General features: G+C 43.4%; 2 protein-coding genes and 1 long non-coding RNA gene across 8 annotated transcripts; 2 read left to right on the top strand and 1 right to left on the bottom strand.

Annotated features, from left to right (window-relative positions):
• The first annotated feature begins 14,030 nt into the window (after positions 1-14,030).
• ERGIC2 (ERGIC and golgi 2) lies at positions 14,031-61,208 on the top strand. Of its 5 annotated transcripts, XR_006275561.1 has the most exons (17): positions 14,031-14,372; positions 24,413-24,460; positions 25,164-25,212; positions 25,999-26,144; positions 28,889-28,997; positions 31,005-31,051; positions 32,617-32,687; positions 36,870-36,910; positions 38,012-38,113; positions 39,673-39,768; positions 42,392-42,447; positions 43,556-43,654; positions 45,049-45,146; positions 49,571-49,733; positions 51,853-51,932; positions 52,343-54,480; positions 57,824-61,208. XR_006275561.1 is itself a non-coding variant. In XM_038400036.2 (16 exons), exons 4-16 carry the CDS (start codon positions 26,039-26,041, stop codon positions 52,406-52,408), a joined length of 1,134 nt encoding a protein of 377 aa, XP_038255964.1. In that variant the 5' UTR covers positions 14,031-14,372; positions 24,413-24,460; positions 25,164-25,212; positions 25,999-26,038; the 3' UTR covers positions 52,409-56,333. The 5 variants fall into 5 exon arrangements, 3 of the variants coding, with proteins under 3 accessions (XP_038255964.1, XP_043352712.1, XP_043352705.1); XM_038400036.2 differs by lacking the exon at positions 57,824-61,208 and having other exon boundaries at positions 52,343-56,333; XM_043496770.1 differs by lacking the exon at positions 52,343-54,480 and having other exon boundaries at positions 14,161-14,372.
• A 37,142-nt stretch (positions 61,209-98,350) lies between these two features.
• Positions 98,351-231,983, bottom strand: LRRK2 (leucine rich repeat kinase 2). The gene is given in 52 exon segments (XM_038415017.2): positions 98,351-100,063; positions 100,777-100,848; positions 110,425-110,633; positions 112,179-112,331; positions 113,537-113,721; positions 116,406-116,478; positions 116,774-116,967; positions 118,772-118,966; positions 119,907-120,007; positions 122,601-122,771; positions 124,622-124,782; positions 126,698-126,888; positions 127,091-127,191; positions 127,549-127,695; positions 129,771-129,962; positions 130,119-130,265; positions 131,850-132,004; positions 133,763-133,950; positions 134,824-134,912; positions 142,128-142,329; positions 145,770-145,988; positions 147,345-147,472; positions 148,745-148,974; positions 149,487-149,668; positions 150,574-150,760; positions 153,380-153,473; positions 154,622-154,770; positions 155,782-156,032; positions 157,376-157,596; positions 158,168-158,237; positions 158,811-158,929; positions 161,253-161,441; positions 161,696-161,954; positions 162,628-162,798; positions 162,892-163,020; positions 165,226-165,365; positions 165,507-165,651; positions 168,610-168,743; positions 171,470-171,594; positions 182,492-182,621; positions 187,823-187,929; positions 188,582-188,661; positions 190,059-190,180; positions 191,382-191,501; positions 197,122-197,253; positions 201,355-201,489; positions 203,502-203,636; positions 205,678-205,766; positions 216,321-216,427; positions 231,393-231,478; positions 231,576-231,762; positions 231,764-231,983. Coding segments are annotated over 52 exon segments (7,764 nt in total). The 5' UTR covers positions 231,908-231,983; the 3' UTR covers positions 98,351-99,941.
• A 1,513-nt stretch (positions 231,984-233,496) lies between these two features.
• Positions 233,497-287,893, top strand: LOC122456597. 2 transcript variants are annotated; one of them, XR_006275559.1, is made up of 4 exons: positions 233,497-234,816; positions 274,333-274,491; positions 285,935-286,083; positions 287,386-287,893. It is a non-coding gene; the product is annotated as an uncharacterized LOC122456597 (long non-coding RNA). The 2 variants fall into 2 exon arrangements; XR_006275560.1 differs by lacking the exon at positions 233,497-234,816 and adding an exon at positions 274,065-274,149.
• The last annotated feature ends 465 nt before the right edge of the window (positions 287,894-288,358 follow it).

Raw genomic sequence — 288,358 nt, 5'->3', positions numbered from 1 at the left:
AGTAGATCTCTTTTTCAAAGTGGGTGAAAACTTTTAAGGGAAAAGCTAACACAACTTCTGCCACTGATAAGGCACTGGTTAAAGAGTTGTTCTCTCTCTAGAGGCTCCCAGAAAAAATAAAATCTAGTCAAAGAACCCACATATTAAACATATGGTTTCTTAGGTTTGTTTATAATTGTTAGACATTCAGCAACAATTCCACATCCCATACTACCCAAAGTTGTCTAGGATGGTAGAATAAAGAAAATGTATAAAAGTTTTACCATGCAAATTAAATAAAGTTGTACCAGGGAAAAGATCTGTCCCCACAGGTGTCAAGTAGTCCTACAAAAGCCAAAGATGAATTCCAAATTGTGGTTGGGCTGCTTCTCCTAATCAGCAGTCTCAATAGAGTGATCACCAGTCAGGGCCTGGCTAAAACATTTGTTTTGGGCCTGAAGCTGGGCAAAAATTTACATGCTCTGTATATAGAACCAGAAGCCCTCATTGAAAGGAGTAATCAAGATGCAACTTTTAGAACTAATATTCAGTTTCACATCACTCAAAATCAACAGATGGAACCTGATGCAATGGTGACAGTCACATCAGACGAAAACTGTTTATATATGACATCATAGGGAACTTTAATAACCAAACTATGGGACAATGTTCCCTTTTTGGATGGAATCAATTAAACTTCTTTAACAATGTATAATGCTCCCATGCCTATGTCTTGCCTGTATTGAATAAATAATCAATTGGATAAAGGTAAACAAAAACAATTGTGCTAAGGTGGTGGTTAAAGAAATATGTCTTAAATATAAAAACAACAAGGAATCCGGTGGCACCTTAAAGACTAACAGATTTATTTGGGCACAAGCTGTCATGGGTAAAAAACCAGTTCTTCAGTTATCACAACTTTAATAGACTTACACTGGAAAAAAAAAGATAAACAGTTATTAAATTGGTATAATTGAGGAAGGTCTCTTAAAGAGAAACAAAAGAATTGAGATATCTTGCCATATGCAATCAATTATCCCTAAGTATTATAAGGAAATAGGCGTTTGTGACAGCACATCCCAACCATAAGCCATGTTGTATAAATGAAAACTATATTGTGTTTAAATTCTTGCATGTGTCATTCATTACTTCACTGCCGGTGTTTGACCCTAATATAGATCTATTTAATTAGCTATGGTCTCCACAATGTAAGATTTAAGTATGAAAAATACAGGAAATCATTTTACTGATCTTATTCTTACCATTATGTAGACATATTTTTCTATTATTTCGATTACGTTTGTCTGTATTAACTAAAGTTTCTATGTGTGCTTCACCAAATTTAATCTTATAAATCAAATTCCAAGTAGAACCTGGAACAGAACCTGTTATCTGACCAGTATGTTGAACCCTAATAAATAATCAGTAGTAACTGTAATAATTAATCAGACCACAAAGGAGGGAAAACCATTGTCTTAGATGATTTGTAGGTGCAATTTATGTATATGCAACTTCAAAGGAACTTTTGGAAACAATAGTTATTGATGCCAAACTGTTTATTCAAGGAAACATAGTTTCATAGAATATTGAATAAAACTATAGTTGTCTAATATGTATTGGAGGCCACAATGTTCCTAAGTGCTCCCGTGTAAATATCTTTGTTTAAATGCTAACTGCTAAATGCTAACATAATGGCTTCATGTTAACTGTTTATTCAATTACAGAAGTACTTCTGCAAAACTGACTGTAAAGTCAAAAGAAACAAATGTTATTATTGACTATTGATATTCTGTCTACGAAGACAGACACATATTAGTCTAGCAGTGATGGTTTAGGATTCACAATACAACAACTGTAATTAAAACAGGGATTCAGATCAGTTACCTACTTACCCCATGTCCTATAATTAGCCAATAAAAATCTATTGTGAATTAAAGGGACAACTTCAAATTAGCTATTTCACTATTAAATCTCAGATGCAAACTAACAATCAGTAATTTACAAATCATTTACAAGTTACAACCTCATTTGGTTTAGACAAAGCATTGTCCCTTGTCACCTGCACCGATCCCCTTGAATCATCACCATCACTCTTTGTCCCAGCTTGAACACCCCCCCATCCAACCAGGCCAAACTCACCATGATCAGGGTGTTCACTGAGATGTGTGCTTGCCAAGGGTCAGTGAGAAACTGATTGGTATGTTACAAGAGGTGTATTTACTTTTATTGTAATGTTTCAATGCTGTAACTGAACTAACAATCATGCTTCTGTGTATTGTTTCTTGTGCTTCTAGAGACCAAAGCACAGCAAGGAGGACATGCTTCGGGCAGTGATTGAATCCCCTGAGAAAGAAAAAAAGAGAATGTAGGGAGTGGAGAGAAATGGAAAGGTGAGGCAGAAAGGAGAATCAGGAGCTCATACAAAAGGCTCATGAGTGGATGATAAAAGTCATGGAGATGAAAACAGAGATGCTGAAGTTCCTAATCATGCTACCGTCAGAATAGATGTGTGCTCACCCTCCCCAGCAGCCGATACAGAACTGTGTTCCATGCCCTCCCCAAACTCCTCCTCTCCTCCTACCCATTTCTTGCAAATTCCTGGAACATCTCGATACCCTGTTCACTCCACCCCTTCAGACAGCTTCCAAAATGATAGCTGGACTTATGGGCAGCTGTGAGAGCCTACACTGGCCTGCACTGCTATCTCCCTTTCCACCAAGCCTTTTGTGTGTGTTTATTGATGTTTGATAAAAACAAACTCTCTGAAAGATAACCAGTTTTTATTTGTGTCCTACAAATTGTGATTGCAGCTGCTAGTAAAACATATACATGCAGTTTAATCATTTGCTAACTGCAAATCCCACTGAGGAATCATCACAATTGTTAGGCAAACAAACAAAATTCAAATTAATGAAGCATGGTAGATTGCTGTCTAGAAATACACGACTGGTTCTCATTCTCAAAATGTTGCCTCAAAGTCTCCCTGGTTCGAATTGCCCCCCACTGTGCCCCTCTAATAGCCCTGGTATCAGGCTGCTCAAAATCAGCAGCCAAGTGATCTGCCTCAGCACTCCACCCCATGCAAACTTTTCACTCTTTGCTTCACAAAGATGATGCATCATGCAGCAGGCAGTTATGACCAATGGAATGTTTTCCTCACTTAGATCCAACCTGCCATAAAGGCATCACCAGTATGTTTTTAATCTACCAAATGCACAGTCCATGGTCATTCTGCACCTATTCAGCTTATTGTAGAAGTGCTCCTTGTGGCTGACTAGGTTTCCAGTGTAAGGCTTCATGAGCCATGGGAGTAAGGGGTACGCTGGGTCTTCCATGATCATTATGGGCATTTCAACATCCTCCACTGTGATCTTGGTCTGGAAAGAAAGTCTCTGCTCGCAGCTCTCTGTACAGGCCAGCGTTCCTGAAGATTTGTGCGTCATGCACCTTCCCAGACCATCCTGCACTGATTCATAGATTCATAGATACTAAGGTCAGAAGGGACCATTCTGATCATCTAGTCCGACCTCCTGCACAGCGCAGGCCACAGAATCTCACCCACCCACTCCTATGAAAAACCTCACCCATGTCTGAGCTATTGAAGTCCTTAAATCATGGTTCAAATACTTCAAGGAGCAGAGAAGCCTCCCTCAAGTCAACCATGCCCCATACTACAGAGGAAGGCGAAAAACCTCCAGGGCCTCTCCAATCTGCCCTGGAGGAAAATTCCTTCCCGACCCCAAATATGGCAATCAGCTAAACCCTGAGCATATGGGCAAGATTCACCAGCCAGATACCCAGGAAAGAATTTTCTATAGTAACTCAGATCCCATCCATCTAATATCCCATCTCAGGGGATTTGGCCTATTTACCCTGAATATTTAAAGATCAATTACTTACCAAAATCCCATTATCCCATCATACCATCTCCTCCATAAACTTATCGAGTAGAATCTTAAAGCCAGATAGATCTTTTGCCCCCACTGCTTCCCTTGGAAGGCTATTCCAAAACTTCACTCCTCTGATGGTTAAAAACCTTCGTCTGATTTCAAGTCTAAACTTCCTGGTGGCCAGTTTATACCCATTTGTTCTTGTGTCCACATTGGTGCTGAGCTGAAATAATTCCTCTCCCTCTCCTGTATTTATCCCTCTGATATATTTATAGAGAGCAATCATATCTCCCCTCAACCTTCTTTTAGTTAGGCTAAACAAGCCAAGCTCCTTAAGTCTCCTTTCATAAGACAAGTTTTCCATTCCTCGGATCATCCTAGTAGCCCTTCTCTGTACCTGCTCCAGTTTGAATTCATCCTTTTTAAACATGGGAGACCAGAATTGCACACAGTATTCTAGGTGAGGTCTCACCAGTGCCTTGTATAACGGTACTAAAACCTCTTTATCCCTACTGGAAATGCCTCTCCTGATGCATCCCAAAACCGCATTAGCTTTTTTCACAGCCATATCACATTGGCAGCTCATAGTCATCCTATGATCAACCAATACTCCAAGGTCCTTCTCCTCTTCCGTTATTTCTAATTGATGCGTCCTCAACTTATAGCTAAAATTCTTGTTATTAATCCCTAAATGCATAACCTTACACTTCTCACTATTAAATTTCATCCTATTACTATTACTCCAGTTTACAAGGTAATTCACTGATGTCAGTGAATTGCTCATGATGATCAACAAGTGCCTGCAATACCATGGAGAAGCACCCCTTTCTATTGAGGTACTCTGTTGCAAGATGGTCTGGGGCCAAAATTGGAATATGTGTTCCATCTATTGCCCCACTGCAATTAGGGAATTCCATTTCCACAAAGCCATCCGCTATTTCACACACATTGCCAAGAATCACAGTCCTTTGTAGCAGAATCTGATTAATAGTCCTGCACACTTGCATTAACGCAGCCCTCACAGGCAACTTCCTGACTCCAAACTGATTAGCGACCAACCAGTAGCAGTCTGGAATCACCAACTTCCACACTGCGATCGCCACACACTTCTCCACTAAGAGGTATCTTTGTGCATCAGGGCTGGGGCAAACTCTGCACACAGTTCCAGGAAGGTGGCTTTAATGGGAGGCAAGTATCATAGACCAGGGGAGGCTGTGCCCAGGGCTGGCTTAACATGTGGCGAACTGAGGCAGCTGCCTTAGGTGCCACACTGGTTGGGGGTGAGGGCGCCAGTAGGACCTAGAGTGTAGAAAATTGTGTCTGCTGCTGGTGCATATGTATTCTCTCTGCTCTAGATGCACAGAGATGGTGCAGTGCTGTGCTGGAGGAAGGAGGGCACAAGAGACATAACAGGCAGGCAGGAGAAAAGGTGAGAGGGAATAACAGAAAGCAGCAGGAGGTACAGGGAGAGAGAGGGGGAGGAGCCTCTTATGTACCTCTCTAGCATCCCCTGGACTGATTAACACCAGCTTCTCAGGGAGCTTCCTGTTTCCTGCTGCTTCCCTGAACCCACTTGAGCAGAACAGGCCATCAACTGAAATAGTAGGAGCCAGTTAGGCCCTTAAAACGCTGATATCTTTCCTCACTCATGCACTGCTACCAGCCTGCTTATTTGTCCCCTTCAATTGAGTGTTGAGAGCCACTATAGCTGGCACAGAGCAGCAGTCATGAGTGAAAGAAGAAAACGCCCCTCTGGGGCAGCATTCGGAAAAAGAAAGCAAGCAAAGGAAGCTTTTCTATCTAAGCAGGAAGGAGCTCTCCCGATAGACATAGACACAAATGTTCACAGTGAGCCTTCCGGTTCCAGTGAGGATGTGAGTGGTGAGGAGATGCCTGATTTTCCAGTTAGTCAGAGTGCAGGTGAACTGGCAGCTATAGCAGCATCCATATCTCCATCTCAAATGGATGTAACCATGCACATTCCTGAAGAAAAGTGTAGATCAGAGAAGAGTGTGGTGGAGGCGCAAGAAACAGCTGCTGCTGAGTTTAGTTCCTTAAGTCTAGATGATCCAGGACTGTGGACCCACTTGAGCAGTAGCCTGACGGACTTCCTTGTACTACATTGGCCACAGCAAGTGAAAAACTTCATGTTCCCCAAACACAATGAAAATAGAAGTTTCCATCCATCACATTACTGGCATGAAATCCCCAATGGTGACAAAGTGGAGAGACCATGGCTTATGTACTCAAAAACACAGAATGCTGCATACTGTTTTTATTGCCAGGTTTCAGAGTAGCAGCCGTGTTAGTCTGTATTCGCAAAAAGAAAAGGAATACTTGTGGCACCTTAGAGACTAACAAATTTATTTGAGCATAAGCTTTCGTGAATTGGAATTAATTTGCAAACTGGATACAATTAACTTAGGCTTGAATAGAGACTGGGAGTGGATGAGTCATTACACAAAGTAAAACTATTTCCCCATGTTATTTCTCCTCCCCACCCCACCCCCCACTGTTCCTCAGACGTTCTTGTTAACTGCTGGAAATGGCCCACCTTGCTTGTCACCATGAAAGGTTTTCCTCCTTCTCCCCCCCCCACTCCTGCTGGTGATGGCTCATCTTAAGTGATCACTCTCCTTACAGTGTGTATGATAAAATCCATTGTTTCATGTTCTCTGTGTGTGTATATAAATCTCCCCACTGTATTTTCCACCAAATGCATCTGATGAAGTGAGCTGTAGCTCACGAAAGCTTATGCTCAAATAAATTTGTTAGTCTCTAAGGTGCTACAAGTACGCCTTTTCTTTTTGTTTTTATTGCAAACTCTTCCAGTCTAATGTTCCAGCCACATTGGGTTCCACAGGAACAAAGGACTGGAAAAATCTGGCTAGAAATCTGTCATGCCATGAGAAGGCAGCAAATCACCAGAGAGCATTCCATACATGGAAAGAACTTGAGATGAGACTAAGGTTAAAGGTCACCATAGATGATTAGCATCAAGAGAAGATTGCATCAGAGTCTTTTTACTGGCAAAATGTTCTGAAAAGGCTCATTGCCATTGTGAGAATGCTTGCTACCCAAAGCCTAGCACTGCGTGGCACTTCAGATCAGCTGTATGTGCCAAACAATGGAAATTTCATTAAAATTGTGGAGCTGATGGCTGAGTTTGATGCTGTACTCAAGGAGCATCTAAGAAGAATCACCTCCCAAGAAATGTACACACACCACTACCTTGGAAAAACAATTCAAAATGAGATCATACAGTTACTGGCAACAAAAGTCAAACAGACGATTGTGGCAGATCTGAAGTCAGCAAGATATTACTCTGTTATTCTGAACTGCACACTGACATCAGCCATACAGAACAAATGATTTTAATGGTGCATTTTGTGACAACAACAGAACCTAGTGAAAATGTCTCTGCAATGGTGACTGTCAGAGCATTTTATAGAATTTATTGACATTGATGATACTACAGGAGCTGGTATGACAAATTTGCTTCTTAAAAAGCTGGAAGATATGGGAATTGCGATAGCTGACATGAGAGGTCAGGGCTATGATAATGGTGCCAACATGAGAGGAAAGAACAGAGGAGTGCAGACACGGATCCAAGAGTTAAACCCTCAAGTTTTTTTTGTCCCATGCAGTTCTCATTCATTGAACTTGTTGGTCAGTTATGCAGCATCAGCTTCTAGTGAGGCTAGTAATTTTTTTAATGTAATTCAAAGCATCTATATATTTTCTCTGCCTCAACTCATCAATGGCAAATTTTGCAGCAACATCTGGGAACATCCTCTCTGACACTGAAACCACTGAGTGCCACATGATGGGAAAGTTGAGTGGAGGCAATAAAGCCTATCAAACACCAAATTGGGAAGATAGATGATGCCATAGTTGCCATTGTGGAGGATAATGCTATGACAGGAACTGTTCATGGGAGAAAAGTGGCAGAGGGAAATGGAATCACCAGAAACATACATAACTTCAAATTTCTGTGTGGCTTAGTGTTGTGGCATGACATACCATTTGAAATAAATGTTGTAAGCAAGAGACTCCAAGGTGTTGACCTTGAGATATCTGGAGCAATGGAACAACTGGACGAAGCAAAGTCATACCTACAGTCTTACCGGTCAGATGAGGAATTTCAAAAAGTTCTGAAGAGCGCACAGAAGTTGGCAAAGGAACTTCACACTGAAGCTATTTTCCCACCCATTCAAGAATACAAGAGTCACCGAAGAAGAAGACATTTTGATTATGAGGCACGGGATAATCCCATAAGAGACCCCAAACAACAATTCAAAATTGAATTCTTTAACCAGGTGCTAGATTGTGCAATACAGTCAGTTGAAGAATGTTTCATGCAATTCAAGAAACACAGCTGTATATTTGGGATGTTTTGTGATATTCCAAAACTCCTCACTATATCTGAAGAAGACCTACACCAGCAATGCAGGGCACTAGAGACAGTGTTGACACATGATGACATGCACGATATTGATGTGAGTGATGTAGATGATGAACTGAAAGCCCTTTCAAGATACATTTCAGCAGGATCAACTCTAAAGGTTGTTCTGGAATATATGTGCACATTTGGAAGATTGGACAAATGACCAGGGAAGAGTATAAAAATATTGCTCAGGCATGCAGGAGTGAAATCAGCAAGGCCAAATCACACTTGGAGTTGCAGCTAGCAAGAGATGTTAAGAGTAACAAGAAGGGTTTCTTTAGGTATGTTAGCAGCAAGAAGAAAGTCAAGGAAAGCGTGGGCCCCGTACTAAATGAGGGAGGCAACCTCGTGATAGAGGATGTGGAAAAAGCAAATGTACTCAAAGCTTTTTTTGCCTCTGTCTTCATGAACAAGGTCAGCTCCCAGACTACTCCACTGGGCAGCACAGCATGGGAAGGAGGTGACCAGCCCTCTGTGGAGAAAGAAGTGGTTCGGGACTATTTAGAAAAGCTGGAAGAGCACAAGTCCATGGGGCCGGATGCACTACATCTGAGAGTGCTACAGAAGTTGGCGAATGTGATTGCAGAGCCAATGGCCATTATCTTTGAAAACTCATGGCGATCCAGGGAGGTCTCGGACGACTGGAAAAAGGCTAATATAGTGCCCATCTTTAAAAAAGGGAAGAAGGAGGATCCAGAGAGCTATAGGCCAATCAGTCTCACCTCAGTCCCTGGAAAAATCATGGAGCAGGTCCTCAAGGAATCAATTCTGAAGCACTTAGAGGAGAGGAAAGTGATCAGGAACAGCCAGCATGGATTCACCAAGGGCAAGTCATGCCTGACTAATCTAATTGCCTTCTATGACGAGATAACTGGCTCTGTGGATGAGGGGAAAGCAGTGGACGTGTTATTCTTTGACTTAGCAAAGCTTTTGACATGGTCTCCCACAGTATTCTTGCCAGCAAGTTAAAGAAGTATGGGCTGGATGAATGGACTATAAGGTGGACAGAAAGCTGGCTAGATCGTCGGGCTCAATGGGTAGTGTTCAATGGCTCCTTGTCTAGTTGGCAGCCAGTATCAAGTGGAGTGCCCCAAAAGTCAGTCCTGGGGCAGGTTTTGTTCAATATCTTCATTAATGATCTGGAGGATGGTATGGATTGCCCCCTCAGCAAGTTTGCAGATGACACTAAACTGGGAGGAGAGGTAGATATGCTGAAGGATAGGGATAGGATACAGAGGGCCCTAGACAAATTAGAGGATTGGGCCAAAAGAAATCTAATGAGGTTCAACAAGGACAAGTGCAGAGTCCTGCACTTAGGACGGAAGAATCCCATGAACCACTACAGAGTAGGGACCGAATGGCTAGGCTGCAGTTCTACAGAAAAGAACCTAGGGGTTACAGTGGACGAGAAGCTGGACATGAGTCAACAGTGTGCCCTTGTTGCCAAGAAGGCCAATGACATTTTGGGATGTATAAGTAGGGGCATTGCCAGCAGATCAAGGGACATGATCATTCCCCTCTATTCGACATTGGTGAGGCCTCATCTGAAGTACTGTGTCCAGTTTTGGGCCCCATGCTACAAGAAGGATGTGAAAAAATTGGAAAATGTCCAGCAGAGGGCAACAAACATGATTAGGGGACTGGAACATATGACTTATGAGGAGAGGCTGAGGGAACTAGGATTGTTTAGTCTGCGGAAGAGAAGAATGAGGGGGGATTTGATAGCTGCTTTCAACTATCTGAAAGGGGGTTCCAAAGAGGATGGAGCTAGACTGTTCTCAGTGGCAGTTGATGACAGAATGAGGAGTAATGGTCTCAAGTTGCAGTGAGAGAGGTTTTGGTTGGATATTAGGAAAAACTTTTTCACTAGGAGGGTGGTGAAGCACTGGAATGCGTTACCTAGGGAAGTGGTGGAATCTCCTTCCTGTGAGGTTTTTAAGGTCAGGCTTGACAAAGCCCTGGCTGGGATGATGTAGTTGGGGATTGGTCCTGCTTTGAGCCGGGGGTTGAACTAGATGACCTCCTGAGGTCCATTCCAACCCTGATATTCTATGATTCTATTATAAGATGACCACCCTTTTTCCAAATGCTTTTCTTGCTCTGCGCATACTTCTAACACTTCCTTTAACAGTTGCTAGTGGAGAACGCAGCTTCTCCAAACTGAAGTTAATAAAAACACATCTACACTCCACAATGACACATGAGAGGCTGGTCAGTCTTGCAACCATCTCAATAGAGCATAAACTGGCCCAGACTGTGGACCTTCAGCAGGAAGCAGTTCATATCTTTACAACCAAGAAGGCACGGAAAGCATCACTTTGATTATTCAAACAGATAAAAATGCCAGTGTTTACCATGCAGACAAGAAAAGTTACATTTGCTGTTCAGGCGTTTGAAAGTTAAGTTTTAGAGTAGCAGCCATGTTAGTCTGTATCCACAAAAAGAAAAGGAGTCCTTGTGGCACCTTAGAGACTCACAAAGTTATTTGAGCATAAGCTTTTGTAAGCTACTGCTCACTTCATTGGATGCATGCAGTGGAAAATACAGTGGGGAGATTTTATATACACAGAGAACATGAAACAATGGGTGTTACCATACACACTGTAACAAGAGTGATCAGGTAAGGTGAGCTATTACCCGCAGGAGAGAAAAAAAAAACGCATCCTCAAGGATCTACAACCTATCCGGAAGGATGACTCATCACTCTCACAGATCTTGGGAGACAGGCCAGTCCTTGCTTACAGACAGCCCCCCAACCTGAAGCAAATACTCACACAGCAACCACACACCAAACAACAAAAACACTAACTCAGGAACCTATCCTTGCAACAAAGCCCATTGCCAATTGTGTCCACATTCAGGGAACACCATCATAGAGCCTAATCACATCAGCCACACCATCAGGGGCTCGTCCACCTGCACATCTACCAATGTGATATATGCTATCATGTGCCAGTAATGCCCCTTTGCCATGTACATTGGCCAAACTGGACAGTCTCTACATAAAAGAATAAATGGACACAAATCAGACGTCAAGAATTATAACATTCAAAAACCAGTTGGAGAACACTTCAATCTCTCTGGTCATTCGATTACAGACCTAAAAGTGGCAATTCTTCAATAAAAAAATTTCAAAAACGGTCTCCAATGAGACTGCTGAATTGGAATTAATTTGCAAACTGGACATCATTAAATTAGGCTTGAATAAAGACACAAGTAAAGTAAAGTAAAGTAAAGTAAAGTCTTGAGTAAAGACACAAAGTAAAACTATTTCCCCATATTTATGTCCCCACCCCTCACTGTTCCTCACACGTTCTTGTCAACTGCTGGAAATGACCCACCTTGATTATCACTACAGAAGGGTTTGGTTTTTTTTCCCCTCTCTCCTTCTGGTAATAGCTCACCTTACCTGATCACTCTCGTTACAGTGTGTATGGTAACACCCATTGTTTCATGTTCTCTGTGTATATAAAATCTCCCCATTGTATTTTCCACTGCATGCATCCAATGAAGTGAGCTGTAGCTCATGAAAGCTTATGCTCCAATAAATTTGTTAGTCTCTAAGGTGCCACAAGTACTCCTTTTCTTTTTGTGAAAGTTAAGTATTACTTAAAATTTTTGAACAAGGCATTTTAAGTTGTTAGTTCTCCTTCATTGGGATAGGTAGCAGAGCAGTACCATGAGAGGAGTAGAACAGGAAGAAGGCAGAATTGAGACCTTTCAAATTTTTGGCCCAAGCGAGGGGGCATGGTGGCATCATTTGAGCTCCCCGCCTCAGGTGCCAAAATGTTGTGGACCGGCCTTGGCTGTTCCTCCCCAAACAGCCTGGCGTGGCTCCACCCACACTCCTCCCCCAGGCCCTTTCCCACATTGCAGTTCCTTCCTGCTCTTCCATAGTAACCCAGGTTGGCTGCGGCTAGGGTGGGCTGGCATTGGTGTTCCACCAGGACTCAGGGCAGATGGTGCTGGGGCCACGCTGCCCACCTGGCACTTGGGGCACTGAGACCATGCTGCCCGCAGCTCTGGGGCTGGTGGCACTCCAGGGCTGGAGTTGGGGGCCCGCCCAGAGCTCTGGGGTCCTCTGGGCCCCTGCAGGGGAGGGAGGGCAGAAGGGGAGGGTGAGGAGCAGGGCCTTGGGCAGAAGGGAAGGGGCCAGGGGCTAGCCTCCCCAGTGGCTGGTTCACCATAGGGTGGCTTTCCACATCCAAAAGTTCTGCAGCCACTGCTTGTCATCCCAGACTTGCATAACACCGAGATCCATTCATTCAGTGCTCGTTTCCCGAGTGCAAAAGCGACGGTCCACTATGTGCAGCTGCTCCATAAATGCCATAAGTAATCTGGTGTTTCCTTCCATGGCACACAACAGGACAGACAACTCTGAATCCTGTTCAGATTGGGAGCTCATGACATACTGCATGACCATCTGCGATGTGTTAATGACAACAGTAGAGAGCAGTGCAGAATCCATCCTTTCACACGGTGATGGAGAGTGCACAGTACACATGGGCCATTGAAAAAATGCCACAAAACACAGTCGGAAGCCCACAGAGTTCTGGGATGGAAAACAATGCATCATGGGACATTGAGCCTGCCCCATAACGTCCTGTGATCCACTCTGCCTTCCCAGAAGTCCTACCTGCAGAAGGTGGAGAGTAGTATCATGGGTTAGCTACTCACAGTGCACTGCTCTCTCTGTTGATATTAGAGCACCAATTGTGGACACGCTTTGCAGAAAGAGGAAGCGTTGTGCAAACATGCAATAGTGATGTTATTATGACACTTTTCGAAAAGTCTGTAGTGTAGACCAGTGGTTCTCAAAGCCAGTCCGCTGCATGTTCAGGGAAAGCCCCTGGTGGGCTGGGCTGATTTGTTTACCAACCGTGTCCGCAGGTTCGGCCGATCGTGGCTCCCGCTGGCTGTGGTTCACCGCTCCAGGCCAATGGGGGCTGAGGGAAGCCAAGTGGGCTGAGGGATGTGCTGGCTGCCATTCCCGCAGCCCCCATTGGCCTGGAGCAGCGAACCGCGGCCAGTGGGAGCCGCGATCGGCCGATACCTGTGGATGCGGCAGGTAAACAAACTGGCCTGGCCCGCCAGGGGCTTTCCCTGAACATGCGGCAGCCCGGCTTTGAGAACCACTGGTGTAAACAAGGCCACACTGTCTCTACGGTTCACATGGGTCACCTTTTCAAGCTTTTCTCTGCAACCATGGCTAAAAACTCAATTGAAAGCTGAGATTCTCACTGAACTGTCGAAGTCTGGGGCTTTAAGAAAAGCACCAAACAGCACAAGACTCATAGCGCAAGACTCACAATAAAATCATGAGTGCTGTGTTAGCAACACTGGATCCCTCACCCCTGCAATGCCGTCGGGCAGGCAGTTGAGAGGAGGTGGCTAGCCCCAGTTTTCCCTCACTAGCAGCAGCCCAGTCGGGAGGGAGCGGTTTTGGGGGACAGGAGCAGATGGCAGGATGCTGCATCACCAAGGCTCATGCTCTTATCAAGAGTTTCATGCTATTGGGTGATTTCCTTTAGCCCCCAGCTCCGGGAGTCCTGGGATTTTGTAAGAATCGCAGCTCCTTTAAAAAAAAAAAAAACAAAACCAAAAGCTGTTTCCAGTCTTTGGAGTGTGGGGGGGGGAGCCTGGAAACGCGACCCCCCCAGAGGCTCTGTTAAGCCAGCAGACAAGGAGCGGAAGCTGCTACTGTCAATCGGATCAATCGCGGCATTTGAGCGGCTGGATCCCGACGCAGGAGCAGCGGGCGGGTCCCGCCACCCGGCCGGGCCGCGTGCCTAGGGTGGGTCGTGAAGGGAGAAGGAAACGCCCCGGCTAGAAGCGAGGAGGAAAACCATAGAGCGCGGCCTCAGCGGAGTGCTAGACAGGCACATTCTCGGGCCCTTCCAGCCGGCCCGTCTCGGTGCTTGCTAGGCGTAAGGCACGCGCGGCCTTCTCATTGGCCCGGAAGACACCCGCTCCGGACCTGGAGACGCAGGCACGGGGCTGCCGGAGTCGAGCGTCGGGAAGAGCTCACCGCTGCCCGGTCACTGGCCGGCCGGGAGGTAGGCGCCTGTCCCCGTTCCCAGCCGCTCTGCCCCTCAGCTCCGCCGGTGTCCCCGCCCTGAGCCCCCTCCCCGCGTATCCTTCACCCCCTCCCGTCCCCGCGGATCCTCCACCCCGCGCCCCCTCCCCTCGGATCCTCCACCCCGCGCCCCCTCCCCGCGGATCCTCCGCCTCCTCCCCTCGCCTCCTCCCCGCGGATCCCCCATCCCCGCACCCCTCCTTACCCCGAGCCCCCTCCCCCTGTACTCTTGCTCACCCTGAGCCCCCTTTCGACATATCCCTCAACTCCCTCCCCACCCTGAGTCCCCTCCCCATGTATCCTTCTAAACCCATATCCCTACTCACTATGATCCCCCCCATGTATCTCCTAAATCCCATACCCCCTCTCCCTCTCCCCACCCGTATCCCTCCCCACCCTGAACCCTCTCCCCTGTACCCTTCCAAACCCATATCCCTTTTCACTCTGAGCCCCCCCCACATATCCTCCAAACCACCATAACCCTGAGCTCTCTCCCTATGTATCCCCATACCCCTCCTCACCCTGAGGCCCCTCCCCACCCGGAGCCCCCTCCCCACATATCCCTAAATGCTGTAACCTTCCCCATCCTCACATATTCCCAAACCCTGTATCCTCACCCTGAGTCCCCTCCCCACTTTTCCCCCAAACCCTGTATTGCTCCCCACCCTGAGCCCCCTCTCCATGTATCCCCAAATCCCCATATTGCTCCCAGCTCTGAGTCCTCTCCCTATCCACCAAGCTGCATACCCCTCCTCACCCTGAGCCCCTGTCCCTTGCATCTCCCTACCCCCAATCCCTCCACACCCTGAATCCCCTTTGCCAAGCCCCCTTCCCATGTATCTCCCAAATCCCCTTCACTACGCCTCATTCTGAGCCTACACCCATGTATACCCCAAACCCAAGTCCCTGAGCCCCTTGCCCTTGCATCCTCTTGCCCCATGGATCCCTCATCCTGAGCCCTGTGTCCCTGCCTCTCTTCCTGAAACTCCTGTATCCCCAACACATCGTGTCTCCTCTTCTCACCCTGAGCCCCATATATCCCTGACATTTCCATTTCCCTGCTTCTGTCTTCCCCACAACATGCCTTTTCCCTCACCCTATATATCCTGCTGTCTCCCATATCCCTTTCTCAGCCCCTCTCACTCCCTCCACCTGTAACTTTCCTCTCCCTTTCTCAACTCCTTGCTCCTATCTCTTTCTCCAAAGATCCCCTTCTTAGCCCTGGCTAGCTCCCTTCCCCCATATGTTCTTCTTGACCCTAGCTTCCCCCCCTTTTCCTCCCCCACATCAGATTATATCTCCTGCACACCCCTTCACCTCATTTTTTCTCCTCCCCCATCTTCTTATCACCCCCATCCTTCTCCTCCCCCTCTTTCATCCTCCTACTTGTTCCTCTACGCATTCCCTTCATCCCTCCCTTCATCCCCGTCTTACCATCTCCCATTTTTCTTGTCTCCTTGCCCCCCCCCCCCCGGCATAATGAGTGTTTGTGGCTCTTGTAGTTCCCCTTTTACCAAGAATAATAATCCTAAACACATCTTGCTTGCCCCTTCTCACTGACAATCTCAAAGTGCCTCGCTAACATTAATGAATTGAGCCCCATATCACTGTCTGCTGCTATTGTAATAGTTTTTGGGGTTAAATTCAGTGGTAGTTGCGTGGCTTGCCAGAATTTGAATTTGCTGTTATGCATTCCACCTACAGTTTTCAGATTTGTTCCTAATGTCAAGTGCATAATATTTTCATTTAAAAGAAAAGTATGAAGAGAAGTCTCCAAATTTGTTTCATAATTCGATCACTTTGTTCATCCCCCATGTGCCTGTTTCGTTCCCTTTGATATCTTCAGCATAGTTGCAATATTCCAGGCTGTGCACGCTCACATACATGTGAATGTACATACCTATTACTGGGCTAAACTGCATAATAACATCCTAGTTCTCAGAAATTGTTTTCTCTGTCCCGTTTCTTTTGTGACTTGCTTAAAATCTACAGATTTGAGACCTTGTAGGTGACTTCCCTCCCCCCTCCCACATACCAGGGGCTGCACAAATCACTGATGGCTTTTTTTTTTAAAAAAGCAAGACTGTTACTTTCTTGTTTAGATGAGTTAATCCTATTCTCAAATTGTGGTATAGGTTCTGTTAAATATTGTAGTTTACTAAATCTGTGTAGAAAGAAGACAGTAGGGAAGGGCCAGTTCTTTTCCTTTGAGCATAATAAACCTCTGACATGTTTCAGTCTTTGCCAGGTGGATTTCATCTTTCTTCTCCATTCCCTTTATCTAATGATGAAGGTAACTTGGCAGTTGCTGATTAGCTGGTGAAGGTAATTCGGCAGTTGCTGATAGGCTGCAGTCTCTTTGAGGTGTGTTTGAAAGAGCACAGATTTAAGATGCATTATGGTTAGTGTGTATGCTGAGTTATGCAACTGAATGTTATTACAGTTAAAGTGTTTTCACTGTTTTATCTTGGTTTCAGAAAAATAATCTTACTGCAATATTTTGTTTCCATAAAATTTTATGGAGATGGCTGTGTCTTAAAAAAAAAAAAAAAAAAACCTGTGGTTTTGCTAGTGATGCATAGCATCAAGCAATCTGGCAGATCCAGATCCTTGGTGATGTAAAGCCAACCACTGTATCTCTCTGACTATTGTTCCATCTAGCCCGCATTGTAGGGAACATTTCAGGGGGCAAAGGGAGTTGGGCCAAGATAATCTCTGGCTGCAGAATGGCACCTTATGGCATTGGCTGCTGGACATAAGAGCCTTAAGAATGCTGTAACTTGCACTGGGAGCCAGCTGGCTCCAGGATAAGGAGAATGCAAGTCACATGAAGTCATATTTGCCCCAGTCTTGTGGCTACTGTAGCCGATGTTGCTCTTTTTTCCTATGGTCTCTGTTTTGTGTGTGAATTCAGTTAATCATTGTCCAAATAGCACCAGGGTCACCAAATCGTCACCAAAATGCCCAAGACAGACTGACCAGTATTCAATGAGAACTTAATTGTGTTCCTGTTTGGGTCCCCCTTCACAAATCAGCTTTTTCCAGAGCCCTGAAAGACTGGAGCTACTCCCCTTTTCCACGGATTTGTTTTCTGTTCCTTCTAATTTTTAGTTCTCTTTCTGAAATTTAAATATCTTATTTAATACCAAGAGGAATTGCTTTTCAAACTTTACTCACTTTGGCGCTCACATTGAGGTTCCCTTGTCTGATGAACTTGCTCTGCCCTCTAAAATATTGGAAATGGGAGTAACTCTGTATTCATATTTTATATCATAGCTTGTCTTTTCCCACATATTTATCAGGTTTCCTTAGGCCTTGGGTTCAGGGTTGCATAGAATTTTTCAGTCTCTTTTTTCTGCTCTGTAAATGTTGGATATTTGGTAGAATGATCTCAAGTTTCAATCCTTTTGAAAGGGAGGTGATGCAGTTCTAGAATTTTTCTCTGAGGCAGTATTGATAATAACAAAACGGTTAGTACTGATCAAAATATATCCCTGCAAAGAATGTGTCCGTTAGTCATCTTAGTTCCCGGCAAGCAACTTTATGCCTGAAGATTATGAGATGCTCAGTTCCCCTTGGATAATGTCATAAGAATGGCCATACTGGGTCAGACTAACGGTCCATCTAGCCCAGTATCTGTCTTCTGGAGTTCCCAATGCCAGATGCTTCAGAGGCAATGAATAGAACAGGGTAACTGATCAAGTGATCCATTCCCTGTTGTCCAGTCCCAACTTTTGGCAGTGAGAAGTTTAGAGACACCCAGAGCATGGGATTGCATCCCTGATCATCTTGGCTAATAGCCATTGATACACCTATCCTCCATGAACTAATCTCATTTTTGTTTGAACCCAGTTATACTTTTGGCCTCCACAGCATCCCCTGGCAATGAGTTCCATAGGCTGTCTGTGCATTGTGTGAAGAAGTACTTCCTTATGTTTGTTTTAAACTGGCTGCCTATTAATTTTTTCCTTTTTTGAAATAGGGAGACCAGAACTGCATGCAGTATTCAAAGTGTGGGTGTACCATGGATTTATATAGAGTCTTATTACTGTTTAATTTAATTTATCAGTTTGTTCCCAAATCTCCTTTACTGACATCTCAATCTGGGAGAGTTCCTCAGATCTGCCATTTTAAAAGAATGGGTCAGGTGTGGGAATTTCTCTCATCCTCTGCAGTGATGACCGATGAAAAGAGTTCATTTAGCTTTTCCGCAATGGCCTTGTCTTCCTTCAGGGTTCCTTTAGCGCCTTGACTGTGTGGTGTCCCCACTGATTGTTTGGCACACTTCTGATGTATGTAAACAAAAATTTTTTTGCTGTTAGTTTTTGTGTCTTTTGCTAGTTGCTCTTTAAATTCTTTTTTGGACTGCCTAATTATACTTTTTTACTTAACTTGCCAGAGTTTATGCTCCTTTCTATTTTTCTCAGTAGGATTTGACTTCCAGTTTTTAAAGGATATCGTTTTGTCTCTAACTGCTTCTTTTACTCTATTGTTTAGCCCTGCTAGCATTGTTTTGGTCCTCTTACTGTTTTTTGGTTTTAAGTTGGAGTATACATATAGTTTGAGCCTCTATTATGGTGTTTTTAAATGGTGTCCATGCAGCTTTTAGGCATTTCACTCTTGTGACTATTCCTCTAATTTCCATTTAACTAGCCTCCTCATTTTTGTATACTTTCTTATTTTAAGTTAAATGAGTATCTACAAATTTTATCTCTTCATCCTGTCCTGAGGTGGCATGTTCCTAGTCAATATTGGGATAGTTGTAAGCCCCCCTTATTATTAGGTTTTATGTTTTGTAGCCTCTCTAATCTTCCTGAGCATTTCAGTCACCATCACCATCCTGGTCAAAAGAAAAGGAGTACTTGTGGCACCTTAGAGACTAAGGTCAGGTGTTCGGTAGTATATTCCTATTGCTATACTCTTTTATTATTCAAGCGTGGAATTTCCATCCATAGTGATGCTATGATACTGTTTGATTAATTGAAGACTTTTATTATTTTTGACGGTATGCTTTCTTTTTTTCCATATTATGCCACTCCCCCACCAACATAAGCTACTCTGTCATTCCTATATGTTTTGTACCCTGGTATTGCTGTGTTCCATTGATTGTCCTTGTTCCACCAACTTTCTGGGATGTGCATTATATCAGTATACTCATTTAATACCAGGCACTCAAGTTCACCCATCTTAGATTTCATGCATTTGTATACAAGCACTTATAAAATGTGTCACTATTTAGTTGTCTCCCTTCATGTGATGTAATTGAATGGGACTCTTTTTCATTTGACTGTCTCTTCAGCTCCTATCTGAACTCTATCAACTTCTATCCTCTCCTCTTTACTAAGATATAGAGTATACCTGTTAGTAAATCCTCCCTTAAGGAATATGTTTGTCTGAACTGTGTGCTTCTCTACATCTGTTGGCTTTCCCCCAACTCTTAGTTTTAAAATGCCTCTATGACCTTTTTATTTTTACATGCTAGTAATCTGGCTAGTACATCCTTCCTGTCTAAGCTTCTCCTTTCTCAAAAGGTTCTCCAGTTCCTAATAAACCTAAATCCTTCCTCTGAACGTGATCATCTCATCCACACATTGAGATCCTTCAGTTCTGCCTGTCTGACTGGCACTGTGCATAGCATTGCAACCATTTCAAAAAATGCCACTAGGGAGGTCCTGGACTTAAATCTCCTACCTAGCTGCCTACATTTGGCCTCTAGGGCCTCTTTCCTACCTTCCTCTGTGTCATTGGTACTTAAATGTACCACAACCATCACTTAAATGTGCCTCCTCCCCAGTACTGCACATACATCCGTCTAGATGTCTCGAGAGGTCTGCAACCTTTGCACCCGGCAGGCAATTCATCATGTAGTTCTCCCAGTCATCACAAACACAACTAACTCTCTGTATTTTAATAGTCAAATCCCTGATTATTATTGTCTCTTCCTAATAACAGGGATCCCCTCCCCTGGAGAGGTATCCTCAGTGCGAGAAAATACCATAACATAATCTGAAACTGTGGGATCATTTCCCTCTGCTCTAGCCTGATGTTTTCCTTCCCCAAGACTTTCATCCTCTTCAAAGCACAGTGGCTGTTGGACTGGGTGTTAGACTGCTCTAATGTGGCCCAGAAGGTCTTATTTGTGTACCTCTGTTTCTCTTTGCTCCTTCAGTTCAGCCTCTCTTGTCTCAAGCCCATACTTATCTCCAAGGGGAATGGAGCTGCTTGCACCAAATGCACACATGCCACCTGCCCACACTCAGGTATATCATACATGCTGCATTCAGTCCACTCTGCTGCTGCACTTCTGCCTGCATTATTTTTACTCTTGCAGATTGTGGTTTTTCGTGTTTGTTTTTTTTGAGGGGGCATTTATTACTCTAAGTTTATCATGTAATAAACATTCTATCTAGCTTTCATGCTCCCTCTCTAAACTCCTTGTCAAAACTGCCCTGCTCGTTGCTCCTGTTCACTAGCTCCTCTAGTTGCATAGGAGCTGGCTGTCAGTGTCTGTGTTCTACAGCTAGGCACTTTGTGCCAGGTACTGTACACCTCTCCCAAAATGTCTACACCCTTTGAAATCTATTGACCAATTTACTTTTTCCTTTCAAAACTGAAATCAGTATGGGTGTCTTCTGCAGTGTTTAAGGGCCTGATTCTCTACTCATACTATAGAGTAATCAGTGGAGTAATAGTGGTGTAAATGAGAAGGAAAATCCAGCCCTACCATTCTGATTTGGTAGCATCACAGATGCAAATGACTACACAAAGTACAAGGCAGGGGAGAGACTCAAGCCCTGAAAGTGAGAAGGGAATATTCCAAGATTAAAATGACCAATTGGAAACATTTACCAGTGCTTTGTTCAGTCTTGTTTTAAATGCATTTGGCTTCCATCCTTTTCCTTTGAAGGCTATTGCTCATTGTATCAGTTCTTATCCTTAGCAAATTTCTTCTGATATTCAGTCTACATTTTCCTTTTGATTAATGCATCCCACCCTTTTTGATATTGCTGTAACAGCAGTCTTAGGCCCTGGTCTTGGAAAACTTGTGCACACACAGGAGAAGTCCCATATGAATTGCAGTTAAGTATGTGCATAGACCTTTGCAGAACTGAGGTCTTAAAGATAAACTGCAAATCCTTTAAAAAAGTTTTAATGTCCTTTATGCTCTTTTATGTTGTATAAAGACTGCTTAAATCAGTGGTTCTCAACCCACAGCCTGCAGTCCACTTGCGGCCCAATCAGCACACAGCTGCGACCCATGTGACATCCTCATGGCCATACAGTATATATATTGTGTGGATGTGGCCCACGTAACCCACAGAGAGGTGCATATGTGGTCCAGAATGGTAAATAGGTTGAGAACCACTGGCTTAAATTCTTCAGATTCCTCTGGCCACCCCTCTTTTCCCTCCTGGAAGTATCAGATCCTCTCTTCCCAGTGTGGGGCCTTCTGTGCAGCAATTTTTGTTTGTGTCGAAGCACTGTAAAGCTGTAGAAATATCTGTAGTGCTAGCACAGAGAAATCATAATAATTCCACTGTGTTCAGTGCTCTCCGTGCTTGTATCCCTGGGGAAGGACTTGCCCAGTAATTTTTATTGGAACCAATAAAGTTCTCTCCAAATAGCATAGTTCAGGAAAAAGAACAGTGCATCTTTTCATATACATCGTTAATGGTTTTTATTAGGACTGTCAATTAGTCAGTTAACTCACACGATTAACTCAAAAAAATCGTGATTAATCACATTGTTAAACAATAGAATACCAATTAAAATGTATTAAATATTTGTGTATTTTTCTAAATTTCCAAATGTATTGATTTCTGTTACACAGAATACAAAGTGTACAGTGCTCACTATATTTTTATTTTTGATTACAAATATTTGCACTGTAAAAATGAAAGACAAAAGAAATAGTATTTTTCAGTTCACCTCATACAAGTACTGTAGTGCAGTCTCTTTATTATGGAAGTGTAACTTACAAATATAGGTTTTTTTTGTTTGTTACATAACTGCACTCAAAAACAACCTAATGTAAAACTTTAGAGCCTACAAGTCCACTCAGTCCTACTTATTCAGCCAATTGCTAAGACAAACAAGTTTGTTTACATTTACAGGAGATAATGCTGCCCACTTCTTGTTTACAATGTCACCTGAAAGTGAGAATAGGCATTCGCATGGCACTTTTGTAGCTGGTGTTGCAAGGTATTTACGTGCCAGATATGCTAAACATTCGTATGCCCCTTCAGGCTTTGGCCACCATTCCAGAAAACATGCTTCCATGCTGATGATGCTCGTAAATAAATAAATAATAATTAAAAAATAGTGTGTTAATTAAATTTGTGATTGAACTCGTTGTGGGAGAATTGTATGACTCCTATTCTGTTTTACCTGCACACATCCTGCCATATATTTCATGTTATAGCAGTCTTGGATGATGACTCAGCACATGTTTGTTTTAAGAACACTTTCACAGCAGATTTGACAAAATGCAAAGAAGGTACCAATGTGAGATTTCTAAAAATAGCTACAGTACTCGACCCAGGGTTTAAGAATCTAAAGTGCCTTCCAAAATCTGATTGGGATGGAGTGTGGAGCATTGCTTTTAGAAGTCTTAAAAGAGCAACACTCCGATGCAGAAACTACAGAACCCGAACCACCAAAAAAATGAAAACCAATCTTGTGCTGGTGGCATCTGACTCAGATGATGTAAACGAACATACGTTGGTCCACTCTGCTTTGGATTGTTTTTGAGCAAAACCCGTCAACAGCATGGACACATGTCCCCTGGAGTAGTGGTTGAAGCATGAAGGGACATATTTACGTGCCAGATGCACTAAAGATTCATATCATGAGATGCCAGGTACAACAGTGCCATGTAAATGCCTGTTCCCACTTTCAGGTGACGTAAACAGGAAGCGGGCAGCATTATCTCCTGCAAATTGTAACCAAAGTTGTTTGTCTGAGCGATTGGCTGAAGTAGGACTGTGTGGACTTGTAGGTTCTAAAGTTTTACATTACTTTATTTTTGAATGCAGTTACTTTTTTGTGTACAATTCTACATTTGTAAGTTCAGCTTTCATGATAGAGATTGCACTACAGTACTTGTATTACATGAATTGACAAATACTTTGTTTTTTACTGTGAAAATATTTGTAATCAAAAATATAAAGTGAGCACTATACACTTTGTATTTTGTGTTGTAATTGAAATCGATGTATTTGAAAATGTAGAAAACATCAAAAAATATTTAAATAAATGGTATTCTATTATTAAGAGCATGATTAATGGTGCGATTTAATTTTTTTAATTGCTTGACAGCCCTACTTTTTATTCTTCCATAGTTGTAATAATGACTAGTTAGCAAGGAATTCATTCACAGTATCTCCCACCTTTATTTGCACTCACTAGAAAAATGTCTTTTATAGTAAAGGAGGTAGTCACAACTTGTATTAAGTTGTAATTAGCTAAAATTATAATACTGAATAGTTTTCTTCCCCTGCCCCCCCCCCCCCCACACACACACCAGCATTGCCCACTCCAGCCTCTTTTCTCTATCTCCACCTCTTCTACTTGTTCTACTCCCACCCTTGTCTCCAACCTGGATCGATTTCTCTCACGCTCACACACCATTGCCCACTCTAGCCTCTTTCTCTTCTTGCTCCGCTCCCATCCCTGGCTTCAACCTGGATTATCAAATTTCTGGGCATTTTTGAAAGTAGATCCACATTGCAACTCAGGCAAAAGGCACAGTAAGGGCAGCAGCTTCATTGGGGCTTCACTTGCCTTAATGGTCATATGCATTGTACATGCACATGCCCATTAGACAATAGTAGGAGGGTGAGCATGTGTGGAAGCAAAAAGGGCATGTTTGGAGGCTGGGCAGATTCTCTCAGCGCTGAAGATTGTCATGCACATGTGAACTTTGTAATTTCAAGATTTTTATGGGCATGGATGCATTGCTGATAAATGAAATAGCCACACAGATTATGACTTGTTTGGGATTCCTTCTTTTTGTTTTAGAACCTCGCTTCAAAATACCTAAGAACATCAAGAGAGACAAAAGTCAAAGTAAGACAACCTATCTGCTGATCTTTTTTGGATACTGATGCAAAACTATAAATATCTGTGGCGTTTAAAATATTGTGTGTTAGATTCTCTGATATGTAATATGTTCTTCTTCAGCACTCCCCACCAACTGCTTCATCCATTGTCCCATTCCAGCACCACTCCCACCCTACTTAATTCCCCTTTACACCTGACTTTCCCTAACAATCCCCTTGTCTTCCACTCATCTTCACTCTCCTGATCTGCTCCAGCCTCTCCTCCTTCCCCTCTTCTCTTCCCACTTACTTGTTGGCATCCTCATCTTTCTGGCCTGCAAACCCTCTCACACCACTGACCTGTTTCAGCCATCCTTCCTCCACTCTCAACCTGCATAAATTATGCTATAGGCATTTAAGGAAAACTCAGAACAAGGGAGGTTTCAGAGTAGCAGCCGTGTTACTCTGTATTCGCAAAAAGAAAAGGAGTACTTGTGGCACCTTAGAGACTAACAAATTTATTAAAGCTTATGCTCTAATAAATTTGTTAGTCTCTAAGGTGCCACAAGTACTCTTTTTCTTTTTTCAGAACAAGGGAGAGAGTCAGGGCAGCAGCTTTATTTTCCCAGTGGGCATATGCACATAATTTGCTTATGACTTTTGGGGCAGTCTTAGGAGTCTGGACATGTACAGGTTAACAGGTTACTTTGGATTCTGTTCTTTCTTTTTAGTACGTCACTCCACCTTACCTAAGAACAGCAAGACAGTCATCCGGACAAGGTAAGACAACTCGTGTGCTGCGGGTTTGTGTGAGTTAATTCAAAAGCATAGGCATGTGGGAAGTTGATTGATTGTGACCTGTGTTAGAATTTGGTGTGCAATTTTCAAGCATGTGTCATGTGCAGTGAAAACAAATGGCTTTACTTCTGTGAGCACAAAAAGATGTGCCTGTATGAGTATCCAGAATATACAAGTTTAAAAAAAAAAAAGGCTTATTTTGACTTCCTTCAAGGAACTTTTGTCGGTGAACAATTTTTAGTTGCACATTGGTCTGTGAATGAATTTTACACTATGAATTATTCTGCTTTTTCACTAGTAGTGATCCAAATTATTGACAGGATGATTCTTTCTTAAGCATACAGTACAAATCTGCCTTAGCTGAACATGGGGGCGCTATGAGCAGTGTGGAATCCTTCTGAGTCCTATGTAGCATGTGAGACATTCTCCGTTAGTTAAGGCACTGGCTTCATTCGCTGTCAGAGGTTTGGCTTTAGTACATTTAACTTAGAACTGACTTTAATCTTAATTAACTGCAATATCTGTCAATAATGATGATCATTTAGTTGTGTAAAATGGAAAGAATATATTGTAATGAATGTTGAATGCGTTACGTTGCATCTTTCATCAAAAGATTTCCAAGTGTAAATTATTCACTGATTGTTAAGATCATCTAGGCTGACCCCCTGCATAACGCAGACCATAGAATTTATTCCTATAATCAGTCAGTTTTAGGGCTGAAGCTGGATTGTTGGTGTCTCTAATTGGAACAAGTTATTCTCAATATAGAGTGAATATATGAAGGAGGAAGTGGGGGAATCTGCTGAAGATGAGGCGACTGAATCGGAAGAAGACCCTGAATTTGATGAAAGAGTTGGATGCCTTTCCAAAGGTTCCTGAGAGCTATGTGGAGACTTCAACAAGTGGTGGAACAGGTAAGCCTTACTGAGACACTGGTGATGCCTGGCCTGATTAATGTGGTGAGTCTCTTTAGCACATTTTGGTAGTAAATATTTCAGTTGAGGGAAGACATGAGTTTACAAATGTGGATTTAAAAGACCTATATGGTGCCGTAGCTAATCCCTTTCAGATGATGGCTCAATTTGTTTCTCCTGCTGTTGGACAAAATGTATGAACCTGTCACGTGGGAAATTCTGTCCAGTAGTTAAGAATCAAGCAGATGTAAGGGGTATATATGCACCTATGATATAAATTAACAAAATGAGCTTTAGAGAGAGTTATGAATTTACCTCCCCCCCCAACATACTGTACATACTTTCTAAATGGAATAGAATTGAAGTGTACTGTAGCTACACTAAAATAAGACTGTCTATTGTGTCCCTCCTTCCAAAGCCTGCACTTGTGGAGTCCCACAAGGATTGGTCTTTTCCCCTATCCTGTTCAACATCTATACAAAGCCATGACAATGTGAAACAGCATGGACTGAAATACCAGCGATACACAAGTGATATCCAGCTCTATATCACTTTAACATCAGATGCAAAAAGAATAATCTTCCCTAACTATTCTCTTTGGAAGACTGAGGCAATGTTAGCAGGGTGAGGGAAGCACTCAGTAATTCTGTAATACCCCCTCCACTGAAGGTATTTGTGCAGACTACAGCCTCCGTGTTCACCTGGGCTCCTCTCATTTCTATCTATAGGTGTCAGACCAGACCAAAGTCATGGTTCTAACTGGCGATGCACAGCATGTGTCACAAATGAACCTCAGACATCTTTACTGTATTTCTGTGTGTATTCATAATAGCATGACTTTATGCATAATTTCACAGTCACAATGAGGAGATATGCAATGCACATCTTGGATTAGAAATTGACCGTTAATCCAGTTTTTGGTACTTTCTAATGTGTTCTTTTGCTCAGTCAAACACAAAGTGGGCTGAGTTTTGTGCATCTCTAATTATTACAAAAAGAAGCTGGCAGCCTTGTTACTGGATTGATATGCACAAGTGACTTCCACAGGTTACCTCTTCTTCTTGAATGAGTGGTGCATATTATTTCTCTTATTTGTTTTTCTTGGCTGAGACTAAAAGCATAAATCTGTGATATGAAAGCCCAGGTTGTATAAGCCTGATTGGTACCAAGGCATTTCGTGCCCCCTAGGCATTTCTTGTCCAGTCTTAACCATTTTAAGTTAGAGAAAGGTATGTGGGGTCTGCCACAGTTCAGGGCAACTGCACCTATATTCCCCCTCCATCCACTCTAGGCTCCCAGCTCTTCAGCTGTCACGCACTTTAGCAGACAGCTGCATCCATCTCCCTGCAGATTGTGGTTTTTCCAGGCTGCACAGTTCCCTGCCTACTGTGTGGTATTCCCAGCAAGCCAGACTGCCTAAACAGGCCAGCATCTGCACTTTGTTTGTTTTCTCTCTGGAGGCTATATGAATAGCGTAAATGCCAGAAGTTGTATGTTACCACCCAGCTTTTTTTAAGCAAACTCATTTATTCTTAAGGGAAAAGCATTACAGGGAAAACATTATAAATATTAAAGAACCTACACACATTCTATAAAGCTTACTAGAGGTCACCCAACTCTGACCTCAGGCTCCAGTAGGTATCAGCCTTTCCACGAGGATTGGGGCCTTGCCTGGGGCAGAAGGTCCTGTCCATTTGCTGGCCCAGTAAGGAGGTTTTGAGTCCATTTAAACTCAGACTATTTATCCAAAAGTCTCTTCTTTGTCTGTTTTTCAGGGGAGAATCCAGTTTTAACTAGTATATGTGAGCTTCCAAGGAGCTGGTGCATTGCTGTGGGGGTTGCAACCTTGCTGATTTGCCTTAATCACCACCAACTGCGTTTAGTTCCTGGAAGAGTTGTGCATGGAGTAGAACACAATCATATATAAACCATTCACTTAAAATAATGGACCTAAAGCTACTTAAACTTAATTCAATAAGGTCTCCCAAAGGTATACAGGAAATGATCATATCTGTTACAGGGTAATGCTGCAAACATCAGGGTTTACTTTTTATTCAGGCTATTTTAACTAAAGGAAATCTTCTGTGTGAATACCGAAAATCCCAATGGGCTCTGTGTTTAGTACCCTGTGCTATCATTGTGATAGAGCTGGATTTGATTTTCAGGCCCTGTGCATGGTGATGGATATATTGTACACACAATATGCTTAGCCTTTGAGCCTAGGGCAGAGCACCTGGATACCATGATGATGGGGCACTTCTATAAATAAGTAGCTGGGAAGCTCATCTTGCTCTGTGGTTATCTTTGTATTTGAGAAAGGATCAGCAATGATGGACTTAAGCCCATCCAGCATCCCTTATTCATGGAAAGTTACTCTGTGTCATCCTTGAAGTGGAGGGATAAAATTTTTATGGACTCTATGAAATGTTCTCTGAGGACACAGCCCATCATACCCAAAATATATTTTTGGATGGGGACTTTCAGTATTTTTGTTCTTCCTATGTAAATGAGAAAATTGTACAGTTATGATGTGTTTTCTAAGAGAATTTTTGTACTTATGGCTTATTTGTGATAAATATAGTCAAGACCTGAACTCAATAAATTCAGTTATCTGCACAAAAATGCCTTCCTTAAGTATTAAATTCTTTGTATTGTTTTTTTTTTTTTGTAAACACCAGCAGTAAATAACATTTTCTCCATTTCGCCATTTCACCAGCTGATCCTTTTTCTTTTTGATTTCTCAGTTTCTTTAATAGCATTTACAGCTATGGCTTTATTAACCATACTGGAGTTTATGGTGTATCGAGACACCTGGATGAAATATGAATATGAAGTAGACAAGGATTTTACTAGGTAACTTTTATTCCTTAGAATTTCTTTTAAATTTAAGTTGTCTGCATTTCATCAGCTCTTCTGAAAAAGAATGGATTTAAAATATTCTTACCACTCATAAGCAACTACAGTTTGAAATTAAAATGGAAACAGGTGATTTACTTTTTGTTTTGTTGTTTAATATGCTGGGGCCAGGTTCAGTAAGAAAAAGAAACACATCTGCCTTCCATGAAGAGGGAAGAGACTTGCTTTCAATCCAGCAACATTTTGGATGTAGTCTCAGCCAAATCTAATCCTTAAACCCAAGGTTCTGTTCTGGCACTCTTTCAGCATTTTTGTCAGTATGCTTCTTGTTTTGCTTCTGAGTGCAGTTCAGAGTGTTGAAGATTAATTTTAAAGCAATTAGCTATCGACGACCAAGCTATCTGAAGGTTGCCTGTCATCTTACTACATGTCATGACAACCGAGGTTGGCTGGAGATACTCTTGCTGTCAGTTCCATGTGCTTGCCTGATTTTTCTGAGGTGCTACGTGCTCACAACTCCACTTGAAGTCAGTGGGAGCTGAATGTGAAGGCTTTGTGTATTTAAATCCTGTAACCCAATTCACAGATGTGATGTACATTTTTAAAAATTGGTTTAAGTGGTGATTGTGTTATGTCAAAAGTTCAAAGACCTATTTATTCAGAAAAATAATTTCTGTAATAGATTTAAGTGAAATGCATGCAAAATTCAGGTTTTGCACCTCAAAGAAAAATCCATTCGAACAGACTGACATCCTCTTATCGTACACAGTTACATAGCCTTTGGCTCCTTCGTCAAAGTGTCTCTCAAGTTTGGCTGAAAAGCTATCTTGGATGAGTGTAGCAAACCTTTTTAAACTGTGCAACCTGCATCTTGAGTATATATTGGTGAGGAGGTTTCTTTGCAAAGTCACTTAGCCTGCCTGGGCCTCTGTTTTCCATCTGTAAAATGGGATTAATAGCACTATTCACCTCACAAGGGTGTTCTGAGGATAAACGTATTAAATATTGTGAGGTGCTCCAATGTTACTGATATAGAGGCCATATAAGTACCTCAGATAGATAGATAGATAGGAATAGTCCTGATTCATATGACTTTTTTTGTTTTTGTTTGCTGCTTGAAAAGTCCTGGTTTCAAAAAACAGAAGTCTGTACCAAAGGCAACAGCATTTTCTGGCAGCTGGATCCCAATTTGGGTCAGACAGAGCAACTGTTGAATTGTGATCGTTTAGGATTCTCACTGAAATGAAATAAAAACTTGCTCCTGCAGACATAGTCGCCAACTTTGTCTGTTCCCAGGGGTGCTCGACTCCTGCCTCATCTTTTCCCGCCTCCACCTGCCCCCCGCTCCTCCTCCTCCACCCCTGTTCCTTCACCCCCACCAGCACCTTCTGCATGGTGCTGAACAGCTGATCTATGGCGCGTGGAGGAGTTGATTGGTGGGGCTGCCGGTGGGTGCTTAGCACCCACTATTTTTTTTTTTTCCACAGAGTTGGTGCCTATGCCTGGAGATGATAAAAACAAGAAGTAGATGTTCAAATCCTTGCACAGGATTTTAGCTTTGTGACCCCCATGTGCCTCCCATTCCACTAAATTCATTGAGAGCTGTGTGCTCTACAGTCTCATGAAAACATACTTCAAAATTTACTGACAATGGAGACACTGCTTTTCTGCAACCATTGGGCTTTTATAAGAGGTAGCTAAATTCCTGAGCCAGTCATGTTTCGTTTAGTTTTTAAAGTTAATTGCAATATTTAATTTTTCTATGAAACTAATTCTCCCCTTGCCACTTGTCTTGTATTAAAGGCTAAAGTGGTGAATAGGACACTGGGTGACTTTCTAAACTAGTCTCTAAACCTCTCTGCCTATGGGGATAGTATTCACCTGTACTGATATTCATTTTGCCCTTGGAGTGCGTTTCTGTACATATTCTCACATAATTATTTTGTCTTGGCATCTGTACTAAATTTACTTAGTATTGCAAATTTTTGCTTTTTTGTCTTCCAGTAAATTAAGAATCAATATAGATATTACTGTTGCCATGAAGTGTCAATGTAAGTATTCCATCAGCATGATAGTGCTGGTGGTTGTGGTTTTTAAAAAAAATTCGTGTTGCTTTCAGATTAAAAATAACATGCTTATGATAACTTGTTCCGACATCTTGGATATTGATTTTGGCTGTTCAAGAAGAGAGTATGATTGTTCTACATTTTTTTGAGCAATAATATGTAGCTTATTCCTGAGTCACAGGATTGGGCATAGTTAACTGAGAGTAGACAGGAGCAATTTATCAAAGTCGTAAGTCAGGCAGATCATAAACTTGCTCTGCTGTTTGGTGGCATTTACAACAAAACTAAGACAGAGAGAGGGTTAGTTTCATGCTGAGGTTGGCCATGTTCAGTCAGTGCCTTCATAATTGTTAAACACAAGTTCACAGCTCTTTTTTTAACAAGCAGTGGGTAATTAAACTACATTTGTCTACATTGTGTTTTGTTTTGTTTTTTTTCAGAGTAGCAGCCATGTTAGTCTTTATCTGCAAAAAGAAAAGGAGTACTTGTGGCACCTCTCTAAGGTGCCGCAAGTACTCCTTTTCTTTTTGTGTTTTTGGTTGTTGTTCTTGACTGACAGAGAAAACAGTTTTTCCTAGACAGATTGGTGGTGGTAAGGTTTTGTCTACATTCTGTGTTAAATCCCTCTTTTCTTGGGTCTTTAACTCAGCTATAATATTTTTAGATTGTGTGATGCTGAAGTTTGTCTCATAATTGTTTGATACTCTCATGGGTTATTTTAAATGTTAATCTGCCACAAGAGTAGCAGATAGGAACTCTCTGAAATCTAAACCTGGCTCTGATACAGACCCTCTGTTTGGTCTTGGGCAACTCCTTTAAACCTCTCTGCCTCAGTCCTGCCATATGATAAATGGGTACAATACTTAGTTACCTCATCAGGCTGTTATGACAATTATTGTTTGTCACGCTCTTTGGAGGTGCAAAGTGCTAAATAAGAGCTAAATATTATCAGTATGCTTTTTGCAGTTAGTTTTAAATCAGTCTATCTTCCAATGTTTTTTCCTTCTTTTAAAAAAATCAAATAGCTTAGTCTTTCTGTGGACTAGTGTCATTTAGATTTGATAACTGCATTTATGTAAATGGAAGAGATTTAAGCTTGCACTGATCAATTTGTGTGTGTGTGTGTGTGTGTGTGTGTGTGTGTGTGTGTGTGTGTGTACAGAGCTACAATAATTACACTTTATATAACATTTTGTCCAGTACTTACTGTTTAAGAAGAGCAGTAAATGAGCATTCTCTGAAAGTGATACATCAGTGAGAAATAATGCTTCTAAAAACTGTCTCTGTCCCCTTCTCTCTCTCTGATGTTTTGTTAGGTGGACTGAAAAGTTTTTTCAGTCATCAGTTTAGTGCCATCTTTTTTTCCTCTGCTAGTATGGACTTGCATCCTGTTAATAAAGAATAGATTTTCTCACCGTAATTAGTATCTGCTGTTTTACTGATAGGTTTGAAGAGATGCTGTCAAGCTTGATTTCTACTAGATATTTTGTTTTTATTCATATTTATCTTTTCTTTTAATATTTTCTATTTTGTTTGGTTTTTTGAAACAGATGTGGGGGCTGATGTTTTGGATTTAGCAGAAACAATGGTTGCCTCTGCAGATGGTTTAGTTTATGAACCGGTAAGTTTATTCCATTTTCTTTATAAAGATGGTGCTCTTTATTAGCTGTGGCATGCCTCTTCGTTTTGGCTAAACCGTACCTCCAAAAATACTATCCAGTCCTGAAGTTGGACCCATACAGAGTAACACTGAAGTCAGTTATGCTCCACATGGTCGCAAAGGTTTGTCCATGCAAAACTGGTTTCAGGATTGGCTGTGTGAGCTTAATATGCTCACACTAGAAAGAAATGCTGTCCAGAAATGTATTTTCATTGTGACCATGGAACTGTGTTTTCTGCATGCTCACTCATTGGTAGTGTGCAAATTTAAGTCATTAACTTAAGAAAACTACAGCATATTCCCTGTTCTTGGGTCCACATTCATGAATAGATTGAAATATTCTATAGCTATTAAGTTACATCACCATTAGGTAGCATGTGTGTTTCTATTGCTGAATTATAACAGCTAACAATTGGCTCTGTATTCACTTTCCTGTCAATTAGATAAATGAAGAACTCCCATTGGCAGCTTTGCTTAATTTTGCTTTGTGTTTCTGTAAAGAGAGAGTAGAATCTGAAATATTTTCTGTTGTCTTCTCCCCCAATTTCGGTGTATTCTTTTAATGTTGGTTCCTTGAGTTTGCTTTTTCATTTTGGGCTTTTCATGTTTTTCCTGTGAAGTGGTTCAACAGACTAACTCATGGACTGTTGTTTATTTTTCAAGAACCATTGTGTGCATGTGTGGGTGGTTTTTGTTGTTCTCGTCCAGCCGTTGGAGAACCAGCTTCAAGTGCTACCTGAAGTGCAATTACAAGTTCCTTAATGGATGCTCATTATTGTGGTGTCGTCTTATCTTTCAATTGGGCAGACAGTGATGCATCTGGATATGAGATCTGCTTGATGCTGTTTCCTCAAGTCATTGAGTCCCATAGCAATTATATGCTGCTTCCCTGAAGCAGCCTGTGGGTATGTCTACACAGCAACCAGACACTCACAGCTAGCCCATGCTAGCTGTCTTGGGATCGCAGGGCTCAGGTTGTTTTGTTGCTTTCTAGATTTCCCAGCTGGGCTGGAGCCCTGTAAAGTGGGAGGTTCCCAAAGCTCAGGCTGCAGCCCAAGCCTGGAAGTCTACACAGCTGTCAAACAGCTCCATATCTTGAGCCCTGTGAGCCTGAGTCAGCTGGCATGGGCTTTGCTGTGTAGACTTACCCTGTAAGTCTCACTGCAAGTCAGTACAGTGGGCCTGAGTGAATGGGGTTATGTACCTTGTCCCCTGGGAGTATATGCTGCATCACAATTGTCTGTTTAGTTGCAGATTGATTGATTAAGCCCATTAAGTAGTTCTGTCTGTAATTTCTTGGAGACTGTTCAGTTTACAGTAGCTGAGGAAATGCATATGCCGTTATTGAACCTTTTCACTTCACTGATAATTCTGTGCCAGGAACAACTTGCAAATATTTGATTTTATGAGCCATATTTTCAGAGCTTAATTATAAAACAAATATTAGGTATGTAATCAAAGCAGTACACTTAGCAGTGAAATGTATGATGACAGTTATATCCTTTGTAAACCATGTAAGTTCCCGTGTTTTGAGCCATATCCCTAAAAATGGGTGATTGGAGAGGGAGGACAAAATCTCAGGCCCATTAGGGGCTGTTGTGATAATTGGGCCTGCAAATTCACTCTGACTGTGGCTCAACTGTGAAGAGTGAGTGAGAGTTCATAAGATGTCACAATGACTTATAAAAATAAATGTTGATGGGGGAAAAAGTAGGAAAGGGAGACAGACTGAATTAACCCAAACAAAAACGCCTACATAAAACTCAAGGACCATGTTAAGATTATGCTTGGTAAACAAGAAAATGGGGGTCTGGAACTCGGTGAACTGAAATTGGTGTGTCAAAACTAGGCCTAATTGGTGGATGATATAATGAGAAGATGGGCTTTTCCTCCCACCATTCCCTTTTTGGGTCCTGAAAGAGAGAAACTTTGTGAAAGAATAGATGGAGGATACTGGAATGAGCTTTACCATCATGGCTGCCACCCCCACTGTCTCCTGGGACCCCAGGCCTCCTTCATCCTAATACTAAAAGATGTCCTGCCTAGATCAGGCCCGGGACTGGGACCCAGATTACACCGCCACCTCTACCAGCTCCATTTGAATCCCAAACAGCACCTGAGATCTGAGACATGGTCACAGCACACCCCCAACCACCACATTATGTATTCTTTTCCTACCCAACCTTCTATCTTCTCTTACCTATCCCTCTCCTTTTTCCTTCTAACAAGAGTCTCTTAGCTGGCCGAGACGGAATATTTTGCAACATTACTGTCAGCCTGTGATCAGAAAGAAGCAGCTAAAAGAACTGGCAAGGAGGAAATGGGAAAACTAAATATAGAGATGTGATTAAAATAATCCTGCAATGGGAGTGATCTCGTGTGCTTTGTGCCCAAGAGGCTACCAGGGGCATCAGCAGTAGGGCCTGAATCTCTTCCCTCTGTTGAGCTCTGGGCTGGGCGGGTGGCCCCTGGGAATTCACTTCTCCCTTTGCAGGTCACCCACCGAAGCCAGGAAGCGCTGAGTTTCAGACCTCGCTCTGTCATACCTACATATGTGGCAACACAGCAGGGATCAACAGTCCATGATCTCCTGTACCATTCAGGCCACCATACCTTGCAGAGGTGCAGTGATTGGGATCCCAAATGTGGCTTTTTGTGAGTCCTCTAAAGTGCAGTCTTAAAAGGTGCCCTGCAAATGAAATGGGCAGGGCCCCTTTTCTCTGCTGTTTTTAATGAAAGGGTGTTTCTATTCGGTTGAATTAGGGGTTAAATATTCAGATCTCATCCACCCTGGGTGACTCTGGTTCACGGCGGGGGGTCTGTGGGCATTGTGACAACCCAAGTGCCAAGGAAGTGAAATCTGCTTAACGGAGAGAAGTAATTCCTAGACGATTTTAAAACTCTTTGGCTTTGGGATACCTCTTCAACAGAGTCGTTTGAGAGAAAAAAAAAAATCTCTTCCTCAAAGATTCAGCAGCCCTGGCTTTTAAGGTTAATTGATATTCAGGCCAACAGGGAACATTAGATTATTTAGTCTGACCCCTTGTATAACACGGGCCAGGGCATGTCATCCAGTTCTCTTCATATTGAGCTCAATCAATTTGTATTTGATTGGAGCATCTTCCAGAAAGGCATTTAGTTCTGATCTGAAGCCATCAAGAGATAAACCATGATTTGAGAACTTCAATAGCTCAGACATAGGTGAGGTTTTTCGTAGGAGTGGGTGGGTGAGATTCTGTGGCCTGCGCTGTGCAGGAGGTCGGACTAGATGATCAGAATGGTCCCTTCTGACCTTAGTATCTATGAAATACCCTAAACAGCCCAATGCTGGTTTGAGTTTGCCAGGTCTCAGAGTAGCTAATAAGACCATGTGCAGTGTCTGTGTTTTTTCCAGCAGTGAGGTTGCAAGTGAAAGTCAACACCAGAGACAGAAGTCACATTTTCAATCTTTGCTGTTCTTCTCTCCTGTTTTGTGTGTGTCTTGTTTTGTCTTCTAGGAAATGGGGTCTAACTTTAACAGCAGCAGCAACAACAGGTCCAGCCCATCTCAACTAACATCTTCTCTTTTCACCAAAAGGACAGTTATTACCATCTTTAGTATCATCTAATAGACTGTAAAAACTCCCTCCAGCTAAAGAGAGAGGAAATAAGGGATGTTAAAATGAAAGCCTTACTTAATACTTTACGTTTCAGATGCTTTAATTGTTTTCCTTCTTTGCTGTGTCTGTAATAAAAGGTTAAAATGGTGTTCAGTGATGTGTTTGCCATGGCAAAAAGTAGGGTAAGGTTTCGATATACCAAATGCTGAGCCTTGTTGAACACGGTTCGGTGTTGGACTGTGACTGCACTTGCTTCTTTTATTTTTAAACTATAGTTGCTACCTTTTGAACTACGTATAGTTATAAAAATCTGTCTCCTAGCTCCACGTTGTTAGGATTCACTAATGAAAAGCTAAAATTTAAAGTCCGCTTTGAATTTATTGTATATGGGAAAAGTTGGATAAATCTTTTAGCACAAAATAAAATATTATTGTAAATCACCTTTTTTTCTGTTCTGAATTTTGTGGAGAGAACTTTAGTGGGGTGGAGTCATTGGTATTGCTTTCTGGTTATGTATTACTATGTGTTTTCTTCTTTGTTGCAGGTAATATTTGATCTCAGTCCCCAGCAAAGAGAGTGGCAGAGGTAATAGATAATTCTAAAGCACTGATGTGAATGCATGTATATTGGACAATGATAGGTCTGCTTTTCTTTTGACACTGCAAATAGCTCAGAGAATATGCTCTGAGTATACCTAAGTCATGTTTTAAAAAAACAAAAACAAAAAAACCCCACAAAAATACCCAACCATATGTTACCTTGCACAGATACTGCCCATAACAGTGCAGTACACACTCGCTGAAACTGAAGCTCATTTATTTTTCTCTCTGGCTTTTTAGAGCTGACTAGTCAGCATTCAGTGTCTTTACCGTGAATGAGTACTCTTTCATATTTTTTTAAAATATAAAACTATTTGAACTATCTATCAGTCCTTGTAATAAACAGTCCTGACGCATTTTATCTAGTTTAATTGCACGTGTGGTAGTTTTGGTAGTTTCTTTATGAACTCTTTTGCCATGTTTAGATGTACGTCAGTATCATTAAACCAAAATAACTCACCACCTTCAGCAGTTGAATTGATTACTGTTAGCATTTAAAAGTTTATTGTTGTTCTCTCCTTCCTCTTTGATGCAGCTGGGGAGAGAAATGCTCCAATGTACTGTATAACACAACAGTAAGCAGACAAGTGCATATGTGCTTTAATGCGAGACCATGGAGACTGCATGCAGTACTTTGTTTAGTATGAATTTAGGCCTAGGATTCATTCTAATTTGTTTTTGTTGGAATTGGGAGGTTGGTTGAGATGGTGATGAGGAGGGATGTGTGTATGGAATCCCAAGCTTCTGAGTTTACCAATGGAGCCACTGCCAAAGTAAATGAATGGTTGGGCCTGCCAACCTTAACTGTATGCAGTGTTGTTGTAGAGACAAAAGGTGGGTGAGGTTGTATCTTTTTATTGGACCAATTTCTGTTGGTGAGTGGGAGATGTTTCAGGCTTACACAGAGCTCTTATACTTGAGCAGTAGGAATGTTTGGCATATGTCTGTATTTAACATGCCATCCTTTTGCTGAACTGAGTTGTTTTACAATATGTAACTAATGTACTTGATGGTAACTCTGAATTTATTTTCTGTTACTCTATTGCATACATTCCCACTTACTGTACTCATCTCTGTGATCTTTTAGGATGCTGAAGTTAATTCAGAGTAGGCTGCAGGAAGAACACTCCCTTCAAGATGTGATATTCAAAAGTGCTTTTAAAAGTGCTTCAACAGCACTGCCACCAAGGTGAGAGAGAGATTGTTGCATGCAGCTGATTTCACTTTCTCTCATGACTGATTGCTTTCTTTATTTCATTTCTGAAGACAAAGTTATAATGGTGAAGAGACTTGAATGCCTCTGCCTTGCTTCAGGTTTCCCTGAATCCAAAGCCTTTGTCTTAATATTTTAGAGACTTACTGATTTCTTTACAACCCAGACCAGCAACAGTCTGAACTGGATTGTATTTTACTTACATCCTTAGTGTGCCAGAAAACACTTGCCAGAAAGGTTGTTACTTTTTTTTATATGAATCCATTTGTGTTTCTTTAGCATTTTTATGATGATCAGCACCCCACAAGATTCAAGACTCACCACTTACCTGTCATGTATTAATGGTGCTTAAAATTAGTTACAAAATATTTTTGAATATTTTAAACAAATTGTATCTACTTATTTTGATGAACTACCTTTCTAAAACAATTTCAGAGCCCTCTCTTTCAGTTCTTTCATTTCAACCATCAACAAGTTTTTAACCTGCTTTATCAGGCACTTGCATTTCTAATATAAATAAAAAAATATTAAATCAGTAACAAACATGATTTTTTTCTTTAAAAATCATTTAAATAATATAAGATTTACTGTGCATGTCCTTATGTGGTGTAAATTTAAAAAAAAAAAAAGTTTCTCCTTTTTCCAATGCCAATAAATGCTCCCTCCCATAGTTACTACACTGTGGTCTCCTTTCCCGTGTCTGGGGAGCGACTGCATTCTTTCATCTTAGGCCACTGCTGAAGAGTGCTCAGGAGTGATGCTCCCATTTCATTATCTTCTGCTCCCATTTCATTATTTTCTGGGGTGCCATTTAAGCTACACTTTGGGCTGTTCGAATAAACTGTTTTCAGAAGCAGATCTGGAAACTATTTCAGGTGACATGGTTATACCAGCAAATGTGAGCTGGGCAAAACTTCTTAAAATGTTGTTGAAAACTTTTCTTGATACGTGGTCATTAATTAGCTTTCAGCAACTGGTGGGTTTTTGTTTTTTTTTTAATGTTTTGTGCTGTTCACCCTGGTCAGCACAGCTGTATTACCTGAACAAACCATTTTCAATCTGAGTTGCTGAAAAGTGTTTCATGAGGTGACAGATATTCCTAGGACCTGAGAGGGAGTCTTCTCTGTAATTGTTCTGGTTCTTATCCATCTGGTTAGCCTCATCCCCTAGGAGTCTTGAACATTTGAGTAATGTGTTGAAACTCTGAGCAGCATCAGGCTGGCCAGGATAGTGTTTATAAAATGAGCTACTCTTAATTCGTTTTCCTCTCAGTGGGGGTGTGTAACTTTTTTGTGTGCTTTTAATCTACTATAAAATGTGCTTTTTAACATAAAAGTCCGGATGTTTTAAAGCTCATAGTTTGTAATTAGTTTGTTTTCCCTTTTCTGAATATCTAGGTTGTACCAGGAACGTTTATTTTCCATGGCAGAAGAATGTGGTTTTCTAAACTTTACATGATGCTATTTTTTCACCTATATATAAAATAATCTCAATTACTGTGTTTTGAGCTGTTTCCCTGTTTCTTGTTCAAACAGGGAGGATAATTCGTTACTGCCTCCAGATGCATGTAGAATTCATGGTCATCTCTATGTCAATAAAGTGGCAGGAAACTTTCACATAACTGTGGGCAAGTATGTTCTTTTCACTTACTGAATATACCACAAATTGACCAAGACAGATGTGTGTGTGTGTGTAGTTAAGCAAAAAACTTTCTTTGGCTCACTTTTGCCTAGTTAGCTGCTTTTATCATAATACAGATTCCCTTTCTGGTCATATTTTTCATATGGTATCTCTCTCATTTCAAACATCATATTTCTTCATGTCTGGTTATAGTCAACATGAACTATGGAACTTTTTGAAATGTCTGCTGAAGTAGCTGCTTCTCCTGTGTTCAGCAATGTTGTCATATATCCATAAATTGAACGTTTACAGCTGATTAGATGAACTAATGCCTTTTGTTAACATGTGATAAAGTGACAGCTAATACTTTTAGAATGCTCGTACTTTCCTGTTATCTAATTGGGCCCAACCTTACTATACCTCTAACCCAGAGGTGGGCTAACTACGGCCCACGGGCCGGATCCCTCCTGCCTGGCCCCTGAGCGCCTGGCCCAGGAGGCTAGTCCCAGCCCCTCCCCCACTGACACCCTCCCCTGGAGCCTCAGTGTGCCGCGCCGCCGGTGCAGTGCTATAGGCGGCCGGACAGCGCAGTTGCAGAGCCGTGGCCTGCCCTGGTGCTCTGGGCGGCGCGGCTGTAGCGCCGCCAGCCACCGGTGCTCCAGGCAGTGCAGTAAGGAGGCAGGAGGGTTTGGATAGAGGGCAGGGGAGTTGGGGGGGTGGTCAGGGGCGGGGGGGTGGATAGGGGTCAGTGCAGTCAGGGGGGTTGGATGGGGCAGGAGTCCCAGGGGGCAAGTCAGGAATGAGTGGGGGGGTTGGATGGGGTGGCAGGGGGCAGTCGGGGGTGGAAGGTCTGGGGGTGGTCAGGGGACAGGGAGTAGGGGATGGTAGACGGCGCAGGAGTCCCGGGGGGGGAGCCGTCAGGGGACAGTGGGGTTGGATGGGGCAGGAGTCCCGGGGGGTCATCAGGGGGCAAGAAGCAGGGATCGGGGGGGTCGGATAGGAGGCAGGGGCCAGGCCATGCCTGGCTGTTTGTGGGGAGACGGTCTCCTCTAACCGGGCCTCCATACAATTTTGGAAACCCGATGTGGCCCTCAGGCCAAAAAGTTTTCCCGCCCTTGCTGTAACCGTTCAAGAGCAAAGCTGTCTGTCATAGCAAAGGGCATATGTTTTGCAGCACAGATTTTTGTTAGTTGTATGAATGAGGTAATATAGTTATAGAAGCGTGTTAGGGAGTCATGACTAAATGTGGATCAGTTTCCTGACATGCTTCTGTAATCATGTTGTCTTGTAAGCACTTTAAGCTAGAAATCTGTATTGGAAACGTATGCCTGTAACCAAGCCAGATCATTGTGCACTAGCATGGCTGGAGGTGTCATGTTCATATGCCATGTGTAGTTCCTGCAATGACCCTTTCTTGGCCTGTGACTGCTCTAATTCTTTTCCTGCCTTGCCGACTATCCTTTCAGCATCTACATATCTCCTTAAACAGCTCCTCATTCTTTTCTCTATCCCTGTCTGACATCCCTAAGAGTTGCAAAACCCCCTCTTCTCGCTCTATGGACCCACTAAATAACCATATCTCCTTTTGTGGTTTCAACTATCATCTCTGCTAGACTGAATCCGAAACCTACACCTCTATTTAGTCTTGTTTCTCAAAATTGCCTCTGACATATTTTGTTAGGTGCCCAGCTGTCTTCTCAAACTCGGTCTGTTCAAAATTGAAGCTCTAATCTCTCCCCTCCTACTCTCTCTGTTGCCATCTCTTCTGTCCTTCCTACATCCTAGCACAATCTTTCTTCTCTCTCATCCCCTTCATATCTATGCTCTTGCTAAATCCTGTTGCTTCCTTCCTTCTGGTCGTGTCTTGCCTTGATTATTGTAGCCTTCTAGTGCCTCATCTCCCAATCTTTTATTCCGCCCCCACCCCCATCTTCCATTTCTCCAAAATGCATCTGCTTTGGATCGTCACTCAACTTTTAATGTCTTGTTGAAGGAGGGGTTCTTTAATTCTGTTAGGTGTAAACCTCACACTAGGTCATAGGGTAATAAAAGCAAGCTTAGAAGTAAAACTTCTTTTTGAGTGTGAAGAGGGGCTGGGGAAGTGTGTCAGTTTTCCAATTCATGCTGGTCCTTTCCCAGTGTGATTCTGGTGCTCCCTTTGTTTTCCTTCTCTCTTTCCTCCTGCTCTTCCAACCTCTCCCAATGTGCATACTATAGAGTCCCACAAATGAATCTGATAATCTGCCTACTCACAAGGCAAGTGCAGGGAATATTAACCACTGGCAACTTGAGCTGTTACATGGTTGGTCTTTTACTGTGTTTGGATCATGCCAGGATTTTACAGCTTTTCCCCTTGCAGCTCTCTGGCTAGACAAAACCTATTGGTGTTTCTAAAAATAACTTTTTGTTTATATTGGAGGATTTTCATGAGCTTAATGTGTCTTCAGGTGTTACTCTGGTTGTCTGTACTGAGCAACAATGAAAATTTCAATGCCCATTATAAAGGGCTATTTTATTGAAATCCAAGGGAAAACTGGTGATTTGCTTTATGGAAACCCCAATTTTTATTATTTGAGCTTCTGCTGAGTGTCCGTTAAACCACTGCTTTATCAAACATGTTTTTGCTTTCTTTAGGGCAATTCCCCATCCCCGAGGCCATGCACACTTGGCAGCCCTTGTGAGCCACGATTGTAAGCTTTTACTGTCATCTTTCAAAAAACACTGTTGGTTCATAGCATCTCCTAGCTACTGATTTGGATATTAGTGTAGTATTGGACACATACTATTGCTGAGATATTCTAGCTGAGTGATTTGCATTGTAAAAGAAAGCAGAGAATAGGCTTCAGGATATTATATTGTAAAGTGACAAATCTTTTTACGCATTTGACATTCACAGACTATTTGTTTATGCTGATTGTGTTACAGTCATAATGTAAAACGATATATAAAATAATATGTAAATAACAATAAAAAGCATTTTATAATAGTATATCTTGGATTTCAGAAGTATTGTATAATAATCTGTATTTTTCAGAGAGCTTGTTTCCCTGCAATATTTAGACTATAAAAGGTTTAAAATTTCTGACCTCATAAAACATTATTTCAGTGTTTTGGATTAGTAGTCAGACTGCTGAATGTATATTACTGCAGTGTGTTGTGTGTGTGAGAGAGTAAATGTTACTGTGAAAATTTAGCTTTGCTTCCTGACTCTTTACTGTTAAAGCCTCCAATCCTGCAATGGCTTCCATGTGAATTTAATTTTACATGTGTGTATTCCCATTGCAATTAATCATGTGCAGAAATCTTTTCAAGATTAGAAACTAAATAAATAAAATTATTCTTGCATTATATAGGTTTGTGCATTTAATTAATAAAGCAATTTAATCTTTCCAACACTTTGTCAGCCTGAAATGTGAACTGTAGAGTAATTCCTTGGCTGCTTCTTGGCCCTTTAACTCTTGGGCTGTTGCAAATGCCTGTACATTTTGATCTACATTGTATTGCCTATAAAAATGGGGGGAAGTGCTGAGTTAAAATTGAATATACATGTTTTTAAATATTGATGCCAGTAAAGCAAGCTTTGCTTATAATAAATACACATTTGGATTTGTGAATACATTTACAAAAGTGCAAATCCTGAAAACATTTTATATCCATCCTAATGGCATTAAATATTCCAGATGATGCCTTTCCTATTGTGCTGTGAGTTGGGGGGGGTGAGAGAGAAATGTACAAAATTTTCATATTTCACCAAAATAAACCCCTTACATTTGGTGGTTCTTTTGTGTTGTCTTTTAGCATACAACTTCTCTCATAGAATAGATCACTTGTCTTTTGGCGAGCTCATTCCAGGAATTATTAATCCTTTGGACGGGACAGAAAAAATTGCATCAGATCGTAAGTGTTTCATGATGGAAAAATAATTTAGTATCTGAGATGCTGCTCTTTTAATTATTAGCTTAAAAACATTAACATTTTTCTTGAATTCTGCTACTAACAAATGGTACATTATGGTAAATAAGGAATGCATCATTTAGTTACTCTTTTTATTTATCTTGCATCATTCATGGTGTAATATTTTTTTTTAACAGTACTTTGCTACTCCTTTGTTGCTTCTGATGTTGATTTGTAGTTGCACATACAAGTGTACTGTATTTAAATTATGGCTGAGCACTCACCTATGTGGACAAATTCCAAAAAGATTTACAGCTGTATGTTACAACTTGGACTTGCAGAGCCAAGTGTCATCACGAAGGAGACTGTCTAGTGGTTAGACTGTAGGGCTGAGATTCAGGGTTCTTGGGTTCTGTTCCCATCTCTGTCACAGACTCACTGTGTGGTCTTTGGCAAGTCATTTACATTTCCTCATTTATAAATTGAGGCTAATATCTATCTCACAGAGGTGCTGTGAGGATTAATCACTGATTAGCACATTCATTGACAATTAAAACATATTGAACTCTTTGGATGTGTTTTGTATTGTAATGTCACTGGTAAGATTACTTACCAGGCTATTGAAAAGAAATGGAATTAATTATTTGTGCTACATGAATATTTTAATATGCTAAAAAACTTCAAAACCTTAGACCCACAGACCTTGATCAGACAGCAGAGCAAATGGTGTTACTTTGTTGATTTGAATTTCACTTGAAATGATCATTTCAGTTGTTTGGTGGTTTGTTCTGCTAGGATGTTGAATGAAGAGGGATTATATTATAAATACATTACAAAATGCTGATTGTCTACTATGAGTTCTCTAATGAACTGTTTCCACTAGGGAAACTTTCTGAAAATCCAATCAATTCAGTCCCACTAGTGTTAGGAACACTGAAAGAACTTGCATAGACAGACTTTTGGCTTCAGCCACCATTTTAAAACCACTACCATAACCCCTAATTCTGTGTGCAGCGTTGCATGAGATGGTGGTTAAAACAGCAGTGGCAGCCTGTGGCTTGTCTACAATAGGGCCCTGGGAAGATTTATGCACATGCTAAGCTTCACACACTGAACTGTCCTATTGACTTCAGAGGGACTACTCATCATGTGTGAAGTCTGGCATGTGCAAAAATTTGTCCTAGGGCCTAACCCTCGAAATTAACACTGATAGAGCCAAACCAGTGTTGTCAACAGTGGGACTTCTTGAAATTACCCCCAGGATAGACAGAGCTTAATAGATAATATTCTTAATGGTCTTTTCAGAAAAATACTTGTTTAACAGCTGAATATCTCTCTCAAATGATTTTTACCCTATAATTAGTGTTAATTCAATAGTAAGATTTGTTTTGTTTTAGACAACCAGATGTTCCAATATTTTATCACAGTCGTGCCAACAAAACTCCATACGTATAAAATTTCAGCAGAAACTCACCAGTTTTCCGTGACAGAAAGGGTAAGTCCCAGTTAGAAACCAACCCAAAGAAAAGGTTTTGTTTTAGTGTGTTTGTACTTGTCAAAGGTAGATGGGAAAATTTGAGACTTGATTGGTTTTTACTTTTAAAAACTTTTCAGGCAGGTCAGTTTACTAAAATACTCCAGGATATGTTGGGATGTTTGTCAGTGATGTTATACTGAATGTAAAATATATGTATGTGGCAACACATGTTCAGTTATTTGCATTAGCATCTTGCATCCAAAAATCCTGGGTCCCTGTGTTAGATTTAATGATTAGCAACCAGCCTTTCTTACTTCACTTGTGGCTAATAATGAAAACAGGTTCCCATAAATTATTCTAATATGCTTGCATGATAAATACTTAATCCATCTCTATTCCTTTTATCCAGCTCCTGTTGGATTGAGTAACCAGAAGGTACAGAACAATACTGTTCTTTGCCTCCCAGCTATTTTGATTTGCATTTGGTGAGGCACCTACTGTTAATCACCCACTCTCTTGATTGTCAAACTTCTGTTATCTTTAGATTTGGTGTTCATTATAAATTCCAAATCTGTAAAAGGGGAAACCCAGCTATTAGTTACTGTAGTCTACTCCTTGCCAAATTCTGTCATGTGAATGTTTAAAGACTGATGTAAATAAGAAAAAAGCATTCTAATATATTCCTGTTACACCTGTCTCATTATCATTTCCCTAGTCAGTGGTTGAGCTCAGGTTAATCTTGATATTTACAAGCTGAAGGAACAGCTCTTCGAAAAGCTGAACTATGAAAGGCAGGCAGGGGATATTGGGCTTAAAAAAAATGTATAGTAATGATCGTTCACTTAAATGTAACTTGTATTAAATTGATTATTCTACAATCCAGTGTTTCCTCACAGCCTTTATTTTGCATTGGGAGCACTATGCTATGCTTCATAGACAATTGTTTTTGCTGCAATTTGGGAGAAAAAGGAGTGATTTTTTTTTTTTATTTTTTTTTATTCAGCAGTGGGACATTAAAGATATTGAAGAAAAGGTGGGGAGATTATTCTGTAGAGAACTGAACTCAAAACAGGAACAAAAATTAGACACACATAATCAGTGATCTGGATCATGCAAGATACATTTCAGTCTCCTCACTCCTCCTGTTTATCTAGCATTTTGCCATTCCTCTGCAGGACAATGTCACTGCTCCTTCTAAGGCCCTGCCATCTGGAACAGTTTTTCTAAATCTCTCCACTTCATTGACTCTCCATCTCACTTTACATCACAGCTTTTCTCCCTGTACCTCCTTTCTCTCTTTCTGCTTGGAAAAATTACTTATTTTGTTAGTAGTAGTGATTTATTTAACTCTGTATAAATCTTTTGGGGATTCAGTTGGTCTGAAAGTTGCTACAGAATCATAAGCTAGTAGGAGGAAGTTTTTATGAATAACTGAGATTGTGGGTGGGATTACAGTGATGTGCCTCGCCAGACAAGCCTGCCGGTTAACAGTATAATTCTTCTTTTAAACTAATAAATGGTCTGAGGAAGGCTATTAGAGAGAGAACAGTTTTTCAGAGAAAAATTTTCTAGCCTGTAGGTGGTGGTGTAGCAGACTACAGAATGTGTCCAGAGATTGAAAAACCCAGGATCCACGTCATACCAACTCCTCATGGTTAAAACCTGACTCCTGTAGGGCCTAATAACATCAGTAGCAGCTGGAAACACAGCTTGTCCTTGTCTCTGGTGACTACAAAGCTGTGGTTAAAGTAATGTTAATTAATGCTGCTGTTTTGAAAAATTGTTTGAATATGTTAAACTGTATTACTGTAGAGAAGGCTTGAGCGATAACCAATACCTATACCACATAGCTCCACTTTTCTACATATAGTAGGGCAGATCCTCAGCTGCTGTAAAGTGTTGTAGCTCCATTGAAGTAAATATAGCTATGACAGTTTATACCAGCTCAAGGTCTGGTGTTGCTAGGAATAGAAGTAGAAAGTAGAAATATTAGACCAAAATGCCCCCAAGGAAGATGGGGTTTTTCTCTTTAATGTAGCTTTAGAATAACGGGCAGGCTGTTTATAGCAATCAGAAAAGAATCAACTCTTGTTAGTGGATCCTTGGCTCTGCATACTGACCTTATGCCTCCATCCAGCTTTTTTTTTTTTAAATGCATAATAAAGTCTGTCGGTATCTGTCCTTATTGCTTAATACAGCCTGTTGGTCTTAAAATTCTGAAAGTGCGTATGGGTTTCTTCTGTGATATGGGTTTGTAATTATTGCAATTAATAAAAGCGCTTTGTATGTAGCTGATGCATTTGGTATATGAAGCTGGCATCCTCTTACTTTGGTTTGGTAACAAAAAGCAACTGTATATCATAAATATAACATGGTTATACACGTCAACTGAATTTACTGGAGAAAGATGAGATGTCTGAATTTTTCAATCAGTTGTCTGTGATTTTGAGTTTCCAGTATACTGGATGCTCTTTAGTAAAAGGAAGGAGTGTATTAAATTCTCAGATAGGATGAAACTGCTCCATGATACATTGCCTTTCTGTTTAGTTTTGTTCTTTTCTTATGTAGCTTACTTCTTTTAGTCTATTCATTGCTGAATATATCTTCAGTGAATTAATTCTTTGCTGCCTGTGCATTTACTCAGCAGCTCCCAGGTTATTTTATCAACAGCTGTCACTAGCATGCAAACAGCTGCAAATTTTTCAGGATGACTTCAGATTGATGTGACTTCTTTTCTCTTGAAAACCATTCAAAAGAACTTGAATTTCTAGGTTTTAAACTGCTTTGTACTTGACCATCTTAATGATCAGGGAGAAGCAGGAAAGTGAGGATAGTAAGAAGTGTGTTAATTTTGAAGAAAATTCTGAATTTATGGAGTATTATGCCAGTAAGAAATCGTATACAAGAAGCATAGAGATGTGAGAATTAGAGAGATGAGAATCAACTTGGGAAGTACAAGCTAATACATCTGGGAGAAAGAAATTGAAACACAGATTTTCAAACTTGGAAAGTGATGATACCAAAAGAAACCTCTGAGAGACAGTGGGCAGCAAAGGAGATGTGACCTTGCAGCACAGAATGGCAACAGAAAAGCAAATGTCTTTGGGCTACACGTGAGAGGTATCATGTAACTGGCCTTGATGAGATTGTCAGGAATAGTGTGCTCTGTTCTGGACCCCTCAGTATAAAAGAGTTTTTCACAAATTGGAGGAAGTTATAAAAGTGATTAAGGACACCGATTTGTCTGGTGGTTAGAGCAAGGGGCTGGGAATCAGGAGTTTTGAGTCCTTTTCCATGAGTTCTGACTTACCTGGATGTTTGATTTTTTTTTAGTCCAATTACTTAGTGTGGATTTTCTAAAATGGTCTCTAATTTTGGATTCCTGTCTTTAGACCCGTTGGGTTAAAATTTTCAAATATATGAGCCTGATTTTCAGAAGTATTGAGCACCCATGCTCCAAGTGAAGACAATACAATCCGTGAATGCTCAGCAACTCTGAAAATTGGGCCCTAGATTTTGAAGGGTCAGCACCCAAATTCATATGTAGGGATCTAATAAATAAACCTGCAACTCCTCTTGACTTCATTTGAGGTTGTGGCTACTCAGAAAATTCTGAAAATGAAGCCCACGTGTCTCAGATGAGGTAGCTAGAGGCTGGTTCTTAAGATCTGGACTATAACCTTTCTCAGCCACCTCAGTTCGCCGCTCTGTAAAGTTGGTACAGCATCTACATGTTGTGAAGTTTAAAGTGCACCTGGGTGCTTTATACTTAAGGGAAGAAAACACTTATAGGCTAGAATGTTTCTTTATGGCCCAACCCTGTATTAGGGGCAGTGCAAGGCTGCAGCATCCTGGGACATGTGTGGAAGGCTGCACTTCTTCCTGGTGTACTTGGCCTGTTTCATGGAATGGGAGAAGGCCATGACCATTATTTCTTTCCCTTCCTTTTTGAGGCAATTATAGGGGCACAGGGAGGAGGCAGTCCCTGGCCCTTACAGGTGTCTGCTGCCCTTATACACCCAATCTGTACCCCATATACCTGCATAAAGGACAGGGATGATCCGGTTTTAAGCTTGGTCCTTAAAGAAATGAATTAAGTAAACCTGTATCCTGAGAGGAGTGTGTAAATTGCTTAGTTGTAGAATAAAAGGAGGGCAAGTACTAGTCACTGGTATTGAACAAGGGTATGCAATACAAAGGGCAAGTAAACAGGAAAGTGAATAGTGACATGCTAGCATAAAAGTCTACAGTATAAAATAGTATCTCATCCCTACTTTGATCAAAATCTAGTTACTACGTGTCACCGTGTTGCTCTATTGTCTCATGTTGATTACTGACTGTCCTAACAAGTTGCTCTTCGTCAACCTTGTCCATTAGATATTGCTGTGCATGTGACTGATGTGAGACTGCTAACTTTTGTATGTTTCTCTCTTTGCCCTCAGGAAAGAGTGATTAACCATGCAGCTGGCAGCCATGGGGTATCAGGGATATTCATGAAATATGACATCAGTTCACTTATGGTGACAGTAACAGAAGAACACATGCCCTTTTGGCAGTTCTTAGTAAGACTCTGTGGTATTATTGGCGGAATTTTCTCAACTACAGGTAACCATCAATGCATTCCTTCTTGTGACTACAAGGTAGATAGAATTATGCAACTAAAGGCCATAAATCCAGTGGCCACCCTGGTTACGCTACTTGTTTTGTGAGTTCATGCAATAAGCTATTGGGTATCTATTCACAGCTAGTGAGTGGGATATTGGTTTGTGCATGAAATGCTATGAAATTCTAATACTGTGTATAGAACATCCCAGTACGCTGTTGTCTATGGTGGACTTGCCATTTCTTTTCTTTTCTAATTAAAACCATAGTTTAATCATTTCTGGAAGTTTGTGGATATACACTACAAACTGGTGTGACCTCTAATATTCTGTCTGACTCTCTACTGTAGTTGGGGCCTAATTCTGCTAACCTTGCCCAAAACTTACTGAGGTAAAACTCCCATTAAAGTCATCATGAGGTTTTTTCCTCAGTAAGTCTTGAATGGACCATAGGATTTGGCCCCTGAGAGAAACAGCTAGCTTTAACTGAAGAGGCATCTCAATTCACTGATTACCCAGAGCTATAATGAATCATAAAAAGAATCGGGTTCCTCTGTGCCTAAGAATTATTGATACTGTTGCTTTTAATTTGAGGAAAGTATCTTCCTATTCTGTACCAAAACTGCTGAAACTGAGACACTTTTAACCTGTGAACATTACCTGTCTTGTTGAGTGGATGCTTTTTGCCTCACAAAACAGATTTGTCTATGCTGACAGCATTTAATGCTGAATTAGCATACCCCGGGCAAAAACCATTGTATTCTTCTAGGTGGCTATATTTTATCCATTATCGAAACACTTCAGAGCACTTCATTTGTCTAGAGGAAGGACTGTACAATGTACTCCATGTTCCAATGAGAAAATGAGTCGTTCACTGAAGTATAGGTTCCTCTAATTTTGAAATTGGAGAAATTAAAAAAAAACATAATCATCAGTCAAATTACATAGGTAATTAATAATGGCTTCGGTGGTCTCTGATCCCTTTTAGTCTTTGAGCTTGTAACCGTGCTTGATACCCAGTAGTTGTTTGGTTTTCCCCATCTACATGATGGCTATTGGCACATCCTTCCTGTTACCTGAAACCACCTCCCCCGTGACCTTGTTCCCAGGCGGTTACTTACTTTTTCCCTGCCTTGCTAAAGTGTCGTTTCTGGATTTATCAACGAGCAGCTGGCCCAACAAACGGTCTCTGAACCCAATTCCATTTACCTTATGTGAAAGAATAGTTTATTGGCACTTCTAAAGAAATAGAGGGAAAAGCTTAGCATAAAATGTGCCTAGAGCAGTGCTACAGAAAGGCTCACTAGATTGGCATTGCTGTTTGGTTCAGGATTGCTTCCTGTGACAAAAAATTCCTTTCAACTCCTATTACCACTGCTAATGGTACAAGATTTACGGGTACCAAAAGAACCCATGTTGTTTCATTGAATATCTTCATTAGCTCTGTAAGCTCTTCAGAGATCACAGCTCTGACTCAAAGGATCAGAGTTGTGTCCCTTGCACTAGTGGTGGCTGGTTTGGAGTCAGATTTGGGATTTTTGGTTATTCAGAGCATATCTCCGATTCGTTCGAGGGGCAGCACGTGTGTAGCACATGACCAATGACATGGAAGACCTTTGTGAAATTCATATAGGCTTCTGTCCATTGTAAAAACAGCTTTCAGCTTCTTGTGGGAAGCTGAGTTTTCCTGTCAAGTTTTTTTCAAGTGGGTGGTGTAATAAACTGGCCAGTCTGAATCACAGCTTTTGATTTTTGTTTCCCCCAAGCCAATGAATAAATAGTCATGCAAATCTCCTTGTGGATTAACTTAATTCCCTGATGCTTTTCTGACATGAAATTGGTTGTTTTTTTTTGTTTTGTTTTGTTTTTTTGGTGGGGGGGAGAGGATCACATTTGCCTGGAAAAAAATGAGTGGTTTCCATTTCAAAATAGAAATCTTTGTTAAGGAAATGAAAAATATTTTTAAAATGTTACTTTATTTGTTTCAGTGCATGCATGGTGGTCAATTGTACTGAAACAGAGTTTGTTTAAACTTGATGTGGTGCTGTTATTGCAGAATCCTCTTTTTACACAGTCCTCATTTTATTCCTTTTAAAAAAATCAAACCCTGTTTGCCATTACAGGCATTTTACATGGCATTGGAAGATTCCTAGTGGAAATTATCTGCTGCCGTTTCAAGCTGGGTTTACACAAACCTACACCTGTAAGAATATTTTGTTTTCTTATAATAGAAATTAAGGAAATAGAACAACTATGTACTAGCAAAGTAAAAGATTTTTAAAAGGCAGCTAGCTGTAATGAAAGAATACAATTGTATGACCTAATCCTGTTCCTATTGAAATCCATGGTAAAACTTCCCTTGATTTCATTAGGAGCATGTTCAAAAGTTTTTAAAAATAGTTTGAACAGAACGGGTCCTTAGCCAGATTTGTAATAAGAGGACAGTGATGTTCCATGGAAAATCTACTACATAAGTGGGGGAAAAAACCACACACTTTTATGGATTTAAGGATCGAGAAAAGCAGAGAATGGAGGAAATGCATATTTAAAAAAAACAAAATGCAACAGATGAAGTTCTTGAACAAGATATTAATAATGTTTTTGTTTTGTTAGGTCCTACTTCCAGATGGCCATATAAACAACCACTTACCTCTAAGTACAGACAACAGTATACATTAGCATCTCCTTGGGAAACTTTTTTTCTTTCTTTCTGCCTGATACAGAAGACAGTTTTTATAATAAAGAAAACATTGTGCAATATGTTGAGACAGTGCTGATGGGAAGCAAAAATCAAGCCTTTTCAAAAAACAGTCTGTGTAATTTGTCTCTTTTAAGTGCACATGGAGTCAAAGGAGGACAGGAAGCCCTGTGAAGCCAACCTCTTCTTGAGCTAGCAGAAGCATTACTGAAGAGAGACAATATTTGCAGTGAAACTGAGTGTCTTTGCAAAAACTGCCATCAGCGCTGAAGTGTCAGTGTAGTGATCTGGATTCCAGGCCTGCGAAGTCAGGCAAACACCTACGAAAGCTAACACACATGCAGAATGCAGAGAGAGCCCCATGCAGTGTTCAGCTTGCAGTGCAGCAAGCAAGGGTGGCTGTGATAATTGTAGTTTAAGAAGCCAGGATTTGCTGCTAGTTTTCAGAAATGAGACATGAGATTTTTTTATTTTTTATCTTTTAAATGAGTAGGTAGAGGAGGCTTGGATACTATGCTTATGGAGGTGGGGGGCACTATTGAAAACCCTGAAATAGAAGCTGGCTCAGGGACTAAGACAGAGCCATAGCACTTTCAGCAGTCACTGCCATTCTCCAGTAGCGCCATTACCTATCTACAAGAGGAAAAAATGCTGCAGAGCAGGGAATATGGCATTTCTCTGTGTCTCTTCTCAGAGCCACTTTTTGCTAACAATCAGATTCTCTCTGAGTTTGAGCCAAGGAATCAGGAATAGTAAGTCACTGTTGAAAATGTGTTTGACCGGAATCGTATCTGTTTTCCTATCCCAGGGCTAAACTCGGTCTCCAGAAAGTAAGAAACCACCTCTCTGCTATGGCTTAGAAAAGAAATGAATGTCTTGTGATTAGGTGGGCCACAACACTGCATTTCAAGAACAGACTGTCCTCTACCTGCTGCTGGAACATGAGTTTTGGCAAATAAAAAACAAGAGAGTAAGAGGAGGGAGAAGAGATTTGAAGAACAAATGGCTAAGAACAGCAAAGCAATTTATTACTAAATACTGCAGAAGCAAGTAAACTGTCAGCCAGTGAGTCTGCTGGACCACCCAGGGTATAGTAAAGACAATCACCAAGGAACAGATGATGGCAGAGAATTTGAATAAATTTCTCTGCAGTATAGGTGATGAGAAAGAGTTTAAATTTACACGTCATGAAAGTTTTTTGGGGCGGAGGAGGTGGTGGTTGTTTTTTAAGTAAATGGAGCATCCCGAGCTTTATGCTGGAATACATTAGTGGAGCTGGTGGTGTTAAGAAACTAAAGAACTAAGTACTATAGCTGAACTACTGACCAAAACATGTCATTAAGAAACTCAACTATTCCACCAGAGAGTACACAGCGTATAGGCTGATTTGCATCACCCTGATTTTTGTAGAGTTAATGCCTCTCTAAATTGTGAGAATTATGTGGAAGAGTATTAAATAAAGAGTGGGAAGGGAAGAACCTGTCCATAATTTGTTTGGATGATTGAAAAAGTCCCAAGTTTAAGGAAACTAGGTCATCTGAGGACGGAGGTAAAGTTGTTTTTGTTTTTTTTTTCATAGATTGAGATGGGAAACAAAGGTCTTGGCTACCTTGAGCAAGGAAACCATCACACAGTGACTGAATTAAGTGGCATGGTGCTTCATGTGTCCTTGCAACCATGTAGTGTATCCATGCAGTAATGCCGTTCTTGATGGAACAAGTCTAGTGCATTCACGTGATTCTTGTATTGCAACTGTGATACCAGTGCATTCCATCATATAGTGCCCAGCACCTTTGCTAGGAGCAGGGGCTTTTGGGGTAACTTCCAGATATGAGGCACTGCATTGTGGGATGGAGTTAGAGGCAGTTGTACATTGTAGCTGCCATGCTTGTTGTTACATGTCCATACTGGGGTGAAGCCATTATAGTCTGTGCCAGCTCATCTGGATCTGAACTGAAGGTTTTGTTCCCAGTGTTACAGCTAATTAACATTGCAACCACACCTTGGACAGCTATTCTGTGTGGATGCGAGAAGGCACACAAGGGTTGCAAGCGTAAGCCATCTTATTACAATGGTTTCTTGTAATGCTTCATTGCTTTGTGTAGCTGGGCAAAATAGTAGGGTTAAGTGTAAGAGTGTGGCTTCCCAGTGAAAAAAATGAATGCTAGCATTGTTCAGTATGTATTCTGGAAGGTAGGTTAGACAGGAAACTAGTGAAGTTGCATCTTAAATATAACTTCTCTTGAATTAGTCAAGTTTAGGGAAGATTGTGACCAAAGAAAGATGTAAAATCTGTATTTGGGCAGTGTGATGGTTGGTGACAGTTACTATAAACAAGTGTAAGGAAACATCCATAGGAGGGAATATTTTAAACCATTCAGAGAGTCATTCATTATGAATTTGTTACTTCTTTGTAAGTTCTTCAGCTCCAACTTCCTTCAAGCCAGCGTCTTCAGCTGCTGCCACTCTAGCAGATTATTCTCCCTCCTGCTTCTGCTTGCGCTGCTTCTGATGACCAACGTTTTTGTTGGTCTCCGCTGAATGCTCTCCAGATTGTCCACATTGTTCATAGTGTAGTGCCCAAATACTGGAAACGGTACTGCAGCTGACGCCTCACCAGTGCCAAGTACAGCAGGACAATTACCTCTTGTATCTTACATATGATATGCCTGTTAATACACCGCAGAACATAAGCCTTTTTTGCACTTGCATCACATTGTTGACTCGTACTCAATTTGAGACCACTATAACCTCCAGATCCTATTCAACTGCCTGCTGAGTTATTTCTCACTGTGCATTTGATTTTTCCTTCCTAAGTGTAGAACTTTGCACTTGTCTTTATTTAAGTTCATTTTATTCATTTCAGACCAATTCTCCAGTTAGTTGTAATCCCAAGTAAAACATTCAAGTATCATTGTGTCCAAATTAAACCCACCTCCCAGGTGCTAGAAACCTCCTACAAATATTGGACATGTACTCCAAGCATCTGAAAGCCTTGAATGGTTGGTTTTCAGGTGCCCACCACCTAGAAACTGCATTGTGTTCTAAGAAGTCAGAAGACAGAATAGTTGAGAAACTGTTATAACAGCATTCTACAAATTGTGTGTTGTTCAAAAGTATGTTAACTCTTGCAGCCCACAGAAGAAATAAAGGGCAGTAAAAAAGACATAAAGTGAGCAAAGCTTGCATCAGAAGAATGATGAGGGTGGAGAAAAATTAGCATCCACATTTTCCAAAGTAGCCTATTTGAAAGCTCAAAGGGCCAATTTGGGTTTGACTTTTCAGCAGTGCTGAGCACCTGCAAATCCCCTGACTTAACTAGGTAGGCTATGTCTGCGCTACAGCTTATGTCGGTATAACTTATGTTGCTTAGAGGGGTGAATAAACCACCCCTCTGAGCAACATAAGTGCTGGTGTGGATTGTGCTCTGTCCGTGGGAGTTTCTCCCCTCGATGTTGCTGCTACTGCTGCTCGCGGGAGCTAGAGTCATTAAGCCGATGGGAGAGCACTCTCTTGTCTCCTTAGAGCAGCTACATTGTAGCTCACAGCTGCACCACTGTAAGCTCCCTAATGTCACTGGAGCCTCAGTTCCAACATAAATTGGACACGAGGTTGAGTTTCCAGAAAGAGAGGCACCCCAAAACTTCCTGAAAATACTGGTTAGGGCTATTAAATATGGGAAGGCAAAGAGTAAGATCTAATAATGAAGATATATATATTTACTTGTATACTATTATATTTATAGCTGTATATAAGTACAATGAAGACCGTTGGGAGACTGTTCATATCGTGTATTATAATACAAAAAAGGGCACTTAAAAGGCAAGACATTTTAACTGGATTATTGGAAGATCGTTATGCAAGATATAGTTAAGTAGAACTCTTTTCAAGGCAACTAGGAAAAATTAAAAAAAGGGACACATGAATACAATCTGCAGTTACATTAGCTGCAATAATTTTTGGGTGGGGGAAACTGATCATGAGCTGGGTAAGGAACAAATTTCTATTTCTTTCCCCTCCATGCCCTCGCACAAACTGTGATGTAATATAATGTATGTTTCTGACTGTTAAATTATCAGATCCCCTTCCTCATCTGCCATAGGTGGCTGACAAAGGCAGGATGTGAGTCTAGATGGAAAAATGATCTGACCAGGTATGACTTCTATACATATTCCTTAAAGAAAATACAGATGTGTCTGTGGGAGAAATATAAAGATCAGAATTAGGATGACCATACCCATGATCAAAGACAGGCATGAGTCTCAACGTTCAGGCCCTGAGCATCCACCCAATATTTTAGTGCTTGTTTCCTTTTAAGGCTGTTGGGATGCTCGAGCTTTGCTTTTAGATGTGTTTGAATCATAGAATCATAGAATATCAGGGTTGGAAGGGACCCCAGAAGGTCATCTAGTCCAACCCCCTGCTCAAAGCAGGACCAAGTCCCAGTTAAATCATCCTAGCCAGGGCTTTGTCAAGCCTGACCTTAAAAACCTCTAAGGAAGGAGATTCTACCACCTCCCTAGGTAACGCATTCCAGTGTTTCACCACCCTCTTAGTGAAAAAGTTTTTCCTAATATCCAATCTAAACCTCCCCCATTGCAACTTGAGACCATTACTCCTCGTTCTGTCATCTGCATCTGTTTGACTTTCATTAAGATCACTTTATAACCTATTTGCTCTTGCAACCTCCTTGCCTTGAAAAGCTTAATCTGTCCCACCTCTTGGCTTCTTGTGCCATACCACATAAGCAATACTATGTACCAGCTACCCTTTCTGAGCCCCTCCTGGCTCTGGCTTGTTTCACTTCCTTATTATTCAGCCTGGTGGCTCGTTGCCCTTGTTGCAGCTAAATCGATACTAAGTCTCACCACTGCTACTACTTTGCTTTCTTCCTTTGCCTCTGTGGCTTCAAATACAGGGTTGGACTCGGAGGAGGCAAAGTGAAGGGAATAATTTGGGTGCATGGATAAGAGAGAAATTCTGCTTAAGACTCTTTCCTGAAGGAAACATTGGAGGGGCATGTACTGGGGTAGAATTTAGAAAATCATCTTGTGTAGAAGGCACTGGTGTGAAAATCATCTAAGCGAAACTACCTAATTTGTGAGTTTAGATGAGGGTACTTGGGTAGCCCCTTGTAATGTTGGCGCTCTCTTAGAGTGTGTGTGTGTGTGTGTATATATGTGTGGTGATGTGTGAAGCCTATCCAAGTGGAACTGCTTCTGCAGATGTGCTCAGTCACAACTGTGAGGCATTTCAATCTCAAGAGGTAATGTTCTCTCTTTGCTGTATCCCAGTGCAGGGTTCTCTTCGGATTTTCAGGCACTACCTTGACCATCTGACTCAAAACAACCAACACATCTCTACCTGGCTGTTAATTGTCTTTCTATCTCTTACAGCTATTTCTGTGATATAAACTCAGCTGTGATCCTCTCTGTGTACTACACCAACTCTGGAGGGGTAGTAGTTGTACTGGAGGACTGGACCAAACTCTCAAGTGTCCTGAAGTGGGGCTGAAAGCAAAGAGGAAAGCTTTGGGACTTAAATAAATAAATAAATAAAATAAAGCCTTATATGTTGTAAGAGGAAATAGGCAGTGGAAGTACAAAGCAAGGGGATGTAAAATTGAGCTGTCACACCCATGGCATTTAAGTTCCTTCTTAATAGTTTTTTAACGCAACCAAGCACTGTCGCTTCTTAAAACAAATTAGTTCTCAAATTTTTGTACTGGTGACCCCTTTCACATGGCAAGCCACCCCCCCCCATAAATTAAAAACACTTTTTAATATATTTAACACCATTGTAAATGCTGGAGGCAAAACGGGGTTTGGGGTGGAGGCTGACAGCTTGCAACCCCCTAGGTAATAACCTTGCAACCCCCTGAGGGGTCTGGACCCTCAGTTTGAGAACCCCTGTCTTAGAAGATATGAAATCAAAATTGTTTGTTTGATTGGGAGGGAAAGTGTCCAGGGAAAGGTTTGTCTCTGCCTTAAAGTACTCCACGGTGTGAAAATATTTGAGAACTGTACTATGTGCACCTGGTCTTGCCTTGGTAGTTTATTCCATATGTTGTTTTTTTTATGTAATGACCTTTCCTTCAAAATTCATTTAGTGCTGGCTCCTGCCCTGGTATTGGGGCCCTGGGAGTAGTTTTGTATTTTGACAAAACATCCTTGCACATATGTATTCTACACCCTGCACCCACCCTTAAGAACATTTTGTGCATTTTGAAGGAACTCCACTTGCCCCACAAGAAGTCTAGCATTATGGCACTTGGCCTTCGGCTTCAGCAGGGGTCAGTGGGGCTTCTGAGTTAGTCATTGATGCCATTTTGTTCAGCAGGACTGGTTAATCGCTCCTTCTCTTTTCAACCCTGTGGCTCAGTGCTCTGTGTCCATAGTATTCCCAGCTTCTGTTGGCCAAGGTGGAAGATTATTCTCTTTCAGTGAGGTCTTTTCTCACTCCTGTCAGGTGGTGTGTCTAATCTTAAATTCTTTGAGATGACTACAGTGAGTGGTCTTTGCTGTTTGAATACAAGAATCTGCTCTGTGCACAGCAATGGCTGGCAATGGAAGAATTGTTTTCTTAATCAAGGAGGGAGCTAACCCACAGCTTTGGCTCTGTGTACACCTTTTCTTTTTCACTGGCACCATTTCATTCCAGACTCAACACCTGAGGAGCATGTTAAGAATTGTGAGTGGTGTAGACCAGTGGTTCTCAACCTTTCCATTCTACTGTACCCCTTTCAGGAGTCTGATACGTCGTGTGTACCCCAAGTTTTACCTCACTTAAAAACTACTTGCTTACAAAATCAGACATAAAAATACAGAAGTGTCAGAGCACACAGTTACAGAAAAATTGCTTATTTCTCATTTTTACCATATAATTATAAAATAAATCAATTGGAATATAAATATCATACTTACATTTCAGTGTATAGTATCCAGAGCAGTATAAACAAGTCATTGTGTGAAATTTTAGTTTGTACTGACTTCACTAGTGCTTTTTATGTAGCCTGTTGTAAAACTAGGCAAATATCTAGATGGGTTGATGTATTCCCTGGAAGATCTCTGTGTACTGCCAGGGCTATGTGTACCTCTGGTTGAGAACCACTGGTTTGGAGGGCCACAGTAGGTTGACGTAAAGGGTAATTATGTAACACATTTGCTGTTGGTTTGTGTCAAACCTACTTGCACAGCAGCTCCAACACACAACCAATGCACTTCTGTGCTGAGAGCATTGGCCAGTGATCTGCAAGGCTGGGAGAATGGAACATGTTTCTAAGTGTCTGAATGAAAGTCTCAGGGTAAATAAAAATGTAATTGTACCAGCCTTATGCATTGACTGTCCATGGTTGAAAGTCTGCCAGGTGGGGTTATTTTATAGTGCAGCCACATCACTGCTCTATTATTTTTTGTATGTTATATAATGTATGAGGCAGTTTGAGATAGAGGAAGAAACTCCAGAAGTCTTATTCTCTGTTTGCTCATTGGAATGACTCTGATCTCTTTTCAGAGTAGCAGCCGTGTTAGTCTGTATCTGCAAAAAGAAAAGGAGGACTTGTGGCACCTTAGAGACTTAACAAATTTATTTGAGCATAAGCTTTCGTGAGCTACAGCTCACTTCACCGGATGAAGTGAGCTGTAACTCACAAAAGCTTATGCTCAAATAAATTTGTTAGTCTCTAAGGTGCCACAAGTCCTCCTTTTCTTTCTGTGATCTCTGATGCTGGGAAGAGGTATGGCTGAAATTCCCCACAGAGCTCCTGGCAAGTGGCAAATTGGTGGGGAGGGGTGTTTTTTTTTCCTTCTGCAGCCCTTTGGGGATCTTTGTTTGAGAGCATGAAATGGTGCAAATGGGTTAAGGTCCAAACTTTGTTTTCACATTTTTATTGATGGACCCTTTTTGTGAATAAGAGGGATTTTTTTCCCCATTCCACCATCCCCACCTTGTACTCACACATTCTCAATAACCAGTTGAATGATGTTTTGTATGACGACACTGCAGCATATTGCTGCATTTCCCAAGACACCTGCAACCTAATATTTGAATATTTTATGAGTTTATCAGAAAATTGCAGGCCATGTGCTTCATTACAGCCTTCTCGTTGACTTCCCACAGGAGGAAGAGAAGGATTGTGAGGAGAGAAGGAAGTAGCCCAGTCTAAGCCACAATATGAGCGTCGCTCTGATGATGCGCTCAATGATTTGGGACAAGTAACTCCCCCTCTTTGCCTCAGTTTCCCCATCTGTACAATGGGGATAATGATACTGACCTACCTCACAGGGCTGTTGTGAGGATTGATTAGATGTTTGTAAAGCACTTGGAAAGTGGAAGCACTACAAATGCTGTGGAATTGTTAGATTTTGGTGAAAGTTTGTGGCCAGGTATTTGTGTTCTCTTGTTCTCAGACATCTGGGCAGACTCTGATCTGGAGCTGCCATTTGCCTGGTGCTAGATGGGACTGGCAGTTACTGTCAACTTAATTTTCACACTTTTTTTTCAAATCTGCAAATGCAAAGGAAATGTACAATGACCATTCCCAGTTCCACGTTATTATCAGTATTATACACAAACAGTGCGCTGTGGAAATGTGCCCTCTTATCACACTTTCCAAAAACAGAAGCTGATAATATTTCTGTACCAGGATTTTAAGTCCATCATCTCCTTGGGTATTTCTGGCTAGAGTGACCTAGCCAGAAAACTGTGTTTTTGAAGTCATCACTCATATTGTAACAACATTTTTAGGGATTGGTCCAGGAAATAAAAGATTTGCAGGTGTGACAAGGTGTAAACAGTATTTATTTATTTCTAGACTATGAAATATCTCCATTTCTGACCAGAGTGTATTTGACTGGCTGTCAGCACTGTCAAACTCCTTCTGTAGATAAATTGCAAGGACTTCACAAGTCTGACTGGTTTTAATTCATTGGCTGAGCAAAGTGAGGTCCTACACTTGACTTGATGGCAATTCAATTTGTTTGTGTCTGTCTAATGCGATAACTGCTAACACTGAATCCAAACAACTCCAGAATTTCAGGGAATGTTCTAGGCTTCAAATTCACCTTATTTGTGGAAGATCAGGAAATAGGAAGGAGGACATGGTGGGTCTGGCACACAAAGCACCTGCCCTCTGGTTAGTAGACCCAGCACTTTCAGCCACCTCTGTAGTTGTCTATAGATCAAGGAATTGGTAGGTAGCTACTGTTAACACCTCATAATATAACAATACCCCCCTCTCAGCTCTGCTGATTCTCCTAATTACAGTTTTAAAATGTTGACACCTTGAAAGACTTCTTTCCCAGACAGAGAGACAAGAATTAAGAATGGTGGGAAGCACATGGATCCCCTGGTGTGTGGGGAAGTGGGAATGGGAGAATCTTTGTTTCCATCCCCCTATACCGAGTCCCTGCCATGGTGTGGAGAAGGGGAAGGTGGGAGGGACACACACATACAGCCCCTGACATGAGAGAGGGGATAGGGAGGGGCTTCCTGAAATAAAGGGAGATAGGAGGGTGATGCACAGGGAGCTTGTGGCGTGTGTGTGGAGGGATGCAGGAAGTCTCTGGTGTGTAATGTGCTCAGTCTACAGGCACAACGGAGTGTGCGTCCCCAGTATATAAATGCCAGTGTAAAATTGCAATAAGCACTCACCTGCTGCAAGCAGTGAATTAGGATAATGATTGCTTTTCTGGCTTTGTAAAAACCACTGTGCGTTTAGCACTGTGTAAATGTGTTCTCAGTGTTTCTCAGGTGATATAAATTGACTTTAGTGGACAGTGAAGGATTTACACCATATGAGGATCTGGTCTCTTATCTTTCACTCCCAGTCAGTTGAAATTAATCTTGGGATTTAATACAAATAATAGTTCAGTACTAATGCAAAATTATCTGCTAGCTGTTTTTAACAATAGAGGTATCATACTGGCTGCTAGTAAACTCAGAATCATCTACATTTAATCCAAAGCTGTATTTATTTTTCAGATGTGATTGGCAGACACAAACGACAAAGTTTAATTCATATTCATTTTACAAAGAAACCAAATCTGAGCTGAGTTGTAGGCATGTGTCTTAATAATGCTTGTTAGACTCAGTTCTCTACTGATTTAAAACAGCCTTATAGACAGTGGAAATAAGTGTCTCAAGTTTGTAATTTTAGAACAAGGATGCTGCAGATCTCGCAGGTGCAGGAGGTGATATACCGGTACGAGTACTCCTAATACTTTTCCTCCTGAGCAGAAAAAGGAAATGGTTCAGAAGTCACCAGATTTTCTCTACTGCAAAGGCTTGTATTCTCCACTTCTTCTGTAGTGTAGTTATACCTGGGGAGGAAAAAAAAGAGGGGAAAGTAATAAGCAGTGGATTGGTAATGCATGGACATTTAAATACAAAATCCACCTCTCAAGATGCAAAAATAACCCATCAAAATATCATTTACAGTTATATTTCACAATGTTACTATATGGAAAAATCTCAAACATTTGAAAGGCTCAGGATTAAAAAGAACAAAGAGAATATGTAATGTATGGTTGGAAAATCACAGGATCATTGTCAGTTAATGATAAAAACAGAACAACACCACTGGAGGTGTGGAGCCACATCTTGCCCCAGGCATTGATCCCTTCATGCTGGTGGCACAAAGAGGCTGGAAGAATTTTGCAAGGCCTTTATAAATATATTTGAATAAAACTTACTAACTTGGATATATTTTTGTGGTCACCAGCACATTTTGCCATCTGAACCTTGTTTTTACAGTTACTAATGTTAAATGCTACTTTCATAGGTGCTTGCTTGCATTCCCCCTTGCCTTTAAAGGTAAAGTCCACCAGAACTCAGAGTAGCAGCATTCAGAAACCAGTCGGAGAACACTTCAATCTCTCTGGTCACTCAATTACAGACCTGAGAGTGGCTATTCTTCAACAAAAAAAACTTCAAAACACTCCAAGGAGAGACTGCTGAATTGGAATTAATTTGCAAACTGGATACAATTAACTTTAGGCTTGAATAGAGACGGGGAGTGAATGGGGCATTACACAAAGTAAAACTATTCCCCCCTCTACCCCCACCCCCCACTGTTCCTCAGATGTTCTTGTCAACTGCTGGGAATGGTCCACCTTGATTATCGCTACTAAAGGCTTTCTCTCCCCCCGCTGGTAATATCTCATCTTAAGTGATCACTCTCCTTACATGTGTATGATAACACCCATTGTTTCATGTTCTCTGTGTATATAAATCTTCCCACTGTATTTTCCACTGAATGCATCTGATGAAGTGATCTGTGGCTCATGAAAGCTTATGCTCAAATAAATTTGTTAGTCTCCAAGGTGCCACAAGTACTCCTTTTCTCTTTCCACCAGAACTGAAGCTTTGTACTATACAAATACATTTGTAAAGACTTACCCTGAGACCTGCCTTTCCAGTCATGACTTACAAGTAAACCTGTTAAGTGGTATTTAATTTATTCCTAATGTATTCAACATATGCCATGTAGAAAGTGAGACACAAATTGGTTGTTTAAACAATGGGTCAGTTCTTTACGATATTTGCGATAGTGAAGATTCATTCCAGTATATAAGCTGTTTTTTGTGTCCCTCTTTTCCAATACTACTTCTGTACAAAGAAAAGGAGTACCGGTGGCACCTTAGAGACTAACAAATTTATTAGAGCATAAGCTTTCGTGAGCTACAGCTCACTTCATCGGATGCATTTGGTGGAAAAAACAGAGGAGAGATTTATATACACACACACAGAGAACATGAAACAATGGGTTTATCATACACACTGTAAGGAGAGTGATCACTTAAGATAAGCCATCACCAGCAGCAGGGGGGGGAAAGGAGGAAAACCTTTCATGGTGACAAGCAAGGTAGGCTAATTCCAGCAGTTAACAAGAATATCAGAGGAACAGTGGGGGGTGGGGTGGGAGGGAGAAATAACATGGGGAAATAGTTTTACTTTGTGTAATGACTCATCCATTCCCAGTCTCTATTCAAGCCTAAGTTAATTGCATCCAGTTTGCAAATTAATTCCAATTCAGCAGTCTCTCGTTGGAGTCTGTTTTTGAAGCTTTTTTGTTGAAGTATAGCCACTCTAAGATCTGTGATCGAGTGACCAGAGAGATTGAAGTGTTCTCCGACTGGTTTTTGAACGTTATAATTCTTTACGTCTGATTTATGTCCATTCATTCTTTTACGTAGAGACTGTCCAGTTTGGCCAATGTACATGGCAGAGGGGCATTGCTGGCACATGATGGCATATATCACATTGGTAGATGCGCAGGTGAACGAGCCTCTGATAGTGTGGCTGATGTGATTAGGCCCTATGATGGTATCCCCTGAATAGATATGTGGACAGAGTTGGCAATGGGCTTTGTTGCAAGGATAGGTTCCTGGGTTAGTGGTTCTGTTGTGTGGTGTGTGGTTGCTGGTGAGTATTTGCTTCAGATTGGGGGGCTGTCTGTAAGCAAGGACTGGTCTGTCTCCCAAGATCTGTGAGAGCGATGGCTCGTCCTTCAGGATAGGTTGTAGATCCTTGATGATGCGTTGGAGAGGTTTTAGTTGGGGGCTGAAGGTGATGGCTAGTGGCGTTCTGTTGTTTTCTTTGTTGGGCCTGTCCTGTAGTAGGTGACTTCTGGGTACTCTTCTGGCTCTGTCAATCTGTTTCTTCACTTCAGCAGGTGGGTATTGTAGTTGTAGGAATGCATGAGAGAGATCTTGTAGGTGTTTGTCTCTGTCTGAGGGGTTGGAGCAAATGCGGTTATATCGTAGCGCTTGGCTGTAGACAATGGATCGAGTGGTATGATCTGGATGAAAGCTAGAGGCATGTAGGTAGGAATAGCGGTCAGTAGGTTTCCGATATAGGGTGGTGTTTATGTGACCATCGCTTATTAGCACCGTAGTGTCCAGGAAGTGGATCTCTTGTGTGGACTGGTCCAGGCTGAGGTTGATGGTGGGATGGAAATTGTTGAAATCATGGTGGAATTCCTCAAGAGCTTCTTTTCCATGGGTCCAGATGATGAAGATGTCATCAATGTAGCGCAAGTAGAGTAGGGGCATTAGGGGACGAGAGCTGAGGAAGCGTTGTTCTAAGTCAGCCATAAAAATGTTGGCATACTGTGGGGCCATGCGGGTACCCATCGCAGTGCCGCTGATTTGAAGGTATACATTGTCACCAAATGTGAAATAGTTATGGGTCAGGACAAAGTCACAAAGTTCAGCCACCAGGTTAGCCGTGACAGTATCGGGGATACTGTTCCTGACGGCTTGTAGTCCATCTTTGTGTGGAATGTTGGTGTAGAGGGCTTCTACATCCATAGTGGCTAGGATGGTGTTTTTAGGAAGATCACCAATGGACTGTAGTTTCCTCAGGAAATCGGTGGTGTCTCGAAGATAGCACTCCCAGCTATCTTCGAGACACCACCGATTTCCTGAGGAAACTACAGTCCATTGGTGATCTTCCTAAAAACACCATCCTAGCCACTATGGATGTAGAAGCCCTCTACACCAACATTCCACACAAAGATGGACTACAAGCCGTCAGGAACAGTATCCCCGATACTGTCACGGCTAACCTGGTGGCTGAACTTTGTGACTTTGTCCTGACCCATAACTATTTCACATTTGGTGACAATGTATACCTTCAAATCAGCGGCACTGCGATGGGTACCCGCATGGCCCCACAGTATGCCAACATTTTTATGGCTGACTTAGAACAACGCTTCCTCAGCTCTCGTCCCCTAATGCCCCTACTCTACTTGCGCTACATTGATGACATCTTCATCATCTGGACCCATGGAAAAGAAGCTCTTGAGGAATTCCACCATGATTTCAACAATTTCCATCCCACCATCAACCTCAGCCTGGACCAGTCCACACAAGAGATCCACTTCCTGGACACTACGGTGCTAATAAGCGATGGTCACATAAACACCACCCTATATCGGAAACCTACTGACCGCTATTCCTACCTACATGCCTCTAGCTTTCATCCAGATCATACCACTCGATCCATTGTCTACAGCCAAGGGCTACGATATAACCGCATTTGCTCCAACCCCTCAGACAGAGACAAACACCTACAAGATCTCTCTCATGCATTCCTACAACTACAATACCCACCTGCTGAAGTGAAGAAACAGATTGACAGAGCCAGAAGAGTACCCAGAAGTCACCTACTACAGGACAGGCCCAACAAAGAAAACAACAGAACGCCACTAGCCATCACCTTCAGCCCCCAACTAAAACCTCTCCAACGCATCATCAAGGATCTACAACCTATCCTGAAGGACGAGCCATCGCTCTCACAGATCGTGGGAGACAGACCAGTCCTTGCTTACAGACAGCCCCCCAATCTGAAGCAAATACTCACCAGCAACCACACACCACACAACAGAACCACTAACCCAGGAACCTATCCTTGCAACAAAGCCCGTTGCCAACTCTGTCCACATATCTATTCAGGGGATACCATCATAGGGCCTAATCACATCAGCCACACTATCAGAGGCTCGTTCACCTGCGCATCTACCAATGTGATATATGCCATCATGTGCCAGCAATGCCCCTCTGCCATGTACATTGGCCAAACTGGACAGTCTCTACGTAAAAGAATGAATGGACACAAATCAGACGTCAAGAATTATAACGTTCAAAAACCAGTTGGAGAACACTTCGATCTCTCTAGTCACTCGATCACAGACCTAAGAGTGGCTATACTTCAACAAAAAAGCTTCAAAAACAGACTCCAACGAGAGACTGCTGAATTGGAATTAATTTGCAAACTGGATACAATTAACTTAGGCTTGAATAGAGACTGGGAATGGATGAGTCATTACACAAAGTAAAACTATTTCCCCATGGTATTTCTCCCTCCCACCCCACACCCCACTGTTCCTCTGATATTCCTGTTAACTGCTGGAAATAGCCTACCTTGCTTGTCACCATGAAAGGTTTTCCTCCTTTCCCCCCCCTGCTGCTGGTGATGGCTTATCTTAAGTGATCACTCTCCTTACAGTGTGTATGATAAACCCATTGTTTCATGTTCTCTGTGTGTGTGTATATAAATCTCTCCTCTGTTTTTTCCACCAAATGCATCCGATGAAGTGAGCTGTAGCTCACGAAAGCTTATGCTCTAATAAATTTGTTAGTCTCTAAGGTGCCACAAGTACTCCTTTTCTTTTTGCGAATACAAACTAACAGGGCTGCTACTCTGAAACCTGTACTTCTGTACAAGTGAGAAGAGGGCAAATCTGTTTTTTTAAAAATACCTACTTCATTTGAAAACAACTCCCAGAATAATGCATCTGATGAAGTGAGCTGTAGCTCACAAAAGCTTATGCTCAAATAAATTTTAGTCTCTAAGGTGCCACAAGTCCTCCTTTTCTTTTTTTCAGATACAGACTAACACAGCTGCTACTCTGAAACCTGTTACATAATAATGAATGTCTTTTTAGTACTTATGTCAGACCTTAAGCAACTGGATATGCAAAGGAGAATTTTCACTTTTTTTTTTTTAAAGGAAGTTAATAGCCCTTTACTTTGTGGAGGGAGATTTGAAAATGCAAATGATCATGAAGCCCATTGCTCAGGTTGAAAGAAACAAGTGGCTGGGTTCCACTTCTGCCCCAGGCATACAGGTGGTGAATTATAGAGCCCAGGCCTTGCCACATTAAGATGAATCAGTTCCAGTTGGAGTATATACCAAAGAGGCATGTCGCTCCTGCATTTCTCAGGCTAGCCCTGTGTATAGTTGCAGGACTATGGTGCATGAAACTGGCAACCACGTTCCAAAAGACACTGACCCCTTTCCCCCCCATTCAAAAATATCGGGGCTGGTTCTGCAAAGTAAGCCAGCCATGGGCTGGAAACACCTGACAGGAATTGCTTCTTTCCCTCCCCAAACATGTCACTAGTAGCAGAGTTCCATTATTACAGGAGAGGGCACCCTACTAACTATCATGCTGCTTGACCATGCCAGTGGTGCCAGCGCTCTCCTCGAGCTGTAGGTAGGGAAGGAACTGGATGTTGTGTTGGGCAGAGCATGGCTGAATGGCTGTGCCCTAACACCCAGGCTGTGCCTACAGTAAGTGAACTCAAACCAGCAATTCTTCACTGGTGCAGCTCCTTCCCGGGGAGCCGGTGATTACACAGACCCATGTCTGCAACCCCTGAATAGGGGTTGCAGTTTCTATTCCAGTCCAGGCCTATGGAAAGGCCTGTCACCTGCACGTGGGCAGGGTGGGTTGATTTCAACCCCCGACTCCCCGGCAGCAACTCTGTGCAAAGCCCACTCTCAGGCTTGGTGCAGGGTGGCTGCAGGGAAATTCCCTTTCTAAGTGGAGTTTCACTATAACAATTAACCATAAACAGGCTTTACTGTGCTATTGACACTGGGCATCATAGCTCAGTGTAACTTCTGTGTAAAAGTAACTATCTCTGTACAAGTCTAGCAGAATTTCATTATATTATATATTCTTGAGTCCTGTTTAAAACACAAACCACACTAGAATCTATAGATTATCATGTCCTATATGGTAATATTCCCTATTGTTTTTTAACCTTGTTTTTAAAGGTTGGGGTGTGGCTATAATGCTCCAGGCAGCCCTGGAGATCAAAAGCCCTTTGCTTAGCTACAGATCAGATTAAGCAGCTGCAGTGGCAACACTGGCTACCCACCCAATGCCCCTCAACAGGGGCATCCAAGTGTTTTACAGAGAATTGTTAATAGTGGTATCCCCATTTTAGAGAGACAGAAACTGAGACACAAAGGTGTTGAGGGCGTGTCTATGCTACAGTGTAAACCCAGAGTTCAAACACTGCCTCAAGCCTAACTCCCCCGCCTTCCATCGTCTCACAAATTGCACTAACTCAGGCCCTGGATCCACGACCCTACAGGGATAGAGGACCCAAGCCTGAGAGGTACTGAGAGGTGCATATAAATGGTTATTAGCTTATGTTAGTAGAGTCTTGAGATACCATTTTAAAAGAAAGGCCATCAGGAAAATTTGAATCTGTTATTTTTATATATGTTATGTACTTTGCTGCACCAATCTCTGCTTGCGACTGCGCTGAATCAGCACTGTTAAGCCCTCAGCCGTGCACATGTACAAGAGGCATGGATTTTTCTAGATCAGCAAATGTCTGGCTAATCTAAAATAACATCAAATATAAATATGATTGGATGAGAAACTACAATGTGACCAAACAAAATATTAAGTCAGTATTTATCAATTCAGTGGGCATGTGGTAAGGGTATTACTTTCTTGTAAAATACCATGATTTTGAGCACTGTATATTGCTCTGCCAAAGTGTTTAGGAATAATTTTAAATATATTTTTTTTAAATATTCTCTGATTTCCTCCCAGTGTTATCCTTACAAGGTCTCTGAGCTCTTTTTGTGCGTGTTTCTTTTCACCGTTTAAGTTAAGTAAAGAAAACATGACTCAGCTATTCTGGTCGCCTGGTGAACTGCATAAGCAATACACACAAACAGAAGAATGTCCTTAAAGTTCTACATCCACTTACATACTTACTGGCTTGGAATGTTACAGCAAGAGCCATCAAATTATTGCTGTTTTCTGGGTGGGACTGTTAGGGGGTTGGAGTCCATTCTCCCATGCTAAGAAAGCCCTAATTTATCCCACAGGCCCCAATTCTGTAAAGAGAACCATATGAGATTGCACCTGTGTGGAGCTCCCATTGGAGTCAGTGGGAATGACTGTGCTAAATAAACTTGTAGTCAGTGGGGAGGCTAGGCAGAAGCCGGGATCTACCCATACAGCAATCTTTGAGGGATTGAGGCCTTAGTGGTCAATGCACTATGTGGAAATAACCCTTACAGTGTCAAAACACTGCACAAGGGGTTTAGGCATATGATTTCCAGAGATTTTAATGGAGTTCCCCTGCCTAAAATGCCATCCAACAACTTGAGCATGGAGAGGAAGTCTGTCTCCTTAGCTATCTGTGCCCTTGAATGAAAAAGTTAAATGAATGCATAATGTCCTGTTTTACACTCTAAGCCCAGGTCTACACTATGAGTTTAGGTCGGATTTAGCAGCGTTAGAGCGGTTTAGCCCTGTACCCGTCCACACTACAAAGCCATTTTTCCGACTTTAAAACCAGTTTCTGTACTCCTCCCTGACGAGTGGATTAACACTGAAATCAACCTTGCTGGGTCCAATTTGGGGTAGTGTGGATGCAATTTGATGGTATTGGCCTCCGGGAGCTATCCCAGAGTGCTCCATTGTGACCGCTCTGGACAGCACTCTCAACTCAGATGCACTGGCCGTGAACTTTTGAATTTCATTTCCTGTTTGGCCAGTGTGGCAAGCTGATCAGCACAGATGACCATGCAGAGCTCATCAGCACAGGTGACCATGCAGGCCCAGAATTGCAAAAGAGCTCCAGCATGGACTGAATGGGAGATACTAGATCTGATCGCTGTATGGGGAGACCAATCCGTGCTATCAGAACTCTATTCGAAAAGACGAAATGCCAAAATATTTGAAAAAATCTCCAAGGGCATGAAGGACAGAGGCTATAACAGGGACCCACAGCAGTGCCGCGTGACACTTATGGAGCTCAGGCAAGCCAACCAAGGAACCAGAGAGGCAAACGGCCGCTCTGGGTCAGAGCCCCAGACATTTCGCTTCTATGATGAGCTGCATGCCATTCTAGAGGGTGCCCCTACAACTACCCCAGTCCTGTGCATGAACTCCATCAATGGACTCTCACGCAACAGGGATGCAGATTTTGGGGACAAGGAAGATGAGGAAGAGGTTGAAGCACACCAAGCAAGCGGAGAAACCATTTTCCCCCACAGCCAGGAACTGTTTCTCACCCTGGATCTAGTACCCTCCAACCCACCGAAGGGGGGCTCCCGGACTTAGAAGGTGGAGAAGGGACCTCCGGTGACTGTACCTTTGTAAACATAATACATGGTTTAAAAGCGAACGTGCTTAATAATTAATTTGCCCTGAAGACTTGGGATGCATTCGTGGCCAGTACAGCTACTGGAAAAGTCTGTTAACGTGTATGGGGATGGAGCGGAAATCCTCCAGGGACATCTCAATGAAGCTCTCCTGGAGGTACTCCCAAAGCCCTTGCAAAAGGTTTCTGGGGAGGGCAGCCTTATTCCGTCCTCCATGGTAGGACACTTTACCACGGCAGGCCAGCAGCACATAGTCTGGAATCATTGCATAACAAAGCATGGCAGCATATGGTCCTGGTGTTTGCTGGCATTCATGGAACATCCGTTCTTTATCTCTCTGTGTTACCCTCAGGAGAGTGATATCATTCATGGTCACCTGGTTGAAATAGGGGAATTTTATTAAGGGGACATTCAGAGGTGGCCATTCCTGCTTGCTTGTTTGCCTGTGGCTGAAAAGAAATCATCCCCGCTGTTAGCCACGCGGTGTGGGGAGGGGTGAAGCGATCATCCCAGAGAATTGTGTGTGTGTGGGGCTGGGGGGGGGGGTTTAGTTGGGTTTGTGCTGCACATTAACCCGAAAATCGCAGTCCCTCCTTTTAAATAACCAACCCTTTTTAAAGGGCCAACCCCCTGGGTTCTTGGTATGTGAAATGAGGATGCTGCTGTTTGAAACCATTCCCACATGTCAGGAAGGTTAAAGAAGCCAAAAGACTGTGGCTTACCATGGCTGCCTGCAAGCCGAATTCTGTTGCCCGCCGGCCCTGCATGTGTGATCCTCACACCATACCTGTAGGCCCACGATAGAAGAGGCAAAATGCGACCTTGTAAAGAAAGCGCACGTGCTATGTAATGTTAACAGCTTGGTTCACTGTGAAAGAGTCTACCCATTGTTCTCTAAAATGTCCCTTTTTAAAGACTAATCTCCCTTTTTTCCTCCCGCAGCTGCAAATGTTTCATCGCTCCATGCATCATCTCCATCCCAGAGGCTATCAAAGATTAGAAGCCGAAAAAAAATGCACTCACAATGAAATGTTCTCTGAGCTCATGCAGGCCTCCCACGCTGAAAGAGCCCAGCACAGTGCATTGAGGGAGACAATGTCAGAGTCCAGGAAATCACAAAATGAACACGAGGACAGGAGGGACGAGTGAGAGGAAAGGAGGGACAAGTGAGAGGAGAGGTGGCGTCAGCGTGATGAGAGGAGGCAGGATGCAATACTGAGGCTACTGGAGGATCAAACCGATATGCTCCAGCATATGGTTGAGGTGCAGGAAAGGCAGCATGAGCACAGACCGCCGCTGCAGCCCCTGTGTAACCAACCGCCCTCCTCCCCAAGTTCCATAGCCACCTCACCCAGGAGATCAAAAACGCGGTGAGGGGGCACCCAACCACTCCACCCCAGAGGACTGCCCAAGCAACAGAAAGCTGGCATTCAGTAAGTTTTGAAGCACAGTGTGGCCTTCTCCTTCCGTCCTCCTCTCCTCCACCACCCAACCCGGTGCTTCCCTCATCCCTCACCCCTCCCAGGCTACCTTGGCAGTTATTCCCCCATTTGTGTGGTGAATTAATAAAGAACGCATGAATTTGAAACAATGACTTTATTGCCTCTGGAAGCGGTGATCAAAGGGGGGAGGAGAGGACGATTGGCTTACAGGGAAGTACAGTGAACCAAGGGGGCAGGTTTTCATCAAACAGAATTTTCACACCGTAGCCTGGCCAGTCATGAAACTGGTTTTCAAAGCTTCTCTGATGCGCAGCACGCCCTGCTGTGCTCTTCTAACCACTCTGGTGTCTGGCTGCATGTAATCAGCAGCCAGGCGATTTGCCTCAACCTCCCACTCTGTCATAAATGTCTCCCCCTTACTCTCACAGATATTATGGAGCACACAGCAAGCAGTAATAACGATGGGAATATTGGTTTCACTGAGGTCTAACCGAGTCAGTAAACTGCACCAGTGCACTTTTAAATGTCCAAATGCACATTCTACCACCATCCTGCACTTGTTCAACCTATAGTTGAACAGCTCCTGACTACTGTCCAGGTTGCCTTGGTATGACCTCATGAGCCATGGCATTAAGGGGTAGGCTGGGTCCCCAATGATAATTATAAGCAGTTCAACATCCCCAATGGTTATTTTCTGGTCTGGAAAGTAAGTCCCTTGCAGCTGTTCCCACAGACCAGAGTTCCTGAAGATGCGAGCATCATGTACCTTTCCCGGCCATCCCACGCTGATGATGGTGAAACGTCCCTTGTGATCCACCAGTGCTGCCAAGGTGGTCCGGTACCAAGATAGGGATATGCGTTCCGTCTATCGCCCCACCACAGTTAGGGAATCCCATTGCAGCAAAGCCATCCACTATGACCTGCACATTTCCCAGAGTCACTACCCTTGATAGCAGCAGGTCAGTGATCGCGTTGGCTGATTGCATCACAGCAGCCCCCACAGTAGATTTGCCCACTCCAAATTGATTCCTGACTGACCAGTAGCTGTCTGGCGTTGCAAGCTTCCACAGGGCTGTCGCCACCTGCTTCTCAACTGTGAGGGCTGCTCTCATCTTGGTGTTCTGGCGCTTCAGGGCAGGGGAAAGCAAGTTCTATGAAAGTGCCCTTACTCATACGAAAGTTTCGCAGCCATTGGGAATCGTGCCAGACCTGCAACACTATGCGGTCCCACCAGTCTGTGCTTGTTTCCCGGGCCCAGAATCAGCATAAGCCTGCCCCATTGCCACCAGGATGGCCAAATTGCCGGGGTCTGTACTTTGAGAGAAGTCTGTGTCTATGTCCTCATCGCTCTCCTCACTGCGCTGCCGTCACCTACTTGCCTGCTTTTGGTTCTGGTTCTGCATATACTGCTGAATAATGCATATAGTGTTTAGAGCAGTCACAACTGCCGCAGTGATCTGAGTGGGCTCCATGCTTGCCGTGGTATGGCGTGAGCAGGAGAGCAGAGTGGCAGCGGAAGCAGCTGGTGGATGACGATGCTGACAGCAATATGGTGCCCGCATGGAAAAAGGCACGAAACGATTGTCGGCTGTTGCTTTCACGGAGGGAGGAGCAAGAGGTGGGCTGGTAGCAGACAGTGCTGCTGGCTGGGAGAGCAGCCTGAGGCAGAATGGCCCCCTCAAGGATTGAAGTCTCAACCCTGGGTTTAGCAGGCAAATGCTCAAACCACTGAGCTATCCCTCTGCCAATATTTCAGGCAGGACTGAATCTCCATTAGACAAAACTTAAAGAAGAGAATGACCTGAGTCACCCCCATTTATGTGCAGGTGCCCCTGATAGACCTCACTGAGATCTGCCAGGTGCCCCGACCGACCTGAGCGAGGCCAGCCAAGAGCACCCAGGGGACGACGAGAACGGCTACTAGTTGTACTGCACTATCTGCTGCCACAAGGCAATGAGCTGCTGCTATGTAGCAATGCAGTACCACGTCTGCCAGCACCCCGGGGACGTATGGTGACGGTGAGCTGAGCTGGCTCCATGCTTGCCGTGGTAAGGCGTCTGCACGGGTAACCCAGGAAAAAAGGTGTGAAACGATTGTCTGCTGTTGCTTTCATGGAGGGGGGCCTGACAACATGTATCCAGAACCACCCGTGACAATGTTTTTTGCCCCATCAGGCATTGGGATCTCAACCCAGAATTCCAATGGGCGGCAGAGACTGTGGGAACTGTGGGATAGTTACCTACAGTGCAACGCTCCGGAAGTTGACGCTAGCCTCGGTACTGTGGACGCACTCTGATGACTTAATGGTCTTAATGGTTTTAAGTGGGGACACACACAATCGACTGTATAAAATTGTTCTCTAAAAATTTGACTTCTATACATTCAACCGAATTTCATAGTGTAGACATACATACCCAGTATATATGTGTGTGCGCACTTCATAAGAGACCTATTTAGCACAGAGCTTAGATTCCAAAAGTTTTGAGTTGTACAGAGGTGGACATTACAGTGGGTCAGGCAATCGCTGTTCCTATTCCCTCCCTGCATGACAAACTTTGTTTTTTCACTGAAAAACTAAATGTTTCAGGATTTTTGTGGGGAGAGGGAAGCAAATATTGTAGTTGAAAGTGAAATTTCTCTCTCTCTCATACACTCTTGAAGAAACCTCTCACTCACTCTCATTCATGTATGTTTGGTAAAATCTCACCTTTTTCATCCCCAAAAAAGTCAATCAGCTCTCATAGCCATCATAGGGCTGTGCTTGTCCCTTTGTAATTCAATTAAAGCATTTGGAAAGAAGCATGCAATCCATCTCATAGTCTCTGTTATTATGGCAACATTTCCCTGGTTCTCACAAAGAAACATGTTCAGCATTTAAATAATGTTAGTGGTGTTGAATTTTAGCAGGCTGCTATATTTTCAATAGTAGTTACATTCTTCTTTATTATTAACATCATTACTGTTTAATTATTTTTGGGCACCCATAAGTCTGTTAAGTTTTCTAATCAACATCTGGCTGGTTTTTTCCAATCAAGTTGACAATTTCCCATTTCAATCTCTAAACCACATTGCATTCTTGGCTTAGCAAATATTAAAAAATTGGACACATACCACAAGAAGAAAATTCACAGCGGGAATCATCAGGTTTGTGTTTTACCAGCCTCTCTCCTGCTTTCCAGGAGGGTGGGGTAGGACAGGTCAGAGATGAACATAAAACAGTATTGGACTCATTGCAGATACAGTTATAACAGCTTGTAGTCCATGTGTCTCCTGAATGGGGGTTAAAAACAGAAACAGACTTAGACACCTAGTCAGTTACAACTCGAGGAATTTTTTGCAATCCAGAAAATACCTGAATACTCTGATTTTTCTCTCCTATTGAGCTGTAGCAAACTGTTTAAAAATGAATGCATTGAAGTAATTGGCAAAACTCCCATTGACTTCAACAGGGTCACAATTTCATCTAGGAGTTTTACCTGAAAAAAGACTGACATCAGTCACTCTGCCAGTAACCGAGATCTACTCACCTATTCCCGAACCTCTAACTACAGCCCAGTGTCTTCTCTTATTGCCTGTTTTCTTACTTGAATAAATCTTAATCATATACAAAAGAAACTGTCCTCATAATAATATATCACGGTCCAGATTCTGCTGTCAGCCAAACATCTGTATTGGCGCTGGACAGGTGTAACTAGAAGCAGAATCTGGCTCTGATGATTGTTTATTGTAGCATACATACCACAGGTTGCCATTCATCTGAATCCTTCTGCTTGGCTTCAGAACCTCATCATTTACGTAACCATCATGTTGATCACGCTCAATACTGATACCTTCACTATTTTAATTCCACCAAAATTTCAACGATTTCTACCCTACCATCAGCCTCAGCCTGGAGTGGTCCACACAAGAGGTCCACTTCCTAGACACTACAGTGCTAATAAGCGATGGTCACATAAACACCACCCTATACCGGAAACCTACTGACCGCTATACTTACTTACATGCCTCCAGCTTTCATCCAGACCACATCACACGATCCATTGTCTACAGCCAAGCTCTAAGATACAACTGCATTTGCTCCAATCCCTCAGAGACAAACACCTACAGAATCTCTATCAAGCATTCTTAAAACTGCAATACCCACCTGGTGAAGTGAAGAAACAGGCTGACTGAGCCAGAAGAGTACCGAGAAGTCACCTACTACCAGACAGGCCCAACAAAGAAAGCAACAGAACACCACTAGCCATCACCTACAGCCCTCAACTAAAACCTCTCCAGCACATCATCTAGGATCTACAACCTATCCTGAAGGACAATCCCTCACTCTCACAGACCTTGGGAGATAGGCCAATCCTCGCTTACAGACAGCCGCTCAACCTGAAGCAAATACTCACCAGCATCTACACACCACAAAACAAAAACACCAACCCAAGAACCAAACCCTGAAACAAAGCCCGTTGCCAACTCTGTCCACATAGCTATTCAAGGGACACCATCAAAGGATCTAACCACATCAGCCACACCATCAAGGACTCATTCACCTGCACATCTACCAATGTGATATATGCCATCATGTGCAAGCAATGCTCCTCTGCCATGTACATTGGTCAAACCGGACAGTCTCTATGCAAAAGAATAAATGGACACAAATCTGACATCAGGAATCATAACATTCAAAAACCAATAGGAGAACACTTCAATCTCTCTGACCACTCAATAACAGACCTAAAAGTGGCAATTCTTCAACAAAAAAAACTTCAAAAAGACTCCAACTTGAAGCTGCAGAACTGGAATTAATTTGCAAACTGGATACCATCAGATTAGGCCTGAATAGAGACTGGGAATGGTTGGGTCATTACAAAACCTAAACTTAATTTCCCCAATACTAATTTCTCCCTACTGTTACTCACACCTTCTTGTCAACTGTCTGAATGAGCCACTCTCTTACCACTTCAAAAGTCATTTTTCCTTCCTTGGTATCCTGCTGTTAATTGATTTATCTTGTTAGACTGACCTCACACTTGGTAAAGCAACCCCCATCCTTTCATGTATTTATACCTGCTCCTGTATTTTCACTCCATGCATCTGATTAAGTGGGTTAGTCTCTAAGGTGCCACAAGGACTCCTTGTTATTTTAATATAGTCTTTCAAGGCAACCACTCCATCAACTCAGCTATCTTCTACATCACAGCTCGTATCCCTCTCTGATAAAGAGTAGCAAGAGCTGTTGCAGGCTTTCACATTGTACTCGAAGACCTGACCCCTTTTACAAGTCTGCTCTGTTAAGCAGTAACAATGAGCAATAGTTTCTCTTTCAAATAAATGTTATTGATCAGATGTTTCATTTGGCTCGTTCCCTGCATCAGGGTATAATGCAGATTATCTATGAGAAATTATAAATGTTGGGCTTTTAAAATATTGTTTTAGCAAAAAAAATTTGAAGATTAATATTTATGTATATAATATTTACAGTGGTTTAATCAGAGCATAAGAAAGATGAAGAACTTGCATGAGAAAATAAAAGCAAAGCAATGTAGACAAGTAAAAGCAGCGCCTGCATTCACAAATTCCCCAGACAGCTGGTTAGATATTGGTCAGAAATGCTACATATTATGCACTCTCCATGTCTCCTGGAATTGTTGTAAAGAAATTCTGCACTTCTTCACAGTGCCAAAAATACAACTAAAATTGCCCATTTTATTTCCCTTACATCCCCACGAATCCTAACAATGCCCTGTGCAAGCCTAATGGTGTCCACTAAAATCTATATAAAGATTAGACAAACCCTTGTTTTAAAATAGCATGTAAATCTGAGAAAAGAGATACTATGAGACAACACTGTTCAGGCTACAATCAGCAAATTTAAGAGAATTATTGCCAAGTCCTACTCAGCTTAACTCATGGGGGAAGTCAATGGGACACTCTTGTGTAGTGACTGCAGGACTGGAACCATAAGCAAAAACACTTCTGGGACAGATTGTAATCCCCATCCAGATCTGCATTCGGAGGGTCTTCAATATAAGGGTCTCCTCTCTTCCATGTGGAACAGGGGCTCAGGTGCTTCTGTGAGGATCAGTGAGCCGAGCACAGTTTTCTTTTACAAATATTTCTGTAATAAATAATATGAATACAGAAATATGACATTTGTTTCTGTTTGAGGGTCTTCAACTGAAGTGTTGTTGGGCTGATAAACTAGTTCTGGGGAAACAAATCAGTAATGGAGATGAATATTTTATGATGATGGCATTGTAGAGATTTTTTTTTAAATTGAAGATACATGCCTCATTTATCTAGCTAGTAGTTAGTAAAATCCAAAACAGACACATGTGTTAGTTAAAAACAAACATCACTATTGAACAGGGTGGGAAGTTTATACAACATCATTCTGAGTATAGCCATTAACAGCAGAAGGTGGTCTATTTTTTGAGATATTCACAGATTGACAGAGCCAGAAGAGTACCCAGAAGTTACCTGCTACGGGACAGGCTCAACAAAGAAAATAACAGAATGCCAGTAGCTATCAGCCCCCAACTAAAACATCACCAGTGAATCATCAAGGATCTACAACCTATCCTGAAGGACGACCCATCACTCTCACAGATCTCGGGAGACAGGCCATTCCTTGCTTACAGACAGCCCCCCAACCTGAAACAAATACTCACCAGCAACCACACACACCACACAACAGAACCACTAATCCAGGAACCTATCCTTGCAACAAAGCCCATTGCCAACTGTGTTCACATATCTATTCAGGGGACACCAACATAGGACCTAATCACATCAGCCACACTATCAGATGCTCGTTCACCTGCGCATCTACCAATGTGATATATGCCATCATGTGCCAGCAATGCCCCTCTGCCATGTACATTGGCCAAACTGGACAGTCTCTATGTAAAAGAATAAATGGACACAAATCAGACGTCAAGAATTATAACATTCAAAAACCAGTCGGAGAACACATCAATCTCTTTGGTCACTCGATTACAGACTAAAAGTGGCAATTCTTCAACAAAAAATTTAAAAAATAGACTCCAATGAGAGACTGCTGAATTAGAATTAATTTGCAAACTGGATACAATTAACTTAGGCTTGAATAAAGACTGGGAGTGGATGTGTCATTACACAAAGTAAAACTATTTCCCCATGTTTATTCTCCCCCCGCCCCATACACTGTTCCTCAGATGTTCTTGTCAACTGCTGGAAATGGCCCACCTTGATTATCACTACAAAAGGTTTTTTCCCCCCACTCTCCTGTTGGTAATAGCTCACCTTACCTGATCACTCTTGTTACAGTGTGTATGGTAACACCCATTGTTTCATGTTCTCTGTGTATATAAATCATCTCCCCACTGTATCTTCCACTGAATGCATCCGATGAAGTGAGCTGTAGCTCACGAAAGCTTATGCTCCAATAAATTTGTTAGTCTCTAAGGTGCCACAAGTCCTCCTTTTCTTTTTGCAGATACAGACTAACACAGCTGCTACTCTGAAACTCGCAGAGAAGTCAATCATCTAGTAGTTGCCTTACTGGCCAGCAGGTGATGATGTTGTTCCATGACAATGTTGAAAGTACATTTCCTCCCTGTAAGAAAGAAGGGGTTTAAAAAAAGAAGTTTGGAAATCAGTCTGTCAGTATTTTAGCTCTTTTATTAAATGATTTGAAACTCATTAAACCATAAAATCTATACCACATGCCCCAAATTCCGTTAAAATATATATTTTTCATTTACATTGGATGCCATGGATCATCAAGTATATAATATTGCTACATTGTTATATGAGCGCTCAATGATCCTGATCAGGATCACTACTACACATGTGTACGTCAGTCTCTCTTTCTCTCTCACACACACACACGCAAACACACACACACACACACACACACACACACACCCCTTTTTATCTATTTTTCAGTTAAGATTATTCTGATGAAAAATAATTACCTCAAATACTTCTAAAGGAAGAAATGCAGTTTTGGCCCATGATATACCTTTATATATCCTTTATTAACCGTCTCAGGAGAAATGCAAGTATCACAGTTTAAGTTAGGCCACATGCAGACGGTAGCCGCCTCCCAAAGTGGAGTATAATTTGAGACTATCACAGCAGGCATAATACTCGTTCATTTGCTAAGATGCGATTCTACATACAGCTACTGAAGCTGAAAAGTATTAACAATGCACTGCTCAGCTTATTATATAAATAGTGATGCAGCTAATTCTACATCAGTTCATTTAGTTTCTTTTTTACTTGCGTTTCCATTTGGTTTTAGCTTATTAGGTACATTTTTTTTAATCCTAAAAGTTGGATTCTACCAGAAAATACATAATAGGGAAGCGAGCATACAAATCTAAAAGTCTTGTCAAGTTAATGATCTGTCAACTACCAATGATGGTAACATTAAACAGGGAAAAGCCTTTTGATAATTGGGGCTAGATTTTACTTTAGTGTTGATTAGCTAATGAAGGCCTATAGAGCTGTGTTTTCAAAAGTGCCTCTGGAAGTTCAGGGCCCAATTTCTATTGACCTTTTTAATGTTATAAATCATCACCAGGAGCTGATGCATCATAAATTCAATGATGCTCAGTGGGAGCTGGGACACTAACTCCTTAGGTGCTTTTGAACATTCCACACGGGGGGCAAGGCGCTAGATGGAGCAAGGAGCATCTTTTTCTTGCACCCCCACAGAATTGCTGGAATTAAATAGTGGTTCGATTACTCAGGGAATGCAAGGGCTGACTTTAGTGCCTTGGCTGGCATTGTTATCTCCAATTGTTATCATATGCTCCATTATGAACCAGCCAACACCATAGGATATGTCAGAGAACTGTTGCAAGGGTGGTTCATGGGCCACATTCCTCATGTCATTCGGGAAGCATTGTGTCTATCTGAGCTATGATGCATCCCAGAGTTATTAGAGGGGCAGTGCACCTCTGATTACTCCCATCCTTCAAGGCCCAGCCAAGCCCATAAAATATTGCCTTTTTCTATGCTGGCACATGAAGGCGGCCTTGCTTTAGGACATGACATCAATCCCCGGGAACTTGCAGAGGCCTCAGAAATCACATCCAGTATTTTCTGGCTGGACATAAAACTGGCTTCTGCATAGTTTTTGAATGATCCACAGAGCTCTTTGGATTTTATACACATATATATATTTTCCGTTTGTCATATTGATGTTCGCTATCTGTGCCACTACACAGCAAAGTAAATGTCAGGTGTTTCAAGAAGTAATTCAATTTTCAAATAGCCTTATTAAATACAAAGAAATGAAACAGCGTGTCTTACACAAGGTCCAATATAGGTATGAGCGGCTGACGTCTTGAGCATGGGTGCAGTTCAGTACTGAGACCATATTTCTCACTTGATACATCCAATATGGCAAGAAACATCTGCATCACACTCATATACATTCTGAGTACCAGAATGGGTCAGTTGCTGCTAGTGATCCAAGAAGAGGACAGTTTGGAGTGTGGTTGTAATGACACCTATCAATGACTCCAAGCTGCCCTATATATATTATGCATCCTACTTCATGTGAAAAATCAGATACAATAAAAATCACATATGGCAAGACTGGAACCATGTATAAAATCAAACTGTTAGGACAATTATTTATTTTTTTTGTCCATTCATGAACAAAGCAAAAGGTTTTGTTTGTGTAACTTTTATTTTGTCTTTTGTTAAAAAAAAATCAGACAGATGTTTGAATGTTTAAAAAGGAAACAAAAGGTTTTACAAGCCATGTTGCCAGCAAGAATAGTTATTAAGCCCCCAAAGTCATAGCTTAGATATTATAGCAGTGGGCTTAAAAATAGCAAGATTCAGCTTATATTTATGGAGGCAGGCTTCAGGAAATGCTTACAATAGCATAAGAAAATTGATAGTGTAAATAACTAGCTTCCCCATCTGCTCTCTTGGGACTAGAGCCAACTGAAGTCAGTGACAGACTGCCATTGACTTCAGTAGGTTTTGGACCAGCCCCTTACTGTTCTAGCATTTTAATGCCTGCACAATGTGAAATTTGAAAAGACATACAGTCGGGTTAGAGCTCAAGAGTTTACTAGAGGGAAATAACTGACAAGATCAGGCTAATTTGGGAGTGAGGTAGCTTCCACAGCACTAGGTCATTATGACAATTTTCATCTACAAACAAAAATGTGGCTTACATCATGATTTCCCATGGAAAAATCCATAGGAGGACACATGTTAGTCAGAAAACAGGCACTCCACCCCCATGCCTTTCTGACAGTGCAGGGTGGGAGTATGTGTCAGTTAATACTGAGGATGGCAGCAGCAATTTCATCAAGAAAATCCAAGCAGGTTTCTGGGGGATGATACTGTGAAGAGAAGCTGAGTTGCCTCAATCTCCATTTCACTAATGTACTTGGGAAAAGGAATGGGTTTTCTGTTCCTTTCATCCCCACTATGGGAAATATTAGATCAGATGCTATAGCCTTGTAAGTAGATCAACTTTAACAAACAATGAATGGCATTAGGCATATGAACAGCAACAGAGAATATTAGATGTCAAAATCAGGGAAAATTCTCAATCTAATTTTAGAACTTGAATTAAAATAAAATAGTTCAATCCTCAGATCCACAAGCTTTAAATGTTGTTTGTATTAATTCTAGAACTCATAATTCAGGAGCCATTTCCCAGTAACATAAGTAAAAAAGTTAAAAACTCTATATGTTTAGCCTTGAGAAAAGAAGACTGCGGGGAGACCCAGTAAATTCTTCAAATATGTTAAGGGCTGTTCTAAAGAGTACAGTGATCAATTGTTCATGTCCATTGATGGTGGGAAAAGAAATTAATTGTCTTAATCTGCAGCAAGGGAGATTTAGGTTAGGTATTAGGAAAAATTGTCTAACTTTAAAGATAGTTAAGTACTGGAATAGGTTACCATGGGAGGTTGTAGAAATCCCTTCAGTGGAATAATGAGGAGTCCTTGTGGCACCTTAGAGAATAACAAATTTATGTGGGCATAAGCTTCCATGGGTTAGAACCCACTTCATCAGATGCATGGAGTGAAAATACAGGAGCAGGTATAAATACATGAAAGGATGGGGGTTGCTTTACCTCACCAAGTGTGAGGTCTGTCTAATGAGATAAAAAAATTAACAGCAGGATACCAAGGGAGGAAAAATAACTTTTGAAATGGTAAGAAAGTGGCCAATTCAGACAATTGACAAGAAGGTGTGAGTAACAGTAGGGAGAAATTAGTATTGGGGAAATTAAGTTTAGGTTTTGTAATGACCCAACCACTCCCAGTCTCTTCAGTGGAGTGTGACAGAGTACCGGGAACCAATAGCTGAGCTAGAACTCTGATCACTTACACACCAATTAAATTCCCTGGGATGGACCTGATATTAGCAGATTAGAATGGACTGGGGAGGACTAAAGAACTAATTAGCCAATTAGTGCAGAGGCTAGAAGAAGGCATAGGAAGCCTATGCTGGGAGACAGAGATGTAGGTTCATAAAGCCAGAACCAAGAAAAATCCCTGGATGGTGAAATCGCTTCCCTCTTCTTGGTAGAGGAGAACTAATGCTGTAAATGATGTGATGTATTGGTCAGTAAAGATGGTGGGAAGAGACAATGTAAATAAGCTATGCAAAGGTGTTTAACTGAAGGTCTCAGAAAAGTCCATGTGTTCAGAACAGAAGTCAGGAGTGGAACTCTGCCATGTCACACTTTGGGGGCTTGTCTGGGATCTGCCTTTACCTGTGCAGATGGAGGACCTGGAAAAGGAGTTGGTGGAGGTTGCGCAGCCTGGACCATGGAGGAGAGCAATGGCTGGTTGAGCAGCAAAAAGAAATGCAAAAGGCTTTCAACAGGCCCACCCCCTGGAAAGGCAGTCTTTGCTCACCTGGCAGCTGAGCAACAAAAGAGCCTTTACAAGCAGCAGCAACAGCTATGCCAAAGAATGGTGAGTCCTGTGATGGGGAACCAGGGTAATCAGGTGCAGGGAATGGGTCCGTGTAAGATGGGCCCTGCAGATGACACTGATGCATTTCTGGGCACCTTTGAGAAGGTACTTGTGGGCCAGGATCAAGAGACCTGGGACAGGACCAGGAGACCTGGGCCCTGTATCTAGCACCCTAGTTGACTGGGGAGGCACAGGCAGCCTCTATGGCTCTAATGAATGAGTGAGAATGACCATCCTGGATCAAGTGGGCCTTCCCACTGAAAAATATAGACAAAAATTTCAAACTGTGAGATGGATTGGGGAGTCCAGCCCGGGCTTTTGCCCAGAGGCTGACAGACTGGGCCACCTGTTGGCTGAAGCTGGACACTCAATATGTGGGTGAGATGAAGGACATTTTGATCCTCAAACTGTTTCTGCAGAACCTCCCCGAGAATACCTGGCTACAGGTTAGGCAGTTTCAGCCTGCATGCAGCAGTTAAATCCAGAAAGAGGAGGGTCAGACCAGGGGAGGAAGGCAGGGGAACTCATTATCAGAAAAGACCCAGAGGGGGAAAAAAAATAAGGAACTCCAACAGGGCCTGGGGACACTTTCTGCTACCAGTGTGGGCATCAGGGACATCTAAAAAGAGACCGCCTATACACAGAATGTGGGTTGGCTGAGTTCTGTAGTTGGTCTGGAACTCTCAAACAGGAAAGAGAAAAAACTATAAACCTTGCCTCTAATGGTGGGGAGGAGTCAAAGGGTATGTCTACACTACGAAATTAGGTCGAATTTATAGAAGTCTGTTTTGTAGAAAGCGTTTTTATACAGTCGAGTGTGTGTCCCCCCACACAAATGCTCTAAGTGCATGTAGTCGGTGGACTGTGTCCACAGTACTGAGGCAACCGTCAACTTCCGGAGCTTTGCACTGTGGGTAGCTATCCCACAGTTCCCGCAGTCTCCACCGCCCATTTGAATTCTGGATAGAAATCCCAGTGCCTGATGGGGCTAAAACATTGTCGTGGGTGGTTCTGGGTACATATCGTCAGGCCCCCGTTCCCTCCCTCCCTCCGGAAAAGCAAGGGCAAACAATCGTTTTGAGCCTTTTTTCTTGAGTTACCTGTGCAGATGCCATACCACGGCAAGTATGGAGCCCGCTCAGCTAAGCATCACCGTATGTCTCCTGGGTGCTGGCGGACGTGGTACTGCATTGCTACACAGCAGCAGTTTATTGCCTTTTGGCAGCAGACAGTGCAGTATGACTGGTAGCCATCGTCGACGTAGTCTTGGGTGCTCTTTTAACCAGGTGCCTGGGCAAACCTGGGAGTGACTCAGCCAGGTCATTTCCCTTGTTTCGTCTCATGGCGATTGAGTCCTACCGGCAGTGCCCTGTCTTTTAATCTGCAGCCAGCAGAAGATGATGGCCAGCAGTCATACTGCACTGTCTTCTGCCGAGCACCCAGGAGGTGACAATGGCTAGCAGTCATACTGCACACTCTGCTGCCAGCAAGATGTATAAAGATAGATGAAGTGGCTCAAAACAAGAAATAGACCAGATTTGTTTTGTATTCATTTTCTCCTCCCTCCCTCCGTGAAATCAACGGCCTGCTAAACCCAGTTTCGAGTTCTATCCTTGAGATTTTGAGTTCTATCCTTGAGGCAGCCATTCAGTTTCTCACAAAGCCACCCCCTTTGTTGATTTTAATTCCCTGTAAGCCAACCCTGTAAGCCATGTTGTCAGTCACCCCTCCCTCTGTCAGGGGAACAGCAGATAATCGTTCTGCGCCTTTTTTCTGTGCAGACGCCATACCATGGCAAGCATGGAGCCCGCTCAGATCACTTTGGCAATTAGGAGCACATTAAACACCACACGCATTATCCAGCAGTATATGCAGCACCAGAACCTGGCAAAGTGAAACCGGGCGAGTAGACGATGTCAGCACGGTTACGAGAGTGATGAGGACATGGACACAGACTTCTCTTAAAGCACGTGCCCTGCCAATGTGGGCATCATGGTGCTAATGGGGCAGGCTCATGCATTGGAACACCAATTCTGGGCCCGGGAAACAAGCACAGACTGGTGGGACCGCATACTGTTGCGGATCTGGGACGATTCCCAATGGCTGCAAAATTTTCGCATGCATAAGGGCACTTTCATGGAACTTTGTGACTTGCTTTCCCCTGCCCTGAGACGCAAGAATACCAAGATGAGAGCAGCTCTCACAGTTGAGAAGCAAGTGGCAATAACCCTGTGGAAGCTTGCAATGCCAGACAGCTACTGGTCAGTCGGGAATCAATTTGGAGTGGGCAAATCTACTGTGGGGGCTGCTGTGATGCAAGTAGCCAACACAATCAAAGATCTGCTATCAAGGGTAGTGACCCTGGGAAATGTGCAGGTCATACTGGATGGCTTTGCTGCAATGGGATTCCCTAACTGTGGTGAGGCCATAGACGGAACCCATATCCCTATCTTGGCACCAGAGCACCAAGCCAGCGAGTACATAAACTGCAAGGGATACTTTTCAATAGTGCTGCAAGCACTGGTGAATCACAAGGGACGTTTCACCAACATCAACGTGGGATGGCCGGGAAAGGTACATGACGCTCGCATCTTCAGGAACTCTGATCTGTTTCAAAAGCTGCAGGAAGGAACTTTCTTCCCAGACCAGAAAATAACTGTTGGGGATGTTGAAATGCCTATAGTTATCTTTGGGGACCCAGCCTACCCCTTAATGCCATGGCTTATGAAGCCATACATAGGCAGCCTGGAGAGTAGTCAGGAGCTTTTCAACTACAGGCTGAACAAGTGCAGAATGGTGGTAGAATGTGTATTTGGACATTTAAAAGCACGCTGGCGCAGTTTACTGACTCGGTTAGACCTCAGCGAAACCAATATTCCCACTGTTATTACTGCTTTCTGTGCGCTCCACAATATCTGTGAGAGTAAGGGGGAGACGTTTTATGGCAGGGTGGGAGGTTGAGGCAAATCGCCTGGCTGATGGTTCACACAGCCAGACACGAGGGCGGTTAGAAGAGCACAGGAGGGTGCGGTGCGCATCAGAGAAGCTTTGAAAACCAGTTTCATGACTGGCCAGGCTACGGTGTGAAAATTCTGTTTGTTTCTCCTTGATGAACCCCCCCGCCCCTTGGTTCACTCTACTTCCCTGTAAGCTAACCACTCTCCCCACCTCCCTTTGATCACCGCTCGCAGAGGCAATAAAGTCATTGTTGCTTCACATTCATGCATTCTTCATTAATTCATCACACAAATAGGGGGATAATTATCAAGGTATCCCAGGAGGGGTGGTGGAGGAGGGAAGGACAAGGCCACACAGCACTTTAAAAGTTTAAAATTTATTGAATGCCAGCCTTCTGTTACTTGGGCAATCCTCTGGGGTGGAGTAGTGGGGTGGCCGGAGGCCCCCCCACCGCATTCTTGGGCATCTGGGTAAGGAGGCTATGGAACTTGGGAAGGAGGGCGGTTGTTACACAGGGGCTGTAGCGGCGGTCTGTGCTCCTGCTCCCTTTCCTGCAGCTCAACCCATACGCTGGAGCATATTAGTCTGAACGTCCAGCAGCCTCAGCATTGAATCCTGCCTCCCCTCATCACGCTGCCGCCATCTTTCAGCTTCAGCCCTCTCTTCAGCCTGCCACTTACTCTCTTCAGCCCGCCACCTCTCCTCCAGGTCCATTTTGTGCTTTCCTGCACTCTGACATTGTCTGCCTCCATGCATTCGTCTGTGCTCTGTCAATGTGGGAGGACAGCATGAGCTCAGAAAACATTTCATCGCAAGTGCGGTTTTTTCGCCTTCTAATCTTCGCTAGCCTCTGGGAAGGAGAAGATCCTGTGATCCTTGAAACACATGCAGCTGATGGAGGAAAAAAAAGGGACAGTGGTATTTAAAAAGACACATTTTATAGAACAATGGGTACACTCTTTCACAGAAAACCTTGCTGTTAACATTACATACATAGCACATGTGCTTTTGTTACAAGGTCGCATTTTGCCTCCCCCTACCACGTGGCTAACAGCAGGGAACATTTCTGTTCAGCCATAGGCAAACAGCCCAGCAGGAACGAGCACCTCTGAATGTCCCCTTAAGAAAAGCACCCTATTTTAACTAGGTGACCATGAATGATATCACTCTCCTGAGGATAATACAGAGATAAAGAACGGATGTTGTTTGAATGCCAGCAAACATATACTGCAATGCTTTGTTCTACAATGATTCCCGAGTACGTGCTACTGGCCTGGAGTGGTAAAGTGTCCTACCATGGTGGATGGAATAAGGCTGTCCTCCCCAGAAACCTTTTGCAAAGGCTTTGGGAGTATATCCAGGAGAGCCACAAATGCCAGGGCAAATTAATCATTAAACACGAGGCTTTTAAACCTTGTATAGTATTTTAAAAGGTACACTCACCAGAGGTCCCTTCTCTGCCTGGTGGGTCCGGGAGGCAGCCTTCGGTGGGTTCTGGGGGTACTGGCTCCAGGTCCAGGGTGAGAAACAGTTCCTAGCTGTCGGGAAAACCAGTTTCTCCACTTGTTTGCTGTGAGCTATCTACAATCTCATCATCATCTTTCTTGTCCCCAAAACCTGCTTCTGTGTTGCCTCCATCTTCATTGAAGGAGTCAAACAACACGGCTGGGATAGTGGTGGCTGAACCCCCTAAAATGGCATGCAGCTCATCATAGAAGCGGCATGTTTGGGGCTCTGACCCAGAGCGGCTGTTCATCTCTCTGATTTTCCGGTAGGCTTGCCTCAGCTCCTTAAGTTTCACGCAGCACTGCTTTGGGTCCCTGTTATGGCCTCTGTCCTTCATGCCCTGGGAGATTCTGACAAATGTTTTGGCATTTCGAAAACTGGAACGTAGTTCTGATAGCACGGATTCCTCTCCCCATACAGCGATCAGATCTCGTACCTCCCATTCGGTCCATGCTGGAGCTCTTTTGCGATTCTGGGACTCCACCATGGTCACCTCTGCTGATTAGCTCTGCATGGTCACCTGCAGCTTGCCACACTGGCCAAACAGGAAATTGAAATTCAAAAGTTCATGGAACTTTTCCTGTCTACCTGGTCAGTGCATCTGAGTTGAGAGTGCTGTCCAGAGTGGTCACAATGGAGCACTCTGGGATAGCTCCCGGAAGCCAATACTGTCTAATTGCATCCAGAGTACCCCAAATTCAACCCCAGCAAAACCGATTTCAGCGCTAATCCCCTTGTCGGGGGTGGAGTAAGGAAATCGATTTTAAGAGCCCTTTAAGGGCTTTCGTCATGTGAATGGGTGCAGGGTTAAATCGATTTAGCACTACTAAATTTTACCTCAACGTCTAGTGTAGACCAGGGCTAAGAGGCCTAGATGGACACTGTCTCAGACAGTTTACCACTCTGGTGGGAGCTGGTGTAACCCCACTGGATGATCCCAGGAGTGATGTTAAAGCTGGAATGTATACATGGAGTTCAGAAGTACTTCCCTATTGCAGAGGTATCCCTAGAGGTTTGGCTGGAAGTGGCTTAGATTAGTAGACGTCACCCTCTTTTGCCAGGCTTTATAGGAGCCCATTCCCATTTGGGAAGTGGTATGATGGCAGAGGGCCCAGGTGAGGAAAATGAAACCCATGTGGCAGGATAGGAAACCCAAGAGGGAGGAAATAGTGAAATCAGAAGGTCTGGTAAACACTGGACCTAGGAAACATGCCATTAGAAAGGGGAGTCCCCCCAAGAAACATAGTGGAAAGAGAGGGGGGAAAAAAGACAAAGGAGGCAAGTGACACACATACCCTGAGCACAGTAGCTGGGGTTGAGGGGTTATCAGATGTCCCCCACTGAAATGTCAAGGGAAAAGAGCCCAGGCTTATTTCAGAGGGTTGGAGGAGACAGGGGTTCTGAGCAACCAGGCAAAGGAGAAACCACAAGCCCCACCACAAAGGGGATGAAAGGACCCACCTACCCTGTTTCTTTCTGTCACTTCACCGCTTCTTACGGTATGGTGTAGTAGGACTGTGGAGTCTCATATAAGGAGTGCAAAGGCCAGGTACACCCCACCACAGTCCCAAATCAAAAATGGTCCAGAAGTTTTGTTCTGAATGAAATTTTCTTTTTGTTCCTATTCAGAAAATCTTTTTTTGAAACTTTGGAATTTCCCATGGAACAGAAGTTCTAGTTTCTTACCATTTCTAATTATGTTAAAATCATTCAGGCTAGTTAAAATGAATCCTTCAGATTCTCACTGAAAAATGCTATATTTAGAAAGAGAAGCAGCCAGAGGGAGTTCCCATGTATATTTGGTGGGAAAGAATATAAACTGTGAGAAGTAAGGGAAGGTTCTTGTTCAATATGCTGGCCATATTTAAATGCACATTATTGTTCATCAGCCCCCATAATGCACTAGATGCTTCCCAAACTGGAAAGCTAGTATGGGGCTTGTCCTGAAAGCTTACAGTCTGACTGCCAGAGAGCAAGGCATACAAAGTGATCGAAGTAGGGATTGGCCAAGTTAAGTGATATAATGCTATTGGGAGAGGGAAGATCTCTGTATGGAGGATCTCTGGTGCACGAAGATCTTTGGTTGCACAATACCTGCTCTTTCTAATCATGACCAGCTGCTACGTGATGTACTCAGGGTATTTTTTCCATAATGGTGTATTTGATTTGCTACAAAACAGCAAAAGAAAACTAATTTTATGTTGTATGAGTACTTTGTTGGTCTGCTAAAGAGTTGGAAGACCCTACATGGAAGATTTTCTGCAAATGGATCCTTTGTGGGAAATGTCATCTCTGATTTTTCTCCCCCCCCCCGCCCGATTGCTCAATCACAATCCCCATTTGTGTGTGCTGTGATGCAAGAGTATCAAGAGGGTCCTGTTGCGAGATACACTATCATGTGAGATTACTAAAGGCTCATAGTCATGGTAATACACTACAGAAGGAAGTTACCCAGGAGACCCTGTTACAGAGGCAAGATTCAAGGAAACCATCTCAAGGAAAATTAAACTGCTGTATGAAGAGCCAGAAGTAAGATAACACAAAAGTGTTTTCATTGTGTAGGCAATCAGAGCTCCCTTAACTTATCTCATTGAGTCCCTCCTATTTGTAGCGTGTAATGTTACCTACAGCTCTTAAACCCCTTATCTATTATGGTTGCCACAGTGCGTAGGGACACCAAGGCTGAATGAAAACTTTGGTAGTGACATCAATGGAATATCCTTGTGAAATTACTGGGCATTTAATACTCCTCATTTATACTTGTCCTTTTCTCTGCATGTATGTGCTGAGGTTGTAGTTAATTCCCTCTATTTTCCCCCTTTCCTAGTGACCCCTTGCTAGAACTGACCTCTTGTATAAGGAAACACCTCAGACAATGCTAGAGCTTTTAATGTAGAATGAGGAAATGTCTGACTTCAAAGGGCCCAGTGATTGTCAGGAAAACTTGAACTATTGAAAAGGGAAGGATGGCCTTGTGACTAAAACATGGGCATGAAAGTCAGGACATTTGGTTCCTGTTTCCAGCTCTGCCATACAAGTTTTCTGTGTGATCTTGGGCATGCCATTAAAACTTCAGAGGGACTTGTATTTCTGCCTGTAAGATGATACTTTTTTCTCCCTGAAGAGATATAATGAGGCTGCACCTTTTCAAGTATTTCCACTCTCTCCCTTGTTTGTGTTTTGACAGCACTTGTTCTGACAGAATGTGGCCCTGCACAGGAGCTCCATGTTATGGAATATGTAAGGTGGGAGGACCATTCAGCAGAACACTTGATGGCAATTCATATAGCCATGCAGGAAACCGTCACGTCACAGCAGTCCAAGTATGTTAAATGGTTTTTCATTAAAGGGCTTGTACAAGTATTTCAATCACACTGCTGCCTTTTCTTGTCTGAATTCTCACAAGTACCTCCTAAAAAAAATCTGTGTTCTAAGCTGAAGTGGACTGAAATTAATACTCAGAAAAGTTTAAACAAAGTTCAAGAGCCATCAGAAGCTGAATTCTTCTTTTCCTGCTAAAGGGATAAGTTGTAAGTATTTTTTACTATTTAAACTTTAAGCCTCTCAGTTTAATAGTCAGACTTGGAAAAGAAAAGATGTCTTTATATTATCTTCATAGGTCATCATAATAAAATTATAGAAGCAAAGAATGGTAGAAATGTAGGGCTGGAAGGGACCTTGAGGTCACCTAGTCCAGCTCCACGTGCTGAGGAAGGATGAAATATACTTAGATCATCGGTGGGAGGAGTTTGTCTGATTTATTCTTAAACAATTTTCTGTGCCCCAGGATATACAGACTACTTGGAGAATTCAGTGGCTAAACATTACAGTTTATTTACTTTACTCTTCCCACCACCTTTCTCATCCATACACCACATCATTTACGGCATTAGTTTCTTCAAAGCCCTCTGCCAATGACAGGACAGGGAAGAGATCTCTACACCCAGAGATCTTTCTTGGTTCTGGCTCCATTTGCCTGTCTCTCTCCCTCATTACTTCCTTCCTGTGCCTTCTTATGCCCTCTGTGCTAATGGGCTAATTAGTTGTCTAGTCCTGCCTAACCCATTCTAATCTGTTAATTAGGCACAGTCAGGCCCATCCTGGGGGATTTAATTAAGTATTTAAGTGATCGGAATGCTGGCTCTGCTGCCTAAATTGGGGGACCGTCTTGCTTCTCAGCATGGACAACAAGGTCATAGCGAAGGCCATCTTGCTGTGACTGGGGTCCATGCTGGTGGACGTCGTCCATACTGACCAGACTTACACTGGTCCATACCATGTACCATACCTGGGCCATACCATCTTCAATAATCTTTATCTGGTCTGGGACATCCTCGAGCTTGAGTGTAAGGATGGGTCATTTGCCCTCCTGTCCCTGGACCAGAAGGTGGCATTGAACAGGGTGGATCATGGGTATTTCCTGGGCACTCTGCAGGCATTTGGCTTCGGGTTCCAATTTGTGTGTTTTCTTCAGGTGCTGTACGCTTCTGCTGGGTGTTTGGTCAAGTTCAACTGGACCCTGACCAAACCCATCAGCTTCAGGCAAGAGGTGTGTCAAGGCTGTCTGCTGTCAGGCCAGTTGTATACTCTGGCCATCGAGTCCTTCCCCCATCTCCTCTGCAGGAGGCTGACGGGGTTGGTGCTTCATGAACCAGAGTTGCGGATGGTCCTGTCAGCATACATTGATGACATGCTCCTCATGGTCCACCTCCGAGGGCTCCAATATAACCGGTAGCTCTTTTTCCTCCATCTAAGGGGGTCTTCTGAGAGACCTCTCCGAGCTGCCAATCTTCTGTCAGGACCTCCTCATGACCTGGAAGCTGGTTTCAGCAACCAGGTCTCTGGTGGCAGCCAAGGAGGCAGATCTCCTTGTGGAGCCCCTACTACACAACCCCCAACTTGGTGTGCAAGTGGGTGGAGTCCCCTGCGGTGTGCCAGAGGCTGGTCCTGGCAGGAACCACCAAAATTGGAGACCTCCTGGACTATGGCCAGGGGGATTGGGTGAATTCCCCTGGCACTCGGGTGGCACATGGGGCTCTCCATCCTTCAGACCTCCCCAGCACATACTCCAGGTGAGGGCAGCCTTATCACTCACCTTTCAGGTTTTCTTTGAGTGGGTCCTATGGCAAGGTGCTCCCTGCTCACCCCTGGCCCTCCAGACTTTTAACATTGGGCCCCTACCCTGCGAGTCCCCCAACAGCCTCGACGCCCTCCTCTCCGCAACCCAAGCCAGCTAAGTGACCTTCAGCTGGTTTGTTTCCGAGCCGTGCCTAGGGAACAACTATTCACACTCGTTCTCCACACATATTTCCCTCACCCTTGTGTCCTGCCCCAATACTAATGGCAAGAATGTCTGCCATTTGTGGAGGGTGAGGAACTCCAGTGGGCCAGCCTGTATTCCACCTTGGTTCCACAGCCCATCAGGGATCTCAGTTGGCAGCTCCTTCAAGGAGCTGTGAGCATGGGTGTGTACTTGGCACAGTTCATCCCCCTTCCTGACACCTGCCCCTTCTGCACCGTGAGAGATACCCTGGCACATAGCTACCTTGAGTGTGCCAGGTTGCAGATCCTTGTCCAGCTCTTCTAGAACTTTCTCTTCAGGTTCTGGCTGCACTTTTCCACACATCTCATTTATACATACCCTGTTCATGATCCCATGAAGTCATGAGACCTCCTTGTCAACCTCCCCCTGGCATTGGCTAAGGTGGCCATCTATTTCCCCCGGAGCATGATGCTGGATGGGGAGGTGCTCTGAGACTGTGGGGCCACAACAATTCTTCCCTTCAATCACATGTCCAGGCACAGTTCCTCTGGGCTGTGTCCGCTGACTCCCTAGCCACCTTCAAGTATCCCATATCTCCATGCAAGGCAGCATTCTAACCTTTCCATCTTCTCTAAGGTGCCATAGAAGAGCTACTGCTGCAGACCTGAATAAGGACTGAATGGTAACTTTTTATAGTTCCTTTAGAGTTGTGTAAATGATGTCATGAGGCAGCACAGAATCAAGCCTCCTGTCTTCATGCCCATATCCTTAATAGTAGGGAGGTCTGCTCCTGTTTCCTTTGACTTTGATAAAAGTAGAGCTGTGCCCTAAAAAAGGGAGGAAATTCCAGAACATATCTTCTATCACAGAGATATTTGTAAGCAGAATGTTCCTCAGTTTTCCATGAGGCATTGGTTGCTCTTTACAAAGATAAAAAGATATCCATGATTAACAATGTCATTAACGTGAAACTACTGGTTTGTTTTGAGAAGCCGCTTAAAATTAATTTATAGGTGAACTACTTCCATAACATTTGCTAGAAGCTAATAAGATTCAATTTAATTCAAAGCCAATAGCCAGGAGAGGAACAGATAGAAAAAGAATTCAATATCCAGCTGCTGAGTAATCAGTTCATGTCTCTTTATGAAACACCTTTAAGTCAAGTACACAAAATAATTGAGATGGATTTTTTTTAAATATGAGTTTAGTTAATTTTTTTTTGTAAATTATGTACAAAAAAAACTGCATTCAAAAATAAAACAAAACAATGTAAAACTTGAGCCAACAAGTCCACTTGATCCTACTACTTTTTCAGCCAATCACTAAGAGAAACAAGTTTGTAAATAAGAAGCGGGCAGCATTATCTCCCATAAATGTAAACAATGTCATCCGAAAGCAAGAAGAGGTGTTAGCATGGCACTTTTGTAGCCGGCATTGCAAGGTATTTACGTGCCAGATATGCTGAACATTCATATGCCTCTTCATGATTTGACCACCATTCCAGAGGACATGCTTCCATGCTGATGATGCTTGTTTAAAAAAAAAAAAGTGTTAATTAAATTTGTGATTGAACTCCTTGGAGGAGAATTGTATGGTTCCTGCTCCATGGTTTTACCCATATTCTGCCATATATTTTCTGTTATGGTAGTCTCAAATGACGAGCCAGCATATGTTATTTGATTTAAGAACACTCTCACCGCAGATTTGACAAAACACAAAGGTTCTAATGTCAGATTTCTAAAGACAGCTGCAATAGTCGACCCAAAATTTAAGATTCTGAAGTACCTTCCAAAATCTGAGAAGGACAAGGTGTGGAGCATGCTTTCAGAAGTCTTAAAAGAGCAACACTCTGATACTGAAACTATAGAACCTGAACCACCAAAAAAGAAAATCAACTTTCTGTTGGTGACATCAAGATGATGAAAATGAACATGCATTGGTCTGCACTGATTTGGACGGTTATTGAGCAGAACCCATCATTAGCATGGACGCATGTCCCCTGGAATGGTGGTTGAAGCATGAAGGGACATATGAATCTTTAGCGCATTTGGCATGTAAATATCTTGCGACGCCAGCTATAAGAGTGCTTTGCGAACACCTGTTCTCACTTTCAGGTGACATTGTAAACAAGAAGCGGGCAGCATTATCTCCTGCAAATGAAAACAAACTTGTTTGTCCGAGCAATTGCCTGAACAAGAAGTAGGACTGAGTGGACTTTTAGGCCTCAAAGTTTTATATTGTTTTGTTTTTGAATGCAGGTTTTTTTTTTATACACAATTCTACATTTGTAAGTTCAACTTTCAGGTTAAAGAGGTGAATTGAAAAATACTATTTTGTTTTTTTCAGTGCAAATATTTTTAATAAAAAATATAAAGTGAGCACTGTACACTTTGTATTCTGTGTTGCAACTAGAAAAGGAGTACTTGTGGCCCCTTAGAGACTAACAAATTTAATTTGTTAGTCTCTAAGGTGCCACAAGTACTCCTTTTCTTTTTGCGAATACAGACTAACATGGCTGCTACTCTGAAACCTGTGTTGCAACTGAAATCAATACATTTGAAAATGTAGAAAACAGCCAAAATATTTAAATAAATAGTATTGTACTATTGTTTAACAGTATGATTAATCACACAGTTAACTGTGATTAATTTTTTTTTAGTCACTTGATAGCCCTGGTTTAAAGCACTACCACCCAGAAGCACTATTCTTCCGGCTTGGAAGGGGAACTTCAGACTCCAGCGAGGATCCACAGGACAATCAGCCCAGCATCCGCAATCCTGAATCAGCAGAAGAATCCGTACAATCAGTAATATTGCAGGCAATTTGTGCCACTACTTCCTCATCACTCCAGTAGACTTTCTACTGCTGAGGGCTGTAATCTGGGTTCCACAAGCTGAGGGAACTGGACTTATGTTATACTCACCAGTCAGTCAACAGCATAAAAGAGGCTAAGGGAGGTAGGGCTGCTATAACTCAATTCTAGCACTGTGACATACAGCAGAAAAGGTATTCTCCTGTTATGAACAGACTTGTGCAAAACCTTTATGGGGTGGTTTCAATATTGTTATGTTCAGCATGTTTTCTCTGCATTTGAGTCCCAGTGGGTCACCACTGCTATGAGCCTTTTACCTTTGAAACAGTGGTAACTCAACTATCAAGAAGAAACAATTGTCCAAAGTTAGGTTAGTTTGACAACTTTCTACATCACTCTCTGTTAGCATCTGAATAAAATCACTTGCTTCTGGAGGAAAGCTTAAGAGCTTAGATAAGTAGAGGTCTACTTAAATTGCAGCGAAATCAACCTGCAAAAATGTGTGGCCACAGCAAAAACAACAAATTTCATGGATGTATCACTTACGCCATGACCAACCTGTGAAAAATGTGATTTCTCTGTAGCATTTCTCAAAGTAGGGGTCCTGACCCAAAAGGAGAGGCTGGCAAACCTATTGCCACTCTTATTTCTGTGCTGCCTTCAGAGTTAGGTGGCCGGAGAGCAGTGGCCTCTGGCCCGGCACCCAGCTCTGAATGCAGCGTTGCTGCCCTCAACAGTGGAGAAGTAAAGATGGCAATACTGTGACCACCCCTCCCCACAATAGGCTTGTGACCCACTTTTGGGCCAGGACCACCAGTTTGAGAAATGCTGTGTACTTTTGTATACTTTTTACCCTATACTATAGGGTAAAAGTTACACAAAAAGACCAGATTTCACAGTCCACGACACAATTTTCATGGCTGTGAATTTAATAGACTCCTGCACATAAGTGGTCAGGCCCCAGCTCAATAGAAATTCTGTGAGAAATACAGCATACTATTGGAAAATTGTCCAATTAATAGATATAAGGCTTACACTTCAACATGATTTATAAACTGACTTCAGCACATGAAATAACATCAGATATTTAAGTTTATTTCTTTATGATAAAAATAATGTATTTTTTGAGTTATAAAATCCCATATAAATAGCATTATTCATAGCACATAATACAACACAAACACACTATAAACAGTGCACATCTGAAAAGAATCCAAATAGCCAAATACTGATTCATTTTGAGAAAGTTCTGTGCACTTTGTTGTCCTAGTTTAGGAATTATTTATAACTATAGAAGATTGGAAGGAGAGGGACTTGTCTGGTGGCAACACCTTCCTCTGTTCCACAGGAGACAAATTTCAGAATGGCTTTGGGTTTTTTGCTACCTGGCATTGCAGGCTTGTTATGGTGAAGAAGCTCTTGGTCTGAGCAACAGAGAAAGACATCTGTCTGTGGTCTGAAGGACAGAAGTAAGGCACTGAGTGCATGCTGTCAGACAATTGGGTTAATGGATACAGAGCAATAACATGGCATCTCCAGAATGAAGGTAGGTATGTGCGTGAGCAGGCTCACAGGGGAGTTACACAAGGCAAGAAGTAGCCCATTCTTGGATGCCTGCAGGCTCCACTAAAAATATCAATATAATAAGATGCTCATAACAAGGCTGGATGGTAAACTTTGCACACATGGTAAATATGAATACTACAGTTTTCATGCTTTTTCAGACTGAGATAAGCAAACTGAACAATTCTATTGCGTGAATACTCCATAGGCATTTTATAGCACATTGGATGGCTACCTGAGAGGCACCATGTCATACCACATTCTGTGTACTATTTATAGCAACATTCAGAACAAGAATTTTACCCTGCATTCTCTTGCGTGTGCAACGTGAGTTGCAGAATTACATGTGTGAATGTGTTATGAAACAACAGTGTTGCTATGAATGAGATTGCATTGCCCAATGCCAGGCATACACTCACAGTCAAAAAAGGCACTATCTTCACAGACACCTTCATTCTGCCTTTTGCCTTTGCCGTTGCAGTGCCCAGCCTTTTTATGAACAGACTGAAAACTGCCAGATTTCTAATGTACATAGGAAGGAAAAAAGCCTGACCTATTCAGCCTTTGCTTTTAAAACTAGGCTGTATACATTCTACCAACTAGCTGTACTAGCCAACATATAAACGACAATGTTTTCCTTCATATAATCAAAATTACTAAATATGAGTTTAACTAAGAACATTAGCCACAGTAAAGTTCATGTATGCAGGCAGCAGTATATATAGTGAAGCCTAAACTTTGCTCTCTTTTACAATGTTAACTTAAATGAAGTTACTCTGCATATACAAGGCTATAACTAGGAGCAGAATCTAATGCTGTGGAGTTACTCTGGATTTATGCTGGTGTAACCAAAATCAGAAACATACCAACCAAGATTCTTTGGATTTATACAAGTGTTGCTGAAAGCAGATTGAGTGAATAGTTAACTCCTTCAAAATATTATAAATAAAAATATTCCTTATTTCTTCTGATATTTCATGATTTTGAGGGATGACAGTCATTTCCCTTTGATTCTTAAACAAAAAAATAATGTAATAGATAGTAAAAAAAGTTTAAACCAATGGAAAACTAGGAAACAAGATGACTCTCCACTTGTCTAGGGCTCCTTAATCCAAAGAAAAACTTCTCATTTTTTCTGCTAATTCCCGTCTCACTTCAATGTGCTTTTTCAGGTTTTGTACTTCATGGGGCAGCTTAATGTCCCACACGGACATACACGACTGCACTTCTGCAAAAATAATTTAAAAAAACATTTGAAGTACTTCACATACAATTATTGCATTACAAATGTGATTTTGCTTTGTTTTTAATTACAGTTAGAAATAATAGATCTGGAAATGTAAATGAGTTTTAGTGTACATGAGAATCAGGCCCAAATCATTAAAATAGAATTAAAACAGATTTGAACCCTAAATTTATTACGGCTCAGACTATATTGGATGTGAGCCCAGTCCCGCAACCCTTATGCAAGAAGTGAGTCCTTTCTCCTGGAAGCAGTCTCCCTGGTTTCAGAGGAGTAAGGGGATGAAAGGATGACTTGCGTGAAAAAGGCTTCCTAGTCTCAATTCTGATTACTGTAGGTACTGGATATTCTGAATATTGTTACATAGAGTAAAAAGGCAAAGGATTTTATTTCAGTTATAATCAGGGACCCTTAAAAGAGGTTCTGGTTCAGTTAGAATTTTGAGCAAAGGTTTGTCTGGTTCTTCTTTTTTCCACATTTAATCACATTTAATTTTATATGAATATGCCATTGTCATATTTTACGGCTCAATTTGACAGGAGTCTAGAAACACAGACAACAATAAATCACCACAAAACTGCAATGAAAATATATCAAATGATGTAATAAAATTCCTAACAGACATATTAAAAAAAAAAAGAGTACAGTATTTTTTACAACATAAGTAATATGGATTAATAAAATAAATTACCAGATACCTTTCTGATGTTTGTCGTCTTCATTACATTTATAGCAGTGCCCCAAAACCAGCATGACGTTCTTGAGGCTCCCTTTTCAAAAATAAAATGTTAGATTTTAATTTTAACTAGCACTTGGATTTTACTTCATTTAAGAGCAGAAGAAGCAGATTACATGCACCACTGAAGGAACAGAAAACAGATTTCAGTAAACTAATGCAGATTATATATTTTACTGTTAGAAAAAGACATGAAAAAATGCAGTGTGTGTGTGTGTCTGCACGCGTGCGTAATGATGCTGGTTCTGGTGAGACCCATCTGAGAGTGCCAACTCAGGACAAATTGCTTAAAGCAGGGCAGTTACAGCCCAAGGCTGGGGTTTCTTTGCACACCACGGTACACCAAACCAGACAGACAGAGAGCAGAGGACTTTGGTTTTACCCTACTGGCTAACCACAAGTCACACAAGCAATTCCCTTAGACACTCCAGTTTCCCAGTATCACCACCAATGCCATTCGTTATGGAGACAAATGGTTATAAAAACCAATACCGCAGCAAAAAGAAAAAGGTTCTCCCGATCCCAAAGGACCAAGCCCCAGACCCAGGTCAACATACAAATCGGATCTTATTGCCAATCCTTTAGAATCCAAAATCTAAAGGTTTATTCACAAAGGGAAAAAGATATAGATGAGAGCTAGAATTGGTTAAATGGAATCAATTACACACAGTAATGGCAAAGTTCTTGGTTCAGGCTTGTAGCAGCGATAGAATAAACTGCAGGTTCAAATCAAGTCTCTGGAGTACATCCACAGCTGGGATGGATCTTTCAGTCCTTGGTTCAAAGCTTCAGTGTAGCAAAGTTCCTCCAGAGGTATGAAGCAGGATTGAAGACAAGATGGAGATGAGGCATCAGCCTTTTATAGTCTTTTCCAGGTGTAAGAACCCCTCTTTATTCTTACTGTGGAAAATTACAGCAAAATGGAGTTTGGAGTCACATGGGCAAGTCCCTACATACTTTGCTGAGTCACAAGACGTATCTGCCTTCTCTCAATGGGTCAGTTGTATAGGTGGTAGTCCTTATTGGGCCATCAAGCAGGCTAGGGAGAGCTGACACCAACTTGTCTGGGGTGGCACCCAGAAGCACAGCATAAGTTGGAAATAGACAATATAGAGCCAATATTCGTAACTTCAACTACAAAAATGATACACACATATAGACAGCATAATCTTAACCACCAAACCATAATCTCTCCATAGACCCCTTACACGACAATCTTTATTCAATATTTGCTGCAAATATATAACGGTGGTCGCCATAGTGATCTATACAGTTACAAAAAGAAAAGGAGTACTTGTGGCACCTTAGAGACTAACAAATTTATTTGAGCATAAGCTTTCGTGAGCTACAGCTCACTTCATCGGATGCATTCTGTGGAAGATACAGTGGGGAGATTTATATACACACCCAGAGAACATGAAACAATGGGTGTTACCATACACACTATAAGGAGAGTGATCACTTAAGATGAGCTATTACCAGCAGGTAGGGAGGATGGGGGGGGGAAGGAATAAAGATTGGAGTGGATGTGTCATTACACAAAGTAAAACTATTTCCCCATGTTTTTTCTCCCCCCCCATACACTGTTCCTCAGAAGTTCTTGTCAACTGCTGGAAATGGCCCACCTTGATTATCACTACAAAAGGTTTTTTCCCCCCCACTCTCCTGCTGGTAATAGCTCACCTTACCTGATCACTCTTGTTACAGTGTGTATGGTAACACCCATTGTTTCATGTTCTCTGTGTATATAAATCTCCCCACTGTATTTTCCACTGAATGCATCCAATGAAGTGAGCTGTAGCTCATGAAAGCTTATGCTCCAATAAATTTGTTAGTCTCTAAGGGGCCACAAGTCCTCCTTTTCTTTTTGCGGATATAGACTAACATGGCTGCTACTTGAAAATCTGTCACCTACAGTCATAAAAAGAAAAGGAGTACTTGTGGCACCTTAGAGACTAACAAATTTATTTGAGCATAAGCTTTCGTGAGCTACAGCTCACTTCAGCTCACGAAAGCTTATGCTCCAATAAATTTGTTAGTCTCTAAGGTGCCACAAGTACTCATTTTCTTTTTGCGAATACAGACTAACATGGCTGCTACTCTGAAATCTACAGTCATGTTTGTCAAGCCACACCTTTGGCTCAATATCTCTGGGGTTTTGGCATTTTAGGGTTAATCTGTGGCTTTACTTTGAAAAATTAAGTTATCTTTTCCCTCCTTGTCCTGAAGGATCAAACCCTGATTTCTCTTGCTTAACAGAGTTTACTGGCTGATTAGGTGTGCTCTCTGTGCTAACAGCTATTAGCAAGTCTTTCTTCTCCCAGTCAGTCAGGTAATTTGCATTCAACCATACAGGAGCCTGTTCACCAGTTTTCAGATCCTTCACTGCTACCAATTCCAAGGTTGGACTCTGTCTTAAAGAGAAACCATCCATTTTCACTAACAAGCTAGACTCAAAGTTCTGTTGTCCTTCCCTTACCAACCTCTGCTGCCACATGGAATCAGAAGTTAGGTCCACTGAGAGACTACAAGTCATATTCAAAGTGTCTAGAGATGAGAGTATACCTGCCATCCCCTACATTCTCCAGAGATTAACTGCACAGCTGTTCTTCTCTGCAGACTCAGCTACCCAATCTTCCCTCTGAACCTGAGACACAGACTGCTCACTTACAGAATCAGCATAGATACATTACTCTCTCAACAACCTTGTCTCCCCAACAAGCTGGCCAAACACAGCCACTTGGTTATAGGGCTGTTCAACTTTCTTAACAGCTTTCACTCCATCTGAGACCTTCTCAAAGCTGTCCACACTGGATCTTTCAAAAGGATCCATTCACAACAGAAAATTTCTGGCTGTTAGGAACTGAAACTTTTTTGATTAAATCACTTTCACAAACTTCAGTTACAGTAAACTGCTTTCAAATACTACCATGAGGATTCCTTTTCCACTGCATGCATCCGATGGAGTTAGCTGTTGCTCACAAAAGCTTATGCTCAAATAAATTTGTTAGTCTCTAAGGTGCCACAAGTCCTCCTTTTCTTTTTCCCTAGACGCTTTTCTAAGCAACAATTCATTCCTCACAGAAATTCTACCCTTACCCTCTTCAGCTAGGGCTTGCTCTAAAGGAACACAGGACTCTCTGCCGCTTTTATAGATCCAGACTAACACGGCTACCCCTCTGATACTTAACAGACTCTTTCTGGGTCTCACTTACATCCAGAATCACCTCTGGACCATCAGGCGGGTTCCTACACAATCCCCTTTCAGGCAAACTTATAGACTTCCTAGATAAAAGGTTAGAAGCATTCTCCTTCCCTTTGCCACACACAAGTTCAGGAATCTTTTCCTTCTTGCTACAAGTTTCCACACCATCAGTAGGTAACACAATTAAATCACCTTTTGCTCTTCTTGTGCCCTGGCTAGGGTATCACTCTGATTAGACAGAGTTGCTACACCCTTTCCCAGCCACACATTAGCAACAGGCAAAATACAAGCACCAGAATTGTCTTGTCTCTGGGATTTTTGCATAGACACTAACTGGATGCAAGCTAGTTACAGTGCCATTCTCCCTAGCAGACACAAACTTAGGACCATTTCCTTCCTGGGCTTTATCTGAATTCAGAACCAACTACACTATTCTCAACCATCACAGGCTGAAAGGCACCTTCTGTCTGCTCCACAGACAAATAAAAGCCAGAGACACATTCTCCTTTACTAGACACACAGCTTGGGATCTCATTTCTCTTGTCCCAGCACACAGGGCTGTTCACAGACAACTGCTTGGAGACCAGGGTCACTCCCTCCATAGGCAAGTCAATACCCCTGACAGACACAGGCACATTTCCTTCACTGTCACAATTCTCTACACAGGTAACACGCAAGATATAGGGACACTCATCTTCTACTATCCTTGCCTTCCCAAACTGCTGACTAGACAAAGTCATCAGCTCACAAGGCTACCTAGGCTCATCCAAACTTTCCTTACCAGGCACATTGCCACTTCCAACAGATAAACTGCTGCTCTTCTCACTACACTGAGCTACTTCCAGCAAATCACAGTTTCCCTTTTCAGGTTCACTTTTACAAGATGTACTAGCCAACAATCCATCACTCATCAAAAATATACCCTTTCCTTCCTCAGTTAGGGCTTTAACCTGACCATCCACTTAAATCTGCTCCTGAGAAACATTTTCCTGACCAATGAGTTTTCTGCACTTTATCTAATTCCAGATTCACTTCTGAGACATTAGACAGACATTCAGAAACTTTATTCACAGACAAACAGCTCTTTTCCTTAGACAAACATTTGGAGAAACCTTCCCCAGGCAAATCATTGCCCATAATAGACACAGGTTTAAGATCATTCCTTTGCTGTGCCTTATTTATGTTAACTTGACTGAACAAAGCTTTAATATAATTTCCAATCATAAGATCCTTAGGGATTGTGTTTTTCACTCCCACCATGGTCCCTCAAATCTCTTCCATTAAAGGTGGATTTTAGTCAAAGGCACACTGACAAAAATACTCAGATAATGCTACAACAGTTATACTTTCACCTGGCAAATCATCTTCCTCCCTGACAAGACTTGCTTTAACCAAAGTAATATCTGCTGCAGTGTCCCTTCATGCCATACACCTTACTCCATTCACTTCTGCACTGCTAATAAACTCTGCAATATTTTTGCCATATTCAGCTTTAATATGAGTTTTAAGGTCAAATTCTTCAGAGACCACAGAAACAGCATTTGCACACAGGGCACCAATGCTGTGCTCTGTATGGCTTGCCTGTGAATTTACAATAGGATTAGCATTTACCGTGGCATTGGGGTTGCTGGTTTTGGGCTGCCCTTCAGGGTCAGGCAATCTAGTCTCATGTGGCCAAGCACACCACAGTGATAGCATTTAACCTGTTTATTCTTGGGGTGAGAGCTTCTACCATCTGGGCCCCCATGAGTTCCTTTATAAGAGTCAGGGCCAGGTTTACTTTTAAATCCTTCCCTCCTCTTAAACTGGGAAGAATGGTGATTAAATTTTCCCCTGGGGTTTATACCCTTCCCGAACCCTGTTTTGGGTATGAGCATCCGCAATCTCTGCAGCCCGTAGGACTGACTCAGGGTCCCTGTCACACACAGCTGCTCTCACATGGTCAGGCACAATGTCTAAGAACTGTTCCAAAGTTATTAAATCCAGCAGTTTTTCAGAACTCCCATGCGCCTTTGTTCCCACAACCCACTTTTTAACAAAACCCATCAGTTTATGACAACAGTCTACAAAAGTACAATCATTAGACATTTTAAACTCTCTAAATTTAACTCTATAAGAATCAGGAGTAATCTCGAACCACCTTAACACAGAATCTTTAAACTGCTCATAATCCAAGGCTTCTTGTTCCCCCAATTCATTAAATACCTCCCTGGCTTTTCCAGTCAGTCTGGTCAGCCGGACTGGCATCTGCTGATCATTGGGGATCTGGTACAGATTGCAGAGGCTTTCAAAGGTAGACAAAAACTACTCTATATCCTCAAAAAAGAAAAGGAGTACTTGTGGCACCTTAGAGACTAACAAAGTTATTTGAGCATAAGCTTTCATGAGCTACAGCTCACTTCATCGGAGCTCACGAAAGCTTATGCTCAAATAAATTTGTTAGTCTCTAAGGTGCCACAAGTTCTCCTTTTCTTTTTTGCAAATACAGACTAACACGGCTGCTACTCTGAAATCTATGTCCTCAGTATCACTGTAAATGGGACAAATCCTTTCCCAGTTTTTCTCGTGGCGGTGAGGAAGTGGAGTCTGGCTGTCTCCTATTGCATTTGTTGAGCTTTATTCTTCCTTTCATCAGCTTCCTTTTCTCTCTCAGCAGCTTCTCTTTCGCTTTTCCAGCAATCGAAGTTCTGCTAGATTCCGTTCATGCTCAAGTTGCAGTTTATTTTCTGCCTTTTGCACTCTAATTTTTTCTGCAGCTTCTGTGGTCTCAGGTAAGGGCTGTGCTCCTGCCTCCTGATCACTGGCCATTAACAGATTTCTCAGTTCCTGATTTGTAGCTAAGGCTTATCCCCTTTTCTGAACACAAATCTTCCAGGGCTTTTTTGCCAAGGCCCTCATATGCTCTTCATTCACCCATTGCAACTGCTTTTTAACCAGCCAAACTTTCAACACCAAAATACAAATTTCGATAGCGTGGGGTTCTGACCCAAAGCTTAATTGACCTGGTTCTGTGGATCCAAACACGACTATGCCACTGTAAAGATGTTAGTTCTGGTGGGACCCATCTGAGAGTGCCAATTCAGGACAAATGACTTAAAGCAAGGCAGTTACAGCCCAAGGCTGGAATTTCTTTGCACACCAAGGCAAACCAAACTAGCCAGACAGAGAGCAGAGGACTTTGGATTTACCCTACTGGCTAACCACAAGTCACACAAGCAATTCCCTTAGACACTCCAGTTTCCCAGTATCACCACCAATGCCATTCGTTATGGAGACAAATGGTTATAAAAACCAATACCGCAGCAAAAAGAAAAAGGTTCTCCCGATCCCAAAGGACCAAGCCCCAGACCCAGGTCAACATACAAATCGGATCTTATTGCCAATCCTTTAGAATCCAAAATCTAAAGGTTTATTCACAAAGGGAAAAAGATATAGATGAGAGCTAGAATTGGTTAAATGGAATCAATTACACACAGTAATGGCAAAGTTCTTGGTTCAGGCTTGTAGCAGCGATAGAATAAACTGCAGGTTCAAATCAAGTCTCTGGAGTACATCCACAGCTGGGATGGATCTTTCAGTCCTTGGTTCAAAGCTTCAGTGTAGCAAAGTTCCTCCAGAGGTATGAAGCAGGATTGAAGACAAGATGGAGATGAGGCATCAGCCTTTTATAGTCTTTTCCAGGTGTAAGAACCCCTCTTTATTCTTACTGTGGAAAATTACAGCAAAATGGAGTTTGGAGTCACATGGGTAAGTCCCTACATACTTTGCTGAGTCACAAGACGTATCTGCCTTCTCTCAATGGGTCAGTTGTATAGGTGGTAGTCCTTATTGGGCCATCAAGCAGGCTAGGGAGAGCTGACACCAACTTGTCTGGGGTGGCACCCAGAAGCATAGCATAAGTTGGAAATAGACAATATAGAGCCAATATTCATAACTTCAACTACAAAAATGATACACACATATAGACAGCATAATCTTAACCACCAAACCATAATCTCTCCATAGACCCCTTACACGACAATTTTTATTCAGTATTTGCTGCAAATATAGAACAGTGGTCATACACAGTGATCTATACAGTTACAGATTATGTCAATAACTTTATTAATAACGTCAGAGTGTGTGCGCCCCCATTTAATATGAGGGATTTATTAAAGATCAAGGACAAATTACATAAATATTGTAAATCATTTACCTTCATTGAGCCTCATTGGGTAGAGTAAAGAAAAAAATTGCAATTGAAAATATGTTAAAGTTTTATGAGTGTGTGTGTGAGAGGAGAGGCTTCGTCCCTGTGTCTTATGGAGCATATATAAGACCCTGCAGCTCCCAGCCAGGCCCTTGTGGGTGGTGTAGAGAGCCTGCAGTTCCCCATTTTGAATCCATATTTTTAGTAAAAGTCAGGGATAAGTCATGGGCTTCCATGAATTTTTCTTTATTACCCATGATCAGTCCGTGACTTTTACTAAAAATGAGACACACAAAATTTTAGCCTGAATTATTATTTACATTATGAAAAGGGGCTAACGTTGTAACTATAAGAACCACAGTGAAGAGATATATCTAATACTGACTTTCTAATAATTAATATTTAGCTGGCACTCTGTCATCTAAAGACCTAAGTACTTTATAAAACTGCTGTTATAGGCCCTGATCTTGCAAATGGATGTCGTGTCTCTGGACAGGGCCAGGGGTCCATGGAAGCATTCTATTTATAGGATTGGGGCCATTGTTAAAAAAACAACAATGGAAAAACACCTTCTTCTCAGTCAACTTATGTGCTCTGTGCCTCCTTTATGAAAATAATTTTTTTTTATTGCTTGAAGCACTGCAGAGCCAATACATTTTGAAGGGTTAGTCAGAATGAATTGAAATTTATTCTGCCTTATGAATCATCATCATCATCATCATCATCATCATCATCATCACCAGCTAAGTCTGACTGTAGAATATATTTAATAGAGTCAGTGCTGCAGAAAGAAAATAGATTGGGTTTACAGTGATGCCAATGAGAAGATATCGGAACTTTAAAGTATGGAATTGACTAACAGGAATATAGTAAGTGTGGGAACTCCACAATGTTAGCTTTAGAGTCACTTTTCCTACTATGGGCATGCTTTATTCCATACTGACACCGGAGATGCAGCTTAGGGGTGTTTAGTAGAAGGTGAATGTAGTCCACGTGCAATATTCCACAGCAGTGTTTCTCAATCTGTGTTCCACAGAACACTGGCGTTCCACATGATGTGAATAGGTGTTCCGTGAAAGAATCTAGAATTTAATTTTGACTCTTGCACTTGATTTTTGTACTACTTTATAAATGCTTTCCAGTTAGATATTGTTATTTCAAGGTATTTTAAATTTGTATTTTTACTTTGTTTTATAAAATAAAATATATTTGAGCATAAATAACGCAATTTTTTATTTGAAAACCAAACGATTACAAAATAATAAGTGTTCCGTAATAGGCTAAAAAGTGTTCCGTGGCCAAAAAAGTTTGGGAAATGCTGTTGCAGAGTATTTTACTATAATACGTATACTTAAGTTTCCGTCCTTGCATTATAATGTATTGTAATCTGGGGATGTTCAGATTAGTCTGGGGGAAGAACAGTTGAGGTGGAGAAAATTACCATACCCCAAATCTGACCCTTCTGCATATGTGCTCCTCTGGCTATGTATAAAGCAGAAGTAACTCCTTCACCCTCAATCCCTGCTTCCACAGTGTCTCATAATAGAAGTGGCCATGGCCACAGGAGCAGCTCATACATACAAAGCTGTAGGCTCTGATAGCAGCCCACTAACCCAAGCTTCTATCCCCTGCTCCTACTTCACACAGCTGAACTGAAAGCTGCACATGTAACTCTGCCCTATGGAGGCACCAATCAGAGTTCTACTCAGTGGGAACTGAGAGTGGGAGCCACAAATCAAATAAGTAAAAAAGAATGATTAGAAAGCAACAAGATTATACACACACACACACACACACACACACACACACACACACACACACACACACACACAGCATGCGAGAGAGAGAGAAAAGGAAAAAGGGAGAGAATTAAGAAAGAGAAAACAGGCAGACAGAACAGGAGAAATAAAATGGACAGAAGGATGGAGGAAAGTGTGCGGGGGCATGGCACAAAAAGGGCTGGGAGCGAGATGCTATTGGTCATAAGTGGGGCTTCGCTAGAAAAAGTATGGGAGCCACTGCTGCCACATCTGAGCACCAGTAGCACATTCTTTGGTATTTACTCACATAAGGATTTAGATTGATTAGATTAAACATGCAAATAGAATAGAGTGAATGAAAAACAATTAATATTCTAATTAGTTCATGGAATGTCATGTCAAACAGGAATTGTCAATAAATTCTATAATGAAAGATTGTTTCTTTTGAATACTTACCTAGCTGGGCTGTCAGCATGACTCGAACAGAGGCACAAAAATCGCTTATTATTTGTATAGGACGACGTGTTGATAAATCAAGCAGCAGGATATGTCCTCCCCCTGTTCCTATCCAGAGGGCAGTATTTTTTTGTAGACAGATGGTCTTCACTCTTCCAGAATAAGCCACTGTATGTTTTGATTCTTTATTTAGTTTCACTACTTCCTCCCTAAAAATATGAAGAGATTTTGTATTAAAAATTGCTTGCAAGCATGGATATTTCATTGGATAATTGCTAAGTTGATGCCCCTGCACTGGACAATTTTTTTTAAATCTGGTGTCAATGCAGACTGCATGAATCCCAACCTAAGAAACTTCCTTACATTAAACAAGCTGGGAGGAAAGCTACTGAAGTTTTAATAACCATTAGACTTAACTTGGGCAACCTGAACAGGGCTTTAAATTGGACACGGGTAGCTCTCCTTTCTCTTTGACTCTCAAAGCTGAATTTGAATAATTCCCTGTTCTAGTCTTTTAAAGGAGAGGATGACACTGATGCTACTGCTCACAGCAGCACGAGAACGAAACAGCACTCATTTTCACCAGCTTTGTTAGGTGAGAAGAGAAGTGTGTACAAAGAGTTAAATTAACTAGGCTTGTGTAGCCTAACAGGAGGTAATTTGAGGATGGGGACTATTTTAGGGTATTTTGGTTACCAATCTAATTAGTACGGTTTATGGATTGGGGACAAAAAAACCTCAGAAATGAAACCTTCCCTTCCATATTCTAAATTCTCTCCTATATGAAAAAGAAAGATGGCATGGAAGTGGAAGAGAAATCCCTGTACAGACCAAAATAAATTAAAACACCCTTTCCCCCCCAAAAATGCAATCCCTTCAGGAGCCAGGATTTCCTCTCGCAATGGCTAATATGGGTAATTTTATTAGCATGAGTGAATTTATTTTCAACTAACGTGCATACATATAGTTGTGTGTACCATATGTATGTAGTTGTATATATTTGCATATAGTATACGTGTTATAGTTATGGTCCCTAGAGGATCCAGTATGTGCATTTTATACACTGGATGAAAAGTTACTACGTCATGGATTAATACTAATGGTGATCACTTCTGGCATCCTAGAATCTCTCTTCTTGAAGGCAGAAGCTGTGAGCTGTTGAGTATCTCCTGGGTAACTCCTGATATGCTCTCATCTCAGCGTCACTCTCTCACAGTTTCTTTAGTTCAATGGGATTTGAGGGCTCTCAAAAGGCCCAGGAGCCATTTAATACCTTGCAGGGTTAGGCTCTGAAGGACAGGAGCAATAGATAGCAAAATTAAATCATCCTATCTGAAATTTTGAGATATGTTCCCTGTTTTCTCAATCTGGGCATAGAGCAAGGGGTGGGAGATAATAATGCTACCTAACTACCCTATGTCAGCCCATAGCTGTGGTGGCATGGACAGGAGTCCCACAGAGTTAAAGGATTCATCTGGGGTCACAGGTAGTCAGTGAAATAAACATTTGGGATAAATTACTAGAAGCTCAAGAATGAAGGCCAGGGAAAAATCCTGAGAGCCTGCCTGGATCAGTCCAAAACTTAGGACCAGAAGAGGGGAAAGAAAAGCCATGCCTGACTCCAGAATTGGTCTCACCAGTGATTCCCTTCCCCGCCACCCCCAAAACGTGAAGTATTTCATGAGACAAAATCTCCCAGACAAATCCACTATTCATCTATTACACACAATAACAGTACAAAATAAGAGACTTACTTTAGAAAATGTGCACAGTCAATTAGTTCACAAAGTTTCTTTGTTTCCTTATCCCAAACTTCCACAAAATGGCTGTTTTTCTTAGCCAAGTAGATGGATTTGTCTACTGCTATTGAAATAATGTTTGCGTCACTGTAAGCGTTGTGACAGAATCTAAGAAAGAGGGAAAAAAATTAAACGTACACTATATTCCTAATAGGTAAGCTCTGCCTACAATTACAGATCCATGCAGCCTAAAAACAAAGTGGGCCTGGATCAATTTAAAAATAAAGGATCGGATCTGAATGTTTACAGTCCATGGAGTTACACCAGTATAAAAACATTTAAAGTGAGATCAGATTCAGGCATATAATGTAACTATTGGTTCAAGGTATGGGAAATTGTAATGTGCCTGCTCCTGCTCCCAACAAAGTGAATGGATGTTTTACCACTGAATTCCATGGAAGCATAACCGAATCCGGTATCTATTAACAAATCTTCATTTGTTCATATGTTCATTTCTTCATATGTTTCTAACAAACATATTTGTCAGGTCACAACAGAGCAAACACCATTTCCTTCTATTCTAACAAAGGGCCAAATCCTGCAAGCTGCTAAGGTCTTTTGACTTCTTTTGGAGGGCTGCTCAGCACAACACAAGACCAGTCCCAAAATGGGGCCAGCCTGATTCTGCCCCGTCTGCTTTGCCTCTGTTTTTAACTCTAGTGACAATGTTTTTGATTACTTAGTTATTTGAATCTCCTACAAATCCCATGATTGTGCAAACTTTGATCATAATATCTCTGCAATTTGAAAAGAGCATCCTTCTGCCTCACTGATTTGGCGTGAGGATTGTATGCTCCACAACTTCAGCCTCACAGTCTTATATATGAATAAGACCTTTGGTATCTTCATCACAATAAAATTATAATCTTTTAATAATTAGTGGTGAGGAATCATATGCAATGTATATATATGGCAAAGACGTAAACACATACCTTATAACTATATGAATGTATACGGTCAAATCCTAAGCTCAATGCATGTATATGGCTCCCAATGAAATAACTGGGAGTTGAGCAAATTCTTCCCATGTGTGCATTTGCCCAATAGCATTTCTATATTCATAAAACATAGATTTACTTCCTACCACATTTGTAAAATAAAAATGCATACTACGTAATGTTTGCTTTAAAACTAGAACAAATACATTAAATATCAGTTGATCTTATATTCTTTTAAAATATTATTAAAAGAAAAAATTGGAAATAAGATATTTACAAAGAACAAGCAATAAGTCAGGACTCTCAAACAAAACACTGACAGAAAATGTTAATGAAAACAAGAACAACCAAATTACATTAGTATAAAAAACTCACAGCTGACTTGTCTTTGTCTCAATCAGGGTTTGAATAGATATATCACCAGATAATAATATGATCTTTGTTCCGCAGCCTCCCCAGACTATATTTTTTTCAGATGCACATGTGGATTCACTTAAGCACATAAGTGGTGTGCTGACATTCCCTATAGTTAAGATCTTCAAAGGTGCCGCACCCTTGCACTGTAAGAAGAAATATACCCTCCATTAGAAACATACAGTATATACTTATACAAGGCAATTTAGAAATTGATAAACCAAGAACATACATTTTACAGAACACATACAGGGCCAGACTTTCTATACCTTTATAAAAGACAGTTTACCTTTTCCGTAACCAGTGTTCTTCGAGATGTGTTGCTCATGTCTATTCAACAATAGGTGTGCGTACTCGCCAACTGCACTGGTGCTGGAAGTTTTTTTCCCTAGCAGTACCCATAGGGAGGGAGCGCCCCTCGCGATCCCTGGAGCCTGGCATGGTAGAAGGGGGACTGCACTCCCCACACCCTCAGTTCCTTCTTGCTAGACAACTCCGACAGAGGGGAAGGAGGGTGTGATGTGAAATAGACATAAGCAACACATCACAAAGAACACCAGTTATGGAAAAGGTAATTGTCTTTTCTTTTTCGAGTGATTGCTCATGTGTATTCCACAATAGGTGATTCCAAGCTACATCTGTTGGAAGTGGGTAGGAATTCACAAGTTCCCAGGATGGAGTAACGCCCTGCCAAACCTGGCATCATCCCTGGCCTGGGAGACGATCGCATAGTGCGAGGTGAACAGGTGAACCGAAGACTACGTGGTGGCCCTACAAATGTCCTGGATGGGGACGTGGGCCACGAAGGCAGCCGTCGAGGTCGGCGCCCAAGTCGAGTGTGCCCTCACAATGGGCAGCAGGGGAACCCCCACCAGCTCCTACCAGGAACAGATGCACGAAATGATCCACTTAGAAAGCCGCTGAATGGAAATCGGCTGACCCTTCATGCGCTCAGCCGAGGCGACGAACAGTTGCGAAGACTTTCTGAACGGCTTGGTCCACTCGAGGTAGAAAGCCAGAGCTCGCCTCATGTCAAGCGTGTGGAGATGGCGTTCCTCACTAGTCACATGAGGCTTGGGACAGAGGACTGGCAGAAAAATGTCCTGACCCATGTGGTAGGCGGAGACCGCCTTTGGGAGGAACGCAGGGTGTGGCCGGGCTGGACTTTGTCCTTATGAAAAACCATATACAGCGGTTCGGAGGTTAGGGCCCTGAGCTCTGAGACCTGCCTGGCCGATGCAATAGCTATCAGGAAGGCCACCTTCCATGAGAGATGAGACCAGGAACATGTGGCCAGCGGTTCAAACGGGGCCCTCATGAGACGAGCCAGCATCAGGTTTAGGTCCCACTGTGGAACCAGGGGCTTGGAATATGGGTAGAGATGGTCCCAAACCTTAAGGAACCGTCTGGGAAAACACGGCAAGGGAAAACACCGTGTGCTCTTGCACTGGGGGATGAAAGGCCGATATGGCTGCCAAGTGCACCCTGACTGACAAGGGTGCCAGTCACTGGGCCCTCAGGTGGAGGAGGTAATAAAGGATAAGCTGGATCGGGGCGGCTGTCGGGGAAACACACTGGCCTGCCGCCCACCTCAAAAACCGAGACCACTTCGCCACATAGGAGCGGCGAGTGGAGGGCTGTCTACTTTTAAGAAGGATGCACTGAACCTGTTCGGAGCATGTCCTTTGAGCCCTGAACAGTTGCTGGACGGTCAGTAGTGCTGGGAACATCCCCTCAACTGAGACCGGTACTGGGCCGGTGGCGACTGTGGTGATCCCAGTGGCAGCTTGCCTCTGGAGCATGGGGCCGACATCGACGGAGCTCCGGGCACCGGCATGGACATGACGTCCCTGGCTGCCTGGAGGGCTTCGGGCGTAGATGGCATCTGGACATCCAGAGAGGCCTGCTCTGAAGGGCCTGGCTACTCCGCTCAACGTGAGTGGGAGGCCTAGGGCCCAATGAGGATCGAGGACTACCCGACATGGGGCTAGCCTCTGTCCCAGACTTTCCTCGGTGCCGTTGCAAAGAGGGAGTCTTTCTGGTCCTCTTGGCGTGCCCCGTGGCGGGGAGCGGTACTGACTGGACGATGGTACCGGAGGGTCTCCGTGTACTGACGCTGCTGTGCCGGGTACCTTCAGAGCAGTGTGCCAGGGCTGGGGCCAACGCCGACTCCATCAGGATGGCCCGGAGCTTAATGTCCCTTTCTTTTTTAGTCCGGGGCTTGAAAGACTTGCAGATCTTGCACCTTTCGCTGATATGAGCTTCTCCCAAGCAACGCAGACAGTCTGCGTGCAGGTTGCTCCTTAGCATAGAGTGCCTACAAAAGCAGCACAACTTAAAGGCTGGGGAGCAGGACATGCTCTGGCCCGGGCTCAATGACTAATTAAACTAACTGAATCAGCTAACTGACTACAGGTACTACTGAACAAACGAAGAGTTCTGGGGAGAACCTGCAGCAAAGCTGGAGCAGAGCAGTTCCGACACACCTTCACTGGCAGCAAGAAGGAACTGAAGGTGAGGGCAGCCCCCCTTATACCATGCCAGGCAGACGCCACTCCAGGAGCCGCTGGGTGGGGGCTCCCCCTGTTGGGTGCTCCTAGGGGAAAAACTTCTGGCACCGGTGCACGTGTTGAGCACGCACACCTATTGTAGAATACACATGAGCAATCACTTGAAGATGAACTCCTTTGTGCCACTGGATTTCGGTTCAGCACTCCCCCCACCCTCCCTTTTTTTTGGTAAACTGCATGAAAGAAAGCTATTAGAAGTAGTTACTTTACATATTACGGATTACATTTTTTAAAGAGAGTACTGCATACGTTAAATTTACCTTTACTACTTGATCTTCAAAAACTGCTATTTTGCCATCAGCTGTTCCCACCAGAAAAAAATTCTTCTGTTTGCTGAAATGAAATGATAAATTCCAGAATTGCGTCATGAAAGGACATTCATTAAAGAAGATTTAAAAACAGAAGTGTCTGGTAGATCGGGGTTTTATTGGTCACTAAAAGTGAACACAGGGCCACATGTCCAAAAACAAGCACTTAAGCTCCGCCTGAGAGCAAGTAAACACATGTGCAAAGTATATAGCTGCAGGCACAATACAGGTGTCTGCATATACAACCACCCATTTTGTTAATATTCCTGTGAAGTCAGATTTCAAAATGTAGCCTGTAATGTTTAAACTCTAAATGATACCTTTGCTTTGAAAAAAAGTTGCAGTATAAACAGGTAACAGAATCTGACATTTTCTGAAGATGGTGTTTGTTTTTTCCATCTTCTGTATTAAATGCCCACAGAGAACCAGACTGGGCTCCTGCCACAATCCAGTTTTCTTTCTCTGAAGGAAGAGTCACTAAAGCCAAACACAAGATTCTTCCATCTGCAATGTCCTGTGTCAAGAAAAAATAATTAAAAGCAGCCTTGTTATTTTTCAGCAAGGATTACACGAGTAAATTACATAAAGTAAAAACAGTAGGCCCTTCTGGGAAGATGGCCTTTCTTCCCAATGGAAAGAAATCCCCAATTAGCAGAAGATACTTTCAACTTTTCCTCTGGCAACCTCTGGCATTCAAAATCCTGAAAATAAATGATTCATAAATAGCAATGATCCATGGCAGACTGATGCCATGCCTGTCCTTTTAAGGATGCACCATCTGTCTGCCCAATGCTGTGAGAAGGCCAGCATGGTGATCTGACACATTAACTAACTACCAGGAACACATACATTCTCAGCATATAGCAGCTAATGATCTGAAAGCTGTTGTTAGAGAAGCAAAGAAATGGAACTGCACTTATGGTACTTTCTGTGGAACAGTTTAATTGATGGAAATAAAGCAGAGATCTAAATATTTCATTTTAAAATATCCCCTCCTTCCCCAGAAAGCAGCAGTTTCAAATGTAACACAGTATCTGCTGTTTCATGCCTGTGTCTCACTACTGTCTAATGTGCCACAGAAATCCTTCTTTTAAACATGCTCTGTGATGAGTTATATCCTGTGCTGGTAGTGAAACACATGTGCAACTTTGCATACTTAGCCTGGGTAATCCATCTTCCAGTTTACAAATCTGCTTCTTGTGACAATACTGGATATGGGAACTCCAGAAACTAAATGTTGACATTTGGTGGGTGCATTCCACAGCAGAGAGAGTCTCCTGGGAGGAGTGGGAATGACAACAAGTTGTGTTGGCCTGCAGACTATTGGTCTGTGTTCTGACCTCAGTGCAAAAAGGCTGAGGGTTGGCATTCAGCCAGCCCACTGGAAGAAAGAAATACATTTGTGGTAGGACAATATTGTGAGGGGTGTTGGATGGACAGGTGGGAGGGTAAGATGATCACAGAACCATAGAAATGTAGAGCTGGAAGGGACCTTGAGAGATCATCAAGGCAAGATCCCAGGGGCCTTTCCCCTGCTCTATATTCCATAAGCTAAACAGGTTTCAGAGTAGCAGCCATGTTAGTCTGTATTCGCAAAAAGAAAAGGAGTACTTGTGGCACCTTAGAGACTAACAAATTTATTTGAGCATAAGCTTTCGTGAGCTACAGCTCACTTCATCGGATGCACAAATGCATCCGATGAAGTGAGCTGTAGCTCACGAAAGCTTATGCTCAAATAAATTTGTTAGTCTATAAGGTGCCACAAGTACTCCTTTTCTATAAGCTAAACAGCTTCACTTATCAGGAAGTCTCATGATACTCATCTTAAATTCCACTTTACTCAGTTCCATCCCATGACTTCTAGCTATGCCCCTTCCTGAGACACCCTCAGTAATTGCTCTTAAAAAAGGAGCATTTCTGTGGCCCTTTTGGTCTGAGGATCTCAAAGCACTTTTCAGACATAAGGAATTAAGCCTCAAAGTCCCCACCTCCCTGTCAGTACAGTAACTATCAATTCTAATGTTTTATAGTTTCATAAGGTAAGTCTACATAGCAAAAAACAACAACAAAAAACAGACCAGTGGCAGCTGTTCTGCTTCATCTCATGGTATCAGTGCTGATTCTTATATCAAATGCCTTTGGAATTCTTGACCATGAGACGTAGCTGATATGGCTGTACAGCATGAAAGCAGTCAAAGCTGGGAGCTAGGCTTTCCAGAAGCTATACCCTATTGTTAAAATGCATTTTATATGTAAATACAGAAACATCAGCTCCATAGTGCCAAGGAGTTAGTAATAAATGACAACTTCACACCTACCTCACAAGTATGGCCATCTGTATTTAAGTCAATAAATGAAACCTGTCCTTTTTTTGTATTTCCATTACCTATCCAGACCCCTGACTTCTTGCAGCTTTGACTAGCTGCAACCATGCACTCTGCTGCAAAGGCACTACGTATTGAAATATGTCTCATCAAACAGATAAGCTTTGCGGAGTTCAAAATATCATAAACCTGTAAAGGACACCACAAGATAACAGCCTGTAAATTAACAGATAGCACTTTTCATTCTGAAGGATAACAAAGTACAAGCTCTGTACACAGTATCACAACATGCAATAGTCACTCATGTACTGCAGGTATACAGTTAAGGTACATTACTGTTTTTCAGGGGGAAGTAAAGAATACATTTTCCCAATTGAAACTACAGGACAATGTCAATGTGACTTAGTCTCCTAAGTCACATTTGAAAATCTTACCCAATATCACAGAGCAAGGTAGTATTGTGATAGAAGACACACTATGGTAGGTTTTAGAGCCATATCATTATAGAAGATGTACGGAGTGGTGTAGATTAACTGCATCCACAATTTTATAACAAGTTCTTGCTGTGTAAGGTTAATTGAAAAGGTCTATCTGGCATGAACCCTATGTGGCTACATATACGAGTATTAATCACCAAGTAATGAAGTGGCAGAAACATGACTGGATGATTCATGGCAAAATATAAAAGAAAATGGCTGATTTGTATTTTGCACAAATGTTTCTGTACAAAATATTGTACTTCTTACGAAGGGCTTGTCTACACAGTGCACTAGTCTGTACCACTGGGGTGTAAATTTTAGTACACTGGTGTGTAACACACTAACTGGGCCGTATGGGCCCTGCTGTTGCACCCCAGAAGTTCCATAGTGCATGTTAATGTAGTCCTGTTTGAAACGGGACTACATAATATCCATTATAGAACTTTTAGTGCAGGGTCCACGTGCACAGTTAGTATGCAACTTGCTAGCACGGACTAGAATATACACCCCTCTTGTGCAGACTATGCCAGAGGCTTACACCGCATAGACAAGTCCTAACTTAAATTCACCACTTCCTCTTGAATTGGTAGAGCATAATAAGTCAACGGTAGATACTAAACTAGAAATTGTATAATACAATCACAAACTACCTGGGCCGATGTAGGTCTTTCCTGAGGGTTTTCTTTCAAACACTTGCTGATTAAAGTTTCAACTTCAGGCCAGGGGGCACACCCATATTCTTTGACAGGATCTAAAATATACATTTTGTGCTGCCAATTAGATAATTGCCTAATTATTGCAATTTATCTCAAACTAAAGACAGAGTTATGAATACCATTCTTCTTACCAGAATTTCTCACAATTTCTTACAAAGTTGCCCAGAGATGCATCCCACACTAGAGTAAAATTTCAAACTGCATAGAGATTAAGTGCTCAACTTCTATTAACAGCAAATTGGAGTTACACAGCTAGAGTGCTTGTCATTACCAACAGGTACATCATGATGCCCAAGGCACCACTGTTTCCCTAATTTTAGAATTGGATCTAAGCGGTAACTGCTGGTGAATGTTGACTTTTAATGGTGACTTCAGCAATGCCTATGCACTCTGTTTTGAAAATTTACTTGTCTCTGTTAGGCAGAGAGAATGATATTAAATAAAATTAGAAGAAGTCTTTCATCATATGGGTGAATTTTTGGCACACTGCACAGGAACTCCCAATAACATTTATGGGATTTATGAGGTTAAATTCTCACATAGTCCTTTACCTCATCATCTTAGGCACTGAGAGTTCTAAACCCAAAATTTAAATATTAATTATGGTGAATTAACGTTTTCTTTTCTGTCCATCAAAATGCATAGTGATATCCCCGGTATCACCTTATATGGACATGACATTAAACAAGGTTAAAGAATAAAATGCAGCCTACGAAATGAACATATTCTCTCTTACACCAGGTCTGAATTTAGTTCTAAGAATACAAAAATCCTGTTTCTTTACAGAGTGCACCAATTTGATCCCTGATGTATCTCTAATAAAGTTACACCAGGGATGATGTTGGCCCAATATCGCCAAATCTGAGTTTCTCACTGTTTGAAAACGGGATGTAATTTTAGAAAAATTCAAAAACCTGCTAATTGTTTTGCATTATCCTCCAAGTAGTGGCCACGGTCAGACATAGGATACAACTCAAGTGGCAATATTTATCTTAGCCAGCATGACAATCGCTATAAGAACATATGAACGGCCATACTGGGTCAGACAAAAGGTCCATCTAGCCCAGTATCCTGTTTTCCAACAGTGGCCAATGCCAGGTGCCCTAGAGGGAATGAACAGAACAGGTAATCATCAAGTGATCCATCCCCGTCACCCATTCCCAGCTTCTGGCAAACAGCTTCTGCCAGAACTATCCTGGCTAATAGCCATTGATGGACCTATACTCCATGAACTTATCTAGTTCTTTTTTGAACCCTGTTATAGTCTTGGCCTTCACAACATCCTCTGGCAAGGCGTTCCACAGGTTGACTGTGCATAGTGTGAAAAAATACTTCCTTTTGTTTGTTTTAAACCTGCTGCCTATTAATTTCAGTTGGTGACCCCTTGTTCTTGCGTTATGAGAAGGAGTAAATAACACTTCTTTGTTTACTTTCTCCACACTCGTCATGATTTTATAGACCTCTATCACATCGCCCCTTAGTTGTCTCTTTTCCAAGCTGAAAAGTCCCAGTCTTATTAATCTCTCCTCATACGGAAGCCGTTGCATAATCCTAATAATTTTTCTTGCCCTTTTCTGAACCTTTTCCAATTCCAGTATATCTTTTTTGAGATGGGATGACCACATTTGCGTGCAGTATTCAAGATGTGGGCATACCATGGATTTATATAGAGGCAATATGATCTTTTCTGTCTTATTTTCTATCCCTTTCTTAAGGATTCCCAACATTCTGTTTGCTTTTTTGACTGCCACTGCACATTGAGTGAATGTTTTCAGAGAACTATCCACAATGACTCCAAGATCTCTTTCTTGAGTGGTAACAGCTAATTTAGACCCCATCATTTCATATGTATAGCTGGGTTTCTGTTTTCCAATGTGCACTACTTTGCATTTATCAACACTGAATTTCATCTGCCATTTTGTTGCCCAGTCCCCCAGATTTGAGAGATCCTTTTGTAGCTCTTCGCAGTCTGCTTTGGACTTCACTATTTTGAGTAGTTTTGTGTCATCTTCAATTTTTGCCATCTCACTGTTTACCCCTTTTTCCAGAACATTTATGAATATGCTGAACAGTACTGGGCCCAATACAGATCCCTGGGGGACACCACTATTTACCTCTCTCCATTCTGAAAACTGATCATTTATTCCTATCCTTTGTTTCCTATCTTTTAGCCAGTTACTGATTCATGAGAGGACCTTCCTTCTTACCCCATGACAGCTTACTTTGCTTAAGAGCCTTTGGTGAGGAACCTCATCAAAGTCTTTCTGAAAATGTTCTACTATATCCACTGGATCCCCCTTGTCCACATGCTTGTTGACCCTCTCAAAGAATTCTAGTAGATTGGTGAGGCATGATTTCCCTTTACATGATTTCCCTTTGACTCTTCCCCAGCAAATTATGTTAATATATGTCTCTGACAATTTTGTTCTTTACTGTAGTTTCAACCAGTTTGCCCGGTACTGAAGTCAGGCTTACCAGCCTGTAATTGCCGGGATTACCTCTGGAGCCCTTTTAAAAACAAAATGGTGTCACATTGGCTATCCTCCAGTCATTTGCTACAGTAGCTGATTTAAATGATCTTTCCTCTCTGTATGTTCCAGTGTTATATCTTGAGGAAACATGACATACCTGGTAATTTTCCATGAATTGCTAATTCATCAAATTCATTTGGAAACTTCATGCCTTCAATTATTCTACCTCCTGCTGTTAAAATGTCATAAAGAAGCAAGCCAAATGAATACACATCAGCTTGCTGATTGTAAATAACATTTCCTCTGGCAACCTCTGGTGCTCGAAATCCTGGAAATAAATGATTCATTAATAGTTATGATTTATGCCAAGCTGATGCCATGCCTGTCCCTTTAAGAATAAATACCTCTTGATGAAAAATGCCACAGGAAGTTAACAAAAAATTACATACTATTTCTGAACTGGCAGCAGTCCATATGCTGAAAAATCACAGAAAAAATGAGCAAATGGAAGGTCAGTGTAAAAGAAGTATCTGTAAATCGGTTAATAAGCTTCTGTGCTATTAGTCTAACCATCAAAAGAGCTTCATTATTTAATATTGAAAAGGAAGGGCACATCCGCAGTCCTAAATCAGGGCCTGATATGGGAGTCATGCCCTCAAGTTCATGGCAATGGGCCCAACTCTCATTCACTCTAAGGCAGGGGTCTCAAACACGTGGCCCACGGGCCGCATGTGGGCCGTGGGGCTATTTCCTGCAGCCTGCCAAGCGGCCCGCCCCCCCAGCCTACCTTCAGGCCGGGGTGGGCAAACTACAGCCCGTGGGCCAGATTCGGCCCTCAGGATTGCCCCCGGTGGCCCCGCGAGCCGTGCGCTGCTCCCTGAAGCGACCGGCACAACGTCTCTGCAGCCTGGGGGGTAGGGGCAGAGGGCTCCGTGCGTTGCCCTGGCTTCCAGGCCCCGCCCCCCACAGCTCCCATTGGCCGGGAACGGGGAACCGCAGTCAATGGGAGCTTCGGGGGAGGTTCCTGGAGGAGTGGCAAAAGCAGTGCACAGAGCCCTGTGTCCTTGCCCAGACCCTTCCCTCCCCTGGGCCACAGGGACATGGTTCCGGTTGCTTCCCAGAGCAGAGTGGAGCGGGACTGGAGCCAGGGCAGGCAGGAAGGGAGCCTGCCCTGGCCCCGGTGCATGCCGCTGCCACCCTGGAGCTGCTCTAGGTAAGTGGCGCCAGGCCGGAGCCCGAACCCCTCCTGCACCCCGCCCCCCAACTCGCTGCCCTAAGCTCCCTGCCACTCCCTGCACCAGCTCCCTGCCCTGAGCCCCCTGCCTGCACCCCAACCCTCTGTCACATCCTGCACTCGCTCCTGCACCCCGCACCCCAACTCCCTGCCCTGAGCCCCCTGCCACACCCTGCACCTCAACTCCCTTCCCTGAGCCCCCACCATAGCCCCCACCCCTCCTGCACCCCCTGGGGGCAGGGAGGGGGTGGAGTTGGGGTGGGGACTTCAGGGAAGGGGTTGGAATGGGGGCAGGAAAGGGCTGGGAAGAGGTGGGGCAGGGGCGGGACCCCATGGAAGGGGTGGAGTGGGGGCGGTGCAGTGGGGAGCAAGGGGGGGTGTCAGTGATGCGGCCCTCGGGCCAATGCATTAGTCCTCATGTGGCCCTCGTGGTCATTTGAGTTTGGAGACCCCTGCTCTAAGGCTACTTTTTCATTGCTCTAATAGTGCAAAGGGGCCTTCAAATGGTATAAATGTGATCCAATTAAAATCAATGGGAGCTACAGGTGTTCAGCACCTCTGAAAAATCAGAACCCTAAAGCGCACATTACTGACCACTAAAACCCAACCACATTTAGTATATTGTTTTAATAAAATAACCATAAAAATATTCAAATTGAACGTATTTGTACAAAAGAAAAAATAATTAAAATCAGTTAATGTTATTTAACTTACATTCTTTTTAACAACCCATTATACTGCCAACATTGTGTAAAAGGCCCCTTAGTGTAAATGGGAATCAGGCCCAGGGTATATAAATCTGTTTTCATCAGTTATAACATGGTGAGAACCACAGCAACGTAGACTGTTCCTTAATTGTACACTTCTTGTGGTTGAATTCCAAAATATTGTCTTTATTCTTTTTAACAAAACAAAAAAATACAACAAAGCATTTTTTGCCATACCTGGTGTACCTTCTGAGGTTTTTATCCCCATTCTGCAGCAATACTGAGCAATGCCATAATCAGCAATCTTTGCAATGACTGCTGAATTGGGATATAGTGTAAAGAGCAGCACATTATGAGGCTTTAAATCACGATAAATGATCATTGAAGAATGCAGATACCTGTTAACAAAAAAGTATTTAGGTGAAAGCATTTAAAATCCATATCTATCTATTTACACTGACTGCATTAATAATACTATAGTAAGCCATGTTATTAATTTTAATCATTCTGACATCAGAAGGAAAAAGTTCACTAATACGATATCAGATTGATGGATTATGGTTTTGGAATACCCAGGAACCTATTCTTGCAACAAAGCCCGTTGCCAACTGTGTCCTCATATCTATTCAGGGGACACCATCATAGGGCTTAATCACATTAGCCACACTATCAGAGGCTCGTTCACCTGCGCATCTACCAATGTGATATATGCCATCATGTGCCAGCAATGCCCCTCTGCCATGTACATTGGTCAAACTGGACAGTCTCTACATAAAAGAATAAATGGACAAATCAGATGTCAAGAATTATAACATTCAAAAACCAGTTGGAGAACACTTCAATCTCTCTGGTCACTCGATTACAGACCTAAAAGTGGCTATTCAACAAAAAAACTTCAAAAACAGACTCCAACGAGAGACTGCTGAATTGGAATTAATTTGCAAACTGGATACATTTAACTTAGGCTTGAATAGAGACTGGGAATGGATGAGTCATTACACAAAGTAAAACTATTTCCCCATGTTATTTCCCATCCCCACCCCGCACTGTTCCTCAGACAGTTCTTGTCAACTGCTGGAAACGGCCCACCTTGATTATCACTACAAAAGGTTTTCTTCCTCCCCCCCACCCCTTGCTGGTAATAGCTCATCTTAAGTGATCACTCTCCTTACAGTGTGTATGATAAACCCATTGTTTCATGTTCTCTGTGTATATAAATCATCTCCCCACTGTATTTTCCACTGAATGTATCCGATGAAGTGAGCTGTAGCTCACGAAAGCTTATGCTCAAATAAATTTGTTAGTCTCTACGGTGCCACAAGTACTCCTTTTTTATTTTGCGAATACAGACTAACACGGCTACTACTCTGAAACCCAACATATCAGTTATTGCTACATGAACAACTTGGTATTATAGTTCAAGACACCTCACCTAGAGTGACACCACCAACTTGAAAAAAGCCAATAAAACAAAAAATAAAAGTAGTTTCACCTACACCTGCCCCTGAGCTTCCTTGCCAGATTTTGTAATTTTAAAATCATATTTCCCTAGCCTTTATGAGGACATTCACAGATTTTCAGATTAAAAAGAATGGGACAAATTAAAGGTCAAGAGTTCTGGCTTTTTCTCCATTCATATGAATCCCACTTGTGAATGGAAAAAACAAAAAACAAGAGAAAAGACAGTGAATAGACCAAATTTAAAAGTATCGACTGCTTGTGAGTGATTTTCTGGTTCCTGGCCCTACAGGTGAGTTGTCACTTCGTGCTTTCTGCCTTTATTTATTCATTTACTTGAAAACCAATAAAATAAATAATTTAGACTACATTTTTTAAAAAAAGTACAGAATTCTGTCTCTTTTGGGACACACAAATTAAGAATATACGATAGCCTAGCCCTACAGTTGATTAAAATCTTGAAAGGATAAACTAGTATATGTCATCAGATGCCCAAATAAATAATGATAACGGATGTCCTTGACAGAATGTTCTTCCTGTAGCCCGTGCCTACAAATTGCTTATGGAAAACTGCTATAGAATTGAATAGAAATTATTACCTTTCTATAGAGTTTTTTGAATGATCTTACATAATTTAATAGAAGTATACGGAATTGTATACACTGCTTCAAGTACACAGTCAGTATTTTATCCTCTATTCAATTAATCAAATATAAAAAAATAGAACTTCTTTGACTAAGATAATACACCCGCATGGTACAGAAGGAGAGTTAAGGAAGGGAAAAGAGAAAGCTTTCCTACTTTCAGACTGTCAATATATTTCAGTGCCAAAATTAGCATTTCAAGAAAATTTACCTTAAACCATCTGCTACATGTAGAGCTATCCTGTGCTGAAGTGTTTTAGTTAAGCTTGAACTATCTTGCTGAAGTAAACGATCCAGAGAACCCTTAGGGGCTAATTCCATTACCAACATCCGGGGACGGATTGCAGCAGCCAGCAAAGACACTAAGCTAGGGTGATGGAGATGACAAAGCACTGCAAGCTCCTGTAAATTGTAAAATCAAGTGAAATACTGCATGTATTATAATATTTATAGTTCTGGGTGAACTGTGTTTGTTCCAACAATATTAACTACTAAAAGGCAGAAAATTCAGAATTAAGGCAGAGACTGTGCTTAAACATTATCAAACCCTTCACCATCGTGGTTTTACTAGCGCTGCAATATAAAAAGAAGCAACATTTCTTACCTGTCGTAAGAGTCTGAGGGAGGTATGTTTATTAAAAATCTTTACAGCTACTTCTTCTCCACCATATGATGCGCGGTACACAGATCCAAAACCACCATCACCTTTTCGAAAAGAAAATGGAAGGGAATATAAAAAAGTAAAAGAACATCAATCTTTTCTCAAGTTGACTGGGCCTGACTCTAAAAAGCACAGAGCATAAGCCAGTGAGAGTCGTGTGTGCTCAGCACATCTGAAAAATCAACCCTAACATACATATTACTCACAGTTAAAAAAATGCTCTATAATTCAGAAGTATCTTTTAGGAGCATAGTAGACAAATCAAATAGAAAAAAACCTCAGTAAAATGTTTTCAGTATGTTTCATAATTTAGCCCGATAGCTTAAGTTACATAAACGTTACACTTTTAATATCCTTGCCACATATTAGGTACATAGAGGAGACAAAAAAGTAATATTCACCCAACAGATATTCAGGAGCCTGGTCAAATTCCAATTCATCATTGTTCAACATGATATTTCTAGGCAAATCAGCCAATATCAGGTCAGGAGCAATCTGGGCTATTGGAATGGTAAATCTTGGTTGATCTGGATTTACTAAGAGATCACCTAAGTAAATAAGAAAAAATATGAGATGCAGTTGAAAAGCAGATCAAATAGCATATTCACCACATTAAACCAAGTGAAGTATACATATATCTGTCTCTATTTATGTATACTACTAATGCACTCCATATGAACTTTGCATATGTGTACTAACTAGTGACAACTGAATATACTTCTCCAATTTATATACATTTCTTGCATGTGTAAATAATTCCAAATCATGGTTTAATGGCATATGCAGTGGTCAACATTAAAAACTAGCCTTTGTCAAGAGTTACCATACAGCATTAAGCTAACTGAGATACCACATTTTTTCTATACCTAGAATAGGAAATAACTCTAGTAAATGTGGGGTACCTGTTGACTAATATTGCCTTTTTAATTGTGACCATTGTACAGGATCCAATCAACAGGACTAATGTCAACTGCAGTACTAACATGAGTCAGAATCAATCACGTGAATAATGAATTGCTGGATCAGGTCCCGCAGATGAGTAGGCAAGTGTCTCTTTCAACCCTCCCACTTTGTACAGCAGTGCAGGGGCTAACCACAATCTGGCCCATACTGTATTATAATACAAAGGCATTAGGACAAAAACGTTGTGGTTGTTGAACCACATTATGAGGATGGTTTTGTTTATTTTAATCAAGTGTTCCTAAATAATGTGAGGTGTCTAAATGCTATGGCAATGGGCATCATGTACAGTAACTCCTCCGGTTAACATTATTTCTTTGTTACACTGCTGATCAGTTAGAGAACATGCTCGTTTAAAATTGTGCAATGCTCCCTTCTAACATTGTTTGGCAGCTGCCTGCTTTGTCCACTGCTTACAGAAAGAGCAGTCCGATGGAGCTAGCTGGTGGGGACCAGGGTGGACCGGCAGCCACCCTATCAGCTCCCCACTTCCTTATGCTTCCTGTGCGGCAGCCACCCAGCAGGCTATCAATTGCCAGGCAGTTCAGCTGTCCCTCCCCATATTGCCGTGTGCTGCTCCTGCCCTCTGCCTTGGAGCTGTTCGTGGGAGCCTCCTGTGCGGGGGGAAAGAGGGGTGCTAATGCGAGGGTGTCCCCCTTTCCCCCGCTCCTGCCCCCCATCTCCACAGAGAAGGGGGGACACGACAGGGCTCAGGAGGGAGGGAGCTTGCTGGCAGCAGCTGCTGTCTCAACTTGCTGATCTACTTAAAAAGGCAGTGTACTTATAGTGGGGTCAGCTTACTTAAAGGGGCAATGCGTCTCTCTCTCTCTCTCACACACACACACACACACACACACACACACACACACACAAATAAATATGTTAGTCTTTAAGGTGCCACCAGATTCCTCGTTGTTTTCACACACATTGTGAGTCTCTGCCATACAGTCTCCCCTCCCTCCATTTGTGCTCCCTTGTAGAATGTGAGGCTACATTAACAACAATGTGATAACCCTTGAAGGCTCAGCTGAGTGCTAGTTCATCATTTAGCAGTAAGGCATTCCCTGGGAAATATCCCACTCTCTTCCACCCTCTGACTTCACCACCTCAACCAAGCTTCACAATCATCATTGCTGTGTACAGTATTAAATTGTTTGTTTAAAGGTTTCAGAGTAGCAGCCGTGTTAGTCTGTATTCGCAAAAAGAAAAGGAGTACTTGTGGCACCTTAGAGACTAACAAATTTATTAGAGCATAAGCTTTCGTGAGTTACAGCTCACTTCATCGGATGCATTGAGCTGTAGCTCACGAAAGCTTATGCTCTAATAAATTTGTTAGTCTCTAAGGTGCCACAAGTACTCCTTTTCTTTTTGTTTGTTTAAAGTTATGCTCTGGGTGTGTGTGTGTGTGTGTGTGTGTGTGTGTGTGTGTGTGAGATTGATTGATTGATTGATTGATTGATTGATTTGTCTGGCGAAAAAAGTTTCCGTGGAACCTAACCCTCCCTATTTACATTAATTCTTATGGGGAAATTGGATTAGCTTAACATTCTTTCCCTTAAAGTAGCATTTTTCAGGAACATAACTACAACGTTAAGCAAGGAGTTACTGTATAAATACTTATTTATACGGGTAATCTAATTAGCTTAATTAAAACATTATATACCTTCTTCAGCTTTTTTAAGTAAATCATCAAGTAATATTTTTTGGTGCTCTTTGCCATCCTCAAAGCTACACAAAGCCCATTTCTTCAACAGCGTTTCTCCTTCACCACATACATCTATATCCAGTAAACCTGGAAACCATTCTTCCATAAGAGAATCAATGTGATCCACAACTTGCCCCAAAAGGATACAACCTGTAAAAAGCCCCAAAAAAAGTAATTAGAACCACCGTCTCATATCTCCGATTATAAAAACATACTGCATGTTCTAAAAGGAGCAAGCAAAACGAAGAAATGCACCAAGTTTAACTCAAACAGCAGATACAAGAACATATTTAGGAATGATTTAACCTTTTCTGCAAGAAGGAGCTGTAATTTTCAAAAAACTGTCTGGATTGCTATCAAATACTGCTGATTCCACTAGACAGTAAGCTTCAGGAGACCAGTTCAGGTAAATGCCTTGTCTCCAATACATTCTATTAGGACGAAGAGCTCGTTCTAGGGAAAACAAAGTTAGTCAAAGTCAGACCTTTAATATGAACTCTATAAATTGGGCTGAACATTCTAAAAATACTATTGTAAGCATGTACTTGTGGTTTTATAGATTTATACATATTTATAAAAAGAAAAGGAGTACCTGTGGCAGCTTAGAGACTTACTCCTTTTCTTTTTGCGAATACAGACTAACATGGCTGCTACTCTGAAACCTATACATATTTATACAACACAAACAACCAGTGCATCTTTGCATGCAATTGTGCATCACCAGAAAAGCTGAACATCCTAATCACATTTTTGACCATTCCAACAATGCATATAAAAGAATACTAAATATTGACTTAGCTCATGGACTAGTTGGTGAATGTAGGTAAAGTACAGACCTTGAAGTGCAGGCAAAGTGGAGTCAAATATAAAGTTTCTTAGGCAATAAATGAAAATCATTTGGTGTCTTCCATTTTCTCCCAGGTGGACATGTCTACATTACATATGCACCATAGCCTGATGTGACTGGAATGGTGTGCCGAGGAGAGATCAAATGCCAGAATAGCAGAGATGTAGTAAGTAAAATTTGAAGGGCATTACCAAAGATACATTTGTGTGAATCGTCTAGCTGCAGCTAATGCTCATATGTTATTAAAAATCAAAAACCCCAGTGAACTGAGATGGGGTGGGGGGAGTAGGCCCTTCATATGGACTGAGTGATTTAAAAATGGTTCTGATAAAATTAGAGTCTGCAGAATTTTTTTTAAAAGGAGGAAGAGATGGGCATCAGCAAATGTGTAAGGGCAATTAATTTCATGCCCCAGGAGCCGACACAACAAAACTTGTTGTCAAATGGTAGAACTCCTAGAAGGAGATGCGTGTCAGAGTGCATATATCCCCCAAGATGAGACTTAGAGGATGTGTTCAATATAGCCAGGTTTTTCCCCATTAATGGCAAAATTCTATCATACAGCCATAACACTGTATCGGGTGCCATGTGGAGGCACACTGCCCTAGAAGGCAATCCAAGAGGCACTGTGTCTAAGTAGGTACAGTGTTTTTTAAAGATGTGGGGGGGGGGGGTCTTCAGTGACAAACAGCAACTGCATTATCCCCGGTGCAGCATCTAATCCCCTCTATGCTCAGCCAGCTCCACTGGGTGATGTGGCGTAGGAGGAGACAATGGCTCTACATCCTCTCTTCTTTTTCCTGCCATTTTTGCAGAAACTAATCCCATCAGTGCTTAAATGCAAAGATTTCCCGTGTGTGTGTGAGTGTGTGCGTACGCACATGGTGGGCTGGGGAGAGAGGGAGTGCAAGGGAGTAAGAGCCTGCTTTCATTCTCCCTTTCTCACTCACACAGAGGGCAGGCACAAAGTGTTCATAAGAGTTTTTAAGTTACAAGTAATGGCCACTATTTTGTTTTCTTACACTTGTAAAATGGCCAGAGATGAGCCCAAAACAAAAATATAACACACAAAATTTCAGGAAAGTAGTAGGAATTCGGATTTGAATCTGTAGACCTGAATTCAACCCCATGGCTACTAGGTGTTCAAGGTAAACACACATATTAATAGTTTTAAAGTTAAATGTCAGTACCTCTTCCTGAGAGCATGTAAGGAGATACTTCAAGCAGCCTGTTGATTAGTCTGGACCAGAATCCCATGGGAAAGTATGGCATTTCATACAGCCTAATGATGATTTCTGAGTTTTCACAGTGGGGAAGCTCTATAACAGGTCTGTGATCAGACAAACTGAAAGAAACAGGAACATTATTTTTCAGTATTTCATAATTTACCACTTCCAGAATTATTAATGACATAGACTAAAGTGAGGAATTATTGTACAGCTGATTATGTTAGCTATATTGATGAATGTCAGAAATGAATGCATCACCAAATCACATAAGCAGGGGGCAGATTATTGGGGTTTATCTGTACTAGTGTGTTTGTTTATTTTTCATGTTAATGGACAATTTCTGCTCAATTTAAACCGCATGCAGTCCCAGTGATTTCGGGGAGCTATTCAAGGATATAAGTGTGAAAAAAATTATGTAAATATAATTCTTATAGATAATTCTTATCTTGCACGTATAACATCACACATCCAAGGACTCTGAAGAGTTTCAAAGTGATAATCCACACAACACTCCATCCTTTACATTGCACTGATGTAAAAACTGAGGCAGAGCAGCCATGTGACTTGTCATAACTCATGCAAAAAGAGGGTGTCAATACTGGCATTACAACTCATAACTTCGGATTTCCAGTACTATAGTTTAACCATTAGATGATTCGAAGGCATAATGCCTCCAGGCATCACTGCGTGGGCAGTGCAACTCCTCCCAAGTGTGGTCCTGACTTAAACGAAACAGTTTATAAATATTAATGTTTATGACTTATATTGAAATGAGTATCTGTATATACTGGTACTATCTGGATGATCTGATCATTAGTAGTATAGGATTTTGCTATTGTGGTCTCATTATAAAAGAAATCACAAAATATTTTGCCTTTTATATGTGCCATTTTTCTTTGTGCTAATAGTATACAACTAGTACCCTACCAAATTCATGGTCCATTTTGCTCAATTTCATGGTTATAGGCTTTTAAAAGTCATAAATTTCATTATTTCAGCTATTAAAATCTGAAATTTCATGTTGTTGTAACAGTAGGGGTCCTGACTGACTCAAAAAGGAGTTGGGGTGGGGGTCACAAGGTTATTGTAGGGGTGGGGTTGCGATTCTGCTACCCTTACTTCTGCGTTGCTGCTTACAGCGGCGCTGCCTTCAGAGCTGAGCAGCTGGACAGCGGCAGCTGCTGGCTAGGAGCTCAGCTCTGAAGGCAGAGCTGCTGCCAGCAGCAGCGCAGAAGTAAGGATGGCATGGTATGGCCACCCTTACGTCTGTGCTGCTGCCTACAGAGCTGGACCCTCACTCAGCAGCTGGCACTCTCTGGGCACCCAGCTCTAAAGGCAGCAGTGCAGAGTAAAGGGTGGCGTGGTACGGTATTGCCACCCTTTCTTTTGTGCTGCTGCTGGTGGGGTGTTGCCTTCAGAGCTGGCCGCCTGGCTAACAGCCGCCGCTCTCTGGCCAGCTCTGAAGGCAGCAGAGGATGGCAATACCGTGACCCTCCCTGAAACTCCCTTTTGTGTCAGGACCCCCAATTTCAGAAACACTGGTCTCCCCCGTGAAATCTGTATAGTATAAGGTAAAGCACACAAAAAGCAAGATTTCACAGGGGGAGACCAGATTTCACGGTTTGTGACGTGTTTTTCATGGCCGTGAATTTGGTAGGGCCCTAGATATAACTTTGTTTACGCAAGATCAGTTTAACTTTTATGAAAGAAATTGAGTAGTATACCAATCTAGCATAATCAGTCAAAGTCTTGCTCACTAAGGGGAAATTGCTTTGATATCAAACAGCTAGAAATATCATTACAGTCTGAGAATATCAGAGTTTTTGATCTTGATACATTTCCATGGCACATTTGTGGTTTTAGCTCTTTTTTACCTGCTTGGAACAAGTAGTTGATCTTCTCCTAATGGCAATGCAATTTGGAACTTTTCCAGAAGCTTAAAGTATTGTGACATGTAGTTCTTAGGGAATCTGCTCTTCTTTAAAAAGAATTTTTCCACATCTGAACGCTTTATAATTCCCTTAGGGTATTTAGGAAAGCCTTCCACTTTCACTGTCAAAATCTTTTAAAAAAGTAAAATAGTATTAACTCTGCAGTCATAATTGGATTGCATTTTTCTGACAAAAATAATTTTCTGCAATATAATAATAATATTATTTACAAAAATTAATAATCCTATTCATAGTAAAACTCAGCATTTCAGCAATGACAGCTATCTGAGCACAAGCTAACAGTTCTGAATAATATATCCCAGGATACTATTTAGCTACCTTTTCATTCAGTGGTGTACATCAGTGGTGTACCTACTGCATATCATATGGGAAATTATTCCACACTTTAATTAGTGTAGAACAAACCTTCAAAGATTTGGAAGTCTGAATAAACATCTAAAAGTTTGGAAGCTTTTCCAAACTAACCAAACCAATGGTGGATCCTTTCCAGATAGGCCCTCCTAGCAGTCCTTTTGCCCTTCGCCTGTCCCAATATACAGGTCAGTATGACCCATCCTCTTCTTCCTTCTATAGCAGGGTCCAATTACCCTTCTTCCCCAACATTCCAGGTTACTGTTATTGCTTTGTGCCAGAACTCCAATCTTTAACAATTTGTTGCAGGATTATGCTGCCTCTCACCTGGGATCTCCATTTCATTTTACACATGTCCTGGACCTAACTGACTGTGAGGACTATCAGACATCAGAGAATAAGAGAACTGAGAATGGAGGCACTGGGGTAAACTTGAACCCTAGAATACATATTTAAAAGGCAACAGGAGGAGTCATGCAGGCCAAACTGGGGAGCTGTGAAAGGGGGCGGGTCATGAAACTGGGAAGAAATAGAGCAAAATGAGGCCAGGTCAGTTGGGGATGGAGGAAAGTAGTTGGGGATGGAGGAAAGAGTTGAATAAAGGGATACATAAAATATAATGAGAAGCTAACCTGTGCCATGATTTTACACAGCCACTTAGGGTCCACAAAATACAGATCTGTAAGCTGAAGTGCTGGGTCTTGAAAATGTAGCAGTACACCTATATAAATAATATTGTAATTAGAATAATATCACACAACATCCATATGAAACAAAAGAAAAGAAGGATGTTGCTTTTAGACAATTCTGGGCTGCCTTTTTCCTGCTCTTTTGGTTAAGGGCATATTAAATGGTAGATACTTTTATTAAATTTAAGAGTAACTCAAGATATCTGACTGCAGTAATGATATGTTCACCTTTTCCATTATTTCCAGGTGCCGTATTTATAGTCATAATCTGACCTACTCCTTTCAAATGCTCAATGTGAACACTCTGTGTTGATTATTATTTTAATCTAAGTACCCTCAATTATACAGTTCTGAGATAACGTGTTAACTATGTTGTATAACTGCTGTCTCAGTCACAGGCTATCCTAGTGATCTTATTTTTCCTCCCGAATCCTCCTCTATTCTGCAGGTTTACTACTTTCAAGTAAAGTTAAGAGACATAAGTTGTTAGCAGATTAGTCCTTCACATGATCTTTCCCTTAGGTTATAAAATTTTGAGATAACAAAATGAAATCATAAACAAGAATAACAGCACCAGGAGGATAAAGTGATAAGTAATAGCCAACATGTAACGTCAAGAACAAATCATTTCAGACCAAACCAATTTCCTTCTTTGACAGGGGAAGCAGTAGAAGTCATATAAATTGATATTAGTAAGGTTTTTGACAGAGTGCATGACATTCTCATAAACAAATTAGGGAAATGTGGTCTAGTTGTAATTACTATAAGGTGGCTGCATAACTGGCTGAAAATCCATACTTAAAGAGTAAGAAATAGTTACCTACCTTTCTATAACTGTTGGTCTTTGAGATGTGTTGCACATATCCATTCCACTGCAGGTGTATGTGCACCTCATGCACAGATGTTGGAGACTTTTTTCTCCTTAGCAGTACCTGTTGGGGTGGCTCAAGCACCCCCTCTTGTTGGGCACCGCCACATGCTGGTATAAGAGGGTGAAGCAGCCCCTGTCCCACCTCATTTTCTTCATACCAGATGTACTCCAACGAACAGGGGAAGGCGGGTGGTTCATGGAATGGACAAGTGCAGCACATCTTGAAGAAAAACAGTTACAGAAAGGCAGATACACAATCACTCAAAGAAAAAAAGGGTTGTGCTAATTCCACTCTAGGTAACTCACACATAAACAGCTATGTAGGTGGGTTGAGAGTCTATCTGAACAGTGATTGTAGAATCACTGTCTGAAACTGGCATCATGTTTGGCCGGAGGGTAATGACGTAATGAAAAGTGAAGGTGTGGACTGAAGACTGATCGCTGCTTTACATATTTTGATAATTGGTACTCAAGACAGGAAAGCTGAAGAAGTTGCTTATGCTCTAGGAGAGTGCCCCAGTATGCTAGTTGGTGAGGTCATGTTAGTCAGTTGGTAGCATAAACGGATGCAGGAAGAGCTCCAGGAGGAAATCATCTGGGAGGAAACTGGATTGCTCTTAACACTGTGAGCAACCGCGACAAAAACCTGTGTAGAACTCCGGAATGATTCAGTATGCTCTAGGTTGAAAGCTAATGCTCTTCTCACATCCATTGAGTGAAACCTTCAGCCTTGCTTATGGTGATGGGGTTTTGGAAAAAAAGTGGGCAAACTTGGTTAATGTGAAAATTAGAGACTACTTTTGTAAGGATCTTTGGGTGCAGCTGGAGATAAACCTTAATCCTTATAAAAATTGTATAAGGGGGTTTTGATACCAAAGCTCTCAATTCATCAACCCTTCTGGCTGAGTTCACTGTTAAAAAGGCCACCTTCACACACAGATAATGGAGGGAGCAAGTTGTGAGTGGTTCAAAGGGAGGTCCCATTAGAGTTGCCAGGATTAAGTCGAGATGGCAAGGAGGGACAGGGTCCCAAATTTAAGAGTATAATCTGGGCAGGATTTTCAGGAATCAAGCAATAATGGGGTTGGGAAAAGAGAGGCCTGATATCATCTGTATATGGAAAGCTCAGATAGCAGCCAAATGCACCCTTACAGAATTAATAGTCAGGTTCTGTTTTAGATCAGAATATAGTCCAGCACAACATTCATGGGTGCTTACCAAGGAGATATGCCTTTCCCACAGGCCAACCGGAGAAGCGTTTCCACTTAGCTAGGTGGTCCTAGTTGAGTGTTTTCTATTATTTTAAAGATTTCAGAGTAGCAGCCGTGCTAGTCTGTATTTGCAAAAAGAAAAGGAGTACTTGTGGCACCTTAGAGACTAACAAATTTATTTCAGCATAAGCTTTCGTGAGCTACAGCTCACTAGCCATCCTGTGAGCAGGACCTTTCAAAGGGCATCAGCCATGAAGCATCCACACTACGAGATAGAGAGCTTGGAGGCTGGAGTGGAGAACACGACCATTGTCTCAGGAAATTAAGTCTGGATCCAACAGGAGGGATAGAGGAGGCTCTATCGAGCATATCAGTGGGACTGAGTACCAGTATTGACAGGGCCATGCTGGTGATATAAGAGTAAGATGAGCATGGTCCCTTTTTATTTTGGATATGACTCTGTGGAACAAAGGAATCAGAGGGAAGGTGTATAGAAGGTAATTCTCCCTGGATAAGAGAAAGGCATCTGTTAGGGAGCCTAGGCTGAGACCTCCCTCTCTCCCCCCAGGAACAGAACCGATGGCATTTTCTGTTGGCCCATGTTGCAAAAAGATCCACTTGTTGGAAGATGGACCTGGCTATGTCTGGGCATAATGACCACTTGTGTTGATCAGTTACCCTGTTTTGTTTCCCCAGAAGGTAAGCAGCTTTGAATTGAGGAGGTTATACAGAAGTCCCAGAGATTAATTCTTTCCTGGCAGAGTCGGTTTGATCATACCCCTTCTTGCGTGTTTATGTAAAATACAGTCACTGAGTTGTATGTCATACTCAGTAGATTTTTCCCCACTGTGTATGGAAAGAAGGTTGAGCAAGCTAGAAGTACTGCTCTTAATTTCCTGACATTTAGGTGAGCCTCTAGCTCTAAAGACGATCAAAGACCTTGAGCCTTCAGGGACCCAATGTCAGCCCACCAACCTAGAGATGATGCGTCAGTGACTAGGATGAGTATTGGTCATATGGGAAGGAAGGCAACACCCATTCAAACTTTTAGAGGGTTTGTCCACAATCCAGAGATAATAGGACTAGCTCTGGCTTGGAGCATATACTGATGCTAGCCATGTCTGCAGCGTCCTGAACTGCAGTCTGGTGTACTACACTATATAGGTACATGCTGCTAAGTGACATAACAGGTTGAGGCACTTGTATGCTGTCATAAATGGGTAAACTTTCATTTCAAGTACAGTACGAGATATTGAATAGTTTCAAATCCAGTTTGTGGCATGAAAATCCTGGCCTTTGTGGAGTCAAGGACAGCTCCAGTGAATTCTGTTGTCCATTCAGGTCTCCGTATTGATTTTTCTAGATTCAGTAGGAGCCCCAGAGCATTGAACATGGATAGACCAGTGGATATGCTGGAAAGGACCGGAGAATCTGATCAAACCATCATCCAGGTACAGGAACACATGGACACCTAATTTTTGAAGATGAGCTGCTACTATCACCATGCACTTTGTGAATACCCAAGGAGCAGCTGTGAGGCTGAATGGAAGTACTGGGAACAGACAGTGTTGACCATTCAACACAAAATGGAAAACCTTTCAATGGTCAGGATGCATTGCAATATGGAAGTAAGCGCCCTCAAGTTGAGGGCAACATACCCTTGTTCTCCTTGTTCTATAGAAGGGATAATTGATACTAAGGTAACCATGAGGAATTTTATTTTCTTCAGGAATTTGTTCAATTCTCTTAGATCTAAGATAGGTCTGTGGCCTTCTTTTGACTTAGGGACCAGAAAATAATGGGAACAGAAGCCTTCTCCCCTGAGGCACAACAGTACTTCCTCTAATGCCCCGTCAGAAGAAGAGATTGGACCTCCTGTTGAAGGGCAATCTTGAGAGTGGTCCCTGAGGAAAGATGGGGGGTTAAATAAATTGAATGGCATACCCCATTCCACTGTGCTTAAGACCCACTGGTCTCATGTTATGCAGTTCCAGGCAATTAAAAAAAAAAAGAGGGAACAGTTGGAAGTGAGGAGACTGATATACTGCCCTCAACAACCCTGTCAAAATGCCTGCTTGGAAGTGGTGGCTGGATGGGATGAGCTCATTGATGCTGAAGAGGAAGGCAGTGGATGGTGCTTCCTTTAATTCCTTGCCTTTTTTCTTCGGTGGATCTTGGGAATAGGGAGCAAAGGTATGGTGTCAAAAGGTTGTTGACAAAATGCTTTCTTTTTGTCACTGGAGTGTAGATTCCAAGAGATTTGAGTGTTGCCCTGGAAGATGTACAGCTGTGAAGCCTGTCATCAGTTTTCTTGGAGAACAGTTTTCTTGTAGAGCAGGGCCTTCAAACGAAAGGTCCTCTCTGGTCTGCTGGACTGCAGCAGGTACTCAGGATGACTGTAAACATGAACACCTTCTCACAGTGATTGCTGATGCCATGATTTGAGCGGCCAAATCTGCACTATCCAGACTGTCCTGGAGGGCAGTCCACCCTCCTCCACAAGTACTGAGAACTTAAGCTTGCAATCCTCTGGTAATTAGTCCTTGAACTTAGCAATATTCTCCCAGACTGTATAATTGTAATGACTCAGGAGAACCTGCTGGTTTGCAAGTCTGAGCTGCAGACCGATGGAGGAATAAAGTTTGTAACCAAACAATTTTAGGTTTTTTTTGAGTCCGTACTTATAAGTGTGGAGGCTTATTGTCCCTAGCTTTCCCGTTTTGCTTTGGGAGGCATGGAAGAAGGTTTCTGCCAAAGAGTCTTGACAGGCTCCATGATTGCCTTGTTGACTGGCGGAGCAAGCTTGGCCAGGGTGGCAGACACTAGGATGTCCCCCAACTTGTGAGAACTCTTAACATACCTCTTCTGCCTGGATGTCAAGCATTGAGGCCACTATTTTCAGGAAGTGTTGATGGGTCCTGTGTTCTTCTGGAGGAGGTCAAGCTCCCACTGAAAATAGCATCATCATCTTGGTGATGAAGATGCAACCTGAACCTGAAGTGGAGGCAACTCTCCCCATGCAATGCCTCGGCTGGGAGTCAAAGTGCTGCTTCCATACGCAAGCACTTAAGCCTTGCTGCTCTATCCTTCTGTGAATGGGGTTTGAAGCCCCTGAAGATGTGACATCTGTCACTAATGTGGGCCTCACCCAAGCACTTCAGGCAGGTCAGATGAGGATCACTGATCAGCATGGACTTTGAACACATCCCACAGGACTTGAACCCTGGGGATTAAGGCATCGTTCTGGTACCGAGCCCAGTACCAAAAAGAAATGAACAATCCCAAAGGACACAAAACACGGAAACCTAGTGCTAACTTACTTGAAAAACTAACTAACTATCTAACAACTAACAATAATTAACTTCAACTGTTTACAACGATTACTTCGACAACTATCACTGGCCATAAGAAAGAACTGAGATGGGTTGAGGGCAGCTCCCCCCATTTATACCAACACTCAGTGGCACAAGGCAACAGGAGGTGCTTGAGTCATTCCAATGTGTACTGATGGGGGAAAAAAGTCTCTGACATCTGTACACAAGGCACGTACTCACCTACAGTGGAAATGACATATGCACTCACTTGAAGAAGAATTATCAGTGATTTGCTGTCAAACTGGAAGGTGGTGTTTAGTGGGATCCTGCACAGATCAGTCCTGGGTCCAGTACAATTCAACATTTTAATTAATTACTTGGATAATGGAATGAAGAGTATGCTTATAAAATTTGTGGATGACACCAAGATGGGAGGGGAGTGTTGCTTGCATTTTGCAGGAGAGGATTAGAATTAAAAATTGGAGAATTGATCTGAAATCAACAACATGAAATTCAATGTTGATACTGTAAGTGCAAAGTATTATATGGAGGAAGGAAAAATCAAATGCACAACTACAAAATGGGGAATAAGAGGCTAGGCAGTAGTATTGCAGAAATGGATCTTAGAGGATCACAAACAGAATACCAGCCAACAATGTGATGCAGTTGCAAAAAAAAAAAAAAAAAAAAAAAAAAAAAAAAGGCTAATATTCTTGGATCTATTAAAAGGACTGTCATATACAAGATATGGGAGGTATTTATTCTACTACTGGGCACTGGTGAGTCCTCAGCTGGAGTACTGTGTTTAGTTTTGGGTGCCAGACTTTAAGAAAGATGTGGATAAACTGGAGAGTCTCCAGATGACAGCAACAAAAATGATAAGATTTAGACATCTGACCTATTAAGAAAGGTTAAAATAACTGGGTATGTTTAGCCTTGAGAAAAGAAACTGAGTGGGGCCTGATCACAGTCTAATATGTTTAGGGCTCCTGTTTATCAGGGTTTAATAATTTCATATTTGAAGGTTTATTTTTTTAGCGATTTTTGAGTTTTATGTAATTGTTCAGAAAAGGGGGGTTTTTAGGTCTTTCTCTTCGCTTATACTGTAATGACTAATCTATATTATATATATTGCTCATTACAATATTAATACCATTACATCCTCGATACTTTTTGTAATGTTCCCTAGTGCACTAGGGAACTTCTAGTGTGCAATAGCAGGGTCTCCCTGGACCAATTAATGTACAATATGTTAGTGTGCTTTACAAGTCACATGCCAGTGCTCCATGTTACTGTTCCATGCACACAAATCCTTAGATACAAATAACCATTGCTAGTGTTTTTCTGGTGTTAAACACCAATTTCATGTTTTTTTTGTATTGGGGGTGTTTTATCTGTGCTTATTGGTTAAAACCTAAATTCACAACTAAATATGTTAAGGACTGTTAAAAAGAGGACAGTGATCATTGTTCTCCATGTCCACTGAAGGTAGGAGAAGTAGTAATGGACTTAATCTTCAACAAGGGAAGTTTAGGTTAGGTATTAGAAAAACTCTTCTAACTATAAGGATAATTCAGTACTGGAATAGGTTATGAAGGGAGGTTGTGGAATCCCAATCATTGGAAGTTTTTAAGAACAGATCAGATAAACACCTCTTGGGGATGGTCTAGGTATACTTGGTTCTGCCTCAGTGCAGGGAGAAGGGATTGACTAGATAAGCTCTCGAGGTCCCTTTCAGCCCCACATTTCCCATGATTCTATTATTTCAGTCCACCATGTTATGGCAATCTGCTGCAGGCCCGGTGCACATTGCTGGCACCAAACTTTACCCCAATGAAGAGATTATAGTACCTGATTCATTCAGAAAGTGAACTGCATGAGGAAGTTCATTTTCATCCAGCTGTAATTGACTTTCTTGCACCAGTACTAATAATCGCTTATGGTCAATCACAGGAAATTCAGTTGGAACATTTTCACGTTCGAATAAAATTATCTTCTCAAGTTCCAGATAGCTGTCTGGGATTAGCTGTCCTACTACTGGCTGGTCTCTGATCTGTGCAATTATGAATAATAATCTTAATGCACATTTTATTTAGTTTTTGTTTTAAAATTTCAGACAGATGCATGGCAGATGTAAATTAAGCAGAGAACACAGGTAATCAATGTCAATAGAACAAAAGAAGAATTATCTGATGACTAACCATGGCTTTTTAAAGATTCACAGAAATAAAAAAATATTTTAATATACATTAACATATTTTAAAGATTAATTTTTCATAAAGAACTTCAAAAATTCATTAATATACAAAAGTAAATAATTATATACCTGACATCTGAAAAGATTTTATTTTTCAAATCTTTATTACCACAATAATCAGAAGTTCAGCTAAATGCTGAAAAGATCTGAGTGGGGAATCCTGTATGTAAGAGAAGCATGCATACCTATGACTAAGGCTGAGAGTCTGTCACGGAGGTCATGGAAGTCATGGATTCTGTGACTTTCCATGACCTCCATGACTTCTGCAGCCACTGGTGGTAGCTCAGGTGCCGTCCGAGTTGGGCAGCCCTGGGCCAGCAGCAACAGCAGTTTAGGTGTGTGGGAGGGAGCTAGGGACAGTCAGTTGAGGGGGTGCTTACCTAGGGGTGTGGGGGCTCCATGGATCCCACAGCCCTGCAGCTCCTAGGAGTCGAAAGGGCTGGGGAGGGAGGCTCCGCGCCGCATGCTGCTCATGCCAGCAGGCCCCGCCCCTGCAGCTCCCATTGACTGCGGTTCCCGGCCAATGGGAGCTGTGGCAGCTGGCGCTTGTGGCGGAAGCAGTGTGCCGAGCCCCCTGACCCCTCTGCCACCTAGGAGCTGCAGGGACACAGACCCAGGTCGGGAGCCCCTGCCAGCCTCCCCAGCACCAGCAGAGCTACCGGCCGCACACTGCGGTCCCCCTCAGCAACAGTGGGGGTACCAGGCTTCGCTGCCGGTCCCTCCCCCAGCAACAGCTGGGTTCCTGAGCCGTGCTGCCCGACCCCCACCAGCGGGGTCCCCTAGACCACCCCTTCCAGAGCACCCGTGGCACCCCGCCCAAGTTTTAGTCATGGGTATTTTTTGTTAAAATCATGGACAGGTCACGAGCCGTGAATTTTTGTTTACTGTCCGTGACTTTTACTAAAAATACCTGTGCCTAAAACATAGCCTTACCAACAACATACTCTCAGCAGTTTAGAATCCTAGTGCTGTTCTACATATCTTAGAACTAATCATTGGGGCAAAATCCTGACCCCACTGAAGTCAATGGAAATTTTGCTATTGGCTTCAGTGGGGGGGGGCAGGATATCATCCCAGGTGTTTATCTGGAACTAACCTAAACTGAAGCAACTACGATTTTGTAGAGATCTATAAATGGCTTTTCAGATTCTTATATGAACATTTTTCATATATGATTTGTTCCAGCTCTTTTTACCTTTCCCCTCTAGTTCTCTTATGATCCCTTACTGGAGTCAACATTAATGTTTTACTGAACCAAATATCTTTTGACATTACTCAGTGGTAACAAATGCCTTTCTACCTTGAGGCTAGAGAAGAAATCCTGAGCATTAATTTAGCTCCACAAACTACTTATCTAGTTAATAATCTTCCTCTGAAGACTCCCCCTCAATTTCTTAAAATGCTTAACAATCTGGTGCTGGATTTTATATGTGACAAGAAATATTACATCCTTAAGTACCCTTGGAAGACTGACAGCTACCTATTTTATACTTAAATAACTTTACCTTTATCTTCCAACCTATTTCCTCATGATTTTCTTTCACAGAAGCTCTACAAAATATATAATTCCTCTTTTCTCCTTATAGCTGCCTTATTTTTTTTATTATCAATGAAGTCTAAACACAATGCTAAACTACAGTCCTGATAGCCTCTGAAGCGTAAGATTTGGAGGACCATTGCTAAGAATTCTGCCTTTCTAAGGCAAAATATCTCCAGAATGCTGTGGAAAATATGGCGAGATGTGGGACTTCACACCTTTAAGAGGTGTATCCTGCATTCTCTCCAGTGCTTCTCTGTTGGTAGCTTACTGAATTATAGGAGATGGGTCTATTCTGTTCCACACAGACATACCCATTCTGGGACAATAAACAATGGCTGGTTCCCCTCCTGTGCACTGCTGAGCATACCTAAACAAATTATGGATGTTACTATGTTGGTAGACTGTGGCAAAGGAGAAGAAAGGGGTTTTTGCAACCTTTCCCCAGCATTTAGTGCACCAGCACAAAGCTAGACACAAATATGTTACTTGGGCTGTTCGATCATTAGGGCAGGCACTGTGGGTGAACTCTTGCCTACAATGAAGCCAATGGGAGTTTCCAATGACTTCAGTGGGGCAGGATTTCTCCTTGTGTCTTTCAAGTATCATGGTCACTGATGGCACTACATAAACAATGAAGAAATAGACCCAGTAATAGAAGCTAGACCTGTCTTCCCAATAGATTCTCTATCTTCATGTCTCTATATGAAGAGCCTTCTACACCACTTCTAGATGTAAAACCCTGGGCTCAATTCTCTACTACACCTGACCACAGCTTTGACATAATGGAGAGAGAGGCCTAACAGGAGCCAGTTGCAACTCTCTCTCCTCCATGAGCACACCCTCCTCCTCGCCTCTGATCTACACGCTGCTTCTCCACTCCTCTTATCTCAACTGCCAACACATCTGGCCCCAACCTGACACACCCAAGTCCACTTGCGCAAGACACAGTGAAGCAGCTGGTGCAGAAAGCAAGAGAGCTACCTCCACTAGTTTTACACCAGTGGAGATTCTCCCTATATAAGGGGAATTCTCTAAGGGGTTTCTGCAGCTGATGCACCTTTGCTTTTTCCTTCATAACTAATTTTTTAAACTGTGCAAACTGAAGTTAGTGGATGGGAGAATCTGGCCCCCTTATCGTCAGCACGACCCATTCTGAACTGCTGCTTTAAAATAACTCACCTCAACTTTACAAACTTTCCACTTTCATCATTCGCCTGGATTAACCTTTAGGAGACAAAGGCATAGTTCTCCAGCAAATCGCTGTGTCACAAGTTTAAGAATTTAGAAATGGCTGGGTGCCAGCATCACACAAACATTCCTCTATCTCCCTTAATCTGTTATTTCTAACTGCAGTAATGTTGCCGTTCAACAAGAGTGAGTAGCTGTTGATCAGACCAATCCAACAATCCATCAGAAAAATGTTCATCTATTTCAATTTAAATGTTTTTGTTTAACATATAAGATATCAGAAATAAAACTACACTTAGATGATATCTGTGCTAAAGTTTTTGGAGAAAAAAGTAATGAAAGTAAATATGTTGGTATTTTTTGGTTAGTGATTTGCCTTCTTCATTCTGTTATGTCTAAGGTATTGTAGTAAGTTTTATGAACTTGATTTCAAGCTAAAAAAAAAAAAAGTGTTACAACATTCTGTTTCCTCAACAACTTTCAATGTAAAGAATAGCATATGGTTTACCTTGAAATTCAGACTCTCCTTTATTATGGTTTTCCGAAGTTTGATCATAGCATCAGATTCTTCTGTAGCATTTACAAAACGATAATCTTGGATTGTCGGGAAACCCCTCTTATTCAACAGCTCTCTGGTAATTTTACTCAGACAGGCCTTATATTGCTTCTCATCAGAGACATCTAAATGAGTGCCAACAAGAATCACGGGGGATGATGAAGCTCGAGCCTGTTAATAAGATCCACACAGTTTATCATCTCAGTGTTGAATCATGATTTTCTCTTTATGTTTACACAATTCAACAATTCAATCGTAACAACATATGAAACTCTAGAAATACGAAAAGGTAACCATGTTTGTCACTGCTGTCTCTTTCGGTCATAATTTATATTTGTCTATTTTCTTCTCAGAAAAAAGGCAGAGTAACATTAGGAATTTTAAAAACTGATTTAATTCACAACCTGCCAGAATTTATGAAAAAAACCTGAGTTTTTAAAATAAGTAATACAAGGAAATATTTTAGGTCTGCTGATGGAGTAATCAGTAGAACTAAATCTGAAAGTATATGCATTTGAAACTGCACACCCATTTTATAGTTTTGATTGCGTAAGGCAACAAAAATGTTATAGATCTGTGTCTGTAATATATTTTAACATGCAAGGATGGGTTTGATCCTGAACACGGAGTCAAACACACCTTTATTTTGGGGAAGCTAGGAGCTAGAATCCAAACTTTGCAGCTTGGTTCCATCTCTAGTAATATATTCTAGCAAACGTATTTTTAGAAAATACAATCTTTCAGCAAACAAATTGGTGCATCAATGAACTAGAGGTACTGAAAGTGGGAAAGGAGTACATGTCAGTTATGGCCTTTACTAAAAATTCACTGACTATGGCTTTATATCTTGGGGCAGGGAAACAAGATGTGAACACTGTGGGATGAGTGAAGGAAAACAGCAGGTAACAGTTATGAGAAGAGTGAAAAAACCTAATATCTTTGTACTGATCAACCTCTGGTACAGTTAGACTGAACACAGTGAGGGTGTAATGCTTAACTTGATAGTTAAGAGTACGCTGAAATCACGGACATCATGGATTCTGTGACTTAAATGGACCTCCGTCACTACTTTGGCTTCAGCCTCGCCGCAGTGGCAGTCAGCGGCAGGGACTAGAGCTGTTCCCCATCATGGCAGTTGTGTGTTAATTAGTATAACTCTACTGACTTCATTGGAGTTTACAGCAGTGAGAAAAGTGAACCAGGGCCAATGCTCAGAACTCTCTATTCAGTATCTAACAGTCCCCCTTACACTGTTTCATTAGTCTATGCAAAAAAAAATCACAACTTGCCAAATTCTTAGTATGCATCTCTACTGCACAAATTTAAATTGAAAATTGTACTTCATAAGTCTGCAAAAATTATAGAGAGACATTTTCATAATCAGTAATACGCATTCCAGAAACTTCCTCATCTTAATGTTTGTACCAGCTGAACAACACATACAAAATTTTCAAGTGAATTCTCTTTGATGTTTTCACAGAGTCACTTGGAATTTAAAAATCTATATTATAAAAACTCTTCTATTACTTTGATATTAAACAGCCATGGCTTCATAGCATCCACTTCTGCTTGTCCTTTGCTGAGATCATAAACGGCAAGATACAAGGCTCTCTGAGTCATAAAATGGGGATGAGTGCTGTAGAACTCCTCTTGTCCTAAATGATAAAGAAATCAAATATTTTATACTACTTTCTTCACTTCACTCCTTCAGATGAAAGAAACACAGCAGAACCTCACTTCTCCTCAATTCACTATCTGCAAACCTAATTAATTCTCACAATAATCCTGACAGTCCAATCTCACTTCTCTGTAACACTTTCCATTGACTTTAATGAGCTTTGGATCAGACTTATGATAAACTGGGAACCTAGCAACCTCAGGGGCTGCTTCTTCCTCCATGAACTTCCTAAATAGCTAAGCTGTACAGGAACAATGCATCTAGAGAGATACCCGGGTTTAGACAGCTGACACCAGAGATATAACACTCGTAGCTGTTTGACATTGGCTGTGGAACTTAAATAGGCAAGATCAGACTGAGCCCAAGCATGACTGTGTTCAGATCTAAATGAAACACAGATCTTTTGATAAAGACTCTTCCTGGGAACACTGATCACTTTTAGAAAAAAAAAATCCCTAAACATACAAACTTATTGAAACCTTGAAGGAGGCGGTGGGTTATATAACTATAAGTGAGAGAGAGAGAGAGAGAGAGAGAGAACGAACAAAAACCAAAAACACATATGGGGTGAAATCCTGGCTCCCCTGAAGTCAATGGCAAAACTCCCACTGAATTTCAATGGAATCAGGTTTTTACCACCATTTTTCTACTCACTCATATTCTTCCACAATTGTATTTGGTTCTAACATACAAATGTGATAGGCATATTGGAAAAACTTAAAGACAGATAAAAAATTAGGGTGGTTAGTGTACTCTTAGCCTGCATATATATATTCCTTTTGGTTTACCCAAACAGAATTCTGATGAAGTACACCAGAGGAAGTCCTTATACAACTGTTATGGTCTGTAACTTTAACTATAATTTAGCTTAATTTTGCCTCAGTGCAGAGGGATGGATTAGATCTCTTCATGTCCCTTTCAGTCCTACATTTTTATGATTCTACAGCAAATTGCAGTACTCAACTATTCAGTAGTCACATTATAATTAATACTAAACCACTATTATCAAAATAAATGATCAGACTACATTTAATGATGAGGTATCCTTTGATCTTTTGTTTTATGTATTTGTTCAATCAATCACTAATGTGCAAAATTCAGTAACTCACAATGAGTTCCTTGATCCTGAGTATGAATTAGCAAGATTCTGCTGTATGTGGTTTGAGATTTGACAGACCGTTTCTAGGAACAAGCATTGTATATATGAGTTACTCAGGGCAATACATTAATAGGTTTGTGAACAGAATACCTGCAAAATCCCAGACATTTAATATCAAATCCTTCTTCACTTTGCCTTTCACTGGAACTGACCAGTCCTTTACATCTATGCCTATTGTAGGATTCTGTGTCCCCAAATCTGATCGCTTGCATTTCATTAGTTGTTGTAACAGTGTAGTTTTACCACTGCCAGTATTTCCCACAATCATGAGTTTCATTCTGTTATAAGGGACAGCCTTCTTTAGCCGCTGCTGAAGAAACCTGGCATGAAAAATAGTTGATAAGAAGTGTATAATAAAGACACATACCAAAAGAAGTCTCAAACTGGCAAACCAAGATAATGCCAACCCCTTTTTAAATTATTTACATAAACAATTATTTAATATTGCATTTAATCTTTTTGACAGCATGTGTGTTCATTTTGGATTTTTAAAAAATGTTTAACACAGACTAAATATCTTGTGTGTCTTGAATAACTTCTGCAAAACTTTCTCTGAGTGACATATTGTAACATATTACAAATGTACTAAGCAACCATTAAATACCTTTGTTTGCATAAGAGTCATAAGCTTTTCTGAAGGTATCATCAACTCATAAAGCAGTAAACCATTTTCATATGGCTATGAACCACATTTTTCTTGAGGAACAAAGTTTCACCAGAATCATAACTAAGTCAAAGTCAGTTGATACCTTTAAAGAGGCATATTTTTATCACACTATCCATGGTGTATTCCATGAAGACATGAAAAACAGACAACAATAGGATAACAAACCTTATAATGTCTCTGGCTTTGCATCCAACTTGTTTGAAATCTAAATTAAGATGAAGCCCATCCAAAGGAAGATCCCAGACTTTGGACAACTTTCCCATTTCATCTGGAAAGGATCTCAAGCCAGGATTATAACTTACATCCAGAGATGTCAAGTTTTCAAGGAAGCCAATCTGAGGAGGAATCTGGATAGAGAAAAGTTGATAAACATTTGAACATTTATTAAAAGTGAGCATTTTTTGTCTATATCGGAGGATGAATATCTTAAGCAAATATTTAATAAGACCAAACTCAATGCCAATTCTTTTCTTCTAGTTATTATCATCATCTAAAGAATACATGCCTAATATCTTGATCAGACAAGAAAGTAACTCTTAAAGAACTAATTTTATATCCCTTTTACAAAGATGACGACAAATACTGTTCTTACCATACATTAAAGACAGAAAAAGCTTAAGGAAAGATAGTCGCATTCTTTTCAAAGGCAATACACAGTTCTAATTACATGCTATTTTACTACTAGGGTCTTCAATCACAAAAAGTAGCGCAAAATTTAATTTAGGGTTGATCTGAAAACCAAGTGATCATTTTAAAGACCATATATAAATATGAAAAGTGGTTTGATGTTTTTAAGCTTAGGTGCTGATGGGTGCTCGACCCCTCTCTGCCCCGGCCCCACCTTGACTCCACCCCTGACCTGCCCCCATTCCAACCCCTTCCCCAAAGTCCCTACCCCTATTCCACCACCTTCCTGCCCCTATTCCAACTCCTTCCCCAAATCCCCGCCCCCCCTCCTCCCCTGAGTGCACCATGTTCCCGCTTCTCCCCCCTCCCTCTTGGAGCTTGTTACAGCTGTTTGGTAGCGATAAGTGCTGGGAGGTAGGTGGAGAAGTGGGGACACGGCACGCTCAGGAGAGGAGGCAAAGGAGGAGAGGAGGTGAGGTGAGGCGAGGCGAGGCAGGGCGGGCAGAGAGCTTGGCTGCCGGTGGGTGCAGAGCAGCCACTAATTTTTCCCCGTGGGTGCTCCAGCCCAGTAGCACTCATGGAGTCGGCGCCTATGTTTTTAAGTATCTAAAAATTCATACTTTACCTCCTTTAACTTGTTATGGGACAGGTGTAGCTTTTCTAGCCTAGACCATGCATATGCTTTTTCATTCAAGTCCAAAATGTCTATCTGATTGGAGTTAAACAAGAGCTCCCTTAAGTTTAAGGATTTCCAGTGCATAGGTCCAGGCAGGTTTATGATTTTATTGTCGCTTAAGTCTACTGATCGCAAACTAAGAAAATAAAGGGGAAAAATTAGCAGAGAAAATAAATAAAATGGAGACTAGCTATAACTATATTAATCTGTTATAAACAAACAAAGGGGGAAGATATTAAAATAAGAATTCCTGTTGGAAATTTAGATAGGAAGATAGAAAATTATTGATGACACAAGGCCAACCTCAGCAATGTTCTTAAAGGAAGTAAAGGTAGAAAGCAACAGTAATTATCTGAGAAGATATTGCAAATAAGATGTGGATATATCAGGGGGAAAAAAGGAAAAGAAAACCAGAGAACTATGATTGATTCAATAAAGCGTACTTTTAATGTATTTCAACATGAAATTACATATTCTGGAAATGAACACTCAATGTAATGAATATACTTATTTCAGTGACTGAACCAAAAGTGACACTTTCAAATACATGCATGTGCAGTTACATCAATATGGGATAATAATATAATTATTTTTATTTATATAGTATGATGAGCGTGCATGGTAACGTCCAGATTAATAAAAGACCAAATCTAAATTCTACTTTCAGTCACACCTGCGAAAATATGGAGTAACTCAAATTAAATCAATAGTTATTCCAGGTTTTTACCTCTATATCAGAGCAGAATTTGGCCAATGGTCCCAGGTTCAAGTGACTTCACAATAATGGCATCTTTACTAAAATAAACATGCTCAGAGCATTCATTTCAATATAATATCAGAAGAATGTTTATTTTAATGTGTTTTATGAGATTCAAATAAAAAGGCACTAAGTGTTTCCCCAAATGTTCTTGCATGTATATCCTGGAAGACTACATATTGAAGAAACACATGCATTGGGTGTGTATTTATTTCTATATGCAATCTATTGAACAAATGCAGCTGTGTTTATTTCAATGTGAGGTATGAACTATGCAAGAAATTCATGGACTTCTTTTCCGACTTGTCTGGGCTGGGAGAAAGAAAGCTTGAGAGCTGCATCTCCTTCAATTAGAACATTAAGTTTTAGGGCTCTCAATTAATAGCAGTTAACTCCCATGATTAACACAAAAAAATTAATCATGATTAATCACAGTTTTAAATCACAATGATAAACAATAGAATACTAATTGAAATTTATGGATTTTTCTACATTTTCAAATATATTGTTTTAAATTACAACACAGAATACAAAATGTACAGTGCTCACTTTATATTATTTTTATTACAAATATCTGCACTATAAAAATGGTAAACAAAAGAAATAGTATTTTTCAATTCACCTCATACAAGTACTGTAGTGCAATCTCTTTATCGTGAAAGTGCAATTTACAAATGTAGATTTTTTTTTTGTTATATAACTCCACTCAGAACAATGTAAAACTTTAGAGCCTAGAAGTCCACTCAGTCCTACTTCTTGTTCAGCCAATTGCTAAGACAAACAAGTTTGCTTACATTTATGGGAGATAATGCTGCCTGCTTCTTATTTACCATGTCACCTGAAAGTGAGAACAGGTGTTCACATGGCACTTTTGTAGCTGGCATCACAAGGTATTTATGTGCTAGATACTTCTAGAGAAGTAGCTGGAGTCAATATGTAACCAGTAGTGGACACTGGAATGAGTAACAGGAGGGGGCCACAGAGATTTTGGATACATAGGAAAGGGGGGTGGAGCTGCAGTGCTAGAACCAGGAGAAGTGATAGAAGGGAGCTGCCATGTGAGGAATGTATAGAGGAGCAGTACTGGTGCCTAAGAAGTGACTTGAAAAAGTGGGTTGGAGAGTAGTGCTGAGGCTGGAAGCATAGAGAAAGGAAGTGGGAGAGTAAACCTGTCTATAGCTTGGAAAGGTGGTGGAAAGGAATGGGAGTGCCAGTGGAAAGGAGCAAGTGCATGAGTATGGGAGGTGTTATTAGGCCATTTTAAAAATAATTAACATATTAAAAACCAGCCTCATGGGTCTGTGTATTATTCAGATCTGGACTGACTATTCTTTACATCCCTAGTATTAATGTGGCTGCAATTAAAGAATGGCCAAAATAATGCACTCGGCACAATGTGCTAAAATTTAACATTGCTGTAACAAAATTTAATAGGGCTAGTTTTCACATGAATAATGCTTTGAAGGAACAGGATAATTTGTGACAAATGCAGCTTTAACCCAATTCAACTTAGGGGGCAAAAGCAGTGTTATTCTTTGAGAAGGAACTTATCGTAGATATTTGGGAAGAGAGCCACTGGGCTCAGTTACTTTATGCAAAAGGATGAAGTTCCAAGACTTAATGAAAGGAGAAATTTGCCAATATCTTTTCTACTTTCTTTGCACCAGAAAAAACAAATTGGTTCTAGCTCTGGAGGCAAAAATGGGCAGCTTCAGCATTCCTAAAAACATCATCTTTTAGTTTAAAAAAAAAAAAAAAAGGAGAAGTTCATAGTTTGGAACCGTCTAGGGGATTCAGGTTTCCTCCAGTTATTGAAGAAAAAGTGACCGACTCTGGCTTGAGTTAATTGTCACCATGTTTTAGATTTAGCCTTTTTAGGATGATTGTCTGAAAACGTTGAGTAGAAACATGCTGTAGTTTCTGCTTAATAATGGCTATTCCACTAGGTTTTCCTTCAGAGAGGACACAACATTGGCATTAACAAGTGAAATAACTTACTGTGGAAGAAGAAGAATTGCTTCTGGAATACTGACAAAATGATTTTGAGATAATTTTAAACCTGTTATGCTAGATGGCAAGTTAGGTATGGTATCTAAAATAGAAAAGAAACTGAATTATTTTCTTTAGGCATCATTTTTCAGCACTTTTTACGTTAGTTTATAAAGCTGTCATTTTCTAAAATTAGAGATAGATTGTGAGGCTAGTTTCCAAACACAGGTATCTGATTCTATTTTCTGGTGCTCAGACTGGCACGTAGAAGCATAAATAACCATTTTAAATCACCCAAGTGTTGACTTGAGCTCCCAAAGACAGGATTTGGATTTTCTTTTTCAGGAACTCCCATCTGAAAACTGAACTCCCAATTTGAAGAGTTTAGAGGATAATTAAAATACCTATTTTCTCCAAATATTTCTACCTTTTTTTTTTTTTTACTTTTATTAGACACTATGATATTTAATTTCATATTGTTATCCAACATTGAAATATTCTTATTTACATTTTGCTGTGTTACTAATATGATATATGTTTGTCATTCCACCAATGTAATATAATACCATATGTACATAAAAGATTGCTTAAAAACTTAATTTATTCCAGACATATCAGCTACATTCTGAAAGACTGAGAAACTAGATTATAAGCATATGGAAAATAAAAAATTCTATATGTTGGATAGACGTACGAAATTCTAATAATAATTTAAGAACTTCTATAAATTCATTAGGACAGGTGATTCATGTATTACATTTTCTCAAATTAGTTAATTTTTTGTATAAAATGTTTTAAGCCATTGAATCACACTCTATATTGCTTAGTCAGATGACAGTACCAGGAGAAATCTATGCAGACACTCAAAGGTTCACTCATGTCACTTAAACCAGTATAAATTTAAATAAATGGGAGTTATACTGGTGTAAAATTGGCATGAGAAAAGAATCAAGTTCATTTATCAACAGTTACCACACCACAGTACCTGAGATGCAACAGTAATTTCCTATGGCAAGCATAGGAAAATAGTACTGTATATATGATAATTATTGTGGTGAACTGTGGCTAATGGATATAGTGTGGTAACTGTAGATAAATGTTTAGGAGGCTAATACTATATCTGAGACCTTGCTGTTTTTCAAGCAGTTTTTACATTAACTGTTCTGCTTTGCCTTGTCCGTATCTAGACTACAGCACATATCATCTAAACCTCTCTCATCCTTTTTTTTAAGCAACTCCTAGAATACTTACCAAGTAAATTCATCCTGGCACTAAATATCTCCAATTTTGTGCACTCCTTGAGAAAATTAACAGCCAGGGATGAAATATTGTTCTTACTAATGTTTAAAACTTTCAGCTCCTTCAAGCATATGGGTGAACATATACCTGAAATTTTGTTTCTAAGGTAAAGGAAAACAAATATTACAAGTGTTATACAAAACTACTTGCTAAAAAAATGGAAAGTTAGGAGTATGAACCTGATTTTGCTGTCTTTAATTATGCAAACAGAAACTGAAAATAGTTTTACCTGAGTAAGGACTGATGGATCAGGATTGATATTTATCCACAATACCAATGCATCTGACAATGCGAATACCTCACCGTATGTATTTATTCACTTTATAATTCAAATGTTAGCATGTGCAATAAAATGTCATTTTCTGATTATACATTAAGGTCCAATAGTCAAGCACATGTGATTAACTTTAAGTAAGGGTATGTCTACACCAGAATTAAAAACCCGCAGCTGGCCTGTGCCAACTGACTCAGGCTCGCAAGGCTCAGGCCAAGTGGCTGTTTAATTGCAATATAGACATTTGGGCTGCCGTTTAACTTAAGCCCCGCGAGCCCAGGACAGCGGGAACAGGCCAGCCGCGGGTGTCTAACTGCAGTGCAGACATACACTATGTGAGCAGTTCCACTGACTTAATATGTGTTTGCAGGATTGCAACCTAAAGAGCATCTGTCAATTTAAAAGAAATAGGTAACCAACTTCTACAGGACATGGACAGACAAGGAGAATACAGATAGTTCTAAGATTAATATATCATGTTACAATGGATGTATTCTAGAAGAAAGAACAAGGGAAACAGAGAGAGTTAAAGATTTTCAGTGTGAAATATAAATTAAGATGTTAGAGATATTTGGGAATGAGAGGAATAGCAAAAACCTCTCCACCGTAGTGGTATTAGAAACATGAACTCATCTAATGAAAAATAATAAAAATGAAGAAATGGAAGGGAAACGTGGATTCTGCATCTCCTTGCTTTTGTGAATTTAATTAATTATTATAACATATTTTTGATCAGAAAATAATTTACATTCAGTGACACTGATTATTCTGGATGAAATAAACTGATTTCCTGCAATTTTTGTTAAACAGTAATATGATAAACTGGCACTATTCTTACCCTTCTAGCATTAGCTGTTCCAGGTTTTCTGCAACATCCACAAGAAATTTGGGAATGCATGACAGCTGATTGTATGATAGATTAAGCTGCTTTAGAGATGGGCATTTGCTATGTGGATCCAAAGCTAAGGAAGGGCCAATTTCATTCCGAGAGATATCAAGGTTTGCAATACAATTCATTTTCAGTAAATAAGTAGGGAAAGATGCAAACTGGTTACTGTGCAAATCCAAGTAAGTCAAACATTTCAAAGTCTGAAAGAAAAGGAGAATTTCTTTTTAAAAAGTACAACACACATATATGAATTTCTAATTTTTAAACTAAATTAATATTTAGGCAATTACTTCATATTTATTTTATTTATCCTATCAAGTAAAATGAGAGAAAATGGTAATTAATTATATATTATGAATAAAATAAAGAGGATGTTCAGGCATGCTGTAATAAAACTAACTAGTACAATTACACAAAGCCTTTAGCACAGTGGTCTCCAACCTTTTTACGCCCAAGATCATTTTTTGAATTTAAGGGCAACCCAGGATCTACCCCGCCACTTTCCCGAGGCCCTGCCCCTTCCCCAAAGCCCCGCCCCACTCACTCCATCCCCTCCTTTCTCCGTCACTCGCTCTCCCCCACCCTTTTACTTTTACTGGGCTGGGGTAGGCGGTAGGGGTTTGGGAGGGGGTGCGGGCTCTGGGCTGGGGCCGAGGGATTCGCAGTGTGGGAGGGGGCTCTGGGCTGAGCCTGGGGCAGGGGGGTTGGGGTGCAGGAAGGGGTACAGGGTACTGGTTCTGGGAGGGGGGTCAGGGCTGGGGCAGAGTGTTTGGGTGCAGGAGACGGTGGGGGTACTGGCTCTGGGAGGGGCTCAGGACTGGGGCTTGAGGAAGCTCCTGGTTGGGGTGCAGTTTGGCTGTCACTAAGGCAGACTTCCTGACTACCCCAGCCGCACACCGCTCCTGGAAGGGGCCAATGCATCCCTGCTGGGGGTAGGGGGCGAACAGCATGTGGTTCCACACATTGCCCCTCTCTGCAAGCACTGCCCCTGCAGCTCCCATTGGCCACAGCTCCCTGTTCCCGGCCAATGGGAGCTACAGAGGCAGTTCTTGCAGGCAGGAGCAGTGCGCAGAGGGAGATCCTTGCCCCCGTGGCCGCGCTGGCCACTTCTGGGAGTGGCGTGGGGCCGGGGTAGGCAGGGAGTCTGTCTTAGCGGCAGCCCTGCTGCACCGCCGGAGATCACGATCAACTGGGAAATCCTCTAGGATCGACCAGTCGATCGCAATCGATGGGTTGATGACCACTGCTTTAGCATATAAGTAACATATGCAGTTCTGATTTTCATTTACATAATGCAATCATGTAAACTATCTGTAAAATATGCTTCCCAGTTTGACCCTCTGCAGCAAGTATCCGACAGAAACTCCCTGAACATGTCTGCACAACTAACTTGTTAACAGCACATTCAATTACTGCATGAAAATTGTACACATACAAATTAGGGATGCGAATGTACACATGTAGGCACAATGATGACAATCTGGTATTTGATCTTAAAAGAACAGATAATTTTCTTGCATTATGTAAAATAACATAAAATTACTTCACACAGTTGTTCTGGAATGCTTGTGAGTGCATTTTGGTGCAGCTCCAATTTCTCAAGACGTTCCAAGTGACCAGTTAAGCAGCAGTTCTGACTGATGGCATCTATATTCTCCAGCTCATTTGATGAAAGATCTAATGACTTAATATATTCTCTCTCAGAGACCAAAGAAGACAAACTGTCTGATCGTCTTAAATGTGATTGGAATTTTGAGATCCCTTCTATTAAAACAAAAACATAAGCATTCATCTTCACAGGTAAAACATACAACAATTTAATAAACATGATTTCATTGATCTCTGAATTACAATTCACAGAATTTCAGGTCTAACTCTGTACTCAATGAAGGCAATGGCTGTTTAGATATTGGCTGAAATGGGAGCCAATGAGGACTTCTGTTAAGAAGCTGCAATTCAAATTCCTATAGGGTTCTATAGGGAGTAGAGGGATACTGTTCTGCATAATACAAATGGCTTTAAAAATGCTTCTTAGGGCAGTCATGAATGTACATTATTATACATAATCTTACAGAAATTCTTTGTAAAGCTGAAGAGAAAAGTGCTTTACTGTATAAGCAACATTTGTACTGTTTTAGTAAAGTTTAAAGTATTAGGAGTAATTTTTCTAACTAATATTTTTGGAAAAAACTTCCCCCTAGTTTTTCAAACTTGAATATAACAGTACCAATGTTGCTTAGACAGTTTACTTCAACTGATAACATATTTTTTTTTTGTGGATAACTGTAATCTGTAAAAAACTGGAAAATCTTATCTATTTTTGCATCTGACTTACTGTGTGATTCATCTGAAGACAATAATTTTCTTCTTTGCTTCACTAATGGTTCATAATCTGAACCAAGTTCCTGATAAATCCCAAAACAGAACAAAAAACAACAGCTGTGAATATTTTTACATCTCTAAAAATGTATAAATTCAGTTATCTTTCTTTTTATAGCAATCTGCAAGTCATCCACATAGTAACTCAAAAAGGTGAAAATTTTAACCTTAAAATCTAACAACAAAAATTAGCTTACTTACTATTTTTTAAGAATTACTGACTTGTAATACTAAACAAGAATAGATTTAAAGTATAATGAAATTTACAGGCTATTTTTCTTTGGCAACATAAAAATGACAATTAGTTTTAAAAGTATTAAGATACCATATCTGAAGTTCTCGTTAGATCGGAATGGCTATTTGTACTGTTTGCCATAGACAGTTCATAAATATTTGCTGAAATAAAATGCTATCTATGGCAGTACTCTATTTACATGGGAGCACAGTCATCACACAGTTATGGAATATTTTATAAGGTACTAAATGGTGTACCGGTGACAACCAGTCATTTCTTGATACTTTATCATTAATAGTTTTCCATCAGGCAACATACATAATGGATTTAGGGAGGTTTATAGTGAATAAATTACTTAGCTTACCAGAGAATTGGAATGCCTTTGTAAAGTAGGAGAATATCTTTGTAACGGTGTATCTTTGTACAGATCAGCAACTGCAATGGAGTTGGATTTCTTTTTCATCAGAAATGAACCTTCACTCCCTATTACAAAGTGAGGACATAGGACTACAGAAAATTCAACCAAATAATACACATATCAACATAAATCATAGTGCGGTATTTCCAGCACATTAATAACAGCAGGAATTGACTGGCTAATTCAATGTACAATATGTAAAGAACATACTCTAGTTTAGAATATATGTACTGTACTAATTTAACAAGCTACAGATATGAACTTTAATTTGCTAGGTCATTCCTTTTGCATTCATGCCAACAAGATTTTCAGAAATGTAGAGCTGTGATACTTAAATTATCTTTAAAAATATATCCTCATCTGCTTGGAAGCAGGAGAGCTCTGAGCCATACAGGCAAACATGCTGTGGAAGGGTGTTTCAGACTTGTGGCTTCAGCATTTCTTAGAACATATTGCTCCATCAGCCATTAGAGGCCACTATAGTGGCTGCTGTTGAGTAATCTACAGTTGCCTGCCCTCGTTCCTCCTGCAGTTCTATCCTCCTTTTCTGCTCTTTGCCTATGCTGTCCTATAGAGCAGAGTGGCAGCACTTGAAGCTGGGAGGGAAGGAAGGGAGGGAGGTGTCTTCTGAGTACCCCCTTCTCTTGAATGGGAAGGGGAGGAAGAGTGGAGTCCTCTCAACTCACCACCACTGCATGAGAGGGTAAAAGAAAAAAAAAAAGACATCTGGCCCCTTTTGACCTTCAGATAAGAAGGTGAGAGATGGTGGGAGGAACTAAAAAAGGTCCAATGGCTTTCTCAGCCCTGACTGGCAAATGAGGGAAACAGAGAGACTCCTAATTCCTTTAGATATTAAGAGAGAAGGATGGATGGGAAGCTCCTGGGTTTCTTCCCACCTTTGATGGAAATTAACTCACATCTTGTGCCACCATACAAAATGTTAATATAAATAATTAATGGTATTGTGAATATAAATTCTCCCTCCCATCATTGTTTAATTGGAAATGTCTGAGTATTTTGGTATATCTGTGCCCCATTTAGTCTTATTTCCTCTTATCAGTTGGACATGTGAGGTGGAGGTAGGAGATCTTTGTGTGCATCATATTCATTCATTGCGGAGGAGGAGACAGGCCTCTAAAAATCCTAAGACCACCGTGTTAGAAGAATTCATGTTGTTCACACTATTTAGAAATTTGTTTTGATATATGGGGCAAGAAACAGTATCTACTAGCATACAAACTTCTGGAAAACAATGCTATAGTAATGAAAAATGATACTGAATAATGCAATAGAAAAAAACAAAATAGATAAAAATATCAACAAGTTTTCTGATTCCACAAAGATGTTAAAATTCTAATTCTTGAGCAATGGTTTTAGGTTTCCAAGATTTCAAAAAATAACACTGGCATTAAAGCAAAAAATCTGATTGTACAAAGTAACAATATCTAGCCAATTTTATTAGTCACTGAATCCAATGCAAAAATTGTGTTTTAACTATTTAATGACATTAACATTTACTATAATTACTGCTGGGAAAGATTGTATGTTGAAGATGCATCAATAGAATTTAAGTTAAGTTTTCTGAAGATGTGATAAAGACTCTATTTTTTATAGAGAAGGTAAGTGAGGTATTTTTATTGGACCAACTTCTATTAGTGAAAAAGACAAGCTTTGAGCTACACAGAGCTTTTATTCAGGTCTGGAAAAGGTACTCAGAGTGTCGCAGCTAAATACAGGGTGGGACAAATTATTTAGCATAAGTAGAGAACACATATTCTAAGAGACCATTTGAGGTGAAGTGGCCGTTAACACCTCTCCAGTCATAAGACAAAAAAAAAAGGGATTAGTGGGTTACAGATTGCTGTAATAAACCATAAATCCAATGTCTTTATTAAGACCATGATTTTTAATGTCTAGCAAAAAGTTTTAAAATTAAGCTCCTAGGCTCATCTTTTGAAGATGTTCTGTAGGTTTCTTTGAGGATGAGGCCTGATAGTCAATTCATATCTGACCTGTTTTATGAAAAGTGTTTGCTCCCAGGTGATATGATGTTTTGGTCCTTTATTATTTTCAGTGTGAGTTCATTTGAGCCAATGAAATGATAGAAAATAAATCATCAAGTGAATAACCTAAAACCTAAGAACTTTAGTTTCGTGTTTTGAAGACATACATTTATGTCACTGTTTTCCACATATATCATAACAAATATCCTATAGTTATATACAAAGAGTTCTACCTTAAAACAAATAAATTGGAGTATATATTTTATTACTTATTTATTTATTACTTTATGGTCCACTAGTTGCCAAAATACTTTAAATTGAATTTTCATCCCAAATTCTAGACCAGCATTGTTAAGAGGAGACAAAATTGCTAGAGTATATGTACCTTCACTATCAATATCATCACTCAAGCGAAAAACACTGTCTACTAATAGCTCAGGCATGAATATCCAATCATCACTTTTATCCAGTGCATCTTCAGAGAAAGTTACATCACAACTGGATCTTGATCGGTCTTCTGAAAAACTCTTCATCTGGTATCTGAGCACCATTCTTGCCAATGCAGAACCTGCATCTAAGACACGTAAGAAACCAATAAAGTGGCATGTTCTTCAGTAAATTCATGAGGATCAAAATTACTATAAAGACTTGATTTTTTTATTTTTAAAGTTTAGGTTTCAGAACCAAGAGGGCTATGCTGATTTACACAACCTATGTAACAGGCTCTCTAACACTGTATTTCAATTTTAAAACTCTTTCTGAAGGTTTGTAAAACGTCATTAGGAGGATTTATCACATTTTAATATAACAAATTCTACATTCACTTACTTGTTTGTTTTTTTATAGGAGTAAGTTTATTTGGGAACAAAGGGCTGAGCCAGGAAGGTTCAATTCTTCCAATACAAAATCCTCCAAGACATATACTGCTGTTGGCCACATCCAGGCTAAGCTTCTTTAAGAGCAAGCTAATGATTTGGCTATCTCCTTTCTTTATGCTGACTGTTAAAGCACTCCGAACATCCTGCTCTCGAGCACCACTAGTTAATAGCAGTTCCACCAGCTTAGGATTGCTTCCTTTCTCACAAACCTATTACAGAAGAAATGAATAAAATGTGTGTAAAACAGCAGCTTAGATTTTAACAAGAGTTGTTTCAACTATTGTTTCTCCATATTCTCAGTATGGTGTCCTGTGATGAACTGTAACACAGAATTTCCTAAACATCAAGGCTGAGATTTTCAAAACTGCCTAAGTGAAGCTGATCAAGGACCCTAGGATGCTTTAGCCTTCTTGTGTAATGAATATCTCCAAAACATGTGGCAAATGCCATATATTCTGGCCTGAGTACACATAAGTGGTTGGTTATACCAAAGAAAATGATGGATATTTGTGATTTGCTTGCTGCATTTTGACATCAACGGTGTGATGCTTGTTGGGATACCCAGGATTGAGAATCACCTTTTTACCCTTGTGTCTCCTGGGAGAGGGAGACTTGCTTGTGCTTAACTGAATGTCAGCTCCCTGACACTACTCATCAGTTAGCTCAACAACTTATCTTACAACAACTTACAGGTTAACACTAGGTGTACCTCAGTTACCAAGCCCCTTTGAAACTTTTCCCTGCAGGATGCTCAGAACACTGCAGGATTGGGTCTAAAAAGATAGTTAATCTTGCTCATGCAGGCACATACACAAATTAAAATCATCCAAAAAAGTGACATCTTTCAAACCAATATAACAATCTACATTTCCAAGAACCTACCTTATAGATTAAAGAGCTCGTCTTTGTGTTCTTATTAACATCAGCTCCCAGTAAAAGTAAACATTCAGCCATAATGCTATTGCATTCAGCACATGCTTTCTCCAGCATCATGTTTTTTAAATCATCATTGTTGGCTATTTTAGCGAAGCATTTACAGCACAAGCTTTGAAACTGAATGGGAAGAGAAATAATTGAAATGAAGGTAGCAAACTTGAGAACATTTCAGAACATATGGATGTGGAGTGATTGAAAGAGAGAAGATACCTGCTGGTCTCTTTGTTCACTGAAACACATGGACATCTGATAAAAGATGACTGTGTCAAATGATTCATATATCAGCAGCTTTGCAAAACAAGGTGACAAGTCAAGGATTGTCACGATCATGTGAAATCCCTACAAATAACAAAATGATGTGATCAACAACAAATGTATATTTAAAAAAATATCAAATTTTAAAATGATGGAAGTCAGATACCATGTGTTACAGAATTAATAAAAAAACTGTATTAGTAAAATAGCTATACTCTTTTGGTATCTTTTGTTTTGGTTTTTTAGACATGTAATCATATTGGACTGCAAGGTGGATCAGAACATAACAGAAGGTCTGAGCATCGACCCACTTTTAGTCTTAAGAATATTTCTACACCATAGTCAGGAGCTCTGATTAAGCCATTAAGGCATGCACAGGCATACCTGGAGCAGCACTGATCCAACTAGCTTTCTAAAAATAGCAATTAAACTGTGGTGGTGCGGGTGACTGCACAAGCTAGCCGTCCGAGCATGTACCCAAGGTCCTGGACAGGCTTGCACTTAGTTAGCTAGCCCATGCTGCTGCCTGTGCTCCACTGCCATTTTTAGTGAGCTAGCTAGATCAATGCTAGCTTTGGCATGCCCACAGGTGCTGCAATCACACCTCCCTACTGCAGTGTACATATACCCTCAGTTGCAGTTTAGTCGCAGTTAGTTTGACCCACTTATGTAAATTAGAGACAGCTATTGGTTGATGTATTGAAAAAACTAGCAGTGGGCCTGGTCCATTATCAAGTCCACTGTTATAAACGGAAATTACCTAACTTTATGTAAAAATAAAATATTGTCAACATTTTAGGCCCAGCATTTAATTTCACTCAAAACACTACTTTTGCTGAAAACCTTAATTTCCAGATTACCCCTAGATGTATACATATTGTCCCTCCAAACTATCATTCATAGATATAAGAGAGAAAATAAAACAGAATATAATTTGAATTAATTCTTAGCATGAATAAAGTTGTACATGTCTTCATAAATTGAGATAGTGCCTACCTGTAGCACAAATACACAGGAGAGGAAAAAAAAGGAAGACCTTTCCCCTTCCTTTTGCATTCTCAGTGTAAGGGACAGACATAATGACGGCTCCTGTGCTCAGAAACTGCAAGACTGCTTCTTACTAATGCCCAGAGGACACAAGTTACTCCGTATGGGGTGGGTGAAGATGCCCCCATCAGATATTGAAGTGTTCACACCACACAGCCCGCATGCCTGCTCCATAATGTTCAATTTGAAACACCAGTTTGCTAAAATACTTACAGTAAATCTAGAAATTAAAGAGAAAAACCCAACAACTCTAAATGTAAAATGTGAGGCTATTAACTAGAAATGGGTAAACAGTGATGTACAAGAACCTTTGTTCAAAACTCATTGTGACTAAATACTATTTGAGTAATTTCCTCCACCAAACATTATTTTTTCATTTTTCTCCATTTCCGTATTGGGCACCAAGTTAAACCTGAAATGGAAAAGCCAAAAATCTGTGAAAGTAGGCCTTGCATATGATATTTCTAGCTTGAGCTGAAAAAGAAGTAGTGGGACTCTCAGAAGAAAGTGACCTCACATGATGGCTTCATTCCACTGGAAAAATAAAGCTGATGACAAGCAGGGAAAGCCTCAGATCTACAGGAGCCAGACAAAAGCTACTGAACTCATTGCCTGACAAAATAAGAACGAGTACCACCCTCACCACATTCAAAACTTTATGCAAAACCATCTGTTCAGTAAACTTTCCCACAATAACCTAAGTACAACAGCATCCACACACAGATGTTTTTAAAAAATCTCATTAGTAACTTTGAGCTTGTTGCTGATGACAGGGCTGAAAGACACACATTGTGTGTTTATTTTCATAAAAGGTGCTCAGATACAACTATGATGGGTACATTATAAAATGATGATTGATAGAGCGACGGATTGTTATCAGGGGCTTTCTGTTCCAGTTTTGCAGACCATATACGTTCAGGTAAGCATCCATACTTAGGGGTGCATATTTTGAACTGAATTCATGCCTTCTGAGACAGCCACTACTATGGGAACCTCAACAGTTCGATTTAATTTTAAATGTTTACTTGCTCAGCTTTATAGTAATTCTATCATTATTTGTATTACTGTAGTAACTAAGAGCCTTAGTCAAAGACCATGTTTCCATTGTGCTAGGTACTGTACAAACACAAAAAATCAGAAACAGATATTTCAAATTTATATATCAAATAATGTTTTTAAAAATAAACCTGTTCCCATTTTCTTTAATTCATTCTCATCTTTACACTCAAATAAATCACATACGTGTATCTGTATTTCAACGACATCCTTAAATCGTCGTAAAGTAGAAACCAGAACTGTTGCCAGCACATGCATAGATGCGATACACAAACTCTTTCTTGTAATCAAAGATCCTAGAAGACTCAAACCTAAGCACTGTATTTCTAGAAAAAAAGATTATTAATATTAATTACTGGTTCAGAATTAAAAAGATAAATTTAGTATGTTATATTTATAATATGATGTAAAGATAAATGTGAATCTTGTAATAGCCTATGTAAGTCACAAAACATCTTCCTATGTACCTTGATCATCTGGATACATCTGTAGTGTGTGAAGTACAGTGTCTGTGGCTCCTTGCTGGGATAACATTTGTAGTGCACCAGAACACTCCACTACAGAAGAAAGTATTTTTAATCCACATTTCTGAATGCCAGGATTTCCAATAAACTAAAAGAGAAATTAATACAAAATAAGGTCAGATTTTTTTCTCCATGTGATAAGGAAAGTCGCTTGTCAGTTTTTTTTCTCAAAAGATGTAAAATTGTAGCTGTTACGAGAGTAATCGTTGCAATTAAATTTGCATAAACCTTTCCATTATACCTTCTGTTTCATCTTTTCATAACTTTCCATAATATTCACCTTTCAGGCTGAAATCTTGTAAAGGTGAACAGTTTTTGAAAGTTAGAGCAAAAACTATTCAGTCATTTTGAGTACAAGGAGAACAAAAAAAAATGCACTTGCCCCATTGCCAAAAAAACAGAACAAAAACAAGCCTCTGAAACACAAGACAAATGGCTCAAAAACATATGATGCTTTTGAAAGCATTTTCCTACTAATCCAAAGGTCATCATCATCTGGGTTATCTGACATGAAGGAAGATATGCCTGTAGGCTAAGCCTAACAGGCACACAAGACTTCAAAAATATCTAATCTTTTTTTCAGTTATGCAATAAATGTTAGGGAAGAATGGCCACAAATAACCTGTTTCCCTTCATTTACATTTGTAACCTGAAGACAAAGTACCAGCCAGTTGCCCTGCTGCCGGGCTATATATAGGTCATGATCCCCTGGGGAGTTGCAAACAGATCTCAAGGGGGTTATGACCATTTTTCCTCTTTATCCTTTTCGTATCCTTTCATTTATGTGAACCAAGCATGAACTGATTCAAGGATGCCTTCCTGAATCTGCAATAGTTCCAAGATAGTGTTTCTTAACCAGTTGGTTGTGACCCCCCCATAAGGATCACAAAAGGCATCAAGGGGTGTGATGTTTCCCTCTGGTGTTGTCTGGACCGGTGATCTGCTAGGCCACTCCAATCCTTGACTCTGGGAGCCAGCCTTACCCTGCTCTGCTGTGAGAACCCCCACTCCTGGGCTGTTTACACACAGCCTCTGGCATGTAAGCTGCTCCCAGCTACTTGCAAGCGAATGACGCTAGCCAGTATCTCCGGTCCCAGACACGACCCTGGGAACCTCCGTCTTGCAGTGTCCAGTTATGTCTGCTGGACGCTGCAAGCTTATATAAGTTTGTCAATTTAACAAAGAGATTGATATATACCAGGCTTGTTCTCCCAAGGGGAGTCTTTGACACACTGCAAACCAAACACACTGTTTCAGGTAGAATAAACAAACAGATTTATTAGCTATAAAGGTAGATTTACGTGATTACAAGTCAAAGCATAACAAGTCAGATTTGGTCAAATGAAATAAAAGCAAAATGCATTCTAAGCTGATCTTAACACTTTCAATGTCCTTACAAACTTAGATGCTTCTCACCACAGGCTGGCTCTTCAGCCAGGCTCTCCCCTTTGATCAGTGGCTCAGTCGCTTAGTGGTGGTGGTGGTGTCTGTAGATGTAGGTGGAAGAGAGAGAGCATGGCAAAATGTCTCTCCCTTTTATCATATCCTTTCTTTCCTCTTGGTTTTGCCCCTCCCACCTCTTCAGAGTCAGGTGAGCATTATCTCACTGCAGACCCAAACTGCCCAAAGGAAGGGGGTGACTCCCTCGAGGGTCTAACAGATTCTTTTGTTGCTGCCTAAGACAGTGTCCATTGTTCCTGTGAGGCTGGGCTGGGTTTGTCCCATCCATGCCCTGATGAGGTGTGAACTGCCTCTCTGTTCTTGGAGAGTTTTTGCATGGGCTTGCTTTAAGCCATGAGGATACATTTTCAGCCTCATAACTATATAAATGAAATTATAATCTATAACCTTACTATAACATTACTGTAACAATTACTATTACAACCATGTTCAGTGCATTGTGAGCCTTCCAAAGACACCCAACATGACAAACTTTGCATTGGATACCACTCAATCATTTCATAAAGATGAAATGGGGGTGTAGGGTGTTTCCCCGAGGTACAGAGCGTCACAAGGGGGGAATCACAAGGTACTGAAAATTTTATCAGTTTAAAGCAAGGAAAATCTCACTTCCTACTTCCTGCACACCTTTACCCTTCAAGGTCAAGTATTCTCATTCAACCCCGTAAAACTCAGACAACTAAATAAATTACATAGTTTTATCATTGCTAGTATTGATACATTGTTTACTGTGACTACTTTTATAATAAATATAAGGGGATTATAAAAATTTTGACTTCACTAAGGAGTCGCTAACCCAAAAATGTTGAGAGAAATGGCTCTCAGAGATGTGTGAACTACCTCATTCATCTCAATCATGGCCATATGGATTCGATGGGCCTTGGGATTTGGCATCTTTCCAATGTGCCATAGAATTCAGCATTTTTGCCATAAAACTGCTATTTTGCTGCAGCCAGTGGCCCAACGTTTTGTTTTCTGTCTCCCTATCCTGCTGGGACCTGCTTGCAGGTGCCTCTTGCTCTCCAGGTTTCTTCTCATGAGGTTGCAACTATCCTGCACTTCCCAATGGCTACAGGGTCAAGCAGTCCCAGGCAGTTTTGTTTGGTATGGAATAGATTGAGAAACACTGTTCTATTGGAATCCAAGAAATTTGTATTCATAGTCACAGGTTTTAGGTAAATCACGTTAAGTGAACAGTTGCAGGTTTTTCTGTGCAAATTACATTAAATTCTAGCTTATGCAGGACATCCATTATTTGTGTGTAAAGCAGTCTTTCACATCTAAAATATCATAAACAACTGCAAATGAATTTAATGTCTAAGAAATATTAAGTCTTCTAATAAATATCCACTAGACTTATTACATCAGAGATGAACTTCTCTGGCATATTCCAGAATAAATTAGAGTAAGAAAAAAATAATAATGCAGATGAACACATGTATGAAAGGTCATGTAAGGTAATGTAAGGTAAAGTTTATCAAATCAACCGGAAAATGATTTAATTGCATTCAAAGTTATAAATAAGTCATTAATTGCAACTGTAAAATACCAAGCAAATTTATTAGGAGAAAGATTTTAACCATACCCTGTTCAAAGCATCAAGCACTAGTGTGTGAGTCCCCTCCAACAAACACTGGTTTTTAATTACTTTTAAGGTAAGCATCAAGTCAGCATCTCCCACTGCTCCTGAAGAACTATTTTGCCGTTCTTTTGTGGCACCTTTAAAACACAGAAAAACACTTCTTCAGGGAAACAAATTTCACATTTTCTTTTAAAATCAGTAGTGCAATGAAACTATTGCAAAGTTATTTACAAATAACTCATGAGACCTGTGGGATGGAGTGTACTCCGCACACGACCCTGAGAAGATAAATTAGGCCCAATTAACCTACAGTCTGCACCTTGAAGAGGAGCCATGGAGCAGGGGTTGATTAAATGAGGGTCAGCTGGACAGGAACAGGTGCTGCCTGTATAAAACCCAGAAGCTGAGGCACAGAAGAGAGCTGTTAGGAAGTAGTCTGCAGTCACCCCTTGGGAGAAGGGAAGTGTGTTTGGGACTAGAGACAAGAAGCCTACAGTTACTCCCTAGGAGGGTGGAGCATAGCTTGGCAAGCCCAGAGAAGGGGAAGAGCAGAGCGGTAGGCAAGGTTTATGGAGAAGAGCAAAGAGATATGGGTTAGGTCAAACTTTAGCTTGCTGATGAGAGGGCCTCTGAGCCAGGACCCAGAGTAAGGGGTGGGCCTGTGTTCCCCTGACCAGCTGCTGAAGTGGCACCGGTGGGGCAGTGAGCAGGAAGACTGCCTAAACCTATTTGTCAAGAGGGACCTTGATACCCCGGAAGATGGGGGACATGTCTGGTGACTCAGCCAGAGGGCCGAGTCATGAAGAGGAGGCTGAGGTTCTTGGAGTGAGAGGGGCCTGCAGACCAAGGGGATGATGGGAGGAGACACACTGCAAGAGGACGGTGCAACAGTTAGCCAAAGCTAATCTCCAGGATGGCCAGGAAGAGGTGCCACCAGTGGTGAGTGCACCCCGTGACAGCCTAATTCTAGTTTCCCACTGTTTTCACACTCCTGTAACGTCATAGACCAGAGTTACCAAGAGCCTGTGGTGTTAAAACTCAGTTTCCTCATGTTGCTGTTTATTATGAAACAAATACTCACTCCAAAAAATTTTGGTTGCAGCAAATTGGGGGGGATTTTGCATGTGAACTTGTATAATACGTTAATCATTCATAAACTGAATCCCAATTAACCTCAAATCTAGTAAAATAAGATAGGATTCAGAGAGATTACATACTTTTCTATGAGTGGGGATGAAGTCTAATCATACAGAGAACCATGTAGGGCACCAGTCAACAGCAGATTCAAGAGAAATGAAAAATTCAGCTTTTGTTTGAACTTTCAGTTCAAAATCTAGCAAGAAATTAACTACTTAATGGAGCTCTGTTTCTTAGTGTCCATACTACTTATTTAAACGCCTTTAGGATTTTCTTGGAAGGAAAACCCTTAAAAGGAATTTTAGACTACTAGACCTTTTCATTGGCAGCAGATTAGAAACCAAATTATAGCCACAGAGAACAATGGAAATTGTGCACATATAAAAAGAGCAGAACATGCTCCTTAGTTTAACATTTTTGTAGTAATCAGCACTCAGGGCAAAGTGGCACTACAAAAAGTAACTAGAGATCATTTAAAAGACTCTTTAGGATTCAAGCATGTACTTATTTTTTCTATAAAATACTTTAACTTTCTTCACATATTAACCTTCAAACGCCAACTCAGGCAACATTCAAAGGGAAAAAAACTTGTCTCTTTTTTTGGCTTCATTATGATGGACAAAGGTTCACAAGATTTTTAGTAAAAAAGGGGAATTTCTTCTTCTTGCTTCTTAAAGTTGAATATCAAGTCTTAAATCTCCTGTTTTTGCTCAACGACTCATTGAATGAATGGAAAAATAATACAATTATATTACAAAGAACAAGAAACTGAAATCTGAGCTTGTAAGAGAAACCTACATTTTAATCAAACTGTTTAAAACTGTGTTTTGGGGTTTTTTTGGTCAATATTCATTTAACCAAAACTCCTGACAAACACTTGCAAGAAATGCTGTCTTCAAAAAGATTCAGTTCCCCATCTCTTCAGTTAAGACTGAGAAAGCTCCAGGGCAAAAACTCCAGATCTTATGGGTTTATCAGGAAAAACAAAAGACAAGACTTAATATTCTTGATTTTAAAAAATGCTCAGGTAACAAAACAAGTCTTTTCTAACCTTGTCCAAGCCTTCTGTTTCTACCGAAGAACAAACAAAAGAAACACACGTTTTTTCCCCTCTGCAGATTGTCTCCAAGATGTTTCTTTAGAAAGGCTTCCTAAATCATCTAGTTTGGCCTCACAACAATTTGCTGTAGACAAGAGCTAATATGTTTCTAACCTTGAAGTCACTGCCCCCACGGCTTGGTGTGTGAGAGAGAACATTAACTGGATATGACACTGAAATGAAGCAATACCTCCTGCTAGTATATCCAATTTGAAAGAAAGTTTATCTTTTGTCCATCACTAATGGAACATCCAATAATTAAGCTATAAAGTCATGGCAATGGATCCATATTCCTTAAGTCTATAAGTGGTATCAAGGAGAGCAGTAATGGACCAAATTCATCACTGCTGTAAGTCCATCATTGGAGAAGTCAATAGAGTTTCAGCAGTGATGAATTTGGCACAATATGTTCAATGTTTGCCAAGCTTTTTCTTCCACCTTTAGCTATGTTTCTACCCTTTTCAAACAAAAGTTCTCCTTTAATTATAGAGCTTTAAGTAAAAATTTCTCATACAAAATTCTACTACAGGATGGATGATTAATTATTTTAAGAAAGATCAGAAAACAGCCTTATTTATATTTTCCCATTTGATGTATAATACCAGCTATTTAACTTGGATGACTTACCAGGGATCATAAAAGGTAAAATGACTCGAAGGGCCTCCAGCTGTACAGATGGCACCTTTTCATGTTTTCTCATGGCCTTTATGACTTCTGATGCAACTATCATCACTATGTCCAGATGGGGGAAACTAAGAGTAAATATGCATTTACAGAATTAATAAACATACAATTTAGAATTGCATTAGTTTTAGTTTGGTAAACAGCAGTATGTGAATCTGCACACTAATCTCAGTTTTAACTAGCAAACAAATTCAGCTATTGTAGTTTTCTTGTACAGTATTTTCATGCTTTTAATCTCTATTTAATCTCTATTATTTTATAATACTAAATGTAATTATTTCAATCTTGGAACATTCAGAAGTTTTCTATGCTGTGCAGACTAACAACAGAGCATGTTACTGAGAAGTGTACATTTCGTAAGTACCACTTTAAAACTCTGCTCTAGATGCAAGAAAGGCCATGACCTCACTCCTTCCGTTTGCTCCATAGTTTCCATAAACTGTTCATGAAGTGACAGACGCTTGTTTCTGTTCATTTCTGCAATCTGTCATGTCAGCTTTATCTATCAAAACTGTATTTAACATCATAACACAAACCCTAGCTCAGTTTATTGGCATTCCAAAATGGATAGCAACAAAGCCTCTAATTAGCTTTTGAGGGCATTCTCCTTTATTTTAATTACTTTTAAAGTAGTAAAAAATAGCACCTAAACACATGCTAAGGCTGCTGTCCTTTGGGTTTTCTAAATTTCACTCTTCATAGCAATATTTCTTTTAAAATGTTTCTATTACACAATTAGGTCAGTGGTCCCCAAACTATGGGGCGTGCCTCCCTAGATGGGCATGGGGGAACTATTTTTGGGGGGGTAATGGAGCCCATGACTGCCCCCATTGGGGGCAGGGAGGGTGCACAACCCAGCCCCACTCCGCCCCTGGCCTTCTGGCCCCCCAGCTCCTGACCGCAGCTTTGGCCCTGCTCCCAACAGCAGTTCCTGGGGGGGGGCACAGACCAGGTGGGGGCATGACTGTAAAGTTTGGGGACCACTGAATTAAGTAAATAAAAATGCACTCTCTTTCCAATTAAAAGGACTTAATGTGATTGCATATGGCTACTTTCATATGTAAATATGGTTGTGCAGCACATTAACATTCATGTGATAAGGAAATAAGAGGTAATACTTGATCAGCGAGATGAAGTTACTCACCTTGTGCAGTAATGCAGTAACGATATGCATCCAATGAAGTCAGCTGTAGCTCACGAAAGCTTATGCTCTAATAAATTTGTTAGTCTCTAAGGTGCCACAAGTACTCCTTTTCTTTTTGCGAATACAGACTAACACGGCTGCTACTCTGAAACCTGGCAGTAACGATAGTTCCTCAAGATGTGTCTGTGTCCCTGTGCTGCTGATCAGAGATCTTTGAAGTCTGTTCATCTGGCGCATGTGTGGCTCCTTGCCTGCCATGAGGCTACCCAGCGTGCGCGGGTGAACCCTCCTCAGTTCCTTCTCTACTTCGGAGTTCTTGTCATTGACTCTGCGGTAGAGGGGAGGAAGGTGGGTCATGGAGCACCCACAGAGATACATCTCAAAGAACCATAGTTACTGCATAAGGTGAGTAACTTCTTCTTTTAGTAGTGTCCCTATGGGTGCTCCACTGTATGTGACTCGCACCACTGAAGGCTGGGGCTTCAGAGTTGAGTCTGTTATAGATGATAGCACTGTGGCACCAAATCTGGCATCTGCAGCAGAGTGTCCCAGGATGGCACAATGTTCTGCAAAGGTATGAGCAGATGCCCAGGTAGCTGCTCTGCAGATTTCTGATATAGGGACATTCTTGGAGAATGCAATGAAGGAGGAGACTGACCTCATAGAATGTGTGCGTATTGAAGATGGGAGTGCTACATTATATATCTGGTAACAGAGCTTGATAAAATTCAAGACCCATTTGGAGAATCTTTGAGCTGAAATTGCAGTACATTTGCAGATAGGTCAAAAGGGAGAGGAAGAGTGAGATTTTCTGAAAGCTCTTGTTCTAGGCCATGGCTCTCCTCACATTGAGCATATGGAGAATGGCTTCTCTATTATCTTGATGAGATTTAGGATAAAAGGTTGAAAGTTGAATAAGCTGATTTATATGAAAAGTGGAAGTCACCGTGGAAGTGAACTTTAGATGTGGTTGAAGAGTGACTTTGCCAGGGAAGAACACAATGAAAAGGGGGCAGGGGATGTGTCATCAGGGCCACTATCTCCCCTATCCTTGCTGAGATAATGGCAATCAGGAATGCTATCTTCATTGAAAGGTGAGTTAATGAACAAGTGGCCATGGTTTCAAATGGCTGTCTAGTCAGTCCTTTTAACACTAGGTTGAGATCCCATTGGGGAGTGGGAGGTCTGGTTGGGGAAAGAGGTTTGCTATGCCTTTGAGAAGCCTCTTTGTGGTCAGCTGGGAGAAGATTGAGTAATCTTCTACCTCCTGGTGGAAGGTTGCAATTGCTGCTAGGTGAACCTTTACCAAGCTGATAAGACCCAATTTCTTGAGAATTAACTGGTAATCCAGGATTACGGGTAGGGTGGCTGCATTTAAGGGGACACCTTTGGGCTGACACCAGATTTGAAATCTCTTCCATTTTTGTAGATAGTGTGACAAAGTTCCGAGCCTGTAATTGTGGGTCCTGCACTTCCTGGTGGATCCAGGGGCCTCAAACTCACTAAGGCCCCAATGTGCCCTTCCTTTCAGAGCATAGTGGCCAGAGTCACAGTCTATTGAGTTACTTTCAGCACAGGCCAGTATGGGAGATAGAAAGGGGGAAATACCCCACAGTCATTGTTGCTCCATAGAGCTTAGTAGGCATCTCCTGAATGGACCGAGTCTTGCTTCCCCTCTCAAGGGGATCTCTGTAGAGTATGGGGGGGAGGGGAACCCGGGTCCACCCTCTACTCTGGGTTCCAGCCCAGGGATCCTAAGGGTAGCAGCTGTGCATTTCCCTCCACCTCTAAAATGCTGCTTTGATTCCCTGGGCCACTTCCCCTGTGGTCCCCTCTTCCTAGCTTCACCCTTACCTCAGGATACAGCAATGCTTCCTCCTCCAGATCCTTCACCTGGGCTCTCTCCAGGGAACTGGAATGGAGACTTGATTGGTTCCACCTGTCTCCATTAGCCTAATGACCTTAATTAGTTGGCATCAGGTGTCTTGATTGGCCTGGAGTAGCCTTTGTTTGGCTCTCCAGGGACCTGCTCACTCCGAGGCTGATATACCTGCCTTCCCCCACTCTTATATCCTTCTGGTCTGACTCAGTCACAGTAGATAGTATGAGTAGCTCCTTTCCAACATGTAATAGCATCTCCAGTACCTCCTCAGAGCAAGATGTGCTAACACCACGAAGGAACCAGGCTTTGAGTCACAGAATCTGCAGGTTGGGATGGAGTGCGCGTCCCGCATTCTGCAACACCAGATATGGAGTGATTGGAAGAGTCATCAGTGGTCATAAATGTCAGGTGTGACAGGTAAGGGTACCATCTGCCTGGTCCAGGTGAAGCAATCAATATGATGTTTGCTTTCTCTTTTTTCACTTTCAACAGGACATTCAGAATTAGAGGGAATGGGGGAAAAGGTGTAAAGAAGACCCTTGTCCCATGAGAAGAAGAGTGTCCCTCATGGAGTGTCATCCAATCCCTGCTCTGGAGCAGTACTGAGGATATTTCTTGTTCTGGTAAGTAGCGAAGATATCTACTGTCGGTATCCCCCATCGTTGGAATATGTCGTGTAGGACCACTCAATTTATTTCCCTTTCATGGTAGAGTGAGAACTTGCAGCTGACATTTTCCACTGTTGTGTTGTGTATTCCTGGGAAGTAGGCCACTGATATTATGACATTGTGGGAAATGCACCAGTCCCATAGCTTTAGCGCTTCCATACAAAGGGAATGTGATCTGGCACCTCCCTGACAGTTTATGTAATACATGCACGCCACATTGTCCATCATGACTTTTGTGTGCGTCTTTGATCAGCAGGAGGAAGTGAGCACACACATTTGACCACTCTGAGTTTGAGGAGGTTGATGTGAAGGCAAGTTTCATATGGTGACCATTTTTCCTGCACTGTGAGACCACTGAGATGTGCACCCCATTCTGAGGCATGCACCGGTGGTCAGGAGTAACAATGGGGGAGGCCGAACAAATGGGATTCCCATACATACAATTTACTGGGTCTTTCCACCAGTCCAAGGATTACTTGACCTTGTTGGGCATAGAAAATTTATTTATGATCTCTGTTCGGCCTGTAAACCAAACTGAACCAGGCTTGGAGGCATCTCATGGATAGTCTGGCATGAGCTACGACCGATGTGCCTGCGGCCATATGCCCCGGGAGTTGGAGGCAGTGTCTGGTCAAGATTTGGGAGCTGGATTGTATTGTGTCTAACAGCATGGATAGGTGAGGAATCTGTGTGGTGGGAGGAACACCTTTTGCCTGGATGGAGTCCAAGTCAGCTCCTATGAATTCTAGTCTTGTACCGGTGTTAGTGTTTATTTGTAGACCCAGATTTTGGTACAGATTCAGTGGTGTCTGGGTGACTCGCTGGGCTTTGGCAAAGGAACTGAGAAGGCAGTCATCCAGGTAAGGATAAATCATGATTCCCTGAGAACATAAGTGAGTTGCTACTACCGAGAGGACTCTGGAAAATAAGCTGGAGGCCAACAAGAGGCCAAAAGGGAGTACTCTGCACTGGTAGTTCTCTTGGCCTAGCATGAACCTACAGTAACATCTGACTCAGTATGATGGAAATGTGGAAGTACGCATCTTGGAGGTTGAGGGCAGAAAACCAATCTCTCTAATTCCAGAATAATCATTGACAGAGTGACCATCTTCATACATCTGAGTGCTCTGAGGTCCAGTATGGGTCTCCAACCTCCCTTTTTCTTTAGTATTAGGAAGTAGCAAGAATAGAAACCTTTGCCTCTTAGATGTATGGGCACAGGCTCTATGGCTCCTACACTGAGGAGATGGCTTACCTCCTGATGTAGCAGACTCTCATTAGAAGGGTCCCTGAAGAGGGGCAGGGAAGGGTGTTTGGGATGGGGAAGGAGGAGAAATGGATGGCATATCCATTTTGGATGATCTCCAGCATCCATTTGTCCAGAGATTATCCATTCCTACATGCTTCAGAAGCAGGTAAGATGGTCTCCAAAGGGATGGGTAGGGTTAGTGAGGAGATATTGAGGAGAATGTTCTACACGCACTTCAACCAACCCATCAAAATTGCCACTTCAAAGTTGGGAGCTAAGAGAAAGTTGGTTGAGAATCTGACTGCTGTCGCCCAGGGAACCTAGACTTCTCCCTCTGTGGCTCATAAAATCTCAGAGTACTGTGAGTGAGGCTTGAACGGTGGCTGAGGGCTGTACTTTCCTTTGTAGACAGGAGTATAGATCCTGAGGGATCGAAGAGTTGCCCTAGAATCCTTCAACATGTGTAGGGATGTGCTGGTTTTCTTGGCAAATAACTTTGTCCCTTCAAAAAGAAGGTCCTCCACTGAAGTTTGGACTTCTTTAGGGAAGCTAGATAAATGAAGCCACAAAGCCAGTCTTATCACAATGGCTATGGAAATTGAGTGTGCAGCCCATGTCAGCTGCATCTACTGTGTACTGGAGGGACATTTGACCAGTTGGCCCTCATTGACTATGGCCTTGAATTGTTCCTTGTGAGAATCATGAAGTTGCTCAATAAAGGAACTGCGTTCCATGTAGTTCTGGTAGTTATATATTTTGCCAACAAGGCCCTTGGTAGTTTGCTATGCGAAACTGGAGCGTGGCTGAGGAATATGCCTTCCTGCCGAACAGATCCAGGCATTTCCAGTCCCAGTCGTAAGGGGTGGAATTGAACTGGTGCTGGCAGCCCTTAGAATTGACTGCATCCACAGTAATCAAATAGGGAGGCAGATGGGAAAAGAGAAACTGTGTCCTTTGCTGGCACGTAATACTTTTTGTCTAGCTGCTTGCGTGTTGGTGGAACTGGTGCAGGATTCTGCCATACGACTTTGGTGAGATCCAGGAGTATCTCCTTAATAGGGAGAGCCACTCTGGAGGAGGTGGAGGAATGTTGTCCATCTGCTTGTGGTGAGACTTGATAACCTCCTATAACAGTATTTGCAGGGCTTCAGCCACTCCCTGTGCCAAATCCTGGAATAATTTGAAATCAACCATCAATGGGACATCACAGTCTCATCTGGTGATGACTATAAGTGGACTTGAGGAGTGACTTCCTCCTTGCCTGTTTAGGAGGTTCAGAAGCCCCTGAAACTGCAGCTGAAGGAGAGTGTCTCCTTGTTTGCTGGTGTGCCACACTATAGGCTTGGGAGGCTTGTTGTCTCTGAGCCTGCCAAGGGTCCTAGTATGGCTATTGTGATGGATAGGGGCCTGGCAGTTGGTACCACAGTTGACCAAACCAGGGGGACAATAAGTCAGATGTCCATAGTGAAACTAAGCCCCGTATGGCAGGTGAGAAGAGCAGTGGGAATCCATGTCGTCTTGCTCACTTTCTGACTCCAATGATAAGGGCAGTGCAAGGCAGGAAGACTTTGGTAAGTCCAGGGCTCTGGGTGAACTCTGTATCGAGGCCCCAGTACTGAGTAGGCGCAAGTTTGGTGCATCGGACACCGAAAGATCCATTGCACACTGGAAATCTGGCAGTGTGGAAGGCGTTGGTACTGGAGGTGGTGGTATGTCCCAATAGGCTTGCACTGATCGGGCAGAGATGTGGACCTGCTAGTGAGTTCTGTCGGTGCCTGGTACACTGGGGTCGATACTGGTGCCGACATCTGTACTGAGGGTGCCTTCACCGGAGAGGATCTTCTATGTTTTTGCGCCCCCACAGAACCGGCGCTTCGTTGTCCTTGCCCATTGGGTCTTTAGGTAGTCTAACCTCACTCAGTCAGCTTGGTATCACACTTGCCCTGGGTACCAGATTTAGATGGCTTCAGTGCCATTGGTACTGATGATAGTTTTCAGCTCGACAGGGGCTCTCTATGGGGACTCACTGACCTTTTCTTAGAGACCTTATGTGAGTGGCTCATCTCTCTGGGTTCACCTCCCTTTGAAGGGTTGTGGTGAGCTCCTGCCGGAACTGCAGGAGTTGAATGGCCGACTCCATAAGTAGGAGTTTGAGTCTTAGCTCCGTCTTTCTGGATCTGGGCTTCAGTTGCTGACACAAGCCACGCTTTTGTGGATTGTGCTTCTCTCCCAGGAGGTGAACACACTGTAAGTGTTAATCTATCACTGGGATAGATTCCTTGCAACTGAGGTACTTTTTGAAGGCGGACAAACTGAGCATATCCTTGTCTGTGGGATTTCTCCCCCCCCCCCCGGGTTGGGGAAGACAAGCTTTTTTTTTTTTAGGCACGGCCAAATAAAATAAAGTAACAATGAAAGCTTTGAGGAAAGGTAAAAATTAGCAATTCTAAAAGTTAACGATCCACAAATGGACAGCTATAACTCCATTACTAGCCAAGGGCAGTTGAGAAGGAACCAAGGAGGGTTCAACAGAGCACACTGGCCAGCCTTGTGGCAGGCAAGGAGCAGCGTGTGCATGGGCTGAGTCGACAAGGCTACCAAACTTCTCCAATTAGCAGTGCAGGGATGCAGACACACCTACAGTGGAGCAACCACAGGGACACTATTCAAAGAACAACTATCACTTTAATTCAGTTGTTTCTAGACAAACAATGGCTCCCAGTTATAGCAGTTTGGAAGAACAGGGCATGCAAATTCATTCATTACATCATGCTGAAACAGATTTCACCACCGTATAGAATTACAATAATTTGGTTTGAAAAGAACCTTCTACTTTTTTATAAAAATCTGGTTCAAGTAGAGTGAACTCCATCTCTGATTAAAGAATATAAAAAAGATTAAAAATATACTCAGTTAATTGTAAGACTTCCTGACTTAAGACTTGATTTTATATATTTACACATAAATTAGAAAATCAGCACTCTTATCAACTTTTGATTAATTCTATATCCGTATCAGCCAAAACAGAGCTGTAATTTTGTACTTGTTAAAACACTTCAGGCACAGATTTTCTTTGCATGCTATTTATTATTGTCACCTGTTCTGAAAAGGAACTGAAAATTTGTTTAGCTTCATGGTACTGAGAGCCGTAGTATTCTTTTTAACTTTCTTAAACCACAGTAATCTTGATGCCTGTCAGTGCAACAGTGCCTTGGGATTATTTTCTCTCTTTTCTCAGAAATGTTTACTCCATTGGGGGGGCGTGTGTGTGTGTGTGTGTGTGTGTGTATGTGTATATATGTATATGTGTGTGTGTGTGTGTGTGTGTGTGTGTGTGTGTGTATATATGTATATATATGCTGGTTTTTTACTTTACAAATGAGACAATTTAGCATTTTCTAAAAAAGATGTAACACAATGAAAATATCAAAAGTAAAATGATTGCTTAGGTAAATAAGGACAGTTGAATCAGAATTTGCGGGACTGAATGCAATGCAAAGCTTAGATCGGGGTGGGCAAATTTTTTTTGGCCCAAGGGCCACATCGGGGTTGCAAAACTATATGGAGGGCCAGGTAGAGAAGGCTTTGCCTCCCCAAATAGCCTGGCCCTCGCCCCCCATCTGCCCCTCCCACTTCCTGCCCCCTGACTGCCCCCCTCAGAATCCCCAACCCATCAACCCTCCTTCCCCTCCTTGTGCCCTGACTGCCCCCTCCCAGGACCCCTGCCCCTAACTGCCCACCGGGACCCCTACATTATCCAACCCCCCCTTCTCCCTGTCCCAAACCCTATGCACACCCTCGACAGGCCCCCCTGGGACTCCCATGCCTATCCACCCCCTGAAGCCTCTGCCCCATCCAATCCTGCCCCCCGCTCCCTGTCCCCCGATTGCCCCCACCCCTATCCACAACTCTGCCCCGACAGGCCTCCCAGGACTCCCACACCTATCCAGCCCCTCCTGTCCCCCGACCGCCCCCACCCAAAACCTTCGCTCCATCTAACCACCCCCGTCCCCTGACTGCCCCCTGGAACCCCCCGCCCCCTTACAATGCCGGAGCCAGCCATGCCACCTGCCCAGCAGGAGCAGCAGGCCAGAGCACTGGCGGCACAGTGAGCTGAGGCTGTGGAGGAGAGGGGATAGCAGGGGAGGGGCTGGGAGCTAGCCTCCCCAGCTGGGAGCTCAGGGGCCAGGCAGGATGGTCCCATGGGCCATAGTTTGCCCACCTCTGGCCTAGATCCTGGAAGACTTATGATCATGCCAACTGACTCCAATGAGACTACTCACACACAAAACATTGGCAAGATTGTGGCCTAATTCATTACTGTATTTCTAAGCAAGTGTCAGGGTTCCCTCCCCACTCTGAACTTTAGGGTACAGCATGAAAGACTCCCTAAGCTTATTTCTACCAGCTTGGGTTAAAAAACTCCCCAGGCACATTCTCCCTTGTATCTTGGGTTTAAGTAATGTTGCCACCACCAAGTGATTTAACAAAGAACCAGGGAAAAGGACCACTTGGAGTTCCTCTTCCCCCATCAATCCCCTCCGAAACACTTAAACCCCTTTTCCTGGAGAGGCTTGAGAATAATACCCTAACCCATTGGTTACAAAATGATCAAAGACCCAAACCCCTGGGTCTTGGAACAATGGAAAAAATCAGTCAGGGTCTTAAAAGAAGGATTTTATTTAAAGAAAAGGTCAAAGAATCACCTCTGTAAAATCAGGATGGTAAATACTTTACAGGGTAATCAGATTCAAAACACAGAGGATTCCCCTCTAGGCAAAACTTTAAAAGTTACAAAAAACCGGGATAAACCTCCTAGCAAAGGGAAAATTCACAAGTTGAAAACAAAAGGTAATTTAACGCGCCTTGCCTTATTTACTTTTTTTGTAATATCAGAGACTTGTACAGGATGGTTTATAGGAGGAGTTTTTTTGACCTGATGCTTCTCTGCTTTCCCCAGAGAACACACAAACAAAGCCTCCCCCTCCCCACCTAAGATTTGAAAGTATCTTCTTTCCCCATTGGTCCCTTTGGTCAGGTGCCAACCAGGTTATTTGAGCTTAACCCCTTACAGGTAAGGAGGAATTCTAGGTGACCCTAGCTGTATGGTTATGACAGCAGGTTACAGTATCTTTAAGGCCATTCAGAAAATCCTTAAGTGAAGCAAAGCACTAGAGGGAAATGGTTCCCACAGAAGTAAGCCTACTCAGCAGGTAGGCTATGTTGACCAGTGAGATGCTTATTTTTAGAATTAAATTCATTCCAGCACACAGCCTGAGCAAAACGACTATGTGAAAAAAATTCTGATAGTTGGAGGGATGAAAAAGAATTAGATAAGTAATTTGTAACAAATTTGACAAATTTTACTTTTTGTGAATTGTCCAAGAAAGGTTCATGGTGTTCTTCATTTATTACTTGAAATTTGACACAATTCCTGTGAATAATTCTTTTGTAGCTTATTCATGTGCAGCTTGTTGAAATTATTTAACATAGGATATTTCTGTTCCTTGACTGAATAAGTGTAACACTTAGAATCAAGTTTCCAGTGTGGGTACTCATGGCTAGGAGTTCTAAATTTGTTGTCTACTAACATTGTTTCTGACAACTTTCTGAACAACAAATGCATTTGTGAGAATATCTGCAGAAAGTGAGTATAAAGGTGGAATGAACACCATCAAAGGGAATTACTTTAGCAACTGGAATTAATGTTTGTGAAAATGTCCAATATTTGTCCAGCTCTACGTGGAATTCACTGTGGCTTATGGGCTACCTGTATAGTCCATCTAGAGATGGTATCCACTGTGCAGTTCAGGGGATTCAAAGGACCCAGGAGTAGTCTCTTTACCCCACCCCTCTACAGTTGACCCTGGGGCTTATGAAATTCAGAATCTTCTATGTGACTCCAGCTCTGCAGTAAATTTTCACCCTACATGAAGTAAATAACTACCTGTCAATTATTTAAATATGTCTTAAAACCTGTACTAGAACATCACATGATGCCATATTACTAGATATATCTTACCTTCCTTCAAAAACATGATTCAGCATTTTGCAGGCACTTTCAGCCACTTCAGGGGAGTCTGAATGTTTCTTCATTATGTCCAATGCATTAATGTGTATTCCTTTTGCCAGCAGAACCTTTCTAATATTTACTACAACATGAGAGAGCATTATATGAACAAACGTGTATATATTCATTTAGGCTGTGATCCCGCCAACATCTGTGCATCTTCTAACTAGGAGAAGGCAAGTAATCCTACTGACATCAATAGGACGTCTCACTCGTTTGAAGTTATGCATGTGTGTAAGACTTTGCAAGGCAAACACTTTATTTACAAATTTATATACATACAAACTAGAATGGAAAATAGTATAGGTTGGAGTAGAGTGTATTTGCACAACTTAGCCTATAAATTTAGGATCTTAAAAGTGCCTAATGGGAACAAATACAGCCAATATTTCCAGTTATGCAAAGTCACCATTATGGGATGCAGGATTTATCATTGAGTCTATTTTTAATTGTTTGTTTTATTTCAAAATAACTTTTACTGTGAATTGTTCTGTGATCACACAGGAAACCTAAAACTTTAATTTTCAAAATAAGGCTCCAAAAATTAAGTATTTCTGCATGGGTCCAAAGTCTTTCAGTTTCACCAACATAACTCCATTTATTTTAATCCAAAACTGAGATCTGATTCAGATTAAGTAATAAGTACATCATACCTGAAATAACACTGCAGAATAGAATAGTCATATTTATACCACACTGAATCCTGTACTGGTCATCATAACTATCATTAACTCCTGCCTTTCACAAGCTAGTATGTACATTTCAAACCATTATGTAAATTGACTATAGATTGTACTTGTAGATTTCAAGATGCCTCTCCCCTATCTATTATTTCTGTGTTAAGTATGTTATTTTAAAAGGAAAAAAAACAGTGGGAGAATTTCCAGCCAGAATCTAGCCGTATCCTTCATGTGGGAACAAATGATATGGCTAGATTCTCGCTGGAAAGTATTAAGGGAGACTATGCTAGGCTGGGGAAGACGCTTAAGGAAATTGAGGCTCAGGTGATCTTTAGTGGGATCCTGCCTGTTCCTATAGAAGGGCAACAAAGGTGTGACAAGATTATGACTGTCAACAGATGGCTTAGGCAGTGGTGCTATAAGGAGGCTTTGGGATGTATGGCCACTGGGAGGCATTCATGGACAGAGGACAGTTCTCTCAGGATGGACTTCATCTGAGTAGGGAAGGAAATAGACTTCTAGGATGGAGGCTGGCACAACTGATAAAGAGAGCTTTAAACTAGGAATCTGGGGGAGATGGTTGGGAGATGTCCAGGTAATCTCCACGCCAGATTTTAGCATTGAGAGGGAAGAAGATGAAGTAAGAAAGGATACAGCCATGGGTAGGAGAATGTATATAAGAAGTGAGGGCAGTGTGGATACTAGACTAATAGGTTATACTGGCTGTAGAATGACTGTGCCTAATAGGGTACAAAATGTGAGGGAGGCCAAACAGCAAAAATTAAGATGTTTGTACACCAGTGCGAGGAGCCTAGGTACAAAATGGAGGAACTAGAGCTACTGGTGCAGGAAGTGAAACCAGATATTATAGGGATAACAGAAACATGGTGGAATAGTAGTCATGACTGGACTACAGGTATTGAAGGGTATGTGCTATTTAGGAAAGACAGAAATAAAGGTAAAGGTGATGGAATAGCATTGTATATCAATGATGAGGTAGAATGTAAAGAAATAAGAAGCAATGCAATGGATAAGACAGAGTCCGTCTGGGCAAAAATTACATTGGGGAAGATAACTAGTAGAGCCTCTCCTACGATAGTGCTTGGGGTGTGCTATAGACCTCCGGGATCTAATTTGGGTATGGATAGAGCCCTTTTTAATGTTTTTAATCAAGTAAATACTAATGGAAACTGCGTGATCATGGGAGACTTTAACTTCCCAGATATAGACTGGAAGATCAGTGCTAGTAATAATAATAGGGCTCAGATTTTCCTAGATGCGATAGCTGATGGATTCCTTCATCAAGTAGTTGCTGAACCAACTAGAGGGGATGCCATTTTAGATTTAATTTTGGTGAGTAGCGAGGACCTCATAGAAGAAATGGTTGTAGGGGATAATCTTGGTTCAAGTGATCATGAGCTAATTCAGTTCAAACTGAATGGAAAGATTAACAAAAATAAATCTGCAACTAAAGTTTTTGATTTCAAAAGGGCTGACTTTCAAAAATTAAGGAAATTAGTTAGGGAAGTGAATTGGACTGAAGAATTTATGGATCTAAAGGCAGAGGAGGCCTGGGATTACTTTAAATCAAAGCTGCAGAAGCTATCGGAAACCTGTATCCCAAGAAAGGGGAAAAAATTCATAATCAGGAGTTGTAGACCAAGCTGGATGAGCAAGCATCTTAGAGAGGTGATTAAGAAGAAGCAGAAAGCATATTGGGAGTGGAAGATGGGAGGGATCAACAGGGAAAGCTACCTTATTGAGGTCAGAAAATGTAGGGATAAAGTGAGACAGGCTAAAAGTCGAGTTGAGTTGGACCTTGCAAAGGGAATTAAAACCAATAGTAAAAGGTTCTATAGCCATATAAATAAGAAGAAAACTAAGAAAGAAGAAATGGGGCTGCTAAACACTGAGGATGGAGATGTGGTTAAAGATAATCTAGGCATGGCCCAATATCTAAACAAATATTTTGCCTCAGTCTTTAAGGCTAAAGAGGATCTTAGGGATAATGGTAGCATGACAAATGGGAATGAGGATATGGAGGTAGATATTACCATATCTGAGGTAGAAGCGGAACTCAAACAGCTTAATGGACTAAATCAGGGGGCCCAGATAACCTTCATCCAAGAATATTAAAGGAATTGGCACCTGAAATTGCAAGCCCATTAGCAAGAATTTTTAATGAATTTGTAAACTCAGGAGTTGTACCGAATGATTGGAGAATTGCTAATATAGTTCCTATTTTTAAGAAAGGAAAAAAAGTGATCCGTGTAACTACAGGCCAGTTAGTTTGACATCTGTAGTATGCAAGGTCCTGGAAAAAATTTTGAAGGAGAAATTGGTTAAGGACATTGAAGTCAATGGTAAATGGGACAAAATACAACATGGTTTTACAAAAGGTAGATCATGCCAAACCAACCTGATCTCCTTCTTTGAAAAAGTAACAGATTTTTTTTTAAAGAAAACACAATGGATCTAATTTACCTAGATTTCAGTAAGGCGTTTGATACCGTGCCACATGGGGAATTATTGGTTAAATTGGAAAAGATGAGGATCAATATGAACATCAAAAGGTGGATAAGGAATTGGTTAAAGGGGAGACTGCAACAGTTCCTAGTGAAAGGCGAACTGTCAGGCTGGAGGGAGGTTACCAGTGGAGTTCCTCAGGGATCAGTTTTGGGACCAATCTTATTTAATCTTTTTATTACTGACCTTGGCACAAAAAGTGGGAGTGTGCTAATAAAGTTTGCAGATGATACAAAGCTGGGAGGTATTGCCAATTCAGAGAAGGATCGGGATGTTATACAGGAGGATCTGGATGACCTTGTAAACTGGAGTAATAGTAATAGGATGAAATTTAATAGTGAGAAGTGTAAGGTTATGCATTTAGGGATTAATATCAAGAATTTTAGTTATAAGTTGGGGACGCATCAATTAGAAGTAACAGAAGAGAAGGACCTTGGAGTATTGGTTGATCATAGGATGACTATGAGCTGCCAATGTAATATGGCTGTGAAAAAAGCTAATGCAGTTTTGGGATGCATCAGGAGAGGTATTTCCAGTAGGGATAAGGAGGTTTTAGTACCATTATATAAGGCACTGGTGAGACCTCACCTAGAATACTGTGTGCAGTTCTGGTCTCCCATGTTTAAAAAGGATGAATTCAAACTGGAGCAGGTACAGAGAAGGGCTACTAGGATGATCCGAGGAATGGAAAACTTGTCTTATGAAAGGAGACTTAAGGAGCTTGGCTTGTTTAGCCTAACTAAAAGAAGGTTGAGGGGAGATATGATTGCTCTCTATAAATATATCAGAGGGATAAATACAGGAGAGGGAGAAGAATTATTTCAGCTCAGCACCAATGTGGACACAAGAACAAATGGGTATAAACTGGTCACCAGGAAGTTTAGACTTGAAATTAGACGAAGGTTTCTAACCATCAGAGGAGTGAAGTTTTGGAATAGCCTTCCAAGGGAAGCAGTGGGGGCAAAAGATCTATCTGGCTTTAAGATTCTACTCGATAAGTTTATGGAAGAGATGGTATGATGGGATAATGTGATTTTTGGTAAGTAACTGATCTTTAAATATTCAGGGTAAATAGGACTAATCCCCTGAGATGGGATATTAGAGGGATGGGATCTGAGTTACCCAGGAAAGAATTTTCTGTAGTATCTGGCTGGTGAATCTTGCCCATATGCTCAGGGTTTAGCTGATCGCCATATTTGGGGTCGGGAAGGAATTTTCCTCCAGGGCAGATTGGAGAGGCCCTGGAGGTTTTTCGCCTTCCTCTGTAGCATGGGGCATGGGTCACTTGAGGTAGGCTTCTCTGCTCCTTGAAGTCTTTAAACCACGATTTGAGGACTTCAATAGCTCAGACATAGGTGAGGTTTTTCGTAGGAGTGGGTGGGTGAGATTCTGTGGCCTGCGTTGCGCAGGAGGTCAGACTAGATGATCAGAATGCTCCCTTCTGACCTTAATATCTATGAATTTTTTAAAAAAAAGGCAAAACTCAAAGATCTTGGGCTGGGATTTTTAGAAGGAGCTTAAGGAAGTTAGGCTCTCAGCTCCCATAGAATTTCAATGGGAATTGGATACCTCCCTTCCTTAGGCACCTTTGAAAATCCCACCCCTTGTTGTAATAAAATTGTATATAATAATATATACATACTGTGTTTGTATATCTATAGCTATTAATATCCAAATAACTTTTTGCTCACGTGTAACTAATACATCTGCATGATTTGGGTTTACGTAGAAAAATATTGTTACATGCATCAACATTGTACTATACAGCTCAATCTGTAAATAATTGTATTGGGAGGGCCAGGAGGTCTAGTGGCAACAAAATGCAGTCTCACCTGGGGAATGAGTGTTAGGGTGCCAGTCTCTAGTCTCTCTCTACCCAAGACTATCCGGGGCAGGAGCAGCAACAAACAAAGGCCATGATCCTGGAAATGCTTATGTGCATGCTTAACTTTCAGTGCATGAGCTGTCCCAACCCTAACCCCCGATGATATTATGTAAATGTATCCTATTATATTACTGTAATGAATTGTTGATGAAGGCTGACCGTGAAGACGAGGGTATTACTAAATTCCCTTACCATTTTGTTCTGATAAAGTTGTCAAGGCATTAGCAGCTGCCTGAAACACTTCTTTTGCTGTGGAATGCATCAGCATGGCTAGCATCGCTTCTCTGTGAATGGGGTACCTTTCACAAAAATAAATCACTGTACAATGGCCATATTACAATGATTATAATACATGTTTAGGAGTCTAATTAGAATTAAGTGAAATTATTCTTTGTAGATCATACCACCAGGTTGTTAATATTTTGCTATAGCAATAGTTGGAGAAAGCCCTTTAAATAGTTGCAAACTGCACATATTAGGCCAAATTCCTGTCTCCCTGACATTAATGGGAGCTTTGTCTAAATGAGTAAAGGTCCACAAAAGAATACAATAAACTGTATTTCAAATTTGGCTATCATGGCATCTCTGAGAAGGAGGTAACAGAGATTCTACCTCTATCTCGCCCATGTCCAGCTTCTCCTCCCTGATTCCAGTAGTGCCCTGCCACCTCAGCTTTCCATCTAATTTGGGGGCTTATTCCTCATCTTTTTCTCCCAAGCTACCAGGTGGTTCAAGCTCCAATCCCAGCCCTAATCTTTTGGGAAGAGCAGCAAGCTGAGTGTCTTTAGGTAGCATCCTCTTCCCCAGGTATCACTGCTGGCCCAGCCCGTTTTGATGAATTAGAAAGCAACAAAAGGGAAACAAAGTAAATGAATTAACCCACGTGACCTAACAATGAGTTTTGAATCTCTCCGTGCTCCCAAATATATAGTTCAAGTTATTACTACTGACTGTTTATCTTCATCTCCAATTTTCTCATGAAGGTTGCATTGGTACATAAACAGATTGTTCAAAGCCCAACAGGCAGCCTCCTGAATTTAAAACAAGAGCAAAATAAATACTTTTAAAACAAATACAATTTAAAATAGCTACAAATTTATTTTTAAAAACATTTTATAAATAGTCCCATTATTTTTGCCACTTTGTTGTGGAGGTCAACATGTCAAACAGATTTAAAAAAAAAAGTTATGAATAAAAATACTAATTCAGTCACAATTTGTTATCCAGGTTGCTATGATGACAGAAAGCCTCACTTTATTTATTTACACACACACACACACACACACACACACACACACTTTACTAAAAATAACACACCTCATGTTCTTATTGATTGTTTTATTTCATGAAGAGAGTTTAGGAATTTTCCTGGCTTGCTTTTTGTTCAAACAAGCCATGGACCATCTCTTTTTCCCTACTGTGCTAAGTAATACCAAGTTGATAAGGAAACAGACACTGACCATTCAAGCTATATGTCTCATTCTTTTTTTCAGAGACTTGTGGTTCTTGGGTTAAATTTATAAACACTTGTATTTCTGTTCTCTTATACGGTGGTATGAAGGCTACTGGGTAAGATCCTGGCCTCCACTTCAGCCCCCTACAAGGCCTTGCATTGGTCCTCTGTACCACATGTGAATTATACCCTTATTGACTACATATGCATGATCTGAAGACTGAGATCATCCCATTGAGGAGATTAACTAAGGAAGAAGTGACAAGCATTGATTCTTAACTCCAGTTCAATCATCAAGAGCTTATCTAGGTGAGAAAATGTTACTGTGTTCAAACATGAATGTGAAGAACTGAGTTAGCTGACACTATGCTGACCATTACTGACCAGTCAGTGTTGGCTAAAAAGTCATTTTCAGTATCATGTCAGCTAATAATGATGATCACAAATAGGATATATTTCTCTTTATTCAGACTTCCCTTTACTATAAATAAATAGTTTGTTAGTCAAGATTCACCTACTGATTTGAGGGAATATTTAACTTGTTTCAGTTTGCCAAGAGAAGAGTATTCTTCACAAGTGGGTCTCACTTTTATAAAAAGGTGTAATCTGATGGACACAACAGAATATTGTAACTGAATGAACATACTGTTTTACAGCCTGTTGGGGTTTGTTTATTTATTTTAATTTATTGTGACAAGGTATTTATTAACATTTTGAGTTCTCTTGCTTCTCTAAATCATGGCACCCTCTAACAGATGGTAAGAACCTTTCTGTGAAAGAGTGGGGCCACATGTCTGCACTTCTATCATGAGAAGCCATTATTAATAATTAAGCAAAACCCAAGCTTTTTCTCCAAACTATAATTTTAGTACATTTGAAAGAATTACTTTGCTAAACACCTTAACTTGTGCATTTAATTTTTTAAATTTTTCTCTCACTTACACACACTCACTCACTCTATCCCAAAATTCTTACCTGTACATCTACATTTTTTCGGTGCAATTTTAAGGCTTTATAGCATGCTTCCAGCCAGTATAATTTTTCTCCCTCTTCCTCTTTTCTTTCCTCTAAGTCTTGATTTAAAAATATTGCTTCCGCTTGAAAATAAAATGACAATCAATTCTTATTGTGAAAATAAAAGATGTAGGTCTTGTTCTCACTCTGAGTTACATGGGTGTTCATCTCTGCCTATGCGGCTAAATCAGATTTAGCCAAAGCTGATTTTACCAGAGAAAGGTGATATAAGCCAGTCCCTTCGAGGAAGGATGAAAACCGATACAAGTTTTGCAACAGATTTTTCTCATTTTCTTTGACATTATGAAAGTTTTAAAAGTTCATTACAGACAAGAGGGTGTTAAATTAAATGTAGTTATGTCTCAGGTCATATTTCTAATTTAAAAATACATGCACACAGTTGTTTTCATGTTCACATAAAGAATACTGCAGATGTTAAAACATGACTCTAAGACACTTCTGCACTGCTATTCATCACCGAGTCACTGATCTTTCAGCACTCTTCTGTCATTAGGAAAAGAAGGGTACATTGAACTGGCTATGAGAAGTATTGGGCAAGAGTAAAATAAAATGTGATTTTAAACAAGCTGTTTTGAAATTGTCAGTGATTTCAGTACTTATGAAAATGAATGGTTGCCAACATGGTACTAAAGGTTACACAAAGTAGGCCCTGTTCTGCTGCACCTTTGCTACCCTTATTCACATGAGCAATCCAACTGATTGCAGTATGACATAATTATTCACACTTGTAAGGGGTTACAGGATGACACCCCTAACAAATTAACAGACACCCACATTTAAAAATTGTGGCCTTAATGCAGCTTCAAATAAAGCTCAAAACTTTCAGTTTATTTCTAGAACACAGACATCATCCTGCTGGGAAACAGAAGTAAACTGCCATAGCGGTATTAGTATGCAGATACACACACCAATCATCGACCTTAGATTCAGAATTCCTATATTCACTACCCTCAACAGTTTTTAAACTAAGAAGGGATTGCAGCCTATGAATAGATATGTTCATGCTCATCAAAACAGTATACCAACTGAGTGAAGGGTACGTGATGCAGTTAACTGGTAGATACTGGAATGCTACAACAGAACAATGAGCTCTAACGGGTGAGCAGGATAAAACGCTGTTGCATACCTAGCCTTGTTAAGCCCCACTCCCGTTTGAAATCTACTAGTGACAAAATACAGAATTATGAAACCACAGGAAATTACGCTAGCACACCAGCTGAGAATATATAAAATGTTTAGGTAATTAGGAAGGAATTCACTTACTGAGGAGAGCTAAACAACCGAGTGCTGCAGCCTGTAACTTTGCATTTTCAGAGTATCTTATAACAGCCTTCATAATGACTTCGTGTACCTCATTTAATACCAGGATGTTGAAAAAATTTCCTAAAAGTAGATTAAAATGTTATCTGAATATATCTAGCTAGATCTATATGCAGAGACGATATAGCTACATTCACATGCACAGGACACACATACTCTGCTTGAAGAAAAACAGCAGATTTGTTTGACATAGTAAGTAAATTGCTTTGTCAAATGATAACTGGCCAAGAATAAGAAAAACAGGGAACTGGGTATTTTGGTTTCTCCTCCTCTTTCATGTAGGAAGGACCCATGAGGATCCTCTATATTCCACTGAATCCTTCAAAGAGGATTTTATCTACCTTCAGATGAGACTTTCTGGATGTGACTCTCTAGCACCTATAAACACCATTCCGTTAGGCAGCTACAGAAAGTGTTAATGAAGAGCAAAATGAAGTGCCCAGCTCTGTCAAAAGGCAGAGTGTGCAGCCACTGCGTTATTTCCAAGCTATTCCTGCCTTCAAATGACTAATGAAAGTATAGACCTGAACTTTGATTTCTGTACTGACACTGGACTGACCCTATAGGAGAAGCTATTTAACTGTTTTGACCTATATTCTGAAATAGAGATCTCTCCACATAAAATAGATCAAGGTTTAGCACAAGCTTCTAAAAGAGTTTACACATTTTGAAACAGTAGAAAGATAAATAGCTTTGCTGTATATATAATGAGCATCTCTAAAAATAAACATTTACTATGGTATGTGCAGCATTTCCTGCCACAGGTTCAATGTAAGGAATACTGCAAAGAACAAACAAATAAAAACCAAATTTCCCTATCCCCCCAAGGAAAATAAATACAACATATACAACTTACTTTAGGAGTATCCACTTCATTAAACATATTCTGCTAGTTACATCTATTGTATCTGATATTTAATTTTGTTTAGTAATTCTTAATTAAGAGAGAGTTGAATCATTCTACCAATATGACAGAAAAAAATCAAAGGTTTAAAGGAACTAAGTTTTCTCTAGCCCTTCAGATGAAATGTAAAACTGAAGAACATACCACTTGTGGTCTGATGGTGCTTTTGTGACACACAATAGGAAATGAACCTTGCTTACTCCAACTCATTATAGAGTTGATCCTGCAAGGGGCTGAGCACTCTCAAATTTCTATTGCCTTGAATAGGAGATAAACAGGATCAGCACCTTGCAGGATTGAGCTCTATGGCTCAAATTTTAAAAAGCACTTACGCACATCTATATTACTCTGAAATGTCTAACTTAATTCCCCTTATAAATGGATATAGTATTTTTCTTCACCCACTATCCTGTTGTGTAGTGGTGCTCTGTTCTGTTAAACAGCTGTTTCTTCCTGCATTTCTTTATGTAGCTTACAGGCATTCAGGTGCTTAGGTATAAAACAAACAATTTGAGAGCCTCTCTCTAGAGGCTCATCTAAAAGAGAAAAGTATGAATATGTGACACAGAGATAATGAATATATTTTGTACTGTAAATGCCTTTAAATTACCAGATCATGTTCAGACCTGCAAAAGTGGTGATTCTGTCTTGTCGTAGGTTTCAGAGTAGCAGCCGTGTTAGTCTGTATTCGCAAAAAGAAAAGGAGTACTTGTAGCACCAAATTTGTTCGTCTCTAAAGTGCCACAAGTACTCCTTATCTTGTCATAGTTGAACATGAGCTATTGAATTTGCAAGCTTTCACCACTTCTCTAATTTGAACATAAAAATTATAGATGAGACAGTAAGATTTAACTTGACTGTGTTACTCCAGGCATAACCAAAAGTAAAATATCAACACATCAGACTGACACTCTAGAAGCAGTAATACAATTCAGGAGATCCAAATCCAGGTCCTAAACTTTCACCCAAACTTCTCAGGCAAGCAGGGGCTGCAAAGACTATACAGCATAACACTATGTCCATTGTGAGGGTGGAGGAGCACCTTGTTTTGCTCCTGATTAACCCTAGTCAAGACTGAAGCATTTCTACGAACCAGAAACAACCTTCTCCAACTTTCCTTGACCAGAAGAAGAGTTATTGTGATGTGAATCTTTGGGAGCACTATAAAGGAGGATAAATAAGTTCCCAAAGGACACTTTCTACAAGAAAATATAGAACCATCAGTTTCTCAGGAACTTAGCATCACCACCTCAAATAAGAAATCCTAGAAGGAAATATCTTCCATGCTGTAATAACTCTAAAAAGAAGGCTTTGATACTATGCACACATAGATGTCATTTTTCGTAGTAGCAGCCATGTTAGTCTGTATTCGCAAAAAGAAAAGGAGTACTTGTGGCACCTTAGAGACTAACAAATTTATTAGAGCATAAGCTTTCGTGAGCTACAGCTCACTTCATCGGATGCATTTGGTGGAAAAAACAGAGGGGAGATTTATATACACACACAGAGAACATGAAACAGTGGGTTTATCATACATACTGTAAGGAGAGTGATCACTTAAGATAAGCCATCACCAGCAGCAGGGGGGGAAAGGAGGAAAACCTTTCATGGTGACAAGCAAGGTAGGCTAATTCCAGCAGTTAACAAGAATATCTGAGGAACAGTGGGGGGTGGGGTGGGAGGGAGAAATACCATGGGGAAATAGTTTTCCTTTGTGTAATGACTCATCCATTCCCGGTCTCTATTCAAGCCTAAGTTAATTGTATCCAATTTGCAAATTAATTCCAATTCAGCAGTCTCTCGTTGGAGTCTGTTTTTGAAGCTTTTTTGTTGAAGGATAGCCACTCTAAGATCTGTGATCGAGTGACCAGAGAGATTGAAGTGTTCTCCAACTGGTTTTTGAATGTTATAATTCTTGACGTCTGATTTGTGTCCATTCATTCTTTTACGTAGAGACTGTCCAGTTTGGCCAATGTACATGGCAGATGGGCATTGCTGGCACATGATGGCATATATCACATTGGTAGATGCGCAGGTGAACAAGCCTCTGATAGTGTGACTGATGTGATTAGGCCCTATGATGGTATCCCCTGAATAGATATGTGGACAGAGTTGGCAACGGGCTTTGTTGCAAGGATAGGTTCCTGGGTTAGTGGTTCTGTTGTGTGGTGTGTGGTTGCTGGTGAGTATTTGCTTCAGATTGGGGGGCTGTCTGTAAGCAAGGACTGGTCTATCTCCCAAGATCTGAGAGAGCGATGGCTCGTCCTTCAGGATAGGTTGTAGATCCTTGATGATGCGTTGGAGAGGTTTTAGTTGGGGGCTGAAGGTGATGGCTAGTGGCGTTCTGTTGTTTTCTTTGTTGGGCCTGTCCTGTAGTAGGTGACTTCTGGGTACTCTTCTGGCTCTGTCAATCTGTTTCTTCACTTCAGCAGGTGGGTATTGTAGTTGTAGGAATGCATGATAGAGATCTTGTAGGTGTTTGTCTCTGTCTGAGGGGTTGGAGCAAATGCGGTTATATCGTAGCGCTTGGCTGTAGACGATGGATCGAGTGGTATGATCTGGATGAAAGCTAGAGGCATGTAGGTAGGAATAGCGGTCAGTAGGTTTCCGATATAGGGTGGTGTTTATGTGACCATCGCTTATTAGCACCGTAGTGTCCAGGAAGTGGATCTCTTGTGTGGACTGGTCCAGGCTGAGGTTGATGGTGGGATGGAAATTGTTGAAATCATGGTGGAATTCCTCAAGAGCTTCTTTTCCATGGGTCCAGATGATGAAGATGTCATCAATGTAGCGCAAGTAGAGTAGGGGCATTAGGGGACGAGAGCTGAGGAAGCGTTGTTCTAAGTCAGCCATAAAAATGTTGGCATACTGTGGGGCCATGTGGGTACCCATCGCAGTGCCGCTGATTTGAAGGTATACATTGTCACCAAATGTGAAATAGTTATGGGTCAGGACAAAGTCACCAAGTTTTATGGCTGACTTAGAACAACGCTTCCTCAGCTCTCGTCCCCTAATGCCCCTACTATATTTGCACTACATTGATGACATCTTCATCATCTGGACCCATGGAAAAGAAGCTCTTGAGGAATTCCACCATGATTTCAACAATTTCCATCCCACCATCAACCTCAGCCTGGACCAGTCCACACAAGAGATCCACTTCCTGGACACTACGGTGCTAATAAGCGATGGTCACATAAACACCACCCTATATCGGAAACCTACTGACCGCTATTCCTACCTACATGCCTCTAGCTTTCATCCAGATCATACCACTCGATCCATTGTCTACAGCCAAGCGCTACGATATAACCGCATTTGCTCCAACCCCTCAGACAGAGAAACACCTACAAGATCTCTATCATGCATTCCTACAACTACAATACCCACCTGCTGAAGTGAAGAAACAGATTGACAGAGCCAGAAGAGTACCCAGAAGTCACCTACTACAGGACAGGCCCAACAAAGAAAACAACAGAACGCCACTAGCCATCACCTTCAGCCCCCAACTAAAACCTCTCCAACGCATCATCAAGGATCTACAACCTATCCTGAAGGACGACCCATCACTCTCACAGATCTTGGGAGACAGACCAGTCCTTGCTTACAGACAGCCCCCCAATCTGAAGCAAATACTCACCAGCAACCACACACCACACAACAGAACCACTAACCCAGGAACCTATCCTTGCAACAAAGCCCGTTGCCAACTCTGTCCACATATCTATTCAGGGGATACCATCATAGGGTCTAATCACATCAGCCACACTATCAGAGGCTCGTTCACCTGCGCATCTACCAATGTGATATATGCCATCATGTGCCAGCAATGCCCCTCTGCCATGTACATTGGCCAAACTGGACAGTCTCTACGTAAAAGAATGAATGGACACAAATCAGACGTCAAGAATTATAACATTCAAAAACCAGTTGGAGAACACTTCAATCTCTCTGGTCACTCGATCACAGACCTAAGAGTGGCTATACTTCAACAAAAAAGCTTCAAAAACAGACTCCAACGAGAGACTGCTGAATTGGAATTAATTTGCAAACTGGATACAATTAACTTAGGCTTGAATAGAGACTGGGAATGGATGAGTCATTACACAAAGTAAAACTATTTCCCCATGGTATTTCTCCCCCCCACCCCACCCCCCACTGTTCCTCTGATATTCTTGTTAACTGCTGGAATTTGCCTACCTGATTGTCACCATGGAAGGTTTTCCTCCTTTCCCCCCCTGCTGTGGGTGATGGCTTATCTTAAGTGATCACTCTCCTTACAGTGTGTATGATAAACCCATTGTTTCATGTTCTGTGTGTGTGTGTATATAAATCTCTCCTCTGTTTTTTCCACCAAATGCATCCGATGAAGTGAGCTGTAGCTCACGAAAGCTTATGCTCCAATAAATTTGTTAGTCTCTAAGGTGCCACAAGTACTCCTTTTCTTTTTATAGATGTCATTGTTACCTTGTGCTTCTCCTGTCTGTTTGTTGTATCTATCTCCTCTCACTTAGCTTGTACTTAGAGTGTAAGTTTTTCAGGGTACAGGCTGTCTTTTTGTTCTGTATTTGTACAGCGTTGTTTCTACACAACTGGGGCCTTAGGAGCTACCACAATACAAATAAATTCTTTATTGCCTGGATAGATATAAACATTAATCCAGTTCTATTCTAAAGGTTAACTGGTCGTGTAATCTTGCCACTAGCAACACTGTCAGCTGTTAAAGACGTAAGCAAACAATGAAAAACTTCAGTATAAAATACTGTTTCATGAACTTACGCAGTGTAAGCTTGTGCAATAAACAGCAACTCACTTCCTGAATTGGTTCACTGTTGGGGAATGTCTTCATCATTTCCACTATGACATTGTAACATCTAACATTTCCAGACATGAGCACTTCAACATTGCTGGCTAAAGTAAAAAAAACAACATTGTTATGCTTCTTAAATAAGAAAAATTAAATGACAAGGTTTGAATATATACATGTATTTCAAAAACTGGATCTATACTTTGGTTTCAGCCATTGTGACAATTTTTATTATTTCTACTTATTTCCACAATGAAATACATTAGCTAAAACCTATATTTACAAATGCTATTTTACTTCAACTTAGAGTCACTTAGAGTGCAAATTGTTACTGATATGCATTCATTATATAGTTAGCCATTTAACAGAAATAATACTTTTTACTTATATAGCACCGTTCATAAAGAGGTCTCCAGGTACTTTATAAATATTAATTAAATATGTAAACAGGAGGTAAATATTTCTTTGCACATTTTACAGATGAGTAAACAGAAATATACAGTATTTAAGTGATTAGCCCAAGGATATATATATCAGTTCAGTGGAAGGGCCTGGCATACAACCCAGAAATGTTGACTCCTAGTGTCCTGCTCTAACCATTGTAATTCTAATCTCCTCTCCTTTTTGTGGGAAAATTAACATCACTTATTTTGACAGTTAGCTCAGCCCTATACCCACTCAATAGATAGAAAAGGAGTACTTGTGGCACCGTAGAGACTAACAAATTTATTTGAGCATAAGCTTTCGTGAGCTACAGCTCACTTCATCGGATGCATTTGGTGGAAAATACAGTGGGGAGATTTATATACACACACACAGAGCACATGAAACAATGGGTTTTATCATACACACTGTAAGGAGAGTGATCACTTAAGATGAGCTATTACCAGCAAGGGGTGGGGGGGAGGAAGAAAACCTTTTGTAGTGATAATCAAGGTGGGCCGTTTCCAGCAGTTGACAAGAACATCTGAGGAACAGTGGGGGGTGAGGGGAATAACATGGGGAAATAGGCTTGAATAGAGACTGGGAGTGGATGAGTCATTACAGGAAGTAAAACTAAGTTAATTGTATCCAGTTTGCAAATTAATTCCAATTCAGCAGTCTCTCGTTGGAGTCTGTTTTTGAAGTTTTTTTGTTGAAGGATAGCCACCCTCAGGTCTGTGATCACCAATGGATTGTAGTTTCCTCAGGAAGTCAGTGGTGTCTCGAAGATAGCTGGGAGTGCTGGTAACGTAGGGCCTGAGGAGGGAGTCTACATAGCCAGACAATCCTGCTGTCAGGATGCCAATGCCTGAGATGATGGGGCGTCCAGGATTTCCAGGTTTATGGATCTTGGGTAGCAGATAGAATACCCCAGGTCGGGGTTCTAGGGGTGTGTCTGTGCGGATTTGTTCTTGTGCTTTTTCAGGGAGTTTCTTGAACAAATGCTGTAGTTTCTTTTGGTAACTCTCAGTGGGATCAGAGGGTAATGGCTTGTAGAAAATGGTGTTGGAGAGCTGCCTAGTAGCCTCTTGTTCCCATTCCGACCTATTCATGATGACGACAGCACCTCCTTTGTCAGTCTTTTTGATTATGATGTCAGAGTTGTTTCTGAGGCTGTGGATGGCATTGTGTTCTACATGTCTGAGGTTATGGGGCAAGTGATGCTGCTTTTCCACAATTTCAGCCCATGCATGTCGGTGGAAGCACTCTATGCAGAAGTCCAGTCTGCAGTTTCGACCTTCAGGAGGAGTCCACCTAGAATCCTTCTTTTTGTAGTGTTGGTAGGAAGGTCTCTGTGGGTTAATATGTTGGTCAGAGGTGTGTTGGAAATATTACTTGAGTTGGAGACGTCAAAAATAGGATTCTAGGTCACCACAGAACTGCATCATGTTTGTGCGGGTGGAGGGGCAAAAGGAGAAGCCCCGAGATAGGACAGATTCTTCTGCTGGGTTAAGAATATAGATTAACTCTATGGATAGATTAACAATATTGCTGGGTGGGTTACGGGAACCACTGTTGTGGCCCCTTGTGGCATGTAGTAGTTTAGATAGTTTAGTGTCCTTATTCTTTTGTCGAGAAGCAAAGTGTGTGTTGTAAAGATTGACAGAGCCAGAAGAGTACCCAGAAGTCACCTACTACAGGACAGGCTCAACAAAGAAAATAACAGAACGCCACTAGCTATCACCTTCAGCCCCCAACTAAAACCTCTCCAACGCATCATCAAGGATCTACAACCTATCCTGAAAGACCCATCACTCTCACAGATCTTGGGAGACAGGACAGTCCTTGCCTACAGACAGCCCCCCAACCTGAAGCAAATAGTCACCAGCAACCACTCACCACACAACAGAACCACTAACCCAGGAACCTAACCTTGCAACAAAGCCCGTTGCCAACTCTGTCCACATATCTATTCAGAGGACACCATCATAGGGCCTAATCACATCAGCCACACTATCAGAGGCTCGTTCACCTGCGCATCTACCAATGTGGTATATGCCATCATGTGCCAGCAATGCCCCTCTGCCATGTACATTGGTCAAACTGGACAGTCTCTACATAAAAGAATGAATGGACACAAATCAGACGTCAAGAATTATAACATTCAAAAACCAGTCGGAGAACACTTCAATCTCTGCGGTCACTCGATTACAGGCCTGAGGGTGGCTATCCTTCAACAAAAAAGCTTCAAAAACAGACTCCAACGAGAGACTGCTGAATTGGAATTAATTTGCAAACTGGATACAATTAACTTAGGCTTGAATAGAGACTGGGAATGGATGAGTCATTACACAAAGTAAAACTATTTCCCCATGTTTTTTCTCCCCCCCACCCCACCCCTCACTGTTCCTCAGATGTTCTTGTTAACTGCTGGAAATGGCCTACCTTGCTTGTCACCATGAAAGGTTTTCCTCCTTCCCCCCACCCCCCACTGCTGGTGATGGCTCATCTTAAGTGATCACTCTCCTTACAGTGTGTACGACAAAACCATTGTTTCATGTGCTCTGTGTGTGTGTGTGTATATATAAATCTCCCCACTGTATTTTCCACCAAATGTATCCGATGAAGTGAGCTGTAGCTCACGAAAGCTTATGCTCTAATAAATTTGTTAGTCTCTAAGGTGCCACAAGTACTCCTTTTCTTTTTGCAAATACAGACTAACACGGCTGCTACTCTGAAACCTGTCAATAGATTGAGGATGCTTTGAAGTGTTCAGCTAAGGTATGCTTCTGGCTTTTTGAATGATGTGCCAAAGTGCAGGTTTTAATTGCAAATATTTCTACACCTAGTTTAAAGTGCAAGTAATATATAGCGAACAACAACAAAAAATTCTTATTAATGATTAGTGAAAGAGGCTGAGCAGATCATCTTCTAATAGAAATGGGGACAAAAAGCAGGTCTGCCTCTATTAAATCAGGGTATGTCTACCTAGCAATTAAATGTCTACCCAGCTGGTCAGGATCAGCAGACTTGGGCTTGGGCTGCAAAATAGCTATGGAGACATTTGTGCTTAGGCTGGAGTCCAAGCTCTGGGACTCCACAAGCGGGAGGGTCCAACTGAGCTTGTAAGAATTCTGAAGCAGCTTACTTCAGAGTAAAAGGAGGCCACATATTTTGTTTCAGCACTAAGTAACCACAATGTTTAATTAATATAATTCTTAGCAGCTGAGAAACCTCCTTATTTTCAAGTGCTTACTTTTTTGATTTCTCAGTTATGAGAGTCTATAAGGTGCCACAAGTACTCCTTTTCTTTTTGTGAATACAGACTAACACGGTTGCTACTCTGAAAACTAAACTTGTGTTCAACAAACAGTATTCTATACACTTCACAAATAATTAAATTATAAGTAGCCCAAATATACAAAAAAGAAAGCTTCCACCCAAAGAAGAACAAAAATAGAGTGGATCTTAAATAATGGAACAATCGAGCAGTTCTAAGCCTGTGAGGTGCCAATAGCTGTCCAGGACTGGGTGGGCACAGAGGGATTCGAGGCTGCTCTCACATTTTAGTCTCCCACCTTCTGCTAAAGCAGATTTGCTCAGCCGCCTAAACCGAACCTCCTCAGATACCAAAAGCCATCCAGTGCACCAGTGTGTATGGCTTTCCTTTGAACTACTCTGGGAATTCATGAAGCACTATAGAGAACATTTCAGAACTGAATGTCCTAGTGTGAGTGATTTGAAAAGACCAATAGACCCAAATGCTATAGTAATGCACTTACATGGACCAGCTAATGAATGTAAAGAATAAAGTGCCGGAAGTACTACATCTTCTTTTTCTTGAAACTGTTTTAACACATTCAGTATGATCATGTGATCTTTGCTTTCAACAAATTCAGTCAGCTGCTCTTCTGGAACTAAATTGAAAAGCAAACAGAGATGTAGTAGGTTTTAAGGAAATAATACACTTGTACAGCTTGGTATAATTAAAAACAATTGCTTTTTTTTACAAAGTTTTCTGATATTTATTTTATTCCTTTTGCATAAGGGAAATGCTCTAGACACTAAAATCCTTTCAATAATTTAAGACTTTTCTCAGCATTGTCTTCCTTTGGGTTAAAACCTTTATGATAAAATAGCAAGTGAAATGGGAACTGAAACACCTGTTTTCTATCAATTGACTGTTCTGTTGCTTACATAAGTAAGAGATCTTAAGGTTGAGCTGCAGCAGCAGCTGCGCCACTGCAGTGTGTGTGTGTGTGCACGCACGCACGCAATGAAGACGCTCTATGGCAACAGGAGAGAGTTCTCCTATCAGCAAAAAAACCCACCCTCCTGAGAGACAAATTTTGCTGACACAGGCGGTACTGTAGACATAAATGGATGAACTAACTTGATCAATTTCTCTTTTTGCATATGGTTGAGATGCAGTGTAAAAACCGGTAATTTCTTTCATACATTAAAATTAGTTATTTTATATAAAACTGAATTTTAAGCAGAACACTTTATTGAAACCAGTGACCAAGACTCCTTAAAAAAATCAATGTCATGATACGGTTTTATAGCTGTAAGCTCTAATAGAAAAATAAAAGTATCTACAAAGAGGATCAAACCCTAAAGTTGTGTGGATGTAATGACACATTCCATTTATTTTTTAGAATGAGCACGGATATAATGTTATATCTTTTACTAGTTTTGTAGGCCTTTGCCATTGTACATGTCATCTATTAAGCATATCTGGGAATATAGCGTATTAATTATGTACTAGAGCTGCTTACCAGTGTACATTGCATTAAAATTTTGGTTGTTTTAGAACATTGTATTTGTATAAATGGATAATCCAATTTATATGAGTAAAAATGCAAGAAAGCATTAACTCTAAGAAAAAATTGTCAGCAGCAGCATATCAAATGAATGGATTTGCATTATTAGTCTATTTTGCAGTATTAGTCTATTTGTTCACCTGGCCAAATCCTATCAGTCACTTATTTATTCCATTTTGAATTGATAACAAAATTCAGTGGGAGTTTTGTTTGATAAAGTAGCAAAGAATTTAGTCCAAACAAATATAATAGTAAATTATAAGAAGAAAATTATCAAATCCAAGAAAAAAATTGAATTACATAAATTACATTTTACAAAATTAAAACAAACATGTATGACACTAATATTAATTTAAATTTATACTTCCTTATCACCAGAGACCATGATCAAAACTGAGATATTATTGTGCTAGGTTTGTACAAGAACATGTGAAGATATAGTCATTATCCCTATTAGCTTAGAAGACAGTGACATCTGAATGACGGAGAGAGAAATACTAAATTGTCTGATATTTTTATACATGTTCTGGCAGAAGCAGAGGAGTGGAGATTTGTTTATAGGTGTTGACCAGAGATAGTTGTGGGCTCAGTAAGAGTGTTGCATTTCTTAAAATTAACTTTAAAACAAGATGCTTCAATTTGATTCAAGACCTGCTTTAATAATCATATCATGGTCTATCAAACCCAGCTATGGCAAGTAAAAACTATTTTGCAGGTTTTCAGTACATAAAGATTTTATTTTTCAGAAGAAACATTAAAATAACAAAATGATTATACTGTAAATGTGAAATTCTCCAAACCTTTAGCAATTTCAGAAACATAAACAATCAGAATCACAACTATTCTGAAGTGAAGACATTTACACATGGACATCGGTCTGACTTTTAGCGGCACTAAAGTCAATGGAGTATTTTCTTGTATGATCTTGAAAGCTGGATTTTGTATTGATTAACCCAATCAACTGAGGTGTGATCCTTTCTTTATTTATATAAAAATATAACGCAGTTCAGAACTCATAGCATGTATTTTTGCAGCTAGGTAGTCATCTTTAGTTTATTCCCAAATTATGAATCATTACATCTTGATAAACTGAAAAATATAAATACCTTTCTCAAAAAGCATGTGCAAAGTTTTACATCCATATTGCTGGATTTCTTCATTGTTTGGGAAGGTTTGCATAGCATCAAACACCAACAAAAATACATCTGTCTCTTCATCTAAGAGCATAATTGTAATTATATCTATAAAGCAGAATAGAAAATGAGACGTGATTACATTCTGTACTAAGCTACATGGATCATTTCTGTCTGAAGCACGATACTTGATTGATAAAATTACAAATTATTTCATACTATCTTTAAAAGTGTTAGTTTTGTTCTTCACTATGATGAGTTAAATCCATGTGTTACAGCAAATAAGGGTTTCCCAGAGTCACTTGCTGTCACTAGGCCCAATCCTTCAGTTCCTATGCAGGCAAAATCCCAATGGAACAATTGCCTGTATAAGGACTGAAGCATCAAGCCAACTGCTTGTATTATAAAGAATAAAAAATGCTTATGGCATTTTCTACATGTCTTGAACCCATTTTGTTTTAAATTAACATGGGTTCTTTAAAAGTCTATGATAAACTCTGTCTATGGGTGAAAGTGTCTAGTAAATAGGTGACCATGTAAAACAACTCATCAGAAGGATTAAAAACAGCCTTGCAAAACTCCACTCAACCACTCACCTATGACAAGTAATTTTTCTGATGGATGAGTAAAATATCATTAGGTTCTTTCATGATACTGATTATCATGAGAAGGGTGTATTTTTTGTTGGACTAATACATTTTCATGACAATTTTTCAAGGTTGTGTTAATGAAAAGTATGATTCATTATGCGTACTATTTCAGTTACTATTCTGTTCTATTCAGAACCTATAGTATATAGAGAATGTATAGTCCTACAGCTCTGCAATCTCCTTGGCTAGGCAGCTCTAACTGGAATATAATTAAAGTATACATATTATATATATAAAAATAAAGAATAATTAAAGTTATTTGTGACAGAAAATACAGTTTCCAATACATTTTCTGAGGTAAGACAACCAAAATGCAGTGATAAGGGTAAAGTTTGATTAATCAATTACATCTACTGCATCACTGGGAGGAACAGTTTCAGTAAGAAATAACCTATGATAGAATAACTAGTTGATAGCTTAGGAGCATTGTGACATATGAGACTGAAGGAAAACTACTAGCAGTAGTCATTCACTAATGGCCATATTTTGCCATTGTTATTGTTCATATTGAGTAGTACCTTGGTCTGCAAATAGGACCCGACCTAAAACTTGTTAAACTCAATGGAATGACTACCGCTGGCATCAACAGGCTTGGGATCAAGCACATAGTCCTCACTACAGTTGAGCCTCTAATTTATGAACTAATTGGGGATTGAGGAATTCATAAAATCAAAAAATTCATAAAACTGAACATCCCAAAATTACAGTAGGTTCGGTGCCTAACTTGCAGTATGATGCATTGCATTGCTTTCTTCAAACCACTGAAAAGTTATTTCCAATGCACAGAAGACACCAGAATGTGAAGGGATGTTGACTTGTTCTTCAACATTGTCACTTTCATTATGTGATTTTTTTCCATCGGGAAAAATGGTTCCTGTAACTGACTGACTGTAAGATACGTGTTCATAAAATTGAGGTTCTACTGTATTTGTACAGTAAGATATTACTCAGTGAGAGTAAGGGTGGCAGAATATAACCCTTGGGGATACCCATTAATTTAAGTGGGAGTTCAAAAAGTTCAACATCTCACAGGAAGCTCTCAGGTGTAGCAGGATCAGTGTGTTAGTGAGCAGAATGATATAAATTACTGTGTCTCCAAGAGAATCTGATCTTTTCAGAAATACTAGCTATTACAAATGGAAGCACGTCAGAATCAGTTAAACTTGCCCTTCCAGTTAGTAAGAAAAATTACTTAACTACTCAGCAAGCATCTCTTACTATGCTAATGCTGCTGGTTCTGAACAAAAATTCTTAGAAGCAAAAATGAAGAAGTCTACATTTTCCATTGCCTTGCAGCCAGTGGGGTTCTATACACCTATGCAAAGTGAGTGCAAAGTAGGTGCAAAATACTACTATTACAATTTTGTAGCATTTACTCCTACTTTGCACAGAGGTGCACAGCAGAGAAGAATCAGGCCCAATGTGTTGAATTACCTATTTTATATTATAGTCTACAATTAAAAATATCATACCAATTAGGAAAGTAAAATGCATAATACCTGAAGAGAGTAGTAGGTTTAGTGTCTTGAGTCCTATTATCAAGAGGTTTCTGTTTGCATTGTGGATAGTAAGCATTTTAAGAATATGCCTAAAATGGAAAAAAATATTAATACTAATCAAATGTTAATTCAAAGTATACCAAATATAGATATACAGCAAACACTTGCTTCAAGAAATAGAATTTTTTTTAACCTAGGGAAAGCTTTTTAAAGCCATTTTTAGCTCCAACTCAAAGAAATTTTATACCTTTCTGTCAGTTTGGTTTTTTAAGCCATTGATGACCATAACTAGTTTTTGATATTTTATTTTTATATATTATACTTTGTTTATTTAGACTGTATATCTTTTAAAAAAAAAAGGAAAAAAGATGTAATGATAGACAAAGATAAAAAGACCCTTGTAAATCATTAACTGCTGAGGAACAACTTCTGCCATTAGATACACATGCACAATTCCCACTGAAGTAAATGGGGAAGTATATGCATGAGAGCAGAATCTGGCCCTATGGGAGTAAAATGGTAAAAAGAAAAAAAAGGGATGCCAATCATTCCAATATATACATAAAAGATATTTTACCAAGGAAGAGAATAGGCCACATGCTGCTGAGTTTACCAGCAAAGCAACTGAGGAAAAAACAAATTTTCCTCACAAATTTGAGTTCCCTCACAACTGTCCCACCTAGGAGAAAGGAGTTCACCACCTTGCCTAGAACAAATGGTCCCCAATATCCATGTAGATCTTTAGACTCCCTAGAAGACAGGCATACCCGCATGGAGTCCCAAGGCCTGTGCACAGCTCACTGGTCTTCCCTCTCCCTCACTATAGTACGATTTGCAGCATGGTTCAACCCACAGTAACTTCTGGACACATTTTCCACTGGAAATCAAAGGGTCCCATAGGAATATGCTGGGGAGATTAGCTGGTTCCCAGCTCTTCCTGCCCCTTTCTCCAGACCCCATTCTTTGAGCTGAAGAGTCCCAATCCAATAGAGTGGTACCTTCAATGTCTAGGAGCCAGGGATCAGCTAGCAGCAGAGCAGGTACTCTACTCACTCCTCATGAGTTCGGGGTGTCTTCAGCCACAGTTTACAACCCTCCATATCACACAGCAAAGTAATGTGTAGTAGTGTTATTTATAGAATGAAATGTCTAGGTTCCCTATGTTCTATGTCAGTGACATACATCTGAAAACAACTACCTACCATGTATATTGGATTTGTGTACCAATTTGCAGTGAACTGAGACACTGTCTTGACCCATCACAAATCCAATAAAAAACAGGTGTTGTAGGCTCCAGGTGACCATTGCATAACCTATGGATCAAGTGCACTATTTGGGTCATTCTTAACAGTCTTGATATTCATGAGAAAAAGAGGTCATTGCACCTTCAAAATTATTCATTGATCTCCTCTGTTGGGCTTAAGAGGGGCATAAGGACTTATACAGGTCCTCTACACTGGGACAGAGACCTCAGACAAATTCTTAGTTGGACTGAATGCTGGGGAGATGCTTGGAAGGAAGGAAGGAAAATATTCTCCCTTCAAACTAGTAGAGTAGCTCCACAGACTTCCCAGAGGATACTTCAACCCAGTGCCTGAAGTACCATAGTCCTGAATATCCCTAATGCACTCCATTGTGGAGGAAAGACAGATCCTTTTGTTCAATTTCTCCCTTGCCCACATATATGCCACACCCTGAACGCAAGGAGAACTCAAAGTTGGCCCATGTGACTCTGCTCAGCCTCCTGAAATCCAACCCCCTCCTTTGCACAGCAGACCCTCACTAGCTCTAGTACATAAAGGGAAATGGAAATTAGGTTTGCCCCTGTGTGTTCTGGACATTTCACCACAGGTGAGCAGTGCCAAACAATAAATCTCAGCTCTGAAGTACCTACATTCTACAGACATGAGTTGGTTCAGTATAGTGCCAAACAAAACAAACACAGAATGGGGCCTGGTTATTAAGATCAAAAGATTGAGCAATGCACAAAGAAATTCTCCACACATCCTCCCATCTCAAAAGTAATTGAAAGTGAAGAAGTTAAACACTTTCACTCCATTTACTGTATGACCAACTTAATGTCAAAGATTACAACATAGGCATGCGCAGCACATTTCATTAGGGTGTGTACCTAGGGAGATTTTTTTGGTTTTTTTGTTTTGTTTTGGGCAAACATTTATTGAATACTCAATCATAAAGGACATTATTTTTATTCATCAAACAAACTAAAGAAACTAAAAAACTAAAAACTTAAAATGTTTTTTAAAATTAGCAACTAAACTTTACTTAAAAAATACAAACTCTAAAAATCAGACAAAATACCAGGTTTTTTGCTGTAGTGATAACCAGGCGTATACAAAGATACAGTCAATTTTCTTGATCTTTATCTTTAACCAGATAATGAGCTAACCCAAATTGACGAAAACAGATTAAGGTTTCTTCATCTTCCTGTCCTAGAAAACAAGACGTCGCTCACCAGGTGTTATGGACTTAAATTCCTCAATCACATCATTGTAACTGACGAAGCCAATTCTTGTTCAATGTACAAAATCATTACTGAGTCGAGGCGCTGTTGGGACATTGTATTTCTTAGTTTGTTTTTTACATGTGCTAGTTTCGAAAAGGATCTCTCTCATGAACAGCTTGTAACAGGTAAGACTGCAAAACATTGAATAGATTTGTAAAAGGCCTGGAACATGGACAATTCCTTTAGCCAATCAAGCCACTCTCTCGTGGTGTTCATAGTGCTACCTTTAGGAACAGATCCGTCATAACCCTGAAGCAATCCGACTTCAGCTTCTAACTCATCCAAGGACACTTTAAAATTTGTTGGCAATGATTCTCATTGTTCCTGCCAATGTCTCAGCTCAGCAGTTTTCCCATTGCAGTCACAATTTTACAAGTCTCCTGTTCAAATCGCTGGTCAATGCCAGTAATCAGAGTCTAGGAGTGGATAAAAGAAGTTATTCTCTCTTGCTCCTCTTTTGTATCAAAGTGATGCTGGAACTCAAAATGTGTCATCAATACAAGTGAACATTTTTCTCTTCTTAACTGCAGGAATCGATATATCATACTCTACACACATTTTCACACTGTCATTGAAAACATTCTGGGCCACTTTTCATTGCAGCCAAAGAGTTATACAAGCTTTTCACCCTTGTCATTGCAGTAAGTTGAGATCTGGAGCTTGAAGAGCCTTACTCACTTTTACCACCATCTGGAGAATAGGGTGCATCATATGAAGGGCATAGATGAACCTGAATGAATTTACAAAAAGAAAAGGAGTACTTTTCTTTTTGCGGATACAGACTAACACGGCTGCTACTCTGAAACCTTGAATTAATTTAGTTCATGGATAAGGCCCCTGGCTTTTATTTTAGCGTCAGCAAGGCGAGTTATTTCGATAATCTCTTGTAAAGCTTGTAAAATGGAGTAGTTTTGTTTTACAGCAGCCCATCTTGTGTTTGACAGGGACTTCAAAGTCTTCAACTGGAATCCTACGTCTTATGAAATCTTCTCCATTACTGCATGTCGCACAGGACTCCCCCCCTCCATGAAGGTATAAAGAGTCTGAATAACATGAAAAAAATCAACCACAGTTCTGTTTTGTTTACTTGCAGTGCATGCATCTTCTAGGACAAGATTCAAACAATGCGCATAGCAGTGTACATCGAGTATTTCACTGTTTCTTTCTTTACATTTCATTTGAACTCCCACAGTACATCCAGACATAGTAGATGCGCCATCAAAACAGACAGACATCACTGATGACCAGTCAATTTTAAGAATGCCAAGGACATCATTTAACTGGTCCAAAATAGACTGAGCATCAACTGTTAATAGTCTCTGAACAGACACAAAATATTCAGCTGGACTATGTTTTTCATTGTCAAAATATCATACCACAATGGACATCTGTTCATGGTGTCCACAGTCAATGGTGTCGGTGGCAATTGTTGAGACCATTTTTCCATTTAGCGAAGACACAATCTTTTGTTGCACAATGTTGTTCAAGGCTACAATTAAATCATTTTGGATGCGATTACTCAGATAGGTAGCATTTCGAGGAGATTGCTGCACATGCTTTGCCATTACAGGATCATATTTTTGGAGCATATTGAGAAATGTTTATTTCTAAATCTTGTCAACACTGTCAACTTTTTCATTGTGATCCCTGAATGGTCTCCCACCTTTCGCCAAACGCAGAACAATGTCAGTCAGTCATTCCATTACACTTCGGTTATGGCACCGTTCTTCTTCTTGTTTAGACAGATACGTCTGCTTGCCCTCATCCAACAATACATCAATAGGTTTCCCTTCATTAAAACTTGACCATGAAGAACAGCTCAACACATGAGATTTTACAATAGGTGTTTTTTAAAACATTTGTTAGCCCTATGCTAGTTTCTGAATCCCTTATCAATAAATGCTGGATCAGTGTGACCTTTGTTTGCTGCATCATTAGAGGAGACGAAATGGCAGTAAAAGCAAAATGTTGTGTCCTTTGATGGGCTATATTCTAACCATCTATACTTTTCATGCCAATCGGACTGAAAACTTCTTTCTTTATTCCCTATTTTACTTCTAGGAAACATATTCAATCTAGGCTGATAAGGACCTCTAAATAATTGAGACTGGCATTCTAATCTGTTTTTTGGAATATCACAGACCGGGTCATCAGATGGAATGTTTGATGGCTTTGAATAGGTACTACACTGACCTGAACTAAGAAACAAAGTCTGTTTCTATTGGTCATTACTCAGTTTATTGCATGCACTGGAATGGTGGCAGCACTATCTTCATCCAAGTTCTTAACCGAGGAGTCCGAGGTATTTGCACTACCATCATCACATTCATTATAATTCAGTTTGTCTGCTCCTTTCTTATATTAAGAACGAACTGATCCATATTTTAAAAGGGGGCATCATATGATTGAATTAAAACGTAAAGCCACAAGCTTGTTATGCTATTTCAGTAGCGTACATGCGACAATGATTACAAACACTGTAGACGCTGCGCTGGGCACGCCTGATGTGGCTGCTTGTATAGGTCAAAGAATTTTTTAGAATAGTAGTCGGAGGGGGAGGGGTAATGGTAATGCAGTGCCTCAGTAGTGGGGATGCATGCTGCAAGCAAACGCGGGCTTTCTATACATTTCTACAACATCTATATTATGCAATTCCGTGTTTATTGCCTAATACTACAACATAATACAACTGCAAAACTAAGCATTTCCGATGGCATCTTCTACACTGAGCACTGAGTCCCATTGGGTAGATAGAAAGATTAACCTAAATAATCTATACAGAAGCCTGTGGAACTCCATAAGATTGGGTCCCTAATCCATGGACTATTAGATCTCATTTACAAAACTTTTCTTAAACTTCACATTAATGTATTCTCTCATACTATAGAATTAGAATTTATAATCCCTATTCCATGATGATATATAATGTATCTTAATTAAAACTATCTTTAGATAAGTTTTTCCCTCAAAAATCCCATGTAAATTAAAAAATCCAATATTTTTTATTTATTTTTTTTTTTTACAGTAATTTATTTTTATCCACCCTAACAGCTGGACATGGTGGGGATGGGGGGGAAGGATTGGTCCCCAGCTAGAGTGAGGCAGGGGCCAGGGGCAAAAGGAGCACAGTGGGGCATGGGGGCAGGCTTAGTCCCTGCTGACTGGAGCAAGGCAGGGGCCGGGGGCAAAAGCACAGCGGGGCGGGAGTTAGGGTTGGTCCCTGGAGCAAGGGAGGGGCTGGGCGTAAACTGCAAGTGCAGCAGGGCTGGGGTGGGGGTAAACAGGATCCCCCCCACTCCTGCCCACAAAGAGTGGGTACCTACCTTCTCCCTAGTTATAGCACATTCTCTTTGTCTCTCTCCGCACCAAGCTGAGGGTGGGGGTGCACTGAGTACAGAGCTAGGGATGTAGGGTCTGGGAGGGAGTTAGGGTGCAGGAGCAGGCTGGAGGTTGGGGTGCAGGGTCTGGCCAGGAGCTAGAATGAGGGAGGGGATGCAGGGTTGGGGAAGGAGGTTGGAGTGTGGAGCGCTTACTGGAGGCAGCTACCATTTGGTGTGAGGGGTGCAGGTGGATATGTGGGTGGGAGGGTGCAGGAGCTCCCCGTTTGGTGCTCAGGGTGGGGGTGGGGATGTGAGGGGTGCAGGAGACAAGGCATGGGGTGTGGAGGGCTGGGTATGTGTGGAGGTGCAGGAGTCAGGGCTGGGGTCGTCGGGGGGGTGCAGGAGTTCGGGCAGAGGGCTAGGGTGTGTGAGGGGGGTGCAAGAGCGGTTCACAGCGGGGGCTGGAGAGGCTATACCCCGATTCCACCCTTTCCCAAGGCCCTGCCCCCACCTCTTCTCCACTTCCTCCTCTCTCTCCCCTGCACAGAGCTGATCGGAGACAGGGAGAGAGAGTGAGAGGAGCAGGGGCGAGTACGCAGCATGCTGGGGGAAGAGGCAGGAGCTTGGCTGCCAGCTGCCGTGGAGCAGCAGGACAGAGCCTGGGGTGTGCAGCACCACCAAGCTTCTGCCACCGCAGGGGAGAGCAGGGGCGGAGAAGAGACACCGGGCCGGGGCCCCACCTACCCCGGATTCTCCCAGCCCCCATCTCCTGCAGTCCAATTCCCCACACATACTTTTTTTTTTTTTTTGGCTCTTGGGGCGGCCCTGATTAGGATGTGCCTGAGCACCCCGTGCGCACGCCTATGGATTACAAAAGCTCTGGCAAAACGTTTGTGAGCATTTAGAAAGAGCCCAGATATGCTGAGAGAATTTCCTTATGTTTTCTTTTTTGAGAGTTGTTATATAAACTACTTATCAACGTATCAGTCAAGATGTGAAAAGTTACTTCATTTGCTGCATTGGTTTTTTATAACATTTAATATACCTTGGTTGAGCCAAAAGGTCTTGTGAACCAATTAGTCAAATTATTATAATTATTCGTTTGTCATACTGTAGCAGGTACCAGACCTTATAATGGATCTGGACCCATTGTGCTAGGTGCTGTACAAACAGAGTAAAAAGACAATCTCTGCCCAAGAGCACTTACAATCTATGTCAAAATTTCTAACTTAAAATTTCTATTTCCCAAAAATACACAAAAGTATATCATCTTACAGTACAAATCAACTGTATATAAATTATGTTAGCCTAACTGCATACTGCCCTCTACAATCATCAGGCAGTTGATGCAATGCAGCAGCACTAAAGTGCATACCAGACACTCCTACAAAGAGCTCTAAATATAACAACTGATTTGCTCTGTCTTCAGCACTGACAAAAAAGATGCTAGGCTTACCTCCTTACCAAGTACTAGTTTCTCTAGTCATGCTTTCAGATAGGACTGTGCAGAATTGGCCAAAGTATTTATAGTGGTAATAAATGATGTTTGGTGAGGTCAGCAGCATGCCCTACTGCTCATGCTGAGAAACAGATTGTGTCTAGATAGGAGCTTTGCTTTTATTGTCGTCATTACTATGTGGACCCTTGGGAGGCTTGTGTGACTAGATCACGAGAATAGAGATCAGCTTTCTGGAGTCTAAGAATGAATGACAGTATTTACTGACACTATTATACCATTCCTCTTAGAATTTGGCCCATTCACTCAACAAGGAGTCTTTAAAATATTAAAGAAATCTGAACTATTCCATATGGGTTCAGTCATTGTCCTTCCTGGTTTGTGGAGCACCTGGTATTGAAACAAAAACTGTCAATGCCTCCTTAAAGGCACTCCATAGACCAGGGGTGGGCAAACTTTTTGGCCCAAGGGCCACATCGGGGTTGCACAACTGTATGGAGAGCCAGGTAGGGAAGGCTGTGCCTCCCCAAACAGCCTAGCCGCCGCCCCCTATCCACCCCCTCCCACTTCCCACCCCCTCAGAACCCCCCGCCCCATCCAACCCCCGCTGCTCCCTGACCCCTGACCACCCCCTCCCAGGACCCCTGCCCTTAACTGCCCCCAGGACCCCACCCCGCTCCCTGTCCCCTGACTGCCAGGACCCATCCACACCCCCGTCCCTAACTGCACCCTGGGACCCCACCCCCATCCAACTCCCCCTGCTCCTCATCCAACTGCCCCCCCCACCCAGAACCTCTGCCCCATCCAACCGCCCCCTGCTCCCCGTCCCCTGACCGCCCCCCGGAATCTCCCACTCCCCGCCCCCTTACCATACTGGAGCCAGCCACGCCACCACGTTGCCCGGCAGGAGCGGCAGGCCAGAGTGCGGGCCGCATAGCACGCTGAGGCTAAGGGGGAGGGGGAACAGCGTGGGAGGGGCCAGGGGCTAGCCTCCCCGGCCAGGAGCTCAGGGGCCGGGCAGGATGGTCCCGCGGGCCATAGTTTGCCCACCTCTGCCATAGACAATCATCGACTTTAAGGTCAGAAGGGACCATTATGATCATCTAGTCTGACCTCATGCACAATGCAGGTCACAGAATCTCACTCAACCACTCCTGTAACAAACCCCTAACTTATGTCTGAGCTATTGAAGTCCTCAAATCGTGGTTTAAAGACTTCAAGATGCAGAGAATCCTCCAGCAAGTGACCCATGCCCCTTGCTGCAGAGGAAGGCGAAAAACCCCCAGGGCCTCTTCCAATCTGCCCTGGAGGAAAATTACTTCCTGACCCCATATATGGCGATCAGCTAAACCCTGAGCATGTGGGCAAGACTCACCAGCCACACACCCAGGAAAGAATTCTCTGTAGTAACTCAGATCCCACACCATTGAACATCCCATCACAGGCCATTAGGCATATCTACCGCTAGTACTCAAAGATCAATTAATTGCCAAAATTATGCCATCCCATCATATCATCTCCTCTATAAACTTATCAAGCTTTGTCTTGAAGTCAGATACGTCTTTTGCCCCCACTGTTTCCTTTGGAAGGCTGTTCCAGAACTTCATTCCTCTGATGACTTCTTTTTCCCACAAGTGGTGCTCAACCCCCGCTCCACCCCAAGGCCCCACCCCACTCCTCCTCTTCCTCCAATGCCCCATTCTCGCTCTGCTTCTTCCCACCCCCATTCCACCCCCTTCCCTCAAGTCCCTCCCTCACTCCACCTCTTCCCGCCCCTGGTCCCTGAGGGCCCCCCCCACAGCCCCTGCTTGCTGCTCTCTGCCCTCCCCCAAGCCTCTTCCACAGCCATCAAACAGCTGATTGACAGCCCTACAAACAGCTGTAGCTGGTGGGTGCTGAGCACCCACTATTTCCCCCCCCCCCCATGTGTGCTCCAACCCCGGAGCACCCATGGAGTCAGCACCTACAATTAACTATATAAACAAACAATCTACCATATAAAATTATAGTCCAGCCACTGCATAATAAACTATAGTTTGACACAACTGATCTTATCAGCTATAACCTGGTATCCTTTTTGAGTAAAGAAATGGGAAAGATTGGAAAGAGTACTCACCTGACCTGCACCTGATCTGTGACATTGGACCTTCCCAATTACATATTCCACCAAAACTGCATATTTGACCACACTAGTGGATTATCTTTTCTTAACCACAGATAAGGAACGTACCTCCAAACCCATATTACTGCATCATTTGGCTGCATTTGACAGCTTAAATCCTGAGATGCTGCTGTTCCATCTTAAAGAGCTAGCAAGACTGATGGAAACTCCATGAGGTGGCAGAGATTCTTCCTCTCTTAACCTCTACTACGAGGTGACTGCACTTCTACCTTACAAGTTCTCACTTGTGGAGTTCCACAAAACTTTATCCTCTTTCCAACTTAAGATATGTGTACTGCTAGGTGAGTTCATAAAATGCCCTAATCTGCCAACAGTATGTAGATGTCACAGAACTTTATTTCTTTCATTCTGAATGCTAAGAATGGAATCCCCTGGCTGTCGTAGTACCTAAGTGAGATCAGTGCTCGGATGCAGTAGTTTGCGGACAACGAACCCAGGGAAAATGGAGGTAATGCTGATGAGAAGAATAATTCAATCTGAAGACTTCGCAAACATAGTAATATCACTCTCCTAAAATGTTTGCCCCCATATTGTCAGAATGGTTCTGAAATGCCTTCATTGGCATTTGGCCAGCCAAGAGACCTTTCCACATCCTGCCAAATGAGAACCTACTGACAGTTCATGCTTTTATGACTTCCAGTTTTCTAATAGTAAAGCACCATATTTAGGAGTAAAAAAACCTTAACAACTCCAGCTGGCTCAACACATACTGTCTTAGCCTACCTACTAAACAATAGACTTGACATAAACACAACACACTGATCACTATATAGGCTCCTCATACAATCCCGGATCAAGTTAATTTCAAAGAGATTTTCTAATATGGGAATGGCAATCAATGACACAGCAATTTACTGGTTCACCTTCCAATAAATCTTTTTATAAAAGTATTTTTTCCTCTTTGCTGTCTTAGTTTCTATCCATTAGATCCTGTTCCAAACAATCTTTCAATCTTCACCTAAGTCTTATGAGGGAAATCTAGGGGATTTTTTTTTACTCTGCATTACTATACGATAAAATTGTAATAACCAAGTTAGAAAGTTAATCTAGAACAATTACTTAATGTGCTAAAAAAAAATTTATCCTACTTTCTTCTTCTAGAAGAACTCTAGGAGACATTTTGCATACACTATTTGTTTGTAAAATTTATATACTTACTGATGAACACCAAGTACTTCCCAATCCTTTCCAACATCCTGAGGAGCTATGTTATGTAGAGTGGCTGGACACACTTCTATTAATTTACAAAGAAGTGACCAACCCACCTGGAAAATAAAAATATAGTTATTTTTCAACAGACTTGTCAAGCCTTTTACTTGTGTCCCTTCTCTGATGAAGAGATATTCTACTTTAAAACAAACACTTTTTCCCATTCCCCTTGCATGTAGGAAAAAAGATGATCTAACTCATATAACATATTCCTTGATCTGAAATCCTAACAAGCTAAATAAGATACGATGAACTAACACAAGACAAGACAAGGCAGAGGACACACAAAAGTTAACAACTAGCTGCTCAATAATATGCAAATTCCTTGATTCTGAAATACCTCTGAGAATAAAATACCCAAGGCCTAAATTGAAAAAGGTTCTTATTTTACCCATTTCTTGTTGGAGAAAAAACACTAATAAATGTTCCTAGTTTATTATGAAAGCTTGCTAGATCTTAGATGTGTAGGCTCACATATTGAAAAAGAACATTAGCGGCTTGATTACAGTCTATCAGTATCTATATGGGGAATAAATATTTAAAAATGCGCTCTTCAATCTAGCCAAGAAAGGTGTAACATGACCCAATGGCTGGAAGTTGAAGCTAGACAAATTCAACTGTAAATAAGCAGGAAATTTTTAAACGGAGAGAGTAATTAACCACTGGAACAATTTACCAAGGTTTGTAATGGATTCTGCCATCACTGACAATTTTTAAATCAAGACTGGATGTTTTGTAAAAGCTATGCTTTGGAATTACTTTGGGAAAGTTCTAAGGCATGTGTTATACAGGAGGTCAGACCAGATGATCATAGTGGTCCCGTCTGGCCTTGGAATCTAGGAGTCTATTCAAAATATATAACATTGCATGCCACATATCAGGCCATAGAACCATGGATTCTGGAGCCTTCCCAAAACCTCTGTGGCCTTGCCCCTCTTCTTCCTCCTGACGCCCCACCCTTGGCCAAGCTGGAAGCCAGAGCCAGGCCGGGGCCCCTCCACCTGTGCGGGGACCCCTCCACCTGTGCGGGCCCCCCCCCTGAGAGGCCCCCAGCCCATGTCCCCACCCCTGGGACCACACCCCCCATCCAGGACAACTGGAAGGTACGTGGTTCCCCACAGCTGCCCAGGCGCCCCAGACGGGCTCCAGCTGCCGGCCTGGCCGGGGGTGGGGCCTTGGAGGGGAAGAGGAGGGGCAAGGCCAGTTGCAAAAAGTGGAAGGGCCATAAACCCTTGCTCCTCCCCACCACATATAACATATTACATTTGATTGAGAATGCAAAACACTTGAATGCTAAACCAACTTTGTCTAACAAAAGCACAATTAAATCACAGCACAATTTGGTCCTATGTATTAACAAGAGATGTTACTTATCTGCAATTATATTATAAAATCTGTAAATCTGGCTTTTATATTTGTTTAATTTTTAATGTTAATTTAGTGTCCAGGACAGGTACTGGATTGGGATCCCTGGAGACTGAAATCGTCCATTAATCCACAGAACAGGAAGGGCATAGAGAGCAACAATGAGAACTCCTCCACTCAAACTAATGTGTCATAACCCTGACTTAAAAGGAAGCACCTCTTGGCATGAGTGGGGAGTTTGTTTTCCATACAATTTCAGCTCTTGGCCTCTCCTCTGAGCAGGGGTAGCCCTAGACTAGCTGCCAGCAACTGGCGCCCTAGGCGAACCATGCAATCGGCGTCCCCACTCCCAAACAATCCCAACGGCAGATCTAGGCTGAGGTTTTTGGTAGCCTGAGAAACATTTTACCCCCTTTTTCTTTTTAATATTTTTTTAAACAGAGGCTTAATTATTTGGTTTATCCGTCCGTCCGTCTGTCCGTCCAACCAATGTTTCTGAGATCAGATAAAATAGAGACACGAAATTTTCAGAATAGATTTGTACACGACAGCTAGATGATATTTCAGTCCGATTTCAAATAAAAATGCATTAAAAATGTTAATTATAATTTTTATTATTACAAATCCAAAATAATCCATTACACTATCCTGCTTTAACTGCCATTACCACCACATCCAATATAGAAGAAAATAAGAAAACTCTTCAATAAACTTTAACCTGTATTTAAAAAACACTCCGAATAAAAAACACTGTGCTCTTAAAACAATGTCTTTTCTTACTTTAAGTTTTGAAAATTCAGTCACTAGTTCTTTTAGATCCAGTTTTCCAGCTATTTCATGCTCTATTGACATTGTTGCAAGTCCAACAAGTCTCTCTTGCACCATTGTTGAACACATATGTTTTTATCAATTTTAACTTTGAGAAGCTACGTTCCCCACTAGCTACGGAAACTGGCAAAAATAAAAGAATGCGTAGAGCTATAAAAAAAGTTTGGAAAACTGTGAGTTTATTTTCACAAACAAACTTCAGTACTTCTTCAGGAGTGGAATGTTTAAGTCATCTTGAAAAAGCCTAAAAAGAAAAGGAGTACTTGTGGCACCTTAGAGACTAACAAATTTATCTGAGCATAAGCTTTATGCTCAAATAAATTTGTTAGTCTAAGGTGCCACAAGTACTCCTTTTCTTTTTGCGAATACAGACTAACACGGCTGCTACTTTGAAAAAGCCTGAAGCTCACTAGACAAATCTGTAACATCACTGTCTTTTCAATCTTCCATGAGTAAATGCCGACTCCAGTTTTATACAAAATTCTCTTATCTGTTTTGCTGTTTTCTTTTGCAAGCTGTGAATATCATATAGAAAGCCAAACACTGACTCTAGCTGCTGCATCTGTTGAAATCTTTCATCAACTGAATGAATAGCAGTATCAAGGACTGCGAAGTAGAAATTCACTTTGAACCTTTGTTTTGGATTGTGAATGGGTTTGTCTCGTCCTTCATATGAAAACTGCTGTTTCTTTTCCAGAATGCGAACTGGCTCTGGTTCAAATTCTGTCAGAAAGTCTATTTCTTAAGCAAGCTCGAGAGAATCTACCAGTGTTCTTTTGAACCCTTCATCACTTCTGAATTCCCAGAATATTTTTAGTTTGCTGCAGTTTTTGAATAGCAGAATGTATGCTCAAGTTCTTTTCCTGAAGCTGCTTACTAGTGAGGTTAATCTCGAAAGGATATTATTCCACAAAGTGAGTCAAGTCACAAATTTGAACTTGGAAAGGCCATTTGCAAGAGCTTCTGCATCTGAACATGCCGAATTGCCAGATGATCCAGTAAAGGTAGTATCAGAAATTTCAATTAGGGCATCACAAATATTTCCAAGTTCATAGAGAAGAGGCTTCAAAGCATCAATGCGACTCTCCCATCTTGTCTGACTAATTGGTTTCACAGTTAGAGAATTCATACAGCAATTCAGAATTTCCCAACGGCGTGTTGAGCCTGAGAAAAACCACAAACACATTGCACCAGGTCAAAGAAACTGCTTGCCTCCAAATAGCATGTAGCAGCATCATTGACAACCAAATTCAGAGAATGTGCATTGCAAGGAACAAAAAAGGCCCTTGGATTGATTTCCATCATTCTTCTTTGCACACCATTGTCTTTACCCTTCATATTACTTCCATTATGGTAACCTTGGCCACTTAAGTTTTCAACAGATAATGACATTGTTTCAAGCTCTTGTAGAATAGTTTCAGTCATAAATGCTCCAGTTGTCTCCTTCAGTGGTACGAAACCCAAAAAATGTTCCTTTATGAGCACTTCAACATTACATTTCATCTGCAGACTTTTCCATATCCAGAAAACGAATGATCATTGGCATTTGTTCAACATGAGTCACATCTGGTGTACAGTCCAGTATTATTGAAAAGTATTTTGCAGAATGGGCAGCTTCTACAATTTTCTCTTTAACAGCATTTGCTAGGATTTGAATCACTTCATTCTGCATATTTTTTTCCGTAAGTAATGAACTGGTGATTCATGATCAGTTATTTTACATTGATCCAGTCATGAAGGAGCATCTAACAAAACTAGGTATTCAACAAATTTTAAAAAGTTTCCACTACCTGGAGTATATAATTTTTCATTTCTACTGTGGCTGCGGAATGCTAAATTTTGCCCACTGAGAACGCTCACTAAAGCAATCAGATGCTCTAAATATTTGTTGCCAATATTCTTCTTTCCTTGATCACATGTAAATTTTCTTCACGGATAGTTTTTCCTTTTTTCAAATCGTAATTCAAGTTCTTTCCAATTTTGAAAACATTCCAAAATGTTCTGTACTTCTTTCATGTGAAGAGAGAATTGAAGATATGTTTTTCCAGTCCTTCGAACCATTTTCAGTAAGTGATGTACCAATTGCTTTATTTTTAAACTTGCAGCAAAAGCAAAACACAGAGTCCTTCGACACTGAATATTGTAATCAGTTTTGATGAATATTTTCCCCATTAATGAGTTTCCTCTTGTAATGCTGAGCAGAGAATTTTCTTTTATTTCCATCCTTAGGGAAGAGAAATGCATGAACTTGTTTGGGTCCATGTTTCAAGAGAATTTGCCACACACTGTCATCACATCTGGGCAATGAAGCTAAGTCCCCATACTGTAACTTGTTTGTAACTTCTTCATCCTTTCTTCCTTCTACTTCATTTACTTCAATTTCTGCATGTGTCTCTAAAGGTGAATACATTTTCTCCACTTCCATATCAGTCTGATGCTGTGAGCTGCCTTCATCTAGAAATAAGTTTCCATCATCTTGAGTTTCCAAACTGCTGCCATGCGGATGTGAGCTAGCCTCCTCTCCAAATAAAATTCCTTCATCTGGATGCTGTGAACTGCTTCCATCTTTATTTGGATTAAAAAGAGAAGATATTTCATATTAAACAGATATGCTGTTTTGCTTGGTCCTTTTCCTTCTCAGCCTTTTGTTTATGATACTCAGTTCCTGAGGGTTTTCTTTTTCCTCTTTCTGCCATGGGGCATTTGAATATTGTTATGTACTAACTGTGCTCCCAACTGCAAGCATTATAGCATTAAGGATGGGTGACACACCACATGGTTGGTGATTTAAATCACATTGCAGCCATCCCAACACATCTTTCACTGCTTAAAAGGTTTAATGATTGGTAACATACACTCACTTACCTATTAAAACAGTTAGTTACAGCATTTACATGGAAACAAAATGACCTTTTTTGATGTTATAACCCAACACCGGTTGTTTGGAAAGTAATCCCCATCTTTGCAGTTACCCGCTTGGAGTGTGATGTCATCACTTTCGTAGTCTATTAAGCGTTAACGCTGTTACTTTTCTTTTATGGACCTTATTTATTACATGTGAACCAGTTATAATAAAGAAAAGTTCATAATTATACAGCCCAATAATAACGCTAAGGTTTAATAACGCTTAAAGATACTCACATTTTGGATTTATAATGCTGAAAAATGTTATTCTTTGGCACCAAGAAACAATTTTCCCAGTATTCACTCAATTCTTAACCATCTACCTGTGACGTGTGTTAAAATGACTGTTTGATGTATATCAACTCATGATATCTCCGCTCTACATGAATTTCTGGCTATGCGACCTTGATGTATATTTGAGTGTGGTGTTACTAGCATTGCAGTTCTTGCCACTGGCGGATGTGTTTCCTTGTGGCTGAGTTATTGCTTATCAAATCTGCAGAGTGGGTCATCTTGACCCTACATCGCAAATTGGATAAAAATCGCTAAAATATTATTTATTTTTGCAGTAAATAAAAGATTTGACATATTAATAAATTCTTAGAAATGTAGAGAAATGAATTATAATTCATATTCCCTCCATACAAGCATGGGAATTGCAATAATGACATCTTTGTTATTTTATTTGTATGTTTTCCCATTTTTCATTTTTTTTTTCCATTTTATTTTTTTTTGTATTTGATTTTTTCCCCTCGAATTTGGTGCCCCATTTAACTTGGCACCCTAGGCAACCGCCTCGTTCACCTATATGGACGGGACACCCCTGCCTCTGAGACTGACAGTAAGGGTATCATTTGTCGTAGGTGATTTTGCATTTCAGCTATTTGGTCACTTGGAGGACACCAATTCATTCCATAATTGGACGGACGGACGCACACTCTCTCTCTCTCTCTCTCTCTCTCTCTATATACACACACACACACACACACACACACACACCTACCTAGATACGTATACTTTTGTTACGTAATCCTCCATAATCAAGACAAAAATACAATTAATAAGTGACAGTAACTAAGTTATCACTTTCAAACCAACATAGGTTCCTTCAGAACATTCTTTCCACAACAGGCTCAACCACATATAGAAAGCTGGATTGTGCTTGGACCTGAACAGGTGCAAGAAGGTTCAGAAGGAGGAGATGGTGGAAAAGGGAGAGAGCACAGGAACCTCCCCCCCCTTTGCACATCTGTGCAGGAATTGCACAGAATCTGTCCCTTGCAGTCCTCTAAATGCAAGAACTCCAAAAGACCCTCCTCACTCTCAGGTGGTTCTAACATCTGCAAAATGAATGAAGAACAGGGCAGAAGAAGGCCATCGTCCCACATAGAATGGGAAAAATGAATCCAGCACTCTTGCAAAAGGTGGCATAGAAGCTATGCTTCCCAGAGGCGTTGTTTCTAAATCAGACAAAATGCCACCCTGAGCTCCTGATGCACTTCCCACACGATAGGACTATGTGCCTTAAAGCCACAATAAATCCCTAAGAAAAGATATTTTGGCTACATAGAATTATTATTTTAAATAGTTATGGAATGCGTGTTTCAGAAACGAATCGTTTCAAGTATTGTCTGGTTCTGTGAAAAACAAATACTGATGACTTGTTATTGTCAATTTATTTTAATTGTAGGTCATGTTTAAATGTAAAAAATGTCACAAAAGATTACTGTTACAGACCTCTGAAATCATGTTAACCATACATAGTTATAGAACAAACTGGAAATATCATAAGGCTTTCATGTTCAAAACGTCTTCCCTTTTCCAGCTGCTAAACTAAGTACAGTGTACTGGTCACTAAAGAATGTGTTTGCATTGCTTAACAAAGACTATATTTTGAAAGTCTCCCCCTGCCCTCGCCTCATTTAACTCTACTGTTCTTTATAAAATGTAGAACATTATAAAAATTAGCTTTATACCTGGGGTTTTTTTAGTTCCCCCTTCTTGTTCCCTAAAACATTTTCCTTATAAAATTCAGATTTGTATCATACCAAATTATTATTTTAAGGACCCAGTACATACTGAAAAATGTAAAGCAAGCATCTAATGTGCTAAGACAGGGGTGGGCAAACTACGGCCCGCATCTGGCCCACCACCCGTTTTAATCTGGCCCTCACGCTCCCACTGGGGAGCGGGATCTGGGGCTTGCCCAACTCCAGCCAGAGAGCAGGGTCGGGGGCCATTCCACACAGCTCCCGGAAACAGCGGCTCCTACATGTGGGGTAACCAGGGGCCTCCGCCCTGCATGCTGCCCCCATCCCAAGTGCTGCCCCTGCAGCTCCCATTGGCCAGGAACTGCAGCCAATGGGAGCTGCAGGGACAGTGCCTTCAAATCGGGGCAGCGTGCAGAGCCTTCTGGCCGCATCTCCATGTAGGAGCTGGAGAAGGGACATGCTGCTGCTTCCGGCAGCTGCTTGAGGTAAGCACCGCCTGGAGCTTGCACTCCTGAGCCTCTCCCTGTGTCCCAACCACCTGCCCCAACTCTGATCCCCCTCCCACCCTTTGAACCCCTCAGTCCCTGCCCGGATCACCTCCTGCACCCCAAACTCCTCATCCGCAGTGTCACCCCAGAGCCCGGATCCCCCACCTGCACCCTGAACTCCTCATTTCTGGCCCCACCCCGGAGCCTGCACCCCCAACCAGAGCCCTCACACCCTCCTGCACCCCAACCCAAATTTTGTGAGCGTTCATGGCCCACCATACAATTTATATTCCCAGATATGGCCCTCAGGCCAAAAAGTTTGTCCACCCCTGTGTTAACATAAGATCCCTCTTGCAATGTTGATATAACTCCCCTCCCCCGGGCTTTTAGGGTTCTTAGCCTTTGTCTAGTAACACTGTAAGCAAATGATTGTATCTTAAATAAATTGTCCGAGCCTAAATTAAAAAGAAAAGAAATAAATAAAAAAACTTTCTTACAGGTACTAAAGTGGATCATTTACATAAGGCCCCATTTGATGGCATTACTAATATTCTGTTATTTTAAAATTGGTTCCCTTTTCATTACTAGTATGCGTAGTGAATTGAGGCAGTAATGTTTCAATGATAGCCACTCACTTACTTGAATTTAAACATGTCTTGTCCTCTATTATTTAAGCAGCATCAATCTGTGACAGTCAGTGATCGCAGAAACAGTAGTTGTTCAGTACTTACTAAATATGGTATCTATTCTGTCTAAGGCATTATTATTTTTGACTTATTGGAGATCAGTAACTTTCCCACTGTTTGTAGAGAAGTTTGTGAGGTCTGTATTAATAGTCCAACTTGCCTTGGTATTTACAATATTGATCTACTAAGAAGTAGAGGTTCACTTTGTGTGAGTTGATGATACAGCAGCAAATCATTGCGTGGCAAGCTGAGCCAGAAGGAAATTTGTTAATCAATCCAGACACTGCTCTTACTCAGACAAATCTCAAAACATTGGTCATTTTCACTCCAGTGTCACAAATCAGAAAGAGCTACTGATCCATTAACGTGTACATTGAAAAGCAGTTGTTAGTGTAAATATGCTGTAGAAAAATGGAGCATCTACAGTAACTCCTTGCTTATTGTTGTAGTTATGTTCCTGAAAAATGCTACTTTAAGCGAAACAACGTTAAGCGAATCCAATTTCCCCAAAAGAATTAAATGTAAATAGGTGGGGTTCGGTTCCAGGTAAAAAAATTTCGCCAGACAAAAGACTATCTATCCATCCATATACACACACACACACTCTCTCTCTCTCACAGTATAAGTTTTAAACAAACAATTTAAATACTGTACACAGCAATGATGATTGTGAAGCTTGGTTGAGGTGGTGGAGTCAGAGGGTGGGATATTGGGGATCAGGGAATGCCTTATTGCTAAAGGATGAACGAACTACCACTGGGCTGAGCCCCAAGGGTTAACACATTGTTGTTAATGTAGCCTCACATTCTACAAGGCAGCATGAATGAAGGGAGGAGACACAGCATGGCAGAGAGACAGAGACATATATCGTGTGTGTGAGAGAGAGACGGCCATTGCCCCTTTAAGTAAGTACACTGCCTTTTTAAGTAGATAAGCAAGTTGAGACAGCAGCTGCTGCCAGCAAGCTCCCTCTGTCCTGAGCCCTGTCGTTTCCACTCCCCTCCCACCACCCCGGCTCTATGGAGATGGGGTACAGGAGCGGGGGGGTCGACAACACCCTGACATTAGCACCCCTCCTTCTCCCTCCCCCCACACAGCAAGCAGGAGGCTCCTGGAAGCAGCTCCAAGGCAGAGGGCAGGAGCAGCACAGGGCAGTGGGGGGGAGGGACAGCTGAACTGCCGGCAATTGATAGCCTGCTGGGCGGCTGCTGCACAGGGAACTTAGGGGAGCGGATAGGGAGGCTGCCGGTCCACCCTGGTTCCAAGCTCCCACTAGCTAGCTCCAATGGGCTGCTCTTCCTGAAAGTAGTGGACAAAGTAGGTGGCTGCCAAATAATGTTATAAGGGAGCATTGTGCAACTTTAAAATGAGCATGTTCTCCAATAGATCAGCAACGTAGCAACGAAACAACGTTAACCAGGACGATGTTAAGTGAGGCGCTACTGTACAGCACACTGTCCCCACCATAAATTCAGACTCAAGAATCCCAGTTATCGTCACTGAATCACAATGGATGAAGCAGGGAAGATTGAGCACAGTTAGTGCATAGTATATTTAAAATTGTTACAGCATTAGGGAGCAGAGGAAAGGGTGGCTGCAGCATTTTGTGATGTGAAGGATTTGAGTTGTATACTAACTATAGGCTTGGTTAAACCTTAGACTTTTTGTGGCCCCTTAAAGTAAACTCATAAAGGTTAAGAAATTCAGACAGAAGGCTGAAACTTCATTTTAAAACCAATTATTAAAGGTGAATTAAAGATATTATCTCAGTGTCCTGCACTTGCAGCTCAGGTACAGTCATTACTTTCTCCCTTATGCAGTTTTTCAAAATTTCCCCTAAAGTTTCAGTTTGAGATATTTTTTTACTTTCTATTCTAAACTTCTGCATCGTTTTGCTATTGCTTAACAACTGCTGCGTTCAATCCTAAAAGTAATGGATCTATAAATCCCTTACCTACATGATGATTGAATAGTGAGCCAGGAAATTAAAGTTTCAGATTCCCAACACTGCTCTGAGATCCTCAACGGAAAGGTTGTGCAAAGAATTACTATTTCATTATTATTACAATAACTATACATCACAAGGAGAGTCAAGAATAAATTGTATTCTTTGTATTGCTTACTTTGAATTTTTTTAATTGTCTGTGTTTTAACTTCGGCCTTTCCCATTATTTAAAATAGATATTTCTGGGGGATATTTATATTTTTCTTACTAACAAACTGAAATTTTTAAAAGGTGAAAAAAGTTGCAATCATTCACATTTATTTAAAAAAAAAAAAAAATACAAACCAGCCCTACAGAGGTCATATTATCTGTAAATATCCTTTGGGAGTAACATACATTTTATTTTATAAGGAGTACTTGTGGCACCTTAGAGACTAACAAAATTATTTGAGCATAAGCTTTCGTGAGCTACAGCTCACTTCATCGGATGCATTCAGTGGAAAATACAGTGGGGAGATTTATATACATACACACAGAGAACATGAAACAATGGGTTTTATCATCCTGCTATTACCAGTAGGAAGTGGGGGGAGGGGAAGGAAGAAAATCTTTTGTGATGATAATCAAGGTGGGCCATTTCCAGCAGTTGACAAGAACATCTGAGGAACAGTGGGGGGTGAGGGGAATAACATGGGGAAATAGTTTTACTTTGTGTAATGACCAATCCACTCCCAGTCTCTATTCAAGCCTAAGTTAATTGTATCCAGTTTGCAAATTAATTCCAATTCAGCAGTCTCTCGTTGGAGTCTGTTTTTGAAGCTTTTTTGTTGAAGGATAGCCACCCTCAGGTCTGTAATCGAGTGACCGGAGAGAATGAAGTGTTCTCCGACTGGTTTTTGAATGTTATAATTCTTGACGTCTGATTTGTGTCCATTTATTCTTTTACGTAGAGACTGTCCAGTTTGACCAATGTACAAGAACAAATCCACACAGTCACACCCCTGGAACCCCGACCCCATTTTCTATCTGCTACCCAAGATCCATAAACCTGGAAATCCTGGACCCCCCATCTCAAGCATTGGCACCCCGACAGCAGGATTGTCTGGCTATGTAGACTGCCTCCTCAGGCCCTACGCTACCAGCACTCCCAGCTATCTTCGAGACACCACTGACTTCCTGAGGAAACTACAATCCATCAGTGATCTTCCTGAAAACACCATCCTGGCCACTATGGATGTAGAAGCCCTCTACACCAACATTCCACACAAAGATGGACTACAAGCCGTCCACCCGATAATGTCACACCTAACCTGGTGGCTGAACTTTGTGACTTTGTCCTCACCCACACATTTGGGAACAACTTCAAATCAACCTTCAAATCAACGGCACTGCGATGGGTACCCGAATGGCCCCACAGTATGCCAACCTTTTTATGGCCAGCTTAGAAAAAAACTTCCTCTGCTCTCGTCCCCTAATGCCCCTACTCTACTTGCGCTACACTGATGACATCTTCATCATCTGGATCCATGGAAAAGAAGCCCTTGAGAAATTCCACCATGATTTCAACAATTTCCATTCCACCATCAACCTCAGCCTGGACAAGAGATCCACTTCCTGGACACTACGGTGCTAATAAGTGATGGTCACATAAACACCACTCTATACCGGAAACCTACTGACCGCTATTCCTACCTACATGCCTCAAGCTTTCACCCAGATCACACCACACTATCCTTTGTCCACAGCCAAGCTCTATGATACAACCGCATTTGCCCCAACCCCTCAGACAGAGACAAACACCTACAAGATCTCTATCAAGCATTCTTACAACTACAATACCCACCTGCTGAAGTGAAGAAACATACTGACAGAGCGAGAAGAGTACCCAGAAGTCACCTACTACAGGACAAGCCCAACAAAGAAAATAACGCCACTAGCCATCACCTTCAGCTCCCAACTAAAACCTTTCCAATGCATCATCAAGGATCTACAACCTATCCTGAAGGACGACCCATCACTCTCCCAGAACTTGGGAGACAGGCCAGTCCTTGCTTACAGACAGCCCCCCAACCTGAAGCAAATACTCACCAGCAACCACACACACCACACAACAGAATCACTAACCCAGGAACCTATCCTTGCAACAAAGCCCGTTGCCAACTCTGTCCACATATCTATTCAGGGGACGCCATCATAGGGCCTAATCACATCAGCCACACTATCAGAGGCTCGTTCACCTGCGCATATACCAATGTGATATAGGCCATCATGTGCCAGCAATGCCCCTCTGCCACGTACGTTGGTCAAACTGGACAGTCTCTACGTAAAAGAATAAACGGACACAAATCAGACATCAAGAATTATAACATTCAAAAACCAGTCGGAGAATCTTCAATCTCTCTGGTCGATTAAACGATTATAGACCTGAGAGTGGCTATTCTTCAACAAAAAAAACTTCAAGAACAGAATCTGAGAGACTGCTGAATTGGAATTAATTTGCAAACTGGATACAATTAACTTAGGCTTGAGTAGAGACTGGGAATGGATGAGTCATTACACAAAGTAAAACTATTTCCCCATGTTATTTCCCCCCCCCCCTTACTCCCCGCTGTTCCTCAGACGTTTTTGTCAACTGCTGGAAATGGCCCACCTTGATTATCACCACAAAAGGTTTTCTCCCCCGCCCGCCGCTGGTAATAGCTCATCTTAAGTGATCACTCTCCTTACAGTGTGTATGATAAAACCCATTGTTTCATGTTCTCTGTGTGTGTATATAAATCTCCCCACTGTATTTTCCACTGATGCATCTGATGAAGTGAGCTGGAGCTCACAAAAGCTTATGCTCAAATAAATTTGTTAGTCTCTAAGGTGCCACAAGTCCTCCTTTTCTTTTTGCAAATACAGACTAACACGGTTGCTACTCTGAAACCTGTCATTTTATTTTATGTGATTGACAGGAAGGATCTGTTTTATATGTGTTTTCTGGCAATGACCTGGAAAAGCACCTGCAATATTTAATATGAAAATGAGTCAGTCTTATATTACAAAGATAACCAAGCAGAATCTTGAACTGCAGAATTTCCCCTGCTTTGTTTCGGAGGTTCTCCTGTGCGCGACAGTGGCTATTTAAGTCAGATGTCACTTCCTTAACACACCCTGCTATGTTTAAGAACAATATTGGAATATATCCAATATTGTATCACATTTGTAGCATATGACACCCTATGTGATTTGGAAATTTGTGCAATACAGTACTTACATAATTTATAAATATACTTGTTCATTTTATTTTGGTTTAGTATTTAGAAAGCAAAAGAAAATAATTCAAATAAGCAAACAACAAGTGACAACAAACCTTAGCCATTAAAAATCATTAGTATTCTAGAGCAGTGGTCCATGATAATAGTAGAATATATTCATAATATTATTAGTATAATGTAATAGTGGAACCTATTATAATCTGTTCCTTAAAATTTTCCAAGTAATTTGACACAGAAGAAATATAGCAACTTGGCTAACTGAATTCCACAGATTTAAATGGTAAATGGTAGATTGTTATTTATTTTTAATCCACTTCTGTGTCTCTCTCTTTAATGTGGCAAAGAGTCCTGTGGCACTTTATAGACTAACAGACGTATTGGAGCATAAGCTTTTGCGGGTGAATACCCAATTGGTCGGATGTAGTGGGGGAGGAAAAAAAAAAACAAAAACAGATGTGCTGCCCTTTGTCATGCGTTTCTTTACTGGAACATCTAGTGGTGACCGTACAGAACTGCTAACATTTGGTGGCCCGGAGCTATAGTTTTGTTGTATTTATCTTCTTACAGTAATATTTTCTCATGTTATGTCATCTACGTAGTGGCCATAGAGTTAGCAGAAGCATTTGCACGGAGGCTATTGATGTACAATACTGTATGAGTGTTTTCACACACGTGTAACTACCCATGTGGTAGGAAAGGCTGTGTGTATTGTTACCAGGGGTGAAAGTAAGGCAGTACTGCCTACAGGTAAAAAGTGGCCGCTGGTACCGGCCGGTACCACTAACTTTAAAACACTGCTGGGGCAGCGCTTTAGGGACCCTGCTTAAAGTGCTGCTGCGGCAGCGCGCTTTAACTTCGCTGCCCCTTTTGCACCCCGCAACGGCGGCTCTGCCGGGTCCCTACCTGCAGGGCCGCCGATGTGGGGGGCGCAAACGGGGCAGCGACGGCCGGAGCCCCGGACCCTTTCAGTCGCTGCTGGAGGCCCGGCAGGCAGCGCAGACGGGCTGGCTGGGGGTCTCTGGCCCCCGCCCCCCCCGCAGCCCCGCCCCTTCCAGCAGAGGCCCCGCCCTGGTAAGAGCTTAATTTTACCGTCGTCGCTGATCGTTACTGTCCGGCACGGAGCTGGACCTTCCCAAACGTTTGATTTGGCTCATTAGAAAAATCAGGACCAGCCGCACAGTTTGGCTCTGAAACCAAACTTCCCGCGAAGCTGCGGGGAGCTGGGGCTTGGCCCCACCGCTCCCAAAATGACAGGTTTCAGAGTAGCAGCCGTGTTAGTCTGTATCTGCAAAAAGAAAAGGAGGACTTGGGGCACCTGAGAGACTAACCAATTTATTTGAGCATAAGCTTTCGTGAGCTACAGCTCACTTCCTCGGATATGCATTTACTGTGCATCCGATGAAGTGAGCTGTAGCTCACGGAAGCTTATGCTCAAATAAATTGGTTAGTCTCTCAGGTGCCCCAAGTCCTCCTTTTCTTATCGCTCCCAAAGGGGCAGCCGGGGATGGAGGGGAGGCAGCCGGGGATGGAGGGGAGGCAGCCCAAGGCGTTTACCTGCTGCACCGCGACCACTCGCGGGTAGGAGTCCAACACCAGCAACAAGGGCACGTGGACGTTTCGGCCGCCGAACAGCCTGGGCGCTGCGGGGGGAGGAAACAAAACCAGAGCCCGTTACTCGCCGGGCCAGAGCGGGGGAGCCCTAGGGGGGCGCCCGACCCGCCCGGACAGGAACCTCACCGCGGGGCCGGTGGGCCAAGGCCAGCAGGTCCTCCAGCGTCTGCAGCAAGCTCTCCAGCGGCGTCCCCTCCTGCACGTTCGTGAGGCGAACGATCAGCTTCTTCAGGGCGGCTTCCTCCCTCTCCCTCTCCCTCTCCTCCTCCTCCTCCTCCTCAGGGCAGCTGCCGCGGCTGGCCATGGCTGACCCCCCTCCTCATCCCATGCAGAGCGCCCGGGAGCTCCCCTCCTCCTCCTCCTCCTGCTGCTGCTGCTGCGGCGGCGGCGCCTGGTTTGCGGCTGGTAATAACTGCTGCCGCCTCCACCCCACGGCTCAGCCCCGCCGCTGCGCTCATCGGGCTATTTCTGAGCCTCGCCCCCCTCCCCCCGCCCCCTTCGCCTCAGCACGGCCAGAATCTGCGGCGAGACTCGAGCGGCCCTGAGCCGGTCCGAGATGAAGGGGCCGCCGCAGCGCCGCCCTCCTACCCTTAGGGGGCGCTGACGCGACACAGTCTCTCCGGGGCGGGGCGCGGGGGCGGAAATTTAGGGGCAGAACCAGCCAATCAGTCTTCAGCCGCTGACAGTCCTGCCGTCCAATCGTGTGGGAGCTCTGGGAGGAGCGCCCCTTCCTGCCGCCCCAGCTTGCTGTGGTTGCGGGCCGGGGTTTTGGGGCGGGAAGCGGGCGAGGGCTGCAGCTGTGGCGTCCCCTTCTGGAACCGTTGGGGGATGGGGCGGGGCGAAAGGGTCTCCCCGACCCAGCACGGGCCGTGTGGGGGCCCGCGAGCTGGGCAGTCTCCCGGGCGCGGCTGGGGGAGGGGGGACGTCAGGCTGAGCAAGAAGGGCCCGAAGTGCTCGTCTCCGTGCCTCCCCCACGTGTCTCATGAGGGGGCTGCAACTGAACTGCCTGCTTTCCGGATGTGGGGGGCAAGTTATGCCGCCCCCGCCAGCAGGAGCCCTGCAGGGCCTGGGCTCTCATTACTTCGCAGGTTTCAGAGTAGCAGCCGTGTTAGTCTGTATTCGCAAAAAGAAAAGGAGAACTTGTGGCACCTTAGAGACTAACAAATTTATTAGAGCATAAGCTTTCGTGAGCTACAGCTCACTTCATCGGATGCATTTGGTGGAAAAAACAGGAGAGATTTATATACACACACACAGAGAACATGAAACAATGGGTTTATCATACACACTGTAAGGAGAGTGATCACTTAAGATAAGGTTTCCGATATAGGGTGGTGTTTATGTGACCACCGCTTATTAGCACCGTAGTGTCCAGGAAGTGGATCTCTTGTGTGGACTGGTCCAGGCTGAGGTTGATGGTGGGATGGAAATTGTTGAAATCATGAATTATAACATTCAAAAACCAGTTGGAGAACACTTCAATCTCTCCGGTCACTCGATCACAGACCTAAGAGTGGCTATACTTCAACAAAAAAGCTTCAAAAACAGACTCCAACGAGAGACTGCTGAATTGGAATTAATTTGCAAACTGGATACAATTAACTTAGGCTTGAATAGAGACTGGGAATGGATGAGTCATTACACAAAGTAAAACTATTTCCCCATGGTATTTCTCCCCCCACCCCACCCCCCACTGTTCCTCTGATATTCTTGTTAACTGCTGGAATTAGCCTACCTGCTTGTCACCATGGAAGGTTTTCCTCCTTTCCCCCCCCTGCTGTGGGTGATGGCTTATCTTAAGTGATCACTCTCCTTACAGTGTGTATGATAAACCCATTGTTTCATGTTCTCTGTGTGTGTGTATATAAATCTCTCCTGTTTTTTTCCACCAAATGCATCCGATGAAGTGAGCTGTAGCTCACGAAAGCTTATGCTCTAATAAATTTGTTAGTCTCTAAGGTGCCACAAGTACTCCTTTTCTTTTTGCGAATACAGACTAACACGGCTGCTACTCTGAAACCTCTTTTTAAAATGTTTCATTTTTTAGACACAGGTATTCTGAAACACCTACAAATCACTGGTTATTGCAAATGCTTATTGACTAAATTATCCTTCGCCTATTAAGTATCAACTTGATCCTAAAAATGTAAGGCAGGGCTGTCTGAATCAAGCTGTATTTTTAAGAGTTTGTATACAAAGAAACTTTTGTCTTGGTTTCTTAATTATAGACCACAAAACCATGACTGCATTTGTGACATGAAGGGAAACAAGCTAAAACTTCAAGCACTAAAAAGATTATATGGATCTGTGTCAATTTGATGAAACACTGATTCATTAGAAACTAGTTGAATGCTTTCTCATTTGAGGTAGTGCTAGCTCCCATAATGACAAAGTAGATTGAATATAAGTAGATACATATCAACCAGCACATCAAATACAGTTTTCTTTCTTCAGAATTAATAGTTCAAACACTATTTTTAAGGAATGGTGCTGGATTCTTGCATTCCTGACTGTCTGACAGCGGCTCGCATCAGAGACTTCAGAGGAAAGTTTAAAATATGCCATAAATTGTAATGTTGGTAATTACACCTTTGGGAAGACTCTAATATCAAGCATGAGGTTTTATCTCTCAAAAATGCTTATCCTAACTAGTATAAATTGCACATCTTTACTAATCCTAGTCACATAACTGTCTAATCCTAAATTGAATCCTGCTGCGGATAGCAAAGAGTCCTGTGGCACCTTATAGACTAACAGACGTATTGGAGCATGAGCTTTCGTGGGTGAATACCCACTTCGTCGGATGCATGTCATGTTGTGAATGGTACTCTTTCCTTTTTGAAGGTTGATTATAAGGGCATTGTAATGGAATTTTAGTGTTCATGTGTATAGCTGCTATAAGATAATTTTAATTCTTACAGGAAAAGCTTGTCATTTGGCTAATCAATGAGATCATTACTGAATTACATTGCATACTGACTTTTGAAAAAAATATTGAAAAAATTCTAGATGGTTCTCATGTAATTATTGAATAAGACATTCTCCTCTTCCTTTTTAGAGTTAAAAATTAAAGATGATTGATTTTTGGTAAATTTGGCCTGCTTTCTTTTTATGAGGCACAAAAGACTTTAACAGTCTCGTAGAGGCTGTTTTTATGCCTTGCTAGGCTGGATGGAGTGGTTCTTAGAGGGTTCTGCTGCTTACTCAAAGATTCCAGGAGACGCTGATGAGAGTAGACCTTCTACTCTCCAACTAATTCGAAGCCTTTGAGGAGGACCACGGGGGAGTCCCGACAACTGCTGGATTTTGTCGCAGACGTGGAGACCCTTTGGGATGATGGACACCAGGAAAGCAGGACCCCCCACAGGTAAAATGGATTCAATTCACTGTGACGGGGTTAGAGATGATCCGTCTCTCCTTCCTCAACCTTGCTGCGGGATAGATGGTACTCTTCTCTCTACCTCTGGAACGTTGGGCAGACCCGACCTTGCACGTGCTGCCACTGGAATGGACAGCACCTTGCAGGCGCTGAGCAAGATCTTATATAATCTCTAAGGCAGGAAAAATTTTAAGGGATTAGAATGTTGGGGGTTGGCTCTGGTGGGAAAAGCTGGCTTAGTCCGGTTTGAGCCAGACGACTCCAGTGTCTAAGCTGTAAACAAGTTCGCTTACAAAGATGGATCCCAAGGGTCATAGTTCATATATTCTATCTTAGAGTCTATTAAAACCAGTGATACACTTAACATTACTTCAAAAATACATGATTAAAAACAACTAATTGAAAATATTAATCAGTACCAACATTTTTTTACTTTTTTATACCTAACACGTTGAAGGTACATTCACCTGAAGCCACCGATGCAGGTAAACTGACAAAAATATGCAATGCAATTGTGATATTAGGAAACACCCCAGAGAGTCCAAATTCGAGTATTTCTTGAAGCAATTCCTTTGGCTTGCAATCCAAATTAAAGTTCGTTGAATATATTTGTTTGAGGAAGATGACCTCATCACTGAGATCTTTTGAGACTTCTTTGTTGTAATGTTACTGAAATTGTTCAGCTGCAGAAAGTAGATCTTCATTACTCAGTCCGTTGAACTGCCAAAGAAACCCAAAAAGGGTACAAATTAGTCGCAGTGACTCAAATCGATGTGTCAGACCTTATTGAATAGCGTCAATGATAAGGAAGACATTGACCCTATAATGCTGCTCGGCATCGGATTCATTAGGTATGTTGCGATTGGTGGAGAACTCAGATGAAATGCCAATATTCTGTGCTACTAATTTGGGCTCAGTCAGGATCGCATCCCATTGTTCACAAATCTGTTGACTGTCATTGATAAGATTTTCAATGTTATCCCTTTCAACATCAAGTACAGCATTGCGTGCTTCAATTACCAGATTAGTTTGGTGGATCGTAAGTAGCTTCATCCACAAAGATGACATCAGAATGCATTCAAATTTGGACATGTGCTTCTGAATAGACTGAAGTTCAGTTCGAGTCTGTGCAGTGATTACTGTAAACATTGAGAGATTCAAGCTAATTTAAAGCCTCTCTCACTGAATTCAAATGTTGTGCAACCAGTTGAACACCATCAATCCGTGCAGACCATCTAGTTTTGGACATCCCATGCAGTGAAACAGGAAGATACTACTTCAGAATTGCCCAGTTTTGTGGATTGCTACTGAAGAGCCTGTCCATTTGCTGAACAGTTCCAAAGTAAGTAATTGCCTCCTTGCATGATTCAGCACAGTCAACACATACAGGGTTTAGTGTGTTGTTTCCACAGCTGGAGAGAAAACAGTTTGAATTATGCTCAAGCAGAACTGCTTGTACATGTTTGTACTTCCCAGCCATATTAGATTCATTATCATAAGCTTGACCAATGCAGACCTGAAAATTGAACTTAATTCTTTCTAGAATTTCTAGTACTTGAGCAGCAATTTCTTTTCCACTTTTTCCTCATAAAATTATTAAACAAAATAAACCTTTCTTCAATTGAAAATTTTGAGCTGTCTACAATCTTAATATGTTGAATAACCATAGTTATTTTATTTAATAACCATAGTCTTTTCCTTGTGAGAACAATCTGGAGTGGCATCAACAATGATTGAAAAATACTTGGCATTTCAAATCTCATCAAGAATTGTTGTTTGTACGAATAACCCACATACCTCAATAAACTCATTTTGTATGCATGTGGAGAGATATTGGAGTTGCATGCGCTTTTGACTCTTTTGCGATTCTCAAATATGTTTAACATGCTCTGATAAAAGTAGGTCATATTTGCTGAGGAGCTCAACTGTGCCTAGAAAGTTTCCATTTGCACGATCACCAATATGTTGACTAGAACCAAAGAAAGCCAATCCCCGCTCAGAAAGAAAAAGGTTGACATTCAGGATGCACTCAAGAAGTTTTTTTCCAATTGTTAGTTTCTGTAGAGAGTTTAGACAAGAGTAAATTCTAAACTGAACTTTCAGCTGATCCTGCCCTAATGGCTGATTTCTATGCAACATAGTTTTCTTTGTGTGACGTTGAACTCTCATGTCATGGTATTCGGTCTTTCAACTTCCTCCAGGCCTCTGTTGATGCTCCATCCTATCCACACTTGAAATCTTCTACTGTAAACATTGTGACGGGGCAAGGCCAGATGGCTATAGAAAAGTAGTCTTACTGGGATCCAGGAAGTGGGCGGGCGAAGCGCGTCCACTGCTAAAGGATGCCCCCCAGCCTAAAAGGGGGATCCACAGGACCTAGATACCCGAAAAATTCTGGGGGACAAGATGTTGACAAGGTTGACTACGAGCCCCTCCATGCGGACCCGGAGGTGCAGCAGGCGGCCCGGCACAGCCTCGGCGACCCACAGCACTTCGGGCCGTAGGTCGGGGGAGAACAGGGTCGCCACTCCAGCCATACGAACTGTGAGGTGGCTAAAGTAGACCCTGTCCCCCCAATCCAGCCGCCAGCTGTCTTCAACAGTCGGATCCGTATGGGTCTCCTGCAGGAAAACCACAGAGTACCTCCCCCCCGAAGGAAGGAGAGCACCTGGGACCTGCAGAGACCCATCCTACAGCCGCGGGTGATCAATGTTGCGATGGTAAAGGGTGCCATGAGGAGGGCTGTGGGGGGTCCTCGCCGGCAGGGACGCTCGCAGCTCCCGGCGGGCCGCGCAGCAGTCCGTGACCCACCCCATAGGTGAGTAAGGAGTCATGGAAGAGGCGGACCCACTGGTAGGCTGCAGCGCCCTGCCTCCCGATCCTTTTCCCCTCCCCCATGAGGGCCCTTGCTGCCTGGAGGATTTGATTAAAGTCCCCCCATCGCTGGAGGGCAAGCTGTATTTTGTTGCGGGAGCCACGGACATCTTCTAGGAACTTCCGCAACTCCTCTTGCAGCGCATGGGGGGCTGGGGTTATGGTCTGGTTACTCCCCGACGGGGCCCTTGGTACAGCCCCGTGGCCCAGCGAGACGGGCAGACAGGGTGCGGACGCGCGACGGGGCTCCTCATGGGTTGACCTGAGTACTGCGGCGATAGGGGGCGGCGGAGGGAGGATAGCAGCCCTTGGTGGGTTGGGACGGGTAAACACAAAGGCCACTCCCTGGGAGTCATCTGTTGTAAAGGGGAAGGAGACAGTCCCAGGGGTGGCAATAACATCTCGGGAGGTGGACGGGATAAGGGCAGGGGCAGGGTTAGATGTGAGAGTTTGGGCGGGGAGAGGGCTCTCAGTGATGCCGGGCGCAAGCTCTCTGGTGGATTTGGCAGCCAGGGCATCAGGAGGTGGACTCTCTTCTGTATGGCCCTCTCCCGGGAAGGAGGTCGAATGCTCCTCACCAGCGAAGGGTGCCCCTGGTGGCTCAGGTTCCACCCGCGTGGCACTGGCCATCGCCTCAACAGGCTCGGCGGCTCTCAGCGGGGTGCCCTCTCCAGCCGGATTGATGGAGGAGTCCAGGGGCTCCTCGGAGGTGGGAGCAGAAGCAACGGTTAGGGGGAGGGAACATGGGGAAAGGGGGGCTGGAGTGAGGTCGCCCAGGTCGAGGCCCGCTGGCATAAGATCGTCCTCCCCCGGCTGACGGGGGTCAGACCCAGGGCCTCGATCTCCTCATATATGGACGGGAAATTGTTTTCCACTACCCTGGGATTCTCCCCGCTGGCACCTGACGTGACGATTGCTTCGGGGCACACTGGGGTTTCAGATGGTGCCTCGGGGGTCTTGGAGGGGAGGGACTCCCATGGAGGGGAGATACTGCCTTCCAGTGCTGCCACGTCTTCCCCAGCGGCTCTGGTGGATGGAACACACCCGTGGGTAGAGCGGAAAGCTCGGCATCAGTGCCCCCCCTTCCTGGTCTTCCGGGGGGCCTCCACATCAGATGAAAGGAGCGGAGCTCGAGCCTTCCGCTTGCCCCGCTTCCCCTGGACTAGGGCCCAGCCCTCCATGGCTTCATCTGGGGGCTGGCTAGCAGGGGTTCTGTCAGGGGGCAGAGGCGATGGCTCAGGGACTCGAGGGGGTGATGCTGGGGCAGCACAAGGGAGGGAAGATTCCCCTTGGGGCGGGCCCTCTCCCATGCCCGGCAGTGTCCCTATCACACCCTCCTCCACAGGCCCCGCAAGATTGCAAGCAGTGGGGGCGGGGCTCTCCCGCTCGTCTGGGCATAGTTGGGAGGTGCCCTATTGGCCCGAGCGGGAGCAATGGTGGACTGGGAAGGAGGAGGGGTGGTTTCGGGTGCCGGGCAGCCAGGGGCGCCGGCGATGACGGGGCCGGTGCCCTGCCGGGGCTCAGGGGTCCCGGATGCCCCTCCTTGCCGGGCCAAGGGGCAGTCCCTCTGGACGTGCTCCATCGCCCGGCAGAGGTAGCACCGGGCCTCCCCCATGGAATAATGCACCCTGTAAGGGGTCCCCTGGTAGGGGACTAGGAAGGACCCCTCTAGCGCCTCTCCGTCATGCGCCGCCGGCGGCAGTTGAAGCTGCACTTGCCAGCGGAACGAGAGGACGTGATGGAGGGCAGGGTCTTTGCAGCCCAACGGGAGAGGGCTGATGACAGAGATGGGCTTTCCCAAGGTAGAAAGGGCGGGTAACAGGGCGGCATTGGGGAGAAAGGGAGGGATGGAGGTCAGGACCAGGCGGACGCCCAGGTCCTCTAGCGGCTCTAAGGGGACAAAGATGTCCCCTACTGCCAGGCCCTTCTCCACCGCCTCCTGGGCGGCAGCCTCCGATGTTAAGAAGAAGACGACCTTGCCATACATTTTGGAGGCCCCACAATAGCCGTGGGCCACACCACCCTCGCCAACGCCCGCACATAGTTCTCCACGTGGGGCGAGGCGGGCACCAGGAGGCAACGGACGCCGTGCTTCCTGGTCATGGTGGGAAAGGGGCCCCGGCCGCTATAGATGGTAGCGGAGGCGGTGGGCAGGAGAGATGATGTAGCGGCAGGCGGGGGGCCTGCCGCCACCTGGGCATATGCCCTGGGGGCCGGAGGAGGGACACCCGCATAGCTGGTGGAGGGAACAGCGGGGAGGGACGCCCCAGCCGGCGGTGGGGCCGGGGCATTGGGGGCAGCCCCTGCCATGGAGGGCCTGGTCTTTTTAGCGGGGCCCTTCCCCTTCTTCTTCCCCTGGCCCTTCCCGCCGGCTGGGAGGACTCCCTGCAAATCTGAGGGGGTGATAGACGTGGCAGCAGTGGAGGTCACCCCGGTGCCCGTCGCTGCTGGTGCCCCAGCGGGGGCGGTGGCAGATGGTTTGGCAGCGGAGGTAGAAGCTTGGGGGGGTGACGAAGGGGTAGGCGGGGGAGGGGGAGCTCCAGCTGCTGGAGTGGTCTCACCCGTCTCATCCCCCGCCATCATGAGCAAGGAGGAAAGGGAGGACATCAAAAGGAGGAGGGGAGAGGGGAAGCAGGTCGATCACTCCTCCCCGCTAGGCTGCAGGCAGGGGAGGAGGGCGCCAAAAGGGGTGGGCTGGACGGGGGGCAATCAGGGGTTAGGGGTCAGTCACCGACACAAGGTGGAAATTCCGGCTCCTCTTGGTGCACTATGGGGGGGGGATTCAACAACATTGAAGGTGCAGTGAAGAGGGTTGCAACTGAAATGGGGAATTGCACAAGCGCATGGGCGGGGGCATGGGCACACGGAGCGAGGGGTTAAGCGGTCTGGAGGTACAACAGGGAAACCATGGGGCTAGCTTCAGAGGCTGGGGCGGGGCAAACAAACAAAGGCTGTAGAAGGAAATGGGCGGGGCAGGCAAACAAACTGAAGCTAGTAAGGGGGGCTGGGGCAAAGAGGAGGCAAAGCAAGTGGCAAATGGGGCAGGTAGTAAAGGGCAAAGCTGGGGGGTAGGCAGTCCGGGGGGGGCACATGTGCCCATGTGCACTTGCACAAGTCTTTTTTAGCTGGCTGCTGCTTCTGGCCCAAAGGGTGGAAATAGGGCGTGGCAAGCCAAGCAAGCAGCTGAGTCCAGAGGCAGGAGCTGAGGCAGATGGTATACAGCCAGTGGGGGTGGTGGAGGGGGCAGCGGTGGTAGTAATAGTGGTGGGGGTTGGGGGGGACACACAGATGGATCGGGGGGCAGCTCCACGCCACACCCCCGGTGTCCCTACAAACACAGTCAAAACCCCCACCGCAAGAGCACAGTTTGAAAATTACTCAGTCTTAGGGCCCCCTCCACGGTGGTCTGCAAAGTCTCGAGGTGCTGCCCCACTGGCAGATGATCCTCTTCTTCTCCTCCTCGGGCTTCAGCAGCTCCAGGCAGCGGCCTCTGCAGCAGCAGCAGCTCCAGGAACTCCAGGTTGTAGTCCAGGCAGGCAGAATGGACCCCTCTCAGGTGGTGGTGCTGGTGGTGGTGTCCACAACAGCAGTGGCTGGGGTCCCTCACTCCTCCTCTCTGGGGAGTGGGCTAGCAGCCCCACCCCAGGGCTGCAGTTGGAGCAGTAGCAGCACCCGAGAGTGGGGGGTCCAGCAGCCAAGTAGCAGAGAATGGGGGTTGTCTGGCCCAGCCAGGGGAGCAGCTGGAGCAGCAGGGAGAGCTTAGGGCCTAGCAGCAGCAGGAGTAGCAGCTTCCCACCTCCCTCCAAGCTAGAAGGCTATGGGAGAGCAGTCTTATTGGGATCCGGGAAGTGGGCGGGCGAAGCCCGTCCACTGCTAAAGGGTCCCCCCCAGCCTAAAAGGGGGATCCACAGGACCTAGATGCCCAAATAATTCCGGGGGACAACTAATAAAATAACAGGGACAGGAGTGCGGTCAAAGGGTCAAAAGAAGGGAACCGGACGGGGACACCGAGCAGAGAACCCCGGACAGAGCCCACTGCTCCTCAAAGGCGTCAAGGGAGTCAGAGGACGCCGCCCAGAGGAACTCTGCCCGGATACGTGAACGGACCGAGGATCGGAAATAGGCCCCACAGTCACAGGAGACTCCATCGGCCAACCTCCTCACTCTGGTTTTGTAGATGGCCATTTTAGCTAGGGCCAGGAGGAGGTTGACCAGGAGATCCCGGGACTTTGTGGGGCCACGGATAGGGAGTGCATAAATGAGAAGGTGAGGGGAGAAGTGCAACCAAAACGTAATAAGATATTGGTGAGGAGCCGGAATAGGGGCTGCAGCCTGGCACACTCCAGGTAGACATGTGCCAGGGTATCCCTCACGCCGCAAAAGGGGCAGGTGTCTGGGATTGTGGTGAACCGCGCCAAGTACACGCCCGTGCTCACGGCTCCGTGAAGGAGCCGCCAACTGACATCCCCGGCGGGCTTTGGGACTAAGATGGAATATAGGCTGCCCCACCGGGGCTCTGCACCCTCCAAAGGTGGCAGGAGGTCCCGCCATTTTGTATCGGGGCGGGACACGAGGGTGCGGGCGTGAAGGGTGTGGAGCACGAGTGTGTAGAGATGTTTTCTTGGCGCGGTTTGAAAACAGACCGGCTGCATCTCGTGCAGCCGGCTTCTAGTGAAGGGGTGAAGGGATCGGTTGGGTCCACGGGGGAGGGGTCCAATTAAAAGGTCCGGCGGGCCTGGGGTAGTGGGTGGGCGGGGCGTGCCCTCGTGCAGGACCCGGTCGAGATAAACCCGAGCAGCGGGCGGCAAAGCGGCCTTCACCTCCTGAAGTATGCATCGGGGAGTACAAGGTCTGGAAAGCCCCATGCGCTGAGCGAAGGTTAGGGGATCCAGCCAGTCTCCCCGGTCATAGTCCAGGAGGTCTCCGACTCTTGTGACCTCTGCCAGGACCAACCTCTGGCGCACCGAGCGGGACTCCGCCACCTGCAAACGGAGCTGGGGGTTGTGTAGCAGGGGCTCCGCGAGGAGATCTGCCCCCTCGGTGGCCGCCACGGACCTGCTCGTTGTAAAGAGTTTCCAGGTCCGGAGGAGGTCCTGGTAGAAGACCGGCAGCCCGGAGAGGTCTCGCGGAAGACCTCTCGGATGGAGATAAAGGAGCTGCCGGTCGTATCGGAGCCCTCGGAAGCGGCGCAGGAAGGCGTGCGCCAGTATGCTCCACGCCGGACTACCTGCACCATAAAGGAGCCTCTGCAGGGTCTGGAGGCGGAAGACATGGACCTGAGTAAGCAGACATTTCAGGCCCTGCCCTCCCTCCTCCACAGGTAGATGGAGAACCCCTGCAGGGACCCAGTGCAGTCCTGACCAAAAGAACTCCAGAATCGATGTCCGCAGGTTGGTCAGGAAAGCCGGGGCTGGGACCAGGGTGTTGAGCCGGTACCAAAGCATGGACAGGACTAGTTGATTAAGCACTAACGCTCTCCCTCGAAGGGAGAGGCACCGGAGCAGTCCTGTCCGTTTCCGGAGCCGCTCTATCACCCCGCCCTCTAAATTCTGCCAGTTCTCCGGCGGAGAGGGATGCGTGGCAGAAAGGTAAACGCCCAGATAGAGCAGCGGACCCGTGCTCCACCGGATGGCTTGAAGCGCGGGTGGGCGGGGGCTCGCCTGCCGCCAGTCCCCTACCACCAAGCCAGAGCTCTTGACCCATTTGACCCGTGCGGAGGAGGCTGCTGAATAGATGGCCTGGCAAGCCTCCACTCGCACCAAGTCGCCCGGGTCCTGGACCATGAGGAGCACGTCATCAGCATACGCCGACAGGACCAGCCGCAGCTCCGGCTCCCTCAGCACCAACCCTGTCAACCTCCTTCGGAGGAGACAGAGGAAGGGCTCGATCGCCAGAGCGTAGAGCTGGCCTGAGAGGGGGCACCCCTGCCGTACTCCTCGCCCGAAGTTGACCGGTTCGGTCAGGGTCCAGTTGAGTCTTACCAGACACTCTGCGGAAGCGTACAGCACCCGGAGAAAGTTCACAAACCTGCGTCCGAAGCCAAATGCCTGCAGAGTGCTCATTAGATACCCGTGATCCATCCTGTCGAACGCCTTCTCCTGATCTAAAGACAGGAGGGCGAACGACAGACCATCCCTACACCCAAGTTCCAATAGGTCCCGGACCAGATATAGGTTGTCGAAGATACTGCGGCCCGGGACGGTGTAGGTCTGGTCTGGGTGGACCACGTCCGCCAGCGCGGACCCTAGCCTCAGGGAGATGGCTTTTGCCACGATTTTGTAGTCCGTGCTGAGGAGCGAGACGGGACGCCAATTTCGTAAATCGCGGAGGTCCCCCTTCTTCGGCAATAAGGCGAGCACGGCTCGCCTGCACGAAAGAGGGAGGACCCCGCTCTGCAAAGACTCGGCCCAGACGGTGACTAGGTCTGGGCCCAGGACGTCCCAGAACACGCGGTAGAACTCCACGGTCAGCCCGTCCATGCCCGGAGATTTATTGGTGGGCATGCGACGGAGGGCTTCCGAGAACTCGGCCAGAGTGAGAGGCAGCTCTAGCCGGTCTCGGTCGCCCACGCTGACCGTCGGGACTCCTCCCACAGCACTCTGCAAGCGTTAGGATCGGTCGGCTCCGGGGAGAAAAGGCTTGCGTAGAAGGCTCTCGCCCTCTCGCACATCTCCACCGGATCCGTGAGGGGGGTGCCATCCTCAGTCAGTAGGCATATGATATGTTTCTTAGCCCCCCTCTTTTTTTCCAGGGCATAGAAGAAGCGGGAGCCGCAATCCATCTCCCGAAGGAGACGGATGCGGGATCGAACAAAGGCACCCCGGGCCCGATGGTCCTCGAGGCTCCGGAGTTCCTCCCGCTTCTCCCGGCACGCTCCGCAGAGGGGTGGATCCTCGGGGCTGGCGGCCAGACGCCTCTCCAGCTCTAAGACCTCCCGTTCCAACTGCTCTATCGCTGCATCCCTCCGTCGGCTGGTGCCCCGGGTGTAGTCACGGCAGAAGAGCCGGGCGCGCACCTTCCCTACGTCCCACCACCGCCGTGCCGAGGGAAAGGCACGCCGCTGCCCTCGCCAGGCCAGCCAGAACTCCCGGAAGGATGCCACGAAGCCCGCATCCTCCAGCAAACTGTTGTTAAAATGCCAATAGGCCGGCCCCGGCCTCTCCGCGCAGAGGGAGGCTGTCACGGTGGCTATGTGATGGTCAGAAAATGGGGCCGGCCGGATGCTGGAGGAGTGGGCTCGTGTGAGATGAAAGCGTGATAAATAAATGCGGTCCAACCGGGAGTGGCGTGACCGATGGGCCTCCACCCGGACAAAGGTGAACGTGGAAGTGTCATCCGGGTGGTGGTCGCGCCAGACGTCCACCAGGGAGTGGTGTTCGACTATCTCCTGGAGGACGGCCACGGCGGCCGGGCTCTGCTCGGTTCCCGAGCGGTCCCGTTCCTCAAGGGTGATGTTAAAGTCCCCTCCCAGGACCAGGCACTCCTGAGGATCCAAGGTGCCGAGGAAGGCGGATGCCTGCTGATAGAATTGCAGCCGCTCCGGGCTCGCTGCTGGGGCATAGATGTTGACGAGGTTGACTACGAGCCCCTCCATTTGGACCCGGAGGTGCAGCAGGCGACCCGGCACAGCCTCGGCGACCCCCAGCACCTCGGGCCGTAGGTCGGGGGAGAACAGGGTCGCCACTCCACCCGTATGAACTGTGAGGTGGCTAAAGTAGACCCTGTCCCCCCAATCCAGCCGCCAGCTGTCTTCGGCGGTCGGATCCGTATGGGTCTCCTGCAGGAAAACCACAGAGTACCTCCCCTCTTGAAGGAAGGAGAGCACCTGGGACCTGCGGAGACCCATCTTACAGCCACGGGTGTTCAATGTTGCGATGGTAAAGGGTGCCATGAGGAGGGCTGGGGGGGATCCTCGCCGGCAGGGATGCTCGTGGCTCCTGGCGGGCCGCGTAGCAGTCCGTGACCCACCCCGTAGGTGAGTAAGGAGTCACGGAAGTGGCGGACCCGCTGGTAGGCCGCGGCGCCCTGTCTCCCGGTCCTTTTTCCTTCCCCCATGAGGGCCCTTGCAGCCCGGAGGATTTGATTAAAGTCCCCCCATCGCTGGAGGGCAAGCTGGACTTTGTTGCGGGAGCCACGGACGTCTTCTAGGAACTCCCGCAACTCCTCTCGCAGCGCATGGGGGGCTGGGGTTATGGTCTGGTTGCTTCCCGATGGGGCCCTTGGTACAGCCCCCTGGCCCAGCGGGACGGGCAGACAGGGTGCGGACCCCCGACGGGGCTCTTGATGGGTTGACCTGAATGCTGGGGCGATAGGGGGCGGCGGAGGGAGGATAGCAGCCCCTGGTGGGTCGGGACGGGCAAACACAAAGGCCATTCCCTGGGAGTCATCTATTGGAAAGGGGAAGGAGACTGTCCCAGGGGTGGCAATAATATCTCGGGAGGTGGGCGGGAGAAGGGCAGGGGCAGGGGTAGAGGTGAGAGTCTGGGTCGAGAGAGGGCTCTCACCGATGCCGGGCGCAAGCTGTCTGGTGGATTTGGCAGCCACGGCATCAGGAGGTGGACTTTCTTCTGTAGGGTCCTCTCCCGGAAAGGAGGTCCAATGCTCCTCACCAGCGAGGGATGCCCCTGGTGGCTCAGGTTCCAGCCGCGTGGCACTGGCCGTCGCCTCAACTGGCTCGGTGGCTCTCAGCAGGGTGTCTTCTGCAGCCGGGTTGATGGAGGAGTCCAGGGGCTCCTCGGAGGTGGGAGCAGAAGCAACTGTTACGGGGAGGGAGTATGGGGAAAAGGGGGCCGGAAAGAAGTCGCCCAGATCGAGGCCCGCTGGCATAGGATCGTCCTCCCCTTGGGTGACCGGGGTCAGACCCAGGGCCTCGATCTCCTCATATATAGAGGGGAAATTGTTTTCCTCTACCCCGGGATTCTCCCCGCCGGCACCTGACGCGATGGTTACTTCGGGGCACACTGGGGTTTCAAATGGTGCCTCGGGGGTCGTGGAGGGGAGGGACTCCCGTGGAGGGGAGATACCGTCTTCTAGTGCTGCCACGTCTTCCCCAGCCGGCTCTAGTGGGTGGAACACACCCGTGGGTAGAGCGGAAGGCTCGGCATCGGTGCCCCCCTTCCTGGTCTTCCGGGGGGCCTCCGCGTCAGATGGGAGGAGCGGAGCTCGAGCCTTCCGCTTGCCCCGCTTCCCCTTGACTAAGGCCCAGCCCTCCATGGCATCATCCGGGGGCTGGCTAGCAGGGGTTGTGTCAGGGGGCAGAGGCGATGGCTCAGGGACTCGAGGGGGGAACGGTGGGGCAGCACAAGGGAGGGAAGATTCCCTTTGGGGCGGGCCCTCTCCCATGCCTGGCGCTGTCCTTGCCGCACCCTCCTCCACAGGCCCCGCCAGATTGCAAGCAGCGGTGGCGGGGTTCTCCCGCTCGTCTGGGCATAGTGGGGGAGGTGCCCCTTGGGCCTGAGCGGGAGCAATGGTGGATTGTGAAGGAGGAGGGGCGGTTTCAGGTGCCGGGCAGCCAGGGGCGTCGGCGATGACGGGGCCGGTGCCCTGCCGGGGCTCGGGGGTCCTGGATGGCCCTTCTTCCCGGGCCAGGGGGCAGTCCCTCCGGACGTGCCCCATCGCCCGGCAGAGGTAGCACCGGGCCTCCCCGGTGGAATAATGCACCCTGTAACGGGCCCCCTGGTAGGGGACTAGGAAGGACCCCTCCAGTGCCTCTCCGTCGCGCGCCGCCGGCAGCAGTTGAAGCTGCACTTGCCGGCGGAAGGAGAGGACGTGACGGAGGGCGGGGTCTTTGCAGCCCAACGGGAGAGGGCTGATGACAGAGATGGGCTTTCCCAAGGTAGAAAGGGTGGGTAACAGGGCTGCATTGGGGAGAAAGGGAGGGACGGAGGTCAGGACCAGGCGGATGCCCAGGTCCTCTAGCGGCTCTAAGGGGACGAACACGCCCCCCACCGCCAGGCCCTTCTCCACCGCCTCCTGGGCGGCGGCCTCCGATGCTAAGAAGAAGACGACCTTGCCATACATTTTGGAGGCCGCCACAATGGCCGTGGGCCCCACCACCCTCGCCAATGCCCGCACATAGGTCTCCACGTGGGGTGAGGCGGGCACCAGGAGGCAACGGACGCCGTGCTTCCTGGTCATGGTGGGAAAGGGGCCCCGGCCGCTATAGATGGTAGCGGAGGCGGTGGGCTGGAGAAATGATGTAGCGGCAGGCGGGGGGGCTGCCGCCACCTGGGCGTATGCTCTGGGGGCCGGGGGAGGGACACCTGCAGAGCTGGTGGAGGGAACAGCGGGGAGGGGCGCCCCAGCTGGAGATGGGGCCGGGGCATCGGGGACAGCCCCTGCCATGGAGGGCCTGGTCTTTTTAGCGGGGCCCTTCCCCTTCTTCTTCCCCTGGCCCTTCCCGCCGGCTGGGGGGACTCCCCCCAAATCTGAGGGGGGGGGAGATGTGGTAGCAGTGGAGGTCACCCCGGTGCCCGTCGCTGCTGGTGCCCCAGCGGGGGCGATGGCAGATGGTTTGGCAGCGGAGGTAGAAGCTTGAGGGGGTGACGGAGGGGTAGGCGGGGGAGGGGGAGCTTGGGCTGCTGGAGGGGTCTCACCCGTCTCATCCCCCGCCATCATGAACAAGGAGGAAAGGGGGACACCAAAAGGAGGAGGGGAGAGGGGAAGCAGGTCGACCACTCCTCCCCGCTAGGCTGCAGGCAGGGGAGGAGGGCGCCAAAAGGGGTGGGCTGGACGGGGGGCAATCAGGGGCTAAGGGTCAGTAACCGACACAAGGTGGAAATTCCGGCTCCTCTTGGTGCACTATGCGGGGGGGGGGATTCAACAACATTGAGGGTGCAGTGAAGAGGGTTGCAACTAAAAAGGGGAATTGCACAAGCGCCTGGGAGGGGGCATGGGCACACGGAGCGAGGGGCTAAGCGGTCTGGGGGTAGAACAGGGAAACCAAGGGGCTAGCTCAGAGGCTGGGGCGGGGCAAACAAACAAAGGCTGCAGAAGGAAATGGGCGGGGCAGGCAAACAAACTGAAGCTAGTAAGGGGGGCTGGAGCAAAAGAGGAGGCAAAGCAAGTGGCAAATGGGGCAGGTAGTAAAGGGCAAAGCTGGGGGATAGGCAGTCCAGGGGGGGCACATGTGCCCATGTGCACTTGCACAAGTCTTTTTTAGCTGGCTGCTGCTTCTGGCCCAAAGGGTGGAAATAGGGCGTGGCAAGCCAAGCAAGCAGCTGAGTCCAGAGGCAGGAGCTGAGGCAGATGGTATACAGCCAGTGGGGGTGGTGGTAATAGTGGTGGGGGTTGGGGGGGACACACAGATGGATCGGGGGGCAGCTCCACGCCACACCCCCCGTGTCCCTACAAACACAGTCAAAACCCCCACCACAAGAGCACAGTTTGGAAATTACTCAGTCTTAGGCCCCCTCCACGGTGGTCTGCAAAGTCTCTAGGTGCTGCCCCACTGGCAGATGATCCTCTTCTTCTCCTCCTCGGGCTTCAGCAGCTCCAGGCAGCAGACTCCGCAGCAGCAGCAGCTCCAGGAACTCCAGGTGGTGGTCCAGGCAGGCAGAAAGGACCCCTCTCAGGTGGTGGTGGTGGTGGTGGTATCCACAACAGCAGTGGCTGGGGTCCCTCACTCCTCCTCTCTGGGGAGTGGGCTAGCAGCCCCCTCCCCACCCCAGGGTTGCAGTTGCAGCAGTAGCAGCACCCAAGAGTGGGGGGTCCAGCAGCCAAGTAGCAGAGAACGGGGGGGGTGGTGTCTGGTCCAGCCAGGGGAGCAGCTGGAGCAGCAGGGAGAGCTTAGGGCCTAGCAGCAGCAGGAGTAGCAGCTTCCCACCTCCCTCCAAGCTAGAAGGCTATGGGAGAGCAGTCTTATTGGGATCCGGGAAGTGGGCGGGCGAAGCCCGTCCACTGCTAAAGGATCCCCCCCAGCCTAAAAGGGGGATCCACAGGACCTAGATGCCCAAAAAATTCCAGGGGACAACTAATAAAATAACAGGGACAGGAGTGCGGTCAAAGGGTCAAAAGAAGGGAACCGGACGGGGACACCGAGCAGAGAACCCCGGACAGAGCCCACTGCTCCTCAAAGGCGTCAAGGGAGTCAGAGGACGCCGCCCAGAGGAACTCTGCCCGGATACGTGAACGGACCGAGGATCGGAAATAGGCCCCACAGTCACAGGAGACTCCATCGGCCAACCTCCTCACTCTGGTTTTGTAGATGGCCATTTTAGCTAGGGCCAGGAGGAGGTTGACCAGGAGATCCCGGGACTTTGTGGGGCCACGGATAGGGAGTGCATAAATGAGAAGGTGAGGGGAGAAGTGCAACCAAAAACGTAATAAGATATTGGTGAGGAGCCGGAATAGGGGCTGCAGCCTGGCACACTCCAGGTAGACATGTGCCAGGGTATCCTTCATGCCGCAAAAGGGGCAGGTGTCTGGGATTGTGGTGAACTGCGCCAAGTACACGCCCGTGCTCACGGCTCCGTGAAGGAGCCGCCAACTGACATCCCCGGCGGGCTTTGGGACTAAGATGGAATATAGGCTGCTCCACCGGGGCTCTGCACCCTCCCAAGGTGGCAGGAGGTCCCGCCATTTTGTATCGGGGCGGGACACGAGGGTGCGGGCGTGAAGGGTGTGGAGCACGAGCGTGTAGAGATGTTTTCTTGGTGCGGTTTGAAAACAGACCGGCTGCATCTCGTGCAGCCGGCTTCTAGTGAAGGGGTGAAGGGATCGATTGGGTCCATGGGGGAGGGGTCCAATTAAAAGGTCCGGCGGGCCTGGGGTAGTGGGTGGGCGGGGCGTGCCCTCGTGCAGGACCCGGTCGAGATAAACCCGAGCAGCGGGCGGCAAAGCGGCCTTCACCTCCTGAAGTATGCATCGGGGAGTACAAGGTCTGGAAAGCCCCATGCGCTGAGCGAAGGTTAGGGGATCCAGCCAGTCTCCCCGGTCATAGTCCAGGAGGTCTCCGACTCTTGTGACCTCTGCCAGGACCAACCTTTGGCGCACCGAGCGGGACTCCGCCACCTGCAAACGGAGCTGGGGGTTGTGTAGCAGGGGCTCCGCGAGGAGATCTGCCCCCTCGGTGGCCGCCACGGACCTGCTCGTTGTAAAGAGTTTCCAGGTCCGGAGGAGGTCCTGGTAGAAGACCGGCAGCCCGGAGAGGTCTCGCGGAAGACCTCTCGGATGGAGATAAAGGAGCTGTCGGTCGTATCGGAGCCCTCGGAAGCGGCGCAGGAAGGCGTGCGCCAGTATGCTCCACGCCGGACTACCTGCACCATAAAGGAGCCTCTGCAGGGTCTGGAGGCGGAAGACATGGACCTGAGTAAGCAGACATTTGAGGCCCTGCCCTCCCTCCTCCACAGGTAGATGGAGAACCCCTGCAGGGACCCAGTGCAGTCCTGACCAAAAGAACTCCAGAATCGATGTCCGCAGGTTGGTCAGGAAAGCCGGGGCCGGGACCAGGGTGTTGAGCCGGTACCAAAGCATGGACAGGACTAGTTGATTAAGCACTAACGCTCTCCCTCGAAGGGAGAGGCACCGGAGCAGTCCTGTCCATTTCCGGAGCAGCTCTATCACCCCGCCCTCTAAATTCTGCCAGTTCTCCGGCGGAGAGGGATGCGTGGCAGAAAGGTAAACGCCCAGATAGAGCAGCGGACCCGTGCTCCACCGGATGGCTTGAAGCGCGGGTGGGCGGGGGCTCGCCTGCCGCCAGTCCCCTACCACCAAGCCAGAGCTCTTGACCCAGTTGACCCGCGCAGAGGAGGCTGCTGAATAGATGGCCTGGCAAGCCTCCACTCGCACCAAGTCGCCCGGGTCCTGGACCATGAGGAGCACGTCATCAGCGTACGCCGACAGGACCAGCCGCAGCTCCGGCTCCCTCAGCACCAACCCTGTCAACCTCCTTCGGAGGAGACAGAGGAAGGGCTCGATCGCCAGAGCGTAGAGCTGGCCTGAGAGGGGGCACCCCTGCCGTACTCCTCGCCCGAAGTTGACCGGTTCGGTCAGGGTCCAGTTGAGTCTTACCAGACACTCTGCGGAAGCGTACAGCACCCGGAGAAAGTTCACAAATCTGGGTCCGAAGCCAAATGCCTGCAGAGTGCTCAGGAGATACCCGTGATCCATCCTGTCGAACGCCTTCTCTTGATCTAAGGACAGGAGGGCGAACGACAGACCATCCCTACACCCAAGTTCCAATAGGTCCCGGACCAGATAGAGGTTGTCGAAGATACTGCGGCCCGGGACGGTGTAGGTCTGGTCTGGGTGGACCACGTCCGCCAGCACGGACCCTAGCCTCAGGGAGATGGCTTTTGCCACGATTTTGTAGTCCGTGCTGAGGAGCGAGACGGGACGCCAATTTCGTAAATCGCGGAGGTCCCCCTTCTTCGGCAATAAGGCGAGCACGGCTCGCCTGCACGAAAGAGGGAGGACCCCGCTCTGCAAAGACTCGGCCCAGACGGTGACTAGGTCTGGGCCCAGGATGTCCCAGAACACGCGGTAGAACTCCACGGTCAGCCCGTCCATGCCCGGAGATTTATTGGTGGGCATGCGACGGAGGGCTTCCGAGAACTCGGCCAGAGTGAGAGGCAGCTCTAGCCGGTCTCGGTCGCCCACGCTGACCGTCGGGAGCTCCTCCCACAGCACTCTGCAAGCGTTAGGATCGGTCGGCTCCGGGGAGAAAAGGCTTGCGTAGAAGGCTCTCGCCCTCTCGCACATCTCCACCGGATCCGTGAGGGGGGTGCCATCCTCAGTCAGTTGGCAGATGATATGTTTCTTAGCCCCCCTCTTTTTTTCCAGGGCGTAGAAGAAGCGGGAGCCGCAATCCATCTCCCGAAGGAGACGGATGCGGGATCGAACAAAGGCACCCCGGGGCCCGATGGTCCTCGAGGCTCCGGAGCTCCTCCCGCTTCTCCCGGCACGCTCCGCAGAGGGGTGGATCCTCGGGGCTGGCGGCCAGACGCCTCTCCAGCTCTAAGACCTCCCGTTCCAACTGCTCTATCGCTGCATCCCTCCGTCGGCTGGTGCCCCGGGTGTAGTCACGGCAGAAGAGCCGGGCGCGCACCTTCCCTACGTCCCACCACCGCCGTGCCGAGGGAAAGGCACGCCGCTGCCCTCGCCAGGCCAGCCAGAACTCCCGGAAAGACGCCACGAAGCCCGCATCCTCCAGCAAGCTGTTGTTAAAATGCCAATAGGCCGGCCCCGGCCTCTCCGCGCAGAGGGAGGCTGTCACGGTGGCTATGTGATGGTCCGAAAATGGGGCCGGCCGTATGCTGGAGGAGTGGGCTCGTTTAAGATGAAAGCGTGATAAATAAATGCGGTCCAACCGGGAGTGGCGTGACCGATGGGCCTCCACCCGGACAAAGGTGAACGTGGAAGTGTCATCCGGGTGGTGGTCGCGCCAGACGTCCACCAGGGAGTGTTGTTCGACTATCTCCTGGAGGACGGCCACGGCGGCCGGGCTCTGCTCGGTTCCCGAGCGGTCCCGTTCCTCAAGGGTGATGTTAAAGTCCCCTCCCAGGACCAGGCACTCCTGAGGATCCAAGGTGCCGAGGAAGGCGGATGCCTGCTGATAGAATTGCAGCCGCTCCGGGCTCGCTGCTGGGGCATAGATGTTGACGAGGTTGACTACGAGCCCCTCCATGTGGACCCGGAGGTGCAGCAGGCGACCCGGCACAGCCTCGGCGACCCCCAGCACCTCGGGCCGTAGGTCGGGGGAGAACAGGGTCGCCACTCCACCCGTATGAACTGTGAGGTGGCTAAAGTAGACCCTGTCCCCCCAATCCAGCCGCCAGCTGTCTTCGGCGGTCGGATCCGTATGGGTCTCCTGCAGGAAAACCACAGAGTACCTCCCCTCTCGAAGGAAGGAGAGCACCTGGGACCTGCGGAGACCCATCTTACAGCCACGGGTGTTCAATGTTGCGATGGTAAAGGGTGCCATGAGGAGGGCTGGGGGGGATCCTCGCCGGCAGGGATGCTCGTGGCTCCTGGCGGGCCGCGTAGCAGTCCGTGACCCACCCCGTAGGTGAGTAAGGAGTCACGGAAGTGGCGGACCCGCTGGTAGGCCGCGGCGCCCTGTCTCCCGGTCCTTTTCCTCCCCCATGAGGGCCCTTGCAGCCCGGAGGATTTGATTAAAGTCCCCCCATCGCTGGAGGGCAAGCTGGACTTTGTTGCGGGAGCCACGGACGTCTTCTAGGAACTCCCGCAACTCCTCTCGCAGCGCATGGGGGGCTGGGGTTATGGTCTGGTTGCTTCCCGATGGGGCCCTTGGTACAGCCCCCTGGCCCAGCGGGACGGGCAGACAGGGTGCGGACCCCCGACGGGGCTCTTGATGGGTTGACCTGAATGCTGGGGCGATAGGGGGCGGCGGAGGGAGGATAGCAGCCCCTGGTGGGTCGGGACGGGCAAACACAAAGGCCATTCCCTGGGAGTCATCTATTGGAAAGGGGAAGGAGACTGTCCCAGGGGTGGCAATAATATCTCGGGAGGTGGGCGGGAGAAGGGCAGGGGCAGGGGTAGAGGTGAGAGTCTGGGTCAGGAGAGGGCTCTCACCGATGCCGGGCGCAAGCTGTCTGGTGGATTTGGCAGCCACGGCATCAGGAGGTGGACTTTCTTCTGTAGGGTCCTCTCCCGGAAAGGAGGTCGAATGCTCCTCACCAGCGAGGGATGCCCCTGGTGGCTCAGGTTCCAGCCGCGTGGCACTGGCCGTCGCCTCAACTGGCTCGGTGGCTCTCAGCAGGGTGTCTTCTGCAGCCGGGTTGATGGAGGAGTCCAGGGGCTCCTCGGAGGTGGGAAGCAGGAAGCAACTGTTACGGGGAGGGAGTATGGGGAAAAGGGGGCCGGAAAGAAGTCGCCCAGATCGAGGCCCGCTGGCTATAGATCGTCCTCCCCTTGGGTGACCGGGGTCAGACCAGGGCCTCGATCTCCTCATATATAGAGGGGAAATTGTTTCCTCTACCCCGGGATTCCTCCACCCGCCGGCACCTGACCGCGATGGTTACTTCGGGGGCACACTGGGTTTCAAATGGTGCCTCGGGGTCGTGGAGGGGAGGGACTCCCGTGGAGGGGGAGATACCGTCCTTCTAGTGCTGCCACGTCTTCCCCAGCCGGCTCTAGTGGGTGGAAACACACCCGTGGGTAGAGCGGAAGGCTCGGCATCGGTGCCCCCCTTCCTGGTCTTCCGGGGGGCCTCCGCGTCACATGGGAGGAGCGGAGCTCGAGCCTTCCGCTTGCCCCGCTTCCCCTTGACTAGGGCCCAGCCCTCCATGGCATCATCCGGGGGCTGGCTAGCAGGGGTTCTGTCAGGGGGCAGAGGCCATGGCTCAGGGACTCGAGGGGGTAACGGTGGGGCAGCACAAGGGAGGGAAGATTCCCCTTGGGGCGGGCCCTCTCCCATGCTTGGCACTGTCCCTGCCGCACCCTCCTCCACAGGCCCCGCCAGATTGCAAGCAGCGGGGGCGGGGTTCTCCTGCTCGTCTGGGCATAGTGGGGGAGGTGCCCCTTGGGCCTGAGCGGGAGCAATGGTGGATTGTGAAGGAGGAGGGGCGGTTTCAGGTGCCGGGCAGCCAGGGGCGTCGGCGATGACTGGGCCGGTGCCCTGCCGGGGCTCGGGGGTCCTGGATGGCCCTTCTTCCCGGGCCAGGGGGCAGTCCCTCCGGACGTGCCCCATCGCCCGGCAGAGGTAGCACCGGGCCTCCCCGGTGGAATAATGCACCCTGTAACGGGCCCCCTGGTAGGGGACTAGGAAGGACCCCTCCAGTGCCTCTCCGTCGCGCGCCGCCGGCAGCAGTTGAAGCTGCACTTGCCGGCGGAAGGAGAGGACGTGACGGAGGGCGGGGTCTTTGCAGCCCAACGGGAGAGGGCTGATGACAGAGATGGGCTTTCCCAAGGTAGAAAGGGTGGGTAACAGGGCTGCATTGGGGAGAAAGGGAGGGACAGAGGTCAGGACCAGGCGGACGCCCAGGTCCTCTAGCGGCTCTAAGGGGACGAACACACCCCCCACCGCCAGGCCCTTCTCCACCGCCTCCTGGGCGGCGGCCTCCGATGCTAGGAAGAAGACGACCTTGCCATACATTTTGGAGGCCGCCACAATGGCTGTGGGCCCCACCACCCTCGCCAATGCCCGCACATAGGTCTCCACGTGGGGCGAGGCGGGCACCAGGAGGCAACGGACGCCGTGCTTCCTGGTCATGGTGGGAAAGGGGCCCCGGCCGCTATAGATGGTAGCGGAGGCGGTGGGCTGGAGAAATGACGTAGCGGCAGGCGAAGGGGCTGCCGCCACCTGGGCGTATGCTCTGGGGGCCTGGGGAGGGACACCTGCAGAGCTGGTGGAGGGAACAGCGGGGAAGGGCGCCCCAGCTGGAGATGGGGCCGGGGCATCGGGGGCAGCCCCTGCCATGGAGGGCCTGGTCTTTTTAGCGGGGCCCTTCCCCTTCTTCTTCCCCTGGCCCTTCCCGCCGGTTGGGAGGACTCCCTGCAAATCTGAGGGGGTGAGAGACGTGGCAGCAGTGGAGGTCACCCCGGTTCCCGTCGCTGCTGGTGCCCCAGCGGGGGCGATGGCAGATGGTTTGGCAGCGGACGTAGAAGCTTGGGGGGGGTGACAGAGGGGCAGGCGGGGGAGGGAGAGCTCGGGCTACTGGAGAGGTCTCACCCGTCTCAACCCCCGCCATCATGAGCAAGGAGGAAAGGGGGATACCAAAAGGAGGAGGGGAGAGGGGAAGCAGGTCGACCACTCCTCCCCGCTAGGCTGCAGGCAGGGGAGGAGGGCGCCAAAAGGGGTGAGCTGGACGGGGGGCAATCAGGGGTTAGGGGTCAGTCACCGACACAAGGTGGAAATTCCGGCTCCTCTTGGTGCACTACGCGGGGGGGGGGGATTCAACAACATTGAGGGTGCAGTGAAGAGGGTTGCAACTAAAAAGGGGAATTGCACAAGCGCATGGGCGGGGGCATGGGCACACGGAGCGAGGGGCTAAGCGGTCTGGGGTAGAACAGGGAAACCAAGGGGCTAGCTTCAGAGGCTGGGGCGGGGCAAACAAACAAAGGCTGCAGAAGGAAATGGGCGGGGCAGGCAAACAAACTGAAGCTAGTAAGGGGGGCTGGAGCAAAAGAGGAGGCAAAGCAAGTGGCAAATGGGGCAGGTAGTAAAGGGCAAAGCTGGGGGTTAGGCAGTCCGGGGGGGCACATGTGCCCATGTGCACTTGCACAAGTCTTTTTTAGCTGGCTGCTGCTTCTGGCCCAAAGGGTGGAATAGGGCGTGGCAAGCCAAGCAAGCAGCTGAGTCCAGAGGCAGGAGCTGAGGCAGATGGTATACAGCCAGTGGGGGTGGTGGAGGGGGCAGTGGTGGTGGTAGTAGTGGTGGGGGTTGGGGGGACACACAGATGGATCGGGGGGCAGCTCCAAGCCACACCCCCGGTGTCCCTGTAAACACAGTCAAAACCCCCACCACAAGAGCACAGTTTGAAAATTACTCAGTCTTAGGGCCCCCTCCACGGTGGTCTGCAAAGTCTCTAGGTGCTGCCCCACTGGCAGATGATCCTCTTCTTCTCCTCCTCGGGCTTCAGCAGCTCCAGGCAGCGGACTCCACAGCAGCAGCAGCAGCTCCAGGAACTCCAGGTGGTGGTCCAGGCAGGCAGAAAGGACCCCTCTCAGGTGGTGGTGGTGGTGGTGGTGTCCACAACAGCAGTGGCTGGGGTCCTCACTCCTCCTCTCTGGGGAGTGGGCTAGCAGCCCCCCCCCCCGGGGATGCAGTTGCAGCAGTAGCAGCACCCAAGAGTGGGGGGTCCAGCAGCCAAGTAGCAGAGAATGGGGGGTGTCTGGCCCAGCCAGGGGAGCAGCTGGAGCAGCAGGGAGAGCTTAGGGCCTAGCAGCAGCAGGAGTAGCAGCTTCCCACCTCCCTCCAAGCTAGAAGGCTATGGGAGAGCAGTGAGAGGGAGAGAGGGATTCGCTCCAGGCTAAACAAATCCCTGGTTCCAGTATCAGTGAAATGGCAGCTGCTCCAGGTCAGTTAAGACACCTGGGGCCAAATAAGAACTTTCCAGAAGGCAGGGAGAATGCTAGGTTGATTGGGACACCTGAAGCCAATCAGGGGCTCGCTGAAAGTAGTTAAAAGCCTCCCAGTTAGTCAGGTGAATGTGCATGTCAGGAGCTGTGGGAGGAAGTTGCGCTGTTGGAGAGGCTGAGTAGTACACACCATATCTGGCACAAGGAAGGAGGCCCTGAGGTAAGGGTGAAGTGGAGCTTGAGGAAGTGAGGGCTGCTGTGGGGGAAGTAGTCCAGGGAATTGTACATGTCATGTTTCTAAAAGGTCAGCTACCATAGCTGATACTATTAGGGTCCCTGGGCTGGAGCCCAGAGTAGAGGGTGGGCCCAGGCTCTTCCCCCCCCACCTTTGCCCCTGATTAATCACTGAGACTGGGAGACCACAGAGACTGTGCAAGGAAGGATAACTTCTCCTCACCTTCCTCGCTGGCTTATGATGAAAATGGCTCAGTAGACTGTGACCCTTATTTCTAGAGAGAGAAGAGTTACATGCAGGGTCACAGTGAGCCTCTGAGGCAAGCGAAATCTGCCAGCAAACTCAGGACCCACAGAGGCCAGGACAGAGCTTTGACACAACTGGTGTCAGGAGTGGGACTTTGTTCACAGCATGGCGGAAGAAAGAGGTTTATTTAAAAAAAAAAAGTGCACTGGGGTTTTGGATTTTTGTTTTTGTTTGGTTTGTTTGTTTGCTTTGTACCACAATGGAGGAGGTGGTAAGAGGTCTGGTACAAGCCACGGCAGCCCAGCAGGAGGCCACCCTGGTTCAGGCAATGGCACAACAGGAGTCTATGTGGCTACAGCAGAAAACCAGTCAATTATTGATGAGCCAGGTGACCCAAGTTCATGCCCTCTTGAGAGAGGTGGTGGACCAGCTGAAGATCCTCACCACCCAGGCCCGGGGGTCTGACGGGACACGAACCCTGAGGGCCACTGGTTGTCTGCCAAAGATGACGTCAGGAGATGACGTAGAGACATATCTCCTCTCATTCGAAAGGACTGCTCAGCATGAGGCGTGGCTCCAGGAGCAGTGGGCCAACATTCTCGCCCCTTTTTTGTGTGGAGAGACCCAGAAGGCCTACTTTGACTTGCCTGCCACAGATGCCACTGACTATACCTGTCTGAAGGCAGAGATCCTAGCATGATCAGGGGTAACAGCAGTGGTAAGGGCCCAGAGGTTCCATGAGTGGAAATACCAGGAGAACAAACCCCCGAGGTCCCAACTATTCAACCTCATACACCTCGCGCGGAAGTGGCTACAGCCTGAGGTGTGCAGGCTTGAGGAGATTTTGGAGACCCTGGTCATAGACCATTACATGCGGGCACTGCCACCAGATCTCAACAAATGGGTAGGCCAGAATGATCCGTCCACGTACAACGAGATGATCACACTGGTAGAAAGACAAATGACAGCCAGGGAACTAACCCAACTACCCAAGGAAGGTCCCTTTTGAAGCAAGCATCCGACCCCAACCCTGGAAGGTTGGGCAGCCAAACCCCCGGGGAGTACGAGGTGGAAGAAGGGGCGGGCCGAAAACAAGCAGGGACCCAGAAGAAACGGATTGGCCTGAGTGGGGGGAACCCCAGGACTAAATCCCCTAACCCCCGGGATAGGGGAGTGATTAAAAGCAATTATAGATGTTATGCATGTGGGGAGTGGGGACACGTAGCAGCATAGTGTCCCAGCACCGAGGAGCCTATGCAATGTAACTTGGGGGATTGGGAGGTCCCATGCTCCCTTATCCACCTTGCGGGGGTCACATGAGCCCCGCATCATTACACGAGGCCAGTAAGGATAAATGGAGCAGAGACTACAGCGCTTGTGGACTCTGGGAGTGCTATCACCCTCATATCGGGTAAGCTGGTAAAAAGTAGTCAGCTGCTACAAGCCAAATGCGTAGCAGTGACGTGCGTGCATGGGGCCGTGAGCCATTACCCCACCATCCCAGTGGAGATGGAGGTTCAGGGAAACCCCATTGAGGTGACCGTAGGCATAGTTCCTAAACTCCCATATCCTGTAGTCATTGGGAGGCACTATCCAGGGTTTGATAATTTACTCCCCCCAGACAGGCTCAAGAAAGGTGGAGACTCTGAGGACAGTGACTTGTCATGGGGGGAATGTAAACCCCCGATGTTCACTGAGATTTCTCAAGAAAGAAAAGGAATACTTGTGGCACTTTAGAGACTAACAAATTTATTTAAGCATAAGCTTTCGTGAGCTACAACTCACTTCATCGGATGCATTCGGTGGAAAATATAGTGGGGAGATTTATATACACACACAGAGAACATGAAACAATGGATTTTATCATACACACTGTAAGGAGAGTGATCACTTAAGATGAGCTGGAGGGGGGGGGGAAGAGGAGGAAAACCTTTTGTGATAGTGATAATCAAGGTGGGCCATTTCCAGCAGTTAACAAGAACGTCTGAGGAACCGTGGGGGAGGGTGGAGAAATAACCTCACAAAGACACACAAAGGAGAATTCTTTCTGTGTGACAGCCAATTATACAGTTGATCAGGCCTTATGGTCATATAGGCCTTAATATTTTGTTCACTTTAAAGATTTACACATTGGTTTCTCAACCTACCACCTGAATATATCAGCTTCTTTAATACAAATACCTTGTTTATCTAGCTTTGTTAAAGATCAGTTATATAATTTTATAGTGCTCTACTTCTACATAAAATAGAAAGCATGATCTGAACTACTTGCAATGTTTTGTGGTCAGATAATGAAACTTCCTCAAACTGAAGGGGTCTGCTACAGAATGTCTTTATAGAATTTTAGTTTTCCGATATAGTTTATTAAATCTTAATTGATACCTTCAGATTTTTGTCTAATAATGTTATACCTTATGATATTATACCAAACAGTATAGCATGTTCTGCTATAGCTTTATTATAAATCTATAACTATAAAGGTGTACAGAAGAGAAAAATGTAAAAGGGGAAGTTACTTCATAACTTAGCAAGAGTCTGTGGTTAAGCCTAGCTAGTTAGAGTTACTCAAACTACATCTCCTCTGTGTAAAAGACAGAAGCAACATTTGTTGTTTGACAGGACTTAAAGGCAAGTTACACCAAGATTCTGGCCTATTTGTGAATGTCTAATATGATTATTCAACTCCATATTTTCTGTATCACCACTACAATGTTCTTCAGGAAACAATCATGACACAAGCCCAGGAGAAGAAGTTGCTGGTGGAGAAAGACAGAGTTGAGTCTGCCTCTGAGAATATCACCCAGAAAGCAGTGTATGAGAGAGGCAAACCAACAGCCACTTCTTCATGACCTACTATATAAAAAAGACAAAAATTTATGGAACTTATTTGTTGGGACTGAAAAGGGAGCAGATTCCCTGAAGGATTTTCATAGATACTAAGGTCAGAAGGGACCATTCTGATCATCTAGTCCGACCTCCTGCACAGCGCAGGCCACAGAATCTCACCCACCCACTCCTACGAAAAACCTCACCTATGTCTGAGCTATTGAAGTCCTCAAATTGTGGTTTAAAGACTTCAAGGAGCAGAGAAGCCTCCCTCAGGTGATCCGTGCCCCATGCTACAAAGGGCCAATCTGCCCTGGAGGAAAATTCCTTCCTGACCCCAAATATGGCGATCAGCTAAACCCTGAGCATATGGGCAAGATTCACCAGCCAAATACTACAGAAAATTCTTTCCTGGGTAACTCAGATCCCATCCATCTAATATCCCATCTCACGGGATTAGGCCTATTTACCCTGAATATTTAAAGATCAATTACTTACCAAAATCACATTATCCCATCATACCATCTCCTCCATAAACTTATCGAATAGAATCTTAAAACCAGATAGATCTTTTGCCCCCACTGCTTCCCTTGGAAGGCTATTCCAAAACTTCACTCCTCTGATGGTTAGAAACCTTTGTCTAATTTCAAGTCTAAACTTCCTGGTGGTCAGTTTATACCCATTTGTTCTTGTGTCCACATTGGTGCTGAGCTGAAATAATTCCTCTCCCTCTCCTGTATTTATCCCTCTGATATATTTAGAGAGAGCAATCATATCTCCCCTCAACCTTCTTTTAGTTAGGCTAAACAAGCCAAGCTCCTTAAGCCTCCTTTCATAAGACAAGTTTTCCATTCCTCGGATCATCCTGGTAGCCCTTCTCTGTACCTGCTCCAGTTTGAATTCATCCTTTTTAAACATGGGAGACCAGAACTGCACACAGTATTCTAGGTGAGGTCTCACCAGTGCCTTGTATAATGGTACTAAAACCTCCTTATCCCTACTGGAAATGCCTCTCCTGATGCATCCCAAAACCACATTAGCTTTTTTCACAGCCATATCACATTGGCGGCTCATAGTCATCCTATGATCAACCAATACTCCAAGGTCCTTCTCCTCTTCTGTTACTTCTAATTGATGCGTCCCCAACTTATAACTAAAATTCTTGATATTAATCCCTAAATGCATAACCTTACACTTCTCACTATTAAATTTCATCCTATTACTATTACTCCAGTTTACAAGGTAATCCAGATCCTCCTGTATAATATCCCGATCCTTCTCTGAATTGGCAATACCTCCCAGCTTTGTATCATCTGCAAACTTTATTGTGCCATTTTTTGTGCCAAGGTCAGTAATAAAAAGATTAAATAAAATTGGTCCCAAAACCGATCCCTGAGGAACTCCACTGGTAACCTCCCTCCAGCCTGACAGTTTGCCTTTCAGTAGGACCCGTTGCAGTCTCCCCTTTAACCAATTCCTTATCCACCTTTTGATGTTCATATTGATCCCCATCTTCTCCAGTTTAACTAATAATTCCCCATGTGGCATGGCATCAAATGCCTTACTGAAATCTAGATAAATTAGATCCACTGCATTTCCTTTATCTAAAAAAATCTGTTACTTTTTCAAAAAAGGAGATTAGGTTGGTTTGGCACGATCTACCTTTTGTAAAACCATGTTGTATTTTGTCCCATTTACCATTGACTTCAATGTCCTTAACTAATTTCTCCTTCAAAATTTTTTCCAGGACCTTGCATACTACAGATGTCAAACTAACTGGCCTGTAGTTACCCGGGGTCACTTTTTTTTTCCCTTTCTTAAAAATAGGAACTATATTAGCAATTCTCCAATCATTCAGTACTACTCCTGAGTTTACAGATTCATTAAAAATTCTTGCTAATGGGCTTGCAATTTCAGGTGCCAATTCCTTTAATATTCTTGGATGAAGATTATCTGGGCCCCCCGATTTAGTCCCATTAAGCTGTTTGAGTTTCGTTTCTACCTCAGATATGGTAATATCTACCTCCATATCCTCATTCCCATTTGTCATGCTACCATTATCCCTAACATCCTCTTTAGCCTTAAAGACTGAGGCAAAGTATTTGTTTAGATATTGGGCCATGCCTAGATTATTTTTAACCTCCACTCCATCCTCAGTGTTTAGCGGCCCCACTTCTTCTTCCTTAGTTTTCTTCTTATTTATATGGCTATAGAACCTTTTACTATTGGTTTTAATTCCCTTAAATTTAAATTTTCTTTACAATGAAGAACATACTTATACAAATTCTGAAGAGACAAGGTGAGTGAGGTAATGTCTCCCTCACTAACAGAAGTTGTTCCAATAAAAGATACTACCTCACCTACCTTGTCTCTCCAATATCCTGGGCCTGACATGTAGAAATACCAAGGGTTGGCTGTCCTTAAAAGTAAGATTTACAGTCTCAAAGAGTGAGACTTTCCAGGTGGTGTCTTAGGTCATTGCTTAAAATAGGGATTCTTATCTTTGGTCTTGGTGACATCCTATAGTTCAGGATTTTAATCCAACCAGCAAACAGATTAATAGCTTGTTTTAAAATGTATACTGTGTGATACAGCAGGGTCAGGGAGCAGTGGGAGAGTGGTCTTATTGGGTACTGGGAAGTGGGTGGGCTTATGCCCGCCCACAGCTAAAGGCCCCTCCCCCAGCCTGAGGAGGAGCTACTGAGCCCAGAAGTCAACTAAAGTCAGGGGACAACAAAGAAAAAAAAAACAGGAATAGGTGTGGGTATCAAAGGGCCAAAACTAGGGAACCAGAAGGACACACCGAGCAGAGAACTCTGGACAGCACCCACTGATCCTCAAAAGCATCCAAAGAGCCATTGGATGCCACCCAGAGGAATTCTGCCAGGATGCATGAACAGATGAAAGAACAAAAACAGGCCCCACAGTCACAGGCTCCCCCCGCAGCCACGCTCCTCTCCTTAGTGTTATAAATGGCCACTTTGGCCACAGCTAGGAGGAGGTTGACAAAGTGCTCCCGCAACTTCGTGGGGTCACGGATTGGGTGTGCATATATAAAAAAGTGTGGGGAAAAAAGTGCAGCCAGAACCTCAACAACAGGTTCTGGAGGAGCTGGAAGAGGGACTGCAACCTGGTGCACTGTAGATAGACATGAGCCAGGGTCTCCCTCACACCGCAAAAAGGGCCGGTGTTCGGAAAAGGGGTGAACCACACCAGGTACACACCCATGCTCACAGCTCCATGAAGGAGCCACCAACTAATGTCCCTGGCAGGTGGTGGAACCAAGGTGGAATACAGGCTGGCCAACCGGGGTCCCTCACCCTCTGCAGCTGGTAGAAGGTTCCACCACTTGGTGTTGGGGCAGGACACAAGGGTAGGGAAATGAAGAGAGTGTGGAATATGAGCATGTAGAGATGTTCCCGTAGCACGGTTTGGAAGTGAACCAGCTGCAAACTGTCCAGCCAGCTCGGGGTACAAAGAGGTGGGGGCTGCAAGGGCCCGATGAAGAGATCCAGAGGGCCTGAAGTGAGGGTCAGGTGGGGGATACCCTCTCGCAGGACCTGCCTGAGGAAAGACCAAGAAGCGGACAATAAGGCTGCCACCACCTCCTGAAGTACGTGCTGGAGGATACCAAGGACGGAGAATCCCATACGCCAGCCAAGCACATGGGGATCCACCCAGTCCCCCCAATCATACTCCAGGAGATCTCCGATCATGGTAACTTCCACCAGAACCAACCTCTGGTGCACTAAGGGTGACTCCACCACCAGCACATGAAGATGAAGATTATATAGCGGGGGCTCCATGAGGAGATTTGCCTACCCGCTCCTCGAGGGTACAGTTGAAATCCCCGTCCAGGACCAGGCACTCATGAGGATCTAGAGAGCAGAAGAAGATGGACGCCTGCTGGAAGAAACACCCGCTCTGGTGTCGGGGCATAGACCTTAACTAAGTTCGATGTCAGCCCCTCCATACAGACCTGGAGATACAGCAGGTGACCTGGCACAACCTCCGCAATCCCCAGCACCTCAGGGTGTAGGTCATGGTAGAACAGGGTGGCCATCCCAGCCATATACACCCTGTCCCCTCATTCGAGCTGCCAGCTAGCTTCATCGGCTGGAGCCATATGGGTCTCCTTCAGGAAAACCACAGAGTACCCCTCGTCCTGAAGGAAGGAGAGCATCTGGCACCTGCAGAGGCCTATCCTACCGCCCCAGGTGTTCAGTGTGGTGAAGATGATCGGTTCCATGATGAGGGCTAGCGGTCCCCATCAGTCGCCGCAGCAATCCGTGACCGACCTCAAAAGCCATCAGAGTCACAGAAGCTGCGGGCACGCTGGTAGGCTATGCTGGCCTGCCTCCCGGTCCCTTTACCCTCCCCCAACGTGGCCCTTGCAGCCTGGAGGATATGGTGAAAGTCCCCCCTGCGCTGGAGAGCAAGCTGTACCTTGTTCCTGGAACCACAGGTGTCCAGGAGAAAGAGACGCAGGAACCCTCAACGATGCCGGGCTTGGATGCCATAGCAGACTCAGCACCCACAACCACGGCATCAGGAGGGAGGGAGTTTCCTATGGTAGGGCCCCCAACTGGACAGGGTGGCAGCTGCCCTGCATCACGGGAGGCTCCCGATGGCTAGGAGCCCGGCCGCTTGGCACCAGCCGTCACCTCAGTGGGCTTGGCAGCCACGATCAAAGTGCTGTCTGTGGCCGGGCAGGTGGACGAGACAGGGCACTTCGGGAGCAGGACCAGAGCCAGCAGTCAAAGGGAAGGGCGGCATGATGGGATCGCTGCCCAGGTCGAGGCCATCTGGTAAAGGGTTATCTTCCCCCTGGGTGACCGGGGTCAGACCTAGGGCCTTGATCTCCTCAAAAATGGAACAAAAATCCTCACCCACTACCCCAGAGCCCTCCCTGCCAGCGACAGAGGCGACATTCACCGCATGCTAATGGGGGGGGGCGTGCAGATGACAAGGGGGAAAGGGGTGCTCCACTCGAGCCTCCGCAAGCAGGGATTCCAGAAGGGAAGTGGTACTTCTCCCCATTGCTGCCATGACTTCCCCAGCCAGCTCTACTTGTTGGGCCCCATCAGGGGGTGGGATGGAAAGTTCAGCAACATCAGCCCCCTTTCTAGTTTTATGGGAGGCCTCCTTCTCCTCACCAAGGGGGGAAGAGTTGAGCTTGTGCCTTCCGCATATTCCTCTTCCCCATGATGCGAACCCAGCCCTCGAGGGTGTTAGTGGAGGGCTGGCCAGCATGAGTGGGATCAGAGGGCAAAGGCAATGGTATCAAGGGTCGGGGAAGCAGGGGAGGGCAATCCCGCTGTGGCAGGTCCTGTCCCTTGCCCAGCAGAGACTCTGCCGCCCTCTCCTCCATGGGCTTCGCTAAACCCCACATGACGGTTGCGGGTCCCGCTCGCTCTCCTGGGCACACCAGGGGGACTGCCCTCAGGACCCAAGCAGAGGCAACGGCAGCCTGGATAGGTGATTTCAGGGGCTGGGCAACCAGGCGCCAACAGGACTGACACCCTCCCAGGTCTCGACGGTCCCCTCCGTGGTAGGCCAGGGAGCAGTCCCTCCGGATGTGCCCCATCACCTGGCAGAGGTAAACTGGGCCTCTCCCAAGGAATAGTATACCCAATAACAGGCCCCCTGAAAAAGACACCAAAAAGGACTCCTTGAGCGCCTCTCCAACACATGCCACAGCACTTGAATCTGCACCTGCCAGCAGAACGAGAGGATGTGTTGACGGTTGGCGTCCTTACAGCCTAATGGGAGGGGGCTTATCACCAACAGGGCTTTCCCCACGGTGGAAAGAAAAGGCACGGGGGCAGTATTGGGAAGGAAAGGTGGGACGGAGGTGAAAACCACCCGTAAACCCAGATTCTCCAGGGCTACCCCCCCAAGCCCTTTTCCACTGCCTCCTGGGCAGCAGCCTCCAATGCCAGGAAGAAGACTACCTTCCCATACATCTTCGAGGCTGTCACCATGGCCGTGGGTCCCACCACCCTCACCAACACCTGCACTTAGCTCTTCACATGGGGCAAGGAAGGCACCAGGAGGCAGCAGACACCCTGCCTCCTGATTAGAGTGGGAAAGGGGCCCTGGCTGCCAGGTATGGAACGGGAGGTGGTAGTTGGGAGAGATGACATAGCAGCGGGGCGGGGGGGGAAAACCCACCACCACCTGGGCATAGGCCCTGGGGGCCAGGAGAGGGACATCCCCAGAGCTGGTGGGAATAACAGGGAGAGGAGGCAAAGATGCCATGGTGGACGGCTTAACCTTCTTGGCAGGGCCTTTGCCCTTCTTATTCCCCTGGTCCTTCCTGCCAGCTAGGGAGCCTCCCTCAGAGTTAGAAGGAACGGGAGGCATGGCAGCAATGAAGTCCGCTCCTTCACCTGCCATTGCTGATGCCCCAGCAGGGGTGATGACAGGTGGTCCAGTAGCAATGGATGAGATGGTAACCACAAGGGGGAATGGGGGGGGGGGGGGACAGGCAGAGGAGGGGTGGCAGAGTCAACCTGAGGGGCCCCACCCATCTATTTCCCCACCAAAGTCAATGGGGACAGGAACGAACACTGGAGGGGAGGAGGGAAAGGTTGACCATACCTCCCAGCTAGGCTGTAGATGGAAGAGGAGGGCACCAAGGGCGAGGACGACGATACGGGGGCACCTATCAAGGCAGGGAAGGAGGAGGCTATCACTGACAAGGTGAGATTACCAGCTCCTCCGGCTGCATTGGGGAAAAGGGAAGGACTATAGTATCATTGGAGGGGGGACAATGAACAGTGAGCTCAACAAAAATGGGAAAGGGGCTCAAGTGTGTGTGTGGGGGGTGGGGACATGGGCGCATGAAGCAAGGGGATAACTCCTACCACAAGAAGGAATGGGCCGGAAACAAACCAGGGCCAGGAAGGCAAACCAAAGGGACTAGTTGCAAGGGTAAGGGCGTGGCAGGCAAACTAACAATCACCCAAGGATTTGGGCAGGGCAGGCAAACAAGCAAAAGCCCCTAGGGCTGAGGGTAGGGCAGGCAAACAAACAGAAGCAGCTAGGAGGGCCAGGGCAAGGGGAAGGGGGAAAACTGCTGCAAGGAATCTGGTGGGCAGGGCAGAGGGTGGGAAAGTCCACAAGCCAGAAGCAGCAGGGGAGGGAAGGACCAGTCCATGTGTGTTAGCAAACTCAGTCAGTCAGTGATGGCTGCTGCAAGAGTCCCAGATGGGCAAAAGAGGGGAGGTGAGCAGCTGAGTCAACATGTGAGGAATGGTGGCAGATGGTAAGCGGGGGTGGTGGAGGGGGCAAGCTCCATTCCATACCCCCGGTCTCCCCACAGCTACAGTCAATACCCCCACCACAAGAGTAAAGTTGGAAAAGTAACTCAGTCCTTCGGGAGGCCCCCTCCATAGTGTCCTGTAGGGTTCCTGTGCGTTCCCCCAGCAGCAGAGGTCTCCTTCCTCCACAAGGCACCAGCAGGCAGCAGAGGCAGGAGAATCAGCAGGCAGTCTGGCAACCAGGCAGGTGGTGTTATGCTTATAAGAAGCACACAGGATCTTTTTCAGGGAAAAAGGCAATACGTTGCATTTATTGCAAATACAACAATTAGCATATGCATTCAATCTCTCTCACACACACATACACCCACCACTAGATGTTATAGTTACCAGTCCATAAGCTGGATCAGAGGAGCCTGGTTCTGTCGGTCGTGACACAGTGCTCTGGGGAAGTCTTGGCAGGACAAACCCAAAGTTTCATGCAAAGCACGCTGTTTATATAGTGAAACCTGAGTGTCTCTGGATTAAGTTTAGAAGTGTGTGCAACAAGAGTGATGTCATGGTGGGAGTCTGCTATAGACCACCAGACCAGGGGGATGAGGTGGATGAGGCTTTCTTCCGGCAACTCACGGAAGCTACTAGATCGCATGCCCTGATTCTCATGGGTGACTTTAATTTTCCTGATATCTGCTGGGAGAGCAATACAGCGGTGCATAGACAATCCAGGAAGTTTTTGGAAAGCGTAGGGGACAATTTCCTGGTGCAAGTGCTAGGGGAGCCAACTAGGGGGAGCGCTTTTCTTGACCTGCTGCTCACAAACCGGGTAGAATTAGTGGGGGAAGCAAAAGTGGATGGGAATCTGGGAGGCAGTGACCATGAGTTGGTTGAGTTCAGGATCCTGACGCAGGGAAGAAAGGTAAGCAGCAGGATACGGACCCTGGACTTCAGGAAAGCAGACTTTGACTCCCTCAGGGAACAGATGGCCAGGATCCCCTGGGGGACTAACATGAAAGGGAAGGGAGTCCAGGAGAGCTGGCTGTATTTCAAGGAATCCCTGTTGAGGTTACAGGGACAAACCATCCCGATGAGTCGAAAGAATAGTAAATATGGCAGGCGACCAGCTTGGCTTAATGGTGAAATCCTAGCGGATCTTAAACATAAAAAGAAGCTTACAAGAAGTGGAAGGTTGGACATATGACCAGGGAAGAGTATAAAAATATTGCTCGGGCATGTAGGAAAGATATCAGGAGGGCCAAATCGCACCTGGAGCTGCAGCTAGCAAGAGATGTCAAGAGTAACAAGAAGGGTTTCTTCAGGTATGTTGGCAACAAGAAGAAAGCCAAGGAAAGTGTGGGCCCCTTACTGAATGAGGGAGGCAAGCTAGTGACAGAGGATGTGGAAAAAGCTAATGTACTCAATGCTTTTTTTGCCTCTGTTTTCACTAACAAGGTCAGCTCCCAGACTGCTGTGCTGGGCAACACAAAATGGGGAAGAGATGGCCAGCCCTCTGTAGAGATAGAGGTGGTTAGGGACTATTTAGAAAAGCTGGACGTGCACAAGTCCATGGGGCCGGACGAATTGCATCCGAGAGTGCTGAAGGAATTGGCGGCTGTGATTGCAGAGCCCTTGGCCATTATCTTTGAAAACTCGTGGCGAACGGGGGAAGTCCCGGATGACTGGAAAAAGGCTAATGTAGTGCCCATCTTTAAAAAAGGGAAGAAGGAGGATCCTGGGAACTACAGGCCGGTCAGCCTCACCTCAGTCCCTGGAAAAATCATGGAGCAGGTCCTCAAAGAATCAATCCTGAAGCACTTAGAGGAGAGGAAAGTGATCAGGAACAGTCAGCATGGATTCACCAAGGGAAGGTCATGCCTGACTAATCTAATCGCCTTTAACACTGGAATGCGTTACCTAGGGAGGTGGTAGAATCTCCTTCCTTAGAGGTTTTTAAGGTCAGGCTTGACAAAGCCCTAGCTGGGATGATTTAACTGGGACTTGGTCCTGCTTTGAGCAGGGGGTTGGACTAGATGACCTTCTGGGGTCCCTTCCAACCCTGATATTCTATGATTCTATGATTCTATGATTTTCCTTCATTGGGACCAATGAGTTTTGCACCGTCATGCTGGAATCAATTACTGTTTGATGAGTGCTTGTTTTCTTAGATTGTTCTTCTCATCCTTTATCTTGTTTTCATCAGTCTCTCAGAGTTATCCCATGGTGGTTTTGATCACAGATATCTTGTCCCCATTGATAGGTGCCTGCCACAGCTTTTAGAGTCAATCTGCCCTTCTCTGACATCTGAATAGGGGCTTGTTGCAATCTCCTGGCACCTTTATGTCCATCCTCGATTCCTCCCTAGAACATCGGGTCAGGTGATGACCTTCACACTTATCTTCTAACACACACATTCCTCATTCACACACAAGACAGGATGATTTACACAAAGCATTTGAACAGGAACATCAAATTGCAATGCAGGAGAAAACAATCATTGCATTCTCTTATTTCAAAAATGCTAAACCTACAACAAAGTAGTGACCCTAAAGGTCTATCACTGCCTTGAAATCAGCTTCAGACACAAGATTCTGGCTGATCCATCTTTACCAAATCGCACACTAGGCCATTCCTTTTTGCTTTCAGAAAGGGTGGCTAGCAGGATATGATCAAATCATACATCAATACATTTAATGCCTGCTACATTATTATTCTTTATCCTTCATTCTAAATTATACAAAATAAAACACATACAATCCTACTACTACATATCCCCCTTTTGACCCTTCAGGAACAAATTCTTGAGTGGGTCATATTTTATACAGCTGTTTCATAGCAATATACTGAGAGGCCATTTGAGATTGTGGTTGTAATTTAACATTCTTTTTGTCCAACAGCACATACAACACATTCCTTGCAAGTAAACACAGGACAATATTAACACAATTAACAATGGGTGGAACGATAGACAATATGCCCTTTGAAGTCTGGGACCAGCCTGTAAAAACGTTGTACCAATGATAGGCTGTCAGTTCTTTTTCAGACCTAGCAATTTTTAGCATGTCTCCATTTGCATGCAATATTTGAATGACATGGGTCAAGGTTCCTTCACCACTCTGAACTCTAGGCTACAGATGAGGGGACCTGCATGAAAAATCCCCCAAGCTTATTTTTACCAGCTTAGGTTAAAACTTCCCCAAGGTACAAACTATTTTACCTTTTGTCCCTGGACTTTATTGTTGCCACCACCAAGCGTCTAACAAAATATAACCGGGAAAGAGCCCACTTGGAAACATCTTTCTCCCCAAAATCCCCCCAAGCTCTACACCCCCTTTCCTGGGGAAGGCTTGATAAAAATCCTCACCAATTTGCATAGGTGAACACAGACCGAAACCCTTGGATCTTAAGAACAAGGAAAAAGCAATCAGGTTCTTAAAAGAAGAATTTTAATTGAAGAAAAAGTAAAAGAATCCTCTATAAAATCAGGATGGTAAATACCTTACAGGGTAATCAGATTCAAAACATAGAGAATCCCTCTAGGCAAAACCTTAAGTTACAAAAAGACACAAAAACAGGAATATACATTCCATTCAGCACAACTTATTTTATCAGCCATTTAAACAAAACAGAATCTAACGCATATCTAACTAGATTGCTTATTAACCTTTTACAGAAGTTCTGACCTGCGTTCCTGCTCTGGTCCCGGCAAAAGACACACAGACAGAGAGAGAGAGAGAACCCTTTGTTCCCCCCCACCCCAGCTTTGAAAGTATCTTGTCTCCTCATTGGTCATTTTGGTCAGGTGCCAGCGAGATTATCTTTAGCTTCTTAACCCTTTACAGGTGAAAGGGTTTTTCCTCTGGCCAGGAGGGATTTAAAGGTGGTTAGCTTTTCCTTTATATTTATAACATGCCTCCCTATATCCCTCTGTGTTTGTTGTAAAAATTGAGTCATCTTTCTCACAATAAGTGATCAGTTAAATTGTGCCAATCCAGACCAAGGGTAACAGAAATTATACGCACACACAAGCAATCACATGTAAATAGTATGTGTGATTACTAGTATATAATATGCTGGCATTACATCTACGTTCATCCATTGGGGGTTGGCTGATACCCCAGGAAACTGTATTTTTGGAAGATGAAAGTATAACACATAGTCCATTGTACAAAACACAAGTAACATTTTCTAGTTCGTCCCCCACATGTTCCCAATGATGTATCCCTACCACATGGTTCTGTGGTGACAGGTAGGGACAAGCACAGCCATTTTGAGGGCTCCACTCCGTATACCCTCGGGTATCCAATAATTTCTCCTCTATCCCAATCCACTGACCCATAACCCAGGGTAGCAAAAAGGATCCCATGGTCAATTTTGGGAGCAGGCTCACTTTCCATATTTCTGTCTTCACAGACTGTTGGTGAGCAATTTTAACAATAATTTCACCTAATAGCAAATCAGGCTTAACCACGCTGGAAACGTATTGCATCCATTCATATTTGTAGGTGTGGAACAAGGACCTTTTCCGTTTTTTTAAAAGATGCGTTAATACCCTAACATTTACAGATATTACCCAAAACATTTTGCGTTCAAGTGATGTTAAACTAAGAATTTGCATCTCAGTACATCCTATGGCCAAGGCAGTTTTATTCCCTAATTCTATCTGTTGTATATACAGCAGACAGGTTGTGATGTTCAACCACCACCACATATTCCATATTATTTTTAGGTTTTCCAGACATATTTGTACCAAGTCCACAGTAGTATCTGCCTGCTTGTGAATGAGACTATTTAACTTATTCTTAATTACCTCCAGGTCTACAGTATTCCTAATTCCTGCTCCAAAACCAATCCCTCCTAATATGGAGTCTTCTACCTGAGGATGTTTCCCTGTTAGCAGACTGGCATTCCTTGACCTCCGCCCTTCTGCAACATTGGTTTCTGTAAATACAGTTAACATGCTTATTAATCCTTTTCTACCTAATGCAGTAGGGTTTTTTTGGTATCACAATACACAACAATGCTAGCAACAAGACAAACACCACAAGACAAAACATAAAACACAAAACAAAATTTTTGTTGCAACAGTAGATTCATGATATTCTGGGTTGCTCTTCAGCTGGTATCAGCTTTTCCGGATTTTCTGAAAGACAAACGAAAGATGTTTCTACCCCTTTTGGGGTGGCAGATTATTGCTTAAAATATCCCTTTCTTTTACAAATACCGTTGATGATTGCAGGCAAAAAAAAACAAAAAACAAAACAAAAAAAAAAAGAGAGGAATTACCCCCATACTTTCCTGTGTTTTTCTTCTATAGGCAGGCCAGGTTTCAATGTCTTCTACCTTTTAAGATTTTAGGGTGAATTGTCCCACTGTTCAGGTTTAAGTTTATTCACAGCCAATAGCTGAGAAGCATCATTACCATAAGACCTTAAAGGTTTTTTTCCCCAAAAAATCATATACAAAAGTATCTTGTTATACCATGCCTTTTATTTAGGCAATTTGTTTTTGAGGCCAGTGTGTTCAACATCCTCTTGAAATCTTTGCATAGGCTTTTTAATTTAATTATATCATTGGGGTTTTGGTGAAGTAAAAGGTAAGGGTGTCGTACATATAAGCAAATCCCTTTTGTACCCGTCTTCAGATTTCAGCCCTGCATACACACAAAAAAGCATGCATATATATATATATATTTTTTAAACTTAGGTGTTACCTCAAGGGGAAACTCTAGAAATGGTAGAGGAAGGGGAAATAGAAAAGGAAAGCCCCTTTTCTCAGAAGGGCAGACTCAACTCTCTTCCGTGTCTGTCACAGGGTAGATTAGCTGATAAAAGATGTGTCCCACCCTCCCTGTGTGGTGCAGTGAAAACTAAGAAGACAAAGTAATATGGTCCAACAAAGGTAAGTCTATTTAGGAAAAAGGTACAGAAACTGGGTAAAATAGGGGGGAGAAACACGACCATAAAACAAACAATGAATCAGTGACTGGTTTAGGAGCTTGAAGCTCAGATCCACAAATCTTCCCATGGCATTTGAGAATACAACAGATACCCCAATACAGAAACCTTTCCCTACTATTTCTAGGTGCAGTGAACACAATATACGGATGCAAGGCCCAGGACCTTCTACTCTCCGCCTGATTGGGAGCCTTCGAGGAGGACCACTGACAACTGATGGTCTTTGTCACAGGCGGGAGACCTTCTGGGATGCTGATCACCAGGAAAACAGCAGGACCCTTCACAGGTAAGGTGGATTGGCTATGGTGGGGATGTCAATGGTAGGCCTCTCCTTCCTCAGTCTTGCTATGGGATGAATGGTGTTCTTCTCACTGGAGCGTTGGGAAGATCAGACCATCCACGCGCTGCTGCTGGAATGGACAGAACTGCGAAGGCGCTGAGCAAGATCTTATATAGTCTCTATGGCGGGAAAAGTTCTGAGGGAATGGAATGTTGGGGGCTGGCTCTGGTGGGAAAAGATGATTCTGTCCAGTTTGAGCCAAGGGAATCCAGTGTCTTAACTGTAAACAAGTCAGCTTACAAAGATGGAGTCTGAGGGTCACAGTTCATATACTCCATGTTGGATTTCATTAAAACAGTGATTCACATAACATTACCTCATAAATACACTTAAGACAGCTAATTGAACACATTAAACAGTACCAACATTCCTTACTTATTTATACCTAACAGAGTTAATCTGTCCCTCTCTTGTTCTTAGGTTTGTCTCCTTTTTCCACCTTCCTCTGGATGTCATAATTTGAGCCTTTTGGTTTCAGGTTGGTTTGTTGTAGCTCCTGAGGCCCCAGTCATGTAGATATGATGCTGTACAAATACAGAACAAAGAGACAGCCTCTACCCTGAAAAACTTACAGTCTAAGTACAAGCCAAGAGAGAAATACGACAGGAGAAGCACAAGGCAACAATGACACCCATGTGTGCATAGTATCAAAGTCTTATTTTTAGAGTTATTATACCATGGAAGATAGTTCCTTCTAGGATTTCATATTTGAGGTGCTGATGTGGAGTACCTGAAAAACAACTGATGGTACTATATTTTCTTGTAAAAAGTGTCCCCTGGGATCTCATTTAATAGCCTTATAGTGCGCCCAAAAATCCACATCACAGTAACCCTCCCTCTGGCCAAGGAAAGTTGGACAGTTTATGCAGCCTATTGTGTTCCAGTAATAGTAATTTAATAAAAACGACTCCTTACAACATGAGAATTGGAACATTTCAGTGACAGCACCCACTCTATCCTTATAGTCCGTTACCTTGCCTCTTGCAGTTATCCATAACCGATACTTAAGACAATAGTGAAAATAGTCCCTTTTTCACCCAGTATTTGAAAAGAAGACTGAAATAAGAATTGGTTTTCAAGTAACACTGCTGGTAGATTCTTGATCTAGCTAACATAGCAGCAATGATTGTCTTTAAGATAAAATGTGCCTTCTTGCAAAAACTCTGGTTTGTCTCAATTATTTCTACTGGGGAATGCCACAGGATGTTTCATAGACTGTAATGGAGGTAATTTCCTTTCTATCCCATCAAGTGCTCAATCACTTTTATATTATGGGACATGGCTCCCAGGCTCATCAAGTTAACTGCCTTATGCATTATTTTACATATCTCCCTCACACTAAGTAATCTTAATCTTTAAATTTTCATTGTACCAATCTATGCCTCTTTTTGAAGTGAGGCTGATCAGACTAGGGAGGAGTATAAAAATATTACTTGAGCATTCAGGGGTGTAATCAGGAAGGCCAAGGCACAACTGGAGTTGCAGCTAGTTAGGGATGTGAAGGGTAACAAGAAGGGTTTCTATAGGTATGGTAGCAACAAGAAGGTGGTCAGGGAATGTGAGACCCTAACTGAATGGGGGAGACAATAGAGGAAGGTAGGGGAAAAGTCCAAGGGGAAGGCACGTGGACCCACGTATGCTTGCACACTCAGTCTTATGCTGGCTATTGTAACAGTCCCAGATGATGGCATGGCAAGCAGCTGAGTCCAGGAGCAGTGGCAGATGGTCAGTAGGAGTGGTGGAGGGGGCAACAGTGGTTGGGGAGAAAGATGGCCCAGGCTCCACACCACACCCAGTGTTTCCCCACAGCAACAGTCGACACCCCCACCACAAGAGCAAAGTTAGAAAGTTACTCAGCCCTTTAAGAGGCCCCCTCCATGGAGTCCTGCAAGGTTCCTGCACAGCAACAGAGGTCTCCTTCTCTTCCTCCTCAAGGCACCAGAGGCAGTAGCACCAGCAGGCAGCCCAGCAACCAGGCAGGAGGGACCCCTCAGATGGTATCAGGAACAGGGGCAGGGTCCCTCACTCCCCCTCTAGGGAGCAACCCCTGGGGGGCAGCAGCAAGCAAGCAAGGGGGGCAACTGGCCAGCAAGGGAGCAGAAGAGGGGGACCTGGACCAAAGGGAAGCTGAAGCAAGCCAAGCAGCAGCACATAGCCGGCATCCTGCTCACAACAGCAGCTCTACACCCACACCAGGTGGCAGATAAACCAACCCTGCAGCAGTTGGGAGAAATATGCAATACAGCAGAGCCAGGGATCAGTGGGAGAGGGGAGATATAGAAGCCCTATGCTAATTAAAGCCTGGTTGCCTGTAGACTAGGGAGGGTTGCTACAGGTTAATTGGAGCACTTGTAGTCAATTAAGGCCCTGACTGGAACCTAATTAAAAAAAACCTGCTTCAGGCAGTTGGCATGTAGGAGAAAGGAGAGAGGACTAGAGCTTGGAGGTGTGTTGCTGAGACTTGAGACAGAACTTAAGGAAGGGAGACCCGTCCCAGTAGGGCAGGGAGACTCCCTCCCCCAGAGTCAAGAACTAAGAGTAACCCTACCTAAGGGGGATGAGGAGCAAACCCAGACCCCTCCTCTGCTTCCCTTCTCTACTACCTTCCTGGGCCATTAGTGGGGCCCTTGGTGCCCCAAGAGCAGAGGTAAGGGGAGGTATCTTAGCCCCCCTTGCCAAGAAAAGCGGAGGACCCACCATACCAATGTTAGCCATTTTGTCACAACTGCTTAATATTGCATATGAAACACTTAAATGTCTTAATTCATACTAACGTCTAGGGCATTTGAGAATTCTATATGCAGTGCAAACCAGTGGATTTTAAGGAATACAGTTATTAGCTGGCTGGGTACAAAAACCTGAATGGTTGAAGATCACTGAGGACCAGAGTTAATAACCTCTGGTTTAGGCACAGTCAGTGGACAGAACAAAATTAATCCTCAAAAATAAACTGTTTTTATATAAACCAAACAAAAAAAGTCTTATCAGTTCAACATGTTTATTTTGCATATCACCTTGTCATAGTGATCATCCATTTGAAACTTACTTTACAGTAAATATTTGGTTTGCATATTGTTGCTCATATTACATTTATAGCAAACTAAAATAAATTGCATTCCAATACACAGCAATACAGTAAAATAAAGTAAAATGTAGTAGTTAGTGAATTAAATCAATTTGAGACTTAAAAATCCACATATAAAGAACTCAGATTCCACATTTCTTTTAATATCTAGTTTGGTTTCATTTTATTCATGTGCTTTGTTATATTGCCATGTGACCCCCTTTGCTGTTTTTATAACTTCTTTTGGTGGCTGAAACATGGCTCAGAATTTGCTAGCTTCACTTGGATAAGTGTCTTGTCTCATCCAAGGTTTCATCTGAATGAAATCTTATTCTTTTGAAGAAGACTGAAGACTGTCTCCTTCTGCATTTGAATGGGATAAAAAGAAGACAAGCCTGGCAACCCTGTACAGTAATGGGAACTTAAGACTACTAGAGCTTTTGATATTATATGGGTGTAGCTTAGCCGTGTCCATCCTGTATTGGACAGTAGTGTTATCTGTGTAAGTTTGTAGTGCTGCCTCATCCCATACACACAGGGATATTGGTTTTCTGCATCAACTGGTAAACTAATTCCTCTTACGGCTTCTCTATCTCAGGTGGAAAGCGATTGAATATGTGCTGTATCTGCTGACTAAGTGCTCAACTTATTTAAAAGTGCAATTTTCCCAAATATCAAAGTTCACAAATGCTGCCATCTTTAAATATTCAAAGGTAGTTTCTCACACGCTTACTTGGCTGAACAAAAAACTTCCGTTTTGCTAAAAGACTAATATCCCCTTCTTGTTCAAACTTCTGAAGTTGTTTTGTGACCAAACCTACAGACAGACATGTGTCTGGAAGCTGATTGTCAAAATTAGCAAATTCTACCTCTGAGGTAGCATTTTTGATCACTTGCACTGAGTAAGCTTTCCTAGCAGTTCTCTCAAAGTAGAAAGCACATCATCTACTATAACAAGGAGTCCAGTGGCACCTTAAGACTAACAGATTTGTGGGGTTTTTACCCATGAAAGCTTATGCTCAAATAAGTCTGTTAATCTTTAAGGTGCCACCGGACTCCTTGTTTTTGTGGATACAGACTAGCACTGCTGTCTCCTGATACTTATAATCTACTATGTAAATACAAGGATTTTCCCTCTGCAGAAACTTGTTAGTGGTGCTAAACACTGGGAAGACAGCCTGGTAGAACAGAAGATACATTTCTGTTATAGGATCCCTGAAAGCAGAACTTACCCTTTTGACCCCTGCTATTATTAATAGACAAAGCAGCTGTTCAGAGCTGCATACTGCAGCAACAATCTGTTAAGAGCTACTTCCAGGCTAAGCCATCTTGCATGAACATGCTTCAGAATCTGTGTTCAACAGAGAAACTACAGAATTCCTCCAAGAATTACTTTGTTTTGTGCTTTTTGTCAAAGTAAAACTAGCAATCAATACAAACATCTTCAATGTCCAATACTGACACTTTAGAAAAGTCGAGCACCAGCATGATGTGGCATAGGCAGCTCATAAATTACACATACATTCTTACTTTGAACCAGTGTCTTAACTGAATTATTTTTACCCATGTTTATACTGGAACTGTCTACAAAAAAAACTTAAGTTTCCCCATGGTATCTCATGTGACATTCTCATCAATTTCAGAAAATATTTCTTCTGCAATAGCTGCATGAATGGCAGTAGTGAGGCAAAAGTCCAGTAACTGTCAGAAGATCTTTCTGGATATCAAAAAGCCTCACCATCAGTGGATTTATTTTTTCCAAGCCCAAGTCAATAGAGCCATCAACAGAAGGAGAAAAGACTTCAATCTTCAGTTGCCTCACACTATGCTCTTGGAAATAGGGAGCAGTGGCACCATTCAGCAGACAGGTTGACTTTGTTCTTGCAGATGCATGATTCTGTTGGGCAGTCTGGAGATATCTTTAAACAGGGGGCTCAGGTGGTTTGCACTCACAAGAGGAATATAGTACTGTGCTACAGAGTTGTAACTCACTTTTGCACGTGTCACTGGGGGGGTGGGGGGTTGGTCATATTTTGTACATAAACAAGGTTTAATAAATAAAACCAAAAAGTGACTTTTATCAAATAAAAACTAAGACAATTAAAAGACATTCAAACAGTATAACCAGATTTTCACGTATTAATGTTAACAATGATACAAATAGTGAGTGGATTTTCTTTATGTGATAGAAGGTTTACAAATTTGTGTCTGTGTAACTTTGTATATGTCACACACTGTATTTTAATAATCCTGTTTCCTTGGATAAAGGCATCAGCTAAATTAAATATTTAACCCTCATCAAGATACATTGAAAACTGTACAGAAAATCTTGGACTCAATAAAAACATTCATAAAAAAAATCAAAGCTTTCTGAAAAAACATTGCAAACGGAGTACTAACTATACGACCGCCCCACACCCCAAAAAAGGCAAACAAATTACTGCTGGGGAACCCAAGTGCCCTGAATAGGGTTAATAATAATAAAGTTGAATATATTTAATTGATCACTGTTAATTATTAATTTTTCAGTGACGGGATTCACTATAGGTACAAAAGGAATTCATGGCTACTCTGCCATTTGTGTGGAGTATTTCACGTTTCAGAGGGAGAGTTACATCTTTTCCTCCTTGATGGCCACAGAACAGATCCTGGCAACACATACATTTAAAAGAAGTTTTGCCTGCTACTGGGACAATGAAGGGCCACAAATTTTTCCACCATGGTTTAAATTTGAACTGTATTTTGCAGAACCGGCAAACTTTCAATCAAGTCCTGCTGTTTTTTTGGGCAAACTCGTATGTTTGACAGTCAAGTATTCACACACACAAACCCTGTGTAGCCACATCGTGTGTGTTGTGGGCCTGCAATCTCCCTGGTTACCACAGTACACAAGCTTGGAAAGCAGCTTTCCAAACTCTGAGACCTGTGCCTGAGGCCCTGGATGTATTGTTGTATCTTGCAGTGCCTGAGTAAAGATATTTTAAATCTTTATATATATGTTTTTACTCAAAATGAGTGAGATAAGCTTAGGAATGCATGTGAGAGGTAGCATGCTAATGTATGAGTCTGACCCAATGAGTGACACTTGACATGTCTGCATTCCTGGAATACTGGAAAGGTCAATAGAGCCAGGAACACAGTGGGCCTACCCCCACTGGTGTGAACCCTCCCACCATCATGTGCCTGCGAGGTCATACTGCACAGGGAGCACCATTTTGATGACATGCTGCTCCACCCCTGCCAGCATGTCCCTGCACACATGGTGTGTAGAGCAGCGCACTGTCTATTATTACATCCCTCATCTGATACTAGAGGAAACAACATTTAGTTTTGCCTCAATACTGGCTAGAGAGCAAACATCACAAAAGCAGGACTGTCTGGTTTACAAGTGGACAAATAGCCTGCCTACCCTAGACTTCCCCCACACCTCTCCAGATGAGCTCCTCACTGTCTGGCTTGTAGTCTGTGAGGGCAGCACAGACTTGGTGGAGTTGAAGCGATGACCACAATGCAAGTTCGCAATGGTGGCCAGGTACAGAGCAGCAGGAGAGGATGGAGCAAGGACTTGGAGATGGGTGGTTGCTGCACTTGTGGCTCAAGTGGCAGCACTCATGGTGCCACCATGAGCCACTGAGACCTGGACACAATCTTACCCATGCCAAGGGCAGGGAGTAGCTTGGGAGGGGCTGGAGCACTTCCTCAGCAGCCCAGCTGGGGACCACTTCCTGCTTCTCAGAGCCTAGGCTGGGGGCCATCCCCTCCCTGGGCAGACCAACCAGCCCCGTCCCCACCAATCTGTGGCAGCTGATTTGTTTATCTATTGATGGAGCAGCCTTTAGCTATTTATCATCAGTATAAAAACTGAAAAGGCTTGAATGAAAGTTGATTTCATTGACCCCAAAGCTTCATGATCTCATGGGAGAGATCTGATATTTTAAAAAAAGCTTACATTCCCAGGCACAAGTATTCTGGTCTCTAAGCTGCAATGCTTTTCTCAGAAGCCAACATATACCTTACTTCCTTATGCTTATTGTAACTGTGTGGCACCCACTTCTCATTAGGGTCTCTTTCTGGTTAGGTGTGTCTGCACTGCTCACAGTTTATGGTGACCCCTTCTGGCAGTTCCTCTGGTGGTTTCTAGTGATTCACCCCTCTAGCCGAGTCACTCATGATCTGTTCAGAGCACAATTCAGACTCATTCCAGGGTATTAGTCTACCAGCTGGGCCTCTTAACAGTTCAGATCCCTTTCTGGGGGTTTATCACTATTCAATTGTAGGTTACTTCCCTAGTGGCCTATTGGGGGAGGAGACAGGCCCATCCACTACTCTGGGTCCCAGTTCAGGGACCCTAAGAATATCAGCCACACACCACCATGTCCCTTTAACTAAACTGCTTTCAGTTCCCTGGGCTACTTCCCCACAGCCCCAGCCCTCACCCAGTTCTTCACACTTACTTCAGGGTCATTCTATGTTCAGGCCAAGCAGCCAGCAGGAGTGCTTGCTTGCTTGCTTGCTTGCTTGCTTGCTTCCCCAATCCCTCGCTGCACTGCCCTTTAGTTTGCAAGGAGCACTATCTACACTCTTATAGCTCCAGCAAAGAACTAACTTTTGTCTGCACTGCAGCTCTTTTATACTAGCTTGCAACCCTCTGATTGGCTAGCAACTTGCAGCCTCCCCCTGACTGGCTGCTTTCCTGCACAATCTCTCTCTAGGCTGCTTGGTCCTATTGAGATCCAGGAAGTGGGCGGGCAGAAGCCCACCCACTGCTAAAGGGTCCCCCCCCCCAGCCTAAGGTGGGGATCCACAGGACCTGGAAGCCAAGTGATTCTGGGGGACAACTAATAAAATAATAGGAACAGGAGTGCGGTCAACGGGTCAAACAAAGGGAGCCTGATGGGGACACCAAGTAGAGAACCCTGGACAGCACCCACAGCTCCTCGGAGGCATCAAGGGAGTCAGTGGACACCGCCCAGAGGAACTCTGCTTGGATGCTTGAACGGATGGAGGATCAGAAATAGGCCCCACAGTCACAGGAGTGTCCATCGGCTAGACCGCTTGGAAGATTAAGCTTCTTTCCTGGGACACAGGTGTGACAGGACCCTGAGGCCTCCAGCAGGGGGCCTCGGGGCCTAGTCTACCCTGTCACACTTAGCCAACTATGCAGGCGGGATTGAATAAACCTTGGTTTCTTATGTGCACAGCTGTGACAGTATGTCATCCAGCTAATAATTCAAACTGGATGAATGACCATCATGGGCTTCTCAAGCCACTTCAGCACATTCATGCATGTGAGATAAGTGTTGGCAGGGAATCAAGTGATACATGTGACAAGTTCATGATGCTGCTGAACAATAAACATCTTTGGGCCATTGCTAACTAAAGACAGACATATATGCATTGGTGTGGCATTAACTTATGAATAGCCTGCACAGGTATAATTTTGTGAAATCTGGCAGATGTTTTTGTAAGCCATTTTGACCCACCCATAATAAATGTCAAATATGACCTATTTGCAACTATACATCCATTCTTTTCATGTGGACCCTTCAGAATAATTGGTGTAGGCTCTGATACATGAATTACCTGTTGTTCAGACAACTGGGCATTAACTTTCTGATTCTATAGTAGTATTCCGTATTGTCTTTGTGTAAGGTGCTGCTTCCAAAGTAGACATTTTTCTGGGTTTCATATTTAGCAAGTGAGGTGCTAGATATTTTGCAGCTACTGTTTTTGTGACTGCAGCTCTGGGGGGCAGGTGGGATGCTTTCATTTGTTTAAGACACGTTACAGAGCCTGTTTTAAAAAGGGATTATCAAAAGGCATTTTGGCTAAAAGCTTTCTGCATAGCCTCCTGTGTATGCTGCGAAAATCAACTGTTATGAGAACAATACTTCATGGAATGAGCATAGTCTTTGCATGTGTAGGAATTTGCCATAAATTTGAGTGACACCTAGTGGTTGATATGTATTCATTCAGTAATACTAAAGCAATGAGTGCCTATGTCAGTTCTTTATATGGTCAGTCTTATGCTGAGGCAATCTAATCTTAGGACACAGCCACACTAGAGAGTTTACAGCGGCGCAGATGCACTGATGTAGCTGCGCCACTGTAAGCTCTCTAATGTAGCTGCTCTAAGCAGATAATTTAGTTACATCCTTGAGTAACATAAATTATGCTGACATAAGCTGTAATGTGGGCATAGCCCGTAGTAACTCATAAGGAGAGTTATGTATTAGAATTAGAGCTGCCAATTAATCATGGTTAACTCACGCTATTAACTCAAAAAAATTAATTGTGATTAATCGCTGTTTTAATCACACTGTTAAACAATAGCATACTAATTGAAATTTATTAAATTTTTTGGATTTTTTCTACATTTTTAAATACAGCAGACCCTTGCTAGAGCGCGCATCATTATAGCGTGGATTCGCATATAGCGTGGTCGTGGCGATGGAGCCCAAATTTAAATATTTAAATTGGGATCCATGGTAATGCGGCCTCATCTGTAACGCAGTCCCCACATTAACGTGGTACCACTCATGGATCCTGAACCCCACATTCTAGTGAGGGTCTGGTGTACATTGATTTAAATTACAACACAGAATACAAAGTTGTATGGTGCTCACTTCATATTATTATTTTTATTACAAATATTTGCACTGTAAAAATGATAAACAATAGAAATCATACTTTTCAATTCACCTCATACAAGTACTGTAGTGCAATCTCTTTATCGTGAAAGTGCAACTTACAAATGTAGATTTTTTTGGTTACATAACTGCACTCAAAAACAAAACGTCAAACTTTAGCGGCTACAAGTCCACTCAGTCCTACTTCTTATTCAGCCAATCGCTAAGACAAAACAAGTTTGTTTACATTTAGGGGAGATAATGCTGCCCACTTCTTATTTACAATGTCACCTTAAAATAAAACAGGCGTTCGCAAGGCATTTTTGTAGCCGGCATTGCAAGGTATTTACGTGCCAGATATGCTAAACATTCATCTGCCCCTTCATGCTTCAACCACCATTCCAAAAGACATGCTTCTGTGCTGATGATGCTCATTAAAAAAATAATGCGTTAATTAAATTTGTGACTGAACTCCTTGGGGGAGAATTGTATGACTCCTGCTCTGTTTTACCTGCATTCTGCCATATATTTCATGTTATAGCAGTCTCAGATGATGACCCAGCATATGGTGTTCATTTTAAGAACTTTTTCACTTCAGATTTGACAAAACACAAAGAAGGTTCTAATGTGAAATTTCTAAAGATAGCTACAGCACTCGACCCAAGATTTAAGAATCTGAAGTGCCTTCCAAAATCTGAGAGGGACGAGATGTGGAGCATGCTTTCAGAAGACTTAAAAGAGCAATACTCCGATGTGGAAACTACAGAACCCGAACCACCAAAAAAATAAAAAAATCAAAAAAAATCAATCTTCTGGTGGTGGCATCTAACTCAGATGATGAAAATGAATATGCGTCACTCTACACTGCTTTGGATCGTTATCGAGCAGAACCCATCATCAACATGGACATATGTCCCCTGGAAGGGTGGTTGAAGCATGAAGGGACATATGAATCTTTAGAGCATCTGGCACGTAAATATCTTGCAATGACGGCTACAACTGTGCCATGCAAACACCTGTTGTCACTTTCAGGTAACATTGTAAATAAGAAACGGGCAGCATTATTTCCTGCAAATGTAAACAAACTTGTTTGTCTGAACGATTAGCTGAACAAGAAATAGGACTCAGTGGACATGTAGGCTCTAAAATTTTACATTGTTTTATTTTTGAGTGCAGTTATTTTTTTTGTACATAATTCTACATTTGTAAGTTCAACTTTCAAGATAAAGAGATTGCACTACATTATTTGTATTAGGTGAATTGAAAAATACTATTTCTTTTGTTATTTACTGTGCAAATATTTGTAATAAAATAATAATATAAAGTGAGCACTGTACACTTTGTATTCTGTGTGGTAATTGAAATCAGTATATTTGAAAATGCAGAAAACATCCAAAAATATTTAAATAAATGGTATTCTATTATTCTTTAACAGTGCAATTAATTGCAATTAATTTTTTTAATCGCTTGACAGCCCTAGTAAGAATACACTTTTAAATGGCTAAAACCTAACTTAACAAGCTACAGTGTTTGTTGGTGGTCCTTACCAAACTTCCATTCCCCCTTGGCTGAAGGACCCATCTTTCTCAGCTTCTAAGAGCTTTGGCCCCTTGTGTCTGTCCAGTGATGGATGCTGAGATAGTTTCTCCTTTCTCCTTATATCTTCCCAAACTTACTGTTTTGTCCCCAAATTTAGGATGACCTCCTGTTGTTCTTCCCTTTCTGTGGACTTCCCATTGCCCTGCTGATTTGTACGTAAATGGAGCTTCCGCTGTTTTTGGTCACACCTTGCTTAATTTCATTGGAGACAGGAAGACAGCTGCCTTCCATTCTGTCTAAGAAAAGGTCTGTTTCTCCCTGTGTTTGGTCACAGGATTTAAAGTATAATATTATTAAGTATCCATATTTTCTCATATATGTTAAGACATATATTTCACAATATTAATCACCAGTGTATCATTAGCTTTCAGAAAAGACCTTACCTGATACACATTTATAATACAGTAATATTGTATACAGTCAGTTGATTCAATTACTTATCATTTGAGATTCAGAGCCTTGCCTTTATAGCCCAGATAAAGTTTCTCTCCCCTGCTGGGGTATAGATGCAATGCTGTCTTCTCCTCCACTTGGTGGCTTTGTTTATTATATATTTAAATGGAACTTCATTGTCTCTGCCTGATGAACAGGCTGGACAGACAGACAAATACACACTCCATTGTCCAGGGCAGACTGGGCTTATGGATTGCTTGTCAAACACATTTTAAGAACATAATTCTAGCACATATTCATAACTCTTTGTACACACCCTATGCATACATTGTGCATGAATGTTAATGATGAGTGAATTATTAGTTTTTCAATGATATCTTACATGCCACCTTTTAGATACAGATTATGACAACAGTGAGTTAGATGTTATGAGTATGTCAGGCCTGACAGGAGTTGCTGACACAAAGTAGTGAACCACAAATGGGCCTCTGTGTCACAGCTTCCCAGGGAAGTTGTGGAATCCCTGTAATTGGAGGTTTTTAAAGAACAGTTTAGACAAACACCTGTGAGGGATGGTCTAGGTGTACTTGGTCCTGCCTCAGTCTGGGAGTCTGGATTAGATGACTTCTCAAGGTCCCTTCCAGTCCTACATTTCTATGATTCCATGTTTTTCATTTGTACTTTTAGTTATTTTCCTAATGACAGGTTTATTCTTATTGCTCATAAAACCAAATCAACATGTTTTAATGGTTATTTACAACCAAATCAACATGTTTTTAGGGTTATTTACAACCAAATATAGAATTTACACTAGTATGACTAGCCACAAGGATAAACCATAAACATTTATTATACCACTTTTTATACATTTATTCTGCTTAATTCCATTTTGTTGAAAAATGATGACTTTAGGAAACTGATTATGTAATAATACTCATGATTTATGTCAATCTGCATTTGGATGAAATTTGGCATTCTGTTAAAGCAGCATTTAATTTCTTTTATTAAATAAAATGGCCCTAATTGTGTTGGATAAATAAGAAAAAATCAAAAGTAGTATTAATTGTATTAACAAAGCAGTTCAATTCATTGATTTGTTTCTGGACATCATATCCTTCAAATATTAAACACCTCTCACCTTGCTTTTATTCACAGACTGGAAGATAATGAGCGTTCAAACTTTTTCAACTCCTAACTGGGCTCTCAACTTTAAATGAATTAGTCCAAATGAAGAAAATATTCTCTCTGCATCTGCAGAGAGGTGACTGCCATCAAAAGTTGGTTTAACACTTCAATAAACTCTTGTTCCAATTGCTTAGCCACCAACTTTCACCAATTTATTGGCTAGACTTCCTTTAAACATCAGCAAAAACCATGTACAGCTTGAATAGTTTGCTTTCAGCCCTGAAATTGATTATGGTTGGTGTGATTGATTGGCTGATTACTAGGTGCCATAATGGACTTGCATCCCCTTTTTCTACTGGCCTCTAGTGCTGTCATGAAATAGATTCTTCTTCTTAATCCCTTCTCTCTGGGGCTACCAATAAATTCAAGACAGGCTTCATGTGAGAGAACACCCCTTTATTCAACAAATAACCTACCAAGCAAGAAACGAAATCTTATCAATAAAGGGAAGAACTATAAAATCCTTCCTGGCCAGAGGCAAAACCCTTTCACATGTTAAGGGTTAAGAAGCTAGGATAACCTCACTGGCACCTGACCAAAATGACCAATGAGGAGACAAGTTACTTTCAAAGCTGGGGGGGAGCAAAAAAAAAAAAAGGTTTGTCTGTCTGTGTGATGCTTTTGCTGGAACCAGGTCAGGAATGCTCTTCAGAGCGTCTGTTAAGTTAGTAAATAATCTAGCTAGAAATGTGTTAGATTTCCTTTTGTTTAAATGGCTGGTAACTAAGCAGTGCTGAATGGAATGTATATTCCTGGTTTTGTGTCTTTTTGTAACTTAAGGTTTTGCCTAGAGGGATTCTCTATGTTTTGAATCTGATTACCCTGTAAGGTATTTACCATCCTGATTTTACAGAGGTGATTCTTTTACTTTTTCTTTAATTAAAATTCTTCTTTTAAGATCCTGATTGCTTTTTCCTTGTTCTTAAGATCCAAGGGTTTGGGT

The sequence above is a fragment of the Dermochelys coriacea genome, chromosome 1, assembly GCF_009764565.3.
Source record: "Dermochelys coriacea isolate rDerCor1 chromosome 1, rDerCor1.pri.v4, whole genome shotgun sequence".
In the NCBI taxonomy this organism is placed as follows: domain Eukaryota; kingdom Metazoa; phylum Chordata; order Testudines; family Dermochelyidae; genus Dermochelys; species Dermochelys coriacea.
The sequence above is the reverse complement of the archived record's forward strand: the minus strand, read 5'-3'. Positions and strand labels throughout refer to the sequence as shown.

Coding starts and splice junctions, on each gene's coding strand:
- ERGIC2 (XM_038400036.2), top strand. CDS start 26,039: ATGAGGCGACTGAATCGGAAGAAGACCCTGAATTTGATGAAAGAGTTG. Junction 31,052..32,616: donor TGTTGCCATGAAGTGTCAAT/GTAAGTATTCCA, acceptor TTTTTGAAACAG/ATGTGGGGGCTGATGTTTTG. Junction 32,688..36,869: donor ATGGTTTAGTTTATGAACCG/GTAAGTTTATTC, acceptor TCTTTGTTGCAG/GTAATATTTGATCTCAGTCC.